Genomic DNA, 218,486 nt, shown 5'->3' with positions numbered 1-218,486 from the left:
GGTGGTTCAGACGTGTAGGAGCTGCATACCCCAGATGGGAGCTGCATATGTCATCAGAGGTCTGATTAGTGTCACTCGTATGGACCTCGATCGTTCCAACCGAGGCTCGGCTGCCATCTGTAATTGTGAGTTTATGTTCGACGGTTTCCAGTCCTCCGCGTTGACGGCTAACGTCGTGTTTTGTATTGCTGGAAAATCATTGCCTACACAGAGGAGTTGTTATGTTGTTGAGTGGTGATTCCTAAAGCGGAGTTGCACTGGTCTTAGGGTTTCATTAGTGGCTAGTGATGCATTTTACTATCACCTTCTCAACAATCTTGCTCGGCGAGCACAGCAGACTGATGAGTCAGTAATTTTGTGGGAGGGTGTGGTCTTTCCTTGGCTTCCTAAACATCAGAACTTTGGCCACCTTCCGAAAGTCAGGGAAGTGTTGGTGTTTTAAGATGGCATTCATTATGTGTGTAAGGTATTCTGCTGCTCAATTCGTGAGCTCCGGAGGACACACTTTTGAGGGCCGTTGGGACCAGGGGCTTTCTTAGCATTGGTATGCTTGATAGCCCAAGTAATTTCATTTGTACTAGGCTGGGCTACAAGTTGTTATTGTTGTTGTTGTGGTCTTCAGTCCTGAGACTGGTTTGAAGCAGCTCTCCATGCTACTCTATCGTGTGCAAGCTTCTTCATCTCCCAGTACCTACTGCAACCTACATCCTTCTGAATCTGCTTAGTGTATTCATCTCTTGGTCTCCCTCTACGATTTTTACCCTCCACGCTGCCCTCCAATGCTAAATTTGTGATCCCTTGATGCCTCAGAACATGTCCTACCAACCGGTCCTTTCTTCTTGTCAAGTTGCGCCACAAACTCCTCCCCAATTCTATTCAATACCTCCTCATTATTTATGTGATCTACCCATCTAATCTTGGGCATTCTTCTGTAGCACCACATTTTGAAAGTTTCTATTCTCTTCTTGTCCAAACTATTTATCATCCATGTTTCACTTCCATACAAATACTTTCAGAAACGACTTCCTGACTCTTAAATCTATACTCGATGTTAACAAATTTCTCTTCTTCAGAAAGCTTTCCTTGCCATTGCCAGTCTACATTTGATATCCTCCCTACTTCGACCATCATCAGTTATTTTGCTCCTCAAATAGCAAAACTCCTTTACTACTTTAAGTGTCTCATTTCCTAATCTAATTCCCTCAGCATCACCCGACTTAATTCGACTACGTTCCATTATCCTCGTTTTGCTTTTGTTGATATTCATCTTATATGCTCCTTTCAAAAAACTGTCCATTCCGTTCAACTGCTCTTCCAAGTCCTTTGCTGTCTCTGACAGAATTACAATGTCATCAGCGAACCTCAAAGTTTTTATTTCTTTTCCATGGATCTTAATACCTACTCCGAATTTTTCTTTTGTTTCCTTCACTGCTTGCTCAATATACAGATTGAATAACATCGGGGAGAGGCTACAACCCTGTCTCACTCCCTTCCCAACCACTGCTTCCCTTTCATACCCCTCGACTGTTATAACTGCTATCCGTTTTCTGTACAAATTGCAAGTAGCCTTTCGCTCCCTGTATTTTACCCCTGCCATCTTTAGAATTTGAAAGAGAGTATTCCAGTCAACACTGTCGAAAGCTTTCTCTAAGTCTACAAATGCTAGAAATATAGGTTTGCTTTTCCTCAATCTTTCTTCTAAGATAAGTCGTAAGTTCAGTATTGCCTCACGTGCTCCAATATTTCTACGGAATCCAAACTGATCTTCCCCAAGGTCGGCTTCTACTAGTTTTTCCATTCGTCTGTAAAGAATTCGCGTTACTATTTTGCAGCTGTGGCTTATTAAACTGATTGTTCGGTAATTTTCACATCTGTCAACACCTGCTTTCTTTGGGATTGGAATTATTATATGCTTCTTGAAGTCTGAGGGTATTTCGCCTGTCTCATACATCGAGCTCACCAGATGGTAGAGTTTTGTCAGGACTGGCTCTCCCAAGGCCGTCAGTAGTTCTAATGGAATGTTGTCTACTCCCGGGGCCTTGTTTTGACTCGGGTCTTTCAGTGCTCTGTCAAACTTTTCACGCAGTATCCTATCTCACATTTCGTTCATCTACATTCTCTTCTATTTCCAGAATATCGTCGCCCTTGTATAGACCCTCTATATACTCCTTCCACCTTTCTGCTTTCCCTTCTTTGCTTAGAACTGGGTTTCCATCTGAGCTCTTGATATTCATACAAGTGGCTCTCTTTTCTCCAAAGGTCTCTTTAATTTTCCTGTAGACTGTATCTATCTTACCCCTAGTGAGATAAGCCTCCACATCCTTACATTTGTCCTCTAGCCATGCCTGCTTAGCCATTTTGCACTTCCTGTCGATCTCATTTTTGAGACGTTTGTATTCCTTTTTGCCTGCTTCATTTATTGACTTTTTATATTTTCTCCTTACAAGTAGTGTGACCTGTTTCAGTTGTGAGGAGGAGGAGCCAGATTGGAGGAGCCAGATTGGCAGGAAGGACGCTGCAAATGTTTTGGCCATAAGGTCTGCCTTCTCCTTCGCAGAGTATACAGGGCCATCTGGTCCTTGTGGAGTAGGAATGTAATGTTTCTCTCTGGTGAAGTATCTGGCTAACTTCCCCATGCCAGGAAGTGTGGTATCTAGCTCTGCGCATTTCTGCCCTCACTGCTTGTTTCTAAATGTATAAAACTGTAGACCCAGAAGAAGGCTGCTGCAACTGTGGCCAAAACATTTATTACGACTTCTGCACCACTTGTTAGCAGCAGACACAGTGGCTGCACCAAAGACTGAAACGGCGTGGAGTTTTACAATTATTTATTGAACTTTCTTTAGAATTTCTCCCTCATCATCACTGACCAGCCCTGCGGATCCCTCCGCCCGGCTGCTGCCGTGTAGATTCTCCGACAATGCGTGGAACGCGCGCCGCCGATCGCACTGGGGAGCCTCGGGCCACCAGTGCTCCGCTGAAGCCAGGATGCCCTGTAGTCGAGATGAACTCGGCGCCCCAGTACGGGCACATCCATGGAGCCGTGTCGCCGTGAGGTCAGCTGCCGACGCCTGCTGCACCGGTGGCTGGGAAGCTGTCAGTCACGATGTCCCGTCACGGACAGACCACGTGCCGTGGGGCCGAGTTGCCGTGAAGTCCGGGCGTCAGTCCCCGGTGGCGCCTGTGACAGAGACCGCGCTGCGGCCGGTCCTGCCGGAAGTTCTCACCGTAGTCAGTCAGCCGTGGTGCCGACCGAACTTGGGCTGACCTCCGGAGCTGAAGTTGACATCTGGCAGCGAACGGATGACTTCTGCAAGCTGGAGCAGACTTCCGGAATCGACACCTACAAAGATCGAACATTCTGACACGGATCACGTCCGTCCTCAGATCCCGACTGCTTCCTAATGGCTTCTGTCTGTTGCCGACTGCGCTCCACTATTTATATCCGGCAGGACGTTTCTTACCCTCGGTGGTAGCTTTTTGTTATTAATCCCGCAGTATACTGCTGGCCTCCTTCCCCTTACTCGGCACTCTCCAGGCTTCGCTCGGCGCTCATTCTGTGTGCGTTCTTGCGTCAGCCTGTCGGTAGACTGCTGCTGTCAGCCAGGCTATCTGTGCGTGCTTACTTCGCAACGCCTCGGTCGCCGGCATGTGTCTGTTTTGCCATTCTCCACTGCGTGAAGCGACGCTTACTGCATGTGGTCCCAACACTGCCTCTTCCTAAAAATTTAATTCGTCCCCGAATTTACCCTATAAGTTAACTCTAGTTCTATCCTATATTCTACTTCTTCTGTATATACATCCAGGTTGCCTTGAGTCGTGCCCTACTGGTAATCCATTCTACAGGAATCTCATGGAGCGGTCTCGCATTAACATGCCGAATCCTCCGTTTTAATAAGACATATACCACATCGATAATTACAATCGACACGGTAATAGTACCGGTTGAAATACCAATGGTCACTATGCTACATTTCCGCCTGGTATCGTACTTCTCCACATGCCTTAATAATTGCTGCATTGAAATTTGACCTTTCTCCGAATCTACTAGTTTATCTATTGTTTGCAATAATGTATTATCCAAGGTGGTGTTAATATAAGTCAAATTTTCTCCTGGTGTGATGCTGAATGACGCATCTGGCCAGTACGTCAGATGAGCATCAGTAACCTTGGTGACTCCCGTGACTGCCACCGGTAAGCTGAAATGATCCCCTACTATTTCACAATTTGTCCCGTTGATTAGCAAACCACTGTCCCGTAATTCCATCTCCGTGGTTGCTGTCCAATTCCCATTGTCATAACACTTGGCTGATATCCTCTCCGTAGCGAATACTGAATACAACCAATGCCTCCGAACTTGCTGAAAATGTGGCATAGGCTTCACTGTTATTCTCTGACACTGCGAAGCTTCTGCTTGTGCCAAAGAACTGGATCTCACGCGACCCCTTGCCCATGAAAACAACCCGTGATGGACAAATGGAAACTGACTCTATTAGACATCTACTCAACTCGCGTGATGTACTGCCTCTTGCAATTCATCCGTCCTCACTCGTGCATCACCAATGCTGTTAACCAGTTCCCACAGCAATTTAGCCATTTCCAGCTTCCTTTCCACTATATCCAATCGCGTTTGTACCTGTTTCAGATCCGTATTCAATAATTTCTGTGTTTGTTCTATATATGGTCATAACCCTGTAGCCATCCCATGCACCACACGTCACATTCAACAACTCTGTACCTAATCCCCGTATCTCTGTTGTGTGTATATCCACTAATTTCCCTATGCTTTCCTCCCTGTCGCAAATAACTGTTCAAGAATTGTTCAAACCCTCAATATCGTCTCTGTCCGCTGTTCCAAAAATTGTTTTCAGCAACTTCCCACCTGCATTCAACCAACCCCTCTTTACTCTCATTCTCCTCCCTGGAATCGTGCTCACGACTTGACACAGTTGTTCCCTTATTTCCTTACATGACCTATCCAAAGCCTCGTACTCTTCGTGCACATCCCGTAATATTCCGTTCTCAGATGCAACCGTTTCCACACTCGATACCACCTCCTGTAGCTGAAGCATGTTGAGTGCCAGCCGAAGTGTCCACTCGTGACTCGTGAGGACCACATCCAGTTGTTTTCCGAACAACACCCCACTTTGCAACGGCATATCCTGTAGCTCGCCAGCTTGTGTCAGCTGCCAGAGGACTACGCCCCATGCTATCCACTTGTACCCCATCCTGCGTCACCTACAGAATGGAGAGAGTAGGAAAAAACTCCCATCACTACCCCTTAATACCAATAAAATAACCCTAGTCCGTGCACAAAAATAATACACACATGAAAATTACTGCTAACTACACATCCCTGGAACGCAACTTATGCTTAATACCCGGTTTACTATCTGCTTCTGGCACTACTACTACTACTCACTTTCTGCCAGCAGGAGACTTACATATACACATTTCTACTATCCCCTGGAACGGCTTAACTCTACTAACGTGAACTACCGTTGTCTTGGTAGGCAATTGTAATTTTACATTGGCAGGTAATGTCATTTCCACTACCTGGTACGGTCCCTGGAACTTGGTTGTGAACTTCTTGGTTCTCCCTTTTGAACATACGGATTAGCTAGTAGCAACCATTGGCCTGCTCTGCACTGCAGCAACTTCCTCGTTGTACCTCCCATCCGTTATTTTCATTCCAACTCTTGTGTTCGTTCGTCTAACACTCTGCCATACTTCTGTAATGCCGCTCCCAGCCTTGGACGAAGCATGTCAAAAGGTGATGGTATCTTACGCCCATACACCACTTCGTACGGACAATCCTGCCGACGTATGTACCTTACTATTATACGCACTGGTTACGAATTGCAAGTACACATCCCAGTCGGTGTGTTGACTGTTTACATAATGACTCATATTAGCGATCGTGCTATGCACTCTCTCTGTTCGTCCGTTTGCTTGCGGATGAAACGGACTAGTCTGTAGTTTCTTTACATTCAGTAACTTACACAGTTTCTTCATCAGATCAGATGTGAAATTAGTACCTTGATCCGAGATTAAGGACTAAGGTATCCCATACCTGAGTAACCAATTAACTAAAGCTTGTGCCACCGTGCTTGCTTTCTGATCTGATAATGCGACCATGACTAAATACCTAGAAAAGTGGTCAATCACTGTTAACACATACTTATTCTCTGCTGCACTCCTATTAAATGGGCCTAATACATCAATTACGATTTGTTGGAAAGGTCTGTCTGCCTTTGGTAATCTTTGAAGCTGAATCTTCTGATGGCTCAAGTCCACAGGCTGTGTGCGCATGGCACACAATTCCTGACATACCCGTCCACGCCTTGACATTGTGTCCTCCACCAAAACTTCCCCGCTATCCGCAGCTCTTCTCCCGCCATGTCCTGAAAGAAAATGGTCATGCGCCTGTTGCAAAACTTCAGATCTTAACACTGCTGGTACGAAGACGCGCGGGCCGCATTTCGTCGACCTGCAAAGTAACCTGCTCTGTACTAGGAACTGCGGTTGCTTTCTGAACAATTGGCAATAACTATCCATGGCTTGTGCCCTTTTCCTCATCTTCAGTCACCCCTGTTACTTGTAATACTGCCACTTTCCTGCTCAATGCTGGCTTGTGTGTTACCTCATAATCGAACCCACTGAGTTTCAGCGCCCATCTCACTAGCCTACTCGCTGGGTCTTTCAGACCTAATAACCGTTTCAGAGCTGAATGATCCGTCACAACCTTAAACCTTCTACCGTACAGATAACATCGAAAGTACGAAATCCTGTATATTACCGCTAACAATTCCTTCTCCGTCGTGGAGTAATTTTGTTCCGCCTTGTTAAATTGACGAGACACGAATGCAATCGGATGTTCTTCGCCATCAATTTCTTGCCCAAGTACAACCCCAAGAGCGTGATTAGATGCGTCACATTGTAGTATAAACTCCTTCAAAAAGTCTGGAAACTTCAAAACTGGATCTGATGTGAGTATCCGTTTCAACTCTTGAAATGCTTTCTCGCACTCTGACATCCACTGGAAGGTAACACCTTTTCTTAGCAACTTAGTAAGTGGCCTCGCTATTTCTGCAAACCCCTGTACGAATTTTCAATAATAGCTCGCAAGATCAATATATGATTGCAGTTGTTTAACCGTTTGCGGAACCGGAAAATCTCGTACTGCAAAAGTGAGGTGAGGATCTGCCCGTACCCCGTCCTGACTGATAATTTACTTGTGCTTGCACAAAATGGCATTTGTCCAAACTTAATGTTAGCTGTGCTGCCTCTAATCTTTTATACACCACCTCTAACTGTTCCACATGTTGCTCTATATCTCTTGAAAAAACTGTCATCCAGATACACCATGCATTTTTTCGGTTTCAACTCGTGAAGGACTCCATCCAACAACCTCTGAAATGTTGCTGGAGCATTTTTTAGTCCAAACGGCATTTTTTTATACTCGAAGTGACCACAATGCGTCGTAAATGCTGTTTTTGGCCTGTCCTCCGGACATACTTCAATCTGGTGATAACCGCTTTGCAAATCCACAGTGGACAAAAATTTACAGTGCCCTAAGTTGTCTTCTATGATATTCGGAATCAGATATACGTCTGCCACTGTCCGTTCATTCGAATGTCTGTAATCGCAACAAAAGCAAAATTTTTTTGACCCGTCCGGTGTCTTCTTCGGAACTAGGACCACGCTACTAGACCAAGGACTATTACTGTGCTGGATTATCCCATCTTCCAGTTGTTGCTCTATTAATTGCTCTACTACTGGTTGTAATTGTTTCGGTAGCCTGTACGGCTTACAATACATCGGAGCATGATTCCCTGCCAAAATAAAATGCAGTGTTATTGGTGTAGCAGGTAATGTACCCTGTGCTTCAAACAATGCTTTATACTTTAATAATAATGCTTCCATACCCGAATGATCATTTCCTCTCAAATGATTTTCCTTGTCACGAAGTGCAGACGTGCTGACGGTTTGCTTTACATCACAGTCTAGCCCTGAACTATCGATGTCCTCTTCATCCATTAACTCTACTGTGGCCATTATTAATCCCTTTGGCAGATCAACATCATCCCGCCCGAAGTTATCTAAACTCACCGGAACCATGAACTGCCTATTTATGTCCGTTACCTGTGATACTCTCCTACGAATAAAACAATGCTTTTCATCTAAAACCCGATTACTCGGTAGTGGCCCTACCAAGAATAACCCCTGCTGTGGCACATCGACATCCATCGGTACCTAGATCAACTTCCCTGTACCTGTTCGTACTTAGTCAAACAAAGTCACCTTTAATGCACTTGTATGCAGTTTAGTTGGCATCACCTTAGCTATCGGTACACCTTGCGACTCAAACATTTGCAACGGCAGTACCCATTGAGAACAAGTTCCCATCGAGTTCCAGCATATGTTGCGAAAGGTCAATTTTGGCGTGATGTTTAATCAGAAAGTCCAACCCAAGTATCGCTGAAAATCCCTGTCTCACAGTTGACAACACCTCCATTTGCTCCCGGAACCACACATTCCCTTACTTAAACTTTAGCTGTGCTGTCCCTAGTGCATCTAATTTTCTATCACCTGCTGCACGCAATCTGTATCTCGTAGCTTCCAATCCTTTCTTGCCCACGAGGTCCACACTGAGAACTGATACATGCACTCCAGTATCCACCAAAACTCTTCGCCACTTATCTTTTATCCAAACCATCAAACTATAATCCGCCTCTTTGTGCACTCTCTGAGTACCTCTTTTTACTGGGAATGCCTCCCGACGGCAGGAACACTCCCTTTTTTGTTTAACAGTTTTTCACCTGCTGTATCATTAACCCGTTTCTTGGCATTACACTGCCGTGCCTTATGCTCTGTTTACTGACGGTTGAAACACTGCGGTTCCCGACATTGTCCCTTAAAATGACCTTGCTTTCCACAATGGTAACACACTCTGGAAGACAAAAAATTTTCCTGTCATTGCGACTTCTAGTGGCGCTATCCACTTCCTGCAAATATGTAGCTATGTGCAATGCTGCTGCTAAGTCACTTGGATTTTCCATCTGTATCCGGCAGAGTGCGAGACCCCTTGCAAAAATTTTGATCCATTGTAGATATACTATAGCAACATAACACTTTCTGACTGGGACAGTGGCTGAGTGCATTCAGTTCAAATTGCACTGCTCACAATTAATGAAAACCGCTGCGAAACGGACATCTTGTTCTTTAAAGTAAAATTAAGTTTCCCTAAAAACATGGAACAAAAGTAATCTGTGTGTATGCCTACGAATTTTGACAACACTTGTTTAATTCTCAGTGCAGACTATTGCATTTTACAATCTGTTCCAACTATCAAACATGTGCCATCAGTGTTCGTATGCATATAAACTGATCACTTTTTCTCCTTTATCACAATGAAATGTATTTTGTTATAAAAACAGCATCAACTAACATTTTATCAACAAAGTAAGAAAAAATGAACGGCTTTCCTTCTCACGGATACCCGGAATGGATCGAAATCACATATTTGATTTCCGAAAACTCTCAGGTGATGTAATGCTTTTCACTGAAGCTATTCTTGAGTCCATGTGTACAGTTTTAACCATTTTTGCATTCCGTGTACATAGTCTGTGACACCTTTCCTGATGTTGCAGTCTTTTTCTGCTCCAACAGTTTATGAAAGTTTGAAAAAAGGGGAAAAAAGGACAGGATTTACAGAAACTAATTTAAATGTATTTGTCTTTAATTGTACATCAGGCAAAAAATAGGAGCAAAAGCCCTCTTCAATTTTCAAATTTTATCACACACATTCTGAGCTTCACAAAAGTACATATAAACATATCACAGTCTCACAAGTTCAATTAGTTATTGCTCCAGTATATGAATTAAATCACAGTAATTCAAGAGAAGCTTCTACAGCAACAACTGCTACTGTTAAAACTAAGATCATTTACAAACAGAATTACTAAGGGTAAATTTTGCAAAATGCACATGATAAAACACTACAGAAACGGAAATTGGCACACTGTCTTTTCCAACAATTTTTTAATAAGGACAATGTTGAAAGTTTTTAAAATGTTTGCAAACATAGAATATATGTAAGAGATGGTAAATTAAATAATGCTTAGAGCATGTATATAAGTACAAAAAGATCGCAATTACAAAATGTTATGTAGTGTCTTCCTGATGGTAACACAACCACTTCACATTTAGCGAATAGTTCAATATTAGTGTACTGAAATTTGATTTTGAGCAAAGAATGTTACACAAAATAGAGAGCGATGACTATATGAAAACTTTATCTAGCTTCTGCTAGTAGCTTTTATTAAAATACCAATATCTTTCATTTTTATACAGCACTTAATATACAAGGAAGCATGCTGCTGTTAAATTGAACCAATTTAAGTGTGAGAAAGGCACACACAGACAAACTGTAAACTTTATGCCTGCTCAGAACCTTGTCATCAAATTAAATTAAATTTAATGTTTCTAGAATTACAAATGAGTTTCCCAACAAATTTTAATAAACAGGGCTTCATTTCTGCATTAAGTAACAACACAATATTCATAGGTTTAATATCTATTTTACCCACTTCACTCGAAGAAATTTCCAAAAAGTGCGGCTTTAGTGTACGTAGGTTTCCAAGAGAGTGGTCAAGTAATCATACAGATATGATAGAGAACCCAGATGCTTCTCTGATGTGTTTCAACTCAGTAAATCTAAAATTCATTGTGTCGTAGGGAATAAGAGGAACCATCGAGGTTTCAAATATAGGAAAATTAACAAATGAATCCAAATGTGAAATAAATGTACATGTGAAAAAAAAACTAATACTTTAAACTTTTCCAAGCAATTTCTGTACTAGCCCCCACCATATGCTGTGCATTTGAAAAGCTATAAAAAGACAAACTACTTCAGTAAAATGAGATTTTCACAAGCACCAGCAGTGCCAGTATTTTCAGCTATGCCACAAGTATTTTTGGGAGAGTAATAAGAAAACTAAACTGCCAAGAAGCAAAATACATGGACTACAGCACAAATCTTGGTCAGGAAAGTTCTTATCATACTGTCTCCAAAACCTCTTGTTGCAACTGACCAATAATTATCTTCTCTTTTTTTTAACAGTGGGACATCTTCCCTGCTGGCATTAATTTTCAATGGCTATCAGACTGCATGCAGAAGTTTTATAGCTAAATGTAGTTTTTCATAGTAAAATTCTTGAATTAGTGTTTTACAGAGTACTTGTAGTGTCAGAATTATAAGTCTCAAGCTTTTGGTGACTTTCTCCATTGTCACTGACAGGAAATATTTCAGTAGGCCATTAGGTATTTAAGTTGGCCAAATTATATCACGGATATAACAGAGGGGTAAGTGAGTCATCCACTATCTAATGAAATTACCATTGCTCTTCAGTCACAGACTTTGATGTAATATCTTTTAGCAAAGGGGAGTTCTGTGATGTATCTCCGTGACAAATTGGCCAACTGAAGTACCTGCGGCCCACGTAAATATCTCCTGATGGCGACAGCTAAGTCGTCAAAAGCTCGAGCCTGATAAATCTGATGCAGCGAGAAACTCTGAAGCATTTATTCAAATTTTATAGTCACTGGATGGTTACATTTGGGATCAAAGAAAATTAGAGAGATCGAGACAGAAGATAATCTTTACTCTTTCCCAACACCAGTGATAGTATAAATATTATAAAATTAAGATTCCAAATGCCCTGTTAAAGCATTTTCTACCTCTGTCACAGCAATAGTTGGAAACAGTAATGTTCTTACAAGGCTTCAGGATAGTGTGTTTTAATTTTGAGAACGAAAAATGACCACTGGTAGTATATTAAACCAAGTATCACGCATGCACAGCAAGTTTTGTATCAAACGCTAAGGTGACGATACTGGCACTCAATGTTAAAACCACCGGCCTCAAAACTTATTTCAAAATTCGCTTAATGGCCTACATAATCCCATCTGTATGCGTGTAGGTTAAATGTTAAATCCTGACATACATTGTTTCATGGTCAGCAAATGTTGAAGACTGACTGTAAAGAATGGAATAGGAGCATGCACATTAGAACATTGACACAAATCCACTGTCAACTCGATGTAAATGCCCAGACACAAAATGTCATTTGGTTTTAATTAATCAGCACCAGTTATCAAGTTTGATGGTCATTTCTACAGCTGTGTGTGTGTGTGTGTGTGTGTGTGTGAGAGAGAGAGAGAGAGAGAGAGAGAGAGAGAGAGAGAGAGAGATTTTTTTAGCTAAGGGGTTACAAGGCATTTTATTGCGGAGCACGTTAGGAAATGCACACAGGTAGCAGACACAAAGCTATTACCAGCACCAGAAACTGTTAATAAATCAACACCCGCAATTTCCCTTTGCGGAATATGTAACTGCTCCAATTTCTAGGGTCCTCCAGTTGAGAAATACTTCATTGTTAGCTGCCTCGCTCTTCCACTCAACTACTGAAGTATCGCTCCCTGTAACAAAATATCAGTTCTAAATTTATAGTCCTTGGCAAAGGAGCACCTGAGATGTGCAACTGTTCGGAGGAGTACATCAATTGTGCAGCTCCCAACAGTAGCAACACAGAACAAGCATGTTCACAATTTGGAAAACTGCTGTGCCTACAATAATTAAACATTTATGTCAAAGACAAAAGCAGCAAACAGGAAACTGTAACTATGTTGACAGTTACACAAAATGTGATGGATTAGTAGTTAAAAATCATCACAAACTCGCCAGGATTGAAACAAACATTGCTTCATCAGGAGGAAAGGATGGTAGGATACATGAAACAGTCCTTTCCTAAAAGGAAACACAGTGTGTAATTTGACCAAAGGTTTGAAGAACAGTGAAAGGAAAGAGTTGGAGTAACATTGAATTATTGGTAACGATCAAGTTAGAGGCTTTAAGGAAGAAGAGAAAAGACGAGGCAGAAACTTGCATGGAAAATTGGAGGTACTCAAATTCAAGGTTAATTAGTAACGGAATTAAAAAAAAGTTGGTAAAAATGTTCAAATGCTTCCTGAAATGATTTGGCAAACATACTAAGTAAAATAGACTAGAGAAATATTAGACATGACTTAGAATAATGTTCAAAATAATGTACAGAAGCCATGATGCTAATAAATTTTTGATATAAGAACACCAATGAGTGAAAATACACCAGGTGAATATCCTCTAGTACTCATTAAAATTCTAGGATTCTCATTTGCTATACACAATTTCGAGCATCGTACAAAGGCGCATCAAATGTTTCTGTAGCCTATTTTATTTCTTGCTTTAAGACAGAATTTTTATTTTTATTTTGAAGTTTTGTTCAAAAAGCATGAAATATAATATATTTAAATATTGTTTGGTATGTTATTATTATTAGTATTACTACTACTATAACAACTCCTGAGAGTATACAGATCAAGAGAATTTATGCTGTGCTTTCATATTTTTTGACACTTCAATCACATAGCTAGCAGCGCCTGTTAGTGAAACATTTTGACTTTTCCTCCAATCACTAAGTTTTTCTTAATTATCCAGATTACTTTCAAGCAATTAAATAGTTTTTTGGCTAGCTAGACCACACACTTGTCAATTAGATACTCTATTTCTCCATTTCTCACTCTTCATTTGGCTATGAAAATTTGGACAAGAATCCACTGTTATATCTAGGAAGTCATCTTTTTGCTCCTCTGGAACATCTGAGAAAAGACGTATAGAGATTTCCAATTATTCATGTGCAGCTTATCCCTGCAAAAAAGTAGCAATATTTTTATCCAGCAAACAGCAACAAAAAACCTCCCATGTGACCATAAGTGCCTTTTCGATTGTTTACTTTAACCAACTGGTGTGTGACAACAGAATACTGTTTCTATTGCTGTTAGCCAGGCTGTTCCGTGTAAATTGAAAACACTCAGTTTTGTTATGTTAGTCGGTGTATGTCAACAAAACATACTAAAGAGATGACTGAGAAGCTATATAAATGTGTTGACATTGGAAAAAAAATTAGAATTAATTGAAAGACGTGAGAAGGGGGAAATTGTCAGAAAACTCGGTGCTGACTATGGTACTGGGTCATTAAAAAGAATAAGGAAAAAAATATAAGATTTTGTAGGAAATGTGATTCTAGTTGTTGACCATCTGCAAGAAAATGTACAATGAGACCTACATTTGATAAATTAGGTGCTGCTCTTTTGCAGTGGTTTAACCAAAAATGAGGAAAAGGTATCTTTGCTTTTGGGCACAATAAATGTCGAAAAAGTTAAATTTTTCCATAGCGTACTAGGCTTTGACAGAGAACTTAATGTCTCATTTGGATGGCTAATCAGTTTCATATAACTTTTGGACAAGGAGAGTGGATTAGTTCAAATGTTGCGCCACCTGACTACTCCTGGCAAGAGGTTCAGGAATTTGTAGAGGAAGACAATTTACAGTACAGACAAAACTGATCTGTATTGGAAATGCCTACAAACCAGAATTCTTGCTTTTAAGAGCGAAGTTTATACTCCTGGATTTTTTGTTGTTGTCATCGGTCTTCTGACTGGTTTGATGTGGCCCACCATGAATTCCTCTCCTGTGCCAACCTCTCCATCTCAGAGTAGCACTTGCAACCTACATCTTCAATTATTTGCTGGATATATTCCAATCTCCTCTACAGTTTTTGCCTTCTACAGCTCCCTCTAGTACCATGGAAGTCACTCCATGATGCCTTAACAGATGTCCTTCCATTCTTTCCCTCCTCCTTATAAGTGTTTTCCACATGTGCCTTTCCTCTCTGATTATGCGCAGAACCTCCTCATTCCTTACCTTATCAGTCCACCTAATTTTCCACATTTGTCTGTAGCACTACATCTCAAATGCTTCCATGCTCTTCTGTTCCGGTTTACCCATAGCCCATGTTTCACTGCCATACAATGCTGTACTCCAGACGTACATTATCAGAAATTTCTTCCTCAAATTAAGGCCGATATGTGATAGACTTCTCTTGGCCAGGAATGCCCTTTTTGCAATTGCTAGTCTGCTTTTGATGTCCTCCTTATTCCGTCCGTCACTGGTTATTTTACTGCTACGTATCAGAATTCCTTAACTTCATCTACATCTTTCATGAAAGAAGGTTGTATACATGGAAGAAGCCGGGAGATACTGACAGGCTTCAGATTATATAATGGTGATACAGAGATTTAGGAACTAGGTTTTAAATTGTAAGACATTTCCAGGGGCAGATGTGGACTCTGACCACAATCTATTGGTTATGAACTGTAGATTAAAACTGAAGAAAATGCAAAAAGGTGGGAATTTAAGGAGATGGGACCTGGATAAACTGAAAGAACCAGAGGTTTTACAGAGTTTCAGGGAGAGCATAAGGGAACAATTGACAGTAATGGGGGAAAGAAATACAGTAGAAGAAGGATGGGTAGCTTTGAGGGATGAAGCAGTGAAGGCAGCAGAGGATCAAGTAGGTAAAAAGATGAGGGCTAGTAGAAATCCTTGGGTAACAGAAGAAATATTGCATTTAACTGATGAAAGGAGAAAATATAAAAATGCAGTAAATGAATACAAACGTCTCAAAAATGAGATCGACAGGAAGTGCAAAATGGCTAAGCAGGGATGGCTAGAGGACAAATGTAAGGCCGTAGAGGCTTATCTCACTAGGGGTAAGATAGATACTGCCTACAGGAAAATTAAAGAGACCTTTGGAGAAAACAGAACCACTTGCATGAATATCGAGAGCTCAGATGGAAACCCAGTTCTAAGCAAAGAAGGGAAAGCAGAAAGATGGAAGGAGTATATAGAGGGTCTATACAAGGGCGATGTACTTGAGGGCTATATTATGGAAATGTAGACGAAGATGAAATAGGAGATACGATACAGCATGAAGAGTTTGACAGAGCACTGAAAGACCTGAGTCGAAACAAGGCCCCGGGAGTAGATGACATTCCATTAGAACTACTGACAGCTTTGGGAGAGCCAGTCATGACAAAACTCTACCATCTGGTGAGCAAGATTATTTTTTTTTTTTTTTTGTGTGTGTGATGGTTTTAGGGCCCGAAACTGCTACGGTCATTAGCGCCCAGTCTGTGACTTAGGAAAAGGCAGAAATGGGAACGAAACTCAAAAAACTGGAGAAACTAAAAATAGAAGGAAAGCTTAAAAAACCACTATAGAAGGGGGGTTGGTTGTCCCCAAAAAGTGTTTCAAATGACTGACGTCATCTCAATGGCAGTAATAAACTCGAGAACACGATCGGCTGAGTGCATGTCATCTGCTAAAATGGAAGATATATCAGGCGACAGCTGTAGATGGACGGGTAACGGAGTAAAATAGAGGCACTCAAGTAAAAGGTGTCTTACCGTTCACAGCTGAGAGCAGTGGGGACAGAGTGGGGGAGGATCACCACTTAAAAGATGTCGATGGCTAAAAAAACAGTGCCCTGACCGGAGTCTAGTTCAAATTACCTCCTCCCGAAGCCGCGTGTGGGAGGAAGAGGTCCAAGCACAGGGAAGAGCTTTCACGTCCCGCAATTTATTATTGGAAAGTGTCGACCAATGTGCGTGCCATAAAAGAGTAACACGACAACATAAAACACTCCGTAGATCGGCGAAGGGAATCGTGCGAATAGCTGGAGAGACTGCAGCCTTGGCCACTATATCGGCCGCCTCATTTCCACAGATACCAACGTGTCCTGGGATCCAGAGGAACGCCACAGAGACGCCCCCCAAGTGGAGCAAGCGTAGGCAGTCCTGAATCCGGTGGACCAGAGGGTAGACAGGGTAGAGAGCTTGGAGACTTGAGGAGAGAGCTGAGAGAATCTGAACAGATAACATACTGTATCCGTAATGGTGACGGATGTATTGGACAGCCTGGAGAACAGTGTAAAGCTCCACAGTATCAACCGAACACTGGTCGGGAAGCCGAAATCGATTTGGGGTGTCGCCAACAATATAGGCACTCCCTACACCTAACGATGTTTTCGAGCCATCAGTGTAAATAAATGTGGCTTCCTTCATTTGTGCACATAGAGCAGCAAATGCCCGACGATAAACAAGTGAAGGGGTACCATCCTTGGGAAACTGACAAAGGTCACGGAGCAGGCAGGTCCGGGGACGGAGCCAAGGCAGTGCTGTACCCCAGGTTGTCAAGAAGGTTTTAGGAAAGCAGAAGGAAAGAGAATGGAGCAGTTGACGGAAGCGGACTCCTGGTGGTAGTAGGGAGGAAAGGCAGCCTGCATACCCTAAATCCAAGGAGGCATCGAAAAAAATGTCACGGGCCGGATTAGCAGGCATGGAGTACAGATGGCTAGCATAACGACTCAGAAGGACTGCTCGCCGATTGGACAGCGGAGGTTCAGCATAAAGGCTTTCCACAGGGCTGGTGTAAAAAGAGACACTGAACGTAATCCACGGTGGTGGATAGTCGAGACGCCGAAGAATAGACTGCCGAGCAGAGGAGAAAACTATGCTTCCATAGTCCAATTTCGAGCGCACTAAGGCGCGATGGAGGCAGAGAAGGACCACTCGGTCCGCTCCCCAGGAGGTACCATTCAGGACACGGAGGGTGTTGAGGGATCGCAGACAGCGAGCCGAAAGATTGGAAACGTGGGAGGACCAGCACAGTTTTCTGTCAAACATAAGACCCAAGAATTTAGCGACGTCTGAAAACGGAAGGTTGACAGGCCCTAGATGTAAGGAAGGTGGAAGAAACTCCATACGACACCAAAAATTAACACAAACGGTCTTACTGGGAGAAAAGCGGAAGCCTGTTACGATGCTCCAAGAGTGGAGGCGATCGAGACATCCTTGAAGACTTCGTTCAAGAAGGCTGGTCCGTTGAGCTGTAGTAGATCGCAAAATCGTCCACAAAGAGGGAGCCCAAGACATTTGGAAGGAGAAAGTCCATAACTGGATTTATGGCAATGGCAAACAGTACAACACTTAGCACGGAGTCCTGGGGTACCCCATTTTCTTGGGAGAGAGTACAGGAGAGAGTAGTGTTCACCCGCACTCTAAATGTGCGCTCTGCCATAAATTTGCGAAGAAAAAGGGGCAGCCGAACTCGAAAGCCCCAAGAGAACAGTGTGCGGAGGATGCCTGTCCTCCAGCAGGTATCGTATGCTCTCTCCAGATCAAAAAATATTGCTACTGTTTGGCGTTTCTGGAGAAAATTGTTCATGATATAAGTGGAGAGAGCAACATGATGGTCAACTGCAAAACAATGCTTTCGAAAACCGCATTGGGCAGGTGTTAAAAAGACTGCGGGACTCCAGCCACCAAGCTAAACGACAATTCACCATACGCTCCAAAACCTCACATACACTACTCGTGAGAGAAATGGGGCTATAGCTAGAGGGGAGATGTTTGTCCTTTCCAGGTTTCGGAACAGGAACGACGATAGCTTTCCGCCATCGTCTGCGAAAAGTACTGTCGGTCCAAATTCGATTATAAAGGCGAAGGAGGTAACGCAGACTATGGGTTGATAAATGCAGCAACATTTGGATGTGGATACCATCCGGTCCTGGGGCGGAGGAGCGAGAAGGAGAGAGTGCATGTTGGAGTTCCCGCATGGAGAAAACAGTATTATAGCTTTTGCGATTTTGAGAGGAGAAAGCAAGAGGTTGCACTTCCGCTGCACGTTTCTTCGGCAGAAAGGCTGGCGGGTAATTCGAAGAGCTCGAAATTTCAGCAAAGTGTTGACCCAATGAGTTAGAAATTGCGACGGGGTCCACTAACGTATCATGCGCGACAGTGAGCCCAGAGACCGGGGAGAAACTAGGCGCGCCTGATAACCGTCGAAGCCGACTCCAAACTTCCGAGGAGGGAGTGAAGGTGTTAAATGACCTAATAAAGAATTTCCAACTTGCCTTCTTGCTATTGCGGAGGACGTGACGGCATCGTGCACGGAACTGCTTATAGCGGATACAGTTCGACAAAGTAGGACGGTGGCGGAAAACGCGAAGAGCACGTCGCCGCTCACGTATTGCGTCACGGCACGCCTCGTTCCACCAAGGAACTGGGGGGCGCTGGGGCAATTCGGAGGTGCGTGGTATTGAACGTTCCGCAGCTGTAAGAATAACGTCTGTAATATGTGTGACCTCATCGTCGACGCTAGGAAAGTGACTGTCATCGAATGTCACTAGAGAAGAAAAAAGTGTCCAATCGGCTTGGGCAAACTTCCAGCATCGCGGGTGCATATATAGCAGTTGAGGCTGCAGTCTAAGGACACATGGAAAGTGGTCACTTGAGTGTGTATCATCAAGGGCGAACCATTCGAAGTGCCGCGCTAGTGGAACAGTACCGACCGAAAGGTCCAAATGAGAGAAATTTGTCGTGGAGGCAGACAAAAAAGTACGGTCCCAAGTGTTGAGGCAAACAAGATCCGCTTGGTGGAAGACGTCTAGCAAACGTGAGCCACGCGGACAAGGATGTGGAGATCCCCAAAGCGGGTGGCAGGCATTGAAGTCCACAACCAGCAAATAGGGGGGTGGAAGCTCACCAAGAAGATGAAGGAGATCAGCTCGTGCCGTTGGTGTGGACAATGGAATGTATACAGTACAAAGAGAGAAGGTGTATCCAGAAAGGGAAAGACGGACAGCAACAGCTTGGAAGGAAGTGTTTAAGGGAATTGGGTGATAATGGAGAGTATCATGGAGAAGAATGATGAGTCCTCCATGTGCTGGAGTGCCTTCAACAGAGGGGAGATCAAATCGGACAGACTGAAAATGGGGGAGAACAAAGTGGTCGTGGGGACACAGCTTTGTTTCCTGAAGACAGAAGATGACTGGCGAGTAGGATCGAAAGAGGATCGACAATTCATCCCGGTTGGCTCGAATGCCGCAGATATTCCAGTGGATAATGGACATAGAGTGAACACAAAATGGAGGAATGTAACCAAGGCTGCCGTCAACTCAACGACTACTCAGAGCTTGTGACCGACAGCATGGAACCGCATTCAGCCGAAGGCAGAAGATCCTGATCCATAGGTTGTTCTGGAGCAGCTCCTGCCACCAGCGATCGGCCAGATGATCGGCCGCCAGCAGTGCACCTCGGCGACACAGAAGACGGCCGAAGGTGGTTACCACCAGGTGGTGTTGTAGATGAGACACGCCTTGGCGGAGAAGGAGAAGAACTGGGTTTCTTATTAGCCTTCTTGGAAACATGATGTTTAGATGAAGGAGGAACCGATGGTTGTGAAGTTGGGGTATGTAAAAAAATTGTCACGAGTATGCTCTTTTTTGGAAATCTTGGTGTCTGACTTTTGGGCTCGAGATTTAGCAGAACCCGATGAAGGGTGGGCCATAGAGTGAGCAGGCGAAAGTGGGGAGGTTGAATGGGCGATCTTTGCACTGGCCGATCTGACGACCGTGGCACTAAAGGTGAGGTCACAAGTCTGCGTGGCCGACTCCTTTGTAGTCTGAGGAGAGGCAAGGACAGTACTGTAGTTTCCTGTCTGAGGCACAGTGGGCTTTCGACTGGCGAATAATTTTCAAGCAGCAAAGGTCGGCACCTTTTCCTTCACTCTGACTTCCTGAATGAGCTTTTCGTCCTTAAAAATGGGGCAATCTCTAGAGGAAGCAGCGTGGTCACCCATACAGTTGATGCAACGAGGGGATGGAGGTGGACAAGCACCCTCATGGGCATCCTTGCCACACGTAACACATTTGGCCAGATTGGAACAGGACTGGCTGGTGTGATTGAACCGCTGACACCGATAGCAACGCATAGGGTTCGGGACGTAAGGGCGAACGGAAATTATCTCATAGCCTGCTTTGATTTTCGATGGGAGTTGAACTTTGTCAAATGTCAAGAAGACAGTGCGGGTTGGAATGATGTTCGTGTCAACCCTTTTCACGACTCTATGAACAGCCGTTACGCCCTGGTCAGACAGTTAGTGTTCAATTTCCTCGTCGGACAATCCGTCGAGGGAGTGTGTATAAACGACCCCCACGTGAGCAAGATGTATGAGACAGGCGAAATACCCTCAGACTTCGAGAAGAATATAATAATTCCAATCCCAAAGAAAGCAGGTGTTGACAGATGTGAAAATTACCGAACCATCAGTTTAAAAAGTCACGGCTGCAAAATACTAACATGAATTCTTTACAGACGAATGGAAAAACTAGTAGAAGCCGACCTCGGGGAAGATTAGTTTGGATTCCATAGAAATGTTGGAACACGTGACGCAATACTGACCTTATGACTTATTTCAGAAGCTAGATTAAGGAAAGGCAAACCTACGTTTCTAGCATTTGTAGACTTAGAGAAAGCTTTTGACAATGTTGACTGGAAAACTCTCTTACAGATTGTGAAGGTGGCAGGGGTAAAATACAGGGAACGAATAACTATTTACAATTTGTACAAAAACCAAATGGCAGTTATAAGAGTTGAGGGGCATGAAAGGGAAGCAGTGGTTGGGAAAGGAGTGAGACAGGGTTGTAGCCTCTCCCCGATGTTATTCAATCTGTATATTGAGCAAGCATTGAAGAAAACAAAAGAAAAATTCGGAGTAGGTATTAAAATCCATGGAGAAGAAATAAAAACTTTTTGGTTCGCCGATGACATTGTAATTCTTTCAGAGACAGCAAAGGACTTGGAAGAGCAGTTGAACAGAATGGATAGCGTCTTGAAAGGGGGATATAAGATGAACATCAACAAAAGCAAAACGAGGATAATGGAATGTAGTCGAATTAAGTCAGGAGATGCTGAGGGTATTAGATTAGGAAATGAGACACTTAAAGTAGTAAAGGAGTTTTGCTATTTGGGGAGCAAAATAACTGATGATGGTCGAAGTACAGAGGATATAAAATGTAGAGTGGTATTGGCAAGGAAAGCATTTCTGAAGAAGAGAAATTTGTTAACATACGAGACTGGAATAGAAGGGAGAACCGATAGAGGTACTCAGGGTACCCTCGGCCACACACCGTCAGGTGGCTTGCGGAGTATAGATGTAGATTTAAGTGTCAGGAAGTCGTTTCTGAAAGTATTTGTATGGAGTGTAGCCATGTATGGAAGTGAAACATGGGCAATAAATAGTTTGGACAAGAAGAGAATAGAAGCTTCCGAAATGTGGTGCTACAGAAGAATGCTGAAGATTAGATGGGTAGATCACATAACTAATGAGAAGGTATTGAGTAGGATTGGGGAGAAGAGAAGTTTGTGGCACGACTTGACTAGAAGAAGGGATCGATTGGTAGGACATGTTTCGAGGCATCAAGGGATCACCAATTTAGCATTGGAGGGAAGCGTGGAGGGTAAAAATCGTAGAGGGAGACCAAGAGATGAATACACCAGGCAGATTCAGAAGGATGTAGGTTGCAGTAGGTACTGGGAGATGAAGAAGCTTGCACAGGATAGAGTAAGTAGCATGGAGAGCTGCATCGAACCAGCCTCAGGACTGAAGACCACAACAACAACAACAACTTGTAGCCCAGCCTAGTACAACAACAACAACAACATCTGCATTGTGACCATCAAACATGATGGTTTCTCTCTTTTCTCATTTCTGCTACTTCTCATTACTTTCATCTTTCTTTGATTTACTCTCAACCCACATTCTGTACTCATTAGATTGTTCATTCCATTCAGCAGATCATATAATTCTTCTTCACTTTCTCTCAGGAAAGCATTGTCGTCAGCAAATCATATCACTGATATACTTTCGCCTTGAATTCTAATTCCACTCCCAAACCTTTCTTTTGTTTCCATCATTGCTTCTTCAATGTACAGATTGACTAGTAGGGGCAAAAGACTATATCCCTGTCTTACAACCTTTTTAGTCCGAGCACTTCGTTCTTGGTCATCCACTCTTATTATTCCGTCTTGGCTCCTGTACATATTTTATATTACCCATCTCTCCCCATAGCTCACTCGTATTTTTCTCAGAATTTCGAACATCTTGCACCATTTTACATTGTCGAACAGTTTTTCCAGGTCCACTAATCCTGTGAATGTGTCTTGATTTTTCTTTAGTCTTGCTTCCATTATCGAACACAACGTCAGAATTGCCTCTCTGGTGCCTTTACCTTTTCTAAAGCCAAACTGAACGTCATCTAGTGCATCCTCAATTTTCTTTCCCATTGTTCTGTACATTATTCTTGTCATCAACTTGAATGCATGAGCTGTTAAGATGATTGTGCAATAATTCTCGCACTTGTCAGTCTCGCAGTCTTCGGAATTGTGTGGATGATATTTTTCTGAAAATCAGATGGTATGCTGCCAGACTCATACATTTTACACACCAACATGAATAGTCATTTTGTTGCCACTTCCACCAATTATTTTAGAAATTCTGATGGAATGTTATTTATCCCTTCTGCCTTATTTGAGCTTAAGTCTTCAAAAGCTCTTTTAAATTCTGATTCTAATACTGGATCCCATATCGCTTCTAAATCAACTCCTGTTTCTTCTTCTATCTCATCAGACAAAGCCTCATATAGGCTTTCAATGTATTCTTTCCACCTATCTGATCTCTGCTCTGCATTTAACATTGGAATTCCCTTTGCACTCTTAATGTTACCACCCTTGCTTTTAATGTCACCGAAGGTTGTTTTGATTTTCCTGTATTGTGAGTCTGTCCTTTCGACAATCATTTCTTCACATTTTTCAGGGAGCCATTCCACCTTAGCTTCCCTGCAATTCCTATTTATTTCATTTTTTAGCAATTTGTATTTCTGTATTCCTGAGTTTCCCAGAACATCTTTGTACTTCCTCCTTTCATCGATCAACTGAAGTATTTCTTCTGTTACCCATGGTTTCTTCATAATTACCTTCTTTATGCTTACGTTTTCCTTTCCAAGTTTTGTGATGGCCCTTTTTAGGGATGTCCATTCTTCTTCAACGGTACTGCCTACTGAGCTATTCCTTATTGCTGTATCTATGGCCTTAGAGAACTTCAAGCGTATCCCAACATTCCTTAGTACTTCCGTATCCCACTTCTTTGCATATTAATTCTTCCTGACTAATGTCTTGAACTTCAGCCTACTCTTCATCACTACTATATTGTGATCTGAGTCTGTATCTGCTCCTGGATACGCCTTACAATCCAGTATCTGATTTCGGAATCTCTGTCTGACCATGATGTAATCTAATTGAAATCTTCCCGTATCTCCTGGCCTTTTCCAAGTATACCTCCTCCTCTTGTGATTCTTGAACAGGGTATTCGCTATTACTAGCTGAAACTTGTTACAGAACTCAGTTAGTCTTTACCCTCTTTCATTCCTTGTCCCAAGCCCATATTCTCCTGTAACCTTTTCTTCTACTCCTTCCCCTACAACTGCATTCCAGTCGCCCATGACTATTAGATTTTGGTCCCCCTTTACATACTGCATTACCCTTTCAATATCCTCATACAGTTTCTCTATCTGTTCATCTTCAGCTTGCGACGTCGGCATGTATACTTGAACTATCGTTGTCGGTGTTGGTCTGCTGTCGATTCTGATTAGAACAACCCGGTCACTGAACTGTTCACAGTAACACACCCTCTGCCCTACCTTACTATTCATAACGAACCCTATACCTGTTATACCATTTTCTGCTGCTGTTGATTATACCCGATACTCAACTGACCAGAAATCCTTGTCTTCCTTCCACTTCACTTCACTGACCCCTACTATATCTAGATTGAGCCTTTGCATTTCCCTTTTCAGATTTTCTAGTTTCCCTACCACGTTCAAGCTTCTGACATTCCACGCCCCGACTCGTAGAACGTTATCCTTTCGTTGATTATTCAATCTTTTTCTCATGGTAACCTCCCCCTTGGCAGTCCCCTCCCGGAGATCCGAATGGGGGACTATTCCGGAATCTTTTGCCAATGGAGAGATCATCACGACACTTTTTCAGTTACAGGCATGTCCTGTGGATACAAGTTGCATGTCTTTGCTGCAGAATGAGGGTGACTTCTAATGCCTGAAGTCTTCGTCTGCCAATACTGATTATTAATCAAAATTTAAGCAGTGGTGTGATTTGAACCTGGGACCAAGGACGTTTTGATTACTAAACAAAGACACTACCCCTAGACCATGGGTGCTCTGCTCCTGGATGTAAGTTGTCTAAAGAACTCCATTACAATTTTGTCCACCGCTTGTGCTTCTGGAAGCCACAAAGTGAAAGAGCATTCAAGGATATCACAGCTAACGATCTCTCTGTGCATTATTACAACCAAAAAGGAGCATAGATAGATAGATAGATAGTGAAATTTTCAAAAGCTGTTTCCACCAACTTTAATGAATTCTATGAGAGAAAGAATTGCCACAGAAGGCTGTTTTATTGCTTGGTAAAACTCCCTTCACATCACAATGAAAGAAATCTCATATCTGATGATGGTCTCATAGAAACTAAGTTTTTATCGCACAATGGACCAAGCCGCAACAGCATTGGTACAATGCTGCTACCAGGTTGGTCTACTGAGACTGCTAGTTCATGAGGATGATTTGGTGGAGTTCTGGAAGAAGCTGAGAATTCCAGATGCCATACGTTGGATGTATGATGATGATGCCTGGCAGAAAGTCAACACACACACACACACACACACACACACACACACACACAAAACTAGTTTGATCACGGAAAATTCTTTGAGCTATAGAAAAAAGTGATTTTCAAGGTTCCCGTGACGAAGAAATAACAACTGCACAGCTAATGAATCTGGCAATGGGGGTAAAAAGTTTTGACTATTTCAATGAAGAAAAGTTGAATGAGCGGTTGAAGATCCACACATGTGAACCCGGCTTTCACATGAGTGACACGGAAATTGTGACCACAGCTTCACGACAAAACAAACAAAAGGACAGTGAATGTGAAAACAGGGATGAAGACAGTGTCCTAATCATCCATTGTAATGTGTTGATATTCTTCTAGACTATATAGGCCAGATGGAGCTTCAGTACAATGACATTACTGCTGCAAGAAAAATTCAAAATGCCACGTGAAAAAATGTCAACTTCGGCATGCAGTACTTATGCTTCGGCATGCAGTACTTATGCACACAATTTGGATAATCTTTCTGACAAAGAATACACATTGGAAAAATATTGATTATTCACCCATCTTCTCCCAGCCATCAACCCGAATAATCAGAAGTATACTGTACGAGTGACGACAGAGAAGTTTGCACCAACCACATATGTCATCGCAAACCGAGAAAGACTGATCCGTGAAGAAAGATCGAAATGCTAAGTGGAAACAAGCGAACAGATCACTGTTGGCCACTCCGTACCCCCTGTAATGTTTTTTGTGATTAACAAAGCGACATGAAACTTGGAAGTTTGAATGAAATGCAAATACTTTGCCACCTTCTGTTTCTTAATGCAAACTAAACTGCCAGACATCCCGTGTGATCAAAAAGTCAGTATAAACTTGAAAACTTAATAAACCACGGAATAATGTAGATAGAGAGGTAAAAATTGACAAAATGTCCGACAGATGTGTATCGTTTGGTGATGATCGTGTGCTCAGCCGCCACTTTTGTCACGCTTGGCCTCCCAGGTCCCCAGACCTCAGTCCGTGCGATTATAGGCTTTGGGGTTACCTGAAGTCGCAAGTGTATTGTGATCGACCGACATCTCTAGGGATGCTGAAAGACAACATCCGACGCCAATGCCTCACCATAACTCCGGACATGCTTTACTGTGCTGTTCACAACGTAATTCCTCATCTACAGCTATTGTTGAGGAATGATGGTGGACATATTGAGCATTTCCTGTAAAGAACATCATCTTTGCTCTGTCTTACTTTGTTGTGCTAATTATTGCTATTCTGATCAGATGAAGCCAGATGAAGCGCCCTCTGGCGGACACTTTTTGAACTTTTGTAGTTTTTTGGTTCTAATAAAACCCCATGTCATTCCAAGCACGTGTGTCAATTTGTACCTCTCCATCCACATTATTCCGTGATTTATTCAGTTTTCAAATTTATGCTGACTTTTTGATCACCCGGTATTTTACTGTCCATCTAGGCTGCACACAGGTCAGCCAGAACATTACGATCACCGAACTATATAAATCCGTCCAGAATAGCAGCATCACTTTGCGGGGAATGACACAGTCGGACATACGCATTTTGCATTTAGTGTCAGCTAGCCTGCTGTCCGTTTGTATATTGGGGGAGGAGTGCAATCTGAGTGTGATCGAGAGCAGATTGTGAGGGCCAGGAGGCTCGCATGAGCATTCTGGAAACTGCACAACTTGTCATGTCTTCAACACGTAGCAAAACTGAGGTGAAACTGTAACCAGATGTCGTGGAGTCAGGTGGCCAACTGTCATTACAGATGTCAGACACTGTAGGCTGGGCATACCGGTAAAACAGGACAGGCAAACTGTGGCAGAACTAACATCAGACTTTAATGACGGACAGAGTACAAGGGCGTCTGAACACACAGTGCAAACATTCCTAGCAACGGATCTCCGCCGCCGACAACCCGTGCACGTGGCAATGTCGATACCACGGCAACGGCACATATGAGCGAAATGGGCACGTGACCGTCAGCGCTGGACATTGGCGCAGTGGCAGAGTGTCGCACAGTCCCGATACCTGCCACGATGCCAGTGGGAGGGTGTGAAGAATCCGTCACCTGCCAGAGGAACGGCGCCTCGACACCTGTATTGTGGGACGGAGACGAGCTGGGGGCAGTTCCACTGTGCTCTGGGGGTCATTGACGTGGGCATCCGTGCATCCAACAGAGCTCACGTAAGGCACCGCGATGGCCGAGGAGTCTCGAGAGGACGTTAACGAGGGAGATTACCAATTGCTCTGCCCTCTCCAAACATTTGTCACACATATAGTTACAGAATTTGCAGCTCAGAGCTCAGACACCAATTTTTTGAGCCAATACAAGGCCCTTTTTTAAAGCTTTATTTGCTAGTGCTGTTATCGTATTAACACAACCATCGGTTGCCGAGAGTGTAGCGGAAGAATCTGGTAATCGGACAGTTGTCGGTTCGAATCTCTCTAGAAGCGACAATTTCTTTTCTTTTTAATTCCGTGTTTCGTAATAAATAGAAATGTTATTTTAAAAATTGAATCACGATTTATTAATAAATATACAGTAGAACCTCGCTAATGCGACCTCGGACGATCCGACTCCCCACTCAATCACACTAGCCCCTTTCTAACGTTTGTTCGAGTGACTCCTCATCTCCGATGCGGATCAGTAGGCAGTAGACTGTTAATAGGTGCAGTAGTTCGATCAGATTTAGTATGGAATAAATTATTTCTTACTTGATCACTAAATGTTATTGAGCATGCAATTGTTTTATAAATTAGTCACAGTTTTTCCCCCACTTACATGTTTGATGTCAAATATTTAACACTGTAGTTCATTTACAATGCAACCAGATGTTTCAAGCTGCTTCATACACAGGAGTTGCATTCTTTAAAGAGGTGGAGGTTTCGCTACGCGGAACTCGTGAACTTCGAACGTGGTAACGTGGTCAGGTGATTGCGCGTCACTTGTGTCACAGGTCTGTACGTAAGATTTCGACACTCCTAAACATCCCTAGGTCCACTCCCTCCGACGTCACAGTCAAGTGGAAACGTGAAGGAACACGTACGGCACAAAAGCGTACAGGTCAGCCTCATCTGTTGACTTAGAAAGACTGACGACAGTTGAAGAGGGTCGTAATGCGTAAAACGCAGACATCTATCCGGACCGCGACACAGGAATACCAAACTGCATAAAGTTCCGCAAGTACTGTGACAGTTAGGGGGGAGATGAGAAAACTTGGATTTCAGGGTCGAGTGGCTGCTCGTAAGCCACACATCACGCTGATAGGTTCGCAATGGCACCTTGCTTGGTGTAAGGAGTGTTAACATTGGAGAAACGTTGCGTGGAGTGACAAATCACGGTACACAACGTGGAAATCCGATGGCAGGGTGCGAGTATGGCGAATTCCCAGTGATCGTCATCTGCCAGCGTGTGTAGTGCCAACAGTAAAATCGGAGGTGGTGGTGTTATGGTGTGGTCATGTTTTTTATGGAGGGAGCTTGACACCTTGTTGTTTTGCGTGGCACTATCACAGCACAGGCCTACATTGATGTTTTAAGGACCTTCTTGCTTCCCACTGTTGAAGAGCAATTTGTGGATGGTGACTGCATCTTTCAACACGATTGAGCACCTGTTCATAATGCACGGCCTGCGGCAGAGTTGTTACACTGCAATAACATCCCTGTAATGGACTGGCCTGCGCAGAGTCCTGACTTGAATCCTTCATAACACCTTTGGAATGTTTTGGAACGCCAACTTCGTGTCAGGTCTCACCGGCTGACAACAATACCTCTCCTCAGTGCAGCACTCTGTGAAGAATGGGCTGCCGTTCCCCAAGAACCTTCCAGCACCTGATTGAATGTATGCCTGTGAGAGTGGAAGCTGTCATCAAGGCTAAGGGTGGGCCAACACCATATGGAATTCCAGGATTACAGATGGAAGGCGCCACGAACTTTTAAGCCAGGAATCACATAGTGTAGTATAAAATAAGTTTTATTTCTTTCACATCTGAAAGTATATGATATTGCAGTTACAGTATTACTTCTTTGTAAACATGATGTCAGCTATGTGAGTGCCATTTTTGCGTACATCCTGATGACGACATTTACAATACTTTCGAATGTAGTGGCTCGGTGAGTAGATGCAGTATGGTGGTGGGGAGCAATAAAGGCAGCGAGGGAGCATTGGAGAGAAAATAATGGGCCACTTTCAGTTGCCACAAAAAACTGGACTGGCAAGTATTGCATTTTCATTGTTGCATCTAAAACAATGAGTTGGTGACCACTACTCAGAGCTTTTTGACTCTGTCGACAAAACACGGTACCTGTTCACACTGAAATGAAAACAATCTGAGTGACCTCAGACCGCAAGAACTCCTGAATGAGAAGCAGCGTTAATAGCATCCGCTCGTCAACCTCCGAACTGTTCAGCGCGCAAACGTGCTGCTGCAATTGGGCTTTCAGACCACAGTGTATGAAGAATTCTCCAACTGCAATTGATCCTTGCAAAATGATGCTGGCACAGGAACTGAGGGACAGAGACTGGGACTGGGAAAATCACACAGCAGTGTGTCTGGTCAATCAACTACATATCCCACATGTGGCACTGTTAACAATAAAAATTTCAGAAACTGGGCGGAGAACAATCCTCGGTAGTTACACAAACAACATTTATGTAGCCCTAAAGTGACTGTGTTGTGTGCAATTTCAGATTTTGGCTTTTGGGGCCCGTCATTACTTTGAATGAGACAATGTTACGATGACTGCGAACTCAAAGAGCGATATTGTGAGATGTTAAGAGATCTTAAGGCCCAAACTGGATGAAATTGACAATAGGGGCAATGTATGACATCAACAGCATGGGTTAACAGCCCACACTGCTCGCTGGACAGTGGGGAGGGAGGTATTCCCCGGTCGTTTAACTTCCTTACGCTGTGACATCAGTCGGACTGCCTGGGCACCTGACTTAAACCGTCGAGATTTTTCACTTTGCGGCTATCTCGGATCGAAGGTATACAATTATTGTCCTAACACTATGACCAACTGAAACACACTATTCGACATGATGTGGACACCATTCCACAAGAAATGATCAGCCTAGTGATGGATCGCTTTTGTTAATGCCTTCATCAGTGTGTACACAACAATGATATTCACTTAATAGATATATTTTTAAAAAGAAGCAATTACTGCAACTAAAATGGCATTTCATGTATTTTCAAATGAGAATGAAACAAAACTTGTCACATACTTTTTCTGAAATTTATTTAGCCTTGAAATGTGTCGGCTATTTTTGGCACACCCTTTATTTTCGCAAGGCGGTTCTTTCAGGCTTGGGGTTGACTTTGCAGGTCAGTCTCATCTTCAAAGGCCAATAGCGTATCTTCAGCATACAGTAATGTCCAGGATGCAATTTTCTGCAGATCTTTCTGGTTGTATCCACAACTGTAATGAGGAGCAGAGGTAAGACAGCAGATCCCTGACATAATCCTATAGCAGGAGGAAATTGCCTGACAGTCCTGAAGCTAATTGTGTCAGAGGACACCTCATCAAAACCATCAAGTATGCAGATGACACGGTGGTGCTTGCTAAAAATCGAAGACAACTGCAACACACGGTGAACCAGTTGGTGGAAACTGGAACGAAATACGGCATGGAAATCAATATAGAAAAATCAAAAATTATGCATATATCAAAAAGGAAGAAACCTTTGAGGGTAACCATCGGTAATTGAGAACTGGAGTGCGTGAAAAGTTCAAGTACTTGGAAAATTTGATGACAAAGAATGCCCACAGTCAAAATTTGAACAAGAATTGCTATGGCCAAAACTGCAGTCAATAAAAAGAGGAATCTGCTGACCAGGAAGTTAAACTTGGAATTAAGGAAGAAACTGGTGAAGTGCTATATCTGGAGCATTGCACTGTACGGAGCAGACACATGGACCATGAGAGGGAGGGAAAGGGGGGGGGGGGAGACCCTTGAGAGTTTTGAAATGTGGTCTGGAGGAGAATGGAGAGGATTAAGTGGACCTTCAGGTGATGAATAACAATGTACTGAGAAGAGAAGAGTGACATTCTGAATACAACTCTTCAGAGGAAAGCCAACTAGATTGGACACATACTTACTGTTAGACACTGAGGGTTCATACACAAAGTCATTGAAGGGAAAATTAAAAGAATGGTAGGACGAGGAAGAATTCAAATTTTGTCAGAGATTCTCCATACAAAGACCTGCTACTAGGCAGAATACTACATAATAATAATAACAAATACATGGTGTATCACAATTAATGGCGTAAAAGCATACAGTTGAAATTACATGGTACTAGAAGCAAAAAAGTCTCAGTAAACATAGGGTTGAAAATGCATACCTTAAGAGTTACGAGCAATTTTTCATCTTCGATTCTGTGAAGCAAATCTCTTCTACTGCAATTTGGGAAGTAGTAGTATGGACCAAAACAAGAAAAAATGTCCACTAAACATTTGCTTTAAAATGCATACGTTAAAAGTTATGAGCAATTGTTCATTAGAAGAGTCGTGTTTTCAAGTAGCGAAGATGAGCAATGCGCAAAGCTCTTAGGATATGCATTTCAGAGCACATGTTTACTGGACTTTTTTTTCTTGGTTTGGTCCTCATTACCATTTCCTAAAATATGGAAAGCTTTCAATAGAAGAGATTTGCTTCACAGTACAGAAGATGAAAAATTGTTTGTAGCTGTTAAGGTATGCATTTTCGACCCTATGTATACTGAGCAGGGTGTATATGTGCAGGGTGTATATATTCGCAACGAAGTAGGCCTCGACCTGATATTGAGCTTTTCAGTGTGGGTTTCGGGATGTAAATTTTCTTGGAGTACCAGTACTGTATTGACTCACTTCTGATTCTTTATTATGGCATAATGCCTTATGTGCTAGAAGATGAAAACGTGCACTAGAAATGCAGCGAGAAGTTGAAATTAGACAATAGTATGGAACTAAACACTTCGTTTCAAACACATTGACTCCCTTGTTCTACAAGGCGATTAATGCATGACTGTCAGAAAAGTGGAAATAAAATAAAATCTGAAACTAATAACATATATTAGCCTTCCGTAATTATGTGAATGTATTTTAATTCACTTGATAGCTCCCGGCCACAGAAATCCGTTTTGTTTTCATTTGACGTAAGAGCAGTAAACGAAGAGGAAACAGCAAATTCACTAAATGCAAACATGGGTCATGTGGAGACTACACACTTCCCCACTATAACTGCTCTGCACATCAGCCCCGGATCTACGATATTTCCGAACCGGGGCAATTTGTTGTTAATGAAGCATTGCATAGTCTTCCTAAAGCCTTTGACACTGCTGTTGGCAAACAGCTTGTATGAGCACTGTGTTTAGTTGTTGTATATGGCGCATTTCCTATGCACTTTATGTTTTATTTTCATATTTTTTTTCTCGTTCTATTGTTGCAGTATTATTCTGCAGTAGCAGGATACAGTAATATCCTTTGTTAGAATATCGATTCTTACCAGTCAAAATTACAAAAATTAAACTGAAAACTAAAACAACGAAAAATTCCCGGAATTCTAAAAAATTCCTGGTTTTCTCATGGTTTTCTACCGGATGAAATAATTCCCGGGTTTTTCCCGGATCTCCCTGGTCGTATACACCCTGACTGATGCTTTCTTGCTTCTAGTATCATGTACTTTCAAATGTATGCATTTATGGATTAAATATGACACATGCCAAGTGGTCTGCCAAGTGACCCTCATGGATTTTGATGAAATTTTGTATGAACATTCACACATGTTCTCAATGAACACTGGTAAAGCTTCAGTTTCAGAAATTCAATACTTTCAGAGATACAGTCACTTGTTGAAGACCATAACACAGCTTTCTATAGAGCGTCCTTGAATTTTCAGCAACTTTGAGATGAGATATCTCTGTAAGTATTTGCATGAAAGAAACAAAACTTGGCCATCTTATACAACTTTTACAGCTCTTTAAAGTAAAATATTAAGAAAAGGATTTCTGAGCAATTTTCATAAAGATAAGCAAAGTTTGGCGAAAAAATAGCTGTTTAAAAAAAAAAAAAACAATGCGAACTTTAGTTTTTTATGTCTCCAAAAGTAATTGTGGGATGTACATGAAACTGTGCACACCATAACTCACCAACACAAGGTCTTAGAATATATAATTTCGTTCTATTGCTTTCCATTATTTCACAAATCTAGGGTGAAGTTGACGATTTTTCAAAAAAAGTACTAAAAATGGGTATTTTTAATCAAATTTTTCAAAAAAGTGTTTTCACCAAACTCTTCTAAACTATGGTCATTAGAAAGAGCATATTCTAAACTATCTAGGAAAGTGTATTTGGTTTTGCAATGCAAGCATATAAGGCCCTAAAAAGTAGCATCATCAAAGAGGTGCACTGGAAGTTTGAACACATTTTTCTGGCACTCAAATTATACCTGAAATCTTTTATTTTGCCTTATACATGTTTATTAATGTCTGGGATAAGTGAAATAAGAAGTCCTGATGAATAGTACCTAGCTTAAGTCCGAATAGCAAAAGAATAAAAATAGAAACAATGTTATTTCTTAATTGTCACCCCCCCCCCCTCCACTCTCTCTCTCTCTCTCTCTCTCTCTCTCTCTCTCTCTCTCACACACACACACACACGCGCACACACGCGCACACAGCACACACACACACACACACACACACACACACACACACACAATTATTATTAAGAATGAATGTAAATCGTAAAATTTATTTGCATAATCATCTAACTATTAGTTACCTGTTTAATGAACAACACCAGCTTACTGATGGAAAAGAAGTGTATAAATGAGTTGCAAAGGTCCATGGTGGCTTAACCACTGCTAGTTTCATTTCACCTGAGAAAACCAGCATTCCCACTGCCATAGGGGCCACGCCTGATAGCTTAGCAACAACAGCCACGGGTGGGTTTCTTTACCACAGGATCCCAAGCCTGATAAGGGTTTCTTTACACAGGTTCCCAAGCCTCATAGTAAAATTATTTAAGTGCCCTGTGTAAAATTAGAAGGCACTCTTGGGTCCCTTAGATTGTTTCCTCTAGCCTATTTCAATTTTTGATATGCTACATTAATTTTCTGATGAATATCAAGAGGAATGGTGTATTGCCGGCCAGATGAATTTATTGATGGAGCGGGAATAACTGCAATAATGTGGTGTTCCGGAACCCAGCACTTGTCACTTCTTGGTGGCCAATAAAATGAATTTGCTGGACCATGTGGGTGCATAAAGTTTATTAATGCATTCCTTTGCTCTGTGGAGGTCTCACAGATGTTCCCAATCCACCACACGTTTTCATAGATACATGCAACATATTGTCCTGGTTGGAGAGTAGACACTGATATGCCTCCTTCATTACTGTGACCCATTTTAGCTAGAAAAGATGAACAATCATTTGAAACTCTGCTGACCTGAATTGTTGTTTCATCAATAGGTAAAAAGTGATGATTTTCTCTAGTGCCTGCTACAGTTTGTCCAAGTTTAAACCTCTCTTCTTGTGACAATATTTTTTTCAATTTCATCTTTACTGACGAAAACAAATTTAATTCCATTAATGTTTTCAGAGCAGAAATGAAACAGATATAGGGGAGTAAGAATTTGTCCATTAAGTGGCCGTTGCAAGCTTGCTCTTGCTGCTAACCGCTTTGTTGTACCTCCAATCCCATCACAAGGTGATTTCTCGTGACTAGTAGCAAAAAAATTCCATTCGGCTGTCATTCCAAAATCACTCTTATGATAGCACAAATTTAGGAAATTCTTGAAATTTTTATACTGAGCACTGGAGCCATCACTGAAATAATGAATGTGGGATATCTGTGCAAACCGTGCTTTTATATATTTGATGAGCTGCTTGATAAAAACGTGACCTGTAATAGCATCACGTCGCAAACGTTCACTGATAATGCAAAAGCTTAAAGATTCTACTTTCTAATTTTGACGAAAGTAGATAACAAATGGATGAATTGTTGTTTGACTATTTTCCCAGTGGAAGCCTTGCACAGCATCCTGAATGATAAAAGAATAATTTTCTGCAAAATCCATTAGGACAACAAGCTCTTCGTCTTTCAGATGACATTTAAGGCCTTTAAGATGCAAGCTTTGATGCTTGGCAATGTAATGATGGCATGACAGACTCCATATTTTATTTTTTACATCTTCAATAAATTCATCCACTACCATCTGCTTCGTGTCCAGTGTGGCCCGATCGGTATGTATCCATTGCTACTGAATGAAATTATACACAATGTATAGTACCAATGAAAAAATCTAATAAGAGATATATGCTATAAAAGACACAATCAAAACAATTTTTTGTAAATTAGATTACTTAACAAGCACTTAAGAAGCCACACTCAGTCAAGAGAACCCACTCACTATGCTGCAAACACACCACTGAAATACTGATTGTTCAAACAAGGCTCACAATAATGAAACAATCTGATTGTTAAAGTAATTGTTGCCATTACATTTTCTATAAACAGTGAATCTTGTGAATTTTCTCTGTGAAACTAGTGGTTATGTATTTACCAAGGTATTAGGCTAAATTTAAGTGTGATTAAGTACAAAATTAAAACTCTTAGATGTTTAACCAACCAATTTCACATGTTTCCCTAATAAAAGGTTTCAGGTATAATTTGAGTGCCAGAAAAATGTGTTCAAACTTCTAGTGTGCCTCTTTGATGATGCTACTTTTTAGGGCCTTATATACTTGCATTGCAAAACCAAATAGTTTAGAATATGCTCTTTCTAATGACCATACTTTAGAAGAGTTTGGACAAAACACTTTTTGAAAAATTTGATTAAAAATACCCATTTTTAGCACTTTTTGAAAAATCGGCAACTTCACCCTAGATTTGTGAAATAATGGAAAGCAATAGGAGAATGAAATTTTATATTCTAAGACCTTGTGTTGGTGAGTTATGGTGTGCACCGTTTCATGTACATCCCACAATTACTTTTGGAGATATAAAAAACTAAAGTTCGCCTTTTTGCTTCAAATTATATATGTGAAAATTGCTCAGAAATCCTTTTCTTAATATTTTACTTTAAAGAGCTCTAAAAGTTGTATAAGATGGCCAAGTTTTGTTTCTTTCATGCAAATACTTACAGAGATATCTCATCTCAAAGCTGCTGAAAATTCAAGGATGCACTATTGGAAGCTGTGCTATAGTTTCAAACAAGTGACTATATCTCTGCAAGTATAGAATTTCTGAAACTGAAGCTTTACCAGTGTTCACTGAGAACATGTGTGAATGTTCATACAAAATTTCATCAAAATCCACGATGGTCATGTGGGAACATTTCTCGATATTAGACCACTTGGCATGGAATACTAGATAGTATCTGAGAAGACCCATGTTCATTCATTTTATCTCTCCTTCCACTGAGGGAAGTTCCTGGGAAATTGGGTGACGGCAATCACCGTGTTCTGCTTGTGGGACAAAACATACCTGGGAATGATGGCACACACTCCCCGGGCTACCGACTCCTGGCGAATGGGCTGTCGACCACAGACACACCGTCAGATTCGGCGTGCCGGTGGCAGTAGGGCGAGAGAGCGCCAGCAGGGTTACGGCACGGCAGGCCCGTCCTCGTCACCGCTGCACACGTCCGCCGGCTCCCACTGCTGGGAGTCCCCCTGTCGGGAGGGAAATACAGTCACGGGCTACTCTTCGCATTTTATTACTTAATACTATATGCGACTGAGGACGACAGGAGTACAGAAGTTGGAAATATTACTGCTTTTTGTTTTCACTATGTACTAAATTGAGGATCAGTCGATAGGACATTCCGAGGCAGCTGCTACAGAGAGATGAAGCGACTCACACAGAATACAGTAGCTCAGAGAGCTGCACCGAACCAGTCTTCACACTGAATACGACACTGAGTTAAAATTTTTGACCACTCTCCTCTATCATTTTCTACGACATTTTGCTGTAATGTAAGTGCACTTTATTTTGTGGCTATCTTCTGTACTCGTTAAATACCAACATGTTATTCCCTGTGTTTTGTGTGTGACTGATATTATTCAGAGAAGTTGCTTATTTCAACCTGTCACATACAGAATTGTTAGTTTGACACGACAGACCTCACACACGCCATAAAGTACATTTTGGAATGTGAAATTTGTTTGGGTAGTGCTTTGTTGCAGACAAACATCAATACAGTAAACAGTTCTCAGTTACATACAGTTGTGTACCCCGTGTGTTAGGTGTCCTACTTTTTAAGATATTCGGTGTCCCTGGTCTGTATCACACTAGCACTGGCTGGCAAGCATTGTTACACGATATATGACATTTGCTTTTGTAATAGCTACACGTGGTTTTGTGGGGTATACACCTTTTGGCAACAATGTTATTGCTTTTACATTATCCCCACACAGTGTGTCACTTTTTTTTATATTCAGCTACTGCTTGAAAGTAGCTACCAGCCTAAACTATATGCAAAGGAAATACAACGAACAGTGTATTGGACATCCCAGGTGGACCACCACTGGTTAAATGATTTATCCATGTGTCAGTTCTGGAACCCATATTAACATGTTTATACTATTTCACAGTGCATTTACTCCACCCACAAATAGAAGGCAGGTGTATGTGTGTGTGTGTAGCAGAAGCGCGCAAAATTTAAACAACACCGGCACCTACATAAATAAGCTGCAAGCCACTGTACAATGTGTGGCGGAATGTACCTTTTTAGTCGTATCCTTTCCTGTTCCCGTCGCAAACAGAGCGAGGGAAAAAATGACTATCTATATGCCTTTGCACGAGCTCTAAATTTTCGTATCTTATTATCATGGTGGTTATGAGAAATGTGTCTAGGAGCCAGTAGAACTGTTCTGAAGTCAACTTCGATTGCTGACTCTCTAAATTTTCTCAATGGAGTTCTTCAAAAAGAACACTGCCTACCCTCTAGATATTCCCATTTGAGATCCCAAAGCATCTGGTGTGTTGTTTGAACCTACTGGTAACAAACCTAGCAGCCCACCTCTGAATTGATTCGATGTTTTCCTTCAATCCAACCTGATGTCGTCCCAAACACTAGAGCAGTACTCCAGGATATGTCGCATTAATGTCCTATAGGCACTTTACAGATGAACCTCACATTCCTAAAATTCTCCCAATAAACCACAATCCTCACTTGCTTGTTCCATTTCACATTGCTTTGCAACTTTACACTCGGGTATTTAAACGACACGACTGTGTCAAGCAGAGCACTACTAATGCTGTATTTGAACACTAAGGGTTCTTTTTTAACTACACATTAACTTACATTTTTCTACGTCTTTCGCTAACTGCCATTCATCGCAGCAACTAGAAATTTTGTGCAAGTTGTTTTGTGTCCTCCTATAGTCACTCAACTTCAACACCTTCCCATTCACCACAGCAGCAGCAAACAACTACAGATTGCTGCCCACCCTGACCACCAGATCATTTCTGAATATACAAAGCAACAGCAGTTACACTTCCCTGGGGCACTCCTAATGACATACTCGTCTCTGACGAACACTCGTCGTCAAGGACAACGTGCTGTGTTCTATTAGGAAGTCTTTGAGCCCTTCACATATCTGGGAACCTATTCCATATGCACATACCTTCATTAACAATCTGCAGTGGGGCACCGAGTTTCAGAAATCTAGAAATATGGAGTCTATTTGTTGGTCTTAATCCACAGTTTACCGAGTTTTGCACGAGCGATGCTTTCTAAGACCGCACTTCGAGGGCACAGACACAGCACATCCCGAGACTTTACACTGTGCCTGAGAAATCACCATATTTCTATGTCAAAAAAGTATGTTGAACACTGGAGTAGATACATATAAAAACCAAACGATACGGCTGTCGGACCTGCACACAGAGATTTCTGTATATCTGTATAATTCTTGACATTTTGCAGAGAATTCCTGGAGCTATGACTGGAAAGGGTTCAACATTTTATTGGGCTTCCATATTAGTCTTCAACTGACAATGAGCCACATGGGATACTATTATTCCCCCTAATGGGTTGCCTGGCACAATAAGGTCTGGGCTTAGCAATCTCAGAATTATTCCTCAAGGAACTCACATACCCAAAAAGCCGAGCATCCCAGAGTCCCGCTCCACTGTAATCTCACATCTGTGTTTCCCTTGTGTCTGAGCTGAAATATTAACAAAATTTGCAATATTTCTAAACAAGAATTTCCATCATGTATCTTTAAAAAGAAAAGTCTGCAAAGGTATTGTGGTAACATCCTGGCTCAAACAGTAATGTGAGGACGGTTCCTTTCCAACTACTGCATGTAAAGGGGAGTTTCTTCAGAAGGGAGGATGCGGCTCACTATTTGGCCCAAACTGTGTGAGTAGAAGCACGTAGACATCCCTTTCAAGTTCCTAGAATATCTCGCCCGAGTGAGCCGTAGGAAAAGGTAAAACATTATCCAAATATATTCGAGTAGAGTGGAGAATAAGCTCGGAAGATGTCAAGGATACGGAAGGAAATTGGCTGTGCCCTTTCAAAGGAACCAAACCCACCATTTGACTTGAACGATTTAAGGAAATCACAGAAAACCTATATCTGGATGGCCGGGTGCAGGTTTGAACCGTCGTCGTCCTTAGTGAGAGTCTAGTTTGCTAACCACTGCCCGACCTTGCTCGGTTCGAAATTCGGAATCGTGATTTTAATGATGGGAACTTCCATTTTGATTGAGCATCAGCAAAGTCGACAACTTTCCGTTTCTCAGCCTAGGACACAAAAATGTGTCGGGAATATTTATTTGGATCGTAATCATCATTATTCACTTCTGTGCTTGAAGACGGAACCTGCCACAAATCAAATAGGGCTGCATACAGTAATGGTGTGTGAAATCAAATAGAAGGGGGGGGGGGGGAGTCCACACACCTCTTCATAAATATAATTTACTATGAAATTATCATTCATAATTTCAATAACCTGTTTTGTAATTGCTTGATCCACAGCTATTGCTACAGGGCCCACAGACACAAGGGAATTGATGATGATCAATGCCTTGTCTTTAAAAATTGACAAGTATAATGAAGGGCACTGGTGAGATTTTTTTCAGTCGTTTTGATGTTTTCACCACCCACTTCACTGGTAAAAAGTTCTTGCTCTTGTTTCATTTAGATTTTCCTATGAAATGGTAAGTTTCTATGGAAAATCACTACAGACACATGGCCTCATGCTGTTCACAACTGTAGAGGCCACTACGAAATATCAGAAAACAGGTATATATAATAAGGGCTGACTACAGGGGATTTGAAACAGCTGCCAGAGCCACATGCTGGGAACACATGACAGAAAGAAAAAGGATAGAGTGAGGACATGACAACAGAGCATTGCTAATGAAGGACAGTTGAAATCACAAACCATCAGAAACATAGCATTTAAAACAACTTCTTTTTTAAATAAATTAATTAATTAATCATAACTAAAGTGAATATACACAGGATGTCGTAGGAGAAATGGTCAATATTCATGGACATCACAAATAATAATTTGTAAAAACCCTGTAACAGCGGGAATATAACCTGAAGTGTGGAACTGCCATCGGTGTGCTTGATCACTGTTGCTCACGCTCTACTCTAGAATCTTTTGAAACTGTTTTGCACCTACCTGCTTCCACTCACACAGTTTGAGTCGAAGTGGTGAGCCCTATTCTGTGCCCTCCCCTCGTTACACCAGAAAACCACATTCCTCCCGTGCGAACAGCAATACGTCACACGTTTGTCAACAAATAACACTTTCGAGACAGACACGGCACTAGTAAACTTTGCCGACACAGCATGGCATACTTCAACTCGCTGCTCCGTGTTGTCACCAAATACTTAATCCATAAACGTCAATCTACGTCCGTTAATTTTTCAAATTTTCTGTAATGCATAACTGACCACAGTACTTGGCATTCATTCAGCAGCTCGTTCGTGAACAGTACAAAATCGAGAGGTTAGGGGATTTTTCTGAACGAAATGAAGAAATACGTGTTGTCACTTTCTAAAGATGAAGACACAATACTGAGAGCTGAAACTCCTACTGATCAAAAAAAGGCTCATATGCAGAAAGAAATTGAGGAATGAAGCTCATCCGAAAGACACTAACCTTTCAGAATTTGTTTGAAGTGGTCCAATTAAACCATGGAAATCTTTCCTGGGAAACAAATGGACATAACATAAGCACAGTTTTCAAACTACAGAAAAGAGTCACACGAATTATAATCTCAAATAGTAAAAGAACTCGTTGTAAAGATCGCATCAGAACACTGAGGATCTTAATTACACTATGTGAGTACATTTAACACTCACCTAAGCACAGAAAATGCACTGATACTTACTGTACAAACAGCTCTGTTCATGACCATGGAACATATATGCTGATCTAACATTACTGAACTTACATTTACCAAGAAAGAATAAGCAGGGTCGCACAAGTAATTTGTAAGAAAACGCCTTTGCAGACTGACTGCACTTCCTCAGCATTCTACCAATAAACCTAAGTCTACCACCTGTTCTACCCACGATCGAGCCTACGTGATCGTTTCATTTCATATCCCTACAAAGTGTTACACTCAAATATCTGTTCTAACAGTGACTCACTGATATTATAGTCATAGTGTTCTATGTTTTGTTGTTTTGCAAAGTGCCAAAATTTTACTGTTCTGAACGTTTAAAGCAAGCTGCCACTTAGAAATCTTATCATGGTCTGACTGAATATTTATGCAGCTTCTTTCAGACAGTACTTCACTATAGATAACATCATCATCTGCAAGAAATCTGAGGTTACTATTAATATTGTCTTCTAGGTCATTAATGTACAATATGAACAGCAATGGTCCCAACACACTTACTTGGGCACACTCGAAGTTAGTTCTACATCAGACAATGACTCTCCACCCGAGATAATATGCTGTACCCTCCGTGTCAAAAATGTTCTCAATCCGGTCACAAATTTCACTTGGCACGCCATATGACCGTACCTTTCACAATCAGTGCAGGTGTGGCACTGAGTCAAATACTCTTTGGAAATTGAGAAATACTGCATCTACCTAGCTGCCTTGATCCAAAGCTTTCAGTACATCACATGAAAAAAGTGCGACTAGTGTTTCACACGGTCGATGTTTCCGGAATCCACGTCGGTTGGCACGTAGGAAGTTATTCTGTTTGAGCTTAGAATATCTTTTAAGATTCTCCAACAAATCGAGGTCGCAGATACTGGACGGTAGTTCTACTACCCTTCTTGTAGATGGGTGTGACCTGTGCTTGTTTGCAAGAACTGGGCAAATATTTTTGTTCGGGGGATCTACAATAGATTATAGTTAGAAGAGTGGCTAACTCAGCCACAAATTCAGTATAGAATCTGACAGGGATTCAACTGAGCCCTGGAGCATTGTTCAGTTTTAATGACTTCAGCCGTTTTTCAACAACTCTGACACTAAGACTAAGTTCATTCATCATTTCAGCAGTGTGAGGATTAAACTGAAGAAATTCTCCTGGGTTTTCTTTTGGAGAGGAACATTTGAAAATGGAGTTAAGCTATGTTTTAATGTGGGGCGGTTAACAGGTGTGAAGTTATAGAGTTGCTAAGAATAATACGCTGGATTTCACATGAGACAATGACTGTAGGTAATTGATTCCATAAAGGTGGCCAAAGCTGAAAAATGGGTCCTCGAGGCAACGAGATGTGCCACAATAGCGAGGAGAAACAAGAAAAGAAAGAGAGAAGATGAGGAACATGTAAACTGAGAAAACTATACAACTGGAGTATCAGCAGCAAGAGAGATCCATTAAAAATTAAATATAACACTGAACTGAATTTCCCAAGAATTAAATTTTCTGCCATGTTTACTTTACACACAAAAAATCTATCTGAACTAGAGGTCTGATATTTTTTGGGATGTCTCAGGATACTATCTGCAGGAAAGTACACTACAGACACTAACATACTATCAACAAAAAGAAAAATACACACTAAGTAGTTATATTTAAAAAAAAAAAAAAAAAAAAGAAGAAGAAGAGAGAAAAGAAAGAAAGAAAGAAAAGGGAACCTTAATTTTGCCTATCAGATTACATATTTCTAGAATAAAAACTTGTGGCTGAAATGTTATGAATGTAGTCTACTTTTTAGACAGACAAGTTGTTAATGTGTACTTAAAGTTTCAAGCATCTAATTAAGATAGACAGTGCATAGATCCTCACAAACAGAAATGTAATGAAGTCAATGTGTGACCTAATGTGATTAATTGTACATCAAAATGTTCAAGAAGAACAACTGCCATTGTCCTACAATTTTCACCCTATGAAGAGTTCACATTTTTTTAGTTAGAGTCATGTAACCTTTATGAAAATTGTTAGAATTTTTCCAGGTGTACACAAGCAAGTTACCTTAAGCAATACATTATATACAGCAAAGGATTACCTAGATACCACAGAGTAGGGTTTTGGTAAAAATGTAACACGATAACAACAACAATCCACCCAGATAGATGTGCGTGTTGAAACACGACTTCTGGGACAGGGAGGTCCAATAACCTTAAACCGAATCCGTCCCGCAGATTAACAACAAGGATAGATGTGCAGCCAGCCTGGACATGGTTTTTAGACAGCTTCCCACATCCCACTAGGTGGATACCACGCCGGTACTGAGTCCTGTCTCAGTTACAAGATTCAAAAACAGTTGTAAAGCCTTTCAGCCACTTTCATGTGAATTTCACTACACACAGACAGTTGGGGTACACATATCCTGTCCTGGAGGGGGGAGGTGTAACGGGGTGGCAGCACGAAGGGTATCGGGCCAAACAGTGCTAAAACTGTAAATAATCATGCTACCTCTGCATTCATATGTTGCATATCAGTGTAAAGCTCTAATCATTAGCTGTTAAATGACATAGGTTTTATTGTTGTAACTGAATTAGAACCAGAATTATTCATTAATGTTGAGACAGGTGTGTTTCAATTTTGTACAGTATCCAAACTTTGGGCCAAGGGCACAACAGCAATAATAATAATAATAATAATAATAATAATGAAACACAGCTGTCATTTCATGTAACTTTCGCACTATGTTCTCTTTTCCTTTTTTCTGTTTGGGAATACCTACTTCCAACGTTTTCCAACACAGAATACTAACACTTCATCTTTTTTCTGAGCTCTACAACACATTCATGCTGTAAGGACATTGATCCAATTTTTTCAGACTAGCAAATGGAAATTCTGCAATTACACAAAATGGAAACCACACATTTTGGCTATGGTCCGATAGTGTGTGCACTGTTACTTTCTGAAATAATGTTTGTACACCGAGGAATGAATGAACACTGTAGCACCAGCCTTTCACTTTATTTAATATCACTCAACCCAACCCACCCACAATCTTTCAGATTTGGTGCATTCCACGTTTCAAATAAGTGGTGGAAAACTACCAGTCTGCCTGAGGTATAGACAACTGTGAAGCAATTTACAGGCCTGCAATGTTTGGATACTGTGTGAAATTTAAACGCACCTGTCTCGACACAAATGAGTAATTCTGGTTCTAATTCAGGTACAACAATAAAACCTATACCATTTAACAGCTAATGATTAGAGCTTTCCACTGATATGAAACATATGAATTTCTATAAGTTTTCACATGTGATGTCATTGATCTTGATCTTTGCCCTTTAATAGCTTAAAACACACTACTTTCATCCTAAAAATATACCTATTTTATTGCTCCAGTATGTTACTATAATCATGGCAAATATCAAGATGGCACATCAAAGGCAAAACATCCAAAAATTTATTTAGGCAGCATCACTATACCAACGAAATGGTGTAAGCAGTTATGTGTCCAGATGCTTTCAAAACAGCACCCAACAGCAGTCACTAGCCTTCTGATCAACTGGTGAACATTTCTTGCTGTGAAAGGCCAATCAGACAGATTTATTTCAACCAATCATTACTAAGTTGTTTCATGGATGTGGCTTGTTTACTCAAACAGCAGAGTACATGTGTGGTGAAATAGTAGTTTGTAACAAACTGATTTCAGGCATATGCAGTTGCTGTTCCTGAGACATGAGTGAGTCTCATCTTTTTCCGTAATAATGATGTAGGCTGAAGCAATGAATTAAAATTTGCACTTCAGCCTACATCATTATCACAAAATGATTTCAAGTCAAAATTGTATTGTTGCAATCTATTTAAAGGAGGCGGTCATGCAACAGTACAGAAGAATTTGAGGAATGTTCAGGAGTGGGTGGTAAAACAAATGTTGTAAAGAAAAACTTGCAGCAAATATAGAAAGCAAATATCACAAAACCATCAGCTCCTACAGGTGTTGCATCCAATATGAGCTACTTCCAGAGAAGATGTAAATGAAGATGAAATAACACTTGACCTAGCACTGGATTCTTTAAATACAAACCTTCAGTATTTAGGTGAATCTCCTGTCATGAAAACAGTGCTTCCGTGCGAGAAAATTTACAAAACAACAACAACAACCCACGACTGAAAGATAAGTTTCACAATTCAGACAGTATGTGTGACAAAATACAAATTTTGACTGTACTTCCAAAGAGCCAGAATATAAGGTAAACCACAAAAGAATTTACCGCTTCAGATTATATGGTTTTCTTTTTTTAGTCACCAGTATTCTGACTGGTTTGATGCGGCCCGCCACAAATTCCTTTTCAGTGCCAACATCTTCATCTCAGAGCAGCACTGGCAACATACACCCTCAGTTATTTGCTGGATGTATTCCAAATTATACTCTTCCTGTAACCACCTTCACACTCCTCAGAGTTCTGCAAAGTGGTAGTTTTCCATCTCTTATTTGGATCACTGGATGCATATACACACAAAATTCAAGCTATCGCAACCAACGGCTGCTTCGTCAGGAAAGAGGGAAAGACGAAAGAATGTGGGTTTTAAGGGAGAGGGTAAGGAGTCATTCCAATCCTGGGAGCGGAAAGACTTACCTCAGAGGGAAAAAAGGACAGGTATACACTCTCGCGCGCGCGCACACACACACACACACACACACACACACACACACACACACATCCATCCGCACATACACAGCCACAAGCAGACATTTGTAAAGGCAAAGAGTTTGGGCAGAGATGTCAGTCGAGGCGGAAGTACAGAGGCAAAGATGTTGTTGAATGACAAGTGAGGTATGAGCGGCAGAAATTTGAAATTAGCGGAGGTTGAGGCGCGGTGGGTAATGAGAAGAGAGGATATACTGAAGGGAAAGTTCCCATCTCCGGAGTTCTGACACGTTTGTGTTAGTGGGAAGTATCCAGATAATCCGGACGGTGTAACACTGTGCCAAGATGTGCTGGCTGTGCACCAAGGCATGTTTAGCCACAGGGTGATCCTCATTACCAACAAACACTGTCTGCCTGTGTCCATTCATGCGAATGGACAGTTTGTTGCTGGTCATTCCCACATAGAAAGCTTCACAGTATAGGCAGGTCAGTTGGTAAATCACGTGGGTGCTTTCACACGTGGTTCTGCCTTTGATCGTGTACACCTTCCGGGTTACAGGACTGGAGTAGGTGGTGGTGGGGGGGTGCATGGGACAGGTTTTACAGCGGGGGCGGTTACAAGGGTAGGAGCCAGAGGGTAGGGAAGGTGGTTTGGGGATTTCATAGGGATGAACTAACAGGTTACGAAGGTAAGGTGGACGGCGGAAAGATACTCTTGGTGGAGTGGGGAGGATTTCATGAAGGATGGATCTCATTTCAGGGCAGGATTTGAGGAAGTCGTATCCCTGCTGGAGAGCCACATTCAGAGTCTGATCCAGTCCCGGAAAATATCCTGTCACAAGTGGGGCACTTTTGTGGTTCTTCTGTGGGAGGTTCTGGGTTTGCGGGGATGAGGAAGTGGCTCTGGTTATTTGCTTCTGTACCAGGTCGGGAGGGTAGTTGCGGCATGCAAAAGCTGTTGTCAGGTTGTTGGTGTAATGGTTCAGGGATTCCGGACTGGAGCAGATTCGTTTGCCACGAAGACCTAGGCTGTAGGGAAGGGACCGTTTGATGTGGAATGGGTGGCAGCTGTCATAATGGAGGTACAGTTGCTTGTTGGTGGGTTTGATGTGGACGGACGTGTGTAGCTGGCCAATGGACAGATGGAGGTCAACGTCAAGGAAAGTGGCGTGGGATTTGGAGTAGGACCAGGTGAATCTGATGGAACCAAAGGAGTTGAGGTTGGAGAGGAAATTCTGGAGTTGTTCTTCACTGTGAGTCCAGATCATGAAGATGTCATCAATAAATCTGTACCAAACTTTGGGTTGGCAGGCCTGGGTAACCAAGAAGGCTTCCTCTAAGCGACCCATGAATAGGTTGGCGTACGAGGGGGCCATCCTGGTACCCGTGGCTGTTCCCTTTAATTGTTGGTATGTCTGGCCTTCAAGAGTGAAGAAGTTGTGGGTCAGGATGAAGCTGGCTAAGGTAATGAGGAAAGAGGTTTTAGGTAGGGTGGCAGGTGATCGGCGTGAAAGGAAATGCTCCATCGCAGCGAGGCCCTGGACGTGCAGAATATTTGTGTATAAGCAAGTGGCATCAATGGTTACAAGGATGGTTCCCGGGGGTAACAGATTGGGTAAGGATTCCAGGAGTCCGAGAAAGTGGTTGGTGCCTTTGATGAAGGATGGGAGACTGCATGTAATGGGTTGAAGGTGTCGATCTACGTAGGCAGAGATACGTTCTGTGGGGGCTTGGTAACCAGCTACAATGGGGCGGCCGGGATGATTGGGTTTGTGAATTTTAGGAAGAAGGTAGGGGTGAGGGGTGTCGGTGGGGTCAGGAGGTTGATGGAGTCAGGTGAAAGGTTTTGCTGGGGGCCTAAGTTACTTTCCAGTTCACCTTTATTTTCATTTTCATTTCAGCCTCATGTTACACTTTCCACCTTCTAATACCATGTCATCCCCACAACGACCCCATTAGGTTTTATTTACATTCCCTCCGCAAACATGCCTTCACCCTAGCCAGATTACGCTCCCATATTCTATTTTCTAAGGCTTGTCTGACGTTTGGCATTACCCCCAAAGGCCTCACACTTAAAGTTCCCATCTCTGGCTGCAACCCTTCTTTCCATCAGTCCCTATACCAGTTCCAAACTGAACAATCCATTGTCCTCACCCACCTAATCCTTCACCTACACATCAACTCAACCAATGAACACACCCGTCAACTCCTATCCTTAATAAAAGTCCTTAATCTTTCCTCTCCCACATCCACACCGGTTGTTCAGAGCATCCTCCTACAGGCCAACCGCAAATTAGAACAGCATGCCACCCTCCACCTCAAAAAACTACCCAATCTCCTGGTTTCCCACCTCCAGAAAGGCAACTCACTCACCCTCCACAACCTTTCCAGCAAACCTCAACCTCCTCTCATTGCACACAAACCCAGTCTCTCCCATCTACTCAACCTCCCACTTCCAGCTCCACTCCCTCCAAAACCTCAAAATTCCAATCAACACGGAACCACAACACCCTAATTCAGTAGTTAACCTTTCCTCCAAACCTCTCTCCCAATCCGAAATCTCTGTCCTATCCAAAGGCCTCACCTTCAGCCCCACTCCGAGATTCAACCAAACAGCCCTCGTCAAAGATTTACTGTCCTACACTCGTACTCTCTGCTGGAAATATCACTTTGCCACGAAGAAAAATGATCCTAATCCTACTCCTAATGATCCAACTCCCCAAGACACTATCCGAATTGAACCCTGCCTGGAACAGTTCCGTCCTCCGTCGCAGTGGGACCCACCTCCTCTTCCTCAAAATCACCCTCTCCAAACCTTCCAGGAATTTCCGACTTTCAGCCTTGCATGACACTAGCAGCGTGTGGGCACTGAAGAAACACACCTGTGGCTGTCGATTTGTTTCGGACAAATATGCGCACGTCTAGGTACAATCGTGGTTCCGTAGGCAACTGCAAAATTTTTTCCACAAAAACACTGACTGCCGTATCGCATGGTGGGGCAAATTTATTAACAGTTACACCCTCTCTCTCATTTTCATTTGACTGACACTCATTTACCTGATTTTATCAAATAGCCTACATGACAGGTCAGAATGTGTACTCCACATTTCATTAAGCATATTTTATTGGCATTGCCTTCCTTAAGTACACTTTAATAACATCCTTTAAGTACTTCACATGCGTCACTGCATACATGAGAAACTAAGATATAGCAGCTATTGAACTGTGAATCCAAATATCTCCAGTTACTAATAACCAGAGTGTAAATGCTAGCCTATCTTCAGGTTAGTTTGGCCATTGGTAATTAGTGTTCTACTTTTAAGCTTCCTTCTCATTCATAAAGAGAAGAGTGAAAAGCATCAACTGACATATGTGTCAAGTTTTGGAATAAAGTTAACAAAGGAAAGCTATAGTGCAGTGTTAAGTGCCCTCCCTCTGCACATTTCACATTTACGTACAACCTGACACACCTAAATTCTTCCTTTCCCACTCCATTTTGCTTGCTTTGTAAAAAAACTGTGCACTTGCCACACAAAATAATACTCTCCGAACATCGAAATTTTGCGCTATGTTCCAAACTATGTATGTTTTAGATTCAATATTTTGGCAATCCAAATGTTTGCCATCTTCGAGAGAACACTGGCACTGCTGCTGACTCCTGACGAAAACTGATACCGAGCTACAGATCGTCGTCGTCCCGTATACGTATCCGTATTGTACACGGCGCACACGCTGCCCAAGTACGTATGTTCTATCCCGTGAGCCTATTATTAGCGCCACAAACAATAGTGTGTGGTTCATAGGCTACGCTCATTCTCTTCCATTCCCTCTAGTGTAAACACTCGTTCGGAGATACAAGAGAACAGTTGGGAATGCAGGCGAATTGTCTGCGAATGCTCGTTTACTCCACTATAGACCACGCTTTACAAGAATATCCGTGTGGAGCGAGGCGTGGAGGGGAGGGGAGAAACTGTCCTTCCCCTCACGCGTTTGTGCCCTGCAACTGCATGTGGTCTATTTTATTAGATGTGAGAATACTCGGGCTTACTTATTGCATTCTTACCAACTAATGACAAACAGCCCCCCCCCCCCCCCCCTCTCTCTCTCTCTGAAAAAAATGCGCGCGCGCGCGCGCGCGCGCCCACACACACACACACACACACACACACACACACACACACACACACACACACGGTTTCCCAAGAAGAGCCACGAATCACGATTCAGCACTGTGTTGCTCCACTCCATACATCATAACATGCCAGAGCCTCCACAGCTTCCCCTCCACAAGTGGTCAGGAAACCACTCCTACGTTCAGTCGACTCCCGCTTCTGAGACGAAAGGCGCCACGAGTAGTGCACAGTGTGCTAGTTCACTGCCGTGTGAGACGACGGACCCTTTGCCGAAATGTCGATTGCAGGCACGGATGATGTGTGGGGCGGTAGGGCCGGACAATACGTGGGAGGATCCCGTTCCGATACTTCTCGGCCGTCTAGTTATCCACGGCGTCAACAGGAGGTGTCCTGTGTCCGTACGTGGCACCAGACCACAAAACGGCTGCCCCACTTCTCTGCCGAATGTGTGGGACTGTGTGCCAAATATCACAAAAATTGTGTACTGGACAGTGGAGAGAACCCGATGTCACCGGTCCCGATTCAGTTCTGGGAAGTAAGCCTGCCGAACTGCTCCCTGGGGGATACGGGTTGTACTGCTGTTTGTAACGGATGCCTAGAGGCCAAACTGAGAGAGCTGTGTACTGTGTGTCAATACAGCCCTCGCAATTGCCTACAAAAAGACTGTCGCCGACTGCAGGAGACCTTCACCAGCAAGATAAGTGACATTTTGAGACTCTCGATAGTAGTCGAATGCTCTCGCTCCACTGTACTACAATTTCATGCTCGACCTACGGAGCCGACAAATCTTCTCGCACGAAGTGACGATTGCACAGCTTCTACTAGTTTCTCAGTATTAGGATGGCACCAAATTCACAACTGTATGTTCAATTAATGAAAAGCCACTTCAGTTGCAAGTTTATTAAATCCATAACCAGTTTAAGCCTTTTTACAAGGCCATTTTCGAGTGGATATGAAACTGTCCTTATTAATATATAATAAGATGTATATATAGATATTTTACATAGCAGAGGGTGAAAAGGTCTAGATTCGAGGTCTGTTAAAAAATTCTGGAACATTCGTAATTTTGCACCAATGGTGTGTTGGACAAAATGCAGTTTGCATCCCTGACCACGCCTGTGTTTAGTGTGTGACTGTCGGAAATTTCATTCTATGTCTGCCAGTTATTGTTCACTGCTGTACTGAGTAGAACACTGTGTCACAGTCTACGAATTTCGAGATGCCACAGTTGCAAAATCAACGCGACTGCATTAAATTTTGCACGAAACTCGAGAAAATCCATACAGACACACACCAAATGACGCAGGAAGCTTTTGGTGACGAGTGCTTAAGACATACTAAGTGTTATGAATGGTTTGTACAGTTTAAAAATGCCCAGACAGAAGTTCGAGATGACCCTCTTTCAGATTGCCCTTTGAAGTCTCCCAACGACTAACGACTATCACAACAGGAACATCAATGAAATTGTGCGTGCCAATCAAAGACTCACTGTTGTAACATTTCAGTTGGATTATGTTACGAACTCCTGACACAGCATCTTGGAATGCATCGTGTTGCTGTAAAGTTCCTCCCACGGTTCACGAGTCGAGACCAGAAAGACATTCGTTTCACAATCTGTGAAGAGCGTTTGGATGGCGCAAATGAGAAAGAGACGTAAAGTTCTCTGAGACCAAAAAAACCTTGTCAGGTCATTAACTTTGAACGATTAGTTCATCATTAATTTGTGCCACAGGGACAAACTGTTAATCGATGGTAGTATCGGGACGTGCTGCAATGCATGTGAGAAAATGTGAGAAGGAAACGGCCCGAAATGTGGTGAGATAATTCAAGGCTCTTGCGTACCTGCACATTCATCCCTGTTTGTGTGTGGCTATTACACAAAAACTAAATTACTGCACTGCCTCATCTTCTGTACTCTCCAGACCTGGCCCCTAAGGTTTTTTTTATTTCAAGAGTTGAAGCCCATTGAAAGGATGAAGATTTGGAACAATAGATGAGATAAAGGAAAATTCACAGATGTGATCCAGCAAGGGACATACCGTGACTGCTTCCGGAAGTAGAACTTTTTGAACAGACATCGTATGTACAGTATAAGTACAGAAAGAATATATAACTTACATTGTGCTGCAAAGAAGCAACTTCAAATGTAAGAAAGTAAAACTGAGGTGGTTTTAAATAGTTATGTGATGTTATTAAACTGTTACTGCACATTTTAGAAACTATTCTGAGAAAAATGAGCATGTCATGATGTTAAAAGCTGTACAATTCAATACATCAAAAGTATTGGTATGTCTTAGATTTAAGGAGAGTTGCGTTTTGATGTGTTCAAAGTACCAATTTGCATGCTATCCCAATAACAGGTTGAAAGTAATTTATTTAGAATGAATAAAAATTTATAACAAGTTCCAGTGAATGAGATGTCCAAGTCAAATATAAACTTACAACCTCTATTGTGCAAAAATTGAAACACAGGGAACTGTACACGGCACTAGCATAGGTTCGACACCTTATGTAAAGCTTACGAAAGCACGTTTAGAAACATCTAGATACAGCTACGAACTTGATGTGTATCTTTAAAGGAAGTTGTCAATAACAAGGCAGCAGACATCCACGAAACTAGCATTTCTTTATGAGCACTGCTCGGTTGAGCTACTTTTCCTTGGCGGGCATCATTTTGTATTTCTTCACATATGACCCTAAAGTACTTGTATAAGTAAAATATGTATATGTCCATGTTATTAGGTACTGACAATGGCTGTTTCAGATCCACTGGAAAAAGTGATATAGCAGTTGTGGACTTTTTAACCTTTGTTTTTCATTACCTGTACACCATGTCTGAGCCTAAAATTACTGTCTGAGGGATGTTGACAAACTGGGAAGTGTACAGAAGCCGCACTGTCCCATTCACGACTGGATGCACAGTGCACTCAACTAGACTGCACCGAAAATGTGGGTTTACTTTCACTTCTTTTACAAAGGTGACTGAACATAGCGACATCCCACGAGCTAAAGACTGTTGAAAAATTGGTTTGCAGCCAGACACACACAAACTATATGAGGCATAAGGGCAGTGCTAATTTCTTTTTAGTGGGAAGATGAATGCTGCCACAAAGAGCTCGTCTAATATTCATGGTACAACAATCCACCTATAAAGAAAACAATGTGAATTCACTGACAGTGAATTGAAAGCAATACACAGTGAAGCACCAGTATGATATTCATCAAACTTTACGGAGATGTTCACAAAGCAAGCATTAAATGATTTTCATTTGGACCTAACACATGTTCTCAACGTCAGTATGAGGTACGTGTTTCCCACTGACACAAACACACTCTCGTCTCTGTTGTCTCCAAATAACATCTCGAGTTGTCTGTCGGTACGCTCGAAACATATACTGTGTCAATTCACAAACAAGCTGTCCGGAGGTTGGTACGACAGTACGCGCTACATCTCCCCGTCGTATCCCAGACGTGCCCTGTGGCTCACAAATCGGGCCAGTCAAGAGTCTGTGCATATCTCCAAATCCTTTCTGGTACGGACTGCAGTATGAGGTCTCAGGTTATCCTGCTGAATATGTCATTCGGTACCAGTCACGAAAGGTAGTACAACAGGGTTTACCATCCTCGCCACACACTGGCAAGCATTCCGCCTACCTTCAACAATTTTGTCATAATTCGACAGCTCCCCACGTCACACCTTCAGGAGTCGGTGAGCTACAAGTCTCGAGAATTGCCGCTTCCTGCGAGCTCTCACCGAGTCACCTTCGGACATCTCGGCATCGATCTGGCAGCCACATGCCGAAGCGAGACTCCTAACCGAACACGGCAGAATACCACTCGGTGGGCCAGTTGGACTGACTCTACACAGTGCAAGTCCGTTGTCTGTAGTACGGTGCCAGTGGTTAACGGTGCACAGAAACACGAGATCTCCACCCGGCTTCCAGTAACGTGTTTCTGATTTCTTGTGGCAATACACCAACTGTAACCTCTGCCCGCGCGCAGTCCCCTCGCCACCCTGTTTTACACCAGTCATCCTGTAGTCGCTGCACTACAGCCCCCTGCCTGTGCAATGCTCCCGCGTCCCTTGTGCCGACAATTTGCCATTCTTCAGAGTCCAAATCACAGTGATAATCTGCACGTGCACGTCGTGTCGCAATCTCCACCTGAAAAAATTCCACTAAAGTTAGACACATCTGAAAGCCACTACGTACTCACACGACCCTCAATCCGTTTGGACGATAATTTCCGTAATGAAAAATCAGCTCACATGCGAACAAAATTTTATGCAACATATGCCGCAGGCGTGGAAATACTGGAGCACAGCACCGTCTGGATACGGTTACGTTAAGTTCATCACGATCTAGCGCTTTCCATTCTGCCAGTGTGAAACGAAACTTTTTACTACTTAAAAGTCCCAAAACTACGTACAGTAGAGAAAAAGAAGATATGCAACTTCTGGGTGCAGAAGCTGACAGCAGTTGCCGGGACTCACCCGCGAGATGAGACAGACGGCGTGGGTGGAGAATAGGCGGGCGACCGGTATCTCAGGGCCGTCGTGAGGGGTGCCCTGCTCACAGGCCCGTGCAGGCTCTCACGGCTCCCAGAAAGGCTGCTCGATCTGCTCTCGTCCAGGGCACGCTGTCGAGTGAAACGGTGGAACTGTAGCAGTAACAGTAACAATAACAGTAGTACAGGGTGATCCAAAGGAAATGCCAAAATTTTGAACAAATGCTACAGAAAAACTTCAAATAATGAAACAATCTGAATGTCAAATGTGGGGGAGGGGTCAGTCTCTTTTTCCATACTTAACAACTTTCAACGTGAGCTCCATTTATTTCTCTGCAGACATCAAAACGGTACTCTATTTCACACCTTGTGCTTTACAGCATCTCTGGTTTTACACTCAAAATAGCTGTCAAAATTCACTTCTGCAGATGCCCCAGATTTAGAGTTTTTTCTGCGCAGGCCGTACTTTTAAACGTAGCCCCAGTAAAAGAAAGGGGTAAGATTGAGCTTGGGTGGGTGGGAGTGTTGGGGGAGAGGGGGGGGGGGGGGAATAGGCACATCCCTACCTATCCAACCACTTGGAAATATATCGTTTAGTGTGTTACACACTTCGAGATGATGATGATGGCCTGCATGAAAATGACATGGTGTTTTTGTTCAATTTCTGCAGTTTAAGGAAACAAACAGTTTTAGCACACAACTGTAACACTACAGATATTACAAAACACATGGTGTGAAATTGATTGTTATTTTGATGTATGCAGAGCAACATATGGAGCTAACTTGAAACTCATTAAGGTTTGGAAAAAAAAACTTTGATCCCCCCCCCCTCACCCTCTCTCCACTTTGACATTCAAATCACTTCATTATCTTGAACAGTTTTTCTGTAACATTTGTTCAAAATCCCAGCATTCTTTTTGGAACACCCTGTAATAGTAAACGACATTTAACATTTAGTGTTGGGCAAGTAGAAGCTCTCCAGAGTCATTAGCCTCTATCAAAAGGAAATGGCTACTGAGGAACAAAGAACAGCAAAAAAGATAGGAATTACAGCACAAGGGAAAGGACTATGCAATACAGAAACAGCATGCTAATGTACAGGGAAGTCCACAGGTGTTGCACCACTCTTCTAACACAAAACCAGGGGGATTAACAGAATTTTAGAGTCAAGCACTAAGGGATAAGATGGGGAGAAATTCCATGATTCTATGTGACCAATATGGTGACCATTTTGGAAACTGCAATCTTGAATATAACTCTTAACAGTCAAATAGAAAGGGTGTCATGTGACATATGAAACAGAGAATTACATACAGAAAAAAAGGTTGCTTTTCCTTTAAGCATAGCTTTATTAATTCTCTAGTTATGACCGATGTTTCTTTCTTACAGGAGCCACGAAATGAAAGCTGATGCCGTCAACACAAGCAGAGTGCATTGCGATTGTCCTGATATCGTGACACAGCATTCATGTTATTACAGATGCCTTCAATGGACAGCACCTCCACAAACCACCCATTACCCACAGTGTGACGGTGAAACTTGTTGCGAAATTCTCTCGAACTGGCTCTCTAGCAGACAATGTGAAAGCTGGACAATTAAAAACAGCTACAGATAAAGTGCACCGACTGTTCTTGCAGTGCTCCGTATGAGTCCTTAGCTTTACTCATTCTCAAGTTATGTCCCGTCTCGTAGTGAACAAGGTAAGTGCTGCTCGTAACACACAATGGCTGCAAAATGTGCCATCAACCTGTTGTAAAGCACATTGTGAGGCGGGTGGTCTCTCTCACCCAGTTCTCGTGGACATTAACCACATACCAGAATGTGAGAGCAACTGTCAACAATCCATCCCCTGAGCTGTGCAAGGTTTCTGATCTCCTCTATCTGTGTGCAAGGTTTCTGATCTCCACTATCTGTGCAATCGCCTAAACATGCAACCCTAACCTGCATATATAAATCTAACAGACTTAAACCTAGGGAATGTGCACGCATTCTCTGTGAAAACTGGATATCCTTGTCTGCCCATATATCTATTCTGTAATAAGGAAGGGCAGCATAATGTTGAAAGAAAGTTGGAAACATTTCATCTCCAGATAACTGTGACGGCAGCATATTTTCATTTCACAACAGCTGAACGACAAAAGGCCCGACAATACGAGAACCACATATTCCACACCAAACTGCCACTTTCAATATGTGGGCTACCTCCCGATGGATCCACGAAGTGAGGACTGACATCTGACCAGTATTTGTGATTCCGTATATTTACCTCTCGTTCACACATTGTTACCTTCATCCGTATACAGTGCGTCGTAGGGGAAACGATGGTTTTCCTCCAGCTTCCCATTCTGCAAATTCGACCCGACCCAACAATCTGGACCATTCCTGAAACAATGCTGTAACATTTGCATTTTGTAAAGGTGCCATTTACGTGTGGCCGAAATCTCCATACAGATGTATGGCTAAACCCAGTTTTATGCCAGCTGCAGTGAGTACTGACCTCTGCTCCTTGGACCCTTACTAAACATGTCAGAAAAGTGGTCAATTGGTTTATAAGAGGGAGGGGGGGGGGGGGGGGGGGGGAAGGGACCAAACAGCTAGGTCAGTGGTCCCTTGTTCTGAATAAAACAATGTCACAAAGGTGAGAATAAAACGAGCAAGACTGAAAACACAAAATGGAGAGAAAGGAAAAACCACAAGAACAACAGAAGGGCAACAAACACTTAAATGGAAAAAAGGGGAGAAGAAAACCACAGAAACGCAAGAAACAGGTAGAAGAGATTGTTAACGACAAAACAGATTACCACTGCTGGCTGACCATGGGCATAAACAGGAGAAGCCAGCCACTCTGCAACACCTTAAAACCACTACCCTAGAAGCACTAGGGTGGAGGACACAAAGGGACAAATGACATGCACTAAAATTCAGATCAAATGATAAAACCCACCCTCACGAATAAAGCATAAAACTAAATCAGCTGACGAGGTTCTGTCAGATAAAATCAGCGCCAACGAGTCCGGTGACCCAAGATTCTGTCGCTGGCCGGTCTAAGCGGGACAGTCCACCAGAATATGTCTCAGAAAAGTGGTTCATGTTGCTTCATCCATGGCTCTTGTCCCATTTTTGGTTTGTCTGCAACAGAGCCAGCTTCACAGAACTTCACAAGTTTCAACGTCAACACTGTGTGCAATGGGTGGTTGTTCTGGGTGGTGTCAGTTGCCACCATCTCCGCTGACACAGGTCCTCCTCCCTCGTGAAAGCAGAATGATCTCAATATGCTCGAGTTGTGTTAATGCCATTAGCTTTCACATCACCTATTTGGAAGAAACTTCAGTCATAACTCGACAATCACAAAAGCTATGCTTCAATGAAAGGTGTCACTGATTTTCAATGTAATTCTCTTTTTGTTTCATATGTCACAAGACCCCTTTTTTGTTTGAAAATTAAGAGCTGCATCTAAAATGTCAGCTTCCAAAGTGGCCACCACGCTGGTAACGTAGCCTCACATCTTCTCCCTCCCGCCATTTGTGGTCTTTAGCTGAAGAAAAGTGGCTTCTGGGGAACAGAGAATAGCACGAACACGGGAATATAAAGACTGTGCAACATAGAAACAGCAAGCCAATGTAGAACATAAGGTATGAGGTACAGTTGGTGGTGAGGCGAAATGCATTCTGGAAATGTCTTTTCTCGAGACATTCTTCAGAATATTCACCACACAATTATAATTTTTTCCTACCTTTTAAAAATTCACATTTCCAACTCGACAGCCGACAAAATAAATTTACGATATTCGTCTGACGACAGCCCCTAGGAAATTCACCGGTGTTCAGTTTGTTGCCCCAATGTGACAGTGGGATGCATGGAATTAAGGTTTAGTGTATAATGTCTGTATCTTTTTTTGAAGGAGGCCAGAACATCCTGATCAAATTTGAGAGTCATCATCTTGAATTACCACAGCTAATATGGCATCATTTCATTGTCACCTACGTGGTCTAGTCAGAAGGTGCTTTTATTCAGCTTTTAAGTACTAAGTATTCTAACAAATTTTAGGCCAAAAACAGTTCATGTCTGTTGTTACTACATCATTGCTGGGTTCTATAGAAACTGCTGCTGCGTGATGTTACAAGAGTTTCTCCAACCAAATTTCATTTTCTATTAACCTGGTGCCAAAAATTTTTGGCTTGTAAAAGGTAGTGTAATGGCCCATACACACGATCGTTTCTTGGAACTCTCAGACAAATGTTTCCTGAATGCATATCTCTTCAAATGGTTAATACAGAAGAGAATTATTTGGAGAGCCCCCTCCTCTCTCCTATCCCAGTAATGGGGCATCTCTGCAAATATGTGACTGGACTGAGCAATATTTGACTCGTGAAACCCAGTGGACTGTAGTGGACAGTGAACATTTCACAGAAACAAAAGTAAAAGTCAATATGCTTCACGGAAGAGTTGCAGGATTGGTAATGTTCTCAGTACACCTAACTGAGTTATCACTTAGGATCAACAGTACTGTAACGATGTTCGCTTACGACGCATTTCTGTACAGAAAAGTATTGCCACTGGCCAACTGTATCAAACTACAGAAAGATATGGTTATAATAGAGGGAAACATTCCACGTAGGAAATATATATCTAAAAACAAAGATGACGTGACTTACCAAATGAAAGTGCTGGCAGGTCGACAGACACACAAACAAACACAAACATACACACAAAATTCAAGCTTTCGCAACAAACTGTTGCCTCATCAGGAAAGAGGGAAGGAGAGGGAAAAACGAAAGGATGTGGGTTTTAAGGGAGAGGGTAAGGAGTCATTCCAATCCCGGGAGCGGAAAGACTTACCTTAGGGGGAAAAAAGGACGGGTATACACTCGCACTCCTTACCCTCTCCCTTAAAACCCACATCCTTTCGTTTTTCCCTCTCCTTCCCTCTTTCCTGATGAGGCAACAGTTTGTTGCGAAAGCTTGAATTTTGTGTGTATGTTTGTGTTTGTTTGTGTGTCTGTCGACCTGCCAGCACTTTCATTTGGTAAGTCACATCATCTTTGTTTTTAGATATATAAACTACAGAAAGACTTTGATAAAATGTTTACTCGGTGTGAACCTTGTTCGGTAAACTGTGCAAACATTTTTTTGGCATCTTTATGAGTCATAAGGTACTTTATGTAACACACAAATATGCTTTAAGTAGTAAGTATCCTACGAGCAGTTCATGTATGTTGTGGTCATTACATATTTTTCTTCATTGCTGGGACCTGTAGGACTACCTCAACATTACTGAATACCAGTAGAGAGGCTCATACAGAAACCAGCAATGCAGAAAATGAAGCAGCGACCACAACATACGTGAACTGCTTTTAGGCCACAATTTTGTTGGAATAACTAGCGCTGGAAACATGTTTGGATTTTATAGAAATGAATAAAAGTACCCTCTGATGATGGCACAGAGGTGCCGAAATATGTATGTATAAACAACAGTTGTTTGCATAACAGGCACGCCTGAATTTTCATAACTTAGTCTGCAAACATGGCAGCTCCTACAGCTTCAAATTCAAATGATGATTACTTATGATGTGAATTTAGAGAACCTGTATTCAAAGGAGAGTGTACAAACATTATGCTGCCACCACTATATATCTTCAGTAGGGACGGTGAGGATGAGGTCAGACTCTAGGACACATAATTACTGCTACAGCCAGTCATATAATTGTGCCTGTCTGCAATTTCACGCGTCTTCTTTACGGTAAGTAGCAATCTGTCTTTTCCTACATTGTCCATATTCCTACCTGGAGTTTCCATTGTTTGAAATATGTGATATCAGGTGTTTCAAAATGAATATTGGGGTTTTAAGGCTTTGTAGCATTTATTACATTCAACTTATAAATAATACATCAAATGAAAGAGCAACTCAAACAGTTTAACTTGTTCAATGTAAGCATAATTCGTCACCTGCCACACATCGATTCCATAGGCAAGTTCTTCCCAAATCTTTATCAGTGTGTCTGGAGTAATTGCTGCAAGAACTGCTCCAATCCTGTTTACTAAGTAGGGTAGACCAGCCGACAGCAGAGGCACGTACACGCCATCTTTTACGAAGGGAAATATCACACAGTAATGGACTGGGTTGATGTGGAAGTCACGCAAAACGAGCTACGTCATCTGGCCAATTACGGCCAATCCGGCAGTTGGGTACAATGTCGTTTAAGCAATCGCGTGTTGAATTATGCCGGTGTGAGACAGTGTATGGTTTCGCTGCCAAATAACGTTCTGCAGTTCAGCCTCTTCCAACTGAGGAAAGAACTGTAGTTCTCGTTCAAGCTCTTCCAAACTATGCCCCCAGGGCGCCAGTGTCCGCGGCCAGCGCCCCAGGCGAATTCGTCTGTCGTCGCAGTGGCCGAGCCGTGTCGCTTAGCTGGCCGTGCGGACCGCCCAACCGCCCGCCGGGCCTCACCATGTCCCTGTACGCGCCGGCAGCGGCCAAAAGCGACACAAATCCATTAGACAACAGACGTAAGGCTACAGTGGATTGAGATGGATGGTCATCAGCAGCAGACAAAAAGAAAGAGGAACGGGGCAAGTCCACACTATTTAAACCCGAGTGGGAAACTAATTTCCTTTGTACTGCTATCGAAAACCACGTCAAACGTTTGGTATGACATCGGAACCTCATGTATTTAAAAAAGTATTCGACTGAACGGCACTTTAATACCTGACACGAACATCAGTTTGAAAATTTGTCGCAAGAGGAACGCCAGTCAAAGCTTTAAGAACTGAAAGAAAATTTCAAGCAGCATTACAGTGAAGTAAGTGTTCCTATCGTATGACTCTTTATAATTTATAAAGATGATAAATAAAACTATATTTCATAATCTGTCACTTAGCAATGTGCCAGTTATCGAATATCAGATTGTCAGCAACAAGGAACATTTCTTTTCAGTTAATTTTTATATTTGGGTTGCATTAAATCGTGTCGCACAGACCCAAGAAAAAGTTTCAGGTGCGTTATTTTTTGCCACTTTCTGAAAAGCCGCCACAAACGCTCTCTCGGGCAGCAAAGTGTCACTAAGAGTCATTCTTTGTTTTTGTATACTTGTGTTTTTATGGATGGGAAAACATATGTTGCAGTATCATTTTTATTTTAAATTAATTAAAACGCAGATATTCCAATAAATAAAAATTTATTTTGCGACTACATTTCGCTGTCCTTGATAGCGTCTAAGGCCACTTTTTGGAGGAACTTGGGGAAAACACACCTAAAACCAATCTTTCATTGTTAGTTTTTTATTTGAGTTTCGGTGAATAAACAATTGTTAAAATGATAAAAGTGTTTTAAACAACAGGATTGTACAAAGTTAATTGTATGTTCTTTTTTTTGCCGTGGTAGGAGCAGGAAACAGGTGGGCCAAGTTTGCGCGCTAGTTACAAATGCTTGCTGAGAGTTGCAAAAGCAGGGCAACCCTTTGCGGCTGGGAATCTCATCAAGGATTGTCTGACCGACTCGGCGGCTAGTATTTGTCCAGCAGAGCTCACGGAAAAATTTGAAAAAGGGATCTTTCGCCTCAAACTGTTGCTCGCCATGTCGAAGATACGGCCTCAGATATGGAACAGCAATTAATGGAGAGAACGGCAAACTTCATTTCGCTTTCTATCGCTCTTGACGAGTCCCCGGGTGCTGCGGACATATCTCAGCTCGTAATATTCATTCGATGTGTCGACGACAATCTGCGCATCACAGAAGAATTTTTCGACCTTATACCACTAAAAGAAACAACCACGAGTTTGGATATTTTTCTAGCCGCAGAAAACGTGTTGGAGTCAATGGGTTTAAAATGGGAACACCTGACCAGTGTAACAAAGTATGGAGCCCCTGCGCTATAAAGGATACGCGCTGGATTTCCGAGTTCTGTCAGGTCAAAAATGGCTGAAGTTGGCCGTTCCTTATTCGCGGCAGTCCATTGTCTGATACACCAGGAGGCACTTTGTGCGAAGATTGTCAACATAAAAAATGTTATGGACACAATTCTTCGAAGGGTTAATTATCTTCGATCGGATGGACTCACACATCGCCAATTTAAAGAATTTCTGGCTGATATTGAAACAGAATACCCCGACATCCCCTACCATGCCGACATAAGATGGCTGAGCAGAGGAAAGGTGCTTATACTTTGTCATCCTATGTGGGTGGCGAATTTGGCTTTTTTGAGTGATCTTAGAGGTCATTTAAATACTTTGAACATTTCACTCCAAGGTGAAAATCACTCTGTTGCTGATTTAGTGCAGAATGATTCAAGCATTTCAAAAAAATCTTATTTTGTGGGAAAAACAGTTGCGTGAGAAGAATTGTTGTCACTTTCCTGCACTAGACAGCGTTAAAGAAGATGTGGATTTTTCAGATTATGTTCAAATCATTCTCGAATTACAAGGACAGTTTGAAAACAGATTTTTGGAGATAAATGAGCTTCAGTCAGCCTTAGATATATATTTTGTTCGCCCGTTTTCCCTTCGGGCAGAGGACGTCTCACAAGTGCTTCAACTAGAGCTGACTGACCTGCAGTGCGATATCCGCTCGAATGACCACTTTCTTATGTGTAAAACACTGGATGACTTTTACAGTTGTCTCCCACGAGAGAAATATCCTCTTTTGCACAAGCACGTGGCCAAAGTTCTGTCAATGTTTGGCTCCACATATATTTGTGAGCGCTTTTTCTCTCTGTTAAAGCTTGCTAAAACTAAGAACCGTTCATTACTTGGTGATAAAAATTTGACTAATTCTTTGAGGTTAGCAGTCTCACAGAATATTGTACCAAACCTAGACAAAATTGTTTCTTCAAAAAGGAAAAACATATAAAATGTTAACTGTCTTCTTTAACAATGTTGACTGTAGGAATTAAAGAGCTTTATAGTGTTAATTCTATTTTTTAATAAGTTTTCAAAGTTGGTCAGTTAAAATTACTACGTAAAAAACGGTAAACTAAGCATCCGATTTCTAAACTCTGAGAAGGGATACAAAAAGCTGTACCACGAAGTACAACAAAAAATATTTACTTGTAACTACTAACAGTAGGAGACTCTATATCCCTTACATAAAATTATTTCTAAAATAGAATATTTATGACTCTTAGTTCATTTAAGAAACTGATGTATTTTTCAGAAGACGCCTACTGTACATATGACGAGTGTGCATGTGCAGTACTAGTAGAATCAACCTGTGGGTCAGAAAACTACTAAGTTGTTCTTCGATTCTTGTTTTGGATATTGTTTTCTAAAGCTTTGCGCAGTAATTCTGCCACACGAACACTAGTTGTTACCTCGACAGTAAATGGTTTGCTCGTTTTACCGCTCAAAGAACACTTTTACAGAGCTGGCGCTTCCTCCGTTATTTCATTTACGTGGGATCTGACCGCGGGGTAGTCCAGTGCAGAGCAGGGCTGTGGGATCTCACTCGCTCCGCAGCTCCCCCTCACTCCTATGCTGACACTAGCGACACACGGTCGCGGACGGGGTGCTGACACACGGTCGCGGACCGGGTGCTGAACTACACCGCCTTACGATCACAGGGGCTCAGGCGCGTCCGCCGGGCACAATTCTTGGATGAGCCTGTTCTAGTGCATCGAGATAAGGAACACCGGTTGCAGTTGCTTCACCGAAAAAGAAATGCTGATAAATTTTCTGCTGGGACGTGGTACATAAAAACACCCAATTTGCAAGAATCTCTTACCGTCTTGCAGAGATTTTCTGATACGCAGATGCACACATTGTGTGCTTTAAGTTTGTTGTATGTTGCTAAGTGCTCTCTAACTCTCATATACCGGATGAATAAAATCTGAGTATTTGAGTGCCGCCATTTTCACTGCATCAAGGCGTGTGCGCATGCTTGCAGACGTGTGAGCGTGTGCGGTCACACACACACACACACACACACACACACACACACACACACACAATTTTTAACCGTTGCATTGTGAAAATTTTAATGTAAGATGATACCTCTTAATGAGTAGATTGTAGCATTTGAAATTCGATCCATAATTATGATAATATTGGAAATCAAATTTTTGTTGGTCCCGAAACCCATCTGGTATTCAAGCTGCAACTGATACGGGTTCCTCATTCTGGGATAGTTACTTAGTAATCTAGATTTTAATAACAAACTAAAGCACATAACAGACAAGTAAATCTAATGAGGTATTCACATCTACACATATACTCCACAAGCCACCATATGATGGGTGGTGGAGGGTACCCTGTACCAATACTAGTCATTGCCTTTCCTGTTCCACTCTGAAACAGACCAAGGGAAGAACGAGTGTTTATGTGCCTCTCTCTAATGTTATCTACATAGCCCATACAGTAAATGTACGTTGGCGGCAGCAGAATCACTCTCTGGTCAGTCTTGATGCCAGTTCTCTAAATTTTCTCAACTGTGCACCTCAAAAAGAGTGTCGCCTTCCCTCCAAATATATCATTTGAGTTCTTCGGGCATCTCCGTAACACGCGGTCACTGTTCGAACTTACCTGTAAGAAATATAGCAGCCCACCTCTAAAATGTTTCAATGTCTTACTGTACACCGACAGGTTGTGGTTCCCACATACACCAACAGTACTCAGCAATGGGTCACACCGGTGTCCTATATGCGGTCTCCTTTACAGGTGAACTACACTTTCCTAAAATTCTCCAAATAAACGAAAATCTACCATTTGCCTTCGCTACTACAGTCCTTAATATGCTCATTCCATTTCATATCGCTTTGCACCATTGCATCTTTGCACCATTGCATTAATAGACTTGACTGTGTCACACAGCACACTACTAATACTGTATTCAAACATTATACTCATCTGCTTTAACTTACAGTTAGCTGCCATTTGTCACACCAACTAAAAATTCTATCCGAGTCATCTTGTATCTTCCTGTAGTCACTCAAATGATGACACTTTCCCATACAATACATTTCCTCCGTAATTATTAATATACATCCATTCATTTGCAAAATTGAGACTGCCTAGTGTAACTTATGGTGTGGAAGCATACTCAGGATAGAGAGGGGCACTAGTTGAAGCATTGGGACACTCTCCACTGGCAGTGCTAGCCTGACTTCTGCCGAGGAAGGCCGTATACTTTAACACTCCACTAAGATGTTGATTCTGGAACTAATAAAGTACTTGCCTAAATGCTAAACTATACTGAACACTGGTGCGAGTTTTCAAAATAGCATCAGAGTGGAAATAGGTTATTTCACTCAGTTAAGCAAAAGGAAAGTGCCATGTAGGTAGTAACTTTTGACAGAGTATGAAAGTATTATTCAGAATTGTAAAGTTATCTAGAATGATAGTAGATCAGCATTTTTTAGTCAAAACGCTGCTGCAACATAAGGTATTCTGGTGTACAGCTGTATCTCTGGGTAAATTTCTGGTTGTTGTCTTTCAAACAACGGAAAATCCATGATGGAATGTAACGATATTATGAAAAGGAAAGTTGCTACTCACCATAGAGCGGAGATGCTGAGATGCAGATAGGCACAAAAAACGTTTTTATTTATTACAGAATTCTCACACACTTGTAGAAGTAATTTCCACGATTCTGAAAAACCTCTAATTTAGCCAACTGTAGTGTCACGTGGCTGATCACAGTGAAATAATATAAGGTGGCGCACGAAAAACAGGCCCGATACAGACTGCTCGCCAATTGCACACGATTTGTTGACCGCTATGAGCAGAATAGATACACATGTAATAACTAGGCAGTAAAGAAATAACAAATAAGCTAATGCAAACAACTTCGAAACAGTAGGTGACAATCGGTGGGCGACAGTGAGCAGTCTAGTACTCAGTCCACTTTTTCGTGCGCTACCCTGTAGCGCTGAAATAATATTGTAGGAGTTATCATAGTCTCTTAACAAAATACGAGACCAGACATTCGATTATGGAGCGCGGGCTTCATTCGGTTGTATGTCGGTCTGCCTTCCGTAACAGTGAACAAAGAGAAGAAGATGGAAAATGGGCACTCGCGTGTGCCGTGTCGACTATAAAATACATTTTAATTACTGGTCTTGAATGGTGAATAGGGTACGAAAAGAAACAGAAGTACAGAGATCATGGAAGGTTTGAAACAGATTTAAAATGGGCATGCGCAGCGAACGAATTGAACAACTTGATACTGAAGTAAATAGGAGCTGTCGGCACTGGAACTGCGACAAGTGACCACACGAAGAAGTAAGAGTCTGGCTGAAGGAGACCGAGATGGAGAAGGGAACAGGACTGAGGCTGGAACGAGACCAGCCGACGTGCTGTTGCGAGAACGAGACCGACTGTTTCTCATTCCCAGGAACTATAAGTAGAAAGCCGCAACCTAAATGACCTATGAAAGGCCGTTCCTTAGAATTCGTTTCTCGCTCCTTCCTTTCATCTTGGTCAATCTGCCAAAGCAGATTTACTAAACACAGCCTTCCGAAATGCCTTTACAAAAGAAGATGAAGTAAATATTCCAGAATCCGAATCGAGAACTGCTGCCAACATGAGTAACGTAGAAGTAAATATCCTCGGAGTAGTGAAGCAACTCAAATCACTTAATAAAAGCAAGTCTTCTGGTCCAGACTGTATACCAATTAGGTTCCTTTCGGAGTATGCTGATGCATTAGCTCCATACTTAACAATCATATACAACCGTTTGCTTGACGAAAGATCCGTACCCAAAGACTGGAAAGTTGCACAGGTCACACCAATATTCAAGAAAGGTAGTAGGAGTAATCCACTAAATTACAGGCCCATATCCTTAACGTCGATATGCAGCAGAATTTTGGAACGTATATTGTGTTCAAACACTATGAATTACATCGAAGGAAACGGTCTAGTGACACACAGTCAACACGGGTTTAGAAAACATCGTTCTTGGCAAGCACAACTAGCTCTTTATTCGCATGAAGTGCTGAGTGCTATCGACAGAGGATTTCAGATCGATTCCGTATTCCTGGATTTCCGGAAGGCTTTTGACACTGTACCACACAAGCGGCTCGTAGTAAAATTGCGTGCTTATGGAATATCATCTCAGTTATGTGACTGGATTTGCGATTTCCTGTCAGAGAGGTCACAGTTCGTAATAACTGACGGAAAGTCATGGAGTAAAACAGAAGTGATTTCTGGCGTTCCCCAAGGTAGTGTTATAGGTCCTTTGTTGTTCCTTATCTATATAAACGATTTTGGAGACAATCTGAGCAGCTGTCTTCGGTTGTTTGCAGATGACGCTGTTATTTATCGACTAATAAAGTCATCTGAAGATCAAAACAAAACTGCAAAACGATTTAGAAAAAACATCTAAATTGTGCGAAAAGTGGCAGTTGACCCTCAATAACGAAAAGTGTGAGGTCATCCACATGAGTGTTAAAAGGAGCTCGTTAAACTTCGGTTACACTATAAATCAGTCTAATCTAAAAGCCGTAAATTCAACTAAATACCTAGGTATTACAATTACGAACAACTTAAATTGGAAAGAACACACAGAAAATGTTGTGGGGAAGGCTAACCAAAGGCTGCGTTTTACTGCCAGGACACTTAGAAAATGTAACAGATGTACTAAGGAGACTGCCTACACTATGCTTGTCCATCCTCTTTTAGAATACTGCTGCGCAGTGCGGGATCCTTACCAGGTAGGACTGACGGAGTACATCGAAAAAGTTCAAAGAAAGGCAGCACGTTTTGTATTATAGCAAAATATGGTAGTGTGTGTCACAGAAATGATACAGGATTTGGCCTGGAAATGATTAAAAGAAAGGCGTTTTTTGTTGCGACAGAATCTTCTCACGAAATTCCAATCACCAACTTTCTCCTCCAAATGCGAAAATATTTTGTTGACACCGACCTACATAGGGCGGGAGGATAATCACGATAACATAAGGGAAATCAGAGCTCGTACGGAAAGATATAGGTGTTCATTCTTTCCACATGCAATAAGTGATTGGAATAATAGAGAATTGTGAAGGTGGTTCGACGAACCCTCTGCCAGGCACTTAAATGTGATTTGCAGAGTATCCATGTAGATGTAGATGTAGAACCATTCCTTTGGAGCTGTTAGTTCGCGAATGACCCATCTGTAGTGTGCGCACGCGCCCAAACACACGCAGCACGCAAATGTAACTCGCACATACAATTGCAGTCTTAGGCAACTGCACCTGAAACCCCACTGCGGGCAGCAATACCAGTGCACGGTGGGAGCGGCGAATGGGTGGGTGTAAGGAGCAGGCTGGGGCAGGGAGGGGGAGGGACAGTACGATGGAGATGCCGGGAAAGGAGGAAAACTGAGTGCAGTGGTGGAATGACAGCTGTGTAGTGCTGGAATGGGAACGGACCGGATGAGTCAGGACAGTGACTAAAAAAGGAGTTGAGGCCAGGAGGATTATGGGAACGTAGGATGTATTGCTGGGAAACTTTCCCTGCCCTTTGTCTAACCTGCAGCACTTCGCTGTCCGCCACCCCCACCGTACTACCCCTCCCCCTCCCCCGTTACTCCCTCCCAGTTGCCACTCCCATACTCCCATCATGCACTAGTGCTGGTGCTCGCAGTGTGGTTTCAGTTGCCTGAGACTACAGTCGTGTGTGTGTGTGTGTGTGTGTGTGTGTGTGTGTGTGTGTGTGTGAGGCAGAAATTGACATGTTGATTGAATATAAATTCTTGTATAGCTTTATAATTTACAATACATTAACAGTTTCACTCAATCTTTTTTAAGAGACGTGTCGGAGTGCAGTTTTCATTTAATACCATGTTTTCAGGTTTATATTTTACAAATTTAATTTTTTAGTAGTAGATTATTTTCTCTCAGTGTCTGGCTACACTGTCTGTATTTGTTTCACTAGTGGGAATGCGGTTCACGATAAAATTCTACGATAAACACGAGAGACAGACATAATGTCACGCAAGGGAAGGCATCCTGAAGATACGACATCTTTTGTGTACTCTCACTATACTCTAGGTGCCAAACATGACTGGTTAACAACCACTTGCTTATACACAATCCACACCAGTGAGGGCATTGTGCCTGTACACTAAAGATATGTTCATCTTAGTTTGGGCTATATTATTTTGTGGCCAACCGTGTGCTTCCCTTTTTTTTTATCTAATTGCAGCAAGTGCAGGGATTTATGCTGTGCTTAATTGCAGTCCAGAGGTCCTGTTTATTGTGATACCCCTTGGGCAGATACATAATGTGGAGATTTCACTGTATAAACAAATACCAAAGCCACAGGAGTGAATACTTAACAATCATCTAGAAATCTCTCAGCTGCTTAGATACTGTAATCTGAGGACTCCAGTCCAGAACTGGAGCTGGCACCTGCTGATAAGAGGCTAACTAAACAGCACCTGTGAAGACACCCAAGTCCCACAGATGCATCACATAGCACTTTCCACAAAATTTTCACATCTTCCTGACACATTTGTTGTCTTCCTCTTTTGCCAGGAGCAGACAGTTAACATGTCTTCAGTGTTTCTTTCTGTATGCCAATATATTACAACTCTGATAAATCCAGATGCGATTTCTGAACTCTGCGATGTTGGTAAGAACAGATTTTTTCCTTAAATCTTCTCAAAAACATTATGCACAAATCAGTTTCTCGGTGCCTTTTATTGGTTCTTCTGTGACTATATGTCACTACAGAACTTGACACATTTTTGCAGCACTTAAGAAAGACAAGACTAAATGAGCATGACTGGTTGGAAAGAGAAGAGTAACTGTCCAATGAGGTTCAAACGAAGAACTACACTAAACTTTTAACAAAGTGACTCGCAAAAACAGGAACGACTTTCAAAGTTTTAGCACAGCTCACAGTGTCGCTCCGACAATGAAATAACTTACATATAGTTAGGGCCTATTTCCAGTGGCATCACAACATTTGGAGTAAGTGTACCACAACTGACAACCAATTGCCAAGTGCACTGAGTGGGCATTTGTTTACATTAGGATAATGGTTAGTGTTAACAGACTACGGACACTGTTACAACTTAAGATTTGCCCGACATAATACGCAGTGTACCAACATTTACAGATTAGTCGACCTACACTGAAATGCGTGACAGGTGTCGACTCCCTCAGAGGGTCCTTCACGAACAGGCCGTCGTCGTCGTCCCCGGCGAGCTCGTCGTCGCTGAAGTCTGCGCAGTTGTGAGGGTCTGCGCGGTCACCGTCGCCCTCTCGAGGGAAGGTGGGGCTGCCTGCCCCCGTCAGCTTCGGGGGCGACAGGTGCAGAGTGTTGGCTCGCGGCCACAACCACGAGGGCACCAGTCTCAGTACGGCACCTGCGAAATGGAATTTGTTTGCACGTTCCATCCATCCTGTCGACAAGGAGAACTTACAGGGACGAAAAATGTGTCTGTAAGCTACACATAAATAAAGAATAGCAAATGATAGAAACTTAACCTGTATTCTGTGTTTACAATCAACTATCCCTATTCAGTTTAACACTATTCCCACTCATTATTTTTTTCTTTTTGTTGTCGTCTTCAGCCTGAAGACCAGTTTGATGCGGCTCTCTATCCTAGCCTCTTCTGTGAAAGCCTCCACATCTACGCATACCTATCCCAACCTACATTCATTTGAACCTGCTTACTGTATACGTTCTTTGGTCTCCTCTATAATATTTAACCCCTCCCCACACTGCCAAACTGACAATTCCTTGACGCCTCAGGGTTGTCCTATCAACCAATGATGTCTTCTTTTAGTCAGATTGTGCCATAGATTTCTTTTTTCCTCAATTCAATTCCTTATTAGTTATTAATCTACATGCCTAATCTTCAACATTCTTCTGTAGCGACACTTTTCGAAAACTTCACTTCTGTTTTTGTCTGAACTGCTTATTGCCCCTGTTCCCTTTTGTACAAGGATACACTCCAGACAAATATCTTAAAAAAGTGATTTCCTAACACTTGTTGTTGTTGTGGTCTTCAGTCCTGAGACTGCTTTGATGCAGCTCTCCATGCTACTCTATCCTGTGAAAGCTGCTTCATCTCCCACTACCTACTGCAACCTACATCCTTCTGAATCCGTTTAGTGTATTCATCTCTTGGTCTCCCTCTACGATTTTTACCCTCCACGCTGCCCTCTAATACTAAATTGGTTATCCCTTGGTTCCTCAGAATATGTCCTACCAAATGATCCCTTCATCTAGTCAAGTTGTGCCACAAATTTCTCTTCTCGCCAATTCTATTCAATACCTCCTCATTAGTTATGTGATCTACCCATCTAATCTTCAGCATTCCTTTGTAGCACCACATCTCGAAAGCTTCTGTTCTCCTCTTGTCTAATCTATTTATCGTCCACGTTTCACTTCCATACATGGTTAGCACTCCTTACAAATACTTTCAGAAACGCCTTCTGGACACACAAATCTATACTCGATGTTAACAAATTTCTCGTCTTCAGAAATGCTTTCCTTGCCACTGCCAGTCTACATTTTATATCCTCTCTACTTCGACCATCATCAGTTATTTTGCTCCCCGAATAGAAAAACTCATTTTCTACTTTAAGCGTCTCATTTCCTAATCTGTTTACCTCAGCATCACCCGACTTAATTCGACTACCTTCCACTATACTCGTTTTGCTTTTGTTAATGTTCATCTCATATCCTCCTTTCAAGACACTGTCCATTTCGTTCAGCTGCTCCTCCAGGTCCTTTGCCGTCAGACAGAATTACAATGTCATTGGCGGACCTCAAAGTTTTTATTTCTTCTCCATGGATTTTAATTCCTACTCTGAATTTTTCTTTTGTTTCCTTTACCGCTTGCTGAATATACAGATTGAATAATATCGGGGATAGCCTTCAACCCTGTCACACTCTCTTCCCAACAACTGCTTCCCTTTCATGCCCCTCGACTCTTATAACTGCCATCTGGTTTCTGTACAAATTGTAAATAGCCTTTCGCTCCCCGTATTTTACCCCTGCCACCTTCAGAATTTGAAACAGAGTATTCCAGTCAACATTGTCAAAAGCTTTCTCTAGGTCTACAAATGCTAGAAATGTAGTTTTGCCTTTCCTTAATCTTTCTCCTAAGGTAAGTCGTAGGGTCAGTATTGCCTCACGTGTTCCAACATTTCTACAGAATCCACACTGATCTTCCCCAAGGTCAGCTTCTACCCGTTTTTCCATTTGTCTGTAAAGAATTCGTGTTAGTATTTTGCAGCCGTGGCTTATTAAACTGATAGTTCGGTAATTTTCACATCTGTCAACACCTGCTTTCTTTGGGATTGGAATTATTACATTCTTCTTGAAGTCTGAGGGTATTTTGCCTGTCTCATACATCTTGCTCACCAGGTGGTAGAGTTTTGTCAGGGTTGGCTCTCCCAAGGCTGTCAATAGTTCTAATGGAATGTTGTCTACTCCCGTGGCCTTGTTTCGACTCAGGTCTTTCAGTGCTCTTCAAACTCTTCACACAGTATCATATCTCCTATTTCATCTTCATCTACATTCTCTTCGATTTCCATAATATTGTCCTCAAGTATATTGCCCTTGTATAGACCCTCTATATACTCCTTCCATCTTTCTGCTTTCCCTTCTTTGCTTAGAACGGGGTTTCCATCTGAGCTCTTGATATTCATACAAGTGGTTCTCTTTTCTGCAAAGGTCTCTAATTTTCCTGTAGGCAGTATCTATCTTACCCCCTACTGATATACACCTCTACATCCTTACATTTGTCCTCTAGCCATCCCTGCTTATCCATTTTGCACTTCCTGAAGATCTCATTTTTGAGACGTTTGTACTCCTTTTTGCCTGCTTCATTTATTGCATTTTTATATTTTCTTCTTTCATCAATTAAATTCAATATCTCTTCTGTTACCCAAGGATTTCTAGTAGCCCTCATATTTTTACCTACTTGATCCTCTGCTGCCTTCACTACTTCATCCCTCAGAGCTACCCATTCTTCTTCTACTGTATTTCTTTCCCCCATTCCTGTCAATCGTTCCCTAATGTTCTACCTCTAAAACCTCTGGTTCTTTCAGTTTATCCAGGTCCCATCTCCTTAAATTCCCACTGTTTTGCAGTTTTTTCAGTTTTAATCTACAGTTCATAACCAGTAAATTGTGGTCAGTGTCCACATCTGCCCCTGGAAATGTCTTACAATTTAAAACCTGGTCCCTAAATCTCTGTCTTACCCTTATATAATCTATCTGATACCTTCTAGTATCTCCAGGATTCATCCATGTATACAACCTTCTTTCACGATTCTTGAACCAAGTGTTAGCTATGATTAAGTTATGTTCTGTGCAAAATTCTACCAGACGGCTTCCTCTTTCATTTCTCTCCCCCAATCCATATTTACCCACTAAGTTTCCTTCTCTCCCTTTTCCTACTCTCGAATTCTAGTCACCCATGACTATTAAATTTTCGTTTCCCTTCACTACCTGAATAATTTCTTTTATCTCATCATACATTTCTTCAATTTCTTCATCATCTGCAGAGCTAGTCGGCATATAAACTTGTACTACTGTAGTAAGCGTGGGCTTCGTGTCTATCTTGGCCACAATAATGTGTTCACTATGCTGTTTGTAGTAGCTTACCTGCACTCCTATTTTCTTATTCATTATTTAACCTACCCCTGCATTACCGCTATTTGATTTTGTATTCATAACCCTGTATTCGCCTGACCAAAAGTCTTGTTCCTCCTGCCACCAAACTTCACTAATTCCCACTATATCTAACTTTAACCTATCCATTTCCCTTTTTAAATTTTCTAACCTACTTGCCCGATTAAGGGATCTGACATTCCACGCTCCGACCCGTAGAACGCCAGTTTTCTTTCTCCTGATAACGACGTCCTCCTGAGTAGTCCTCGCCCGGAGATCCGAATGGGGGACTATTTTACCTCCGGAATATTTTACCCAAGAGGATGCCATCATCATTTAACCATATAGTAAAGCTGCATGCCCTCGGGAAAAATTACGGCCATAGTTTCCCCTTGCTTTCAGCCATTCGCAGTACCAGCACAGCAAGGCCGTTTTGGTTATGTTACAATGCCAGATCAGTCAATCATGCAGACTGTTGCCCCTGCAACTACTGAAAAGGCTGCTGCCCCTCTTCAGGAACCACACGTTTGTCTGGCCTCTCAACAGATACCCCTCCGTTGTGGTTGCACCTATGGTACGGCTATCTGTATCGCTGAGGCACACAAGCCTCCCCACCAACGGCAAGGTCCATGGTTCATTTGGGGGGGGGAGGGGGGGGGGGGGGGGAGGTTCCTGAACATAGTAACGAAAAATTGGAAAACCACACTTAATACCCAAACAAATTCAAATAATATCACATCACAGCCAATACAGATTAAGCGTGGTATATACCAAAGAGACTCATTAAGACCTTTCTGGTTCTGCCTTGCTCTGAACCCACTATCCAACATGCTAAATAATACAAATTATGGATATAAATATAATAGAGGGAAACATTCCACGTGGGAAAAATATATCTAAAAACGAAGATGATGTGACTTACCAAACAAAAGCGCTGGCAGGTTGATAGACACACAAACAAACACAAACATACACACAAAATCCAAGCTTTCGCAACCAACGGTTGCTTCATCAGGAAAGAGGGAAGGAGAGGGAAAGATGAAAGGATGAGGGTTTTAAGGGAGAGGTTAAGGAGTCATTCCAATCCCGGGAGCGGAAAGACTTACTTTAGGTGGAAAAAAGGACAGGTATACCCTCGCACACACACACATATCCATCCGCACATACACAGACACAAGCAGACATTTCTGTTTGTGTCTGTGTATGTGCGGATGGATATGTGTGTGTGTGCGAGCGTATACCTGTCCTTTTTTCCCCCAAGGTAAGTCTTTCCGCTCCCGGGATTGGAATGACTCCTTACCCTCTCCCTTAAAACCCACATCCTTTTGTCTTTCCCTCTCCTTTCCTCTTTCCCGATGAAGCAACAGTTTGTTGCGAAAGTTTGAATTTCGTGTGTATGTTTGTGTTTGTTTGTGTGTCTGCCGACCTGCCAGCACTTTCGTTCGGTAAGTCACATCATTTTTGTTTTTAGATATATTTTTCCCACGTGGAATGTTTCCCTCTATTATATTCGTAAGTGATAGTTTGACACGCTTATGACATATGGTATTATATTTCAGGGTAATTGCTCCCATTCTCAAAGGATATGTTTGGCTCAGAAATGGGCAGTTCGGGCAATAAGTGGTGTAAGTTCATGAACCTCTTGTCAACTTCTGTTCATGAGTCTGGGTATTTTGACACTGGCCTTTCAATTCCTTACTGTCATTTCTTGTTAACAATATTAGCTTATTCCCATGAACAAGCAGCTTTCACTGAGTTAATACTCGGCATTTGGATCGGACTTCGTAAACTCTTGTGCAGAAAGGTTTGCGGTATACTGCTGCTTCCATTTTAAATAAGCGACTACTCGAATTCAGAAATCTTAACAGTAATCCACGCACTTCCAAATTGAAACTGACAAGTATCCTCACGGCTTTCTATTATGTCGAGGAATTTCTTGAAAAATTAAGCTGATTCTTGTTGCATTGTTGGTTGTGTTTACTTAAACTTATGGCTTGACTTTTTTGGGGTCCATAAACATTTTATTTTTATCTGTTATTACTTTAAGTTGTAATTTCATGTATGACAGATTTCATGACCTTGGAGATTTGCTCCTCAATCTGATCCTCCGGAACCTGATGTGTATATAAATAAATAAATAAATAAAACACAATGAAAAGACTGTTACATATAAGCTTTCAGCCAAAGCGTTCTTCGGGAAAGAAAAATGCACATACATTCACACAAGCGAGCACACATCATTCACACACTCCCTCTGTCTATAGATTTTCAACAAGATGGTGCGCTGCCGCGATGTACTGTAATTCCCAGATTAAACCTTTGTCGAGAGACGGATAGGCCGACAAGGAAAGTCGAGTTTCCAGCCAGACCTCCTGAGAACTAACGCCGTCAGACTTCTTTTGTGGAGAACTCTGAAGGATACTGTCTACCTCACAAAGCCACAACACAAGTGAGGCCACTGTGACTGCCTGTGAATCCATTCCGATGGAAACTGTAACATATATGTATCGATCTGTTCTGCTGGAGTGCAGTTGTTGTACTGCTGCCGATGGAGGACACTTTGAACATCGTCAGTGATGTTGCGACCGTCTATGTGACTTAAAAATTTATATTTTTTGTTATTTTTGTTCGTGTTAGTAAAGTTCAAAAATTGTAAACCTCTTCATGAGAGTCCGGTACGTAGAAAGACTGGCTGATTACGAATATTTTCAATTTCCTTTTGAATCCATAGAAATTCCCAATTTCCTGATCATAGAATGGTTTTCACGACCGGATGATAAAGCTGCCGATAAATCTTTCGGGATGTGAGGTCGTGGTCCAAGAAACTCTTCTGTTCCTGATGTTTCGTCCAGGACTGCACTGGACATCTTCAGAGGCACTCCTCAGCAGTATTGCCGAGTCGGCAAGAATCTGCGGAGGAGCGCCTCTGCAGATGGCCGGCGCAGTCCTGGATGAAACGTCAGGAACACAAGAGTTTCTTGGACCACGACCTCACATCCCGAAAGGTTTACCAGCAGCTATCCCAATTTCCTGCTTTACATTAGACAACTGCTCATTGAATATCTTCCCACCACAATATGTAACTCTATTCTCGAGCCCTAGAGAAACAACAATGTTTACATGAAAACTATTTTTGTGTCACACGTTGTGAATGCGTAAATCACAGTTTGGCTGGAACTACTTATCATCAGCAACGAACACTGTTAAGAACTAAATGTATCGGGGAGTGAATGTGAGAATTCCGAGACTCCAAAAAGGCCTATGCGAGATGTGTGGTTACCCACTTTACACGATAGTTTTACTGCTCATTTCTGCTGAACCGAAACTTTACTTACCTTAGGTGCACTGCCCCAGAAGGTAACTCCCCAAGACGATAGGGAGCGAAAATGTGTAAAATAATCCGAAACTTTTTCTTTAGGTCAATATAGCAAGAGATGCTTCTCAAGGCATAACATACTAACTGAGCTGCTTCGTTAGTTAATTTATACTTGATTCCTTTTTAAACTTCCAACAGGACCCCAAGGAATTTTACACAACAGTCTCCCTAGAGTGGCTGTTTATGTTGGTACCAGCGTTCACCTCGTGCAAACTTCCCTCCTACCTGGAACAAAGGTCACGCAGCCACCATCTCTGTCACTTCCCTGTTATCTGAGAGTTAAATTCTGTCACTTGGTGCTGCCTGCCTGTGCATCTGAAAGGCAACCACTGGGGCAGGTTGTCAGTAAAGCTGATATGTTGGAGACATTTTCTTTTCCTTTAATTCTAAGGTATTATGTCATTGTTTGATATGTGTGAACTGTTTATGGATCACACGTGGTAAAGCTTTGCATGTGACCAGCAGAGAATACTTAGTTACCCACTAGAAAATTTAATGGAACTGGTCAGTGGTACTCTCTTTGTCTAGTAAAGAATCCAATTCACAACTTTAATTGACTTTGTGATCCAATAGCATTCTTCTTACAATATACCCTTTTAAATATTTTATTTGCACCCATATAGATATTAATGTTTTAGTTGCTTATGTACTTAAAGAAGATACTTTCATTCAAATATTGTATTTCTAAAATTGTCACACACACCGTACTTTCAAGTCACCAATAACACTGATTACTTTATTTTTATCATCATCATCATGATTACTACCAGTAGTAATACTGAGTATTGAAATACTACAATTTAAAAATAAATATGCACACAGTTGCTTTTGTCTATACTAATCACACGTAATATTTTTTATCATTTAGGCCACTTGGTGGGAAATTGCTAGTTGCAGTCAGATACGAGTTGCTGCTGGATGTGTTTTGGAAGTAGCGGTTTATTTACTTATTTATTTATTTTATTTATTTTTTATTTTCCCACGTCTAGTTCCACAGGACCACATTCGGAGCAAATCACCGAGGTCATGGAATGTGTCAGTACTTGAAATTACAACATAAAAGTAATAACAGTTAAATAAAATGTTTATAAACTCAGAAAAAGACAAGCCATAAGTTTATGTAAACACAATCAACAATATAACATGGGAAACAGTTTAATTTTTCAAGGAACTCCTTGACAAAAGAGAAGAAGTCCCACGAGGAAACTTTAGTTTCAATTTGAAAACACATGGATTACTGCTAAGATTTTTGAATTCTTGTGGTAGCCTATTGAAAATGGATGCAGCAGTATACTGCAAACCTCTGCAAACCTGTCTGCACAAGAGTCAAGGCACTGCGATTCAAATGCAGATTCGATTTGTGCCTAGTATTAACTGAGTGAAAGCTGCTAATTCTTACAAATAAGCTGATATTGTTGAGAGAGAGAGAGAGAGAGAGAGAGAGAGAGAGAGAGAGAGAGATTTGGGGGGAGGCAATGTCAGAATACCCAGACTAATGAACAGGGGTCAACAAGAGGTACACAAACTTGCACCACTTATTGCCCAAACTGCCCATTTCTGAGCCAAAAATATCCTTTGAGAATGGGAGGAATTACCATGAAATATAACAGTATATGTCGTATGTGAATGAAAATAAGCAAGGTATACTAATTTTTGTGTCAAAGTATCACTTACTCCAGATAACGTTCGAATAGTAAAAATGACAGAATTAAGTCTTTGAACAAGATCCTGAACATGGCCTTTCTGTGACAGCTTACAATCTATCTGAAAAACTAGAAATTTGAACTGTCCAGTTTCTTCGGCGAAGAAAACCAAGGACACATGCAAACATGCGAGGGTCATCTGCTAACACCTGGAACGAGGTATTTAGTGCTAACAGCCAAAAGGCAGGAAGGGAAGGGGGAGGGGGGTGCAGACCAGCAAAATATGGATCACTGTGAGGGGGCCCTACAACTACAAGAAGGGGGGGGGCTCATTGCAGAGTAAATGGATCAACCTAGTACGGCCAATATGAAGATTATGGTAGATTCCCTCTGGGAGAGAGGGAGGGAAGAACACCATGTGCTGGGTGTCTCCACGATTTTACGCGGTTTTTAGACAGGGGTTATCCTCCCAAGAGTCGGCCCACAACTGAGCAAAAAGGGATCTGACATAAAGCCGCAAATCCGCCCCCGGAAGTGTCACGGGAAATGAGGCATAGATGGCTGCCCTCACAGCCAGACTATCAGCAAGTTCATTACCTGGGATACCTACGTGACCAGGAACCCAAGGAAATCAACTGAACAAGCAGCATCGCCAAGATCGCTGAGAAGGTCACGGATAGCAAGGATGAAGGGGATGGCAGAAAAAGCTCATTGAGTCCGTTCTTAATAGAACTTGGGTGAGGAAGGACCATTTAATAAAGTAGAGGACCTGAGAGCCACTAATTCTGCAGTAAACACCATACACGTGGCAGGCAAGAGATGGTGTTCTGTGCCAACAGAAGACCTGAAGGCAATTCCAACTGATCGGCAGATTTAGAGCACTCGGTGTAAAGAATAGTGGTATCCTGAACCTCCTGCAAGAGAGTTCGGAACAAACAATGGAACACTACTGGAAAGATGGAGGCTTTCAGACCCTGGAAGACTTCCAAATCTGGGGTCAAGGAAGTAACCAATGGGGTTAGTTGGGAGAGAACGTGGGGAAGATGATAAAGAGGGGAGATGGAAATCACGGCAGAGGGAACTGAGGCGGAGCTGAGCCGTTAAACCGACCCGAGGGTGGGCAGCGGGTGGGCAATGGTTCAAAGCTGCCAACAGAATAAAACTGGAGGGGTGAGCAGGGAAAGAGCACATAGTGATAGCAAAGAAAACCAGGAGTTGGGACTGTCGAACCGACGGGAGGGATCCCAGGGTCAACCAGAAGACTACCGACAGGGATAGTGCGAAAGGCACCAGTGGGTAAACGGATGCCACGGTGGTGAACTGAGTACAAGAGGAGCAGCGTGGAAGGACCAGCTGATCCATAAACTTAACAACCACAGTCCAGACGAGACGGAACTACTGCCCAATAAAAGATGGAGAAAGGGTGAAAGACCCACATCCCAATAGATGTGGGTAAGGAAGCATGGGATATTGAGCTTATGAACAAAGCCAACCTTCAGATGATGGATCTCGAGCAACCAAGTAAGCTTGTTGTCAAAAAGAAGACCCGAGAAACGAATCTGGGGGGTCCACAGTCACGTGTCGGGCGTCAAGACAGAGCTCTGGATCAGGGTGCCTATTCTGTATCTTTCCGCCACTGTGCTGATCGTTTCAGTACTCAAAGCACCGAACGGTCTAGTACTCTAATTAGCGCCCCAGCATTATTCAGTATGCATTTCGGAAGTGATACCGTTCGGGTCTAGAGAACTGAAGCGCTGTTGTCGGTTCGAGTCGCGAAAACCAATAAAAAGCGAGCGGCCGCAGATCCGCGCATGCGCACTGCAGCACGAACAAAAAGCGGCTAGCAGACGACACAGGTGTGCTATTCTTCAAAATATCTAAAATTGCGTTTTCGTTGCCGTAACGCATGACGCCGCATTCCATCGAGCTGACGTGCACGCCTTCATCGCCCTTGCCTCCTCCTTAGCAGTATCAGGCGCAGTATATCCATTTCCGTGATTCTCAGCTGGAATGCATACAAATTTTTAGTTTCCCTGACAGCATGTTTCCATGCATGTATAATAACGACAGCGTATTTGACTACATTCTCCAGATTGTCTTAAATACCGCATTATGTCATCTTATTCTCATTCACACTGAATCGTGTTTTGGATTTTACGTTTCGGAAAATGAGTTAGGAATAGCGTGTAATATCACATTGTACTAATACATTTATAAAAGCACCCGGAAAATTGATTCTGAGAGTTTCAAAGAATAAGAAGATAGACAGAATGCAACTGGAGATTCAAATGATTAAGTAGCCCATTTCCCTATATGATACTTCAACAATTTGGATCTTAAAAATAAAATTGAAAAAACGCATTTTCGAGAGGTGCTGCAGTTCGTCGAAGTTTATAACATGAATCTCAAGAATGAAAAGGTTTCGTATATTGTACTACAGTCTAAAAATATTACGGCAGAGATCTTTCATTCCTGCCAACTGTTGCTGAGGATTCGATCGCAGATAAACACTTGTGACAAGCAAGATTATGAAGATGACTGCTGCTAGTTGCATTCCCAGTAATTTAAGTTGTGCTCTTAGATTCCTGTCTAACCACATACTCTAAAATCGCTACATATTCGGTAAAAATGGTAAATTATTTCTGACAAGAAAAAATATAAAGGTCACTGTCGGTTGTTTCAGTCACAGCAATTTCATTTTTCGTTTTTTAAGCACACAGAAATCACGAAATCATTACTGAGGAAGTGCGACATGTAAGTAATAACAAATATTGCACAAAAATCTTAACTTACACGAATAACAATGTCTCGGAACATGTTGCCTATATGAAGAGGAAAAAAAAAATATTTTTTAACCCATCCGTGCGTGAACCTGTGCCCTTTAGTATCGCATTCCCGCGTGCTAACCACTTGGCCACGACAAATAACAGAAACTCAGCACTCAGTTCTTGTACTATTGCATAGAGGAACGTAGGTTGACTTCATTGCTAAATGGTGCTGCACGAGTCATAAATGCGTGATAGTTTAGAAGGTTTGCAATATCAGGTTTCACATAATTGCTTTCCATTGTTACTTTAAAATTGTAAACACATTTTGATAATTACTAACTAACCCATTTGTGGGAAAAGTACACAAAATCATTAGTAACGTCAGTTCACACTCATGTAATACACGTAAGCAGAGCCGATGTCTTGATATTTAATGATCTTTAAACTCTTATTTGCATAAAAATAACACATATTTTGAGAGAATATTGACCGAAAACTTTTTTTTTTTTTTTTAATGTAATCATTCACAGTAACAACCTAACCTAACCTAACCTAACCGTATTTCTAACAAAGGAAAATAGTCTATTATGAACTCACTTTCCAACCTGATGCGTCCTCTTGTGATTCTTTAGTAAAACAATCACTAAATCCAAAGCTAAAACTGCTAAATAAGTTTTAACAGGTCCCAGAAGCATACTGAATAGCATATTTGGATAAAGAACCAAAACTAACGTCACTACCGAGACTAACCTACTACACCGATCGGTATGAACGATACAGAATAGGGCCCCATGATGGACCGTGGCAAAGCAACAAGAGTGCACGACGCCTGACTTAAATGGAGACAACTGAAAATCGCGTGACAGTGTCCACATGGAGGTATGCCAGGTGGCACACTGGAACACCGTAGAGGGCACCGAATGGGAACGAGCCCAAATACAGAAATCATCCACATAAAGAGCAGGCTTGACCAATAGTCCGGCACAGGCCATGAATCCATTAACAGTGATGAGGAAAAGGACACTTAATATGGACTCCTGTGGAATGTCATTCTCCCGGGTCCACACGGAACTGATAAGTGCCAACCCGGGCTGTGAACAACCAGTGAAACAGGAACTGTCAAATAAAAATAGGGACAGAGCACGGAAGACCCCACTCGTGGAGTGTAACGATTACGCGAGAGCACCAAGCTGCGTCGTAGGTATAAGGAAAATCAAAGAAAACAGCAACAAGATCACGGCACTGGGAAACTGCCAGCCAAACCACAGTTTCCAATCGATGCTGACGGTCATTCGCAGACCGTCCCTCCCGACAGCCGCACTGATAAAGAGACAAAAGGTTCAGAGATTCAAGGACCCAATTGAGCCGATGAGCCACCATCTGTCCTCGTTACTTGTAGGAGACACTGATCAGGCCGACTGGCTGGTAATTATCAAGGGACGACAGAGCCTTGCCAGGCTTAAGGACAGGAATCACAATACTCTCTCTCCATTGAGAGGCTAAAATACGTTTTGAGGCAAATACAGTTCAGCAAATGGAGGAGATATTGTTACTGTGGAGGAGTGAGGTGTTGAAGCAATTACTTATGGATGGAATCAGGGCCAGGGGAATGAAGAGAAGGCTAGAAGCAGCTCCAATTCTGTAAAAGGTTCATCGTAGGATTCCACCTGACAATGGGAAAAACGTATACGGAAAGCTTCAGCCCAGTATTTCTTGAGGAGGAAGGCAGCTGGATACGTGGTCGACACTGATGCCATTGCAAAATGGGTCGTGAGGTGTTCCCGAGAACTGGTGGCTCTGTACAAAGGCCACCTGGAAGGGCAACGACTGGAATCGAAGACTGCCACTGACAACCTCGGAGGGTGCTGAGTGACAAAGGTCAGAACCAGAAGAGGAGACAAAGCATTCCCAACACACCCGCTTGCTCTGTCTGATTAAGTAACGGGCTTTGGCGTAAAGACATTTAAAGGTAGTAAGACTCACAGAGAACGGGTGCCGTTTAAGATGTTGCAAGGTGCGATAATCGTCACGGATGGTGGTGGCAACGGCTGTGTCCACCACGGAACTGGCCGATGGCAAACAGCAATGCTGGCAGCGTGGATTATCTGTCGGGCAGGTCGTGTATGACTTCACCAATACAACCTGACAAAGATGATGTAAACACAACCTGGGGGTACAGAGTGGCCGATCGATACGATGGAAAGCCCAGCGAGGTAACCCGGTCATCGGGAGGCTGGAGGGAATGAGAGAATCGACGGGAAGTGGTCACTATCACAGAGGTCGTCGTGTGGCGACTAGTGTACGGAAGGATGCAGGGGAGGAGAAGTGAGCGAAAGATCGGTGACAGAGGAAGCCATATGCGGCACTAAAATTAGTAGACAAACAACCGTTAAGAAGGCACAGATTGTGGTCTGCAAGAAACTTGTCAATAAAGAGCTTCAGACCAGACGAAAAAGCACAGCCCACTACGGCTGACGGACATTAAAATCCCCGAGGAGGAGAAAATTGCGGAACGAGGGAAGTTAGGCACTGAGTTTATGTGGCCTGTCAAGAGGGAGATAAAGATTGCAAACTGTGACCACAGAGTCAACTGGACCCAGACAATGACCACTTCCAATTCGGTACGAAGGGGCACCTGCATATTAACGTCTATACGGACAGTCGTGCAGACGCTACCGGAAGCACTCGAAGAGCCAACCGGGTTCCGACACGGAACCCACGAAGAGTTGGTGAGTGAGCACCAGTAAAATGAGATTCCTGAGGAACGACAGAAGCTGTCAAATGAAAGGTAATAAGGGATTGCAGCTTGGGAGGTAATGTTAGAATCCATTACACTTCCAATGAATGAACACAGACTGAGTATCCAAATGGGAGGTGAACAGGCTGGAGCCAATTGTGGCCCCATGTAACCCACCCTTCATCATTGAGGACAGGGTGACATCCACAAATAATAGGTCAGACTCGGGTTGCGAGGTGGGAGATGGCACCTCCAAAGCCACAAGGTGGGCCTTGTCCTGGGACTTTCATATCATCTCCTCCTCCTGCTCTTTCAGAAGTCAAGGAGGGCAGGGTCAGAGGGAGAGCAGGCTTCTGCAAGATACGGAACTGAAAGAGAGTGGGCCTCGGGGCACACAGACTGTGCGTCCCGTGACCTAGCTGTGGCAGCAGGCTTTCGGCCCGAGTGACACCGGGGAAAGGGGTCATAGGAGGGAGCCCCATCACTGCTGGGAGCTGGAGAACGGGAGAGGGAGCGCCACCCGGAGTGGAGGATGTGGGAACCACAGGGGATGGGGAGAGGAGAGAGACAGAGAGGGGCGGGACTCGAGTAAGGGAGAGGGAGGAGGGGGGGAAAAATTAACAGAGGCAGCAAAAGCAGAAGACATCGACACAAGATGTAGTCGGTCATATTTCTGACAAGCCTCAGCGCAAGATCAGAAATCGGGGGACTTTTGCTCCCGTATCTTCTTTTCCTTTTTATGAGCCGGGCAACCTGGTGTACGTGAAGAGTGACGGTCGTGATAATTAAAACACACAGGTGGTGGAACACGGGCTCCCCTCACAGAGTGAGTGTCCTCATTCAGGTCTGCCGTACAGAGGGATGACGTGCGTGAAATGCGACAACCAAAAACACCTCACGGATGGTGGGACGTATGGCTTCAGATCACACTGACAACACAAAACCTCGATCTTCTCCAGGAGGGTATATCCCTCAAAAGGCAGGATAAAGCCACCATCAGCGCTATCATCCTTATGACCTTTCTGCATACCGAACAAAATGAACGCTCCTTCACTTCAGACCGGTCCCGAGTTCATCGTCAGTCTGAAGGACGAAATCCCTAAGAAAAATGCCTCCCCGATTCACACCGAAGACCGGTGAGGAGTAAAGGACACCAGGACGTTGTCGGGATGATCACAAGCACAAAGGGCTGCAGATTGGGCGGCAGAAGTAGTTTTGATCGACAGTGAACCTGGCCGCATCTTACTGAAAGACTCCACTGTACTAAACTTATCTTCAATAAGTTCCACGAAATATAATGGCTTTGTGGCACTGAACGTGTCCCCATCTGTCCTAGTGCAGACCAGGTAGACGGGAAAGTATTTCATCCCGAGACGGCGAGCGCGGCCCTCTCTGCAGGGCGTAGTCAGGGAAGAGAAGTCAACAGATTTATCAAAAGCAGCATTCGGTGGTCCATTACCGACCGAAGAGACGGCCGCAGGGAAGTGGCCAGTCCAAAGCTTAATGTGTTTCGTACGTAAATGGTCCACCCTTATACCGCCCGTCTCAATCAGCCATGCCGTCCGGCACAGCGGCTACTGCCGGGAGTTCCGATGCCCCAGAATGACGAGCAACCATTCCTCTCCATACGCGAGGAGGCAACGCCTCAGGTATCAGAAGTGTGATCCCTGTGTTGTGAGGGAGCCCGGTCAGATTGACACATTACATAACAGCCCCACCACACCAACTGGCCACACGTGTCGGTGACAGAGTGGCAGCGGAGGGCTATGCTGGTGAAGGAAAAGAGGGGGGAGAGGTAGCAATATTGTAGATGGTAGGGAGAGAGTTGCTTCTCAAATGGCTCACATTAAAGAGAGAAAATTTAGAAGTGGAGCTCAAAACGCAAAGGAAACCAGGTGGATAGCCAGATCGACACGAGTAAGAACGGCGAGATGGGGACGGAGGGAGCGAAGGGGAAGGAGTGAGGAAAGGGAGGGAGGAGCACGGGGAAGGAAATGCAGACGGTAAGGACGAAATGGCTGCAGTCACTCGGGGGCCGTGTGTCTGCCACGAACGATCTCTCTGAAAAACCTTGAGCTCACTGGGGGATGGCAAAAAAATGCTAACAATTGATTACTGCATAAAACTGTCCACTGTTGTAGCTGTTTACTCTATCTGAGGAGTCAAAATATGGCATTAACGTTCGAAGGGGATGTGGGCTACGTTTAACTGTGACATGCTATTGACCTTTACCTAATACAGCCAATATCGAGGTATTTGCAGGCAGCAGATTACTTTCGAAGTGTTTCTTTCACCACTAACTTAAAAACAGTTTTAATACCGTCCCTTGTATTTACTATTCAAGGCAATTAATGAGGGGTAAGGGCATAGTGATATCACTACTGGTGTAAGTGAGGTTCGCAAAATAATGTATTGTGTGAAAATTTAGACATCCAGGCAATTCCTGGTGGGCTTTGCCAGCTCAGCGCATGTTAAAGCTTCCGCTCACAAAATAGTACCCACTGTTTTTGCCACTTTTTGATTATACAGCTTATAGTTAAACCAAGTTACTTCCTTATGTAATGTGTGTAAGTATTACTTAACATCCAAGTCTTTTCTATTATTATTATTATTATTGTGGTGGTTGTTGTTGTTGAAGATCTACTTACTATGTACTTTTAACAGTTTGTATTTTCTGCCATACATGCATGTTTGTACAGAGTGAGACATAAGGAAAGATACATGTTCTGATGGATGATAGTACTACTGATTCTGAACAAAGATAATCATATTGACATATGCCTTATTCCTTATAGTACAAAATGAAACTACATTAATTTTCCTACACTAAATGTCCTATTCATTTTTGCTCAAGGACTAATAGTTTGTTCAAAAAGAATGCGAGAATATTGAAAATTTCGTGCGAGGAGCTTGTACTGTAGCATAGGTAGTTTTTGTACGCCAGTTCTAGGTAGTGTCCGGACTTAGTATACCACGATGTCTCAAAATTCTCCACACTGTTGTGGTAAGTAGTAAACAATAACAACATAATAACACAGAAAATAAATAACAATATACATTACATATGGTCTACCTCAGAGAGCATTAAGAATGGGTGTATGTTTAACTGAAGTTTTTAGTTCAGAGTGACTAATACTGTCACCCCTCACAGGACGTACCTTTCCTCCCATCTCACCATGTATAAGTGTCACACACAAAGCTGAGGACAGACAATGGTGAATATTCAGTCGGTTCAGCCACAATGTTATTTAAGCAGTCTCTGGCCAGTAGGCCCCACACAGACCTCTATGTCGTTTGGTCCGAGTTCAGTATTCATTAAGTGAAGTTCTATGTCAGTCAGTTGTCATCTAGCATTCAAAGAGTTAAATTACTATGTTAGCTACCTGTGCTAACACTTGTGAAATTTTGTTAGACTCCCAAGGCCTCTAGTCCAGTGAAACTGTCAGAAAAAAAAGCCTGTACCTTGCAAAAGGTGGGGTAGAAGATTTAATTTTTTTTAACTCGTTCATATTGTTGGAAAAGTTAGAAAACCAAGTTCTGCCAACAAAATTTCTCTTGGGGAAAACTTTCTGCAGTCAAAACACTTCCATGTGAGGGAGACGAATGTAGCACAAAGAGTGCTGAGAGGATTCGTAGGTCCAAAAAAACATTCTTCGGTTGACGTTGAATCAGGGATGGTGAACCAAGTCCCTCAGGACACGTTCTTGTACAACGAACGAAACAAGATGCGTTTGATCACACTTCTGAAAAAGGAATTTCTGGAGTGTAGCATTGAAGTGCACCAGGCACAAGAAGATGCTGACGTTATGATTGTAACATCTGCAATTTCAAGAACCAAAGATTTTGGAAGTGTTGTCATTGTAGTAGAAAATATTGACCTGCTTGTGCTCATGAACAGTTTGGGGCAAGGCATTGAAAACTTATTTTTCTTAATGCCAGGAAGAGGAAATGCAGAAGACAATTGGTTTTCCACTGCATCTTACAAGTTTGACAGTGAATATATTCTGTCCACTCACGCCTTTAGCGAATGTGATACAACATCCGCTTTTTTTGTCAAGGAAAAATTAAGTGCTGCAATATTATTGCGAAAAATGAACACCTAAACCTCAGCGCTTTGCACGTTCAATAAACCACATGCTACCCGTGAAGAAACAACAACAGCAGGTGAACAGGTTACTATCGCATTGTATAGTGGAGGTGTCAGCAGTTCCCACACACTAAACCATTTGCGGTACCAGCTATTCGCCAAGTCTGCTACAAAAAGCAAACTGAATCTTGCACGGTTGCCACCTACACAAGATGCTGCACATCATTTGTTGCGGACTTACCAACAAGTCCAAAAGTTGGATGGGAAACTGGGAACCTCCTGAGAAATGGGGCTGGAATCACAGTGACCACGGTCCAGTACCCGTTACAATGAGCCAAGATCCAGCGCCTGAAGCACTTCTTCACATTGTTTCATGCTCATGCAAGCTGAAGTGTGGCGGAGCGTGCTCCTGCAGAAAAGCTGGTTTGAAATGTTCTTCAATTTGCAAGAAATGTATTGGGGTCAACTGTGAAAACGTGCCAAAATTTTTATATCAAGACAGTGAAGAAGATGTTATGGAGGATGTTGAGGAAACTGCTGACGAAATCAACGAACTTGCTGAGGCTGACTCGTTTAAAGAAGAGGTCAGCCTAGGATCAATTCTATGTACAGACCCGTAACTCAAGGTATTTCTGGTGACACTGAGGAACCTGGTCCATCAAAACGTTGAAAGTGATGCTCATATCTGTCTCAAGTGTGCTAAAGTGCGATATTACAAGTATTACACACCCAGAACTGTCAACATTTTTTACTAACTGACAATGCATTTTAATTGTAATAAAGCTACTTATTTTTAATGTCAACTGTGTGGCTTTTATACACAAGAATAATTACCTACCTAATTAGGTTACCTATTGCAGCTAATAATGGTTCAGATTCCTGAGACAATTTATTTTGTGTGTGTGTGTGTGTGTTAATGATGTATTTTTATATTTATAAGGCTGAGGTGGCCCATAGTGAACTTCAGGTAGTGATGTAAGAATCACAATAGTTGGGTGCCCAGCAATCCTCGTGTTGCATACAGAGAAACTGAATACCTGGAAGTGAGGTGGTAAATTCCAACATATGACATGATGTATAATGTATCTGTACTACACAAACAGAAACTGAAAAAAATAGTGTTCAAAAATAAGGTATCTTGCCACTATGCTCAAAATTTGAAAAATTGGTATTTTTTTAGGCACTGTAGCGCCTTAGATATTGGGAGTACAAAAAATGGCAAGAATCAAATTTGTAGAGAATTTTGTGCCCTTTAAAAAAGAAAATAGACGTTAAAGCGATAGGAGAAATAAAACAGAGATATTTTGAAAAAACTGATAAAAGGCCGAAATTTTCCAATTTTTTTGACTGCAGAAAGTTTTCCCAAGCGAAATTTTGTTGGTAAAACTTGGTTTTCTAATCTTTCCAACCATATGAACGAGTTGAAAAAATAAACTCTTCTACCCCACCTATTGCAAGGTATATCTGCTATTTGACTGGACTATTATAAGAGTTGCAGTCCTGTGTTGCAGTATTTTTCCAAATTGGTAGCTACATGCTGCTCATTGTGTGTTTATAGAAATAAATGTTAAGTGAATTAAAAAAGTAAAACTGACAGTGTTACAGTACATTATTACTAACTCTTTAAAAAACCTAATAATCAGAAGATGAAAATCTACGAGATTTATGAAGCACCAAAACAGGGCGACAACTTTACAACCCACCCTCACAGACCCCACACTACGGCTGACACAAACGCAGGATGCTGTGACACTCACGGAAGACGGCAGTGAGCCGTGCAGCGACGGCAGACCTGCTCCGGCCCCACAGGCTCGCACCACTCTGAGGAGGCGTCCGACCGTACCGCAGGTGTGCGTCACGAGCTGGCGCCGGAGTGCCGTGCCGGCCCCCAAACAGGGGCGGGGAGAGGGGCGCACCAGACGCCAATGTCAGCTGCTTCTGGCGTGCCCGATACGTGCTGTACGCCCACTGCACTGTCACAGCCACAGCACACAGAATAAACTGTCTTACTCCCATGTGCTTTCTCTCTCTCTCTCTCTCTCTCTCTCTCTCTCTCTCTCTCGCACGCGCACACGCACGCATGCACACACGCACACAAATACTCCGCACTACTCCATTCAAGGCAAAAATAGATTTAACGGCACAAAAGTTCATCAGAAATATAACACACACACACACAAGGAAAATCATAGACACGAGACAACAACCATCAGGACATTTATGAAATAGTTCGATAATTGTACTGGAATAAGGAACACAGGAAGCTTACTCTACAACAAACTACCCTCCACCATAAGAAAGAACAAAAGCAAATTTAGAAAAGACATTGAAGAATTACTTATCAAAAATATTTTCTACTCTGTTCATGAATACATGAAGCCAAATCTACAATAGTCAATGATATCAGCGTCACTGCAATAGTAACTACGTGCGGGCAGGCGGAGGTGGTGAGGGGACTGAGAGACGAAATTTGTTGTATCCGTGTAATCATATGAATACCTTATATTTTTATCTGTAGATGTAAGCATATTATATACTTCACAACTTTAGTGTCTGTATGTGTGGATGGATATGTGCGTGTGTGCGAGTGTATACCTGTCCTTTTTTCCCCCCTAAGGTAAGTCTTTCCGCTCCCGGGATTGGAATGACGCCTTACCCTCTCCCTTAAAACCCCACTTCCTTTCGTCTTCCCCTCTCCTTCCCTCTTTCCTGATGAGGCAACAGTTTGTTGCGAAAGCTTGAATTCTGTGTGTATGTTTGTGTTTGTTTGTGTGTCTATCGACCTGCCAGCGCTTTTGTTCGGTAAGTCACCTCATCTTTGTTTTTATATATAATTTTTCCCACGTGGAATGTTTCCTTCCATTATATTCACAACTTAGTAATACACACATCAAAAAAAGTTTGGCATCACCCTGGTTCCCAGAACTCCTGTGGATATTGTATCACAGACACAGTCCTTTTGACTGTTCAGAGATGTCACTAAACTTGTCCAAAGATGTGAACAACCATCCATGAGCAGTGCCTGTAAGATGGAGGGGGTCTGACAACCGATCAATCCCAGTCATTCCACCAGGAAGGAGGTACACAGCTCGTGTTGTTTGTAGTTCAACCGTCCCTAGACAGTGAATACCGCAGTTGGATCGCGTCCTCATTGTTACTCTGGGCCAGAAAGGGCTCTCAACTAGGAAAGTGTCCCGGCATCTCTAAGACAACCAAACCGATGTTGTTCGGACACGGAGGAGATACAGAGAGCCAGGAGCGGTCGATGACATGCCTCACTCAGGCCGCCCGAGAGCTACTACTGCAGTGGATTACCGCTACCTACGGATTGTGGCTCGAAAGAACCCTGACAGCAACACCGCCATGTTGAATAATCCTTTTTGTGCAGCCACAGGACTTCGTGTTACGACTCAAACTGTGCACAATGGGATGCATGATGCACAACTTCACTCCCAATGTCTGTGGCGAGGTCCATGTTTGCAACCACGACATCCTGCAACGCGGTACAGATCGGCCCAACAATATGCACTCAGGATTGGCATCACATTCTCAACACCTATGAGTGTTGCACATGCCTTCAACCAGACAATCATCGCAGAAGTGTTTGGAAGCAACCCGGTCAGGCTGAACGCCTTAGACACACTGTCCGGCGAGTGTAGCAAGGTGGAGGTTCCCTGCTGTTTTGGGGTGGCATTATGTCGGCCCAACATACCCTGCTGGTGGTCACAGAAGGTACTGTAAGGGCTGTACGATATGTGAATGCCATCCTCCGACCGATAGTGCAACCGTATCGGCAGCATATTGGCAAGGCATTTGTCTTCGTGGATGACAATTTGTGACCCCATTGTGCACATCTTGTGAACAACTTCCTTCAGAATAACGACATCACTCGACTAGAGTGGCCAGCATGTTCTCCAGACATGAACCCCATCGAACATGCCTGGGATGGATTGAAAAGGACTGTTTATGGACAACATGATCCACAAAGCACTCTGAGGGATCTACGCCGAATCACCGTCGAGGATTGGGACAATCTGAACCAACAGTGCCTTGATGAACTTGTGGATATTATGCCATGACGAATACAGGCATGCATCAATGCAAGAAGACGTGCTGCTGGGTATTAGAGCAACCAGTGTGTACAGCAATTTGGACCACCTCCCCTGAAGGTCTCGCTGCATGCTGGTACATGCAATGTGTGGTTTTCATGAGCAACAAAAAGGGTGGAAATGATGTTTGTGTTGATCACCATTCCAGTTTTCCATACAGGTTCCAGAACTCTCGGAACCGAAGTGATGCAAAACTTTTTTTGATGTGTATAATGTTCCCCTTTCCTTTATTCTTCCCCACAAAATTCTTATATGCTGGTAAGATCTTTTACTCTGTAAATGTATTTAAAGTACTTCGTATAAATTTTATACACGCATTTCAGTTATTTTTTGCAACATCATAGTGTAAATACATAATGATATTTTACAGTCAATGGTTTTAATTTATTTCAATTATTAGGATTTTTAACCTTTGCATAGCTCATAAAATCTCTTTCTCAGTTTTACTGTGTTCACAAGTTACAAGAGAGTGGACACCTGCCCAGGCTTTGCACATGTAGCACTACTATCATATGTAGCGGTATAAACAAACCTTCCTCATGAGTAAGTGAAAACCATATCAAAATTTCTACAGTAGGTCCTGAGACTAGACCACACATACAGACAGGAATTGTGCCAAGGACTTTAATTTATAATATTATACAATGACATCATTGTGTTGTATTGTAAGGCACCACGTATACCATTTGTATATGTATACGTGTATGTCGTCGTCATCGTCGTCGTCTCTTCTTTCCCTCATCGATATCAGAGCATGAGAAATGTTTTGTGTTTGTGTTTGCTGTTGACAACACCCAACTACACGGCCATGGTAACACATGATTCCAGAATAGCTAGCTCAATATAGTATAAAGATAGTGGGTTTCGATGCAGAGTTTTTAAGTGAGATTTTATTCTACACTTAATCTTTGAGACTCTAAGAACCAACTACTCTTAATCAGGTCCAAAATTCGACTTGTAACAAGAGCACTTACGTTCAGTCTACCACAACATTAATAATATGTAAGGCTATACACCACTAATAGAAAATATCACTGTTCATTAAATAACAAAATATACGAATTAACTTCTTTATATCTTTCCTTTTATTCAATCAAATGCTTTCAAATGTTTATTTCGCACCCACAAATCATTTACACCTCTAAGTAGAGTGTAAACGTGTGCATGAAAAATAGTACACAGTTTCTGATGATAACCACATATGAGCTTTTCTATTGCTAGGCTACTTTGATCAACAAAATTTATATTGGATTTTGAAATTGATCTTTCTATCCAAACTTACCTCCTCCACAATGACCCATTAACAGTGGGATAACATTCAAATATTCTCTCCTTTCGAGATAATTAAAAATTTGCGTAAATTATATTTTAGCGAGTTTAAAGCAAACCATCGGCGGTGCGAAAGCAGCCTTGATACTGCAACACACTCGCGATGCTGTCCACTGGCCAGAAGAATATGGCAAATTGCAATGACCAGTTACGTTTATTGTGACAACAATGTGAACAGCCTCATCTTCAAATCTTCCTGATGGTTCACCGTCTGAGGGATCGTTTTCATCTATAAGAAAATTCGTAAAAATTATCTTTTTTCTGACCAGGAATCAAACCACAGAATTACGGATAATTCGGACAAAAAATAGCTTACCATCACTAATGTCAGAATCTGCAATTTCTTCATCTAATTCTGAACCACTATTGCTCAATAAAAACTCTATTTCTTCATCTCGCAAGGCCACGACGAAAATAAAGCGCAAAGATATCAGCCGACAACAGTCTAAAATTTCGAACTGCCGCGTGCCTGTCGTAAGTCGAGCGTGAGCGTGGCAAAGCAAATGACTCACAATATACTCTTGTACCACCTCCGACAGTGACATATGCTGCCATCTATAATTTTTTCTTGGTGCTAGGATAACCAGAGAGCACTTTTAAACCTACAGAATATGAAAGTCCCGCACTGGGAGTCGTTAACATCGCCGATAATCGGCCGACGTAGGAGCTATGTCGATCGTCTCTAAAGTGTTAACATCCAACTTCTACCTCTACCGTACTGTCCGACTTACCGACTGCGACGAGGCCGACGATAGCGACCTCCGCCGAGACGTCGAGGGCGGTGCCGGGGCCCTTCTGCAGGACGGTGGCGATGTTGGCGGGCACCAGTACTGCGAGCGCCACGCGGCAGGCGGGTGGCGCGCCCACAAAAGCGGCCACCAGCGCGCCTCCCACCAGCACCAGGAGGTGCCGTCCGGCGCACAGCAGCCGCTCCACACCGTCCCCTGTGTGCCAGGTCCACTCTCAGCTCTCACTTTATCAAACTGTGAATCACCGAGAAATACGGGACAATTCCAGATCGATACAGTGATTACAATATTTGATGCAGAGCAATGCATCTATAAAAATTACACAAAATTTAAAACAAAGTTTAAATACATTTTCACACGCTTTATAGGAGTTCTAGACGACTCCCCTCAGCCACAGAGACAGTATCTGAGTGACATTCTATTTTGTGCCATACCTCCCGACGCAAGTGTAGTGAGGTCGATGTCGTCGCATCGCGATCGATACGATGACAGATACAAAATATGACCTCTGTGAGATGCACATTGTGTGGTTAACCATCTCTGATAACAACAATTAGTTTTACAACTGTTTGTTTTTCAGTGCACAGCATCTCACCAATCACTCATGTACAGGTTACCGACGTAATTCGTCGCGAACACTCGGTCAGAGGAAGTATTTTAAAAAAATTCCAAGAAGTGTACTTAATTTTAGTCATATGTCAGAATGATATCGAAAAATAATTCGCACACAGAAAAGCTCGTTCGAGACTGAAGCACTCGTAAAAGTTAGTGTTGTATTCTATTTCTCTACCCGTACTCCACAAACCACCTGACTCTGTCTGGTGGAGGGTACTCCTGGTACCACTCTCTGACACCCAGATCCCTGTGCCAACTGCAAACGGTGTGGACAAAGAATAACCGATAGTAAAGCTCCGTCTTAAGTTCTAATTTCTCTCATTTTCTCGTCGTGGACAGTTTGCGAGACATATGTGGCAGGGAGTAATATGTTGCCCGACACTTCTCCGAACGCACACTCTCAAAACGTTGACAGTAAAAACTCTCCACGATGCACGGTGCCTGTCTCGTAGCACCTGCCACTGGACTTTGTGGAATATCTTTTAACGCTCTTGTGCTCACTAAATGATCCCATAACGTAACCTGACACTCTTCGTTAGTTCTCACATATGTCTTCTACTGATCTGACCTGGCAAGGGTACCAGAGCGAGAACCGAGTACTCGAGAATTGGTCAAACAAGTGCTTTTAAAGCCACTTCTTTTGTGGATGATTTAATTTTTTTTAAATTCTTTCTGCAAATTTAAGTCTGTCCTTTGCTTTTCCTACTATTCGTTTTATGTGGCCACTCCACTTTAGTTTACTCCAGATGGTTACTAATAGGTGATTTAGAGTAGTTACTGCTGTCCAAAACCTTGGCTCAGCGTGTCCGACTGCCGTGCAGTGGACAGGTTTGATTCCCAGGCGCGTTGGAGATTTTTCTCTGCTCAGGGACTGGGTGTTGTTGTTATCATCATTTCATCCTCACTGATACACAAGTCACTCGATGTGGCATCAACTGAAAAGACTTGCAACTCAGTGGTCGAACATCCCCGGGTGGGGACCCCCAGCCATCAATGCCGTACAATCTTTTCTTTTCATTTTTCAGTAGTTACTGGTTCCAGTGATTTATCACCAATGGTATCAACCTTTTTATGTATACACCTACAAACATACTCCACAAACTACTGTATGGTGCATGGCAGAGTGTACTCTGTACTGCTACTGCTCATTTCCCTTCCTGTTCCACACGCAAATAGAGCGAGAGAACAAAAGACTATCTATACGGCTCCATACGAGCCCTAATAACTCTTTATCTTGGTGGTCCTTATGCAAAATGTATGTTGGAGGCAGTAGAATTGTTCTGCAGTCAGCTTCAAATGCTGGTCCTCTACGTTTCCTGAACAGTGTTCCTCGAAAAGAGTGTCGCCTACTCTCCAGGGATTCCCATTCGAGTTCATGAAGATCTTTGTAATACTTGCGTGTTGTTCAAACTTACTGGTGACAAATCTAGCAGCCTGCCTCCGAACTGATTCGATGTCTTCCTTTAATCTGACTCTGTGGGGCTCCCAGACAGTCTAGCAGTACTCAAGAGTAAGTTGCACTAGTGTGCTACATGCAGTCTCCTTTACAGATGAACCACACTTTCTTAAAATTCTCTCAATGAACCATAGTTGACCGTCACATTCTCTACGACAATCCTTCATTCCATTCCGTATCATTTTGCAACGTTGTGTCAAGGTATTTAATTGACACGGTTGCATCAAGCAGCCCACTACAAATTCTGCATTTGAATATTACGTGTTTGTTTTTCCTACTCATCTGTGTTAACTTACATTTTCCCACATTTAGAGCTAGCTGCCATTCATCACATCAACTGGAAATTTTATCTTGTATCTTACTACAGTCACTCAACTTCGACACCTTCCCGTACACCGCAGCATCATTTGCAAAAAACCGCAGACTCCTGCTCACCGTGTCACTCAGATAATTTATGTATATTGAGAACAACAGTGGTTTTTCACATCACCCTGGAGCACTACTGACGATACCCTAATCTCCGATGAACAATTGCTGTAAAGGACTACATACTGGGTTCCGTTACTTAAAAAGACTTTGAGCCGTTCACGTATCTGGGAACCTATTCCGTAAGCTTGTACCTTTGTTAACAGTCTGCAGTAGGGGACTGTGTCAAATGCTTTTCAGAAATCTAGGAAAATAGATTGTGCCTGCTGCATTTCACCCATAGTCTGCATGATGTTATGTGAGAAAAGAGAAAGCTGAGTTTCGAACATGTGGTGCTTTCTGAAACTGTATCGATTCGCTGACAGATGTTTTCCCATCTTAAAGTTTATCATATTCGAACTGAGAATATGTTCACGAACTATGTTGCAATACGATGGTAGGATATTTATCTATAATTTTGCGGGTCCGTTCTTTTACCCTTCTTATATACAGCAGTTGTCTGCGCGCTTTTTTCCAGTCACTCGGGACATCGCGCTGGGTGAGAGATTTGCGATGAATGCAAGCTAAAAGACCCACGCCGTAGAGTACTCTTTGTAAAACAGTATTGTGGTTCAATTCAGAGCTGCCAACTTATCGGCTTTCGACCCTTTCAGATGTCCCTCTACACCAAGGATGCCTATTACAATGTCCTCTACACGGGAGTCTTTGTGATGGTCAAACAACGGTACGTTTGTACAATTCTCCCGAGTGAACAATTTCTTAAATGAAGAATTGAAAACTTTGGATTTCATTTTACTATCTTCTACTGCCACACCAAACTGCTCGAGTAACTGTACAGAAGCCTCAGACCCACTTAGCCATTTTACGTAAGACCAGTATTTTCTCAGGTTCTCTGCCAGATCTTTTGCTAATGTACGATGGTGATAGTAACTGTACGTTTCACACATCAATCTTTTTACACATGCACACGTGTCTCCTAACTTTTGTCGGTCATCATTTGCACGTTCTCTTCTGAACTGAGATTGCAACATCCTTTGCTTCATCAGCAATTTCCGAATTTCGTTGTTAAACCACAACAGGTCTTTTCCATCCTTAACCCACTTATTCTGAGCACAATTACAATATGTTTAAACTTTATACACAATTCCTCTACATCTGTTATCGTGGAACTAAATGATGTCCATTTATCGTCTAAATGGGATGCTAACAACTACTTATCTGCTTTTTCTAGCATAAATACCCACCAAGCTACCGTATTGACTTATTAACTTTACTAACCACAGTCGCTACGATGACACTGCCACCAATCCCTGTCGATAAGGCCAGGCCTGTTTGTAGCTACAAGTTGTATAATATTTCCATTGCATGTGATCTGTCAAACTAGCTGCTCAAGACAGTTTTCGGAAAACTGTGTTCAAAGCACATTGCAAGACTTGTCTGTTTGTATCCCGTACAATGAATCCACAGACATCTCAGCCTATACTCAGTAGGTAAAACATCCAACAATTAAGATTTCATCTGTATCTGTTATACACAGCCAGATAACTTCACTATCACACTCAAACTCGACCTCAAGAGACCTCTTAATCTGGCTTTTCGATACGTGTTCCACGACTCACTAAATATCTGAGCTTTCTACTTCGGGTTTTGGCACGAGAACTTACCTGGAGGGCAGTAAATTTGGGAGCTCTGATAAGGATACTTCAACAGTTTACTGATAAAATGTTTGAATGCGATCCGATTTCACTACCTCGGTGTCGCCTGGCGAGAGTTTATTAGAGAACCTCAACTTACAATTTAGCCTTAAAAATCGTGTATACTGCAAAAGTACTCAGCTGTCCAAGTAGTTGCTTCCTTTGTGTAGCACACCCTCAACCTATCAACGGGAGTCCTACAACTCGCCACCCAATAAAGTGGGTCGAGAAATCCGCAGCCAAGACTGTGCAGAGTCGACAAAACTTTTGGTTGAGATCCTGCACTTGGCTCCAAATCTAAGAACCCTCACTGACTCTGGGAACAATACTGCTAATTGCAAGCTCTGCTCGCAGCCTGGGAGCCAGGCCTGCAGCCTTCACCACCTCTGCCAGCCGCCTGAACTGAGGACGGCCTCAGAAGCGTGCAACAGGCGTTGTCAGTGCCAACGTGAGCCACGAGTTTCAGAAGACTGCACCCTGCACGCTCGACAGCCGCAGGTAAGGCCTCCTCCACATCTCGGATGAGGTTCTGAACGCTATCTTGCTAACGGGCTCCACAATGCAGCTAACGTTGCAGGGGGAGGGGGCACCGAGTACAATTTTTGTGTTAACACTGCACTCTTAACACATATTAACTTTTGGTGAGTTACGCTGAAGGGCAATTACACACAAAGCCTCTCCTGTATCTCATATTCGAATGTTGCGACGGTTAACCTTCACTGTTGTGGAAGACTGCTTCGCCGCTAAAAACAAGATATGCCGCAAATGTTTCTTTGTCCGTGGCTTCCAGCACTGATGCAGCAAAATTTAGACATTTTATGTAGTCTTCTTGTTTCAATTACTGAAAAATTATGTAAGGCTGCACTTAAGTTTAATTTTGAGAAAACCCCAAAGCACAGTTTGTGCCATTTATAAAACGGGCGTTAAATAAGTAATGTGACCCATTTCTTTTCTGGGTCAATTTCAGCTAAAACAATTCAGAGTTTGTCGTGGGACGTCGTGGAATGTCCCCCCTCCCCTTCGGCCCTTACAGTTTCACGACATTCCGGTAGGTGGCGACACTACACGCGGCATTCAAAATGGCACCCGTAACGGAGGTGCGATGCAAGCGGAGAGCTCCGTCGCGTCTTTTTTTTTTTTTTTTTTTTTTTTGCGGAAAATCAGAGATTCGCAGATATTCGTAAGTGCTAGCAGACTGTCTACAGAGACCTAGCAATGAAGAAAGCACAGCGAGTCACCGTGCGAGCTGTAATCCCGACAAGGTCGCGCAAACCCGTCCGATCTCCCACGTGCCCGCCGGCCGCACACAGCTGTGCTTCCCGCAGTGTTGGAACTTGCGGACACACAAACATCTCACTGCACAACTGAACACCTCTGTCGGTGGTGCTGACACACTCGTCCACTGGCCGGGGTACTCTCACGTGTGCGTCCACCGCGTTCCTCGTCGTCTAGCAGAAGACCGTAAAGAGCTACGGACAATCACGTGTGCAGAACTGCTCGTGCGTTACGGGGCCGACTGTGAAAAATTTTTGTCGATCGTCGCCACAGCTGACCGAGTACGGGTTCGTCACTTTGAACCGGAAACAAAACGGCAACAAGTGGAGTGCCGGCACACCGACTGTGAAGAAAAAGCTCAAAGCCACAGCCTCACTCAGTGAAGCCACTCTGACGGGGTCATTCTGTTCGAAGTGCTCCCCCACGGTACGACGATCGACTGTGAAGTGTACTGTGCTACCCACAGAAATTCGAGGTACCACTTCAGCTCGCCAATGTCCGGGAAGAACAGTAAATACTGTCACCGTACCCTTCACGACCGGGGCTCCGAACGGTGTATTCCTATGGGATAACAGGAGGCACCACACTTTGGTTCACACCACAGGTGCCCTGAGGAATGTAAGGATCCCGGACCGGCCCGCCCGGTTCCTCGAGTTTTCGGCCACGGGGTACGTCTGGAATGCGACGGAAAGCCGTACACTTCCGTGCTAGCGTCAGACGGCCATCTTCGTTCAAAGCACACTACGGTTTTCAGGCATAGCAACTAATTGCTCGAGATGACATTCAGAGGTCGTGTGCTTTCACGTCACGAGAAACACAAAGAGAGTATTTGCGACAGTGGGGCACGCCTCTTACTGACGATAATGGATATCAGTTCCAAAAAAATGAAAGTATTACATCTCTAACAAAGTCATATAGCAATATTTTTCCTGTGACTCCCCAACAGCTTTTTATTTATTTTGATTTAAAAAAGAGGTAATTGCACCGAGCTCCCAATTCGTCAGTTTAATGCGGACACGGCACTGCAAAGGAAACTGAGAAACACGGTTAATCAGAGACATTCACATTTTTCTCATAAAGTGCTACTTCTTGTATTTACATATTCTGCACATCACATGTGAAAGCTCACTGCATTAATTATGCATTAAAATGGATTGGAAATTATCAACCTTTAGCTTCTAGAGAAGAGACTAGGTGAATATCAGAAAATCTGCCACAGGTATGTTAATATAGTGGAGTACCCACATTTACCTGACAATGGAGTGGGAAACAAAGGAATAATATTTTGGGGATGCCCAAATAGTTGGACTAGAGCATCATTTGTTTTCCCACAGTAAAGCATTAGTCACATGCATAACAGTGAATTTAAAACGAAAATAATCATACCAGACTACTGTAGGCTTCATTCCTTATTCCTCAAAAATCGTGAAACCCGTGAGTGGTGTGTGTGTGTGTGTGTGTGTGTGTGTGTGTGTGTGTGTGTGTGTGTAGAGGGGGGGGCGCAACGCACCCGCCCGCCCAACCCGCCCGCCCGCCCGCCCAACCCACCCACCCACCCCCCACCGACACAAACACACACACACACACACACACACACACACACACACACACACAGGAAAATGCCTTGTTAGGTGCCTCAAATTTTATGTTTCTTCTGCATGTGTGCGGGTTTCAAACAGTTCTGACAGGAGGTAGAGCTGTTGTGTATCATCAAATTGGCGTCTACATATGACTCTCATTACAAGCAGCATGCTATAATTGAAATCTTGATTGCAGAAAAAGAAAACGTGGTGACTATCCACAAATGTTAAGTGTCCAGTATGTGCTAATAATGGAGTTAATAGCAGTACTGTGGGGGGGATGAGTAGTGTAGAAGTATCAGAAAGTGCAGAAACTAAGTTCCCTGCTTGGCCACATTCTAGACGTCAATACAATACAGCAGTACCTGTGGTATTCTGATGACGATGCAATGTGGCGACCACAGCTGTTACAATCATCATCATTCCATTTTACAGCTGACTGAAGTCATTATTCACAATTGCGAATTCATCTGATGTGTTCTAGACATCATGTCCGGTGAGCGTGCATATGCCGCTATTTGTGTGGGCTGGCACATCACAGCTCGACAATTTGCTCTACAGCTATTGGTGAGCACTGGAATGTGTGTGTACGACGATTGAAATACTAAAATGCTCTAAGATGTGCTCCACGAAAAGATGAAAATGAAAAGCATTTGAAGTGAACTTGCAGTTGAATTTGGAGCAGTTCGGCATCAATGGAGTGGCCTTTCTGTTACATACAATTACAGGTGACAAAACCCATGCGCATAGCTCAGCTGGAAGCAAAAATGCCATCAGTGGAGTAGCAGCACCCACAATTATAAAAAAAGAAGAAATTCAAGGCAGTTCCCTCTACTGGCAAAGCCACGGTGACAGTGTTCTTGGACAATGAACGTGTCATTCTCTTACCAAAAGTGAACCATTAATTCAGGGGCATATTTGAAGAATACAGACAAACTTAAGAGCCATTTTTGACATGTTCAGACTGACAAGAAACCAAAAGAAATCTTGCTCCAACAAGATAATGCAGGCCCACACACAAGTCTGAGACCTCGGCAACACGTCAGACATTACTGCCTCATCCATCCTATAGTCCAAACCTGACGTCCTTTGATTTTTGTCTTTTTGGGCCATTTAAGGATTCTCTATGTGGGACAAACTTTGATGATGATGACAGCAAAATTTATATAGTGGAAAGATAGCTACAAGAAGAGGACAAGCTCTTTTACCGACCGGGAATAAATGCTTTTACACAACTCAGGCATAAGGCCATAGAATGCGATGGAGACTACATAGAAAAACTGTATCTGTACATGAAATGTTGATGTTCTGATGGAAAAAGTGGCAGATTATTTATTAACACATCTTTGTACAAATATTTAACTCACAGCTGAGTAACTGGGAGCTTGCCGACTGTAGTGTTTTGTGATATTTGTAAACATCCCAACACACCAGAATGAGATTTTCACTCTGCAGCGGAGTGTGCGCTGATATGAAACTTCCTGGCAGATTAAAACTGTGTGCCCGACCGAGACTCGAACTCGGGACCTTTGCCTTTCGCGGGCAAGTGCTCTACCATCTGAGCTACCGAAGCACGACCCACGCCCGGCACACAAAGGTCCCGAGTTCGAGTCTCGGTCGGGCACACAGTTTTAATCTGCCAGGAAGTTTCATATCAGCGCACACTCCGCTGCAGAGTGAAAATCTCATTCTGGAAACGTCCCCCAGGCTGTGGCTAAGCCATGTCTCCGCAATATCCTTTCTTTCAGGAGTGCTAGTTCTGCAAGGTTCGCAGGAGAGCTTCTGTAAAGTTTGGAAGGTAGGAGACGAGGTACTGGCAGAAGTAAAGCTGTGAGTGCCGGGCGTGGGTCGTGCTTCGGTAGCTCAGATGGTAGAGCACTTGCCCGCGAAAGGCAAAGGTCCCGAGTTCGAGTCTCGGTCGGGCACACAGTTTTAATCTGCCAGGAAGTTTCATCCCAACACACCATTGGAAAGCCGTCAACAAGAGATGCTCATAAGTAAATTGAATAAGGATAAATGTAGTGGGAAAGGGAAACTGTGTTTTCCTTTGTTGTATGTAGTGAATGAGGAGCAGTGTTGGAGCCGGCGAGAAGGGGACCAGTAAAACTGGTATTACAACCACTGGTCATCCGAGTCATTTGTGCCGCAGTGCAGCAAGCGCCTGAATCCAAGAGCCACATAGTAAACGACGCACCAACATGGGCGTAATGAACAATGGAAGAGTGGTAGTTGATTTTCTGGTTTTTTTTCTCTCAGGTCCTTCAGTACGGACGTTTGAATGCACTCAAGAGAGTGGTATTACCGTAGCAATTGTTAGTTGTGTTGAGAAAAGTAATAATGAAAATACTGGGCAAAATATACATTTGTTTGTGAGAAGTGTTGCTATTTATCTAGTAGCGCAATAGAGAGAACTTGCGGAAGCATTCCAGGGATCTTCACCGTAGTTGGTTTGGCAGGGAGGTGGCACAGAAGGATCCGGACCACTCTGAGAAGAGAGGATAGAGGCAATACTACTTTCTTCTGGCGGTGTACTGGGGTCGGCAAACTACTGCCCTGTTATATCGGAGAGGGATGCAACTTCCCGCTAGTTCTGGTATAAATCTTACAAAATAACCAACAGCAGGAGAAGAAGGAAAAATACACCGCACGCCCTAGGCGGGACAGGAACTGCAGATAGCCACCACCCACCTGCATCCCCAGCAAGGCGGGTGACCCAGCCGAGTCGGGTGTCCAGCTCGGAGCGCGTGTTCTCCACCAGTCGCAGCAAGTAGTCCACCGTCTCGTTGATCTTGCGCAGCCGCTCCAGCGAGTGCCGGTACTGACGTGCCGCCGACCGCTGGTAGTCCAGCACCTCACGCGTGCTCCGCTCTGACACACATTGTACCTCGTATACATATTTGCGTGTAGTAAAAGCGTATCCAGGATGCAGGACACTGTAGGTACGTATCACATAATACGTGGGGAGTCACATACAACATGTACCCCCTTTTATTTTGTGGACTGTGGGAGACAATGAAATGGGATTGTTGGTAAATTGTAGTGGACAGAGGAACACATAATTTTGTAGTATGCTTAATACAGTCAACCGTCTTCACTCTCTTACCAATCAAGATATAGAACAAACAATTTTTTTACAGAGTGATATACTATTCTTTTGACGGCATTCTGAAGGTCTCCAAAAGATAAGTACAGCAATGTGACACACTGTCCGTGTTGTACACTGACGGTGACAGGACGGAAAGGGTGAAACGGAATGCTGGCACACGGCCTACCTCTCCCAAATAACACTTCGGGAGTCGATCTTAACGTCCCTATCCGACAGACGTATCACTGTCGACAGTGTCACGTATTCAGTCTCATTTCACGAGCCGCTGCAAAAACATTTGGAATTTCATCCGGGACGTTGGTGCAAAAACTTGTCAGCTTCCCTCAGAGTCAACTGCCACCACACAGGCGTGTGTTGGCAACCTTGGCGATGAGGAGGGTACAGTTTTCCTAATCCCTTTCTACTATGCTAAAATTTCCAACAATCATAGCTGACCCTGTATCTATGTCATATAAAGCAATGCCGAGAGGAAATATTTTTTATATTAATAGTGGAAGACCTGTATCCTTGCTGCATATAGTGATGGAATCTGGCACTTGGAAGGGTTTACACTTCAGTAGAAGATTCTGACTGCCTCACTTTAAGTTTAGCACATTTCTCGTATACTTCTGTGAAAAGTTTCAACATCGAATTTAAGAATGTGTTATATCACTTTACTCATCTTTTCAGGAGTTTTGAAATATCATTAAAGTACATCATTCCATTTATAAAAAAAACATACTTGTTTTAGTATCTTCTTTGATACAAGAGTTAAGAGTATTTCTCATGAAACAAAATTAAGTACCCCTGACTTCTATCACTTACAACAGTTTCTTGAAGTGTCATCAGATAAAAGTGGTGCAAATTTTAGATGATAAGCTGTGTATATCTAAGGTTCTTCGGAAGTAGGGGGAGGGGGCTGGTTGGAGAAGGTGAGGGAAATTAGATGTGTCTCTCAATAATGGTTACTCTCTTAACACTGAGATGGGTGGAGGCAAATCAGCTGGAAAGAAAAAGAAAGTAAGTAACTGAGAAACATATTCTTCAGTTAGAAAATCCTATAACAATTCTTCCATGAAACAGCTACACTGCTCTTGACACTCCAATATTGGGACACATACAGCAGTCACAGAAAGTCAAATTACACTAACAAAAATCAGAACATTTCCTGCCTCTAAATATCATATGAAAACAAACACTAGAAGTCTTCTTGTTGGACTACTAAAGATCATATAGAAAACTGTTACGGCTTGCACAGAGTACACCGATATACGAGTAAATGTATCAAATGAATTTTCTGCTAAAGTTGTTGTTGTTGTGGTCTTCAGTCCTGAGACTGGTTTGATGCAGCTCTCCATGCTACTCTATCCTGTGCAAGCTTTTTCATCTCCCAGTACCTACTGCAACCTACATCCTTCTGAATCTGCTTAGTGTATTCATCTCTTGGTCTCCTTCTACGATTTTTACCCTCCACACTGCCCTCCAATACTAAATTGGTGATCCCTTGATGCCTCAGAACATGTCCTACCAACCGATCCCGTCTTCTGGTCAAGTTGTGCCACAAACTTCTCTTCTCCCCAATCCTGTTCAATACTTCCTCATTAGTTATGTGATCTACCCATCTAATCTTCAGCATTCTTCTGTAGCACCACATTTCGAAAGCTTCTATTCTCTTCTTGTCCAAACTATTTATCGTCCATGTTTCACTTCCATACATGGCTACACTCCATACAAATACTTTCAGAAATGACTTCCTGACACTTAAATCTATACTCGATGTTAACAAATTTCTCTTCTGCTAAAGTAGAAAATCAAAAAGCACACAAATCAGATTAAATTAGCTCTCCAGCCCCTCCTGTTCATACAAGTAGTACTAAACATCTGTGGACAGATGACTAGTCAGGCATAACGGCAGTTTTGTTTACACTGTGGAGAGTTAGCCGCCACTGGATTCCATCATCAGTCCGGCAAGAGTAACATTTTCTGTGTGACTTTGTACTGGTTTTCCCTTCACACCCCTTAAACATTAACTCTGAACCAAAAAATATGCTATCAGCAGCTTAACATCTGATACATCCTGTATTGCCAGTTGTTTAGGAAGTTGGAAGTTTCCAAGTAGCACTAGCTCTAGCTCACACCAGCCTAGTGCTGCAGTAAAGTGGCGTTACGCGATTCCAAGGGTTCTGCCATTGACTTCTACATGGGAATGGGATTGTTTTCATAATGGAGGGGCACTTGAATTCATTATAGTTTGGCCACTTACACACACTATTTATCGATTACACAGAGTGCCCGCCATCTTCAGGTGCTACTATCGCGTCGCTGAGAAACGCGCCACTTTATATGCTGGCTTTCTAGAACAGCGCAGGCGCCAGCGTGGCATAACGTCATCGAAGACCAATCGTAGACAGCGTCGAATACCAGAGTCCTCTGCTGGAGAAACGGGTCGCGGTCTGCGGAAGCGCGCCGCGGCGCGGGAAATGCGGCCGGGAGTGACGGACGCCGTGCGCGCGCGCGAGGTGTTGGCGCCCGATTTAAGCATCTGCGCTAAGGCTTCCCATCTGCGTTGACTCGGTGCGGTTGCTAATCTGTGGCTGACGGTTCCTTAGTGCCGACAAGGCTGGTTCCCAGGCTTTGCTCAGGTGAAACCCCGTGTCTCTGTTTATTAGCTCGCTGCTTATGCGTATTTCGACCGCCTCTTTGATGATGGAGTCCCAGTATGTGGAAGCATGCGAGAGGATCTTGGTTTCTTCGTAATTCATGCCGTGTCCCGTGTCAAGGCAATGTTCAGCAACCGCAGATTTCTCTGGCTGACCCAACCTCGTGTGACGTTTATGTTCGTCGCATCTGTCTTTGACCGTACGACACGTCTGGCCAATATAAGATTTCCCACACTGGCACGGGATTTTGTATATTCCTGGTCTCCTCAGGCCGAGGTTGTCTTTAACAGAGCCCAGCATCGATTTCACTTTTGCTGGAGGCCGGAAAACACATTTAATATGGTGTTTCTTGAAAATTCTGCCCACCTTAAAAGACACGCCACCGACATACGGTAGAAAAACCAACCCTGTGGTGTTATCTGCTTCTTCAGGTTGTTCTTGAGGTTTGGAGCGTGCTGGTCGAAACGCGTTCCGGATCTGCTTCTCGGAGTACCCGTTCTGGGCAAATACAGAGCGGAGATGGTTGAGCTCTGCCGATAAGCTGTCCTGATCTGAGATGGCTCTAGCCCTATGCACTAGCGTCCGTAATACACCGCTGCGCTGTGAGGGGTGATGACAGCTCGTAGCTTGTAAATACAAGTCTGTGTGCGTAGGCTTCCGGAACACACTGTGACCCAAGGAGCCGTCACCTTTTCTACGCACCAAAACATCCAGAAACGGGAGCTCACCATCTTTTTCTACCTCCATGGTAAAACAGATACTTGGATGGATGGAGTTCAAATGTTCCAGGAAAGAAGGAAGCGTTGGTGTCCCATGCGGCCATACCACAAACGTATCATCTACATATCTCCAAAAACATTTGGGTTTCAGAACCGCCGTCTGAAGTGCTTTGTCCTCGAAATCTTCCATAAAAAGATTTGCTACTATGGGAGACAAAGGGCTACCAATAGCAACACCGTCAGTCTGCTCAAAATACTGGTTGTTAAATAAAAAATAAGTCGAGGTAAGCACATGTTTGAAAAGGTGTAAGACGTCCCCTTCCAGCTTGGCTCCTATAAGTTGTAATGAGTCCATCAGAGGCACCCGTGTGAACAAGGAAACCACATCGAAACTCACTAGTAAGTCTGTAGATTCAAGACGCAAGTTCTTCATTCGCCGTATAAAATCTTCTGAGTTTCGAATATGGTGTTCACATTTCCCCACCATGGGACTCAGAAGAGAAGCCAGATGTTTAGCTAGATGGTATGTTGGGGCACCTATATTACTAACGATAGGGCGAAGCGGAACATTCTCCTTATGTATCTTAGGCAGGCCATAAAGTCGTGGCGGAACTGGCGCTCGTTCTCTTAAACTCTTCTTCAGATGGTCAGGAAGTTGGCTGGATTTGATTTGCAAGAAGAGAAATTTAGCAGACGGACTGTGTTTAATCTCACAGATAAACCACTGAGTGACGCTGCAATGTCAGTGTTAGAAAAGGGACTTAATTTTGCGCCTACTCCCAAGACCTTGCCCATCAAGGAGTTCATCAGTGCCGTTGAACAAGGTGTTTTAAAACTTCCGAATGACGCTGCTGAAGAAATAAGGCGAGAGGCTTGTAGATCAATAACAAGGATGCCTGCACCCAAGCAGAACGTCACCACTGAAGAAAGAAGAGCGCTCCGTTCTTTAAAAGAAGACAATGATATAGTAATTTTACCAGCTGACAAGGGTAACGCCATTGTTCTTCTGCCTGCTACATCTTATTCTGGCAAGATGATGGACCTACTACAGGATACAGCGTATCGTCGACTCCAGAAAGATCCGACGGATGCCGTACAACGGAGGACATCCGCTCTCCTCAAATCCAGCCAACTTCCTGACCATCTGAAGAAGAGTTTAAGAGAACGAGTGCCAGTTCCGCCACGACTTTATGGCCTGCCTAAGATACATAATGAGAATGTTCCGCTTCGCCCTATCGTTAGTAATATAGGTGCCCCAACATACCATCTAGCTAAACATCTGGCTTCTCTTCTGAGTCCCATGGTGGGGAAATGTGAACACCATATTCGAAACTCAGAAGATTTTATACGGCGAATGAAGAACTTGCGTCTTGAATCTACAGACTTACTAGTGAGTTTCGATGTGGTTTCCTTGTTCACACGGATGCCTCTGATGGACTCCAGCAAAAGTGAAATCGATGCTGGGCTCTGTTAAAGACAACCTCGGCCTGAGGAGACCAGGAATATACAAAATCCCGTGCCAGTGTGGGAAATCTTATATTGGCCAGACGTGTCGTACGGTCAAAGACAGATGCGACGAACATAAACGTCACACGAGGTTGGGTCAGCCAGAGAAATCTGCGGTTGCTGAACATTGCCTTGACACGGGACACGGCATGAATTACGAAGAAACCAAGATCCTCTCGCATGCTTCCACATACTGGGACTCCATCATCAAAGAGGCGGTCGAAATACGCATAAGCAGTGAGCTAATAAACAGAGACACGGGGTTTCACCTGAGCAAAGCCTGGGAACCAGCCTTGTCGGCACTAAGGAACCGTCAGCCACAGATTAGCAACCGCACCGAGTCAACGCAGATGGGAAGCCTTAGCGCAGATGCTTAAATCGGGCGCCAACACCTCGCGCGCGCGCGCACGGCGTCCGTCGCTCCCGGCCGCATTTCCCGCGCCGCGGCGCGCTTCCGCAGACCGCGACCCGTTTCTCCAGCAGAGGACTCTGGTATTCGACGCTGTTTACGACTGGTCTTCGATGACGTTATGCCACGCTGGCGCCTGCGCTGTTCTAGAAAGCCAGCATATAAAGTGGCGCGTTTCTCAGCGACGCGATAGTAGCACCTGAAGATGGCGGGCAGTTGTCTCGCTGAAATATTGTGCGGCTTCTACAATATTATCCGGCGTAAGTCCCGAGAACCTGTCAAGCAAACACAGAGTAGTCGAAACGGTCTGAAAAACTCATAAGGGTGCGGTAAGGAAGTTTGCGCTGAGAAATAATTGCTAAGTAAAAAGTATGATACGTTCCACCACTTCTGAGTTATTTTGCATTGACATTAGCAAGTCCGATCATTGCAGGTGGAAATTTATGCAGGCTGAGTGCGACAGTGGTGCCGAACGTGTCTGAAGAGTTTGTTTCCCTGCGAATTTCCACGGAAAGAGGCGCGGTAGGTCGATGACAGAGAGAGGCTTGCCACACACTTCCAACACCAATGAACATAGTGATATTTGTATTGCACTCTTGTTCAGTTTGAGGAAATGAAACAAAGAACATGTCTGGCAATACTATTCCTGACAGGCTGCTCGAAACAGTGCACACGATGACCCGATTGGCTAACTTCGACGCTAAATGACTCTGAAACGGGACAATGCATTGAATTTTTTTCTTAACAATTATTCCTCAGCACACACCACCCTGTAACACTTTTACAAGCTTTTCAGACTGTTTCTGCCCACCTTGTACACACAAATCTTCTCCGTGACTCGATCTCTCTACAAGTGAAAACCGTATCAAAAATTCCTACAGTAGTTCTTGAGATTAGCCTTTAACACACAGACAAATTGTGGCAGGGAACTTAAATTTATGTATTTATAGAAGAAGACACAATAAGAAGATAAATTAAACAAGCCATTACCAATTAACTGAAGATTGCATAGAATCATATTTAAAAAAAAAAAGGGCAAACAGACTGAAGATGCAGATAATTGTAGAGAAAAATTAAAGATGACATGGTTTGCTTGTCCTCTCAGCAGGAAACTAGAGAGACCACTAGATTGGAGGAAGGGAAAGAAGCTTTGAGAAGAGGACAGAAGGTACTGCCTAGTTAACTGTACAAATACGCTTATAGGTACACAGGGCCATTTAAACTGTCAAATATGTCAAGTTCATGCTGTTTGTAATTTACCTTTGGGTTATTAAAGTTAGACAGACCAAAAATTAACCTCTATCAATGAATCTGAAAGCTGGGGGCAGATAAATACGGCACCTTATTCTCCAAACATCTGTTACTTCTGTCAGTCATCTCTGGGACTAACACACTACACACCTACAAGCAGGTCCGGATGTGCCACTCGACCTGCTCACCACAAAACAAAAACTATACTAAATTTAATCAAAATAAATTACAAGTACTATCCAAGCATGTCCTCACTTTTACTCAGTTGTTCTGGACCTCTTTTCGTGTAATGTTTTCACAATATCCCTGTTTCATTTAAATATTATATGAGATCCTGAGAAGTGTAACCAGATGAACTGATGGCAAATGTATCAAGAATGTTGTCTGTTGCAGTACACAAAACGAGTAAAGATTGAGGCCAAGATCCCTCAACATGTACTCACGCAGATCACGAGTGTATTTAAATATTTATTATTGAGGTCGGAGCACCTAGAGCGCTGTGTAAATGTCGTCACTCAGATGCAAGAATCCCAGAGTAGAAGTCAGAAGTGGTGGCTGAAGCAGTGGCAGAGCATGTCGCCCTCGTGGCAGGCAGATCCTCAATACATAGCTATAATTATGATACATTGTTCAGAAAGAGTGTTTTTTACTGAGAGTGAATATAAAAGAGTGTGTGTCATTACAGCAACGTTCCGAACCACCGCACCAGTCAATATTGACGTGCAAAGTTGACTGGATTATAGTCTCCGATATACATGTACCTTTGAGTATGGCAATTAATATTTCAGTTTTGACCTCGGTTTAAATTTACTGTGGTTAGTTTGTAAGATGAGTTGGTGACTATCTCTCATTTTTCGTCCAAGTGGAATACATTTGTCTATACTGCAAAATTAAAGAATGATTTTAACTGCAGTGGAACAAAAAATTTAATTCAGTGTTAGTATGCAGTCATAATGCTATTGGAACATCTCCCTTTCCAAGCTGATTATGTTATACACTAGCACAATCAAACTAATTTTAGGCTGGTTTGTTCTTCTTCCAAAGAATAGTTTTCACAATCAAAAATTGTGAGTGTAGCATAACGGTGGTGGTGATACTAAATTCTACTGCATAACTTTTAACCCTCCACAGTCACAAATTGTGTTGTCATACGTCCAAGTGAAAAGCAGTAATATAAAACACGCAGCAAAAAAACCATGATCTGTGCAATAAACTGATCTGCACTGCAATCTAAAAGCATAATCCCACAAGGACACCACTGTCTGAGAGTTATTAGTAACTAAATAAGTGGTTGACTGGGATCTGATGCAACTGTACTGTTTAATGCTTCAAGTGGGTCATTACTGTCTCAGTAACAACTGTCCACGGTAACAGTGATATAATGCAAGCTTATTTCACTATTATTAAATTAAACAGTGCTTTAACTTACATAAGTTTATTTTATCATCGTTTAATTAAAACAAGATTATATTGTGATTTTGCTCACAAATTCTGTGCAAACATATGAACGGCACCACACACACCCTCGTGTTATGAAAAACGACCCACCTCCTCGAGGGTTAAGCTAGTGAAAAATACTGTGAGGGTCTTCTAAATATGAGCCAGGTTTTTGTGTTCATATACACACACACACTCGGGTAAGTCATTACAGTATCGTTATGAGAGAACTGAAAGTACCATTACGTGTTGCGCGAGGTATAATAATTGTTTTCTCGTCCACCGTGGTCTGAAATCAATTTACGGTCCGAAGAGAGTCCACACAACATTGGTGATCCTACTCGAATGTCGAATTAGACCCAGACATTTTGAAACAGTTTTGATATAGTGGAAAATCAAAGCCGTAAATGGTGTCCAGCAACCAGTGTCAATGAAGCTCGTGGAAGGCAATTGCCACAGCACTGTTGCCGAGATAGCTTCAGAGGTGGGCACAAGTGCGAAAGTGGCCGTACCATTTTATCGGGCACATTCAGATATGAAAAAATATCTGAGGTGGGTTCGACATCTCACCGAGGCACACAGAAATGTGCAGAAAGACGCCTGTTGACGACTTCTGGATCACTTTGAAGTAAGAAAAGAGGCTTTGGTGGACCTTATCGTGACCTGTGACAAAATATGTGCCCTATCACTTTACCCCAGAGAATGAAATGACGAGTGTGGAGTGAACAAAGTTTGGAGGGAGGAGAGGCACCAATTGATGCCAAAACACGACTACGAGCAGGGAGAGTTTTGGCAGCTGTGTTCCGTACTCTAGAGTTGTACTGTCGATCGACTTCAGTCACGGGCAAAGGACAGCGAACGCAGCCCACTACTGCGAGCTCCTGGGCGCTACCGAGACTCCTTTTCGTGGAGTCCTCCTCCTGGCCAATGTGCAGTTGCATATTGGCAGCTCTCACATGTGGGAAACTCTGAGCTACACTGCCACCCCTCGATCACCCACCTTACTGTCCAGATATGTTTTCCTGCAATCACCAGACGCTGGGTCCACTGGATAAGGCATTAGAAGAACATTTTGAACATAACATTACAGGCTAACAGTATGTGTGCAACTGACTTCTGGGGCAGCCAACTTCTGGAAAGTTTGTATCCAATGGAGGGGGGAACAAAATAATAATAATAATAATAATAATATGGAAGAAACTATGTAGAAACGTAAGGTAATCCATCTGCATCAACAATTAAAACTGTGTTATAACAGCCTACTCAGGTTTTTATCAGAATGATCTCTGTAGTAGGGTCTCGAGTCCCAGCCACAAGCTGCCAGTAAATGTGTCACACAGCGGCAGGGCTAGAGGTTTTTGTTGCTTACCGACTTGGGCCCAGACCTCGGCTGCCTGGCGCTGGATGGTGGTCAGGTCAGCCAGCAGCTGCTCGTGGTTGGCACGCTGCTCCGCCGTCTGAGAGTCCAGCTGCTCATTGGCCGCATCTGCCGACAGGACGAGTCGTTCACAAAATACATTCAGAAGCATTCCACCACAATACAACTACCTCCGTACTGTCTATGCCACTTTACGCCGTGTAGCAAAGGGCACTATCGATACTACTGATCCCCCCCCCCTCTCTCCCCTCTCCCCCCCCCAATAGTGAGCAAGACAAATGACTGCTGGTATATGGGAGGAAGTAATATGTTGTCCAATCCTTCCTGGAACGTAATCTCTCAGAATTCTGACAGTGAATCTCACCACAATGCACATCACCTTTTTCCTAACAATGTGCCGTGTGTAGCACTATACCGATTACTCACCCCACTCCTACCTCACCACTGGCGATTGCGGTTTGTCCCTCTGGACAGTGAGTGTTTATTTGCACACGATCGGTGTGCTTAGTGGACAGTGACAGCCAGCAATGCCACCAACAAGGAAGTCAACATTTGGCAGCCGGACCGCAAGTGGAGGCTGGCTCTGTTGCTACTCAGCTGTAGCTGTCCGCAAGTGCAGAGTTATTGTGGACCTGTTAGAGATAGTGAGTGGAATTTCGAGAAAGGTGGACGTCAATCTGAGGTCGGGCTGCGAGTTGAGAGTGGCTCGTTTACGTGTTCCAAGTTATTGCGAGTCTCTTGGAATGAGTATTTTTGGAGGTACAGTGACCTGGGCTGATGAATTTTCTCATGTGTGTACATTCCATCTACATCCAATATAAGGAATTACATTGTTGTGAATTAATAGAGGGAAACATTCCACGTGGGAAAAATATATCTAAAAACAAAGATGATGTGACTTACCAAACGAAAGCGCTGGCACGTCGATAGACACACAAACAAACACAAACATATACATAAAATTCAAGCTTTCGCAACAAACTGTTGCCTCATCAGGAAAGAGGGAAGGAGAGGGAAAGACGAAAGGATGTGGGTTTTAAGGGAGAGGGTAAGGAGTCATTCCAATCCCGGGAGCGGAAAGACTTACCTTAGGGGGAAAAAAGGACGGGTATACACTCGCACACACGCACATATCCATATACACATATACAGACACAAGCAGACATATATATGGTCTTTAAATATGTCTGCTTGTGTCTGTATATGTGTGGATTGATATGTGCGTGTGTGCGAGTGTATACCCGTCCTTTTTTCCCCCTAAGGTAAGTCTTTCCGCTCCCGGGATTGGAATGACTCCTTACCCTCTCCCTTAAAACCCACATCCTTTCGTCTTTCCCTCTCCTTCCCTCTTTCCTGATGAGGCAACAGTTTGTTGCGAAAGCTTGAATTTTATGTGTATGTTTGTGTGTCTATCGACGTGCCAGCGCTTTCGTTTGGTAAGTCACATCATCTTTGTTTTTAGATGAATTACATTGTTGCCATGATGTGCACATATTTGATTATGACAAGTAATCTTCAACGTGAACAGGTACAACATCAACAGGTGAATTAATTGCATCTACTGGGCACAAGGTTGTGTGCGTTGTTTAATCTTATGCTCATTGTACAAGTGTATGTTATATGCAGACAGCTGGCTAGCTATACATTGTATGTCACAAGTATGTTGATAAACTGTGTTAGTACTTGGTTAAGTTCTCTTTCTCTTTCTCTTTCTCTCTCTCTCTCTCTCTCTCTCTCTCTCTCTCTCTCTCTCTCTCTCTCTCACACACACACACACACACACACACACACACACACAGTGGTCAGAAACAGGTCTGAAAAGCTTGCTAGGGCGTTGCAAGGTTGAAATAATTGTTAAGAAAAAATTCTGGTACGTTGTGCTTTTTCTGATTTAATACTACTGAAGTCAACCAATCACACAATTGTGCACACAAATTAAAGTGGCTCACCAGATTCATTTAGCCCAATCCTTCCCATAGCCTAGGTGATTGCACACGGCACCACTCAGCCTATGGCTCAGGTTTGATGCTTACTATTGTCCCATGTCCCATTTTTGCATTGTTCTGCTTTGGAAACTGAACAAAGACGACATTTCGCCACATTGCCTCTGACGGACTCCTTGTATTTGCGTGAGATATCCTGACTGGTGAACTCCAATGCTTAAAACTCTAAAACGGCACAAAAAATCAATATGATTTGGGTGCCAGAGTGGCCGATAAATTTGACCAGGTCTCGACTTGTCGTGTCGAGTTGCCCCTTGCTCGTGACTGCCCCAAGCAGCCACAACAGTGAGTGCATACACAACCACATGGACAGCCATGTAAACAGACCTGTGAACTTAGTGAAGTCTTGCCCTAGATGTTTTGCTCGCCATGAAAGACAAGATTGCCCATCATGCAACATGTTCCACGTGTGGAAAAACAGGCAGTGTACAAGCAGTTGGTTTGCAATGTGCACAAAAACGCCATTTTTGTCCGCTCCCAGAAAAAAAGGCGCATACACATGCAGTGAACGTTGTGTTTTCCAAACCTACAACAGGTTCTGACAAATTTATGATTAAGGTTGTGCCTCATTCTCACCCTACTGCTGTGCAATGACACTTTAACAAACTATTTCTTTCATTACAAATTGCCAGCCGTCGTGTGAACTTTCAGTAAGGCACAGGTGCATCAACCACTTTGCTTAATTGTGCCATGTTCAAACAGTTAGGCTCACCACGCTGCTCTAAATCGAGCGAGCACCTCCCTGACACTGCTTGGACATTGTAGTTCACTGACACAAATCTCACACTAGGACAGTGAATTTTACTGTGAGACAGTGAGAACATTTTTGGTTTAGAGGCCTTTGATTTGTATGGCCTTAGCATCCAAGACAATGTACTTTCTATTTCAGCTTTTGATCCGAAAGCCAACGTAGCTAGAAGAATTTCCTGCTATTTTCAGAAGGAATTGGAAAAGCTAATAACTTTGTAGCGCATGTTACATTGAAAGACAATGCACAGCGTAAGCTTTTTCAGGCCTGCCCCGTTCCAATTGCTTTACGAGACAAAGCAGCCAGTGAACTGAAAGATTGCAAGATAATGGTGTAATTGCTCCCATTCAAACTAGTCAATGCACAATTCCACTAGTTTTGTTGCCTAAGCCTCCTGGTCACATTCGCATTTGTGTTGACTTCAAGTCTACAGTCAAATCACATTAGTTGACACATATGCGTTACCTCGGCCGGAGGTGGACAGGCTCGGTACAGGACGTTATTTTCCTAAGATAGATTTGTGTGATGCCTACTTACAAATTCCATTGTATGAAGAATCACAGAAAGTGTTTGTTGTAAATACACACTTAGGACTGTTCAAGTATTTGCGTTTGCCCTTCGGGAGTGCTTCTGCACCTGCCATTTTTCAATGTTACTTGGAACAGCTGATTGCAAAAGTGCCATTTTGCTGAGACTACCTCGACAATATTGTCGTCTCAGGTGGTACACCAGAGGAACACATTGCCAATTCGCATACTCTTTCTCAAGTGTTGTCAGAAGCAGGACTCAAGTATTGTATCGAAAAGTGTGACTTTTTTCAAACTGAACTACAGTACTTAGTTCATGTGATAAACAGTCAGGTTGTGCACCCCCTCCAATCTGATTTGCTTGCAACCTGTGAGCTGCCTGTTCCTCACGATGTGTCTGAACTGCACTCCGTACCAGGCAAGGTGACGTACTACATTCGGTTTATTCCAAATGCCACTCAGATCACGGCTCCATTGCATCGCTTGCATCGCAAAAATGTGCTTTTTGTGTGATATGAACACTGTCGAGACACACTTCAGAAACTCAAAAATGCTTTGCTTAGTGACAGATGTTAAGTGCATTTTGACCCTGCCAAGCCAGTAGTTCTGCAAGTCGACGCTTCTTCCTACGAAACTGGCGTTGTGCATTTGCACAGAACTGGTGCACGAGACAGAACTATTGCTTTTGTTTCAAAGTAGTTAACTCAAACTTAGTGCAATTATTCCCAGATTGAAAAAGAAGCTCTTGCTGTTGTGTATGGAGTGAAAAAATTCAGTCACTATTTGTACAGTCGCAAGTTCTATTTAGTGAGAGATCACAAGCCCAGGCAGTCCTTGCTTCATCTGGCAAAGTCGGTTCCTACGCGCCCGCTCACAAATTGCAACGCCGGGATTTGCTGCTTTTGCAGTATAAGTATGAAATACAAAGCATGGCAAAGCGGCCACCCTATCTCGCCTTCTGATTGGCTCAGACTCTGATTTTGATGCATCTGTTGCATCTGTTACCAAATCGATGCACAGGGCTTTGAATTTCTGGAATCATTTCCCTTGCACTACAGAAAAACTGCACAGGCCACAGAAGCAGATCCAGACCTCAAAATTTTGTTGCATTATATTCGCACGTCTTGGCCTCTTTCATTGAACAGTATGCAGAACTCAGTTGTGCACCAGTATTTTGCACGTCAGCATAGCCTTTCAGTTCGACAAGGTGTGATTCTAGTTAAAAATGACAGTGGACAACCCATTTGCTTGTTCCCAAATTGTTGCAAAATGATGTATCGCGATTGCTCCATCAAGGACATTGGGGAATTGTTTGCAGTAAACAGTTAGTGCACCGCTACTGTTCTTGGCGTGACACGGACACCCACATTGAACAGATGATGTCGCGGTATCACGCACGCACCGAGAACCGACTCGCTCTGCCACAGACATTTGCAGCTTGGCCTAAGACTCAATTGCCATGTCAACGAGTGCACATAGTCTTTGCAAGACCATTTTGAAACACTCGTTGGCTCATAGTGGTAGACTCTTTTAGCAAGTTCCCATTGCCGGTGCCTACAAACTCTACCACATCACGTACGAGGGCAAGTCAATTATAATCCACAAAGTAGTTATAAAAATTTATTGTAATCAAATAGGAAACTTACAAGAACATCATTTTTCGGCAGTCTCCTTGTGTTTGAACGCACTTGGTCCACCATTGTACAAGCTTCGTGATGCCCTTATGAAAGAAGGTTCTCGGTTGAGCTGCGAGCCAGAATGCAGCGCTTCTTTCACTGCTTCATCTGAGGCCTGATTCAGTGGACCAAACAAGTGATAGTCAGAAGCGGCAAGATCGAGGCTGTATAGAGGATGATCCAGTACTTCAAATTTGAGTTTTTGGAGTGTTTCAGCAGTGTGGGCAGCAGTATACGAACAGGCATTGTTTTACAACAACACAACACCTTTTGATAGCAATCCTCAGCGTTTGATTCGAATTGCGGGCTTTAGCCTGGCAGTAAGCATCTCACTGTAACATACACTGTTTATCGTTGTGCCCCTTTCCCCATAATGTTCCAATACTGGACCTTGTGCATCCCAAAAAACCGTAAGATCAGTTTTCCAGTGGACTGTTGGGTCTTGAACTTTTTCTTGCACAGCAAATTTGGATGTTTCCATTCCATTCTCTGCCGTTTACTCTCTTACTCTCCGGCTCGTAACGATGGTTTCATGTGTCACCAGTAATTATCCTGTCTAAGAAGTTGTCCCACTCGTTACCATGTTTTTTGCAGGATGTCCAAGCGCATTTGTTTATGCAACTCTGTGAGCTGTTTTGGGACCAATCTTGCTCAAACTTTATGAAACCTAAGTCTGTTGTGGATGATTTTGTACGAAGAACAGTGACTAATGTGCCACTTTGTCAATAGTTAATCGTCTGTCTAAGAGAATCATTTCACGTGAATGCTCAATGGTTTCTTCATTTGTGGCGGTAAACAGTCCTCTGGCTCCTTCATCGTGCGTAACACTTGTGCAACCATTTCGGAATTTTTCAATCCACGTGAAGACACCCTGTTCTGGCAAAACACTGTTCCTGTACCGTACCGAAAGTCTTCGATGAATTTCAACCTCCGATACACCTTCCGACAACAAAAAACTGATCACTGAATTTTGCTCTTCTTTGGTGCAAATAGACAAGTGGAGCAGCCACGATTAACAGCACAGCAGTGATAACGAACCTAACCTAGCAGCTTGAAAATTGCAAAGATATAAAAACAAATAAACAAAGCATGTGTCATGAACATAATATGACAGTCCTTAAAAAAAAAAAAACCACACACACACACACTAAATTGCGGATAATAATTGACTTACCCTCTTAGTACCATTCAAGCGTTGTCCTCAATATTTTGCACAGCAGGTCTGCCGGAAGTACTTTTGTTGGACAATAGACCACAGTTCACTTCACGTGGCTTAACAGTTTTGTGACTGCAACGGCATTCACCATCTAACAAAGTGAGCCGTTTCAAATGGCTCTGAGCACTATGGGACTTATGAGCCGTTTCACCCGCTGTCTAACAGAGAAGCAGAATGCTTCGTACGCACTTTCATGCAACAGATGGCCAAGAGTCACACCACCCACACACGGGAACAGGCACCGCAACTCTTTCTCGCCTCCTATAGCTCCCACCCGCGAGACGGACCATCGCCGGCGGAACTTCTGCACGGCCACGACCATCGCAAGCTGCTACACTTGCTGCATCCACCGCAGCATACGGTCCCACCAATGGTAAGCAAGTATCGCTTTACCCCATGCGATCTTTTTCTTTTCAGTGTTTATTTCAACCGTGGGCACTGGGAAAGAGGCGCAATCCAGGAACACATTGGCTTATATATGTACTTTACTGCAGGTTGTGAGGTTTTGCAGCGACACCACCAGAAATGAATTCGCGAATGTCATTTGCCCCGTGATTCTGCTGCTTTTCTTCCCCCAGATTCACGGCTTCCCGAGACCGCGTGGCCTTTGCAGCTACCCGCTGGTGTCACCAGGGCACCCCAGGAGGAGCAGAAGAACGGGGCACCCTCTCCCCCGCCGATCCCACGGACCTGGACCTGCCATCGCCTTCGCCCTCAGGACTGGACACGTGTCCCGGTAGCAGTTTTCCGAAGGGTGTTTCTCGCAAACCAGATGGTGGGATACAGCTGGGAGTAGCGGCTTCCATCCCATCACAATGTCCAGTGTCCTCCCTCCCTTCCTATCGTCATTCGCATCCACACTATACGACAACGGTGTGGCATTTCGGGAGGGGGGGTGATGTGCTGGCGTACGCTGGTGCCAGCACATCGTGCGGCATAGAGGTTAACAGAGTGCCGATAGAGGCCAACGACAAGACTCTCCGGAAACAAGCTGCCAACGGTCTCTCAGCCGCCAGTATTTAGGATTGCTGCTGCAGACCAGAGGGCCAGTTTAGCCAGTTAGTTAGTTCGTTCGTTCCAGTAGCTCAGTTAGTTCGAGTCTGTACGACATAGAGTTCCAGTGTGTCACTGTGACAGAGCCACAGACTTAGCGACTAGCACAGAGGCAGGCAGCACAGAGCAACCTCGTAACGTACATAGCAGACTACTACCTCAACACCATTGTGGCAATGCGAACTATACAAAGAGAGCTGTACTTTAGCAGATAGAACTTTAACTTAAGTAGCTCTTTGTTTATGAGTAAAGGACGCAGTTCATTATCTACTGTGTCAGTCCACTAACTACGGATTTTTTTGATGAAAGAACGTAATTTTTAATGGCCATCAATACCTAGTAAAATGAGAAATGCTGCGCATTTTGAAACTACATAAGTGAAAACATTATACATTTATTTTTGTACTGAGGGTGTACTTTTCCATAGCACAACATGTTAGCTGTGTTTTGGCTAAAGAAGCATAAAAATTCTGGAAAAGAAGCATATTTTAACATGGGAAGAAGAGAAGTGTGTAGGTTTTACGTAAAATTTGCCACTCGTGACACTTTTTTGAGTTACAAACGGTTAACAAGCCAGCGAAAACAAATTGCTGCCTTTTTTGCATTTTCAGTAGAATTCTTTTTAGATACTAAACAAAGCAGAGGTGAGAGTAGATATTCTGAATGGTCACCATGCAAGTGCGGGCACGGAGGGGTCCCGCTTAATACTTACAAAAAACGTTAACATAGGCTTCAGTTTAGGATGGCACTTCCCCTTGAACGCTCAGCATTTCTCCCACAGTGCCTGCCTGCGGCCCCCACCACTACGGCTCCCCCAAGCGTGCCCTGCCAACTGCGCATCTACCGGGCACGGTATTCTGTCTACCTAGTCGCATGAACTGCCACTACCCCTATGTCTACGGTTCACTTTGTTCCGTTCGGATTTATTACACACAAATTTTGGGAAGTAAATATCATAATTCGAACTCTGAAGAAATCATTCACAATATCTCTACGGTGTACAACTGGCTCCAAACAAAACCCTTAATTGCACATTCTCATTAGTAATGGAATTAGAAACACTCGCCCAGTAGCATGTAGCACCATTCATTCCCCTACTGACTGTGACAACGCATCACAGCAGGGACATCACGAGACACCAAAAGCATTGTGCAAACTGTCTTAATATGTGACTGACTTTAAATGATGACGCTAGGAATGTAGCACAATTGCCTACGTATTACTCACACAGGGATTGTGAGGTTAGATTAGAATAATTACTGCGCGCGCGCACACACATTCAATCATTCTTCCCATGCTCCATATGTGAATGCAACAGGAAGAAACCCTAAAAATTGTTACAGTGGAATGTATCCTCTACCATGCACCTCACAGTGGTTTGCAGAGTATAGATGTAGATGTCGATATAGACCTGCCACTAACAGGTGGTCACAGCTGTGTCCAAGGGGGCGTATACATTGCTCAGTCGTGTTCCTGTTGTTTCAAGTGAGGTGACTGCATGCAGAGGGGAAGGGCCACAAGAACCGTGAAGCTTGTGTATAGACCAACTGAGCTACCACAGCATTCCACTCTCTAAGTTGACAGAAATTCGCTTAAAACACTTTATCTCTTACAAAAAACACAAATTCATGTATCATATAGATCTCTACAGCTGGCATTACTATACTGTTGTCGCAAGCATTCTGGCCCCCTCGCTGTCAAATACCAATTGCTGTACCTTAAAGTACTCTGACACCAATCTCAAAGTACTCCGACACCGATTAGGAATAATCGGGCAGTGAATTGTTTTGTATTTTTACAGATACGGCCAAACACTGTTCGAGCACAGAAGTATAGTGAAACCGCAACTAAATTCACAATCTCATACTTTCACAGAATGCATGAGAAAACCAAAATATGACACCTGTACTTTGTAGAATTGTGAGTATAGCCACAATGCTGTAATTTGCAAGAACAGTCAAAAAGAAACACAGATATCCAAATACAACAGCAAAGTGAGTACAATTTATAATAAAGTCAGGAAAATGAACAGTTTAATACATTGCAGTGAACAACTCTGCAACAGCTAGCACCGTGCCTAAATGACGAGAGGCGCCGTCCGTCTCTAAGCACGCAGCTTCGTAATACGCCTTTTTCGGCAGGAACTGCATAGACAGCTATTGCCAAGAATTTAGTCCCGTATAGATATACTGTCAGTCAGCAAGTTCATTCCACCGCTGGCCACTAGTGATACGAAACATTGTCTCACCGAAGGTAGAAGTCACCTATAGGGCAATGGATTCGTGTACTGTTATTGTGAGATATGAGGGCAGACATATCAGGTTCCACACGTCACCCCACGTAAATGTTCCCCACAACAGAAAACCAGACCACTTCGCTATTGGCAAGCGGGACGTGCCTCCTCGTGTGCTTCCAACAGGTTCCCAAACTTGTCAGTCCAGGGAATCTATCTTCGTGCTTCAAGTGTGTGCTGGTGTTGACGCTGACCTCTGTGCCCTGTGGGCAGTTGTCGTGTGTGGAGCAGTCTACTGCAAAGCTAGGGGCCACTTCCAGACGGCACACCTGATCACCAGCTGTCGCCATCCTCTGGCACTGAACTCGAAACTGGTTTCCTGTGCTGTGGCACACCTAACCACTGTCACAGCCCGAGACATTCGCCAGAGACTCCCGTCACTGACACACCGTCGCGTACGGTAGTCGACTGGCGGCACTTTTCCCCGAGTCCGGGTATGAGCCCCGAGGGGCTGGCTTCTACCTCGGACCTATGCACTTGCTCGATTTTTGGCCTCTTTATGCATTTCCCAAAATTGTTTATTATTCTTGACAGTGTGAATGTTCTGCATGCCTCTGACCTATTATTTTTCATGTGACACACCAGTGTCAAGTACAAAATATTTTCAGCATTTGAACAGAACCACCTGTAACTGAGTGCAGAACGATTAAGTCTCGTATCGTGAAGTTGTTTGTTCGATTCTTGGTGTTGTTGTTGTTGTGGTCTTCAGTCCTGAGACTGGTTTGATGCAGCTCTCCATGCTACTCTATCCTGTGCAAGCTGCTTCATCTCCCAGTACCTACTGCAGCCTACATCCTTCTGAATCTGCTTAGTGTATTCATCTCTTGGTCTCCCTCTACGATTATTACCCTCCACTCTACCCTCCAATACTAAATTGGTGATCCCTCGATGTCTCAGAACATGTCCTACCAACCAATCTCTTCTTCTAGTCAAGTTGTGCCACAAACTCCTCCCCAATTCTATTCAATACCTCCTCATTAGTTGTGTGATCTACCCATCTAATCTTCAGCATTCTCCTGTAGCACCACATTTCGAAAGCTTCTATTCGCTTCTTGTCTAAACTATTTATCGTCCACATTTCACTTCCATGCAAGGCTACACTACATACAAATACTTTCAGAAACGACTTCCTGACAAATCTATACTCGATGTTAACAAATTTCTCTTCTTAAGAAACGCTTTCCTTGCCATTGCCAGTCTATATTTCATATCCTCTCTACTTCGACCATCATCACTTATTTTGCTCCCCAAACAGCAAAACTCCTTTACTACTTCAAGCATCTCATTTCCTAATCTAATTCCCTCAGCATCACCCGACTTAATTCGAATAATTCCATTATCCTCGTTTTGCTTTTGTTGATGTTCATCTTATACCCTCCTTTTAAGACACTGTCCATTCCGTTCAGCTGCTCTTCCAAGTCCTTTGCTGTCTCTGACAGAATTACAATGTCATCGGTGAACCTCAAAGTTTTTATTTCTTCTCCATGGATTTTAATACCTACTTCGAACCTTCCTTTTGTTTTCTTTATTGCTTGCTCAATATACAGATTGAATAGCATCAGGGAGAGGCTACAGCCCTGTCTCACTCACTTCCCAACCACTGCTTCCCTTTCATGCTCCTCGGCTCTTATAACTGCCATCTGCTTTCTGTACAAATTGTAAATAGCCTTTCACTCCCTGTACTTTACCCCTGCCACCTTCAGAATTTGAAAGAGAGTATTCCAATCAACATTGTCAAAAGCTTTCTCTAGGTCTACAAATGCCTTTCCTTAATCTTTCTTCTAAGATAAATCGTAGGGTCAGTATTGCCTCACGTGTTCCAACATTTTTACGAAATCCAAACTGATCTTCCCCGAGGTCGGCTTCTACCAGTTTTTCCATTCGTCTGTAAAGAATTCGCATTAGTATTTTGCAGCCGTGACTTATTAAACTGATAGTTCGGTAATTTTCACATCTGTCAACACCTGCTTTCTTTGGGATTGGAATTATTATTGGTATTAGCAGCATTTTTTTAGTTTTATTTGAATTCTATAATTATTACCAAATAGCTATGTTAATTAACATAACTGAACAACTAATTTTCACAAAAATGATATCTCTTGTTTTTAATTACTAGCTGTATGAAACTAAATTTAAATTTGAAGCATCCGTGCAAAACGTCTTGCTAAATAAAAAGGATTATATATTTTAACAATACCATAATGATATTTTCACTCTGCAGTAGAGTGTGCCTGGTATGAAACTTCATGGCAGATTAAAACTGTGTGCCGGACCGAGACTCGAACTCGGGACCTTTGTCTTTCGCAGGCAAAGGTCCAGAGTTCGAGTCTCGGTATGGAGGAGGAGGATATTGGTGTTTAACGTTCCGTCGACAACGAGGTCATTAGAGACGGAGCACAAGCTCGGATTAGGGAAGGATGGGGAAGGAAGGCGGCCGTGCCCTTTCAAAGGAACCATCCCGGCATTTGCCTGGAGTGATCTAGGGAAATCACTGTCTCGGTATGGCACACAGTTTTAATCTGCCAGGAAGCTTCAACAATACTGTTCTATCTCTAGAAATAAAGAAAGGATTTTCTTTTCTTTTTGATGTTTCACGTTTTTAAGTATGACGCAAATGTAAGAGGGCTAGTCGTAAAGGACTCTTCATTAGATACCTTTTACTTCTAGTTAAGAACACCACTGTACCGAAACAAGCATCTCAGGGTGCTTCTCAAAAATTATTCTACTACTGTTTGATGATCTATGCAAACCTCTCATCCTTATTTTGGTGAAATGTAAAGGGTAATGAATATGTCTATTCATGTAACTTTGAGATTCAGTAGTATTCATTTGTACTTTAAATGATTTATCTCAGACACAAACAAAAAAGTTATGTCCGAGTGTAATTCTATGACAACCGCAACATAGGGCAGTGACGACACCTACTGGGAGCCTGCTGGTTTCCCCTTTCTACCCATCCTTCTCATATTCCCACTTGTGCAGACAGTGCCCTAAGGGGACTGCACATTGCTTGATTCCAGGACTCTGTGGACTTCTGTTATTCCACGTAACGTGTCACAATTATGTCCCAACCTAAGAACAATAGCAAACAATATCGAAATATTTTATGGTATGATCATTTGTAAATTGATCTTCTAAAAGAAGACAGCTCAGTCACTAAGACGATATCTTAATATGATTTAATGTAAAAAGGGCTGAAGTTTAGAGCTGAAATAATAACCAGAGTAATACGCACAGAGCACATCCTATTATTTCAGTATATTTGAGATTCCTATGCCATAATTACTGGGCCAGAGCAAACATCCAATAAAAGAACAACTTTTCAGATTTGACTGTGTGTCTGGGAGGAGGATTACACAAACTTGAAAAAGAATAACATCTCACCATCCTCCATGCACTTATTTTGCGAATGAGGTACTGATGATTTCTTACTCGCTCCTTTAATACCCATAAAACCAGCCAAGCAACCAGATCGAGGTACATCTTGAGAAAATATAAGGCACACATTTAATTTCCTGTTTGTTTGCAGAAACAGGTTGGGTGGGCACAACCCACTGATAAAGTGCAGTAATTCATTTTCTCCAATTGAAGGGGAAGAGTAATGACTTGGGTACAAAGTTGCTAGTTGAATTTATTCTGTGTGATAGTGAAATGTAGAGGAACATCACAGATATCAAGGTAATGCCATCCGAGACATGGGCATCAACTGCTAACAATGAACCTGAGAGAGGGACTAAGGATGAGAAAGGGACAGGTAACCAGGATAGGTACGTTATGGAATGGAAGCTGGAAGAAGAAGAGAATAGAGTAAAGTGCCTGGGAACAGTGGAGGAAAATCTCCCAACGGATGAACCATAAACGACAGAAGAGGAGTGGGGTAGATTTAAGAGGATATCTGTAGGTAATCTGTGGGAGGACAAGTAACAAAAAGAGATGCAAGAAACAAAAGATACACCTACATCTACATGGTTACTCTGCAATTCACACTTAACTGCCTGGCAGAGGGTTCATCGAACCATTTTCATACTACTTCTCTACCATTCCACTCTCGAATGGCACTTGGGAAAAAGGAACACCTGAATCTTTCCATTTGAGCTCTGATTTCTCTTATTTTATTATGATCATTTCTCCCTACGTAGGTGGGCATCAACAAAATATTTTTGCATTCGGAAGAGAATGTTGTGATTGAAATTTCTCGCCGCAAAGAAAACCACGTTTGTTTCAGTGACTGCCACCCCAACTCGCGTATCATATCAGTGACACTCTCACCCCTATTGCGCAATAACACGAAATGAGCTGCACTTCTTTGCACTTTTGCGATATCCTCCGTCAATCCTACCTGGTAAGGATCCCATGCCGTGCAGCAATATTCCAGCAGAGGACGCACAAGTGTAATGTAGGCTGTCTCTTTAGTGGGTTTGTCGCATCTTCTAAGTGTTCTGCCAACAAAGCGCAGTCTTTGTTTTGCCTTCCCCACAATATTATCTATGAGGTCTTTCCAATTTAAGTTGCTCGTAATTGTAATTCCTAGGTATTTAGTCGAATTAACAGCCCTTAGATTTGTGCAATTTATCATGTACCCAAAATTTATCAGATTTCTTTTAGTACCCATGAGGATGACCTAGCACTTTTCTTTGTTTAGTGCAAATTGCCACTTTTCGCACCATACAGAAATTCTCTCTAGATAATTTTGTAATTGGAACTGATCATTGGTGATTTTACTAGACGGTAAATTACAGCGTGAGCTGCAAACAATTTAAGGGGGCAGCTCATATTATCACCTAGATCATTTATGTAAATCAGGAACAGCAGAGGGTCTATGATACTACCTTGCACAACGCCAGATATCACTTCTGTTCTACTTGATGATTTCCGTCTGTCACTGCGAACAGTGACCTCTCTGAGAGGAAATCACGAATCCAGTCACACAACTGAGACGATACTCCACATGCACACAATGTGATTAATAGCCGCTTGTGAGGAATGGTATCAAAAGCCTTATGGAAATCTAGGAATATGAAATCGATCTGAGATCCCCTGTTGACAGCACTCATTACTTCATGAGAATAAAGAGCTAGCTGTGTTGCACAAGAACGATATTTTCTGAATCCGTGTTGGTTAAGTATCAATAAGTCATTTTCTTCAAGGTGATTAATAATGTTCGACTAAAGTATATGCTCCAAAATCCTACTGCAAATTGAGGTCAGTGATATTGGTCTGTAATTCAATGGGTTACTCCTATTTCCTTTCTTGAATATTAGTGTGAACTGTGCTACTTTCCAGTCTTTAGGAACAGACCTTTCTTCAAGTGAGCGGTTGTATATGATTGATAAGAAAGGCGTTATTGTGTCTGCATACTCTGAAAGGAACCTGATTGGTATACCATATGGACCAGAAGACTTGCCTTTCTTAAGTGATTTGAGTTGTTTCTCAACACCTAAGGTATCTACTTTTATGTCACTCATGCGAACAGCTGTTCTGGTTTTGAATTCTGTAATATTTACTTCGTCTTCTTTCGTGAAGGAATTACGGAAGACTGTATTTAGTAACTCTGCTTTAGTGGCACCATCATCGGTAACATTTCCATTGCTATGGCGCAGAGGCGGTATTGACTGTTTTTTACCACTGGTGTACTTTACATACGACCAAAATCTGTTTGGATTTCTACCATATTTTGAGACAATATTTCATTGTGGAAACTATTAAAAGCATCTCGCATTGACGTCTGCACTAAATTTCGAGCCTCCGTGAAACTTAGCCAGTCTTCGGGATTTTGCGTTCTTCTGAATTTGGCATGCTTTTTTCGTTGCTTCTGCAACTGTGTTCTGACGTGTTTTGTGTACCATGGTGGATCAGCCCTGTCTCTTATTAACGTATGTGGTATGAATCAATCTATTGCTTTCAATATTGTATTTTTGAATTTGAGCCATATCTGGTCTACACTTACATAATTAGCTTGGAAGGAATGGAAACTCTCTATTAGGAAGGCATCAAGCGAATTTTTATCTGCTGTTTTAAAGAGCTATATTTTACATTTATTTTTAGTGGTTTTGGTTGACATGGTTTTGAGCCTCGTTACAATGACCTCGTGTTCACTAATCCCTGTACCCGTCATGACGCTCTCTATCAGATCAGGATTATCTGTGGCTAAGAGGTCAAGTATGTTTTCGCAACCATTTACAACTTGTGTGGGCTCATGAACTAATTGTTCCAAGGAATTCTCAGAGAAAGCATTTAGTACAATTTCAGAAGATGTTTTTTTTGTCTACCACCAGCTTTGAACATGTATTTTCACCAACAAATCGAGGGTAGATAGAAGTTTCCACTAATTATAATTGTATGAGTGGGGTACTTATTTGTAATGAAATTCAAGCGGAGAAGAAGAATATGTTGTTTAGGGTGCAATTCCACAATAGCACACTAGTACAAGAGAAGAGTACCAGACAAGAAAGAGCTGAAAATTATCCCTGTAATGGTTATAGATATACTACCTAAAGCAACACAAGAAAATTTGTGCCAGACTGGGACCAACCCAAATTTCCTCACGTCACACATCTATTTCTTCTCACAATTTATTAATGCATTTAACCACATTCCCACATATTGGGAGTCCTGTGAAGGTTTTAGAATTAAGAGGAGAAGTCGTAGACTATCATTGTCATTTTCATCATAGGCCCATCTTCGCCTTATGTATATAATTATTTTTGATGACATACTACAGTTTCAAATATTTAAATTTATTCCTACGAATATGAAAAGAAACAGATAGGTGCATGACATGGAAGTTTGGGTCGGTTCTGGGAGCATGCTCGGATAGCCAAATGGTAAGGTGACCACTCAAGATAAGCAGGAAATTCAGGTTCAAGTCCCAATCCGGCACATCTATACCTATTACAGTAAGTTGAACTTCAAGAGTAAGTTTCAATATTTGAATCTGTAGTCTATTATCAAACATAAATATTGGATAGAAAGAAAGAAGCTGAGAGAGTGGCGGCAGATGAGAGAATAAGGCGATGGAAGAGGGAACCAGAATGATGGCGGAAGATAATGATGGTTCAAAAAAGGTCCTGTATGGTTAAAACTGTGCGGCAGAACAATATGACAGACTGTGTCTGAATGGTGAACACAAGTGGTCAACAGGCAGAAAATAAGCAGGAACTTGAGATCAAGTGGGGGGAGTATTCTGAAGAACTCCTCAATCCAAATGGAGACCTGAACAAGGAGGAAGATGTGGAACTGCAAACAGAAGAGGACTTAAGATGGAGAGAAGTGGAAGATAAATTGAAAAAGAAGAAAGAGTGAAATGGACCAGGTTTGGGTGAGCTGAGTGTAGGAATGGGGTGAGAGCAGGAGAGATGGGGGTATGATGGATCTATCAAGTGATAAAAATTGTGTTGAAAAAGGAGGAGGACCCCAGAAAATTTGAAGAAGGGAATAACTGTCCTGATTTTCAAGAACGATAATAGCAAATGAGTGCAAAAACTGTCAGGGAATCACACTTATGAGAAGGAAATACGATAGTACAAGATGATGGTTTCAGAGTATGAAAGCCTACAGAAGCTCTGATTGTCACTCTAATACAGCTACAGAAATAGCACTTTGAACATTGAATAGATATTCTGACAGTGATGGCCTTCCTGGGTATTGAAAAGCATACAATAGTAGTGTACGGTGGTGCAAGGTTTGGGAGTTCCACGGGAACCGATGAGGATAAGAGAAATCTACAACGATGGAAGTATAAGCTGTGTGAAAGTGGAAAGAGAGAGCTTGGTCTGGCAGGAACAGAAGAATGGCTGAAGATGGGAAAAATCCACTCTCACCATTGCTTTTCACTGTGGTGATGAATGAGATTAGCAACAGAGTGGCACAAGAACTTAGTGGAGCAAAGATGAAAGCAATGATATCTGCAGACGATTTCGTATATGGGGAGCAAGGAGAAAGTGCAGGAGCAACAAACTGGACAATAGTACGGGATGAAATTTAGCATAAGTAAGTGTGAAATGACAATCAAGGCCGACTACGGAAGGTGGAGAGTTTCTAGTACCTTTGATCCATAATGTGGGAGAGGCGAGCAGTAGCATTCTGGAAGTGTGTCAAAAGCCTGATCTGGAGCAGGGACATCCCTCAAAACAGCAAAAGGGTTATATACAGGATGTACTGGTCTCCTATCCTGATGTGTGCCACAATGAATTGTGTAATGAAAGGAAAAGGGAGAAGAAAAATACAAGTTAATGAGGTGAAATTCTTGAGAAATACTATTGGAGTGACAAGGATGGATTGGATAAGGAATGAGAGGATCACAGAATAAATGAAGAATGAACCATTACAGGACAGGGTAGAGGAATCGAGGCTTCGACGGTACGGAGACGTTAAAGTGAGTGAAGAGGGAACAAAGGCAGATGCAAAAATTAAAAGGGAAGGGAAAACAAGAGGAAGAACAAGAGATGGCTGGCTGAAAGGTGTGACAGACTGCGTGCAAAAGGCAGAAGAAGACTGGATCGAGGTGGAGAGCGAGAGACGTGGGAAGGCAGAAATTGATGGAGAGGCTAATGCTCCAAACAGACCCAGCCAGTTTCTTAAAAGTTTATAAGATGATGATGATACGGAGGACAACACTGCAAACACACACACACACACACACACACACACACACACACACACACACACACACACAAATAAATGAATAAAATTATTCAAGCTGATCGAAGTGTACAGCAACAATGCACCATCATATGCCACAGTAGACAGGAAATGCAAGTACTTCCAGTGTCTTCAAGTCTGAATGACAAAGAATCAAACGGCACACATCTCTCTGTGAAGACCCAGGAATTGCAATAGAAGTGGAGGCCCTGATGTTTGAAGACCTGCCTATATCAACGAAAGACAACAGTGCAAAACTGAGAATCAGTCAAGGATCAGTTTTCCGTCAACTTTAACATTTTCAACACACTGGGTTTCACTACTGTTCACACCCACCAAAGAAGCCTACTGAACAGACGCAATAGTGGAAACGGCGCACCTGTGGCGGCTCGGTGCAGACTACTACAGCAGCCTAATCACCACAGACGAGTGTCGACGCAGAGACAGAGAAGCAAAACGAGTTGTGGAAATGTGGGTTCACCACCGCCAAAAAAGGCCGACACCCAACTGCCACAATAAAAGGCGATACTGGTTATTTTTTTGTGAGGTGCTAACTGATTACGTTAGTGAGAGATACAAACTGCTACATGGCATTCTAGTGAAATCTCCTCACGAGGTTACAGCATTTTGTCTCACCTCCCATAATCACCCGACACAGCGCACGGTAACTTCCTCTCACCCCCCACCCCGGACAAAGTAACCGTTGCGCGGCAGGCATTTCTACGATGAGGACAGGTCAGTTTTTGAAGTGGAACACTTTCCAAACAGCCTAAGTGTAGACTTTTATGACAAAGGTCTCTGATGTCATCGGGAAAAATGTGTCAGATTGAAATGTGTGTACTTAGAACACGAATAACAGAGGTGTCTAGTTCAGTCACTTTAGGATTACCGCCTTCACCTGCACGCACCGAGCCTGTGCCGGACGTCCTCAGTCATGCGGGCGAGCTCGCGGTGGCCGGCGGCGATGAGCTGCTTCTCGCGCAGCAGGTCGCGCAGGTTGCTGCCCACGAACTGGCGGAGGCCGCGCTGCTGCTGCAGCAGCGCCTCCTGCCGCTCCAGCGTGCCCTCCGTCAGCTGGCCCAGCCGCTCCTGCTCACTCTGCACGCACAGTCACTGGTTACACCACTTCAGTCCAACTTTTTGTGCTCCGGCACATTTAACTAGTGTGAGCCCTACCGACATCACAATCATTATCCTACTACTACTACTACCACCACTAAAAACAATTACAATTAAAATTTCTTACACTACAACCTATATAATGAATGTGAAGTCTGGCGTGACACATTCCTTGTAAACTTATAAAAATCCCGTGTTTAGCCGGAACATGTTAATCCATATTCTATCAGTGGGTCTGTCACACTGTATTCGTATTTACTGTCGACGATGCTCGTACATGAAAATGTGACCTCACAAAGATACAACATGTGATCAAAAGTATCCGGACACCTGGCTGAAAATGACTTACAAGTTTGTGGCAGCCTCCACCAGTAATTCTGGAATTCAATATAGAGTTGGCCCACCCTTAGCCTTGATGACAGCTTCCACTCTCGCAGGCTCACCTTCCATCAGGTGCTGGAACGTTTCTTGGGGAATGGCAGCCCTTTCTTCACTCTGTCCTGCACTGACGAGAGGTATCGATGTCGGTCGGTGACGCCTGCCACGAAGTTGGCATTCCAAAACATCCTAAACGTGTTCTACAGGATTCAGGTCAGGGCTCTGTGCAGGCCAGTCCATTACGGGGATGTTATTGTCGTGTAACCACTCCGCCACATGCCGTGCATTACGAACAGGTGCTCAATCGTGTCTAAGATGCAAACGCCATCCTCAAATTGCTCTTCGACGGTAGGAAGTGAGAAGGTGCTTTAAACATTAATGTAGGCCTGTTCTATGATAGTGCCACGCAAAACAACAAGGGGTGCAAGCCCCCTCCACGAGAAACACGACCACACTGTAACACCACCGCCTCCAAATTTTACTGTCGGCACTACACACTCTGGCAGATGATGTTCACTGGGCATTCGCCTTAGCCCCACCCTGCCATCGGATCGCCACATTGTGTACCGTAATTCATCACTCCAACAAATGTTTTTCTACAGTTCAATTGTCCAATGTTTACACTCCTTACACCACGCGAGGTGTCATTCGGTATTTACCGACGTGATGCGTGGCTTATGGGCAGCTGCTCACCCTGAAATCCAAGTTTTCTCACCTCCCGCCTAACTGTCATAGTACTTGCGGTGGATCCTGATGCAGTTTGGAATTCCTGTGTGATGGTCTGGATAGATGTCTGCCTATTACACATTATGACCCCTCTTCAACTGTCGGCGGTCTCTGTCAGTAGACAGACTATGTCGGCCTGTGCGCTTTTGTGCTGTGTGTCCCTTCACGTTTCCACTTCACTATCACATCGGAAACAGTGGACCTAGGGATGTTCAGGAGTGTGGAAATCTCGCATACAGACGTATGACACAAGTGACACCCAATCACCTGACCACGTTCGAAGCCCGTGAGTTCCACGGAGTGTCCCATTCTGCTCTCTCACGATGTCTAATGACTACTGAGGTCACTGATATGGCGTACCTGGCAGTAGGTGGCAGCACAATGTACCTAATATGAAAAAACGTATGTTTTTGGGTGTGTCCAGATACTTTTGATCACATAGAGTATGTTGAACCAAATCAAGAATACGTTTCCAAGTAATGCTAATGATCGTCCACCAGAGACCAGAAATTGCCTGAAGTTGTATAAAATGATTTCGAGGATTTCTCTCCTGAAGATATGAAATTTTCATTTTTAATTTTTCAAAATTCCAATTTCTGAAGCTCTCTCATACCCTCCCTCCAAGCTCAGTAATACAAACAGAAACGAATGGATTACTGGTAAGCATAATCACTAGTTCAATTGTAGAAAACTGGCTCAACTTGTCATTAAATTCTGTGGTTAGAAGTTAAAGATGCTTGGCAAAAGATTATCACAGTTATTGACATTCATAGTTCCCAGAACTAAATTCAAAGCTGGAAAGGGTAATACGGGATTTCTTTTTAAATGTGCAATCCATAATTTCAGTTTCCTCTGGAAACCATTTACTGTACTTTTCACAGCTGAAATTTTGCAATTTTTTCCTTGTAATTGGAGGTTTAGCTCACTTAATTTTGAGGTGATATCTGCCGAGAAATCTAAATTTTGGAGGCACAATATCTTGTCAGTTTTTCGACTATAAGGCCTAGAACACAATTTCAGAAAATCTGGTTTCTCATCCAGAAGATTGCAGAATCATTGTAGAGTTCTCCCCCTAATAACGAGGAGAAAATGGTAAGCTCCACAACCAAATTTCCCAGAAACTTGGCTCAATGGAAGTGGGGTCAAAGACAGCGAACACGTGTCTTGGCTTACCCTTACAAACTCGACCATTTCCGGGAAAAAGACTAGCAAAGTTTTCAAGGTACTCTGTGTGCATTTTAGCACACAATAAGTACAACTGAAGCGGTCGCACAGTTGCTGGTGTTGTGGCTTCACACTCTCACACCCCATGTTTGAAATCCAATTATTACTTTTATTTTCATTTATCTATTAATTCATCGATTAATTCATCTATTAATTGTCTGTCTCACAACTGAATTAAAAATAAGAAGAGAAGAATGAGAAAATCTTAAATTTTTTTAGTGAAATCCCTGTAGTGTATCTTGATTCATAATCAATAACAGCTACCAATTTTCAGAAACAATGCTGCGAAGTTATTGCCAACTCATGAAATCTTCAGCAGTGTTAATGACGTTTCTTTCCCAAGTAAGATTCATACGAAGAAATATCACTGTGATAAACCTGCCTTTGCACGATGTTCATGGTGTTTGGAATTTCGTGTTTGCAATTGGTATCAACCATGGAAATGCACCAACCCTTCCTGAAGAGTAAATATAAGAATAGAATGTAAGAATTGATATAAGAATGCAATATAAGAGTATGAGAATTTAAAAAGATTGAAATTCCTGAAAATACCATTCACATATAATCTTACGCATTTTGGTTGGCGAAAACCACAGCCATTTTTGTAAATTACGCAGTTTGGGGACGGGGGGTGGGTGGGGGGTGTGAAAAGGTGTTCGACATCCACGTCTCGTCACAGAATGTGGAATCGGAGGTTTCCCCATTGTGTAAAGTGGGATTGCAGCAATAAGTAACGGATCGGTTGACAGATTACAATGCTGGTGAAGGCACGACTGTTTTGGAGCACACCATTCAGTGCTCTGCAGCAGATGCCCCTTTTTAACCCAATGACACCAATAATTACGATTTCCGAGGGTACACGGGCATCGAGATTTGACCGATCGATGGAAATATGTAACCAGGTGAGATGCATTGTATATCTTAATACACCAGGTTTGAACGGCTACCCAAAACGCGCATTATACCACAGGTGCAGGCTTACGGACAGAGGAGTACGCTGTGGGGGATTCACCTGGACTTCCGTGGAACTTGAGGCAGTAATCGAAGGCACTGCAACAGCTGCAGGCTACCTGGACTTTATTGTAGGTCAGCTGCATCCCCTCACTCTCTACATATGCCAGCAGGAAGCTATGACATTTTCCAGCAGGACAACTGTCCATGTCACAGTGCCAGAACCATACTACCACTGTAGGAGGAGGAGGATGACAGCGAACTCATGTCGATGTTATGGCCACTGAATTCACCTGATCTGAACTCGACGAAACACATCAGGGACACTATCTGGCACCAATTCTGCACCCACAAACCGCTGGCCCACAATTTCCAGAAACTGTGTGACCTGTGCACAGACAACTGGTGGTGCATACCTCCAGAAACCTGTGAAGGACTCGTCAAATCCGTGCTGCGCACAGTCGCTGCCGTATTGCGACCCGGAGGCAGACCAAAATAGTATTGAGCAGGCAGTCTCAATGTTTCCCTCATACACATACCGGGTGAGTCGCATAAGGCATAACTCTCATTTTATTTCATGAATAGTTCAAGATAGGAGAACAACGGTCCTGCCAAACAGTGGGAAGTTGACGTGTAAAGCGCAACTCTGCAACAGTTGGAAAAATTTCTGCCGACCTAGGTGCACATACGGCTGACTATAAGGGGAGGGGTACAAATAACCTCACAGATTAAGATACTTTTAATGGTGAGTGGAGGGGAGGGCTGACATCAACACACGGCGTTGACCATAGTAATGTTATATAACTGCTGTGAATACTTTCTATTTCGCAATTTTACTCTTATGAGGGTTTACAAATGATGTTATACTTAAGAAATATAATTACAATATTATTATTATTTTATATAAAAGTACTATTTGAAACATTTTGGAGGGTGACATGACAACATACAATCAACTTAAAAACATATACATCGTACTTACGGAAGAGCTGACTACCTCTTTTTCTAAAAATTTATGTACAAGAACATATTTAACAAAAATTCCTCTTTTATAGAAGTCTAAGAGAAGTTATGCTACTTGTTTCAAAGAGAAATGAAGAATGTAAAACATGTTATAATGTGTTAACATTGGAATAAATAAACAAAATATCAAGAGGAGAAAACAGGTCGCTACTTATCGTAAATAACACACATCGTGTTGCAGACAGACACAATTAAAAGACACACATAGCTTTTGACCACAGCCTTCATCAGTAAGGGAGAGACCACTGATGTTATTTTATTTCAATAAAACGAAAGCCATTTGGTTACAAAAACACACATTTCCTTGGAGTCAAAAGCCGGATTTAAAACACCTTCACTGATTTCAGAAATAACCTCAGAAAAAAGTAGGTCCCTTGAAAGAAGGGTATAAGGCAGGGAGGAATTGTGTAAACCAACACTATTTGTGACTGCCAAAAAAATGTTGGTTCTACTATGTTTGTTATTGTCGGTTATTACCCACTGTGTTATATCTACTATTTTACAACTATTGTGTGATTTTTATTTAGAGAAATGTATAAGTACATAGTGTACAAACTGCCAGCAACTGACACCATTTTCTTCTTCTTGTCACCATTTTCTTCTTCTTGTCACCCATACTTTCTAACATATAAACTACTTTTGAAGTGCCAAAATATAATGCAACAAATAAAATGCCACACTGTACAACGCGCTGGCAGTGTGAGAGTTGCAATTCCTGGAACCCATCGCCCACGGTCTCTGGCCTGCTGAGGAGCACCACAGTCCCGGTTCCAGGGATAAATCGGGAAAATCCGCTGCATTACGCCCCACACAAACAGACCAGGCCTGCGGGCAGATCGGTGAGACTAGATCAGACTGACAGGGCCTGCATATTAGAGGCAAACGAATGGCTTCAGGTCAGCAGGCCCAGTCCATTACAGGTACCCACAGAAACAGCCTCCACTTTCGGCCCACCGTGGAAATCCACTCTTTTGGCCAGATATTCACGAGCCACAGACAGCATGTCGATGAAATAACACTGTGGTGATCGGTCCGTGCAACAGATAACTTGTTCAAACACTCTGAGAATCAATAATAATGAGGATAGGTAGCAACTCACTGTAAAGATGATTGCTGAGCCACAGACTGGCACATAGAAAAGACAATCGCACTCACGAGTAAATTTTCAGCCGTAGCTTTTGTCAGAAAACGAGAGAGCGCGCGCACACACACATTCACACAATCACTCAGACACAACTCGTGCACACGTGACTACCATCTCTGGCCGCTGCATCTACAGCCTCTGAGAATCTCGAAACAAACCACTCCTCGTGCCTCCCTGCCTCTCGTCGGCAGTTGCTAGGCTAGCGGCAAGAAGTGATGGTGGCACTGACTGCAAGCTGAGGAGAGTGGCAGGAAGAGGACAAGCAACAGGAATGAGGGAAGTGGCACACGTACTCGTATGGACCCAGCCAGCGACGATGCACGACACCTCAGTAAACAAACCATTTCATCTACTGATACAAAAATGAGATTTTTTCCAGTGTTCCTTTCAAATTTCACTGACATTTCCGATTGAAATTCCCTGATTTCCATAACCTGTGGCAACCCTGTACTTCCGTATCTCTGTGAGTAAAAACATTTCGAGCATTTATCATACACCATAGATGTTTCTTTGTGTGCTATCATTAGCAAAGAACCATATATCGATAATCTCAATCATTTATGAAATATAACTACACGGTCTATTCAAAAAATTCTGGAACATTCGTTATTCCTCGCCAAAATTTTCATTGTCGTAAGTCTGTTAGTTATTGTTCAGTGCTGTATCGAGCAGAACATTGTTACGCACAGATGCGAATTTCGAGATGGCAGAGTTAGAGGAGCAACACACCTGCATTAAATTTTACGTGAAACTAAAGAAAACGTTCACAGAGACATCAAATTATGCTGGAATCCTACGGTGATGAGCGCTTAAGCCGTACTTAGTGTTACGAGTGGTTCACCTGGTTTAAAAATGGACAAACAGAAGTTAAAGATGACCCTCGTTCAGGAAACCCTTCGACGTCTAACGAAAATGCTCGTGTCGGGAATGTCAAAGAAATTGTGCGTGGCAATCAAAGATTGATTGTCCAAGAGATTGCAAACAGTGTAACATTTCAGTTGGGTCATGTCACGAAATCCTGACACGGCATCTCAGAATGCACTGTATTGCCACCAAGTTCGTCCCATAGCTCCCAAGTCAAGACTAAAAAGACTTTCGCCTCGCCATCTGTGAAGAGCATTTGGACCGCGCAAATGAGAATGAGACGTTCCTTAAGAGAATCATAATTGGTGACGAGACGTGGGTCTATGCTTATGATGTTGACCAAGGTTCAGTCTTCACAGTGGGTTGGGAAAGCTTCTCCAAGACCAAAAAAAGCTCGTCAGGTCAATCAAATATCAATGCAATGCTGATAGTTTTCTTTGACTTTGAAGGATCAGTTCATCACGAATTCGCACCACATGGACAAACTGTTAACCGATGGTACTATCAGGACTTTTTGAGACACCTGCGCGGGAATGTGAGAAGGAAACAGCCTGAAATGTGGCAAGACAATCTGTGGCTCTTGCATCAAGATAATGCCCCTGCGCATTCATCCCTATTGGTGCGTGACTGTTGCACAAAAATCGAAATCACTGTGCTGCATCACCCTCCGCACTCTCGAGACCTGTCCCCTGCGGACTGTTTTTTATTCCCAATGTTGAAAACCCCATTGACAGGAGGAGGATTTGCAACACTAGACGAGATAAAAGAAAATTTGTAGATGGCAAAGTGGAAACAGCATTGGGAACGACGTACCAATTGTGGAGGAGAGATTTCGAAGGAGACCACGCACAATAAGTAGAAGGTAAGCACTGAAAAAGTTTGTGGACAAAGTTACGAATTCTTTGAACAGACCTCCTACTGTTACGACCACACGATTCGCGATGTGCAGGAACGGAATTGGGTACACTGTGTGCCTCCGTTTGCTGATATAAAAACCAATAACTTGAGATCTAAATGACAGATAACTCTGCTCTCAAATTTAAATAATTTCCATACCCCATCTACGTTCCACGTAAGGCAATGTACGAGGTAAGTTCAACCGGACACAAAGTTTATGCAATGCGTACCATCTCTCAGCACAGGTATCCACATTACGCAGGCAGTACAGTGACAACAAAGCCGTGTGCAGCACAGAATGCAGAGCGCACATATGTAGCAGTCGAGCGGTTAAATTTCGTCTGAAAATGACATTCATCACAAATCTGTATCAATCTCACAAAATATCATCTTTCGCACTCGGCTGCCTCTTTGCTTAATCAATTAAGAGAAATGTAGGCTTCATTTCATTGTCATTTCTCATCAATGTAAATTGACTTCGAATATAAATTTGTCACAAAAGGCATTAATTAACCACTGTGAAGTGATACACCGCTGTACAGATAACAGTAGCAGCCGATAACAGACTCACTGACAACAGTTTCTCGCGTGAAGGTACCTGCTTGCGATTCCACCTTCCCCTCCCCTTTCCGCCCTTCACTTGCCGTCACTGTTAGTAGCAACGAGCCAGCTAATTGCTCACTGTGATGGTGAGAGTGTGAACCAGACTGATGGAGAGGCCAGTCTAGGTGATCACTGCTAAATCATCAGCAAAAGTTAAACATTTGACAGTGATTTTGTGTCCAGATTCAGAGACATTTGATGTGTTTTCTCCATCCACTCAGACCTTTGTCCAGAACCAAGTTAAACAGCAGGGGGAGAGGCCGTCTCCTTGTCCAAACTCGTATACACGTCGCAAAAGGCTCAGAGGGTTCAACGAGCGATTTTACCGTCGATGGTGTGTTCAAATTAGTTGTCTGGTCTTGCTGCCCACTCTGAGGTCTTCCAGAGTGTCGAAAACACTGTCTCTCGAGAGAATTGCAAACCCTCATAAATCTGTAAAGCTGACTACTGCACTGGTACACTGGTGAATTCTTAATATTGTCCCCAGGTACCAAGCCCATTCTGTGCACAGTCGGCCCTTCCTGAATCCATTTGGTAGTCACCAATCAGGTGGTCAGTGTGTTGCTAAAGCCATTTGTGGGGAGTTTTGAAGACACTCTATATGTGATTGTCTAAAGACTGTGTAGTTGTTTGATCAGCTTTGTCGCCTTCCTTATGCAGTTGGAGCATCAATGGACATTCCCAATCGTGTGGAATTGTTTCAGTTTCCCAGGTTTTTAAAAATAATGTGAACAATAAAAACTAATGAATGTGTCAGCAACTTTCACATCACAGAATCATAAAAAATAGAATCACCTTTTAGAATTTTTGTGCCTGACCTAAAATTCAAAGCATATTTTATAAAAATGTGTAACAATAATCGAAATTGCTGGATGGAAAATATGAAAAATAGTGGAAAGACAACTCACCTCCAGCTGACTGATGAGAGGCGCACAGAAACATGCAACAGCGCACAGTATTTATAGTAGCTTTCAAACTCTCTCTCTCTCTCTCTCTCTCTCTCTCTCTCTCTATCTATCTCTCTCTCGTGAAAGTACTCACATTCACACAAATAACCACACTGACACTCAACTGCTCACACTCATGGCTGCCATTCTGTGCGGCAGGGTGCCTGTGTGGTTGTTTGTGTGAATATATGTACTTTACTAGAGAAAGAGCCAGATCTTGAACGCTAGTGTAAATACTGTTTTTCTGTTGCATGTTTTTAAGTGCCACACACCAGTTAACTATATGTGAGTCGTTGCCTTCCCTATATTTTACATTTTATAAAAAAGTATTGTAACAAAATGCAAGTACTCATATTAAAATACTTATATGTGTATACATAATAAACAGTCAACAAAACCATAATCGAGAACATTTTATAAAACGCATCCTTAATGAAAAACTACAAGGAGAATGAGTCATTACTTAAAAAGAGTTGCAAACATCATGACAATGATAAAAAAGTTAAAAAGTTTTTAATTTTTTTTTTAAGTTTTATGAATTTCATTATTTGTGCTGTTGCCCATACTTTTAAAATATCAATTTTAAATGATTCAGAGTTTACTATTATCCACTGGTCTTCTTGTCTTAGTTTTAATACATAACTCCAAAAATGTTATAAATTACCGGTGATGGGTGCAAACAACTAGAAGTCAATATTTTGGGAACAATTTGAAATTGAACACAATGAACAAAAGGAGCTACAGCTCGGTACTCCACGACGAATGAGCTGGAACAAATAATGAGTGACCATCCAAAATAGATTGAAATGAGACCAGCTGGATGGGGATGGTGAACAACCATTCCTTGGAAGTTTCCTCGGTCATTCCATTCAGTTTAGTTTAGTGAATGCACATATCAGAAATACAGAACGGAACAAGGTCAGTCAGTGCGTGCGCATGTGGAGCAGCAGCACCAGAGGTGCCGGAGTGGGGGGAGGTGGGAGGGAAGGGAAACAGTCGTGAGGGGGGCAAACTCTCCTCGATGCCTTTTCATTCTCTTTATTTGAGATACTATCCAAAGGCAATTTGTACTGAGAAATTTGAAATTTAGTACCTGCTACCAAAGAAATTCTGTGTTGCAATCACTCCTACAAAGGCCGAGCCAACCAACTGAGTGGCAGCAACTTCACCACGTGAGTGCAAATCTTCAGCCACCGAACTAAACTGTCTTAAGTACTGTCTGACAATAGAAGTGACTAATGCACCATTAAGAGTGAGAAACACAGTCACTGAATATACACAGCAAGATTGTAAAAACCCATACATTGAGAATGAAACAAGTGACAAGAGAACTACAGTCTACAGTTTAGATACACAATCACATATGAATAAATAAAAATGCTGCATAAAACACCTGCACTTTAAATTGTGCCACGTCCCATGTGCTACTAGCAATAAAGCAATGACCCTCTGAATGTTATCATTAGACCTTCTCCAATTAACTTGATGTCTGAAATACATGTAACTCTACCTTCAAAAAGTGAAATGCCATTACGAAACTCAACATGACTGCATATGATCAGAGACAGCACCTAAATTTCACTGATTTGCAAAAACAGTAACAGGCGATTTACGCACAGCTTTGTAGACAAACCTTGTGACAATGTCGACTAGAACACGCTCCTTCAAGTTCTGGAGGTAAAGGGGGAGGGGGGGAGTGAAATACCATTTACCAGTCCAGTTGTACAGACACCGGACTGCACTTATCAAAGGAAACGAAAATGAAGCAGTGGCTGACGAGGAGAGTGACACAGCAATGTAGCCCATCCCCAATCTTATCCAATAGCATTGGGCAGGCAGTACAGGAAACCAAGGAGAAATTTGGAAAGGGAATTACAGTTCATGGAAAATAAACAAAAATTTTGGGCTTTGCTGATGATATTGTAATTCTGGTTGGTTGGTTGGTTGATTTGGAGGAAGGGACCAAACAGAGGTCATTGGCCAAATCAGATCAGGGAAGAAAGCTGGCCGTGCCCTTTCAGAGGAACCATCCTGGCATTTGCCTGAAGTGATTTAGGGAAATCACAGGAAACCTAAAGCAGTATTGTCGGACACGGGTTCGAACTGTCGACCTCCCGAATGAGAGTCCAGGGTGTCAACCACTGTGCCACCTTGCTCGGTACATTGTGACTCTGTCACACAAGGCAAAGGACTCTGAAGAGCAACTGAATGGAATGGACACTGTCTTGAAAAGACACAATAATATAAATAACAACTAAAGTAAAACAAGGATAATGAACTGCAGTCAAAATCGGAGGGTATTAGGCTAAGAAACCAAACACTAAAAGTAGTACACGAGTTTTTGTATTTGTACATCGAAATAGCTGATGATGGCCAAAAAAAGGGAGGATATAAAACGCAGATGGGCAAAAGCAAGAAAAGCTTTTCCAATGAAGAGAAATCTGTTACCAATGAACATAAATTTAAGTGTTAATAAGTATTTTCTTAAGGATTTTGTCTGGGGTGTAGCCTTCTAAAGAGGTAAACAGGAACGATAAACAGTCCAGAAAAGAAAGGGGGATAGAAGATCAGATTGGTAGACTGAGTAACTAAAGGAGGTACGAGATGACGATCCACCACGAACAGCACAGGTCTAGCACGACAGCTTTCTGGAGGTGGAACAGGTGGAATTAAGATAATTAACATACACATTATCTGCACTCAGAAATAGTTAAAGTAATCTTAAGCCCCCACGAATCTGTGCATGCGCGTGGACAGTGACAACTCGAATGTGCACAGGAGGGTATCCTCAGAGTATCCTTTCTGCTGTTACTGTTTATGGTTTACTGTTGTTGTTGACATCTGTCAGCAGCTAACTTCAAGTTTTCGTATGGGAGATTTTGCAATTATCAGTGCTTAAATTATAACAAATATCGATATTCAACAAAAGCAATATTTTTGGCCAAAAAACTTTTTATTACAAGCGGTTTGTGAAAAGCATTCTTTGTACCGACTGCATCGTATTCTAGAAGTGGAATGGACCATGAAAGCATCAAGTGTTCTATTTCACATGTATAGTGAAGAAAGGTATCGTATGAGCATCAACCTGCTGTATCATAATAAAATATGTCAGCAATCAATTATTTCTGAGTAAATATGTGTATAACTTTATGTATGCGATTTTCGACTTGTTTATATAGTGCTGTAATGTACGAAAAGGCACAGTTGATATGATTGCATCTTTTGCTTTATTTCAACATGCCTGGCAGGAGGGTCACAAAGGGAACAACAATAATGACTGAGTGAAGCTGCCTCCTACATTACTGTGTCTCCTGAGCAAATTCCTTCCTGTATAATCAACAGAAGCTTGTTGAAATAAGTTGCATCCATTCTCACGAAGTTCTGAAATTCCTGAAGGTATTTGGGCCTAAATTACTTCATCAATAGGGAATATGTGCCCCTGCCCCTACCTTCGTCCCTTCTTCCCAGCCAGGTTTTCAGCCGACGACATCCGACTTTTTGTTGTCGTTATCGTGCCCGTCCTAAGTGTTATAGACACTGCCACAGCAGTAGCTCCAAAAACAACCACATCGTCCATGCACAAAATTCTGTGTAAACTTAAATTTAGATAAAGTTGCTACTCACCATATAGCGGAGATGCTGATTTGCAGACAGCCACAACAAAAAGATTGTCACAATATAAGCTTTCAGCCATCAAAGGCCTCTGTCAAAAATAAGACAACCGAGGCGCGCGCGCTGACGTCGAAGGGCATCCTGGACGAGGGTCATCTAACTTCCATCCGGCTATTTTTAGACCGTGTGAGCTATTCGTAACACCGAGTACGGCTTAGGCAGTCACCACTGTAGGCTTCCTGCATCATTTGGTGTGTCTCTGTAAAGGTTTTCTCGAGTTTCGTGCAAAATTTAATGCACACGCATTGCTCCTCTAACTCCGTCATCTCGAAATTCGCAAACTGTGCAACAACGTTCTACTCTACACAGCACTAAACAATAACTAATAGACATACAACAATGAAACTTCTCGCAGTTACACATTAAACACAGACGCGGGCAAGGATCCAACCGTGTTTCGATCCAACACCACATTGCTGCGAAGTTACGAATGTTCCAAAATTTTTTGAACAGACAAGAGATTGACACTGAGGGAAGGACTGGAAGAACAAGAAGCGGTCACTAGCACAAACGTCACTGTGGACTCTCCAGTGAGTGGACAGATGGGAGATGACAAGGACTGCAGTTGCCAAAACGTACCATGCAACACAGAAGAGTGGGGGCACCAGTATTCGAGAGACAAAGATCAAGTTGTGCCAATAAGTTTTTGAGGTCTTGACCGCGAGCCGTGATAGTCACGGGAATTGAAATCGCCCGAGATTAGGAAAGGTGGGAGGGAACTGAGAGGCCATTGCAAACAACATCTTCTGAGACACTTTACCATCAGGAGGGATGTAAACATTACAGATGGTAATATCCTGAAATTCCCTTACCCAAACAGCCACAGCCTCCAAAGGTGTATTACGAGGCCCTAGTTCGCTATATAATGTGTCCAGATGTGCAAACAACGCCTGACACCCTGTCATAGGTAGCACTATTCTTTTAACATCCCCGGTACCCACAAAAGGCCGCAGTCCGCATTGCTGGAAACCAAGTCTTCTCGAGGGCAATGCAGAGCACAGGTGAAGCGCTTAAAAGATGATGTAGCTCAGCCAGGTGATAGAAAAAACCACTACAATTGCACTGGAGAATAATGCGGTCGATGTAATACGAGGCCACGCAGGGACCGAGGGGGCGGGTTATGACTTAGGGTCACCTGCTGCCACTGGTTGAGGGGTTAAGACACCAACACACATTGGTCCTGGTTCCACTGTGTGGTGCAACCAGGGACCTCCAGGGTTGCCAGAATCTCTGTCTCGGCCACAGGAGTGGAATAGGTGGCATCTGATGGTGTGGGTGCCTCCAGAACCTGTCTCTCCTTGTAGAACTTTTTATTGTTTTTGGGTGATTGTGAGGGCTTCTCTAAACGTAATGACGATGATCACGATGCACTGTGACCAGCAGCTTGTAGCTCCTTCAGTCACTATACGATATCCGGTTGTAGACTGGCAGGAGCCTCGTAACGAAGTTTCCTTCCTGGCGAGAGAAGCTGGAGGAAGCTGATTTGTCTCTGGCTGTGAGGTGAGGACCAATGTCTCCAGTACGCGGGAAGCCATTGATCCCTAAGTAGGTAGGGAGAAGTAGCAAGAGGAGAGCTCCAAACATTCGGGGGTAGGGATTGGGGGGGGGGGGGGGGGTCCGGGTGGTGTAATAGAAGAGACTATGTTTACCACAGGGGGCAACATCGTCATAGTTGCAGCATAGGACACTGTTATACATGCTGGCTACAACTGCTCACACTAGTTCTTGGCATCTTGATAAGTTAGTTTGTCTGGGGTCTTACATTCTTGGAAACGGTTCAATCTGGCGAGCAGGGAGAATGGTGCTTTCCACAGCCGACACAGATTGCGGGGGGGTGGGGGGGGGGGGGGGGGGGGGAGGGGGGGGGGGAGGGGCAACTGGTGAGAAAAAAAAAAAAAATATGCCGCAACTTGACTAGAAGAAGGCATATACTGATAGGACACATCTATATTCTATGTCATCAAGGAATAGTAAATTTGGTAATTGATGGGAGGGGGTAAAAATTTTAGGAGGAGCCAAAGGCTTGAGCACAGTAAGCAGTTTCAAGTGGATGTAGTTTGCAGTGGTTATGCAGAGATGAAGAGACTTGAACAGAATAGAGTAGGGCGGAGAGCTGTGTAGTAGCAGTGGTGGGTGAGGTTGTGGTAGTGGTAGCAGTAACATTTATACAAACTATTATCACACAACCAAAGGAAATTTGAGTGTTAACAGACCTTCACCAATGGGAAGGCTATCTCCAACAGCAGCAAATACTTATTGCGTAACGAGCAAATTTTGTGTTCTGCGGTAGGAACAGATGTGCACAGCCACAGAGCGCGAACTGACCTTCAGGGAGTCCATGGCGGAGACTTGCTGACGCGTCGCCTCGAAAAGTCGGTCGACCGTCATCTCGGCAGCGGCACGGAACTGCTGCTGGCGTGCCGCGTAGCAGACCGACCGTGCGCGGTTGTTCATCAGGTGGTAGGCGTTCCACATGTCCGCATCCATACGCTGAGTGCAATCCCGTATACTCTGGAGACAGAAAGGTGGAGGTGCACCTTTAGATTTCTACTGTTTGTGGGAAAATTTACACACTGAGATGAGTTTACAAAATTAATGGATCATTAAATAACAATACAAGTTATTCATACATACCTGCAGGGTTTCAGAAGAAGAATGCACGGGTGAGTCTCAAGGTTTTCCCCCAGTTTCTGGAGGGTGTTCCTTAGGTTATTTGGAACAAAAAATGTAAATAAAGTAATGGGATCAGGTCCATAATTAATGAGCTACAGTAGTAGAAAAACTCAGGATAATGGCAGAAAAAAACTTTTATTGTGGGATTTCACTATCAAAAATGCACATATAATTAATTTAAACAATTCTGTAGCAGTCTCTTGTACTCAGAGTGGATTTAAAACAAGTATTCACAATTTCCTCCCTGCATTTGAAGACAAAGATTTGCACAGGAGTGAACCGCACGAGTAGCATTTCGTAATTTCACACGCTCATTCCTTACTGATGTTACAGCATCGAAAATGCATAGTATCAATTCTCGTGTTTCCATTTTAACTTCGTACACGATGTCTTTCATCCATCCCCAGATGCAGTAATCTAAGGCTGTTAAATCTAGGGATCTGGCAGTCCAGTCGATAGGGCCCCGCAACCTATCCGTCGATGTGGGAATTGCTGATTAAGGTAAGCCGTTACCACACGGTGAAAGTGTGCAGGTGCCCCGTCATGTTGGACATACGTGTGGCATCTTGATTCCAGACGAATGTCTTCAAAAAGCTGTGGGGAGTCTTCCCATAAAAAGTTATCGTACATCTGACCATTTTGAAATTGAGATACTACCGTGGCATGGGGATTTTCGTCTGCCCAGACATGCACATTATACATGTTGTTGATGCAATCTCTTGTAAAGGTTGCCTCATCACTGTACATTATGAAGCGATAGAGATGCCAATTTCCACGTAACCAGTTACAAAAGTGTAAATGGTTGGCACAATCATGTCGCTCTAAATGATGAACTTTCTGCACATGAAAAGGATACAGTCCATTCTCATGAAGGCTCCTACATACCTTAGAATGTGAAATGTTCAGTCGGGTAGCTAGGTGTCTTGTACTCTAACGAGGACTGCGCTCTACTGAATTAAGAATGTAGTCCTCTTCTTGAACGTCACGACGTCTTTCGGAGTGAATACGAATATGGGAAGAGTACCAGTTTCTAGCAATGTTGGGTACGTTCCACTAAATGTTTTGGCACTCGGGATCCTACGATTAGGATACCGACGGTGCTCTTCGGCAACAGCAGCTTTCGCATTACCGTCACATAAGCCCAAAATGTACACCGTCTCTCCGTACTCCTGCGATGAAAACTTGCACAGCTTTGCAAAGTGTACTGTACACAGGTGACGACAACAGTAAACAGTGACTGCAGTATCAGCAACACAGTTGTTATGCAAATGTACCACTTGCTGCACTTGTCTACCTAAGACTGATTGTGTGTTCTGTGAACACAAGTGTAGCACTCCGTACACCGTGGCACGTTTCGGAACTCTGTTGTAGCCCTCGAATTATTGATCTGATCACATTACTGTATTTACATTTTTTGTTCCAAATAACCTACGGAATAACCTCCAGCAACCGGGGGAAAACCTCAACGACTCACCTTGTAATGCATTCTGGCAGAGTTGGACTGTGCACCAGTGGGGGCAGTCGTGTTGGAGCTCGCCATATAATGGAGCGACACACGTGGTGTTGTGTTCTCAAATCTGCAAAATTTGAGTTCACTGTGACTAGTCAGTTACAATTTTGTGTCAAATATAAAGCAGAAGTTCCAACAGACTAAACGGTCCACGGGTAGTACAATACACTCCACGAGACTGTATGCTAATGTGGCATGAAGAATACTGGCACCTCGTGCAAATTCCTCAGTGTAACAATTTGTAGGGATGTGGAACGGAGCAACCAGAAGAGCTCAGTCACAGGTAAAGCATGTGGCCAACTTGGGTCAATCAGTAGAATACTAGGGAAATGCAATTAGTCCACAAAAGAGACTGCTTACAAATCACTCTTGCAATCCATTCTAGAATAAGTGTGTGGGACCCGTACCAAACAGGATCAATGGGGAATATTGAACATATACAGGGAAGGTGGAGGAGTGCACAGAGATGCTAAAAACACTGAACTGATGGACACCTGAGGATGGATGCAAACTTTCCTGAAAAAGGCTACTTACATAGTTTTAAGAATGAGCTTTAAAGGATGACTAAGAATATACTACAACTCCCTATGTATCACTCCTGGAGGGATTGTGACAACAATATTAGACTAATTACTGGGCACAGTGCACAAAGGCATTTAAACAGGCATTCTCTCCACGATCCATGCTCGGGAATTGAACGGTAAGAAGCACTAATAACTGGTACAATGGCAAGCACCATCTACCACGCACTTCACAGTGGTTTGCAGAGTACAGACATAGATATAGAACAGCCTCAACATTGAATTGGATGTGCTTCCCATCACGGCACTTCTCTTTTCCTGTGGCCCCTGTACTCACCTGACATAATACCGTGAGATTTATTTTTATCTGGTTACATCAAAGACCATTTGCTCCTGAGTCTTAATTTGAAAGAGTTGCAAGGAAGGATAATTAATGAGGTCGCTGATATCGATCATAATGTGTCGGTGTGAGTAAAGCGAGAGTTTGACTGTGGTATTGACTTGCCTGTAGTGAGCACCTGTAATGAGAATTGAAAACTAGGATACATGCACTGCCCACTGGCGTGTGTGTACTTTCTCTGTGCCCTGTTTCGTGCAGTCGTCTCGTGAAACCCCAGAAGTTCTAATGAATAACCCTGTAAATTAAGCTAGGGTAGTTCGGAATATCCGGACGGCAACCGTTTCATCGAAAGATTTCCCTGAGAATTTCAGATTTTTTCTGGTTCAAAATTTCCTGAACCCATGTTTGTCGCAAATTGCAGCAAGTCTCACTTTATTAGTTTTCCGTGCCACAAATTATTTGGGTTGATACGTCACTCATTAGTGATTATTCCAACTTCATCCATTACAGAAAATGTGATACCTACGAAACTAATGATTCTTTGTTATTCAATAAATACTGTTCAGTTCTAATACTCTGTAGGATACTGAACTCGAATTTTAAATATAACTTCCAGCATTACTGTCACCGAACCATGCCATTCAGGTGTGCAGCACACTCAAATATACGAGACAGCCTCACAGAAATGCACACTGAAGTGTTGCCACTGAAATATAACATCGTGGACTTTGGTAGCAATGACACATCGTGTTTCAAACCAGACGATCATCAGATTACGGTAACTGTTAACGTTAAGCTAGAGACAGAGAGAAATTCGGTAAAGTATTACTTTGAACTGAAATTAGAAAAAAGGACTGTGACTTGACTATTCATTTCTGATCTACGAAACATGGAAACTGAAAGATAGGCAAGTATTTATATTAAAAAAATTAAAATAAAAAAAACTTAACTACTGTGCAAGTTATGAATCTGCACTTACAAGATGAATTCCTAAGCATAGCTGCTCTCTGTCAGTCACAAAATGTGAAACAGACACCACCAATCATTTCCAGAACAGACCCTGTATTTCCAGTAAACAATTTCTTTGAGAATTCCCAGTATTCCAGACAAGCTCCACACCGAATATGAAGTGTGATCGAAAAATAATAGGAATTTTTTAATTTCGCAGTCTTTACACATCCTATTTTCAAACTTCTTTTATCTTGTGGGTAGACATCATTCTGATGAATGTTTGCCCTTTCAGCTGTTGTGAATATAGAACATTGTTGACAGTCAAAAAGATTGTGTGCGTTTTCAAGCGTTTCAAGAATTTGCACTAAATTTTGCTTTAAAAAATGGAATAAATTGCAGTCCGCATTCGAAATGTTGCCTATGGCTTTTGGCGAATCTACTATGAGCAAGAGAAGAGTTTACAAGAGGTATAAATGTTTCAAAGAGGATCGAGAAGATGCTGAAGACGGCGACTGCACTGAATGCCCCAGAACATCAATTGCTGATGACAATGCAGAGCAAGTAAAGAAAGTGGCTCTGGAAAATCAGCAAATCACCATCAGAGACGTTTCTGACAGTAGTAGTAGTAGTAGTAGTAATACTTGTGCCCTTCAGTTGAGAGACTGGTTTGATGCAGCCCACCACACTACACTATCCTGCAAGCTGCTTCATCTCCAAGTAACTATTGCAACCTACATTCTTCTGAATCTGCTTAGTGTATTCATCTCTTGGTCTCCCTCTACGATTTTTACCCTCTGCGCTGCCCTCCAATGCTAAATTTGTGATCCCTTGATGCCTCAGAATATGTCCTACCAACCAATCCCTTCTTCTAGTCAAGTTGTGCCACAAATTTCTCTTCTCCCCAACTCTATTCAATACCTCCTCATTAGTTATGTGATCTACCCATCTTATATTCAGCATTCTTCTGTAGCACCACATTTCGAAAGCTTCTACTCCCTTCTTGTCTAAACTATTTATCGTCCATGTTTCACTTCCATACATGGCTACAATCCATACAAATACTTTCAGAAACGACTTCCTGACACTTAAATCTATACTCGATGTTAACAAATTTCTCTTCTTCATAAATGCTTTCCTTGCCATTGCCAGTCTACATTTGATATCCTCTCTACGTTGACCATCATCAGTTATTTTGCTCCCCAAATAGTAAAACTCCTTTACTACTTTAAGTGTGTAATTTCCTAATCTAATTCCCTCGGCATCACCCGATTTAATTAGACTACATTCTTTTTTCCTCGTTTTGCTTTTGTTGATGTTCATCTCATATCCTCCTTTTAAGACACTGTCCGTTCTGTTCAACTGCTCTTCGGGGTCCTCTGCTGTTTCTGACAGAATTACAATGCCATCGGCGAACCTCAATGTGTTTATTTCTTCTCCATGGATTTTATTACCTACTCCGAACTTTTCTTTTGTTTCCTTTACTGCTTGCTCGACATACAGATTGAATAGCATCGGGGAGAGGCTACAATCCTGTCTCACTCCCTTCCCAACCACTGCTTCCCTTTCATGCCCCTCGACTCTTATAACTGCCATCTGGTTCCTGTACAAATTGTAAATAGCCTTTCGCTCCCTGTATTTTACCCGAGCCACCTTTATAATTTGAAAGAGAGTATTCCAGTCAACATTGTCGAAAGCTTTCTCTAAGTCTGCAAATGCTAGAAACATAGGTTTGCCTTTTCTTAATGTATCTTCTAAGATAAGTCGTAGGGTCAGTATTGCCTCACGTGTTCCAACACTTCTACGAAATCCAAACTGATCCTCCCAGAGGTTGGCTTCTGCCAGTTTTTCCATTCGTCTGTAAAGAATTCGCGTTAGTATTTTGCAGCTGTGACTTATTAAACTGATAGTTTGGTAATTTTTACAACTATCAACACTTGCTTTCTTTGAGACTGGAATTATTATATTCTTCTTAAAGTCTGAGGGTATTTTGCCTGTCTCATACATCTTGCTCACCAGATGGTAAAGTTTTGTCAGGGCTGGCTCTCCCAAGGCTATCAGTAGCTCTAATGGAATGTTATCTACTCCTGGGGCCTTGTTTCGATTCAGGTCTTTCAGTGTTCTGTCAAACTCTTCACGCACTATCATATCTCCCATTTCATCTTCATTTACGTCCTTTTCCATTTTCATAATATAGCCCTCAAGTACATCGCCCTTGTATAGAGCCTCTTCCACCTTTCTACTTTCCCTTCTTTGCTTAAAACTGGGTTTCCATCTGAGCTCTTGATACTCGTGCAAGTGGTTCTCTTTTCTCCAAAGGTCTCTTTAATTTTCCTACAGGCAGTATCTATCTTACCCCTAGTGATATACGCCTCTACATCCTTACATTTGTCCTCTAGCCATCCCTGCTTAGCCATTTTGCACTTCCTGTCGATCTCATTTTTGAGACGTTTGTACTCCTTTTTGCCTACTTCATTTACTGCATTTTTATATTTTCTCCTATCATAAATTAAATTCAATATCTCTTCTGTTACCCACGGATTTCTACTAGCTCTCGTGTTTTTATCCACTTGATCCTCTGCTGCCCTCACTATTTCATCTCTCAAAGCTTCTTCTACTGTATTTCTTTCCCCTGTTCTTGTCAATCATTCCCTAATACTATCTCTGAAACTCTCTACAACCTCTGGTTCTTTCCGTACATCCAGATCCTATCTCCTTAAATTCCCACCTTCTCGCATTTTCTGCAGTTTTAATCTACAGTTCATAACCAATAGATTGTGGTCAGAGTCCACATCCACCCCTGGAAATGCCTTACAATTTAAAACCTGGTTGCTAAATCTCTATCTTACCATTATATAATCTATCTGATATCTTCTAGTATCTCCAGGGTTCTTCCATGCATACAACCAACCTTCTTTCATGATTCTTGAACCAAGTGTTAGCTATGATTAAGTTATGCTCTGTGCAAAATTCTACCAGGCGGCTTCCTCTATCATTCCTTATTCACCTACAACTTTTCCTTATCCTCCTTTTCCTACTATCGAATTCCAGTCCCCTTCGACTATTAAATTTTCATCTCCCTTCACTATCTGAGTAATTTCTTTTATCTCATCACACATGATGAGATAATGTGAGCATATTCTTTGGCTCACGTCAAGCAACTTTTTGAGATGTTTTGGCACGAAAACTGTAGCAGCAAAGTTTGTTCCGAAATTGCTGAATTTCAACCAAAAGCAATACTGCCTACACATCGCTCAGGAATTGCTCACTGAAGTCAACAACGTTCCAGAACTACCAAAGAAGCTTATGACAGGTGATGAAACACAGGTACAGCGATACAACATTGAAACCGAGGTCCAGTTGTACCAATGGAAACTGTGTGAAGAGCGAAGACAGAAAAAAATTGACAAGTTCGATCGCATGAGAAGGTTCTTCCCACCGTTTTCTTCGATTCCAACGGGATAGTGCACCACAAGTTCCTGCTTTATCGTCATATGGTCAATAATTAATACTACCTGGAAGTTACGCACTGTTTGCTTAAAGCTATCTGAAGAAAACGACCAGAATTGTGGCAAAACCACTCATGAAAACAGCATCGTGATAATGCTCCAGCTCAGACTTCAATGCTTGTTCGTGATTTTTTGGAGAAAAAAGGAACACCATTATGTGGCCTCAATCACAATATTCGCCACACACAGCCGATGTGACTTATTTCTGAGGCCTGAGAGAACCATGAAAGGATGTCATTTTGCCACCATTAATTAGATAAAAACAGAATCACTGCGCCAACACCTACATCCCAAGCCCTAACTGCTGCCATTCTCCCTCAATCATTCGTATCACCCGTACTATATGTTGTTGCTCTCTTCATTAACAGGAAGTTTGGATCAAAACATTGATCAATCTGCTTGCTGGTTTGGAATTCAGTGGAACGTAACATGAAGCACAACAGCTGGAGCTATCAACTCCTACCACACTGAAGAACCTGTCTCAAGTGGAACATTTTATCAACATACATTCAGGAATACTGATTTCAACATCTGTACTATTGACGGCTGGTATACTTTTAATTTGTGTGTGTGTGTGTGTGTGTGTGTGTGTGTGTGTGTGTGTGTGTGTGTGTGTCACCTCAGCCTCCGCTCTCGCATCACCTGTAGAGATCCAGAAGCTTAAATCAGTTCCCTCTGCCACATAGGTAGACCGCCTGGGCTTTATGGAACTTCAGGTACACGTTTAAATATCAGACAAACAGTGCATTGCGGCAGACAACTGTCCTTGACTTTAACACGATTAGTCCGGTTCCATCTGACGTATTAACACCCACCATGCCAGATATGTTGTGGCTCTGTGGTAAGTGACTCCATCCTATACAGCTCACACTACGAGTACCAGCGTTCTTCCTGAATGGAAGGGATTTATGAAGACTACCAGTAAAACAATTAATGGTAAAACAAATACAGCAGGCTTTACAATATGCCACTAACAACAGCCAGCAGCAAGGTACCATAATTTATTTTGTTACTTTCGACCTATCGTCGTACGTAAGGAATCGAGAAATCTGGTCTGGGATTATTTCCGCGAGACTGGGATTTGATACACTCGTAGCCTACGTGGGGTGCACTGGTCACACGTTGGCAGGATCTGGGCTCAAAGAAGTATTAAGTTTAGTTTATACGCAAATTCAGTTGACAAAATGTTAACTGGGAACACAGTAAAGGTGTTCGGAGGACATTTCCATTATTTTACGGACTATAAAGTCACACCTTAATTTACCTTAATTTTTAAGGAATTGTTTAAAGAAATAACATTTTTACCATTTTTATTATTAGGGTGCAAAGCCAGACAACAACAAAACAATTATAAAACTGAACTGACCTTTAAAATCCTGGAAAATCATTATCATCTATTTTTCGCCATTTTGCATTCAGTCATTTATTTGCACATTTAGTTTTCTTCATTTTTTCACTCCTTCTTTACTAGCCCACCAATTGCAAATGGTTTTTTCTGACGGTGGAGGGCCAAAATGCCACTCAGCTGCTCTGTTTCCATGTCATTCTGCACATGAATTTTTTTCAATTTATAGTCTGCATCACACGAATACCTCGTACGGTTTTCCATTACAAAACTAGCTACTACCAAAAATATTGTACTGTTACCGATAACACAAATTGCATTCAATTCGAGTTCACTGGCACTGTAGACTGCAACAATGCATCACAGGATGGACAGTGTTCTGGGCTGCATCGGCACACTACTGCTGCCAGTCGAATCCGATGTTGCCAGATAGAGATAGGTTTCCTGCGGCATCAAAGATATGGCCATTTTTAAGACTGGCGGGAATTTTTTATCGTAACACTGGACTTTTTGTATTAATTTAGAGTATAATTTTTTGAAGAAAAAAGTGTGTCTTTTAGCCTGTAAAGTACGGTACTTGTTAAAGCTGTTCTAGCTCGGATAATTCTGGAAGATGACAGTGCCTCAGAAGAAGAAAAGAAGGGCGTTATCAACATTTTGAGCAAAGTAGAAGATGTTACTGAACAAAACATTGAGGGACATGCTTATCTCTTACCAATTTTAAGTACATTCAAGAATGAACTGGCTCATTTCAAGGACAATGACGCTATTGCTGATTTGTGCATGCAGTATTTTAACATGGTTTTGTTAATGAAGTTCATAGATTTTGAGCATTTTGGAGATTGGTATGGCCATTTGGCCTGTGTTCAGGAAACGATACCATTCTTCCGTGAAGGTGTTCATTGTCAACAAGCAAAATGTGCATCTCTCTACGTGCAAGACATGGCAGCAATAAAAACCAAACACCCACGTGTGCTCTAGGATTCTGCAGATAAGGATTATTTCACCATAAATCGAACTGCTTCCCATTGGGCAAGAATTTTGTGAAGCAGTGGTTTAGTTACACACGACCACACAGCAGACTCTAATGCGCTCCTTTGAAAGTTCAGATAGTGTGACGCGATGCAGATGCATAACCAATTTCATTCTAGTGAAGTGGGTTGGAGGATCCCCTGGTGCATTTGCCATCTTATCATCATCAGAGTAGTTTATTGCAGTAACTTTTTCAAATGGTGGGCAGCACGTTGATCTACAGGTATCATGACAAAATAGGGACAGACATGACTGGGCAAAGATTTACGGGAGATTCACTGGCCATCCTCCTTTTCCAAAAACGAATTCACGTATGTCTCTGTCGACAGCGATAGTCGGAAACTCAAAAATTGGTACCACAACCGTGCAAAGTTATACCGGTTATAATTTTAAAGGTGTAAAACAGTCTAAGAAGAATGTGATATTGCCGTGGGCTAATATGAACAATACCATAAACGTGCATGGTGAAGCAGTAACTGTAGACCCTGTGGCAATTTTCCAAAGCACAGCCATTGAAAAAAAAAAAAAGTAACGATGTTGTAAAGCTTATGGAATACGGATGCCTATTCCCATTGGCTCTTCTTAATTAAGGGTGAATGAGAAAGGGAAGAAATCTTCTATCTACAATGCTTTTCCAGAGGACAATTATGCAACTGATGACCTAAAAACGTAATAGATGGAGGCCTCCTCCTCCACTGCATGAAATGGAATGCAGGCACTAAGTCTCCCAATACTGTGGTTTTCGAAGGTTACAGTGATGTCAGCAGAACAAAACGAGCAGAGCAGAAGAGAAGGATGCTCACAAACACTTCAGTTGACATCAATTTTAATGAAAACATGACGGTCACTGTTCAACAGGAGCATTTTCTTGCAAACAAAAAGAACAGAGCCAGTCTTATAGGACTCCTCAGTGATAAAATGACAGTGAGGGTGATAGGAACTATTGTTACTACAGGTGATGCTGATGGTATTATATTGAATGTGCATTAGAGAAAACTGCCCTGCAGCCCACTGCCACGATAAAAGGGGAGGATGTCGAATTGATTGCTTTACTCGATCCTTTTTCGTAACCAGGCACTAGCATATACTAGACGAAGACGTGGGGGCAAGGTTGAATCCAAATTGGTTCCAACAGACAAACTCATATGACTTCCTTTTGCTAAAACTATCCTCCTCCTCCTAAATATGTTTAGCACGTGTGACAAGACCTCTACCATTTACAACAAAAGCAAAGGAAGAATGGTTAAGCTGTTCAGTCAAATTCTTAGTCAAATGAAGACAATACCCAACATCTTCACTAGCCCCTCAACACCGACAGAAAACAGGCTGCAGAGAAAATGTTTCTGGAAAGTTACCAAGTGTCCGAATATCAGTAAGATCTGAATAAACTCCAGTACGCTGCATTCTCAAAAGCCTCAAGAAAGCCAAATCCAGACCTCGCCTCACTGCCGCCAACCACAGGAGCTGCACACCATTATTAGATTTATTGGCAGTATTTTATTATTTTTTGTTTTTACCTAATATTTTTTATGCCACCATTTCTTTTTACTTACAGGTGTTTGGTTACTTATTTACAGACACAACAGTGGTTCAATAACCCCCTACCTGAGTCCGTGCGGGGTTGGAACCAACAGGAGGATGGACTACTCTACCAGTGACAACCAGAGACCCAGTAGCACCTGAAGCCATACTGAACATCTTTTGCCGATGTTCTACTGGGTGTGGGGGACGATGTAGATGACAAAAAGCCAGCATTACACGTTCCGTGGTTTGCAGCACGTGCCACGGCACGTGTATATATGGTTCACTGTTACTCTATCTGCAATATGACGACGTTGATACAGCTGCTGATTTTTGAAATGTACCCTACAAGGTAAGATGTTATTTTATAATAAATGATGTAAATGTTATGTTATTTCTGAGTTCAATGGGCATTAAAACATTACGAGAGCTGTTCAATAAAGAATGATCACAATTTTTTTATGGTCATAATTTCTCGTACTAAAATGTAATCTTATGATATTCTCTTAGTTTAATGTGCAACAAACACGCCATAGTAGTTTCGCTGTTGGGACTCCTGGTTCCCGCCTGTGAGAGGCAGGCGCGGTCAGACACGTTCAGTATCGCCTACCGTTGCAGTGGAGGTAACACGAGAGGAACGACATGCGGCTTTGAAATTCTGCTTTCATCTCAACAAATCTTCAGCTGAGGCCTATACAGTGTTATGGGAGGCCTATGGAGAGTCTGTTCTTCTCTACAACACAGCTCGAAGGTGGTTTAAAATGTTTAAGGAGAGGAGACCATCAATTCCGAAGGAAGATGGACCCGATGCTCCAGTTACTGCTCTTATAGAAGAAAACATCAACACCGCTGTTGTAATTGTGAGAGAGGATTGATGAATTACCTTAAGATCACTTTCTGAAATACTGAACATTTCATTGGGTGCCACCCACACGTTGGTGACAGAAAAATTACACACGACACACGTTTGTGCGCAATGGGTTCCGAGACTGTCGATTCCTGAACGAAAGGTCACTCTTGTGCAGGTCTGCGTGCAGTTAAAAGTTGATGTTAGAGGAAGACCCGGAGTTTCTTTCAAATGTAATCACTGCTGATGACACCCGACTACATTATTTTGATCCTGAGAGCAAACAGCAAAGCTCAGTGTGGAAATCTCCTTCACCACCAACCCCCAAAAAAGCATAAGTGGTTGCTTCTGCTGGGAAAGTTATGGTCACCTCATTCTTTGATATTCATCGAATGGTTTATCAGCATGTTGTACCTATACACACGTCAGTAACTGGACAATACTACAGGGATGTCCTGCAAACATTGCAAGTTCATATCGGGTGCAAAAGAGCACATTTCTGTGAGGCAGGCTGGATGCTGCACCACGATGAGGCGCAGCAGCCTATTGCAATGTTGTTGCTGAATCTCTTGCAAAAATCAACACGAAGTGGATCCCTCACCCTTCCTATAGGCCAGATTTAGCCCCCTTGTGACTCTCTTCTATTCCCTAAGACAAAGAAACGCCTTCATGGGAGGCATTATCAATCATCAGAAGCAGTGGTGAAGGCGATTTTGAAAGATCTCTCAAAAAATGAAAAAGATCATCAAAATTATGAGGATGAGTAAAGGTCTGTTGTAAAAAAAAAAAAATTATTATGGTCATTCTTTATTGAACGGCCCTCGTATTTTTAATAATTTGACATTTTTCCATCTCCCGCAATGTGGAAAATATTTGTTCTAGAGCAAGAACGGAATATCACCTTTTTTGAAGGAAATTTAGTGTAGTTTAATTTTTTCATCAGTAACTGTGATCTTCAAATTATTTAAGAAAAACATAGAAAAGTGACCTTTAAATGCTTTCCCACCTCAACAGTCACAACCCATACGTGGGGGATTTTCAGTATGTTCTTCATAACACTTTCCCCTATCACTATACAAAAATTTCCAACTACACAAATGTTTTCTCCTAATTTTTGTTTGTTGAGTGGACTAACAGCCTTGGAACATAGCATGACTTCTTGCAGAACCTATGTGACCAACTGGCCTGTCCCTTCAGGACAGCAGCACTTCTTTCTGGTGAAAGGTGCAGACAGGGTACACTTTCAGCTCTAAAGGCACCCATGCCAATGATCAGCCAGTGGGAGACCTGAGAAAGGCGTCTCATGGGCGCGATTGGTACTGGCCCCATCCTTCGCTCTCTTGTGGTCCAGCTTCCAGACAGAGCAGATGCTCTCAGTTTCTTTCCAATTTTCTGACGGAGCAGACTGACTGACTGACTGACTGACTGACTGACGTCCGTCCGTCAGTCAGTCAGTCTGTCCGTCCGTCTGTGCTCTCTCCGATCAGATACCAGTTAGCTCAAACATGAGCCAACTTTCTCTCTGCTTCCTATTTCCTTACTTTGTGAACACCTAGACTAGCAGACGCCTCAACAGTTCGGCCCGGGTGAGCCCTCATGTACTCCTTGACGGTACCACGAGATTCTGATAATCCCCTGTTTTCATTACAGACATCTCTTCAGTTACTCACAACCCATCCCTCTCCCATCCTTGGCACATTATATACATAGTTTACAGCATTTACTTCAGAAGTATTATCCTGGAGGGATACGACATTTAGTAGTTTTCACAAGGGCGTGCCCTCTCTTTTCCAGCAACAACAAAGAGGGGTTGACTGCCATCAGATCAAGGGCAGGTTGCTTACAGCCCACAGTCTGTTCATCTCTGGTGTAAAGTGTTTACAAACAATAAATACGAAAGAAGTGAAAGTTTATATGAACTGTGTTGTGTAAAATCATTTTGCAGTTGTTTAAATTTCCTAATAATCATCAAGGAGAAGTACAGCCCATAAGAAATTCTTCAAGACTTTAGAGTGTGCTGTCTATTCATCGTGTTTTTCCTGGGACAGTCCTTTTTTTCCAAAATGTCCTGCCGTTCTGACAGTTTTTTCGGGAACACTGAAATGTCCCACTTTCTTGTGATTCCCCTTGGCTGAAGCATTTTGTGATACCTAACGTTTGATTTTAAATTTACTGTGCAAATATATAAGCTACAAAGTGCCACTTGTACAACTTGCACTTCGTTTATTTACAGTTAAATTTTTGCACTGTTGGTAGTGCTACCAATTCGTAATAAGTTTTTTGATTGGTTCAGATAGCGAAAATTTTTCTTTGCACTGTGGTAAGCATTCTGAAGACATAGTGGATACACGACAATTCTAAATTTATGCAATCACGTGAAAAACACCATTCATTTGGTGATTTGTCTTGCAATTCCTGGATCAAATGCTACTGTGGAATACGGGTTTCTCTTATTGAACCCTTTGTTGTCAGATAAAAAAATACAGAATGAATGCTGAAACACACAAGGGTACAATGTGCTGACTTTTATAACAACGCGTCAAAAGAAAATGCACTTCTTGATAAACACATAAAACTGAAAATTACAGTGACAGGGCGGCAGAATAACTGAAAAAAAGTCATTGCAGATCACCTGAGTGTACAATGCCAAGGTAAACTACGTTCATTAAATCTTGCCAATACAATTTGTGTTCCTATTTTGCTTATTCTAGGTCTTTTTCTATATTTTTTTAAAATGCCCCCTTTACTAATAAAAATGAAATACACTCCCTACTTCGGACACACAAAAACCGGGTTGGTAGGTTACAAACTCTGGAGAAGGGCACGGCTGCGGCTGCAACAGGGGCTCTCACTCACCATCTGGTCGGTGCACGGGAACTGCTGGCGGCCCTCCACGGACGCCTGGCAGTTCAACAGGTTCACACTCAGCTTCGCCAGGTCCTCCTCAGACAGGTTCGAACAGGACTTCTGAATCTTGAGCACCACCTGAAACACCAGGAAACACTGTGCACTGCTCTCACACTTCACAAGCAGCTCTCGCTTCCCGTGTCCTGACGTGGTTAAATCCCAGACAAAAAATTAGTCACCCACAGGAGCCGACACACTAATATCACGTAACACTACCCCGAGCCTCGATAACTGCCCGACTGTGGCAAGTAACAGAGTCCACAAGTTTCTTCTGGTACGCCGTATCCAGTCGAAGCCACTCACTGGCGATTACACCCTACAGACTTGCCAAACTCTGACCACGTCGACTGTTACGTTTCCCCTGTTGTTCCGGGTAGTTGCAGGCATTTCTACATAACTAAGATCGGGTGATTTAGAGGGCCTCCGAAGTGCGATCGAATGCCCGAGTGTTTGCCAATCCTCAAATGCACACAGACACTGCTGTCATCGTCCCGGAAGACGGGAGTGTCTGCAGCAAACTTATCACAAAGATGTAGAAGAAAGGGTAACGTGTGGTCATCCTCTGTCATTTTCATAGCAACGCAAATCAGCAGGCACAAGTCACAACATGAAAAACATTTACAAAACAACACGGAACTACCTCCAGCCCGAGATACAGATTTCACACACTGCCAGTTTAACACCACGTCAGACTTTCAGTGCACTCAGTACCTCACACTGTTCGTATAGAGGAAAAATGGAGACTTGCCGGACCACATGTAACGGTACTTTGACTACCGTGCCTCCGCCAATATAAAGATATAATTTACAATCGCGCATGCAGAAGAGCGCTGCGCCAGCGACCGATTTTTATAAATAATTTTTTTTTTCCGTAGGTGTTTGTTTTTAACAACTAATCGATTACTCTCTCTCTCGTCTTCATACGAAAGATGTGTATTTTTCAGCACTGTGTTGAATGTGCTTTTGGGTGGAAATTAAAATTATATTACAAAGCGAGGTTGTTTCAATAGTGATTCGAGGTGGTTATCGCCAAATTTGTAAATTGATCATGACAGTGACAACTTGAAGAAGTTTTCAACAGACGGAGAAAAGTGAAAGACGGGTCGTCCTACAAGAGAAATTAGGACAGCCATGAAGACTATATTGTAATTAGTACTGCGTTTCTAAGATTATAAGGTAAATCTCAATTAGTTTCTGATGCTATTTCCGTACATTTGCTTTTTTTAGTGTTGCCGACCCTGTCTGCCATGCACTGTCAAATTACAGCACAATCTCAATCAGTAATACGAAGTCCGCCTTATCCGTAACTTATTCCATCAAAATTCAAAACCCAATCGGTTTTTTATTTTACATTTTCACGGCAGAACCCCGAGGAAAGGAAACACTACACACACTAAACACCTCCACTCAGCTACCGTGCAGTTTCTGCATCGTCTGGCCCACTGGAGATGTGCACCTTCGTGTGCAACTGCGAGGAGAGGTCTTTTGCGAGATACCCGACGTCCGAGTGTCCACTGCGTGCAGTTCCCTTCTCGACGTTCACTCGGAAACTGGTCGAAATGGACCCGGATTCACAGGCAGCAGCAATTCGTGTCCCGTTCGGAACCAGTCATCGCCGAGAAAGCGGTTCTCGACAGTCGAGGTCCGTTTAGAACCACTACTCTTTGCCGTGTTACGTGGCTGCAAGTTGTGGACCATTCCCTGTAGAAATGTCGGACAGTCCACATTAACGCTTTAACAAATCGGGCAACTTCACACACAGGATGGTCTCAGGAATGTCCAAACACAGTAATAGTTCCTTTGACGTTCTACGAGGCCTCTACATCGGCCCACCTTATTGTGCCGACTGGCACGTACCGAACACCTGAACACTTCTCTGCCACAAATTATGTCAGCGGTGGAGGATCACACGACCACCCGGTACTAGTTCTCCACTGTGTACAGCGCTCCAAAGCCACTGGAACACTTTTCTAATTGTGTGACTAATATTTTGTGTGGTCACTTCATCTGAAGTCAAACACACAACTCGCCTCGTATACTGGACTCGAGACGGTGACCCCGTCCCGAAACCGCGTAGGCTCGTCGATTGAAATTATCTCTGTCTCCCTCGACCAGAGAAACACTGTAGCGTCAAACGGGTTGTGCGTGGGAAAGCATTGTTTCTGGAATGTTCCACTCCCGTATAACACCCACCATTGATAGCTGTTGGGGAAGTTCCCTAGATGTTTGCAACGAATGTTTGATTCCTCGTAAACTACTGACCCTTTCACTGTCGACTGTGCTGTAACAGTGCGCACGTCCGTGGGCGGTCGGGATGCGCCGCACGGCTGTACCCACCGTGCTGGGCACAGCACGGCACCGAGCACTGCAGCGCCGGCTGTGTGGAGTCACTGCTGTTGCAGGCTCTTCTGTATTCATTCTCACCAATAAAATATTAAAATAAACTGTATTCTGAATACTGTTTATTGCTGAAGTTTCTAAAGCTAGATACCGTCACAAGGAAGCACATTTCAGAAAGTTTTTTACGTGATACATCTCAAAACGAGACACAGAGCACAGTTTACAGCAGTAATGCGATACCTACCGTTTTTGTTCTTGTCGCATATGATGCATTTCGTTACGGGTCCGTGTTGTTTTACTGGCGTTTCGACGGTGCCTCGAAAGTGCCTTTCTTGAAGGCACAATAGATTTCCTCGTCCAATCGACGACCTCCCGATACTTTCCTTTCTTGATGGTAAGTCTCTAAAATCTCTCAAGTAAGGCCGAGATGAAATTTTGTGTCTGAATTATTCTTTCCGGTAGTAATCTTGCGAATAATGTGGTAATTTAGCACACACATGTCTACGGGGTGTACCATTTCAGTTTTTGTGCACACATCCCATTGAGCTAAGTATCTATTTGTCCATTGCACCCACACACTGAGAAACAAGCAATGACCTTTGTTTAAACTGTTCAGTTTTTGTTTGCCCATCCAGTTTCATAGCTGATGTCATTGCAGCTGTATTGGCATGTCATCAATACACATACCTCTCTTTTGATATGCCACTTCAAAGCCATCATAATGTCTGTTGACCTAAATTATGTCTCATCTCTTTGCAGTTTGGTTTCAGGTCTTGGCGTACCTTTCCTATTCGTGAGAACAGAATATACCCCATTTTTTGTTTTTTCATGCAATTAGTGGAAAAGAAAAAAACTTGTGCACCAGTTGTACACATAGTATGTACTTATAACGGAAATCTCATAATGTATATGCGCCACGTTAACACACTAGGCACGCTCAGCTCTTGTCACATATATACATCATTATCAAGTGAGGCACAATGACTGTGCACGGATATATACATCACTAGCAGTGAAATGAGTTACTGATACTTTTGATAGAGAGGAGGCCAGTGCAAAATGTTATTTTAAAAAGTATTTAAAAACTCTCAAATGCCTGCAACTGTTATATTTAATAATTACATCCTTTAATCATCATTTTCCTGTTTTATTGGACTTCAGTTCCAAGCAGCACATTACTTAAGACTGAAATTAACACAATGAAATAAATATGCTTTCAACCACAATACATCCAATAATTCTCATCCATGAGAAGGACATGTCTTACACTAACAAGACACACACACACACACACACACACACACACACACACACACACACACACACACACAGAGAGAGAGAGAGAGAGAGAGAGAGAGAGAGCACTCATGTTATGGAAAAAAATTAGAACTATCAACTTCACTTATTTTCACAGATAGAGCCTTGTTTCATTCAGAGGTATTACTTGGCCACAAGAACAAACTCGTTTCTCGACATACATCCTAAAAGGAAAATAATTGTGAACATGTAAGATATAGCACAACACATACTCTAATTGAAATGACACAAGAGCTACAGCCCTGACAAAATCCTTCATTTTCAGCACTAGTCAGAATTACATAAAGTGAAGACCGGCAAAGAAATGGGTTACTTAGCCCAATCCTTTAATTAACACACCACACCGACTGAAAGCTCTCAGTTCTCTCCTTCACCTTCCTGTCACACATGTGGTAACCACGGTGTTACTTCTCGGAATCCACTGCAGCACGTAAAAGTCCACCACGTCAAATGACTTTTTGATGGAAGAATAATGCTCGTGCAGAATGGAAAAATCTGGCAGAAGGCAACCTTGGGGAAGATCAGTGTGGGTTCTGTAGAAATGCCTGAGGCAATACGGACACTATGACTTGCCACACAAAATGCTCTAAAATATTCACTGGAATATACTCTTTGGAATTCTGAGGGCAGGAGGGCTAAAATACAGGGATCAAAGGCTCATTTGCAACTTGTAAGAAACCACAGTGCAGTTGCAAACACTGAAGGATATGGAAGGGAAGCAGTAGTTGAGAAGTGAATATGACAGGTCGTAGTGTGTCCTCGAGGTTATTCAATCTGTACATTAAACAAGCCGTTAGGGGAAACCAAGGAGACCCCTGGAATGGGATTGAAAGTTCAAGCTGAGGCAACAAAATCATTGAGGTTTGCTGGTCATGATGATGACATTCTGTCAGAGACAGCAAAGGACCTAGAACTGCAGTTGAATGATATTGTCAGGGTCTTGAAAGAAGGATACAAGATGAACATCAACAAAAGCAAAATGAGGATAATTTAATACAGTCGAATTAAATCAGGTGATGCTAAACGAATTAGATTAGGAAATGAGGCACTAAAAGTAGTAGTAAGTTTTGCTATTTGGGCAGTAAAATAACTGACAATGGCTGAAGTCCATAGAATACAAAATGCAGACTGGCAATGGCAAGAAACGAAATTCCGAAAAAGAGAAATTTGTTAACATCTAATATAAATTTAAGTGCTAGGAAGGTATCTGTGTGGATAGTAGCCATGTACAGAATTGAGATGTGGATGATAAACTGTTCGGACAAGAATAGAACAGAAACTTTTGGAAAGGGGTGCTACAAAAGAAAGCTGAGGATTAGATGGGTAGATCACATTACTAATGAGGTGGTACCTGAACCGAATTGGGGGAGAAGGAAATTAATGGCACATCTTGGCTAAAGGAAGGGATCAGTTGACAGGGCACAATCTGAGGCAGGAAGAAACTGTGACTTTGGTAATGGAGAGGAGAAGGTGGTTAGGTGTGTGTGTGTGTGTGTGTGTGTGTGTGTGTGTGTGTGTGTGCGTGTGTTGGGAGGCGGGGGGGGGGAGGTTAAAAATTGAAGGAGGAGACCCACGGATCAATACATCAACAGACTCAAACGAATGTAGGTTGCAGTGTCTATGAAGAGATGATGAGACTCGCGTAAGACAAGACTAGCATGAAGAGCTGCATCAAACCAGTGTTCTGACTGAAGACCACAACAGCAACAACTGCTCAACCAAAATAACTTGCATTCTGTTCACCAACTGACCACTCCAAACCCAACGTGTTACAACTGTGCACACGTACAAACCCACAAGCACCTTGTAGTGCTTGCATTACCCTCAAGGTCTAATTCACAAGAGCAACTTTCTTGTCTCAACTGACTATTGGTGGCAAGTGAATCCTCAGCAGCATCCCTGGTGTATTATTCCTGTACTGAGACTCGTCAGCCAAAATGGTTTTTGTGTACATGTCGGTGAAAAAACTGCATGTATCGTGGAGGCTGTGTGCTGTGCAGTTTGGCAATCAAACAATGAAAGTGAGGTTGTGTGGGGCTACTGTTCCTACAAATAGTCCAAATGTGGTACAAGAATTAAGGAACCAGGAATGACATTAGAGTTTATTAATGACCAAATCAAAATTCATAAGGATATTCTGGACATAGGTCATATGGTAAATTCTCCAAACTGCAAAGAACTGAAATAATGTGAAACATGTCACCTGAAAACTTCCAAACATCTACATCTTCTGCGAGAGAAAATACAAACACATCGAACAATACTTAGATGGCAGTAAACAGTCCCTTTTTACTTTATCCTATGCATTTTTTTAAAAATAAATACCACATAATACTGACAATTACTTTAGCCCTGTTTTCACTGTTTGAATAATTTTAACTAAAAACATTTATCTATTTACATTCTTATTTATTCACAGTGTCACATTTTCATTTGTCCAGTTATTGTAAAACCTAGATACCTTTATGATTTCTGATATTTACTCTCTCTTGTTGAAGAACACTGGTAGGAAAAATATCAGGCCATCATGCAACCTCTGCAATATGTCATAAAACAAGGGAATCAATGGAATTAAGATTAACAAGGCATAGAAGTACAAGACCCACTACTATGATACGAATCAGTGCTGCCAGAATTGATAACAACATTCTCACACTAGTGTACGATGCCACAGTCTTCTGCTTATTCCATGCACTGTCTGCAGCATACTCAAGGTTATAAAACACAACACTCTGAACAATCACCTGGTCAACTAAATTGTGGAACCACTCACGACACGGTTGGTAGCTGATTTATACACAAACACACGGGACAAATCCACGACCAGTAGCCAATGCGGGTGGCAGAAGGTGCTCGTGTAAAACAGACTTCGGCGAACGCGAGTTGTGGCCGCACTGTGTTTGACAAACACTTTACTCGGCTGCCACAGTTTCGAACGACTTCCACTGAGAAACCTTATTTCCCTCAACAGTAAGCTTACCTGACAAAACCTGGGGCTCACACTGATACTGCTCTCAGATGAGGTTTACATGCGTCACACTGCGAGCTCAACACGCGTCTGAGACCGCGGGAGCTTCAGCACTCATCTTTTCTTTTGTCTCCTCATAGAGCACGATTCCGCCAACACCATTTCTGCGCGACTGTCACTGACAAGGGGAAGGCCTCAGCTTGGCTTTGGCAGGTCACTTGTGTACCACCTGATATGAAGGCCTCCGAAGATGGTTTGATTCACTACCCTCCTTCCACCATTTTTGTGAAAGTAACCTTACATCCAATTGAGTCAAGATTGTCAAGGTCTATAGATAATTGAAAACCGAGAATTTTTCCTTGTACGTGCAGTCCGCAATAGCTCATTTTCTGAACAACTGAAAAATGAAACTTCTATGACTGCCACTTACGTACCATTAAGGTTAACGACTGTGGCCCTGGCCGAGTGATAAAGGCACGTGTTCCATTCCTACATGCATTCTGTAGCATACTTTTTCTCCATATCAAAATTAGTGGAAACAGGGGGGTTAATGAGGTAAATAAATCAATAACAAATAATAACAAGGTAGGTGAGTAAATATCTCAGCTGGTTTCACACATATACACTGATGAAAAAAAAACTGCAACACCCAGGAGGAGTTGAAAGTTGGTAGACATGTTTCTACAGCTGAAATATGCCTCGAGGTTGCCACAAGTTTCCCCAAGTCAAATTCCCCAATATTTCCCCGATTTCCAGAGAAGTTTTAGGATTTTTCCCTGAAAACTTTTAGACCTCAAAGGTAAGTTAAGACGTAAGTTGACAAGCTGTCTTTGCAACCACAGTACAAGAAACAATGGTGCAAACGAGGAAATAACTTGAAAAATTTGCAATCAGATAGCGTTTCCTGATGTGAGCAAAAATCTTAAGTACTAAAATCAACGTCTTTTGTAATGAACTGTTTTTAGATGGAGAAAGCAAGCCGAATGATGTGTGTGTTTCGTTAAGACACTGATGTCAATTAATTCCAATGAAATGAAACACATTTGGTGACAAAAATACGGATTTTCTTGGAGTAGCAAGACAAATTTAAAATACCTTCAATGATTTCAGAAATGACCTCAGAAAAAAGGAGGCCTCTTGAAAGAAGTGTATAAGGCAGGGAAGGATTGTGTAAACCGACACTGTAGGTGACCGCCAATAAAATGTCTGTTCTACTATGTTCGTTATTGTGTTATTACCCACTGTGTTATATCTATTGCTTTACAGGTATTGTGTGATTTTTCTTTCGAGAAATATATGAGAATATAGCGTACAAACTGCCACGCTTCCTAATGTATAAACTACTTTCAAAGTTTCAAAATGCACTGAAAGAAATAAAATATCTAAAAATGCCACTCTGTACAATGTACCTGTAGCGAGACGGTCGCAATTCCTGAAATCCATCGCCTGTGGCCTCTGGCCTGCCGAGGAACACGACAGTCCTCAGTCCACGGATAAACCACAAAAATCTGCCGCATTACGCCACACACAAACAGACCTGGCCTGCTGGCAGATCAGTGAAACTAGATCCGACGAACAGGGCCTGCACGTCAGTGGAAAACGAACGGTTTCAGATCGGCAGACCCGATCCCGTTACAGATACCTGCAGAAACGGCCTGCGGTTTTGGTCCGTCACAGAAATCCACGCGTGTAGCCAACTACTCACGAACCACAGACGGCATGTCGACGAAATAAGACTGCGTCGATCAATCCGTGCAACAGGTAATTTATTAAAACACTCTGAGAACCAATAATAATGAGGATAGGTAGCAAGTCACTGTAAAGATGATTGCTGAGCCACAGATGGGCACCTAGAAAAGACAGACAAACTCTCACAACTAAATTTTCTGCCACAGCTTTTGTCCGACAACGAGAGCACACACATATTTGTACAGTCACTCAGACAACTCGTGCACACGTCACTGTGTCTACAGTCTACAACCAGATCCAAGCAAACTGCTATTCGTGCCTCTCACTGGCAACTGCTAGGCTAGCAGCAAGTAGCGGTGGCAGCAGTGACTGCAAGCTGAGGGGAGGGGTAGGGGAGGAGCAGTAAGAATGAGTAGGGAAGCGGCACATGTCCCCCCCCCCCCCCCAATATTTCTCTGATCTCTGATGTGTTTGAAATTCCCTGATTTCCAGAACCTGTGGCAACCGTGTGTCTATTCAAATTTCGTGCTAGTTGCATAAGAGGGGCACCAGTAGCACATCTAGAAGGATGCAAATCATGTTTGCTTTGAATACACACTGTAACAGTCTTGAGCTTCAGTTACCTTTGAGATGGACTTTTGTGAGCTCGTGTTAGTCAAGACTGCCTTTAAGGCGACAAAGACACTTATCGACACCTCACCGAGCTTGAACGAGGTCATATACAGGGTGTCCAGAAAAGGGCTTCCCGATTTCAAAATCAAATATCTTGAAAACAAAGATCGATAGAGAAATGCAGTAAACGGTATGTTTATTGTGAAAGCTGTAAGAAGTTTATACAGCAGTTTGAAATAATAGTTACAAAAGCTGCTAACAGATGGCGCTCTACACTGTACAGCTCGTATCAGCATACGTAAGTGAAATAATCGAACGAAAACAATCTTTGCAAACAGTCACATCACAATGTTTTCAAAATGTTCACCATTGGCACTACAGAGGTGGCGCAAACGAAGAATGAAATTCGCCATCACATTTCGTAGTGTCTCAACCGAAATGGATTCACGTGCCACAGAGATCGCCGATTCGAGCTCGTCCAGCGTGGCGGGACGCTTCGGGTAGACCGTGTCTTTCACTGTGCCCCACAAAAAAAGTCACGGGGAGTCAAATCCGGCGAATATGGAGGCCAATCCGTGCCTGCACCAGTAAATTTGGGATATTCCAAAGCAATGACTCGATTCCCGAAGTATTCCTCAAGAAAGCGAAACACTTGTTCGGTCCGATGTGGTCGGGCTCCGTCTCGCATAAACCATTCAGTACCTGGTCGATCCTCTAACGCTTGCCGTGTGGCGACAATTTGTTCCAACATTGCAACGTAATGTGCACCAGTGACCGTTTCTCGAATGGAAAAAGGGCCAGTAATGGCTCTGCTGCATACTGCAGCCCACACAGTAACTTTAGGAGAATACAGGGGTTTCGCTTCACACCAATACGGCTTTTCGGAACCCCAAAATCGCCAGTTCTGCTTATTCACTTATCCATTCAGGTGGAAGCAAAGGCAACCCTCTGTTGCACAGCTCGTACGGTTACGGCCCAGTGCGTTTGAATTTCGAATGGAAACACGTGTAGGCTCTTTCTCAGTATTTTCTGCGTGCCGGAATGCTTGAAACCAGTCTCAGATGCAATTCTACGGACGGACGACATCGGATTTCGCTGAATAATTCCAGAAACTGTGGCGATATTTTCAGGCGTAACTGCGGTTTGCTTGCGGCCAACACGCCCCACTAGGTCATCAGTTACGCTGCCTGTTCGTTGAAATTTTGCAAAGAGCGTACGAACGGTTTTCGCATCGGGTCCTTTTGGAACATTAAATCGTGCTCGAAAACTTCGCCTTGTTGTCGTAGGACTCTCTTCTAACCTGTGGTACTCTAGCACCAGAAAAACGCGTCGTTCAATGGAGTACACGGTTTTGATCTCTTCCTTCGGTACGCTAACCTCCTTTCACGTTTCAATAGTGGAACTGATCGCTCTGTGCTTCGGATCACTATTTATACTAGGCATTACGTATGGCGATTACAGCGCCGTCTGTTAGCAGCTTTTGTAACTATTATTTCAAACTGATGTATAAACTTCTTACATCTTTCACAATAAACATAACGTTTACTGCATTCCTCTACCGACCTTTGTTTTTGAGATATTTAATTTTGAAATCGGGGAGTCCTTTTCTGGACACCCTGTAACAGGGTTACGAGAAGCTGGAAGTTCCTTCTGCAGTACTGCAGAAACACTCGGCAGGAATACGGCCACAGTACACGACTGCCGGCAGCGGCGGTCGTGAGAACGTACAATCGCAAAGAGGATCGGCTACGGCACTACCGAGAGGGAAGACCGTCGTGTTTGGTGTACGGCTCTGGCACATTGTAGGGCATCTGCAGCAACAATATGAGCAGCAGTTGGCACCACAGAGGCACAAGTAACTGCTGAAAACGGGTCACTTCAAAAACAGCTATGAGCTAGATGCCCTGTAGTGTGCACTCCAATGACTCCAAACAAGCGCCATTTGCTACTTCAGTGGTATCAAGCGAGAGCTCACTAGAGGGCAGGGTGGAAGTCTGTTGCGTTTTCTGACGAGAGCTGCCTCGGTGCCAGTGGTGGCCGTGTGCTGGTTAGGGGGCGGCCAGTGGACGGCGTCTCTGCGTGCTACACACACTGGAGCTACACCTTGAGTTACGGCCTCTGGTGCGATTATGTATAACAGCAGGAGCACTCTCTCGGTTAGCCCACACACCCTGACTGTAAAATTTTACACGAGTCTGGTGATTTGACCTGTTGTTCTGCTATTCGTGAACAGCATTCCCCGAGGCTTCTTCCGACAAGATAACGCTCCTCCACATACCGGTGTTGAAACCCGGCACGCTCTACTAACTGTAGACACGTCGCCTCGGCCTGCTCGATCACCAGACCCGTCTCCAGTCGGGAACATACGGGTCACCGTCGGACCGAGACTCTGGCGTCATCCACGACCGGCATTAACCGTCCCTGTACCGACCGACCGAGTGCGACTCCACCCCGTAAACTGACTTACGACACCTGTACGACACAATGCGTGCACGTTAGCATTCTCGCATTCGACAATGTGGTGGCTATACCGGTTATTAGTATAGCATCACTTCACATTTGCAGTGTCTTATCTCACACTTACATTAACTTGTAATCTTGCCATGTAACCTAGACAAATGTTTACCCAAAATTTCATTACTCTACATTAATTATTTTTTTGGTGCTATATTTTTCATCCGAAGGCGCATTTTCTTTGCAAGTTTTTACTACAGGCAACATCTATCTAGTTGTTAAAAGGAATGTGATGAGACATAAAACAGGAGTAAAAGAGCGATTGTAAAATGACGAGGATTAAAATTGTAAGGCTTCACTAATCCAAGTTGTTTCAAAACTTTATTTACCTACCTTGTTATTAGTCATTTATTTGCCTTAACCTTCCTATTCCCACAAACTTCGATGCAGAAAAAAAAAACATATGAAAAAAAAAAAAAAAAAAAAAAATTACAGAATGCACATAGGAATCAAATACAGGTCTTCCACTCCTAATGCAGTTGCTTGGTCATTTGGCCAGTACCACATTCGTGAAGGGCATTAACATTATGAGTTTATAAGCAGTAGTTTTAAGACTTTCTTTTCTCTATTTCTCAGAAAATAAGCATTTGTGGACCCCATACATGATAAAAATCAGTTTTCAGCTGTATCAATCCCATCAGTTTTGTGTCGACAGCTAGTCACAAACTTTAGGGGTGCTTTTCACAAAACTGTGAGGATGGCGAACCAAAATATCTCGAATTTAAGTGGTACACAAGTGACCTATGCGAACACGAGCCAAATCTGACGGCTGTAGAGGCCTTCCCCTTGTAAGTCATTCAACTGAACAGCAACACAGTTCAGATATAGGAGGCAGACCGCAGTCACCACCAAACTGATGATGGGGAGCATTACTTGCTGAGCTTGCTCCCCAGTCACACAATAACTGAGCTGAAGAATCAGCTGTCACCTATTCAAAGCAACCATCCCAGCATCCATGTTGAGACACGGAAGGAAAATGTAAAATAATCTAATTCTAGGCAGCCAAGCGAGAATTTCAACTCCGTCCCACCATGACATGGTTCATATAACATAAGCTTAATGTAAGCTGAAAGTATAAAACATGTTTTTTACCATAATGAAAGAGGGTTTTCATCAATGTATATTGTATCCAATAACTCGAACGTAACCCCAGCCCAAAACAGTAATTTACATTGCACAAGTAATCCACCTTGGCTTCAAACGGATAGCACTAAATACCTACTGCAAGACGACTTGTTTAGTACGGCAGTAACAAATTATATACACGATGCTTTCCCATGAATCACACTACCTGTTAGTGAAAGCTTTATCAAAGTCCTACTTCAGTTCCTGAGATTAACCTAACCAGACAAACTATAGTGGGGGGACTTTCAGTATGTATGGATATTGGAATACCTAAATATAAAAACTATGCATCCAGCAGACCAGTATGTGCACCATCATGCCTTACACAAAGATCTAGGATGTCGAGTCCCGATTAATTAGCTGCAAACAGGACTTGGGAGCTGGCTCCTTTGTAATGTTTTCAGATCTGAAAAAGAGTAGAAGCCTTCTTCAGTTACCTAGGATAGGTGAGTGGAATGGAGAGGAGTGTTATTGGACTAGGAAGCATTCTGAATTTCTAGCAGGTAGTCTTTCAACAGGTCAAGAATTTACGTCACATATACAGTGTCCCTCTCCTAAGAGTTGTCAGGTGTATTTTCTCTGGTGTTTCAACAGATATCTGCAATTATCTTTTTCCTGGGGGGGGGGGAGTTCAAGTTCATTTTAGGGCGCAAAAACAGCTGAGGTCTTAAGGATCCACGTCATAACCTTAAATAATCAAGATGTAAAAGAAGTTATAAGCGACAAACGTTAAGCCCGACCAAAGGAGAGAAAGAGCTAAAACAAAGGACTTCCCCTCGGAGGTAGGTCTACAAAATATGCCGTAAAGACATCGGAGGTCCCGAAGCACAGATTAAATGTCCTTTGTCCTATTGCTACGATGGATAAAAACTCGACTGCAGTCAACAGCACGCATGTAAACATACACTGGAATGTAAGTGATTAAAATAAGGGCATCCGCTCAGAAAATGGTGAACTGTCAACGATTGACAGTGAGCACAAACAAATGGGGGATCACCACTTAACAAATGGCAATGGCTAAATGCAGGCCCAATACGAAACCTAGCTAAAATTATCTCCTCGTGTCGGAGGGCCAATAGGAGGTCAGCCAAGCCACTGGGAGAGGTTTTAATTCCCCAGAGCTTCTTCCTGTGTGAAAAGACTAGGTACGAAAGAGCTAGCAGGCTGAGGTAGGAGTAATGCAGCAACGTCAGCGGCCTCATTTCCCACGAGGCTGATGCGACCAGGAAGCCACACGAAAATCAAGGTGTCTCTTTCAACAGCACGCAAGTAGAAGCTTTCTTCAACCCATCGAACGAAGGTATGGACTGTGTATAGCACACAGAGGTTCTGAAGGGCACTAACAGAATCTGAGTGTACGACAATTAAAAAGCCCGTGTCGCCAGACGGATTCGGTGGGCAAATACGGGGCGAAGAGCTCTGCGTTAAAAATTGAGCAGTGTTCTGTAAGCCGACACCGAAAACGGTCGGTATCAATGACAAAAGCACACCTGACACCACGGACAGTCAGAGTCGTCAGTGTACACGAAGGTGCAACCGTTAGGTCGTGTGCGAACGTACGGAGCATTTTCCTCGGGAAGCAAATTACATGCGAGATGCACACGAGCCACTACGTGAAGCCGAGGCAGCGAAAGGTTCACACGCATGGGAACATGGCAGGTAGTGTGAAGTCAAGCTGCCAGAGCAGTAGCAGAAAGCGAACTCCAGAAGGTAATAGAGAGGAAGGGAGTGCCCCATACTGCCAGTCAAGGGAGTCATCGAAAAAGAGGACACGGGATGGGTGGCCAGGCGTGGCTGGGGAGGACATCGCGCCCGTATCACAGTTGTAGTTCAGCAGCTTCCGCATAGAGGCTCTCGACCGGGCTAAGGTAAAAGGCACCAGTGGCCAAATGGATTCCACGATGGTGGATTGTGTTATAAGGGTGTAAGAGGATGACTTGCAGATGCATAAACGAAACACCCACTGCCTAGTTTTAGATGCACAAGGGATCGGTACAAACGGAGGAGGGCGGTCCGGTCCGCTCCCCGGGAGGTACCGCTTAGAACACGTACGACATTGAGGGACCAGATACGGCACGCAGCCAGGTACGACGCGTGTTGGGGACCCAAAACGTTTCCTATTAAGCACAAGCCCCAGGAATTTCACAGTTACAGCGAAGGGAAGAGCAACAGGCCCAGGTGTAAAGACAGTGGAAGAAACCCATTGTGTTGCCAGGAACTCATACAAGCAGTTATGTCAGTGAAAAAGTGAAAGCCACCTCCGATACTCCACGAGTAAAGACAATTGAGACATCACTGAAGATGCTGTTCGAGGACAAAGTCAGTGGAGAACTGCAACAGAACGCAAAATCGTCAACAAAAAGAGAGCCGGAGATACCCGGGAAGAGAGAGTTCATAATAGGGTTAATGGGTGTAGCAAAGAGGATGAGCAGTAACTGGCCAAAACGCCAGAGAATGTGTGTGTATGTGTGTGTGTGTGTGTGTGTGAGTGTGTGTGTGATGACTCTCAGGAGGAACACGTAGTATACCTTACTGTAAGAGGTGTCTTGCAGTGGCTTCACTCTTGCAGCTCACTGGCCTGACACTTTCTACAGCAGACAAAAATCGAACAACGGAAATTCCAGGTCGGAACATAAACAATGCAAGGAAAAGATAGGTCGCCACTTATCATAAAGATGACACATTAAGCTGCAGACAGGCACAATTAAAAAACACTTATACATTAGCTTTGGTCACAGCCTTTGTCAGAAAGATAAACACACACACACACACACACACACACACATTCACACACACAAGCAAACATGCCTCACATATACATGACTGCCATCTTCAGCAGCTCGGGCTAGAACGTGTGACTGAACATGTGTGTGTTTCCCTTTCTTTTTCTGACGAAGGTTGTGACCGAATGATAATGTGTAAGTGTCTTTTAATTCTGCCTGTTTGCAACTTCACATGTCATCTTTGTGGTTAGTAGCAACCTGTCTTTTCCTTACATTGCTGACCTTCTAGGGACATTTACATTATAGTATACTGTTCCTATTACTCTAACAATACTGGTTCACATCCACCAGAGACGAGCACTGTTCTACAACTTGTTCTGTTTACTTAGAGAGAATAAATGTATCTCACTCCATCCCTAAATTACTCAGTTTTCTCAGAGATAAGTACTATGCCACGAGTCGTTCTAACTTTTTACAAAAACAACTATTGTCATGTTCACAGCTAAATGATATTTATGTCAGGAACTGTAAAGACAGATCTCTGGCACGACAGAAGAAGCCGTGAGGACCACACGAGGAATGTGATGTGGGAGGACAATAAAATAAGCAATTTGCCAAGATTTGTAAGGTGAAGTACTCTGGCAATAAAAGAATGAATAAGATGACAGACTTAGATCTGTAGGAAATGAAAGCGTAATAACTGAGGCACAGAGTAAATGGTGTACGAGAGAAAGAAAGGGAGGCGTGTTGTGGAGACTACATTAAGTCACGAGAAGCCAATGAAGTACCTGGGACGTAATTTGTAGCCATATAGGGAAAGGCTTCCTGCCTCCTCCACTCAGCTTCTGAAAGATGAAGAATAAGAAACAAAGGGAGCCAACAAGTCAACACAAAGCCCTTCAACATTACATAATTTTGGGGACGGCGGGATCGAAGGGGAAAGTAAAATAAATAACTAAACAATAAAACTCCAGAACCTAGCACCCAGCAGCAGAAGTCAGATGGTAAGACAGCAGGAGCCACTTACAGGTTGGAGTTGATAAGCAACCACTGTACCTGTGTGTAGGACTCAGCTTTAGCTTGGAGGTATCTCAGTCAGGAAAATCAGTCTATAAATTGAGATTAATAACAAACTCAAATGTAATTTTACCTTCTGAGTTTCTGACTTCTACTTGTCACTGGCCAGTAACATATATCCACCTTAGGGAATTTACATCAGACAATCGATTGTTTCTCGAAATCAAGTGAACTGTCCGGATTCCCTTCAATACGAACTGTAATCGCTCAATCCCTCGAAAAACTCTCACTCGGGATGTGACAATGTGTCAACTCCCTACCACAGACAAGAGTCAGTGGCATTCCAAAACTGAACACAGTCTTCCTCGTAGATTGCTTACTGCTGCGCAGAACTCATTTCTGTCATGTCGAGGCTTCACAGCAGAACTGCAACTGTTCCTGTACAATGACTGCTGCCATACTACTGCTTGTCCTTGTGGTGTCCCCTTATTTACAGTACACCTACTGCTACTAGTTTCAGGTTCACAGGGTACATGTCACATAGCTTCCACTTTCCCTTACTGCTTTCCTAGTTTATGGAGACTTCCAATCTCAGTTAGGGTGATTTCAAATGCACACGTCCTTGCCAGCTTTCAGCATTTTATGTGCCACCTTGCCGCTGCTACCTACGGACGTGCCATCACAGTGCAATGGCCATGGGCACACCAGCTCGCTCGCCCGAGTCACCTAATTGCCAGTCCTTCGGAGTATGCATTGCTGGGGGTTGTTCCTCACGTGAATTCTCTTCCAGTTCACATTAATGAACTCACACCCGTGACAATGTGTCTCCGTGTCCTCACTGACATCGCAGGTTCTATGCTTCAAAAGCTTTCGTCAAGCAGTTTTGCACAATTTTTCATTAGTGTTATGCCGACACAGCCACACGTGACTCGACTATTCCGCATAATGGGTTTCAGTAGTGATAAGGTTCGGGTCTCGTGGTTGGCAGTTCTGTGGGGTTTAGTGAAAATGTTGAACCGCACCTAATCGCGGCCTCAATACTATTCATCGAGGATCTCTGTCCTGCTAAAACTGTACGAGATTCGTTATTTCCGTCAAAGCGAGCAGAGGTATTAACCACGTTTGCAAAGTATTAAATAAAAATTTCCATTCCCGTTCCACTTTACTTAAAACATGGTCTGAACTGATACTGTAAAGGTAGACTCCTACTTTAACGTGATGAGGATTTCTCTCCAACTCTTGACGATTTTCCTTAGCCCACAAAAACATTCCTCTCATGTGACCTGCAATATATCACACATTCATCAGGAAATAACACTCTCACACGAGAGACAGCATTTATAAATTGTGCCGACAAGCAGAGCGGGCTGCAACTCGCTGCTCCGTGGCAAAATTCAATCACAAATGTCAGTCTAAAACCTTTCATTTTCAACTTTTTTGATGTGATCAAGCATTGTTGTGTGCAGTACTTGAAGTTCAGTTGTTCTTTTGAAAATGGGTTTCATTGAAAACTGCCCGATCAATCGAGTAACGGCGAAACACGCTTCCTCTCACATTTTATTACACACCCTGTCTATGATGGTGCCTGAAACAAAAGCATGTCTCTCACAATCAAGAAGGGTTGTTTTACAAAGTGAGGTCTTGACAAAGTACCCTCTAAACACATTCATGGTCTTCATAATTTTTTGGACTGTCTGTGGATTTTCATGAACACACACACACACACACACACACACACACACACACACACACACACACCACTAATCACACCTATATAGTGTAACATCAGCCGTGGCTTCGCAACTGAAAAATGCAGTACTGTAAATAAACAAAAACAATACCGACGACAAAGCAGGAGTACCAATCAAACAATTACTTACTACCTCAAATTCTAGGGGGTCCAAGGACTTCTCAGATACCTGGTAAATTACAGCCAGAAACAAAATTAATCGAGGGCCAGGGACTGCCCACCTGGGGCTTCAACTATCTTGAGCACACTGAACAGAGGAGTAAAAAGTTGCATACGCATACTAGAAGTCAGAAATTAGTTCCGTATACTTGTTTTAAAACTCGTCAGCGAGTCCTGTGACGTCATCTCTGTATGCTCTCTCAGATTCGACTCCCGAGCCTCCACCGTTGCCAACTTGTCATCCGAGTCGGTTGTCAGGTACAACTGACCTCGACTCACTCAGAAAGGAGAGCAAGTACACGAGTCCACACACATAACTGCTGATTCGCGACATTCCTACTACACACTCAAACTATTTGAAAGAAATTTTCACAATCAGACTGTAAATTACTATTCATTTATTTCACATAATCATGATTTCAGGTTTACAACCAAGTGAAAGTTGAAATGTCACAAAATGTCTGACCTGCCTAAATGACAAGCAGTTATGGAGCATGATGATTATAATATACCAATACAATGACTGACTGACTGGTTACCAGTAAACACTGTTCTATTTAAACATACACCCACACCCACGCCCACATTTATATATGTATGTATATGTTTGTACATGTATAAACTATTTTGAAGACTGCACTACATTTAGTTTCACATTTAATGTCTGTTCAAAGAATGTCTAACAATTATCTTGAAGCATTACCAACTCTGCAATGACAGTACCAGAAAAGAAAAGACATGAGGATAAAGTGCAATCTCTAAATAGTTATTAATTATTAAAATAGATTTACAACAGTTTTCGAAAAAGTTACAGAAATGAATTATAAGCTATACAACTCACTGTCACTGTCAGCCCACAAGTGCAAGCTGCCAATACAGAAACTGCGCACTTTTTGGTTGCAGCGATAACAGTGACATTGTTCTGTGCCCAGTTTTTGTTTGATACAGAACGTTTTGTCATGGTGCGAATGAGATAAACAGGAATACAACCATTTTGCACACACTGGATGAAATTTATATCTCTTTCATATGAAATGTGCATTACAGCACGAAACTTCTTCCGTGCGTCACTCTAGCTCTAACAGCACATCTGCAAATTATGTACTTTCCATTAGTTAATTTTTGTCTGGCACACTCCAGTCTCACAAAACAAAGGTTCCTCGAAGGCCACCCGATCTCGATAATAGCTCAGTTCACCTCACCAGTGCTACTTTACAGCAGCAAGATTGTGTACTCGTCTTCCGTACCAACGAGAATTCACAACTAGCCTCACATGTCTGCACACTCCAGTAAGAGAGAGCGAGTAGACAAGTTGACGAGTACGAAGCTACTACAGCACCACAGTTCTCAGAGTCTCAATACCCGAGGAACTACAGTGTGAGCAACGGAGGTCCATTAGCACTAACGTAATGACAGGTGTCTTACTTCATAAAGTATGCAACCCGGAACATTAGACTCGTACTCACTTCGTTTCTGATCTCTAGTACCCTCAGAAAAAGTATTTGTATATCACACCACCGAACTCAACACGTGGCCGAAGCCACAGGAGCTCAAAGCGGTCATCTTCGCCTTACTCTCATCACAGGTTACTGCAGGACCGAGTGACATATCGAGATAATGTATTTCAGCCATTCGTTTAATTTCAACTTCTCGGAAAGTAAGTAGTTTACCCAACTGTTTTGTTACAACTACGATGTTCCCTTCGTGACATTTCGGGACTGCAGCCGTATGATTTTTCACATCTTGCTGCAATATTTCAGTTGACAATGACGGAGCGATCTTCAGCTGAGTTTTACATTGACTGCTGATGCACATATCTGAAGTATACCAAAAATTGGCACAGTGGCACACTCACATAGGATATTTGAAAGCTAAAACATAAACTCGACCATTCATTGCAAAAGCACTCACTCACGCATTCTGAAGGTCCCTTCCTTTATCATCTGAACTATCTGCACATTAGAATTTTCACTGCATGGAATACATTTACAAACAGTCATTCACACAAAATCCTTACAGTACCATCACTAACAGATAAAAACGTGTAAGTCAGTAGCAGCACTTTAACTTCATTTTTTTAACAGTTGTTGCACATTTGTGAAAATAATCGGCTAAACTTTACAAACAGCCATCCAAGCACTGCACTTACACATGGTATAGAGCATATCTGCATCTACACAATTACCCTGCAATTCATAATTAAGTGCCTGGCAGAGGGTTCATCAAACCACCTTCAAACTATTTCCCTGCCATTCCACTCTCTAACAATGCTGGGAAAATGAACACTTAAATATTTTCGTGTGAGCTCTAATTTCTCTTATTTTATTAGAATGGTGTCAACAAAATATTTTCACATTCGGAGGAGAAAGATGGGGACTGAATTTTCAAAAAAAGATCTCTACGCAATAAAAACATCTTTGTTTCAATGACTTCCACCCCATCTCACTTATATCAATGACACTCTTCTTTATTTTGCCATAACAACACAAATTGTGCTGCTCTTCTTTAGACTTTTTCAGTTTCCTCTGTCCACCCTATCTACTAACAAACCCATACCACACAGCAATATTCCAGAAGATGAAGAACACAGTCTCTTCAGTAGATCTGTTACATCATCTAAGTTTTCTGTCAATAAAACATAGTCTTTTTTTGCCATCCCCACAACATTATCAAAGTGATTTACTAATTTAAGTTTCTCATAAACATAACCGTTAAATATTTAGTTGAACTAAAAATCTTCAGTCTTGTGCGATTTATTGAATAACTGAAATTGAATGGATTCCTTTTAGTACTCAATATATGTTTCAAAATCCTGCTGCAAATAGGCATTAGGTATATTAGTCTGTAGTTCAATAAACTGCTCCTATTTCATTTCTTGAGTATTGGCGTGAACAGTGCAACTTTCCAGTATTTAAGGTTCAAATGGCTCTGAGCACTACAGGATTTAATATCTGAGATCATCAGTCCATCTGAGATCATCAGTCCCCTAGAACTTAGAACTACTTAAACCTAACTAACCTAAGGACATCACACACATCCGTGCCCGAGGCAGGATTTGCGCAGTTCCAGACTGTACCGCCTAGAACTGCTCAGCCACACCGGCCGGCCTCCAGTATTTAAGTACGGGCTATCCATAGAGCAAGTGGTCGTATACGATTAAGTATGGAGCTATCGCATCAGCATACTCTGAAATGAATCTGACTGGTATACAATCCAGAATGGGAGCCTTCCCTTCATTAAGTGATTTAAACTGCTTCACTACACTGAGGATATCTATTGTAAGTTACTCATGTTGGCAACTGTTTTCCAATCGAATTCGGGAACATTCATTTAATCTTCATTGGTGAAGGACTTTTAGAAAACTGTATCTAGTAACGCCACTTCAGTATTCCTGTCACCAGTAATGTTACCATTCGTATCTTTCAGTGGAGGTACTGATTGTAGCTTGCTGCTGGTGTACTTTACTTGCAACCAGAATCTCTCTGGATTTTCTACCAGATTTCAAGACAGAATTTTGTTGGGGAAACTACTCGTATTAAAGACGTTTCTCATTGCAGTCCATGCTAAATTCCAAGCTTCAGTAAAATCTGGGAGATTGTGTTCTTTAACTCTGGCATGTGTTTTTCTTTGCTTCTGCAACAGTGTTCTGACCTGTTTTGAGTGCCATGGGGGACCAGTACCATCTGTCATTAATTTATTTGGTATATTTATTTGCTGTTGATACTGTTTCTTTGAATTTAAGCAAAATCTGGTCTACGCACGCACGTTTAGTGCAAGGAGCAGAGAACATCTCGTAGGAGGCGTCAAGTGAATTTCTATCTGCTTTTTTAAATTCTGCATTTATTTTTGGTGAATTTGGATGTTAGGATATTAAGTTCCCCTTCAAAAACCATATGGTCATTAATCCTTTCCAACACGTACCTGTGTCAAGTTAGAGGCAGACAATAGCAACACAATATGTAGTAGCCAACAAACAGATTAGATTCATCTTTTTACTACTAATATACGAATCACACATTTTCACCCTTAATGTCAAAATGATTTTAACAATTCCAACTGAAAAATGAAACCTGGTTGTGGTGACAAAATGATATGAATTATTCACATTGTGTAGGCTGCTCTTTATTTGTTTTCTTTTTTACTTTTACTGATATATAAAGTACTATTGCACTACATATGTTTAAATATTACTAACAATTCTATCTTGAAGGCGGAACCTACAATGTAATGACAGACTGGCCTGTAGCATAGTGCACAGTGTGGGTTAGCTGGGAAGCTGGAAGTTTCATTCCCATTATTTTATGTTTACCTATGTCCATAATCCTGTTGCACAGTTATTAATAACAAACACCCAAGATGTGGGAAAAGCAGCATTAAGGTATTTATTTTGTGTGTGTGTGTGTGTGTGTGTGTGTGTGTGTGTGTGTGTGTGTGTTTACTGTGAAAATGGAGCATTTCTCTGGTAAAACCAACATTATGTCACAGGCGACAAAATCAGCTGTTCTGCCACGATAACATCCAACAATTGCTTGCGACATGCAATAGCAATGTACACTTTGAGGTTAGAACAAGGAGGAACTCTTGTAAAGTTTAAAAGCTCATTTTTTACACAAGATTAATAATGTCTGATATTGTTCCACAAATACTGGATTTGACATCAGAACCATTATTTTGGATGAATAATTATGATTACATTTTTTAAGGGGGGACGTTGGCAAAACTGGTCAAAAATGATAAGAAAAACTATTTGCCACCAGTTAGTTCTGCAACATGTTAGAAATACTGTCTCCAATTTTCACAGATTAATTCAAACTACAAATTTTTAAAAAAAAGTGTCTTGTTCCAATCACTGTGCAGTGCCACACCCACTTTTCTAGATGACACACTTTTGTTTGCAATGTTTTACTAATTTCTGCTTTCATAAAAACATCAGAAGAGTATAGAACACGGTGGACCCATTTACGTCGTGTTAACTTTGCCTTCTGTTAGCTACCTTTGGCAGTTATTATTGTCTGTGGCGCAGAAATATCAACATTTCAGCTCTGCTGTTAGTGTGAGAATTACGACTGTGTTCAGCTCCTTTTTTTTTTTTTGTATGATTTACCATTTAAAATGCCAAGATATAGTGTTAAAGTGTTTAAGAAAGTGGATAAATCTCAACATTTGTGTGTGAATAAACAGTTTCTACAAGGGAGTCAACATAATTCAGCGGAAGATAATTGTGAAGCTAAGACAACAAGCAGTTCGCAGAAGAAACTTGGAACTGATGTAGAGTTTCAGTCCACTAAAGACGAAGTGAACAGGTGGTTTTAGGTAATTGATTTAGAAATAATGTTTTCTATTATTAGAAATTCATATGCATGTGGTAACTGTGGCAGTAAATCTTTAAGATTATATGACAGCAATGACACAATAGGTATTGTATGTAATATGCACTTGTTTTGTGACAGTTGTCAAATTGAAATTCAATTCAAAACATCAACTGCTAAGAATTGGGTGTATGAAGCCAACATAAGATTCTGCTATGGGATGAGGTGTGTTGGTGTTGGAAGGGAAGGTATAAATTTGTTTTGTGCAATAATGAATATTCCATCTCCGTCTGCCTCGTACTCAACACTAAACAATCATCTTCTGAATGCCTTGGAAATAGAACGCAGTACCAGTTTGTCAGCAGCAGTGAAAGAGGCAGTTTTATTTAACAAAGACATTCAGACAGACGTAACTGACCCTTTGCCTTCTACAGATCTGTGTGTTTCATGTGAAAGCACTTGGATGAAAAGGGGCCACACCTCCCTACATGGTGTTTCATCAGCTATAAGTGTTGACACAGGAAAAGTTTTGGATTTGCAGACAACGTCTAACTATTGCTCTAGTTGTGCACAGAGGAAGGCATTAGACAACAAGGAAGAAGAGAGACAATGGCAAATAAAACACAAAATGATTTTCAGCAAGAATTATGATGGTTCTAGTGGTGGCATGGAACCAGCAGGAATGAAATTAATATTTGATTGGAGCAAAATGAGGCATGGAGTTAGATTTGTGAGATATCTTGGTGATGGAGATTCTAGTGCTTTCAAATCTGTGGTAGAAAGCAAGCCATATGGAAATGGATGCAACACTGAAAAGCTACTGTGTGTGGTGCACATTCAGAAAAGGATGGGCAGGAGACTTCTGAAACTGATTGACAAAGAGATCCACAATTTGCAAATATATTTTGGCAAAGCAAAAAGGCAAAACACTGGAGATTTGAAGGCAATGCAGCAGGCAGTGTGGGCAATATTTTTTCACAAGTTGTCAACTGATGAGAAGCCAGTACATGAATTGTGTGATATATCATGAAGCAAATATAAGCAGGCAAAACCTATTCACATAAACACAGTCTTCCTGAAACAGTCAAACACCATAAAGCCAACATCCCAGTTTCCAGCTAATCCAGATTTGTTGAAGAAATTTTTGTTGGAACACAAAACCTGAATGAGAGCTTCAGCAGTCTCATTTGGGAGAGATGCCCAAAAACAACATTTAACTCATCTACTGTTGTTAAAATTGCCACATATGATGCATGTCTGGTGTTTAATGACGGTAACATGGGAAGATAAGGACCTTTACTGGACTAGGATATTTTGGAGTTTGCTTCACTGAGAAGCTATTGAAGAAGATAGATATTGCGCATGTTGCACATTCTGAACTGTCTGTGAAGTGTACAGCCAAAAGGGCACACCAGAAACATCAGATAAAAAGGAAACAGGTACACAAAGAGCAGGAAGACAACTGTATGGTTATGGTCAAAATTAAGTTTATGGTGTAAATCCTTATAAAATCTTTTATGTGCATTTCCTGAAACTTCCATTTTTCAGTGTATAAGGAACATTTTCCTCTGAACCATTAAATCTTTTCCACACGTTTGCTTACCTGATTTCTAAATATTACCTATCACAATATGAAAGTTGTAAGTAAAGTAATTTTTGTGAAAAAGTTCCTTGTGTGATAGCATGTGTTGTGAAAATTTCCAACAATGCCATGATCAAATTTTTTGAGAAAAAAATTTAAAAAAATTGCAGAATGTAGCCCATAACATAATTAACTCATGTGCAAAACTTAGTTCCATTATCTTTCAAACACCAAAAACTGTGTTAGATTATGTAAACATGTCCATTTTCTCCTACGTCCCACCTTAAAGGACTAAACTACAGGGTCATCAGTCCCTCCATTTCGTAAGAGAAACAGGTAAAAAAGCAAAAAAAAAAAGTGGGGACCTGGCTGCTCCGACTATATAAGCAAGCCAAAGAGTTTAAAAAACGGGTGACAGTAGTTGCATCATCACAAAAGGAAAAAAACAAAATTGAGAGAACGCAGGAAACATTGCGCACAAGAGGATCTAAAGGCACAACCAAGGTGAGGTGGGAAGAAAGTACTGTGGTCACATTGAGCCCCCCCCTCCCCCCCAACATTGAAAGTTGGTGAGTATTATGTGGTGTAAAAATCCACTTTCTCTCAGAAAATTCAACACTTTGGCAGTGGCTGTCTTGCCATCCACAAGTATCTGGGGTAGTGAGGTAGGCAAGCTCTAGAGCATCCCACAGATCAGTCAGCAGGGCGCACTCAACAAGAATATGCACTGTCGTCAGTGGACTACCACAGCTGCAGTTAGGAGGATCCTCCCGACGCAGAAGGAACTTGTGTGTGAATCTCACAAGGCCAATGCATACTTGGCACAATACAATGGCATCTTTCTGAAAGACTCAGAAAGATGTATGCCGTATCTCAGTTGACCTCTTGATTACCCTTAATTTACAGGGTGTGGTTCAAAAGTTTCAAGACTCAACTTCGAACTAGAAATTTGTTGGACATTTAAGTACAGTGGACTAAAATTCTTCAAAATATGATCCTTCAGCATCAACACAGCACTGCAAGCGCATCTTCCACTGTTTGTAGCCCTTCTGGAAGGCCTCAGGTATCGTGCTGTCCATGGATCTCGTCGAAGCCTGCCGGATGGTGTCGACGGAGTTGAATCGCTTTCCTTTTAGCCCTGTCTTGATTCAGGGGAAAAAGAAAAAGTCACTCGGAGCCAAGTCGGGACTGTAGGGTGGCTGCAGCAGTGTCGTCATGTTGAACTTGACCAAAACTTTGGCGGCAGTGCGCGACACGTGAGCGGGCGCGTTGCCGTGGTGGAGAATCCAATCGCTCTCGATCGCCATGCGGACGCGGCTAGCTCGGCCCCTCAGGCGGCGAAGCCCTCCAGCGTAAAAGTCACCTGTGACAGTCTGTCCACAAGCAACAAACTCCTTGTGAATCACTCCTTTACCATAAAAAAAAGAAGAAAAAAAGAACCAAGCAGCATGCACTTCACACATGACTTGCTCATGCGAGTTTTCTTGGGCTTCGGCGAGGAAGCAGTGTGCCATTCTGAGCTTCGACTCTTCAACTCGTGATTGTACTTGTACACCCAGGTCTCATCACCAGTAACCACTTTCTCCAGAAGATTTGGATCAACATTCAACCGTTAGAGCATTTCCTGGCAAACAGTCATGCGCCGTTTCTTCTGATGCATCGAACAAAACTACCACACTCTGACTGGGTCCTAGTTCATTGGCAATTAATCTAGTACTAAGATGACAGTCACTGTTTAAAAGTTCCCGCACTCTCTCCACATTTTGATCCGTTCGGCTTGATGATGGTCTCCCACAGTGGTCGTCGTCTTCAACATTCCTGCAGCAATGCTTGAAACATTTGTGCCACGTGAAAACCATTGCACGGGACATCTCTTTTCCTTAAAGGCCTCTCGAATCATACCGAGAGTCTCCGTGGCAGTTTTGTTCAGTCGCACACAAAACTTAATCGCATAACGCTGCTCCATTTTCGCCTCTACCACTTTTCGACCGAGGTCAGTGACACGTACTCGCGCTGCAAGCGATACGCACTCTCCAGGGTTCCGGAGGCAACTGCCGCAACGTCAGTTCGTTCCCCGAGACCCCCCACTACTTCCCCCACCCGGTGGAACCGGTCTGCGTGCGCTCCACTACTCGGAAATGAATCACGCTTGAAACTTCTGAATGACACCTTGTATTTTGGGTCATAGTAGTCTGACATTCCAATTCGCAAAGCCTCAAAACATTGTGTCAGACTTGTAATTTTGGGCACGGTATTCCAATGTCAAGTTGATCTCTTGTAGTTGTGTCTTTAGCTAGACGGTCAACAAGTTCATTTTCTGGAATGCCTATGTAGGTCACCGTCTTTCCAGAGCTGCAGAGGTCAAACAGTAGGTCCTGGACGTTGACGACAAAAAGGTTTTTAGGGTAGCACAGGGATATGTCTTTTAAGCAACTCAGAGATTCGCTAAAGATCAGAACGTTCGCCGTAGCAAGGGATTTGATGTACCACAGTCTGACACGTGCCAACCAACTCTGCAGTGTATACATAGCACGGCACTCGGCAGAGTGTCCCCTCGCACGTGCGAAAGTGTAACAGACCCCGTCGGTGGCCTTCAATCTGTCTGTGTAGCTGCATACTGGATTAGAATAATTGTAGAGGATCGAATGAAACAGGTATTTGAGAAGGATAGGAAAAGTATTCTTCTCGGTTCCTCAAAAGAGATCCATTTGTACGACAGGACAGGGTAGAGACCACAGGTGGTGTCGAGAGGGAGCCCTCGGAAGACAGACTAACATAGGCTGTTGGAGGTCCTTCAGCAGAGAATCGAGTCAGATCCCAGCTGGTCTACCCAGTTTTGGGCGGTGCACAGTCTGAACTGTTGATTGTGGAACAGAGGTGAGTGACGTGTGAGTAGGCATCTGCCCAATTGTGACTGTGTAATTAGCCAGAAGCTGCTGTTGTCTAACCTGCACTGGTGGGGCACGCTTCTGCCAGGGAAACTGTCAAAAGGCTCGTACGGAAGGCCTCTGTTGCCAACTGCACACCACTGTGCTGAACAGGGTCCAGCAAGCTCAGTATGGACAGTGTCGCTGACAAGCAGGCGATACATTCGTAGTCCAAGCGAGATAGAAACAGTGTTCTGTAAAAGCTCAGAAGAACTGTGCAGTCCCGCGCCACGAGGAGTTACTGAGAAAACGGAGATCATTCAGCTTCTTTAGTCAAGTTGCCTCGAGCTGGTGGCCACGTGACAGTCAAGTTAGCTTGTTGTCAAACAAAATAGCCAAGAATCGAAAAGCTTCAATGACGTCAAGTAACTGGTCATTAAGATAAATTCTTAGGTACAGGTGCACATCCTGAGTCGGCTAAACTGTACAACTCGTGATTTTGCAGGAGGTAACTGACAGCCACGATTCAAAGCCCAGTCATGTACTCTCCAGACAAAGCCTGAAGTTGGCGATCAGCAGTGCGCAGTGATGCAGAGGCACAGTACTGGCAAATATCATCCACGTACAGTGACAGAGACTGTGGGGGGCACTGCATTTACAATGCCGTCGATGGCAACAGCGAACGGCATTAGGCTAAGGCCCGATCCCTGACGTACTCCAGTTTCCTGTACGTATTGCTCGTAACAGTTGAACCTATAGAGACCTAAAAATGTCAGAGACTTAGGAAATTTTGGATAAAAGTAGTTAAATTGCCACGGAAACCCAATTCGTGTAATGTAGAGGGGACATTATGTCGCCAGGTTATATCGTATTCCTTCTGCAAATCTAAAAACACAGCAATCAGTGCTGGCAATGTGTAAAGCATTGCACATTGCAAATTCCAGACGAACCAGGTGATCTGTGGTGGACCGGAAAGCCCAAAAGTCACTTTGGAATAGTGATGCCCTTCGACTTCAAGGCACCACCAAAGATGGCTATACACCATTAGTTTGAATAGCATACACAGCCTATTCATCATAGGGATCAGCCAGCAGTTAGTCAAAATTTGTGGATCCTTTCCTGGTTTTAGGATAGGAATAATGGTACCTTCCTGTCACTGAGAGGGAAATTCTCTTTCCCTCCAAATGCGATTAAAAAGTCTGAGGATATGTTTCGTGCTATCACCACAAACATGTTTGAGCATTTGATTGAGGATCTTGTAGGGTCCAGGAGGAATATCTCGACACACTGCCATAGCACTGTGAAGCTCCCATTCACTAAAAAGGGTGTTTATGATACGGAGCCGTGTGCACGGACGGGTAGTGGACGGCATTCGGCAAGGTGAAGATGATAATTACTGCAAGCGGACACTCCAGCGAAGTGTGCCGCAAAAAAGTCAGCAAGTACCATAGGAACAGTGCATATGTTACCACCGAACAGGATGCCAGGAACTGCCACGAGTGGTGGATGGTCACAAAGGCAGCGGTGTTTAGTCCACACTTTGGACGATGGAGGATGGGATCGCACAGCTCGGGTACATGTTGCTCCCAACACTCCTGCTTCCTTTTCTTTATTGAAGATCATGCTTTCACCAGGTGTCTCTTGCATGCTATTAAATTATCTATAGAGGGATGGCAATAGTGCCGTTTAAGCACCCGGCGGCATTCACTGATAGCTGTGGCTACATCTTCAGACCACCCTGGCACCAGCGGTTGACGGGATGAGCCGAGGAGTCGGGGATCGTTGCTGCTGCAGTTTTAATAACAGTATCCTATACCACTTTGTTGATATCCGTTGCACAATTGGTTGCAAAAGAGGCTCTAGAGAAGAAAGCCTGGTAATCAGTTTTCCAGAGCAACCAACATGGAGCATATTCCAGATGTTTGTAAGTGGGGAGGGAGAGAGAGAGAGAGAGAGAGAGAGAGAGAGAGAGAGAGAGAGAGAGAGAGAGAGAGAGAGAGGGGGGGGGGGGGTGATAGGAAAATGGTCACTGTCACAAAGATCGCCTTGGAAATGTCACTGAATCAGGGATAATACACTCAGGCTGCAAACTGAGAGATCAATACTTTAGTATGTTCCGTGGGCCACACTGAAGTGTGTTGCAACTCCAGTGACGAGTAGGCAGACATCCAATTCTGTGAGGAGGGGTTCCAGTACTAGGCCTCTACGAGACACTGTCGCCACCCCACAGAGGATTATGGGCATTTATAGTCCGTGAGACGAGTGATTGGTACTGACAGTTCCGGCGGGCAGACGGCGCTGTTGCCTAACGTGGCTCACAGCACGCGGCGTCCTGTCTGCTACACGCATTCTCTAGCAGCAGAAATAAAAGCGAGACAAAATACAAGTCGTATTGGTACGCGTGAATTTATTTAAAGTTGATGCTTGAAATATATTAACTCGAAAACTGATAAGAGCTATTTAGTACAAGTGTCTAAGATGCTGAAACATAATAAAGTTATTTGTTAAACTTCACAACTGAAATGAAAACTATTTTCGCAAGTTGTTGAGAATTAGCAGTTTTGGTTTCCATTGTTAAGTATTAGCATTATTAATTTGTTCTACTACAAGCTTCAGAATAATTGGTCAGTGTATTAAGAGTTATAATCTGAAGAAAGTACTCACAATATGATGATCCAGTTGTAGATCGAGAGCAAACTCCCTCCTTACATTCCTGAATACGTTGTAGTTACTGTAATGGAAAAACACCACTCACATCACTGTCAGAATCTGATTTGACATTGTCTTCCTCAGCACTACTCCAACTATCACTGCTCTCTCCCAGATGTATAATTAAATTTTCGATGCATTCTTCCACAACCCCTTCGGTTTTGGCCGCCTCTCTGATGGCACTTGCAGTGCTGTTTACAATTTTAGCCCATGTCTCGCTTGTCACTTTATTGATAGCTGCTGGAAGGAGAGTTTCCACTTCAGAGATGGTGAATTTTTTATTGTTTGCAGCAATGTAATTTTTTATCTGCGCCCACACTCCTTCAATTGCATTGAAGTGACAGTGGTACGGAGGAAGCCGAACGATTTCATGCCCGTGCCTTTTAGCAATCTCGGTAATTACATATGTTGGAAATTGGGGTTTCTTTTGTGCCACAATTTCGAGCAGTTCCGCCTTCCTTAAATCTTCTCTGAAATCTACTTTTTGCCGTTTCAACCACTGAATGATGTCTTTTTTTGTTGCCAAGGTTGGTGCCTTATCGTGAACAACAGAATGATAAGGTGCATTGTCCATAACAATCACTGATGGATTTGTCATATGCGATGTCTCGAACCATTCTTGAAATACTACACTGTTCATTTCTTCGTGGTAATCTCCCGTCTTTTTTGACCGAAACATTTTCAAGCAGTTTGGCACAAAACCTTTCGATGTTCCTGCATGTAAGACAATAATACGCCCTCCTTTGCCAACAGGCACTGCCATTGTCCCCTCGGGTGTTCCATCATTCCAGCCTCTACGTAAAGAATGGCTGGCATTGACCCAAGTTTCATCTACCCACTTTCATCTAACCACTTTCGAATTCCACACCCATGATCCTGCGCAGAAATCTGCACCGCCATGCAACTACATCTGTCCTTTCCATTAATATTTTGCGTCCGTTAAACAGTGAATAGCTGAAGCCTATATCTTTCAACACTGTACGCAATTAAAATTTGCTCCATTTAAAAAGATCGTCTTTCTGAAGCGACACCTGTAATTTAGATAGAGTGGGATGTTCCCTTCTCTTATAATAGCTGTATATATGACAAAGAATAGCATCTTTCTGAAAATCGTCCAAAGCTGTCACCTGCTTATTTCTCGGTCGCTTCTTTCCTCGTGTGTGCAGCTTTGTTGTGCCACTCTCGTCACAATCTACACTATACTGTTCTTTCCCTATCTTTACAACAGTGTTCTTACTTATTTTCAATGCTGCTGCAGTTCTCTTCACAACCCGAAGAACAGGAATTAAGGGCCCACCTTTGTCCTTTTCTTTCTCAAAGTAATCCCTCACAGAGCACACGAATTCACGGGCCTGGGCGTGTGGCACACTTTTCTTCCTCCGTTTCACTTCTTGTGTTGGGCTGGTACTACCCGCCGCACTAGACATTGTTTACAATGAAACATAAACAAAGAAACACTAAAAACAACAAAAACGAAATAAACTGTGAATTCAACTTCAGACGAACGACGAACGACCGCATCGCCTGCACGCGAGACACTGGTAAGTTTCATAAGCGCGCGCGACCGGGTTTCAGAGCGGCAACGTGGCCCTTGCTACCCGCTCAAAGTCAGGCCGTCATTGGCTGCCTGCCTGCGGTCGCCAGGCAACGGAAAGACGCTACCAAGCTGTCAATACCAAAGAGTCGTCTCCCAGACTATAAGTCCCCAATAAGAGGAAAGCGGCAGGTAGCTGTTCCACTGACTGTAACAGCTCATGGTAATGGAAAGGTCCATTTGGGCTGGATAAACATTACATGTTGTCATCTGAACTGGCAGGCATGCAATAAAGGCCAAGGCCTCTAGTGCAATGGTAAGGAGCACCTGCTCAGTGAAAATAACAGAGCATACGAGGGTACAGGCCCCACCAGACACTCTCTCGACATTAACGTGACTGGTACAGCAGCGTTTGTAGTTTTTCAGAGCAGGGAGGTATGTTGCTGTAAACTGTATTTTATAAAGTGCTAAGCCAATTACAGAGTACAGCCATTTAAATGACAGTTTGGTCAGATGGAGATAGCAACCATTACAGTTCCACTGAAGGAGTGCTCGAGTAAGGTGTGAGAAAACGGCGAATAGAGAAGATGAGTGTGATTACTTGACTACCGGCGTGCAGCCCACCTGATTGTAAGATCCACTGTCAGTGTGCGTAGGTTCAGCCTTTGCAGCGGTGCGGAGCAGAACATCCAAGCCGGTGTGCTGCTGGCGCCAGTCTCCATCGATTCCGATCGTTGTGAGTCGATTTTCGATGCCCGATTGTCTTCTTCGCATCTTTGGCGGATGGCTATTTAACTGCCATGCGTGCACTCTGCAGAGGCTTGCGTTCGGGTATCAACTGTGTGAGGGGCAGTGAAGTGTGGCGCTGGTGCGTGGCCGAGTCGGTACGACGAGAGAGCGTGGGCAGCTGTTGTGGCATGTTTCGCCGTTTGAATGCAGATCCACTGCCGATGGTGACCTGGATTTCCTGGAGATTTGGAGGACAGATTTCCTTCGCATCTGTTATGTGTTACTCAAGGTGAATGAACTGGAGGCATCGAACTGTTCCTTGGTGGGCTGTGTTCATGTTAATTGAACACATGAGCGCACTGAAAACTAGCTTGGCTGTTTCAGTTATTTGTCACCGTACTAGTCTGGACGCCTGATATGTTGATGGTATTTAAGTGAGTGCTAGCTACGCACAACAAATAGACATGAAGCCGTGTTTAATGCATAGCTAGAGGTCATGCCAAATAATATGTAAGTCTGTGCCTGCTGTTCATGAGCGGGCCAAAATAATTTTACTATTTCCTGTTCCTATGTTATTATTTTATTTCTTGTTCTAGAGAATTGGCTACTCAAATTTTAAAAGCCGTAGGTTAGTCCTGCTGTGGTTCATTGGTGCAGTGTATAATCAAAGATTTATTATAACCAGTTGGGCAGATATGTTTGTCTATCTGATGCGCCAGAATGTTGTCTGCCGCTGACGTGTTTATGTTTCAGATAACCGGCAGTGGTCGATGCGAGCAGACTCCGATCGAGGTATCGCAGTGAAAGAGAGAAATTTAAGGACCTGGAGCGGTGTCTATGGTCACGTTGTTAATGTCCTGCAATTCCATCTTTCAGGTAGAGCGTTGTGGTTTTCCGGAAGCTTAATTGTAGCTCAAAGTTGAGTATAATTGCACTACCTTCTCATCTGTGAATCTCCTGTTTCTGGTAGAGCCTTTCGCTCTGCTCGCGCCCGTCACTAATTTTCAGGGTAAAAATTGAAATCCACTCCATGTCAAGACTATTTAATATGCTATTATTATATTTTGGCCATTAAATGTATGTGAACCTCATACCTGTCAGTAATACTAAAGAGTAGCTTACTCGAGTGCATTAATCTGATAATACCTTTAATTTGTTACAATTGCTTAAAATCAGATCATGGAAGCATGGGTTACGTGAAAGACAGTTCCTATCCAAGTCATGAAGCATTCAGTTATGTCAGTAAATTTAATTAATGCTGGTTTTACGAACATTGTCCTAATTAGTGAAAATTCTGGAAGATCTGTGTCTATGTTTGTAATAAAGAAGTGTACGGCAACTACAAAGCGGTTATGTGTTTAATTTCGATGTGTCGAAAGGAGGATTACATCGCATCCGAAGTCCCAGAAAGTAGTTTATCTTCCTGCTTATCCTTTTTATCCTTGTGAGTCTTCTATTCCTGTGAAGATTTCCCCATTTTATCTTGTGGGAGTGAAGAGAACAGTACTTTTCTTCGGCCCGCAGACTGTGGCTGCAGGTCCTCGTCTTGAGAGGGAGCCACCTCGAGAGGTGCCCTCATCACTCACGACACCAAAGGACGACTGGGCATCTCTGGCCGCGCCGATGGTGTGGGAACCACCGGTGCTACAGAGGTTGGGGGCACGGAAGCTGACATCCCCTCCCCAAACTGTGAGACAGGCTCTGGAATGCTACCACGGCCACGAAGTTTCGTGCAAGACCTCGTCGCGAGGTGTGGACTGTGACAACAGTCGCAAAACTGGAGACCGTATAAGTCGGATGAACCCTTTCAAACTTTTTCTTTGCCTCTCGATAAGACAGACGGTCAAGTGTTTTATACCCTCGAATTTCCTTCCCCCTACTTAAACACTAAGCTTTGTGGTGAGCGAGGAGGGTCCTCTTTCGGACAGTTGACACACTGAGGGGGTTAGTCACGGTTGCCCTCGAGGGATGCCTGTCCACACGCCAGACAGACAGACACATTAGAACAGCGGGACAACGGGTGTCCGAACCTCCGGTACTTGAAACATCTCATCAGAGGAGGAAAAAAAGGCCTGAAATAACACCTTCCAACCATGACCTTAACCTCCTCAGGCAAAATGTTACCATCACAGGCCAGGATAAAAGCTCCTTATGTCCACTCAATTATCTTTGGGTCCCTTCCGGATGTGGCGAACAAAATGAACTCCACATCACGCCAGGTTAGTATGCAGCTCTTCATCAGTTTGTAGACTCTGATTCTGATGGAAAATAAGACCTCGAATTCTACTGAGCTTGCTACGAGGAGAAAGGTGACTGTATATCTCCTATCTTTACACAGACCTGAGAGGCCCGTGATCAGTCGCCCAGTGACGCTTTGATCAGCGAAGATCCATTTCTCGTCTGTTCTATTGCTGCAACCTCCCGAAATTGATCTTCAATACTTTCAACGAAAAACAATGGCTTCGTCGTAGCGAAAGTTCCACCGTCAGTTAAGCAACAAACCAAGAACTTAGCAAACTGTCCACTTCCATTTCTCCTTACCTGGCTCTCCACCTGGAGGCACGGTCAAAGATGAAAATGTTATAGGATTGTAAACCCGTGCATTAAAACCACTGTTCCTGACCGCTGAGATAGCCACGCTGGCACGGTCACCGTTAAGTTCAATCTGTTTCATTGCGGACGATCTGCCCCCGTCTCACTCACTCTGACTGGAGGCTCTCTCGTGGGCGCCACCCGGCCGAGGCAAACGGCACCTGGCACAGTAGCCATTGCCCCGAGTGCCAGTGCCCCGGCGTGGGCAGGGACCTGCTCCTCGGCTGACACGGGGGAGGCTACAGCTCGGGAGTCTGCCGTGCCATCCCTGTGACCTAGAGGCTACGTGACAACCCCACCACGAAGGACTGGCTACCGTGCTGGATTGCGGGTGCAGAAGCAAATCCACTTAGATTTGCTGCTGTAAAAGACGAGAGCACACAGTGAGAATTAACGCACCACTGTGAGGCATCCTTCCCAAATGGACCGCACTACTGTAAAACTTGGAAAGTGGAGGTCAAGCACAAAATGGTAACCAGAATTTAAAAAGCCAAAAAAGGTGAGGGGAAGAAGCATAAAAAAAAGTCAAAATTTTCAGAAGTCCAAAGTATAGTCAAAATACCAATGTAAAAACGTAACCAAATAAAAACAGTCCTATTAGTCGCCTCTTACGACAGGCAAGGAAGGGCCGCAAGTCTATTCTAGTCCCTAATACTGCACGGGGGATTATTTCAGATGAAGAACTTGCTGTTGAAAAGAAAAGTAGTTCATGGATAATGGATAAATTTAAACACATTTTTTGCCTATACTTACATTAAAATAACTTTGTGACTGACTTCTCAGAGTGTTAATTTGTAGGGCCAGCCAACAACAGTTCTGTCTCAAACATCAGGTGTGTTGTTCAGTCACTTGTTTTGTCTCATTCTGTATTCTGTGGGTACGTGCAGGCTCGTCACATGTGGCTGTCTACACACTGATGTAATTAAACCTAATGCACTTTATGAACTTCAAATACTGGTCATTTCTGTCATTTCATTTGTAAGACAATAAACCCATACAAAACTATTTATATGTAAACATCATTTTTTGCTAGCTGCTGCTTACATTTAATGTGAATAAAGACATAACTGTAAATATTATGAAGTTATTTACAATATTTCCACACAATTGTTAACTTCATTTAAAGAATACGTACATGTCAATTTAAATTCTGCTTTTGCCACTGTTTTAAGTAATTAGATCCCTTAGCTACAAGTATGACCTCTCCGTCCTACCTCACTTGACAGCAAGTGTGTTGTAAGAAAGAGTTTTGTGGGGTGAATTGAAAAGGCACGCCACGTTTTGTGCAGATGTAGCGAACAGTTGGAATTTTTTAGCTCGTGTGAGCAGATGAAAATCATATTAATGCAGAAGCTGCATAAATAGTGTGACTCAGTTATCCAAGTATTTTTAAAATACAGAAACAAAAGGAATGAACTATTATTGTTTCATACTTAAAGTCACCAAAAAAACCACTGAAATCCTGGAAAGTTTCAGATTTTATTTGTATAGTAATTTCGATACAATTGTATCGTGAAACAGAGATCAAAGTCAGCTTAAAAACAAGCCAAGTATATGATTAAGACACTTAAATGTCGACATGGGCACTTAAAAAATTCCACGAAATTGACCAATATCAGAGCTTTAATGTGTCAGTGGCATGTTGTTACGAAGGTGGCAATTCTGTCCTCCATCACTGAAGCCTGTTCTTCACAAGTTTTTTATTCAGGGTGTAGCACCTCACCTGTCAATAGCCAGTCCTAAATATCCACCTGTTGCCAACAGAAACCACATATCATTATACGACTCGAGTACACCAGCGTCAGGGAACAGAGAGTGCCACAAATGGGATCTGCACACTGCCCTCAGATACGAGTTTCGATATCACACTGCTGAACTCAACACGTGGAAAAACCACAGGAGCTTCAAGCAGTCGTCTTCGCCTTACTCTCATCATGGGGTTCAGTTATTTACATTCCAAACTCTGCACTAATGGGAAAACGAGCACATAATCAGGCCTAACAGCAGAAAAAAAGGTGGCAATTCTACATGACAAAAACACTTCTTGGTAGCTACCTTTCGTGCAAGCAGATTATGTGACGATCAGATGTTAAATCAGCCTGGACACAAACTTCCAGAGGTTTCATATCTGTGCCCGACAACAATTCTGCTAACAATGAAAGTCTACTGGCCTATTTCTGCATAATACATTACAATTAACTTTAAATGCGAACATTTTAGGTTAGGCTTTACCATGACTGTTATTGACATTAAATGAAACAACAAGTTTACTGCTACCGGTCGCTGTTTATCTCCACGGTGGGTTTCAAAGTTTTAAACCTCCATCAGGTGAATTTACATTTGTTAGGGTGACATTTGTGTCTGTGTGTTGTGTTACGATTTTTGGAGGAACTTGTGGCACTGTCTCCAGTGGCCACAGGTTCCTTTCAAGGCATATTTGTTTGTTTTGACATCAAGATCAATCGTCTCTGAAGATTCGAGGAAGACATCAGAGAGGATGACGTCGAAATTGGAATGTGTACTTCCTGTCTCCGCCAGTGGTTTATTCTTCGCCTTCAACTTCGATTTTTCTGTCCGAGGAGGCTTCGCTGCCACAACCCTGGAAGTGATAGTGGCTGTGTCGGACAGCGGACAAGACTGGATCTTTGAAGTGGCAGGGAGTTCCGTGTCAGCAACAAGGGTCTTTTCTGAAGTTCTGTGAGAAGGGGAGGGGCAGGCTTTGAAGTGACTGCAGCAGCACAAGTGCATTGAGAAACGCAGGTACTAGTGCTGATACTAGCAACCTCTGTCTGTGCAGTCACATCATTTTTCGGGAATGGCTGTTTGAGAATGGAGGCAAAGGAGGCAGCGAATGTGGGTGGCTACGTGAACTCTAATATCTTTTTGGCTTTGCCATACGAGATGCACTTTGTTGTTTTTATCTCCTCGATCTTACATTCTTCGAGGAAGACACTGCAGTCCCTCACTCCTGATAGGCAGGACAATCCCCAGAGCAGTTGAGAAATTTGGAGGAAATGAACGATGAACTCCTTCACGGGCAGCTTTACCGTATTTGCCACACGTGGCTTCTGCCTTATAACAAAGAGCAGTGCGCCCAAAATGATGACACTTAAAATAGCACATTGGGTTGGGGAAATAAGGCTGCACACTTAGGCAAAGGAAACCTGCCTTGACATGCTCTAGAAGTTTGGTGCTGTTAAACGAAAATATAAAAAAGTCAGATTTGAAAAGATCGCCACCCACACTTCTCGTGACATTTTGCATGTCGACAATGCCTTCCGAGGACCACTCAGCTTTCAGTTCTTCTCGGGGAATGTCAACTAGATACCTTCGTGCCACAACATCTTTGCTGTAGTTCAAGGTGTTGTGCCGTTCAATTGCAATTGCATACTCCCTGAAGCATTGAGTTTTCTGGAGGTTCTTCACTTGTTTGGAATTATCGACATTTTGAGCAACAGCATTCCATTTTACAAGCACTTGACAGGTTTTACGGTTAAAGCTATGCCCTCTAAATCTTTTTTGAATGTAGAACGGTGAAACTTTATCGAAGCTACCCTCTTTCTGCTCAACTATTATAAATACCCATTCTGACAAGCAGCAAGCCTTCTGTTACTATTAGCTGGAGGACTGGGTGCCTGAGCCCTCTTGTTTGATCGTGTGTCAGTACCTTCCAGTAGCCCACCCCTTCCACTGGGAGGAGGAAGAGAAAATTTCAAATTATCCATCTCGGTCCCACAAGCAGCTACTGAAATAAAAGTCCACCCCGAGAGAGAGCCCACAACTGAGGTGTGGCAGGTTTCCCAGAGGTTGCCCACTAACGACTGTTCAACCTCAACAGCCACGCATCTCATCAGCGTGTATTACACCTCGAGACTGAGGTGTTTTTTTTACAGAGGCTTTAACCATCCTCGCAATCCGGCCCGTAAAGCCAAGATCCCCGTTCCCTGTGACACACAACATTCCACCATCGCGTCTGTCGGTGGCCACTAAAGCCTGCCCAGAACTTACAGCAACAAAGAACTGGCGGCGCTTATCAGTGTGTAGCTTAAGAACCCTTGGCCCACCTAGCTCATACCCACAAAATGAATACCGAGTCCCCGAGTGTGCACATCCTGCAGAGGTCTGCATTACAAAAACTTGTTATTCAGGTTTTTGACAGGTGGTCACATTACTGTGACTGGAGAGTGTAGTAATGATGAGTCTGTAAAATACGTTTTGTTATCTGCTTCCCGCTCCATGTTTAATTTGTGTACAGAGTGATATCTCGTGGCAACATATGGTTGGCTAAAGAGAAGGCGGCATCTGGTGGAAAAAACACTAAAGTGAACTCCAGAAAGCAATGAAGCTTGGTCGAAATCAATACATTACAAATTAAAGTGTATCCCCCCCCCCCCCCCCCCCAAACTTTTCTGTCTGTATGTGAAGGCTAAGCACAGGAACTATTACAGGGATTTTGATATGGGTTTCACTAATGGATAAACTAATTCACAAGGAAGGTTTGTGTACATAATTTAGAAATATTTTGGGAAAATTGGCTGGATTATGACGATGTTTGTCAATTAAATCATCTCTGCTGACAACCTTCCTGGAAAGTAGTTCTTAGATTGTTTACATTATACTGGAATTTGGGGTCAATATATGGTTACCTAACAATGCTCTCTGAATTTTAATCATAGTTCCACACAGTGGCCCTTAAGCACAATTACTGCTGCACTAGACAGGTCATCTGGCCATAGGAACTTACCGTGAGCTGTGTGAAGCCAGGGTGAATCACCATTGACAACTAAATTTAATCTAGCAAGTTAGAAAGAAAGCTGCTACTCGGCACGAAATCATCATAGCCAACACCCGATCCACCTGTAATGCCCTTATTTTTACAAACATCTACAACACAAAGGTGAATTCGGAAATGCTGCATTAGACGGTAAACAAACTACCAGAAAGTATTGTGGAGCATGTGAGTTACACCGACTCAGTGTCAACAGTGAGCAGAGGGAACCCCGCTACGTAACTTTCACTTAACTGTCTTGCGTCCCTCTGTCACACTCGCACAGACAGTACTGATGAGGCCGTCAGCCCTTACACACCTTGTGCTGACACGCGTCCAGGTCAGAGACGCGCCCCTCGTAGCGCTGCACGGCGTCGATGAACTTGTCCTCGACACTCTTCGTCTCGAAGTGGACCTCGGGCACGTCGACTCCCGATGCCGAGGCCAGCCGGGCAGAACCGCTTCCGTCAGCCTCACCGCCTCCCCCGGCCCAGGACGGGAGTAGCCACCCCAGGATGGACGCGCCACCACATTCTGGGGCTGCCAACGTTAGCCACAGCAGGAAGAGGAGTCTGGCGGACATCCCAGAGCCCTGCAACATGCGCCATAGCTGTGACAGTAGCAGCAAGCCAAGTGATGCTGCCCAACATGTTAAATCACATTACGGGGCAAGGCACAGACCCCAACGTTTCCTGGATACCTCTTATCTGTTAAGAAGTTTCACAACAGTGCAAACTTGCTACAGGGTAGAATATTCAAGATGGATTACAGCACTAGGTCTCTCAGTGAGACTTTAAAAACTAGAATCTTTCTTCCTTCCTGCCTTCAAGACAACATTCACCATTGTAATCCCCGTATCTAATCCAGCCTCAAGTGATGCTGTTCTGTCGTGGGTTTCACACACATTTTCGTGTGGCTAATAGGAGAATCTATGGCGAATAATATTGTAGAACAGAACAGTACAACTCCAATTATCCAAACTCCAACTATTTGGATCACTTCGAGGAGAAAGAAATTTGTACTCTACGACTTAACCTGTTTGTTTTGTCCATTAGTTATTACAGTATACAGTACACTATATGTTACTTTATCATTCTAAAAAAAATAAATAGTGAATGTATTACAAGACAAAATCTTCCAGTGAACAATGAACACAGCACGCACATTATTGTGTCTGTGGTGCCTGTCATTCAATGCAGCATACATAAGCCTGTGTCGTGTCTTAACATATACAATGATTTGTTGCTACACGTTCATTTTCTGTATATTTTATTTTGTTTTGTGTGTTTTGTTTTTCTTATTATTTTTTTTAATTGTGTTGTGGTTTATTGTGCAGGATATGTCTTCTAATAGGAAACACACTGTCTTATCGTCGGCAGCCTAAATAAAAGTCATTAAACAATTAGACAAAGGCACGAGTGAAAAGCAGTTAACTAAGATGTTTCGTGTGGGAACAACAATTTCAGACAAAAAAGGCCTCAATTTTAAACTTCATATCTGTCCTCGAGAATGTACATGGGAGTTCATCGAGACAAGCAAGGAAAACAGCAGAAAACAAAGAGGTTGAAAAGGCCATATTCAAGCAGTTTTCATCAAGCAAAACTTGTAACCTAGAAAATCCATAGTTTGTCTTCTTTTAAACCAAGAAATGGATGGCCGCGGAATTTCAGGATGGGGCATAATATTTGTGAGCTGAATTTAAGTGGTGAAAAATTATCAACAGACCCAAGAACCGCAGAAAACGTTTAAAAATTGAAACTCGAAGCAGAATCTTATGACAATGAATGTCAATGTGACATAGATGAGACAAGTGTTATTTGGAATGCTTTGCCTGAAATAAGTTTAGCTTGTAAAATGCTCCTAGCCATAAAGTTTGTAAAGATCATGTTATCACACTCAACTATGCTAACTCTATGGGATACCACAAAATACCCCTTTTGTCAAGAGGAAAATCTTGAAGCCTCAGGCCTTCAAAAATGTTACAAAAATGAATGAAAGGCCTGGATAACTGCTGCTTTCTTTTGCAAATAGTATGTTTCAATTTGCATACCTAAAATAAAAAAAAATCTATAAAGCCACAGGAAACAAAAACAGTAAGGCGATGTTAATTCTGTCTAATGCACCCACCTACCCCAAAGAGGGCCTTCTCAGTAGAGAAGAAGGGTATTTCAAAAGACTCATTCTGCCGCCAAACTTAATGAGTTTGTCGGCAGCCAGCAGACTGATCAGTTATCGAAACTATGAAGCGGCACTACAGAATACAACAGTTGAGGGAGCTGATCAGCAAAAACTGAATTTAAAAGACTGCCTCACACAAGGGAAGAAGCACGAAATCTGGTGAAGACAACCACATGAAAAAGAGCTTGGAATAAATTTAAAGACATTTCAACCAAAGATGAGGTACAGAAAGACAAAGAGGAAAGAAGAAGTGTGTAAAGGAAGAGGAAGAAAAAGAAGCAGCAGAGGATAAAATGTCACTGGAGGACATAAGAAAGATCCTTCTGAAAACCCCTTAACATCCGATTGCAGTGCAGAGAATACACAGGCGAGTGGCTTTCTTGTGATTATTTAGACCCTGCATTCCAAATTCTCAGTCGCGATGAAATCATTCAAAGTGTGAGAAAAGAAACTGATAGTCAGGAGGATAACATTGTCACTGAACCAGATGGAGAATGTCAGCTGGTGAGGGATTTGTGTGACTCGACACTGTGCTGACACGGATGGAGCGGCATCCTGAGTGTGACCACATACAGCTTCTCACCGTCAAGCACAAAAACAACTGAAGACAGCAAAATAACTGACTCTGATCGATATGTTCAACATATGTTCAAGAAATGACACTGTATGTAAGTACCGCACTGCCCAAAATCTAATCAACATTGCTTTGTAGTCATTAAATTGATATTACAGTAGTATGTATACACAAGTATAACTAAAAAAGAGGGAGAAAAGACCTCTTTCATGATTTACCCAATATCGCAGATGGGGTCTGGTCCCAAGTCGTCAAGATAATCGGAGTTTTACTGTATTCCAACATCTGTCTACCTCGGTTTTTGCTCTCTACAGCTTCCTCTACTACCACAGGACTTATTTTGTGATGCCTTACCACACATCATACCAGCCTGTTTCATCTAGTCAGTGTTTTTCTCACTTTCCTGCCCTCACTAGCTTTGCAGAGACCCTAGTTTCTTACCTTACAGCCATTCTTAATTTTCAGCAGCCTTGTACACCCACCTCACACACATCAATTTTCTTCTTTTCCAAGTTTCCTACCATCCACAACCATCTTCTACACAACACTGTGCTCCAGACATGCATTCTCAGAAGCTTTTACTTCAGATAACAAAGGCCCAAGTAGATTAACCATTTGTACAATAGTATTTCTGATTTAGTGTTAGAGAAGATATTTGGTGACCTGTGACTATGATATAACTAGAAACTGAGCTGCATTTTCTTAACGTAAATGTCTCAAGAGTCACGTAATACCTGGAAAACAATTTATAATGAATAAATTAGGGTTTATAACAAAACACTCTGAAATGTAAATGCACAACATTATTACTAAAAGCACTAGTTTAAAGTCCGATGACTGTATCTACATAATTGTGTTAAGAATTAGACCCATAATTAGAAACAAGAGTCACTACCAACCTCGGTAGTTTGAAACACACAAGATAGCAAAGGGCAGCAATTTTGAAATACTAGAAGATGGAAAAAAAATTTGTTCAAAAAGTCAGAACACCTCCTGAAAGACAGAAGAATACAAGCACCAGGAAGTACCATCTTCCTCAAAAAGAAACGCAAATACCTCTGGTGGCACAATAAATGTGATTAACAAACCCCGAAAAGGTGAAGAGCATGTAACATACGAAAGCAAATACTAACGACAAGAATCAAAGGGCGAACAAGAAGATAATTCGATACGAGTCATCGGCTTGGGCCACTGACATACACTAGTGTTAATGGCTGCTATTATGTCACATTCCGTGTATACATTCACAGTTTTGTTGTTAGTTGGTAAAGTCAATGGACACGAAAACAAAAAAGAATTGGTTGTGGTGACACATTAACTGTAGCTTAGCCTGAGGTACAGGTCAGGTTGGAAGGCAACAGTCTGATCGCGTGTTTGCTGACCCAACAAATTTGGAGCTACAGAAACCTGGTTGTGCTGACAGACTGATCTGTAGCTCAGCCCATTTGGAGGGGGGAAAAAAAGTCAATAACATCACATTACAGTTCCTATGTTGTTTATGGTAATTGTTGCATGTCTCCCTTGTTACTGGCCACAGCCAGGAAAGCAACATCAAAAAGTCTTAAGAGAGTCAGACTACAACATCTGAAAGGTAATCACTCCACAGAGAATTCTGCAAATCTTGAGTATCAGTAGACGTCAATAGAACTAGAGTTTAAACAAATCGACATTAGGGGTTTCCACAGAGCATTCAAAACCAGTTTTAGGAAATATAAAACACCAACCTTGTAAGGTTGCCAAAAATGTTTGAAACTGCACAAACAACATTGAAAATTGAAAAACGCTTACAAAATATTTCAAACCTCAATGTAACTCCAACAAATGACATGCAAATTTCAGTTTTGACAATACAACATCGAGTGAACCAGACTAAGTCACCATCATCTGAAGACATATAGTGCAGAATTATGAAAGAACTCTCGTAACAATATGATAGCGTGCCAAACAAAATTAATTCAAGAAACTTGGGAAACAAACATCCTCCCAACTAGAGGAGCAGCTGCAATAATACATACCCAACACAAAAGGGGGATAAAACAGATCCCAACAATTAGAGAGGAACATCCCTCTTGCCCCTGACTTACCTTAATGTGACCAGCACCTAAGTTCGACATCAGCCTGCAACAACCACTCTCAGATGGCAGGTGGCAATACCAGCAGTAGAGGGTGTATAAAACATGCCGGATAGGTAGAGAGGGGAGAATGCACAAAACAGTGCAGTCATTGTCATAATACAGAAACAGAGTAATTTACCTGATGTCCAAAAGGGCACAATCACTGACTTTTGGGCCATGGGTGAAAGCATTTCTGAAACATCTAAGTTTGTAAACAGGATGTTGAATCAAACACCTTTGAGCCATCTAGTTTCCAAACATATTTTATTCAGCTACCTGTTTCGGCAATTTACTAACGCCATTTTCAGGCCCCTGATCGGCGTTTAGGAAGGTTCCACCTCGGTTCTGGTCAGAACAGAGGCCAGCATTCGAATACTGGTATCTGTAGATTTCTGCTCGCTATAGCGATCATTTCGATCGTCATCTGCTGACTCGGCCGAAAGGTATTTGATTCGATATCCTGAATCGAACAGCCGAGTCCTGCAACCACCTCTGAATAGATGGACAAACAGACAAGTTTGTAAACTGTTTGCGTGTCACCGTAATTAAAGTACACTGTACGTGACAAAATGGTGTTATCTAAAACAGCACCAGGGCAACTGTAGTACACCACATACTGTAAATGACAGGGGTGAATAACAGCGGTAGAGATGTGTACAGGCAAATAGACACGCAACTCTCGAGTAAATGACCGCCCAGACGAACCGAGGGGTTACCGACAATGTCTACTCGTCGACCGTTCAGTGAACGTCGCAGCATACGGGCCTCCACAAGCAGGTGTCTGGTTCGTAGACCTGTGATGACTGCTACTGAATGGTGATGAAGACTGGGCCAACACCACAACTGGGGTTCACTGAGCAGCAAGAGGTGGCCTTTTCAGATGAATCACATTTTATGCTCTATCTGGCATATGGCCGTTGGCACGTATGAAATGAAATGTCAAAGTAAATACCCTGCAACAATCATCAGCAGGGTCCATGCCAGGGTGGATTCCCTGAGTGATCTCGTTGTTCTGGAAGGTACAATGCATCAAGCAAAAGTATGCATCTATTCTTGTGAACCATGTTCACCCCTACATACAGTTTGTTTTCCCTCGGCTCGGTAGCACGTACCAGCAGGACAACACATGTCACACAGCTTGCAGTGAAAATGCACGTTTCAAAGAGCACCAGGATGAGAGTATAAGTTTACCGTACTCCCCTGTCCACCAGACTCCTCGGATTTAGAGCCAATTTAGAATCTGTGGGGGAACCTCAATCGGGCTATTTTCACTGTGTATCCTCAACTGAGATACCTAGCGTAACACGCCACAGCACTGGAGTTGGCGTGACTCCATATCCGTGTTGGTACCTTCCAGAACCTCACTGACACTCTTTGTGCACATCTCACAGTGGCCTGCACAGCAAAAGTTGGTTATTCAGGCTTTCTACACGTGGTCACAGTAATGTGGTTCGACTGTGCGCAAGATCCCCTGGCGAAGGCACTTTTAAGCGGAGCTGAAACAATACTTGAGCCACAGTTAGGGGAGTATCGAGGAAGATCCAGGAAGAGCAGAGCATGTGTAGATGAAGCTATAAATTTAAAACCCATTTTAGAAATTAGGAAAATGAAAAGCTTGAAATATGTGACACCAAAAGCAATTTTAATAACAGAAAATTGGAAGACAAACAATGGAATAACAACAATATGGAAAGGATACACTACTAATCACTGCACACAGGAGCCGTCGAGTCAGACAGGCACAACCAGTAGGCCCTGTCTTCCCCATTGTGCTGCATGCGACTCAACGCCTCCTCTATGTGGTCAGTAGCAATTTCTATCCTTTCCATATTATTATTACAAGATGAAAAATAGAATTTATGGCAGAACTGATGGAAAATTTTGAAATGAAACCAGGTGGCTTGCTGCCATTTATTTTTAACTGTACATCAGATAAACTGGTTAGAGAATGGAGGACAGCCATAGATACTGAAGGTGTACAACTAGGAAGAAAGCCAAACAGGAGCACTTTAGACTGTCAGCAATTTGCACATGACATGACATCAATTACCGACTGATTTGAAAGTTCACAAGAATAAATCACAGAACTACACTGTAAAGCAGCAAAAGTAGAATTACAAATGGCATTTGAAGAAACACACAACACTACTTCTAAAGTAGACTGTTATAAATATCTAGGAGAGCCAATATTAAACAGCACAGAGGTAAAAACAGCAATAAACACTAATGTGTTCATAAAATGGAAAGGGCCTTTCAAATAACAAGAAATACACATTCCAAAAAAAAATCTTTATACTGGAACAAGAAACTGAAGCAGTAGTCAGACCAGGAATACTATATGCAGTGGAAATTCTTTAAACTGACTACAAAGGGATGGACTGAAACATTAGAGAACATAAAAAAGAATCCCAAGGAAACACAAACCCAAAAGCAGCAGTGAATCATAATACAGATTAAGATCTAACACAAAACTATATCTGAAAGTTGAAAACTGATTTAATGAGAAAAAGGAGATTAAAATTCTTTGGATACGCAGTATGAATAATAACAGAATAAAAACAAATCTTTGACTTACTAAACAATTACAAATCCAAAATCACATGGCCGAGAGGATAATTAAAGGGCAGTTAAAGTGTTGGTCCTTTGAAGAGAGATCAAACATGTGGAAGTCAACATAGACACAAAAAGAAACAGAACACTTATTAAAGGAGGAAAAGAATTAGGGCAGGTTTTCAAAACAAGAAAATATCATAAACTGTAGAGAGTGGACACAAGAAGAAATGAAATAACATTCTTGAAGAACGAAAGAAGTATGGTTGGAACTAAACGGCACAACAATATACATATATGTTCCAGGATAGGTGAGTAAGAATCATCATTTTACAGAATTAAATGCTAGTTAAATGTTTGAATTATTTACCAATATCTGAATAGCTTTAGTATTCATAACATCTTGTTTACAAACACACAGCGTAGTGTAGCCTAGCAGACATACGAAAAACAAACAACCGGAGACTTACTTTTGTTGCAATTATTTTAAGCACACTGGCCACAATTCTGGTAACACCAAACAAAATGTTGTTGCTTGTTAGTTCAGACACAGACTGTAAAGTTGAAAACTTTCTACTTCCCACTCAAGCCAAGAGGCTAAGCGTCATAATTTTCGGGCCCACTTTCGGTCAATGACTTATTGACATGTCATATAAACACGTTTCTTTACTTTGCCTACTACACAAAATGAAGTTCAAAATTTATAATCAATAATATTCAAATATATTCAAACACGCATGACAAACGTTAGTGCTGAAGGAACGACAATGAAATCAAATAGCAGAGAAAATCTTTTAACTCTATAACGAAAATTTGAAATTACTTCAGTTTCTTTCATCTCAATTCTGCATTAAATCTTATGGTATAGTGACCACTGCATACTTTTGTGACGAGTTAAGTAGCAACAAATTTTCAAATCAAGGCCCACTGTTTAACGCTAACTTCGTCATTCCGTCGTGGTTTCGACCAATGTTTTAACGTAAACAGCTCACGTTCACAGCATGTAAAGTACATTATGTATTAAACAAGTACCCATAATTCTTCCTTATTTATAGAAATTCTAGTTGCACATCACCTTGAAAACACTCTCACTTAAGAACGCGCGGGCAATCGGCAATTTTAAAAATAAGAAACACAATCTATTTTTGGTGATACGTGTTGCACAACCGACAAACTTATAGGACGTCTGCAGCGACTACAACACTATGACACGTACTGTTTTGACACTTACTGGTAAATAATCACCTACCTACACATATATCACGTTAACAAGATAACCACAAACAGCTGTAAAGCGAAAATATCAGCCGGTGCTTCCTCAGCATTCAGCAAGTTTGAACTCGCCGTTCTCCGTGCCCTTTCAACTGTTATTCTCGTTTGGTATTTCGCCGATAGAGTACGGCGGGGCGCACGAATTTTTAAATGCGGAATGTGGATGTGGTAACTTAGGCAGAATATTCGAAAATTGTATGCCTTTGGCTCAGTCGGCTTAGCAACGATATTTACACATATTAATAGGAGCATCTAATATTTGTGTGTTGTGGAAGTTACACCGTTTACCTTTGTGCAGGGCTAATTTAAATCAGCAAATGCAACTATTCCTTACGTTACATGCTGTACAATACCACATAAAATATCTACATCTACCTTTATACTCTGTGAACCACTGCGAAGTGCATGGATGAGGGCACGTATCACGGTATTAGTTGTTAGGGCCTCTTTCCGTTTCATTCACGCATAAAGTGGGGGAAAATTATAGTTTCAATGGCTCTGTGCGCGCTGCAATTAATACTGCCGTGAAAATTCTTCATAAAAGCCGGTGCTGATAGGTTTGCCATCCGTCCCTATATCGAGACCGACAAGATCCAATTTTGTCCCGATTTTGCAAAATATTGTTAAGAGCTTGCTCAAGTACTGTTGTAACGCCGTCTGTTAGTGCATTAGGGCCTACTATGTGATTGGATGACGCTATCTGAAACATCAGATTCAGTGTCGATTCAAAACACTATTATATACCTGACTAAAAATGGTGTGAAGATTTCAGGCAACAATTGTTTCTAGGAATATATGTAGCTGAAGAGCTTTTTCGAAACTAAGTGTGACTCAGAAGAAAGAGAGTCTAAAAACTTCGTGGAAAGTAGATGCATTTACGTTCTTAAGGAAACCGAAAAACCTGGATGAAAATGCCAATCGCTATAATCATGCAAGTACTTGTTTTCTATTTCCGCACACTTCCCCTGTGGAAAGAGTATTTTCGCTGGTGTCGGCTCAGTAGACTGATGATAGAAACCGTCTGCTGCCAGGAACTTTGGAAACAATATTACAGCTCCAGTTTAAGCTGACTTGCATGGTGTTTTATAAATACATAAAAGGGAAAAAAACTTTTTGAAAAGGGTGAAATCTTCCGAAAAATATGGCGCTATCATCTACTTCTGCCGCAACAAGTTCCATGTAATTGCGTTCTAAATAAAAAGTAATTATATTAAATAAAATTTTTATTTCATTTTCATTCCCCAAACTCACAGTGTCCCGACGACGTCCTAGCTAGATGTGGAAACCCTATGTGCTGAAAGAATTCAGGATCCGTAAAATAGGCTGACCTTTTCAGTAAGAAACTGATGATCGTAATGAATAGACATTACATAATGTGCCAGTCCAACTGTTGTTACGTCAGGTACGTTTGCCTCAAAGTGCAGTGGATAAGTTTGCAATGTGACTCAGTTATTGCTCATTTATTAGTGTTTCTTACAGTAGTTAATGTCAAGCACAGGCGATGGCAATACATTGCGACTGTGATGTGGAGAAAAAGAAAAAGAAGAAGAAAGTTAACAAAGCATTAATGAAAACGCAGGATGCAGTCTACATCTTCCAGGTGATCAAAAAGTCAGTATAAATTTGAAAACTTAATAAACCACGGAATAATGTAGATAGAGAGGTAAAAATTGGCACACATGCTTGGAATGACATGGGGTTTTATTAGAACGAAACAAAAACAAACAAAGTATTGCTAGACGCGTGAAAGATCTCTTGCGCGCGTCGTTTGGTGATGATTGTGTGCTCAACCGTCACTTCCGTCATGCTTGGCCTCCCAGGTCCCCAGACCTCAGTCCGTGCAGTTATTGGCTTTGGGGTTACCTCAAGTCACAAGTGATCGACCGACATCTCTAGGGATGTTGAAAGACAACATCTGACGCCAATGCCTCACCATAACTCCGGACATGCTTTAAGTGCTGTTCACAACATTATTCCTCGACTACAGCTATTGTTGAGGAATGATGGTGGACATATTGAGCATTTCCTGTAAAGAACATCATCTTTGATTTGTCTTTGTTATGCTAATTATTGCTATTCTGATCATATGAAGCGCCATCTGTCGGACATTTTTTGAACTTTTGTAGTTTTTTGTTTCTAATAAAACCCCATGTCATTCCAAGAATGTGTGTCAATTTGTACCTCTCTATCTACATTATTCCGTGATTTATTCAGTTTTCAAATTTATACTGACTTTTTGATCACCTGGTACATACATACTTCACAAGCCACCGTTCGGTGCGTGGAGGAGGGTACCCTGTACCACCATTAGTCATTTCCTTTCATGTTCCACTAGCAAGTAGAACGATGGAAAAACAACTGCCTATAAGATTCCAAGTGGGCCTTAATTTCTCATGCATTATCTTCGTGGTCCTTACACAAAATGTATGTAGAATCGTTCTGCAGTCAGCTTCATATGATGGTTTTCTAAATTTTCTCAACAGCGTTCCCTGGGAAGAAGGTCACATCTATTCATGGATCCCCATTTGAACTCTTGAAGCATCTCCATAGCAATCGCGTGTTGTTTGAGACTGCCAGTCATAAATCTAATAGGTAGCCTCTTAACTGATTCAATGTCTTCCTTTAACCTGATCTGGCACAGATCCCAAAAAGTTGAGCAGTACTCACCAATAGGTCACACTAGTGTCTCCTTACGGATGAAGCACACTTCCCAAAAAGTCTCCCAATAAACCAAAGCTGAACATTCGCCTTCCCCACCACAATCACAAGAAAGCCTGAAAAGAACACTGAGCATTTCCACCACTTACAAGCCCCCACTGCATAGCCAAACACCTGTACTAACACTGTCCTAAACTTCAGCCCCTGCCCCTCTGCAATCAATCTAATCCCACATATTCTCACAAATATGAAGCTAAAACCCCTCTGAGCAAATTCGAATGGTCTCTTTCCATTCACCCTACTGACAAACCACAGAATGCAAGCTAACTGACTATACAGGGTGGTCCACTGACCGTGACCAGGCCAAATATCTCACAAAATAAGCGTCAAACGAAAAACTGCAAAGAACAAAACTTGTCTAGCTTGTAGGGGGAAACCAGATGGCGCTATGGTTGGCCCCCTAGATGGCGCTGCCATAGGTCAAACGGATATCAACTGTGCTTTTTTAAATAGGAACCCTCATTTCTTATTACACATTCGTGTAGTACATAAAGAAATATGAATATTTTAGTTCGACCATTTTTTTCGCTTTGTGATAGATGGCGCTGTAATACAAACTTATCACTCATAATTTTAGACGAACAGTTGGTAACAAGTAGGTTTTTGAAATTAAAATACAGAACGTAGGTATGTTTGAACATTTTATTTTGGTTGTTCCAATGTGATTCATGTACCTTTGTGAACTTATCATTTCTGAGAACGCATGCTGTTACAGCATGATTACCTGAAAATACCTCATGAATGCAATAAAAGCTCAAAATGATGTCTGTCAACCTCAACATGTAACGACATTCCTCTCAACAGCAAGTAGTTCGCCTTCCGTAATGCTCGCACATGCATTGACAATGCGCTGATGCATGTTGTCAGGCGTTGTCGATGGATCACGACAGACAAATATCCTTCAACTTTCCCCACAGAAAGAAATCCGAGGAAGTCAGATCCGGTGAACGTGCTTCGACGACCAATCCACCTGTCATGAAATATGCTATTCAATACCACTTCAACCGCACGCGAGCTATGTGCCGGACATCCATCATGATGGAAGTGCGTCGCCATTCTGTCATGCAGTGAAACATCTTGTAGTAACATCAGTAGAACATTACGTAGGAAATCAGCATACATTGCACCATTTAGATTGCGATCAATAAAATGGGGGCCAATTATCCTTTACGTGCCACTGTCATTACCTCCCTTTCCTGTTCCAGTCGCGTATGGTTCACGGGAAGAACGACTGGCGGAAAGCCTCCGTGTGCGCTCGAATCTCTCTAATTTTACATTCGTGATCTCCTTGGGAGGTATAAGTATGGAGACGCAATATATTCGATACCTCATCCAGAAACGCACCCTCTCAAAACCTGGACAGCAAGCTACACCGCGATGCAGAGTGCCTCTCTTGCAGAGTCTGCCACTCGAGTCTGCAAAACATCTCCGTAACGCTATCACGCTTACCAAATAACCCTATGACAAAACACGCCGCTCTTCTTTGGATCTTCTCTATCTCCTCTGTCAACCTGACCTGGTACGGATCCCACACTGGTGAGCAATGCTCGAGTAGAGGTCGAACGAGTGTTTTGTAAGCCACCTCCTTTGTTGATGGACTACATTTTCTAAGGACTCTCCCAATGAATCTCAATCTGGCACCCGCCTTATCAACAATTAATTTTATATGATCATTCCACTTCAAATCGTTCTGTACGCATACTCCCAGATATTTTACAGAAGTAACTGCTACCAGTGTTTGTTCCGCTATCATATAATCATACAATAAAGGATCCTTCTTTCTATGTATTCGCAATACATTACATTTGTCTACGTTAAGGGTCAGTTGCCACTCCCTGCACCAAGTGCCTATCCACTGCAGATCTTCCTGCATTTCGCTGCAATTTTCTAATGCTGCAACTTCTCTATATACTACAGCATCATCTCCGAAAAGCCGCATGGAACTTTTTACACTATCTACTAGGTCATTTATATATATTGTGAAAAGCAATGGTCCCATAACACTCCCCTGTGGCATGCCGGAGGTTATTTTAACGTCTGTAGACGTCTCTCCATTGAGAACAACATGCTGTGTTCTGTTTGCTAAAAACTCTTCAATCCAGCCACACAGCTGGTCTGATATTCCGTAGGCTCTTACTTTGTTTATCAGGCGACAGTGCGGAACTGTATCGAACGCCTTCCGGATGTTGACTAAAATGGCATTTACCTGGGAGCCTGTATCTAATATTTTCTGAGTCTCACGAACAAATAAAGCGAGTTGGGTCTCACACAATCGCTGTTTCCGGAATCCATGTTGATTCCTATGGAATAGATTGTGGGTTTCCAGAAATGACATGATACGCGAACAAAAAACATGTTCTAAAATTCTACAACAGATCGATGTCAGAGATATAGGCCTATAGTTTTGCTCATCTGCTCGACGACCCTTCTTGAAAACTGGAAATACCGGTGCTCTTTTCCAATCATTTAGAACCTTCCGTGGCTCTAGAGACTTGTGGTACACGGCTGTTAGAAGCGGGGCAAGTTCTATCTTTATGTTTCAAACACGTGCAAGCTGAAGGGTGCCCCCTTATAGTGGAATAAAATTACAATCAAGAAAAGAAAAGAAGGTAAGGAGAATCTTTCTAGTGATGATACAGGCTACAAACAGGGGGAAATCGACTGAAGCAAGTGTCTTTTACAAAGGGCAGATTGTTATGGCCTGGCACCTAGAATGGTCATTTAGGAAATGGTGAAGCTGATTGGCTGTACATGTGCTACTGTCATGGGCATCTGTGCAAAATGGTTAAAGGACTGTGAATAGGTGAACGGGTGTCAGATGTCTCTATCTCATCACAGAACTTGGAGGATGGAAGACTGCTAGCCCTGTAAAGTAGTACAACCAGCAATCTATGACAGATCTGATAAGAGACTACCATGATGGTGGAGGCAGGAGCAGTTCCCACACTGACCCAATGACATTGTCAGTAAGTGTTGCA

At 42.6% G+C, this 218,486-nt stretch overlaps 1 protein-coding gene across 4 annotated transcripts; it reads right to left on the bottom strand.

Annotated features, from left to right (window-relative positions):
• Window positions 1–12,000: 12,000 nt before the first annotated feature.
• Window positions 12,001–212,722, bottom strand: LOC124553721 (protein brambleberry-like). Of its 4 annotated transcripts, none has more exons than XM_047127637.1 (13): window positions 212,594–212,722; window positions 204,422–204,694; window positions 163,748–163,876; window positions 148,971–149,156; window positions 134,006–134,195; window positions 114,933–115,049; window positions 105,185–105,364; window positions 95,433–95,645; window positions 91,021–91,236; window positions 71,155–71,390; window positions 55,095–55,261; window positions 36,967–37,154; window positions 12,001–12,483 (listed from the first exon to the last, which is right to left on the bottom strand). In XM_047127637.1, exons 2-12 carry the CDS (start codon window positions 204,683–204,685, stop codon window positions 36,995–36,997), a joined length of 2,058 nt encoding a protein of 685 aa, XP_046983593.1. In that variant the 5' UTR covers window positions 204,686–204,694; window positions 212,594–212,722; the 3' UTR covers window positions 12,001–12,483; window positions 36,967–36,994. The 4 variants fall into 4 exon arrangements, with proteins under 4 accessions (XP_046983593.1, XP_046983594.1, XP_046983592.1 ...); XM_047127638.1 differs by having other exon boundaries at window positions 212,551–212,605; XM_047127636.1 differs by lacking the exon at window positions 212,594–212,722 and adding an exon at window positions 211,989–212,536.
• Window positions 212,723–218,486: the final 5,764 nt, after the last annotated feature.

The sequence above is a fragment of the Schistocerca americana genome, chromosome 11 (genome assembly GCF_021461395.2).
Source record: "Schistocerca americana isolate TAMUIC-IGC-003095 chromosome 11, iqSchAmer2.1, whole genome shotgun sequence".
In the NCBI taxonomy this organism is placed as follows: Eukaryota; Metazoa; Arthropoda; class Insecta; order Orthoptera; family Acrididae; genus Schistocerca; species Schistocerca americana.
The sequence above is the reverse complement of the archived record's forward strand: the minus strand, read 5'-3'. Positions and strand labels throughout refer to the sequence as shown.

Coding starts and splice junctions, on each gene's coding strand:
- LOC124553721 (XM_047127637.1), bottom strand. CDS start 204,685: ATGTCCGCCAGACTCCTCTTCCTGCTGTGGCTAACGTTGGCAGCCCCA. Junction 149,157..163,747: donor TCCCGTGCACCGACCAGATG/GTGAGTGAGAGC, acceptor TTCTGTCTCCAG/AGTATACGGGATTGCACTCA. Junction 71,391..91,020: donor ACGGCTCACTGCCGTCTTCC/GTGAGTGTCACA, acceptor TCCATTTCGCAG/GTGCCGTACTGAGACTGGTG.